This window comes from Schistocerca cancellata, chromosome 4 (genome assembly GCF_023864275.1).
Source record: "Schistocerca cancellata isolate TAMUIC-IGC-003103 chromosome 4, iqSchCanc2.1, whole genome shotgun sequence".
Lineage (NCBI taxonomy): Eukaryota > Metazoa > Arthropoda > Insecta > Orthoptera > Acrididae > Schistocerca > Schistocerca cancellata.
This window is the reverse complement of record NC_064629.1, coordinates 122,387,547-122,675,904: the sequence shown is the minus strand read 5'-3', so window position 1 is coordinate 122,675,904 and position 288,358 is coordinate 122,387,547.

The following is a 288,358-nucleotide window of genomic DNA, read 5'->3' as shown; positions in this document are numbered from 1 at the left end:
GAAACTCAGGTGGAATATTACATATGATAAATGAATTAAATAAAGAATGACAATGTTGTATGTGTGCTGTAACGCAAAACATTACAAAATTGAACATTAATTAGTTTCTAGTCCGCCATAGTTTTCAGTTTTCATAGAAATAAAATTTCATGACGTATTTTCTGGTGCTATCAGAGCCGACCTCGCCAGTGGAGGAAATGTCATTATTTTCTTTTTTTTTTTCCCCTTCATTATCTGTAACCGAGGAGCGCGAATGAACTTGATTAGCTGATAATTGTTGTATACGAATTTAAATGTGTTTCCGTTTCCGCTGATCAGGCATTATTTGAAACATCGTGTTTTACTGGGTCCTTTCAAACTCTAATCATAGCATTGCTTCGTGCAATCATTGATACAGACAAATGAACGTGAAAAGCTGACGGGATACTGAGCCACCATAAACCTGCTACTACACGAGTGCCTCCATGTTGGTGAATTAATCAGCAAATAAAAAAACACTTGAAAGTGACTTTGTTTTGTTATTCGCGTTAATTCTGGCCTAGTTCTGCCTCATTATATTTGACGATTATTTACTACAGATTAGAATTTTTCGTAAAGTATCAATCAATACTGCAACGCTCTTCAATCACACAGAACGCAGCTCGAGAGAAGTTCTAAAATACAAAAAAACATTATGTCTGTATAAAACTGTCATGTGCACAGCTCATAATAACATAGGACGGATCCATTTAAGCATCGTCTGAATAGTTGTTACCGTACAAAGTTTATGGATTTGCCATAAGACGTACATCCACGAAACACTTTCACATTCTACTAAAATATATAGGTAGTACCACTCTTTTTGTTATCATCGTGTTCTGATGAGCACCGATGATTGTGTTGAATATCTTCTTTCCGGGTTGGCAAATTCATATAGTAACAAGGTAGCAAAAACAATTGATTTCCAGTAATCCGTGTGATAAAAAGCTGCTATTCTGTACGGCCTATCACATAAAAAGTCACGAAATCCGTCTAGCGCAGGCCCATGTTATCTCATTTACTTTATAGGAACAATGAGTTTGCAGTTACTGGTGCGTTATGGATAATAATTAACGTTTCCATTTCGTCTCGAGAAATTCATTTTCCAGAAAAGCTCGATGGCAGTTTTATCTGCTTGGATTTGCACCTGCTCCCAATCGATAAATGTCCCATTGCTCGCTATATGCAAATGAAACATTGTAATTGAGAGGAAGACATGTGATGATATGCTACATGGCCGTCGTAACACTTTCTGAGAGACATTGGACGTGTGAATCGATTTTAGACCTCGGGGTAACGACACCTCGAAAATCTTCCGACTTCTCGTTAGGTTGCCGTTCTTTGAAGACTAGAAGGAACATCAGCATTTCACGTTTTCCCCGAAGTTGTAGGTACTCGACGCATTCTTTGCTTGACAGAAATAAATTACATTCCTTAATAACTGAAGTTGTCTTCTATATGTATATTGCGAGTTTAGTCATCACACATGTGTAATGTAATGTAAGTGATGAAGCAAACAGGGCACTGAAATTAATCGACATATTGCTCAAATAATTTAGTTTAGAGTTGAGTACACATTGTGATATTACAGAACTTTTCAAAGAAGTTAATATTTTATAAAAGAAAAATGCCAAAAGCTCAACCTGTTGGAACCCATGGGAATTAACAAACATTTGACCCATAGCCCTAATGTGATATTAAATTTTCTCTTCTAAACTTCACTGAATGCTCAAAGTTTTCCAAATGCTTCCCACACTGCCCGTTCCTTTCTATTCCTTCTTTTTCATGAATTTATTTGTTTTTGTGATTGCCTATGTGACCAACACATTCTCTTGTTACAATTTTCAAGTCTAATTTTTACTCTGTTTATGTAACACCTTCCATATGTAAACCTCTTCAAGTTATTCTTAACTATCCTTGTCAAGTAGTAATTCTATTTTATTGAAATTTCTAACTTAATTTAAACTATTATACAAGCTCTGTTTTTTGAGTTTAGCGATAATATTTTTCCCAGTTTGCTTTCATTATACTCAATTACTATTCAGTTTCTAGCATTTTTAATTATATTACCGCTGCACTGGCAAAGATGGGATTTACTGTGTTTTCGTGTTTTAGTCTAGACGAATAGTATCTTTCCCAACGTTGTTTACAAACATTCTAACTTCTTTGACTGTAACAGTTAAAGTCCTATGTGGCCCTGTAAGCCGAAAACAGTTGACTAAACAAATTAATCATGTAGAACATACACAATATGATTTTATTCTTTTATAATGATGTTGTTCTACCATAAAGCGACGGAAGAATCAGTTAACATCAAATATTTTAAATCACGGATAGCAAAAGAAGATGGACATTTATTTGCATGCCATGAATTTAACGCGCTTTACACAAGCAAAAGGCTAGGCTGCACTATCATTACCCGCAAAACAGTGTCTACATCGGTAGTTTGAATAAGAATGACTTCAGTCACAAATTTTCGTGTTTTATTAAATTACACGATGCTTTGCGGACCCTATGGGTATATTTTCAGGTGGAAATCGTCTAATAAATAATTTATATTTGTTCTTAAGTGAGATGAAATGCATTTCCCAGTTATGAGAAAGTTATATGTAAGATTTCGTATTTCGTGAACTGAGTGCAGGAATATGTGAGAAATAGTGGAAATAATGATAAAATAAAAATATTTACGTCAGTGAAGCTGACGCGCGAAAACTTGTTTTTCCTTCTTCTGCACTGGGTTCTGTATTCTATAAGTGATAACATTTCTTGTGTTCCACTGTGGATATGTTTACTGTCCACAATTGCAATTTCGGTCAGTTATCCATTTTCGAGTGCATCGGCATATGTGAATAAACAGGCGAATAAGAGAAAATAGGCATACATCGCCATAAGCGATGTCATGAAACAAGTAGTCGACAATTTAACAAAAAACATAAGAACCAATCGCACGTCAAATGCACACGCTCTCGTTGAAATGTATGCGTGCGTTTTCCTTACCGATTCCTTATAGTGTTATATTGTAAAATAGCGCACCGTTATATGGGACTTAAAATGAATTATCTTAGCCGTATATGTTTATATACCTCGTGTTCGGCCTTGTTCAAGAACCTGAGTTTCGACATAAATTTATGTTCTTGTAACATGGTTATCAGCTTTATAAACATAATCAGAGGAACCTGCAATATATTCTAGACAACATAGATTATGATTTTAGGTTGGTGATTACTGTGTAGAAACCATTTCATTAAACGGCGGGCTTCCAGCAGAAACGAAATGACTTGTCCCACACTCTCAATTTGCAACTGCAAGTATTTTCAGTAGTGGAGCAATTCTATTCGTAGGACGATTTTTTAGAACATGATATTTATTTCTGTGTAATATAATTCAGTTTAAGTTATGTTGTCTCCTTTAACATCACCACAATTTATTGGCTTGTACAAGGACATAACATGTATTCGCCTATGGGCAAATTTTTATGTCACTACTTTCTATCAGTCAACCTAATTTGTTCTGTATATTCTTCGCTTTTCCCAAAAAAAGAGGTTGAGTCAGTGGCAGTATGAACTTTGAATGGTGATAACAGCAAATAACAATAAAATTATTTATTTGTAAGTGCAATGCGAATATTGTTTTAGTTTGTTTCAGGAGGTATTCTACAGCTTCCGAGTAAATTGTGAAACTAACATTACTTCGCAATTGCTCTATTTATTTTGGAATGTATGAGGTCTGTGATTCGTTTTGTTTTGCACAGCATGTGTCGTGAAATAAATTGAAACAAAACAGCCTATGCAGGTGACCCAGTTCTCTACTCTCCTACTGCAACAAACTTTTATTTGAAGTTGTCACACCAGAGAAAGGCAGTTACCAAATTAGCTACGATTAGATTTCAATTGTTCTACTAAACCATTATGTGGGTGTATTTTTCTTTTCAGAACAATCATTTCACAAACATGAACCACAGAGTACGAGTGACGGTTATTCCGCGTCGCAACGGAAAAAGGTGTGCTAGAAGCGACACCAACTGATAGAATCTTTAGTTTTTGACCTATATGTGATATATTTTTATATTCTCATTACAATTAACGAATTTTGGGGCAATCGTGAGACGTTTCTCACACCTACGTACGATTGTGTTACTGAAAATTAGAAAATGTAAACTCATAAACAGACTTCAAATTAAAAATTTGTTGTAAATTCAGAATTTTTCTCGAAACTGTAATTATCTGACGAGTAATTTAAAAAGACTAATCTTAAAAAGGTATGAATTTTTTTTTGCATTCTTTCCTGTAAGACTGCCATCTTCAGAGCGTCGTTAATGACTCACTACCATATTTTCACACAACGTAACTTAGTTTTTCCATTAAATCCGAAAGTTCTAATGAACGCGTTGTTCATTACGTAGATGAACTCCGCAAACGACAGATTACGGTGTAGTATTAATTAGCGAATCCTAATTGCCTGTTTATTTCTAGCTCTAACGAGACAATCCTCATAACGGCTGTATACTATTTCCACGTTTAAGGGTGCAGTACCCTAATATATTGTTGTATTATCTTCCATATTTCTACGACAGCAAACATTATTGTACAGAGTATGAATGCAACATACTCTATACGCAGATAGTCACTCGGTTAAAGAAATATCTTAAACTTTATCAATGACTCCAACAATGCCTTTCATATAAACAGCAAAGAGGCCAAATGTGCCAATTCTGCATGAGCCAAGATCCGTTTAAGAGGTAACTGTAGCTTCTCTCTACTTTAACAACTTCAGAGTGTCATTGACTCTCTGGAAGAACGGCTAAGAGCGGACTTGCGCTATATCGGCTCAAAAACTGTAATTTTTGTCATTTCATATGTTCTGTAGTTTTCTTTATAAAATGAACTTTGTTTCGTGAATATCTGAGGACTATTTTCCGAAATACTTCTAATTTTACAATACGTTTAACATAACGTACCACACCCATTTTCGCTTTATTGCAAGTTTTCAGGCGTATGACTGTGATGTAAGCAGCTATGATTTATATCTCAATGTTTTTCCAGCCTGTAACCTTGGTGAAAATTGAACTCGCTTGCCGATACGAGATGAAGATGTTTTTCTTTTGTTTATTTGCACACTTGTATTTCTATTGTAATTTTCATAGTTTTCCAAAGAAAATGCCGAGAATAAAAAAGATTCACCGTAATAATACAACTGATAAACCAGAACAGTGGGTGTCTAAATGTGCTTCTAATGATGAAATCAAACATCCCGTAAGTACATCAAGAAAGAAATTAAAATTGAAAGCTTCTACAAGAACCTTCAGAACAGAGAGAACTCGGAAAATAGTAGAATTAACTTGGAGATGCTGAGTGAATTTACCAGTTCACTTACGCGATATAAGGAGTGCGGTGGTGTTATATCTTTACGAGAAGACAAAAATATTCGCAAGGGTATTGTGAGTCAGTTAGTGATAGAATTTGCTAAGTGTAAATGTACTGCGACGACTACGACATCTAATTTAGGTCAAGCTAAGTTATGTGACAATAATGTACGCCCTGTATATGGATTAATATCAATAGGAAAAGGTATACAGGCAGGAAGGATTCTTTGTGAAGTGTTAAATGTTCCTCAACTTCTCACGCGATTTTCAATTTATAATAAATTCATTAGTTCACTGTCACTGACGTGTATGACTTAAAAAAGAAGCAGCTCAGCAAGGGATAAACACTGAAGATAATTAATGGTTCATCGCAGAAACGAGGGCACATGTCTTTATTCGTTCTTCATTACGAGATGGGCATTCTGTTAGTAAAAGGGTGAATGACCTTTCAGATCATGATGCACAAATTTTAACACTAAAAGGTTTTTGTACACAAACAAATGTCACATATAGTTGCAAACCATGTAGGAAAGTTAATCCAACAGCAATGGAGAGTGTTTTAAACCTTGTCAAGGAACAAGAGTGGCATGATGTTTATAGTGCCGATAACATAGGTGATAAACATAATGCTTTCCTTAACACATTTCTCATCCTCTGTCAGAGTTGCTTTCCATTAGAACGTTCTAAACGGGGTAATAGGCAGCCCGGGTGGCTGACTAATGGGATAAGGATATCATGTAGAACAAAGCGGGAATTATATCAAAATGTTAGAAGTAGTCACAATCAATCTACAGTAGCCCATTACAAACAGTATTGTAAGGTGCTCAAAAATGTTATTAGGAAGGCAAAGAGTATGTGGTATGTAAATAGAATCACAGGATAAAATTAAAATCATATGGTCAGGTGTGAAGAAAGTGTCCGGTCAGCAGCACAAGGTCGACGACATAAAGTCAGTTCGTAGTAAAAATATTTCTGTTGTTGATAAATCAGATATATGTACAGTATTTAACAATTATTTCCTGAAATTTGAAATTTGTGTTAAGGTCTTATGGGACCAAACTGCTGAGGTCATCGGTCCATAAGCCTACACGCTACTTCACACCACTTAATCTAACTTAAACTATGGACAACAGCCACACTCATGGCCGAGGGAGGACTCGCACCTCCGACGGGGAGAGCCGCATGGACCGTGACAAGGAGCCTGAGACGGCGCGGCTCGTTTTCCGAGCATTGCTGGTGAATTAAATAAAAATTTAGTTTCTACTGGGAATCATGTAACTTCGTTGCCAATTCCCCTCCTGAGATAGATCTTTGAAATAATCCTCTGTGTTACAGACAAGGGGGAGATTGAGTCAATAATTAAATCACTAAAGACAAGGACTCACATGGAGATGATGGAGTGTCTAGCAGAATATCAAAGTACTGTGCTGCACATGTTAGCCCCGTATTTAGCCATATTTGGTATTTTTCTTTCAGGAATGGTCAGTTTCCTGAACGATTAAATTACTCAGTAGTAAATCACCTTTATAAAAAGGGAGAAAGGGATAATGTAGACCATTTTAGCCCTATTTCTAACTCATCAGTGTTTACTAAAATTATTGAAAAGGCTATGTATGTAAGGGTAATCGATCATTTTACATCACACTATTTGCTAAAAATGTACAGTTCGGCTTTAGAAGTCGCTTAACAAATGAAAATGCTACATTCTCTCTTCTCTATGAGCTAATGGATGGGTTAAACAAAAGGTTTCGAACGCTAGGCACGTTTTTGATTAACTAAGACGTTTGATTGTTTGTTGGTCACAAAATATTGCTCAAGAAGTTGGTCCACTTCTTACTTTAGCAACAGACAGCAAAAGGTCATTATTCACTATTTTGGGAATGGCTGTGATGTGGGGTCTGAGTGGGGTACAGTCAAGTTGGGGGGGGGGGGGGGGGTGAGGGTGTCCCAGGGATCAGTGTTGGGGTCTCTCCTGTTCCTTATTTATATAAATGATATGCCGTCTAGTATTACGGGTAACTCTAAAATATTACTGTTTGCTGATGACACTAGCTTGGTAGTAAAGGATGTTGTGTGCAACATTAGCTCGGTTTCAAATAGTCCAGTTCATGACCTAAGTTCACGGCTTGTAGAAGATAAACTAACGCTAAATTACAGTGTGACTCAGTTTTTACAGTTTCTAACACACAATTCAACAAAACCTGACGCTTTAATTTCACAGAATGGGCATATGATTAGTGAAACTGAACAGTTCAAATTTCTAGGTGTTCAGAGAGGTAGTAAACTATTGTGGAGAGGCCACATTCAGGATCTTGTTCAAAGACTTAAGTCTCCCATTTTTACTGTGCGAACGGTATCTGAAGTGAGTGATCGTTCGACACGAAAAAAATAGTTCTAAGCACTATGGGATTTAACATCTGAGGTCACCAGTCCCTTAGACTTAGTACTACTTACAAACCTAACTAACCTAAGGACATCACACACATCCATGACCGAGGCAGGATTCGAACCTGCGACCGTAGCAGTTCGACACGAAAATAAATCTACTTTGCTTATTTTCATTCGCTTATGTCGTATGGTATTATATTTTGGGGTAACTTTTCCCATTCTAAAAGTATATTTTTGGCTCAGAAATGGGTGGTTCGGGCAATAAGTTGTGTAAGATTACGAACCTCTTGTCGACATTGGCTTCTCAATATGTATATTCCTTACTGTCATTTCTTGTTAACAATATTTGCTTATTCCCAAGAATAACCAGCTTTCACTCAGTTAATACTTGGCAGAAATCAAACCTGCATTTGGATCGGACTTCTTAACTCTTCTGCAGAAAGGTGTGCAATGTACTACTATTTCCATTTTCAATAAGCTACAGCTCGAATTCAAAAATCTTATCAGTAATCCTCATGCTTTCAAATCGAAACTGAGGAGTTTCTTCGTGGGTCACTCCTACTATTCTGTCGAGATGTTCCTTGAAAAATTAAGCTGATTCTTGTTGTACTATTAATTGCTTTTACTTAAACTTATGGATTGACTTTTTCGTGTTCATAAATATTTTATTTTTATCTCTTTTTACTTTTATGTTATAATTTCATGTACTGAGGCGTTCCGTGACCTTGAAGATTTGCTCCTCAATTTGGTTCTACGGAACTTGACGTGTAAATAAATAAATAAAAAAGGCTTCGTTTCTGTCACATCCTTTAACACTCTAAAAGTTTTAGATGTATAAGTAATGAGTAAATATTGCTTTGTTTGACTAAATAACCCAAGAGAAAGACACTTTTGTGAAAAAAATTGTGCAGGACCAAGTGGAGGTATGGAGGTGGCTGGAGTACAAAAAACTTGTCAGCGCTATGTCTAGAGGTGTCATGTACATCTCGGTGTTGACGACACAAGATCTTTGCTATAGTTTGTGAAGAGATGTCATATGGACCTGACTCTCAGATTACAAAATTAGAACACACACACGGCGTATTCAGAAAAGACTTGGCTCGCGCTGAGAAAGTTTCTAAAGGAACAGGCAGGAAATAAATTAGAAGACGGGGAAAAACTTGGATGAAAAAGATGTCTCACACATTCTAAAACAGATAAGATGTATACCTATTATGGATTAGCCATAAGAAGGAACTTAAATAATTCAAATTATATGAGAAGAGCTTTATGGGCAATTTTTTGCCATAAGTTATCAAGTGATGCAGATCTAAAATGCAGCCTTTGCCCAAGTAGTCCTGGAAGTTGGTGCAAATATAAACGGGCGTTATGTACCGGTGAAAATCATGAGGATAAACACTCTTTACCACTAGCAATTATGAGCACAATAAAAACCTTGTCAATAATGACCCACTCAAGAAGTGCTTACATGGTAAAACTCAAAATCTCAATGAAGGCTTGAACCTAGTAATTTGGAATTGTCTACCAAAAAAACGGTGTTTGCACACTGTGAAACTTTACAATTTGGTGTTTTAAATGCTGCTTTATGTTTTATTGATGGCATATCAAGATTAATTGAAGTGCTGGAGAGACTAGGAGTCAATACAGGTGCAAACACAATATTGGCGTTACGAAATATCGATTTTTCAAGAATTTGTGAAACAAATGGCTGGCTCTGAGCACTATGCGACTTAACTGCTGAGGTCATCAGTCGCCTAGAACTTAGAACTAATTAAACCTAACTAACCTAAGGACATCACACACATCCATGCCCGACGCCGGATTCGAACGTGCGACCGTAGCGATCGCTCGGCTCCAGACTGTAGCGCCCAGAACCGCACGGCCACTCCGGCCGGCATTTGTGAAACAGACATTGCTGCACTCAACTGCGCGAAAGAAGTGAGAAAAAAAGAAGAGCCAAAACTAAAAGAAGAGAAGATGCCTACGATTCAGATGATGCTGAATACAGTGGAGGAAAATGTCAATTGTAAAAACTGTTATAAAAAGTTTTAAATAATACGCAAATGAAACTTCAAACCAGGTTTTCTCAAAAGGACATATTTTGTCCTGTAGTTACCATTATTCCCAAAACTGTGTCGTACAGAAACTTGAAATCTTTCGCAATTTTTCCAAGACAGTAAATGAATGAAAACTGCACATTTGGCTATGTCAGTGTACTTCTCTTGATTCAGGCTCAGAAAGAAGATTTTCTTTTAAATTGTAAACCACTTTTTTAAACTAATGTCAACAGAACTCCACAAGTTCACTGTATGTGAATCTGTACTAGGATAAAGCTGTAATTACTGGAAATCTTCTTTCCAAGTTCAAGGTTCTATGTCTAATAGTTCGTGCCGAAACAGTATCCACATACACTGAACATTTGCATAACCGGCATAGCTGAAATGGATCGCGTAGGTCACCCCTTCTGCAATCCAAATCAGTCAGTAATTCTTACATATGAGACTACTACGTCATGTATTCTGAAACCACAATATTTCATTTATATTTGACTGAAATTTAGTCCATATGCGAGAGTTTGAAATGAATAAAAACACTATGAAAAAGTTTTCAGTTAAGTCGTTGTTGCAGAAAACGCCTCAATTGCGTCACACAGTAAAAGTCAAGGCACATGTTTATATATGTGATGTGTAAATATAAATTGCACTCTTCATTAGTAAACAGCGTTTCAGTCAAAACTGTATTTCATCAAACTGGCCTAGTTATCGTGCGATCCCAAAGTAGATCACCAAGCAATATACCGGCTGGTTATAATTAAGGTGTAGCTACTCACGGAGTCCAATGTGGCATGTAATTATCATATGACAGCGAAACTTGGTAGTTGCATTAATGAGATGCTTTAATGAGAAACCGACTTACGCTGGAAAACAAATCAGTTCCAGTGTTGGCTAGCAGCCCGAACAGAAGACCGACGTTACGAAATAGCTGCACTCATCTGCACGAAAGAGGCGAGGAAAAAGAAGATTCAAGAATAAATGAAGAGAAGATGCCTACGATTCAGATGACGCTGTACACTGCCTTTTTGACAGTATGATACCCACGCTGTCACTTGACTAACCGTAATGTGAGTGAACAGTATGACGGCCGAGAAGAGAGACTGGGCGCAATTAGTGAAACTGTTCTGTGTGAATGGCAGTAATTACAGTGCTTATTGACAGAGTATAGCTGACTGAAAGGTTTGAAGAGAGTCCCGATGTCATTAAATGATTTAAAGAATATGACAACGAAATTCGAAAACACTGGTGAGCTGGATGTGGCACCTGGAAGAGGAAGGCGTCCTTTCCCGGCAAAAATTATTGACGATGTTGCTGTTGCTGTAACTGACCATGCGGCACGAGCTCCGGGTAATACTAGCGCTCCTACAGGGTCATGAGAACTGTCCATTGCATGGTCAACTGTACGGAACTTTTTGGGGTCTATTTCACACTGGTACCCATTCAAGATCCAGACGGAACAACTGAAACGTCATGAACCGCAGCAACGTTCTGAATTTGCTCTTCGGTTTCTGGCACGGATCGAAGTTGATGACACGTGGCCGGGCAATATTCTATAGAGTGAGTAGCCGCATTTTACACTACAGTGTGCAGTGAATGCGCTGAACTGCCGAATTTTGGGTACCGTTCAACCGTGTGTTGTGCACGAAGGGCGCCTGCACTCACCATGGGTGACTATGTGGTGGGGATTCACTGACACCTTTATTCTGGGTCCGTTCCTCTTTGAAGAGTACACCAAGGAACCTGTCAGGTGCACTGTGATGTCTGTAATGTTATCGAGACATCCTTGTACAGCATGTAATTGCTGCTTTGGAAGAGCGCAACTGTGTGGAAAACACTGTTTTCATGCAAGATGGGGCAGCACCTCATGTCACCCGCCCAATAAAAGATCTGCTTAATGAAGCCTTCCACGAACTTGTTATCCCTAGATATTTTCCAGATGCATCGCCTGCATGATCTTCTGAACTAAGTCCATGTGACTTTGGGCTCTGTGGATGTCTAAAGGAATGCGTTTACCGGGGACTCGTAAGGTCTCTATCTTATTTGAAGGCCAGTATACAGCAACAAGTCGCTCAGAATCCACGGAACTGCTGCAAGCAACAGTTGATCACGTCGTTTTACGGATGCAGCATCTCGTCGATGTCTCCGGTGCTCATAATTAACAAATTGTGTCATCGACAGTTAATAATAAAATCAACATTATGTCTTTCTTAATTCTTTGACATTCTCTGCCCACGCCCCGTTGCTGATCCATTACATATGGGAACATCTCCATATGTATTTTTTTTTTTTTTTGCATTCACTGTGCTAGATTATCATCTGGTCACCAGAACTGGAACTAATTTTTTTCTAGAATGAGATTTTCACTCTGCAGCGGAGTGTGCGCTGATATGGAACTTCCTGGCAGATTAAAACTGTGTGCCCGACCGAGACTCGAACTCGGGACCTTTGCCTTTCGCGGGAAAGTGCTCTACCATCTGAGCTACCGAAGCACGACTCACGCCCGGTACTCACAGCCTTACTTCTGCCAGTATCTCGTCTCCTACCTTCCAAACTTTACAGAAGCTCTCCTGCGAACCTTGCAGAACTAGCACTCCTGAAAGAAACGATATTGCGGAGACATGGCTTAGCCACAGCCTGGGGGAGGTTTCCAGAATGAGATTTTCACTCTGCAGCGGAGTGTGCGCTGATATCAAACTTCCTGGCAGATTAAAACTGTGTGCCCGACCGAGACTCGAACTCGGGACCTTTGCCTTTCGCGGGCAAGTGCTCTACCATCCGAGCTACCGAAGCACGACTCATGCGCGGTACTCACAGCTTTACTTCTGCCAGTACCTCGTCTCCTACCTTCCAAACTTTACAGAAGCTCTCCTGCGACAGCGCACACTCCGCTGCAGAGTGAAAATCTCATTCTGGAAACATCCCCCAGGCTGTGGCTAAGCCATGTCTCCGCAATATCCTTTCTTTCAGGAGTGCTAGTTCTGCAAGGTTCGCAGGAGAGCTTCTGTAAAGTTTGGAAGGTAGGAGACGAGGTACTGGCAGAAGTAAAGATGTGAGTACCGGGCGTGAGTCGTGCTTCGGTAGCTCAGATGGTAGAGCACTTGCCCGCGAAAGGCAAAGGTCTTGAGTTCGAGTCTCTGTCGGGCACACAGTTTTAATCTTCCAGGAAGTTTCAATTTTTTTCTAGTGTAAATCGGTTCCGCATTAAGGCATTAGAATATCAACCAAGTTTCGCTGACACACGATAGTTAGAGTCCACAATGGACCTTTATGAGTAGCTACACTTTAATTATAACCACCCAGCATACGGAAACAATTATTGTCGCAGGAGGTGTAAGTGTATGAAGAAGAACTAAGAGGAGGTACTCGTACACACTGAATGTTTGTGGGTACACGCATGAAGCATGATGGAAGTGCAGTCTCGTTTTAGGGTAGATGTATTCGTTAGCGCTATAAACTCCGGTAGATAGAAGCTTTTGTCATGCTCGTTGCTCATACAAGTGCAGATATGTGTTTGAAGTTCCAGAATTTTGGGAAAAGTTGTAGCTGTTCCATACTGCCTGTTAACGTTACAGCGAACATACCACAAGCCCGATAAATAACACTGTTAGAAAATAACATATACTTATTCAAGAAATTAGTAAGTTACTGATAGCCATTAATGACAGTTGACAACTAGACGACACTTTCTCCGCATATCAGTGGTACTTTATTGCAACCGAGTTCTGATGAATCGCTCCTGGCGTCTCAACAACTCCAGTTTTCCCCGTCGCCTGAAGGTCTAGAGAGGCGTGCTTTAGCTACTCCAAGTTAGGACAAAGACTAATACACTACGGTGGAACGCTCCCGGTGGATTAATCGTTGTTCCCGCCCCAGCCGTGGCTCGTAACTGTTACGGAGTGCGCCGCAACACCTGCGCGGAGCAGCAGACATAGGTTGAGAATCCTCAGTTAAACCATTAAACGAAGGCACTATGTGATAATGATGGTGTAACAGCGTCATTGTATTTTTTAGGGACTAGATAGGCATTGTTCATGCTGAATAGGCAAAACTCATTTACACCCAAAATCTTGACTCTAAACAGCATTCCTTTCCGAGGAAGCAGATAACGTGCTTAGCGCGGAGTTGTGCGAAGCAGACGCACAGTAGACTCTAGACCTAGTATTAGTGCAGATAACTTGAATTGCTGTAATTTATTCTTTTGCGATTAAAACTTACATACATTGTCATAGCACACAAGTCTCTTCAAAGAGAAATTTCAGAATAGACACCAATCCTTTCCAAACGCAGTGGTATTACTTGGTGTCAGTCTGCCAATATGGAAGCCAATTATCTGGATTTACCATCACAATCTTAGTTAGAAACAGGTCATACGACTCATAATGTTAGAGACTACTTTCATCACATACACGTGTGACAAATACAATTATTTTATAATTTTACGAATGAATAAACTACATTCCATGTATTACTGCTTAAAATTGTCTTTTGTTTTGAATGCTTGTCCTTCCTAATGAAATGACGGTATGGCGTTATTTGCCAGGAGACTACATCTGAAGTTGTTCGGCTGCCTAGTGCAAGTCGGTGACTTGGGCTTCGATGATGATGAAATGATGATCAGGACAACACAACACCCAGTTCCAGAGTGGATAACATCTCCGACATGGTCGGGACTCGATCCCAGGCTCCCACGTGGTAATCACCTACGCTGACCACTTAGCTACGGAGGTGTCCAACACACATATCCCCCCCCCCCCCCCAATCTCTCACCCCGTATTGTCTCGTCTTCTTCCAAGCAATGTATTTTATTTGTTGCTCATTCATTAGGTGAATCACTATGTTTTTGTTTGGGAGAGCATTGGAATTTTAGCAGCACTGTTGTTTGTATTGATTACTTGTCATTAAAGCCAGTAGCAATTTCGACAGAAGTTGTTCGACGATTATCTTTTAAAATTGAAGAGTACTCATCAGTAGTTCGGAAGACCAGTCCTAATTAAACATAAAACTTTTGGCTCACTAAGGTGATTAGCAAAACCATATACTTTGGAGGAAGAAAAGAACGGAGTGGATTGGCAGGTGTAGAATATTAATGATGAGCCTTTTTCTTTTTTTGAATATACGTAACAGTCGAATCACGACTGTACGTCCTCAAGCGTGAAATCTTGTCCTCTGTATTAAGTCGAGGTGGCTAGTCTTCCCCTGTTGTGTACTAGCTGTCAGATCCCTTCATGTTTTTAAATAGCTTTTATTCCACGGTTATACAACCATTTACTTGAGAAACTATTTGTACATTGCTTGATGTGGTGAAGGATCACCAAAGTCATCGGACTTCAAGCTAAAGCAGTATTATCTGTGAAGTCGACAGAATGCTTTCTCGTATAATTGCGAAAGTAGAAATAGACTGCAGTTACAAATTCCTTTGCGTGTCCGTGGAAATTAATTGGCGTAGACCAGCGTATACATTCGGAACGACAGAAGATTATGAGCATAAACTCGCGACGACGGTGGAGACTCTTCATGGCTTGGACTCAACAGGACCCGGAGAGCATTGGGGAGACATCCTGTTCCACGTCCGCTCACCCACTGTCCCCAGATCGCTTACTCAGGTCGGAGCCGAGCCCAAGGCGCACTGATCTCGCCAAATGGCGTCGCACATATGTTGACTGGAATCAAGGTCAGATGAATGGGTGGAGGGGAAGCGCACAATTTCTCTAATTCCATTGGAGTGTTCCTCAAACCATTCTGAAAGAATTCGGGAGCGATAAGATACAATGGTGCTTTCTTTTTCTTAATATAGGGGTCACCAGGGTTGCTGTGACCAAAAAACGGATGCACATAATTACACAGCAGATTTCTGTTTCGTTCGCAGACAAGAGACGATGGCGGAAGTGTGGGGGCATCAATTCATAGCTCGTAAACAGACCTCCCTCCCCCCTCCCGCCGTCCCACCGTCCCCCAGCCACCAGAATACCCTCTCCACCTGTTGAGCTGCAGGATTCATCGCCTCATCGGTTTTACGAAATGCTTGTACAGCGTCATGCCTGCTCCTATACTGCTACTCATAAGTCCAGATGACTTTCCCCATGCTTTCCATGGCAGTTGACTCTGGCGGAGGCACGTTTCCCCCAACACCTCTGAAACGGTGTCATGTGGAAAGCCCGACCTCGGAAACGGAGTGTCCCTTGAGTTCGTTATTCACTACGTGTTGACGATGAAGTGCTCTGATAGTGGGACTCTTGTGCATCATAAGCTCGACCGCCAAGCGACGGTCAGTACAAGGTGTGACGTCACCCATTTTCGTGACATGACGCGTTATTACATTCTCCTTGGTGACAGGAACGTTTCCTCTCCAACAAAGAAGCTGTCTCTAGTTCCTCACCTACTGAATGTTGTACTTCATCCCATTAAGAGAGCTTATTGTGTGGAAGAGGGATACCTCACAGGGACCACAGCAGGAGTATAATGAAGATATGTATACCATTATAAATTAAATTTCCTTTGAAATTAAACCTCCCACTTAACCAAAATGACTCTGTTACATGCTAGTAGCATTCTTTCCTTTGTAGTCAGATGCAGAGTCGTTATTTGGGAGCAGAAAAACTTGATGATGGTGATAATATGACGTATAATGGAACAGAGTAAAGTGCATCCCAGAAAGCAAAAGAGTGATCAGAATTCATGGCAAAAGATTAGATTGGATGGTTCGACTTATGAAAAACGCAAGTGTGCATCCAATGGCGTGCGGTTAGCGCGCAACCAACACGTCACCAGACCACTCGCTTCCCACAGCTATTAACAACTGAAATATGAGAAGAGGCTACACATATTATTATTAAAGGATAATGGGGCACTTTCTCATAAATAAAAACGCAGCTCAATTAATGCAATAATTAATGATAAAACTACAGAGAGGAAGAAAATGGCGTGCTCATAGTCTGTAAGTCGTAGGACAAAAAGAAGATTGTACTCCTTACTTTGTTTTAAAACAGATGACAATCGAAAGAAATAAGAGATACATTCAGCTCAACTATATGAGTTAGGTAGAACCCGAAAATGATCAGATCGCTGACCTTACTATAGGCCTCAATTTATTAGAGTGCATGAAGTGAATGGAGACATGCCCTGCTACCGAATTTTGTTCTAATAACGATATATTTGTAGCAAATCGTCAACTTTATCTAAACAGAAAAGTAAATAATGTATATAAACAGATTTAGGTGGTCAACTGTATTGCTTCGCATGCAGGTTCCTTCCCTGGCTTCCCAGCTGTTCTGACTCTGTGTCAAAGTAAGGCAGTAGCCTCATCTTCCTCCGCTCTTTCCGTTAAAAATTGCTGTATAGACTTGTTATACTGAAATCGGTATATAAATGCAACAGCTGCTACAAACTTATTATCAGTTTTAGACTCTTACTTCTATTGTCAAATACAAATATTGTTTTCCTTTCATTACTTTCAGTTGGGTACGACACATTTCAAAATTAAGATTTTTAATATGTTAAATTTTTTGTAATGCTACAGTTAATTCACACTGAGCTGCTGACACCCAATCGGTTATACCTGATACGAATACTGGAGGTAATCGTTATTAAAAACTCGATTTGCAAATGAAATGTGGCTGTAAATTCCTTTTCTTGACAACAGTCGTACATTTAGAATCAATTAAATAGCTTAAAATAAAATTATAGATTGCTACACAGTTATAATTATTCATAGGGTATTCTTTAAAATCAGTATTGATACCTGTCTCCCCTGCATGGAGGTAATGTAAGTTAGTCAATTTTTCTCGCAAGTTCAGTGGGCGCAGAAAAAATAATAGGCTGCTGCTTCAATAAATTAACTGTGGCTATAACGATTTTCTTGATGTGAAAGAGTATTAGATCTGAGACAAGTCTTCCCGCGTGTCTTGATTCCAGTCTAAGGCAGCCGGGTTCACTTACCCCTTGAGTACTTACCAAATTCATATTGATGGAAGAGGATGTAGATGAAGATAAAATTGGAGATATAATACTGCGTGAAGAGTTTGACAGAGCAGTGAAAGACCTGAGTCGAAACAAGGCCCCGGGAGTAGACAACATTCCATTAGAACTACTGACAGCCTTGGGAGAGCCAGTCCTGACAAAACTCTACCATCTGGTGAGCAAGATGTATGAAACAGGCGAAATACTCTCAGACTTTAAGAAGAATATAATAATTCCAATCCCAAAGAAAGCAGGTGCTGACAAATGTGAAAATTACCGAACTATCAGTTTAGTAAGTCACGGCTGCAAAATACTAACGCGGATTCTTTACAGACGAATGGAAAAACTAGTAGAAACCGACCTCGGGGAAGATCAGTTTGGATTCCGTTGAAATATTGGAACACGTGAGGCAATACTGACCCTACGTCTTATCTTAGAAATTAGATTAAGGAAAGGCAAACCTACGATTCTAGCATTTGTAGACTTAGAGAAAGCTTTTGACAATGTTGGCTGGAACACGCTCTTTCAAATTCTGAAGGTGGCAGGGGTAAAATACAGGGAGCGAAAGGCTATTTACAATTTGTACAGAAACCAGATGGCAGTTATAAGAGTCGAAGGACATGAAAGGGAAGCAGTCGTTGGGGAGGGAGTGAGACCGGGTTGTAGTCTCTCCCTGATGTTATTCAATCTGTATATTGAGCAAGCAGTAAAGGAAACAAAAGAAAAATTCGGAGTAGGTATTGAAATCCATGGAGAAGAAATAAAAACTTTGAGGTTCGCCGATGACATTGTTATTCCGTCAGAGACAGCAAAGGACTTCGGAGAGTAGTTGAATGGAATGGATAGTGTCTTCAAAGGAGGATATAAGATGAACATCAACAAAAGCAAAAAGAGGATGATGGAATGTAGTCGAATTATGTAGGGTGATGCTGAGGGAATTAGATTAGGAAATGAGACACTTAAAGTAGTTAAGGAATTTTGCTATTTGGGGAACAAAATAACTGATGACGGTCGAAGTAGAGAGGATATAAAATGTAGACTGGCAATGGCAAGGAAAGCGTTTCTGAAGAAGAGAAATTTGTTAACATCGAGTATAGATTTAAGTGTCAGGAAGTCATTTCTGAAAGTATTTGTATGGAGTGTACACATGTATGGAAGTGAAACATGGACAAGAAGGGAATAGAAGCTTTCGAAATGTGGTGCTACAGAAGAATGCTGAAGATTAGTTGGGTAGATCACTTAACTAATGAGGAAGTATTGAATAGGATTGGGGAGAAGAGAAGTTTGTGGCACAACTTGACTAGAAGAAGGGATCGGTTGGTAGGACATGTGTTGAGGCATCAAGGGATCACCAATTTAGTATTGGAGGGCAGCGTGGAGGGTAAAAATCGTAGAGGGAGACCAAGAGATGAATACACTAAGCAGATTCAGAAGGATGTAGGTTGCAGTAGGTACTGGGAGATGAAGAAGCTTGCACAGGATAGAGTAGCATGGAGAGCTGCATCAAACCAGTCTCAGGACTGAAGACCACAACAACAACAACAACATTTTATAAGCAACTACACACAGTATAAATTAGTTTAGATTTTCTGTGCTACGTTTACACCTATATAGTTTGTTGTGCTCTGAACGTGCAAATTCCTGTAGGGAATATACGCTCTAAGAGAGAGGATTATCTGGATGTGACGGAAAGTGGTAGACTGTATGTGATGTACTATCACAGCCAAAAGTATTTGAACGACCTGAATTGTGTTTCGCCTGATTTGCATGCAGCCCACACATTATTCAATCAAAATCAAATATTTTCATGAACAAGAATTTTGAGACAATATCTGGCTCCTAAAGTTCTATGACAATTCGAAGTATTTTTGTTCTTTAAAAGTTTTCCCATACCTGTGAAACATCGTTCCTGATACGAATGATTGCTCATGAACTGCGTGTTGAACTAACCAGTTAAAATCAGCGCTATTAACACCGGCAAGAGCTCTATGGAAACCTCTAAATTAACATCATATCGCCAGTATTTTCTGTGTATTCATTATTGAGCAATTATTTGTGTACTTTTTTAACTTTAAACGACACGAAGAATTTACTTGTTCTGGATCTGGGTTGAAACCAAGCACCTACATCCATTGTAACTAACCAAATCTCTCGTGGCTGACAGAGACTCGATCACAGAAACGTTCGCCATTGGTGACCAGCGATAAAGAGTTGTGAGGTATCGAAGTTTTCAACATTATCAGTTAACAAATCGAGTTTGAAAATTTTTTTTCTGTGCATGGGATCCTGCCAACACTCTTATCTTCGTGTTAACTAACCACGAAAAAAGTTTAATATAATTCAACGTAATAAAGTTTGCACATGTTTAAAACGAAGTGCAATGATGTAATTTTTTAAGACTCGGATGCCAGAACGATCTTTCTTGAAGCAAAAAAATCTTTTTATGTCGGTTTTGTACACAACCAGTCGCCCCACATACAATACAAAAGTTCAGAGCTGCCTCTGCTGCCTTCACCCCTCTTCTAAATCCAAACGAACAATATGTCGGAAATGTAAGACGTCTTCCTGTTGCGACTATATTTTATCACACTTGAACAAGTTCATAACTATCAGATGTGCAAAACCCAAATCACAACTGCGAGATAAATACGAAAACCTCAGATAAGAAAGTGACAGTTGGCAAATACACTCGTAGCGTCGCACCTCGTTCACCTGGTCGAAGGCGTCTAATGATGGCGGCGGGCGGCATATGGCCAGTAACTGCTGTGGAGCAGAGATACTCTCGAGTGTAAAATATTCTGGTCCTGAAGCAGCCACGAACTGTCTGGTGGAAATATTTCTCGTACTTCTTGCTATTATAAGTCGATTATGAAATGAAACGAATTACATATGAGATACCATCTGACTGATAACTTTAGCGTATATCCGATATGTGATTTAAAGAAACTAGGGAACGGAGTGGATTGGAACTTTATGTTTAGACAGCACGAGGCTTACTTTTTCTTTCTTTTTTATTTTACTATCCGGCCTTTTAACTCCCATTCATGCTGTCGTGAAACTCGCTTACAGACTTAAAAAAAAAAAAATGGTTCAAATGGCTCTGAGCACTATGGGACTTAACTGCTGTGGTCATCAGTCCCCTAGAACTTAGATCTACTTAAACCTAACTAACCTAAGGACATCACACACATCCATGCCCGAGGCAGGATTCGAACCTGCGACCGTAGCGGTCACGCGGTTCCAGGTAGCGCCTAGAACCGCACGGCCACTCCGGCCGGCGCTTACAGACTTCTTACTCGGTCTGACTTCACTGCCTATAATGTTCTATTCTGGAACTGTAAGAAATATGTTAAAGTTTTCAATCATGCAATTAAAAAAATAGACAAATAAGTACATCCTCTTTTCTTAAAGAAGATTCCATTATCCTTAAGACAAAATAAATCAACCACATCTCCGAAAGGTGCTTTTTCTTCGTTGTCTTATTGTTCCGTGGTGTTGCTTCTGTCGAAGTTAGAGTTCTTCTGAGGCACCATGTCTTGTCAACAACACAGATTTCTGATCCACATTAATGAAAATGATGCACATTTCATAGCAACTCTCCTCACTGAAGTGCGCCAACAAAAAATTATCTCATCCTTACGTTAAAGTGTAAAGTAAAGATAACTGAACCAAAGATTTGTATTTCGGGCTGGTTTTCAGATTATGATGCTCCTCCATTATACATGTATCGTATAGCAGCTGCAAAATGTGTGAATTGGCTTTCTGCAGGAACAGTTGCCACATGAGTAACTTTGCGATCACTGTGTTGAAGTTTTATGACCTTTACGCTAGAAGCTATTAAATTCGTTCACTCTCCCACACATGGCATTTCCACAACAGGCAGATCTAATAAAACCTAGCTGAATATCAACTGTGTCCCTTTCAGTGAGTTTATGTTCTTCAAAGTCAGACTGTCTACATTTCCGTCGAAGACTCACTACGTTGCTTTCATTCTGTATATCATTCCTTTTCCATGGAAAAGGTGTGACATTACACACCATATCATACCATTTCATAATTTTAGTGAATGCGTTTGGTAGAAAGGCGTAGTGGTTAAGGTGGGCAATTTCTAATTTACAGGATAGGGGTTCGAATAGTAACACTTCCATAAATTTTATTTAACTGTGACAGTTATTAGATTAGGAGGACAACAAGAATTATTAATTACCCATTATTTTAAATAATTCAGGAGTATTCACTGAGGATGTTGTGGACCCAAACGCCAGACTTTTCGTCTACGCCACCAGTCTTGCACTACTTTCTCTCTCTTTAGGTTCTGTGATTTCTGCTTGACATGAAAAGAAAATCATATCTCCTTTGTGCTTTCGTCGGCATTGACGTCCTGTTTTCATGTAAATAAAAAAAACAAAAGTTAACATGATAAAAAAATAAATACACTTTTCTTTGAAGCCTTTATCGGCATTGACGTCATGCCCCAAGTGACCAAAAAACGTTTCATGTTCGTCTCTGCTTTTTTTGAACAATGGTCGTAAAATAATTTAAAATGAAGGGTCTATTGTACGACTGAAAAGGATGAAATATACAGCCTAGTTTTTATGTATGATCTGCTCGTCGTTTTTTATTATAAAAAGAGAAATGGCTCTGAGCACTATGCGACTTAACTTCTGAGGGCATCAGTCGCCTAGAACTTAGAACTAATTAAACCTAACTAACCTAAGGACATCACACAATCCATGCCCTAGGCAGGATTCGAACCTGCGACCGGAGCGGCCGCTCGGTTCCAGACTGTAGCGCCAAGAACCGCACGGCCACTCCGATCGGCCTTAAAAAGAGATAAGGCAAACGAATTTTCCTCGTCTTCGAGGAAAACCAAAAGACTCATTTGCCGCAAACAAACTTTTCTCCCTAACAACATAACAGTGCAGTACCCTGTCCTCGTCTACAACTGCATTTAGCCACCGGGGAACAGAGACAAGAAGTTGTCGGATGAATCTGTTATTCTGCGACAACTTTTGCCGTGCCTCATGAACCTCTTCGAGAGCACTGGCTTAGTTCCAGAATGAGATTTTCACTCTGCAGCGGAGTGTGCGCTGATATGAAACTTCCTGGCAGATTAAAACTGTGTGTCCGACCGAGACTCGAACTCGGGACCTTTGCCTTTCGCGGGCAAGTGCTCTACCATCTGAGCTACCGAAGCACGACTCACGCCCGGTCCTCACAGCTTTACTTCTGCCAGTATCTCGTCTCCTACCTTCCAAACTTTACAGAAGCTCTCCTGCGAACCTTGCAGAACTAGCACTCCTGAAAGAAAGGATACTGTGAGGACCGGGCGTGAGTCGTGCTTCGGTAGCTCAGATGGTAGAGCACTTGCCCGCGAAAGGCAAAGGTTCCGAGTTCGAGTCTCGGTCGGGCACATAGTTTTAATCTGCCAGGAAGTTTCATATCAGCGCACACTCCGCTGCAGAGTGAAAATCTCATTCTGGAAACATCCCCCAGGCTGTGGCTAAGCCATGTCTCCGCAGTATCCTTTCTTTCAGTAGTGCTAGTTCTGCAAGGTTCGCAGAAGAGCTTCTGTAAAGTTTGGAAGGTAGGAGACGAGATACTGGCAGAAGTAAAGCTGTGAGGACCGGGCGTGAGTCGTGCTTCGATAGCTCAGATGGTAGAGCACTTGCCCGCGAAAGGCAAAGGTCCCGAGTTCGACTCTCGGTCGGGGACACAGTTTTTATCTGCCAGGAAGTTTCACTGGCTTAGTTGTCCGTGCTCGTCTGCTACACCTTATAATTTTCTCTACACTTGCCCATATGTGGTCTGTGAGACTGAGGTCAACACTTTCGTTTGTCAGTCCAACAGCTCAATTGCTCTGTTCATCTGAAACTAGTGTTTCACACAGTCCTGTGTGCGGACGGGTGAACGGTCATGTTAGGAGATTATAATGCCTCCAGAAAATCTCTGACGAACAGAAGGAAGCATTGCGCTCTCCAGTATTTCGCGGTACTAATGAGCAGAAAACGGACGGCCCAGTTTCTACAGAAAGCAGCAACCACCTTCTGACATCCATCCTTTCATTCAGCAATGATATTGCGCAAGTGAGAACCTACTGACAAGGCAGATGGAAAAGAAATGTGATACAAGGTGGACAGCAATACCTTTGCCTTAGAAGCAAAATTAGTTCACGATTACATGCTTTGAAAAAAGATTTAATAAATTAGTTCTTTGTGAGTATTGGTTAGAGCACCGTGTAAATGTATTTTGTATCCTTACATCATACATAGTAATAATAATGAGAGCGTTTTCAGAGGTAAAACTTAAGTTCTAGTTGTGACGCTAGTCACCTTTCTTCGGCTATCGTATTTTAGCCACCTGTGTTACCCAACATATCACACCACAGAAGTCTATATTAGCGCTTCATACAAGTGGTAGTGTAGTAAAGTTTGTAATTTCTAATCATAGGGTTAGAGTTCTCCAGCTTCTACAAATTTTAATTCGTTGTAAATCGAGAACTGTTAGTTTAGGAGGACAGTGTCAATTATAACGTTCAAATAGTATTGCAAACATTTGTGTATAAGGCTTCCAAAGCTCGTTGGAGGAATGCAAGAACAGTCTCCTGTGGTTTCCCTGTTACCAATAAACCTCAGATTGAGGATGAACTCGGTCTTCGATTTTTAATCGTTTTGCAATTTTAGGAGTACCATACCCGTAGATGTTAAACTCGGCCTCAGCTAAAGGTTTCGATAGCTACGTGGACACAACGTATGATACCCCTTAGGCGAAGTATAATGCAGTGCTATCAGACGAAATTCATCGGCCTGGTCCAGACTGTGCAGACTCTGTTCTTAAACCGTTTCCTACCTGGATAATAAGCCATTCTTGTTCGGTAAATTTGTGAATGACGTTTTAAGGTTAAGCTAAACTCCTTCGCCTACCACAAAGTTAAAAGAAATCTTCTTAACAGCAGAAATTAGCGGTTTGTGAATCAATTACTGGTCGTATTTTGCCTCATTTCGATAGTTAGAAGGGAAAAAGCTGACTGACCTGAAAACTAATCTCCCAGAAGAAAAAACTAAACTAAACTAAACTCCACTCGAACAGGCCATGAAGGTTCAACGGTACCGACCGGCCGCCGTATCATCCTAAGCCCACGAGCGTCACTGAATGTGGATATGGAGGCTCATGTGGTCAGCACATCGCTCTACCGGCCGTATGTCAATATTCGAGACCTTACCAGAAGGAAAGGAGCAACGAAATTAAACCTCTCATGTTGGGAGGTAATGTGACTTTTATTTCAGTGGTTAAAACATGAAGTGAAACGAACAGTAAAGATGGCAGTACGAGCACACTGTTGGTTGCAGTGTGAAGTTGCAGTAACTGTGACATGAAATGACGCAGAGCCAATTTACGTCAGGAATATACAAAACCGGAAGCCACGGCACTATTAGATTCTTTATTTCGTATGCACTGCTTGCTCACTGAATTGCTGTTGCAGTATATTTATAGAGCCCAATAACTCAACCGCTTATTTTCCGTTGAGAAAGAGCACTGGGAAACAATCTTCGCTTCATCAGTCTACTGAAACTGGTGTTCCACAGACTTAGAATTTCTGGATGGCGCCTCAGTGTAAGTGCTCTGAGTCCGATGTTTGCACCGTTCAAATATTTTTCTACTACAGATAAATCCTGCAAAAATGTGAACTTGGACCACGTACAATGAGTTTATTGTAACGGAAACCAGTTGGCCTTCTGCTAAAATTTCTTCCTTCTACTACGTGAAATAGGTGACATCGAGCACGTCATCTGGAGAAAATGATCGTGACATTAATATCCTCTGGTTTTGAAAGTCTCGTTTACCGCCAATTTTAGCATTTTACAAGTGTCGTTGCTAAGAGCAAGTAAGTGAAGTAATGCAACCCAATTTCCTTTATAAAGTAATGTCTTCGTTCCTTAATTTAGTTTCAAAATAATCTAAGAGTAAAAGATGTTGTCCGACATTAACTTGAAAAATACTTCCTAGTCATTGAAAGAACTAAACAACTACTTGTTACGTTCTAGTGGCCACAGGACGTTACAAACATTTTGCTACGGACCGAATATTTGCTTGTTTTTAGGCAACTGCTTCTAAAAATGAGCAAGAAGCATTAAATTCTTCGTTCGAGAACGCTTGCAGCAGCAGAAGAGTGAAGAAGTTAATAGCGACAATGGGGGTCATAATCGAAGTATTTCGTAATGTCATATAGTTCTCGATCTAAGAAATTTCTTGATATAGTGAAAATTTCAAAAAGGCTTCATATCCTGACTGTGTTGGCTAAAAGCGTCTTTACGTCCTGCTGACATGAGACTGACATAATTTATGTGTCAGAAGCCAATCAACCAGATAATTGAGAGCCAATTTTTTTAACCGTGTCAAATGTGTAAGCTAAGCTCATCAGACGTTACGACGCAATCATGAAAATAGCACAAGTGGGCTTAAGTGGATTAATCCCAGTTTCTTCGCTGCGAGGTATGGCTTCGATTGCTGCTTCTGGAATGTATTTTAAGCGCATGTGAATAGATCTCCTTCACTTCTAATAATGGCAACTGAAGAAAATAGGATTGCAGCGTAGTTCAGAATCCGCATTATAATCGTCACATCCCTTCGCTACGAACTGTGGCAGAGCCGGCTGACGTTGGGCCATAGCAGAGGCGGGATGTCGCGGCAAATAGAAACTCCATCGCCAGTGAGCTTGCTTACACTATAAACTGTATTATATTTAATGAGCCAATGGTCACCTCAGGTCACAGGGCTGTTATTTTATTGGAACTTGAGGCACTGAAAAATTTTTGGCTGAACTGGGTTCGAATTCGGATTTACTTTCTTGTGTTATCTGATCCACACAGAACGATATAATTTGATGATTTTGTTGTTTTCCCCAAACCTGCAAACTCCTCTAGTTTTCACAAAAGGCATATATGTGCGTTGGAATCCTGTTCCAGCACAAAAATATCCATGGTTTCATTTCAAACCCTAGCAAGTGCGCACCGAACTACTAGTTTATCAAAACTAGACATGACTGTCTTAATGGGATTTCCGCGATCGTTCATTAAATAAAAATATGGCATTTCAGTCTTTCATCGCTATTTTTTATTTTCGATGATCGGTTTCAGGCTAGCTGCCCATCTTCAGATCTGTTAGACAAAGTTAAAAATATAATTAACAAGAGAAATACAGTTAGTGATAGAAATATCTTAGTTTACAAAAAGAAATTTTGGATCGTATTAAATGCCAACGTACCATATATTGCAGTTACAGAGTAACTTGTCAGTACAGAACCATCGGTTCGCTGTCACAACTAAAGTAAATTTTAATCTGTTAAAACCTTATATCGCAGTTTTAGAGAAATCTGATTGGTAACAGTAAAAAGTGCCCTCTACCTATAAGAATTGTGCGTATGTTATTATTTCACCGTATATATTAATGGCGAATACACTTTTTAATAAAACAATTTTTAAAGTAATAACATATGAATAATCTTTTTATGAGTGGACCATAAACAGAAATAATTTACACTAATTTAAAATTTCTTTATAAAGAAACTTAAAAATATAATTAAAATGTAGATATTCTTTCGAAGTCACAAATAATTTTCATTTTTAATGTATGATAATGTGTTGTCAACAATAACCATAGGTACTGTCGTTTCATGTCAGACATACTTGTGTCCCCATTTCCGATTCAAACGTCTCGCTGCTGGTGAAAAAATTAGATATTTAACATCTGATTTTACTTAGTTAACAATCTCATTAAGTGCTGGTTTCAAGTCCGCGTCACCGAAATTTACCACATGATGCTTCAGTTTAAAATGTGCAAACTTTGTTATACGATACTTCATTAAACATTTTACGTGGTTAATTAACAGGGAGATAAGGGTATTGACAGTATTCCAGGCACAGCACAAAAATTTTCAAGTTCAGGTTTGCTAACTGATACTGGTGAAAATTTCGCAATTCCACAACTCTTTACGCCTAGTGACCAATGACAAACGTTACTGTGATCAAGTCTCCGTCAGGCACGAAAGATTTGGTTAGTTACAATGGCTGTAGGTGCTTGGTTTCAATCCAGATACAGGACAAATAAGTTCATTATGTCGTCTAAGGTTCAAAAATGTGCAAAAATAATTGCTCAGTCATCAGTATAGAGAAATACTGCTGATACGATGTTAATATTGAGGTTTCCATAGAACGCTTGCCCCTGTTAATCGTGTTGCTTTTACATGGTTAATTCAAAATTCAGTTTATGAGAAATCATTCCTATCGGGAACGACGTTTCACAGCTTCCGGAAAACCTTTTACAGAACAAAAACACTTCGAATTGTCATAGAACTTTAGAAGGCCAGATATTGTCTCAAAATCTCTTGTTCATGCAAATATTTGATTTTGCCTGAAGATTGCTGGAATGACTCATGTGATATAGGCAGTTAACTAAAAATCTAATGAGTGGGATAGTGATTTTGAAATGTCGCTTTTTGTAATAAAACTGAGTTTACCAGCCGGCCCATGGTGGCCGAGCGGTTCTAGGCGCTTCAGTCTGGAACCGCGCGACCGCTACGGTCGCAGGTTCGAATCCTGCCTCGGGCATGGATGTGTGTGATGTCCATAGGTTAGTTAGGTTTAAGTAGTTCTAAGTTCTATGGGACTGATGACCTGAGATGTTAAGTCTCATAGAGCTCAGAGCCATTTGAACCATTATAGTTTACGAGCGTTAAGGTATGTCTCACCTCTATTGACGTGTTTCCTAATGTTTGCACTATTATAGTGTGAACTCTTGTGGTATCCAATTTGTATCGTGAAACGACTATACTGCAAAGAGCTTAGAGGGCCTGCAAGATAGGTACGTTATGAGGGCTGCTTGCAAATCTGGCGAAACACAATTCAGGTCGTTTGGATTCTTTCGCATCTCATGGTACATGTTCAGACAGACAAATGGTTAAAATGTCAGACAAATTTGATGATTTATTCACGAGAAACTGCTTCACATATTGAACAAGTCAGTTACTCGCTGGCAGGGCCATGTCGGGATTCTGACGATCTGACAACGTCAATTGGACAGAATTTAGCGCGATATCCCTCAGGAGAAAATCTAACTACTCTATCAATCACTGCCAAACCAAATAACTCATTGCATAAGAACCAGAGGAGGACCAACGCGTTATTGATTTACTCAATTTGTGAGGTTCTTTCTCTTGAAGAATATCATCGCGTTTTAATGAAATTGTAAACATTTGTGTCTGTACACGTGGGCCACGTCTACCAATTTCCGTCCCAATCGGGTAATTTCTTCTAGGTGCGTCTTTCTTTCTTTTTTTGTATTAGAGTGTATCATGTTCCATCTCGTTAAATTCTGCAAGATCATTGTCTCTATATGGACAATGGCACCTAGTTATAGTCCTCTCGGGAACCTGTGAGGGAGCCTGCCTTTACATTATCTCCATCTACAACAACATCCTTTTCTTTTCTAACGAGGCATCCTCATACGAATTCCGTTTTTACGCTCTAGCTTTAGATGTTACACTGTTGCAGATATCATGGCATTATCAACTTACAACTAAAAGAAATCGTGTTTGAGAAGAATGGGGTGAACGTTGTACACAAATAAATTGTCACTATAATACCAAAAACGAATAATATTACTCTCTTAATCTTAGTATTTTCCGTTAGTAAAATATCGCAACGATTCCGCTAATCTGATATTGCTTTCCCAACAAACACGATGACCCGAATGTCTTCCCCTGAATCACTTACGACGAGGAATATATTTGTAGTCTGTATCAACTTAATTCAACTGAATCTGTGACAACTTGTCATCATACTACTACTGAAAAGGTGTTAGCATGTGAGGTATTCGCGTCACAGATCACTCTGTCAGATAAAATAAAGCATGAATATTTGTTCAGACAAAACCTACAGTTATGTTAAATCCGTGACACACTATTTATTGCGATGTCGTGTGTTTTTATTTTGTTAAAACTGTAATATACAATCGCTGTGTTTCGTCAGTGATGTCAAAAAATTTTTACTTTTCCTTCTACGTTTACTGTGGTTGTCTTTCAACCTTGATGCGAACACCTTGGCCATCTGGAACTCTAGAGCGTCTCCTGGACTTTTCTTACTTGTTGATAACCCAAGTACAATTTTTAAAACGTGTATATTGTGCAGCTCTACTCAATGGACTGTCTATACCTCATAAGATTCAAAAATAATTTGTTCTGTAGATTTGTCATGAATCATCGAAACACCAGAAGAGAGAAATTATCAAAGTGCGGATCCGTAAATGCAGAACGCTGTAAACTGTACGACGGCACACACACGCAAATCTCATATGCTTCGCCCGGTGCTTGAATACTGCGCACTAATGTGGGATCCGTACCAGATTTGGTTGGTAGAAGAGATAGAGAAGATCCAACGGAGAGCAGTGCGTTTCGTTACAGGATCATTTAGTAATCGAGAAAGCGTTACGTAGTTGATAGATAAACTCCAGTGGAAGACTCTGCAGGAGAGACGCTCTGTATCTCGGTACGGGCTTTTGTTGAAGTTTCGAGAACATACCTTCACCGAAGAGTCAGGCAGTTTATTGCTCCCTCCTACGTATATCTCGCGAAGAGACCATGAGGATAAAATCAGAGAGATTAGAGCCCACACAGAAGCATACCGACAATCCTTCTTTCCGCGAACAGTACGAGACTGGAATAGAAGGGAGAACCGATAGAGGTACTCAATGCACCCTGCGCCACACACCGTCAGGTGGCTTGCGGAGTATGGATGTAGATGTAGATGTAGATGGACTGTCTATACCTCATAAGATTCAAAAATAATTTGTTCTGTAGGTTTGTAGTGAACCATCGAAACACCAGAAGAGAGAAATTATCAAAATGCGGGACCGTAAATACAGAACGCTGGAACCTGTACGACGGCATACGCACGTAAATCTCATATGTGTACATAGTAAATTATCGTGGAACCTTTTCGAAACCTAGTGTCGGCCTAAACATCTTGTATTTTTTTCCGAGGTAGGTCGTTTTCAATTGCAGTTGAAGTTTATAGTGTAGAATATGCGTAAATGCAGAGGAAATAGACATATTTTCTTTCGGAGGTTAGCTGGGCGCGACGCTCGGCAGCGCTGTGCGGCGCTCATGAAGATTGCAGGCGCTGGGCCAGGTCGGTGTGCTAACGCCGAGTCCCGCAGGCCGCACTTGTGCAACTTGCACGCCCAGGAGGCGGGAGCCACGCGGACACCACACAAGAGCCTCTCGGCTCTGGGCTCTCGGCCACGCACCGAGCTTATTTCCCAACAAACGTTCTGGGACATAATTACGCGGTGTTTCAAATGGAGTTCTCCGAGTCCGCGAGACAGCATATTCTATATGAATGAAGATAGAAACACGAGGTAGATTTTAACTTACGTATAGGACTACGAAGTTTATTTTACAAAGATATCTTTTACATGTAATTTTGAAAGTCCATTTAGCATTTCTTAGGCCAAAATATGCAAGCACTGAAGCCCATTCGGTTATCTAATATTTTATTTCCTATTTTTTTTACGGTTGCGGTACTTAAGTATTTCTAAAACCGTATAGCGTGCCGAATGTCTGAACTCAATAAAGGAACGATCATAAGAGGGACTGGGGGAGGTGGGAGCAAAATAGTTAAGAGAAAGGAAATGAGTCTTCGAGAAACTGATGATGGATCATATTACGATGCACAATGCAAGAGGACTAAAAGCGTACATACAGATGCAAAAGTCCACGGTAACTATAACGAAAGTGAGAACAACATTTCTCGGTCACATCTACATAACGGAAAAGTTGATCTAATCATCGGATTTAAATTCCTTCTAAATGATAACTTTGGTTGGTTGGGGGAAAAGGACCAAACAAATTGTGAACTTTGAGGTGCTCTTGAGTCAAGAAATGTAGAATTGCTTGAAAGAGAGTTCTACGGATCCACGCTTGAGACTATTAAAAACGTATGGGGCAGAACGAGAACCAGTGTACAAACACAATTAACACCAGCGGAAAGGAGGACGACTTAGAGATAGACAATTAAACATAGCGGGCAGGATTCAACCTGCTGATGAGAATTCACACGTGTCACACCTGGCCGAAATTAAAAGAAAAAAAAATTGTTACACAATTTTTGTGCTCTCTCAGTGCTACAGCTTGAATCATACACCTAAAAATTCTGCTCTATGTAACAATATTAAATCCAGACACATTTCTGCTTTACATAGCAATATTAAATACGGAGAGAACCCTCTCGGCCTGAGAACATTTATTATTTGAAATAACGAAAATCGAGAGAAGAAAAATAAAGCAATATAAAAAAGTTCACTATGAATTGTGTTTGGGAATGAGGCCTTCATATTGTGTGAATCTCGTTACTCATTACAGCAGTGCGTATATAGAGACCATGAACATTAAAATCATTGCTAGCTAATACCGTTCAAGGAGCAGGAAAAAGCTTTAAAGAAATAATCAGTATATTATTAAATATGAATTTTGAGATAGGTTAACTGGTAGTGGTTGCAAAATTTTTTAACACATTGTAACTGTAATAATTAAATAATAGTGATCTGAATAATAAATTTAGCAGTAATTGTGTGTAAATAACGAGTGAGAAAATATGTATCTACTATTTCATAAAGTAATCATATTTCCTAAAACTAAATTTTGTAGCAGTTCCAAACTCAATGGTCTGATAAAGGTCACCTTTCCCCTTGCTCTTATGGAATCAATGTGGTGTTCGGACATTTCTTTAAACTTTTGAGTATTCCTCACATGACTACAATGTTCGTCAGGTTACCTTCCATTCAGAAAGCTGTTGCACACAGCGACTGTTATTTTGACTTGTAAATTATAGATTGCAGTGATCAGTCGTCCTTTTTTAAATTTTAATCTGCAGATCTAGATTTCGGCTAGAAGCTAGCCATTCTCAATGCACTAGTATTTTCGCTCAATGCATGTAATTCCCTGTCGGTCGGGTTTCATCAACAGTTCATTGAACTGAGCATTGAGAATGGCTAGCTTCTAGCAGAAATCTAGATCTGCACAATAAAATTTAAAGAAGGACGACTGATCGCTGCAATCTATAATTTACAAACCTGCAATGTTGTTACAGTAATGGTTGGTAATTATAAGAGTCCTGGACGCTGTAATTCATATCCCTCTTGCCATCTGATTTAACGGCAAAAATATGTGCCCTCTTACTCTTCTTGTTACTGCGTAACTAACGAGATCTAGAGCTCGCGAGGATGCTATATCAAACGTGGATCCATTTGTTTTGAGTTCATTTCTCGCAAAAATCACTGTGCTATTTCGTCAACAGAGCTTGCAGCCGATTTCCATTCTTCTCTCCGATCGAAACAGAAGCCTTCCTTTTCAAGAACTTGGCCATCTTTGCATGCTCGTAAACAGTCTCAGGATCAGTATATTATTTATAAATTATTGGTAAATAATCTGTTACAACGAACTGATTTTTAACATTAAGAACTGAAGTGTTTTTTCTATACAGTTTGTCCCACGTAAGTCTCTGGTGTTTTGGTAGATAGTTGCAATTTCGTTATTGCTGAACGTAGTCAGCTCAAGCAAATAATACTCATCACGTCTTCTTTCATGCGACGTCCATTGTCGGAGAAAAGCGTTGGTTTGTCTCCCGTTACAGACAAAATGAATTTTGAAGGGGTAGTTTTCGTACACATTCGATAGGGCGGTCCCAAATTACTGTTGTGCGATAGTTGTTTTATCGATATGTATTAACAGAAGCAGTCAGATATGAAGAATAGCCAGTGCTACAGCAGCAACTGAAGAGAGCTATCAAATGGCGGTAGCAGTCAGCGTGGGCCTATTAATATGATACGAATGTCATGTTAGACTATTTTAGGGTCGTTCTATGGAATGGGGATGTAAAATACCGTTTTATCAATCGATGTGTTTGTTAAGGGAAACAAACCGATGACAATGAGAGTCGCATGAAGGACATGATGAGCAATATTTGTTTGGACTGACTCCAGCTACATATCGCAAAACCGAAATTGCAAATACCTTCCGAAACACCAGAGAAAATACGCTGACGACTCATCGGTGGGACACCCCGTATTGTTCCTTTCCGAAATACTCGTAATATTTACGATTAAATAGATTACTGAGAGTAACGCCAACTGATGTATCAAAAGGTGAGTAATTAACAGAGCTCTGCAAGCAAAAACTCCAGACCAACCAAAAGAAGAGTGTGAAGAAAGAGATACAAAGCCTACGGCAATTCTACCGTATGTGGAAAATATTTCTTCAGAACCTGCAAGAATAATGAAAAGCCATGAAGTTGATGTGATCATCCTTCCAAAGGCCAAGACGACAGAGATTCTGGGATATATAGATGATTTGCTTTTGCGAAGGTTGGTGTGTACGAAATTACTTATGAACGTGGTAAGAGGTACATAGGACAAACGATAGGCACTGTACAAGAACGCTGCATTGAAGACCAGCTACACACAAGCTTTCCGTAGCCTAATAAATTTGCAGTGGCTGAACATTGTATTTCCTGCGGCCATCCATGGATTAAGGGAAAGTTGAGAAACTGGCCACAGCCTCGTCCTAGTAAAATTCGGCGGTCAAAGAAGCTGTGGAAATAAAATTAGCAACAACCTGCTAAAGGAAATGAATGTTTCCAATCTCGACAAATCATGGAAACCGATCATTTTCCGGCCGCGCTTTCAAAGGAAGTATTGTTCTATGTCTTCACTGCCTGATATTCCACTGTTTGTCATCCATAATAATCAACCACATACTTCGTAAGCTCTGTGGATCCGTTGACTCTGCGCTAGTTTTGTTTTATTCGTAGACGCTGAAAGTTTTATTTATGACCGTAGCTCTTGACACCAACGGTGTTACCTCTGACGCATGCGAGTTTACTGTAGAGTATTGTGTAAGATGATTTAAAAATATTTAAGCGACCTACGCCTTATTAATGGCTGAAATGTTATCAGGCGAAATATCGGAGCGAGGATTACGAATATCCCACATGCACACCCGAAAATCATGGTACACTCGATCCGGCGGGAACACTTCAAGGAACAATCATCAGAATGTTTGGCTTAAGCATAACACTCCGTAGTTATCCTGCACATTTTACTTTAGATACTGAATAGAACATGTCCAGACTTACAGACAGAATGCTCTGTCAAGGTTAGATGGCCTGTGTGCTCTCTTGATCTCATAACAATGGATTTTCTCTCTGGGGAGTGTTGAAAAATACGGTGTACCAAACAGCACTAACGACAGCTGACAATATGAGGGGGTATACATGCAGATTATACAAGTACGAGGCCTATTCGGAAATTAAGGTCCGATTAGGCAAAAAATGGAAAATCTGATGGAACTTTGCACAGATGTGTCGGGCAGTGACTTTAGTGTGCATGTCGATTCGCTTCACGTCGCTGTTTTCAGTTCAGAGCGCAAGGTCTAACATTCTGCGTGGTGTCTGTTTGTTCTAAGTCGTGTCTCCCTACCACTTTCGCGCAACGACGCTCTGAGCGTGTTTTTTAGGGAATTGACTAGTTTGAACCTGGGACCTGTTGCTGGTAAGGAGACGCCAGACCACACATGACATGTAGAGTTCAGAAGAGTTCAGTGAGACTAGCGATGATATAGCCAAATACTTAACGATTTCAGCGTCAGCTCCACTGCACTCCCTGTAAAAGAATCTTAATACTAACTAAATTTAGTGGAACGGGTTCAAGGCATTCCTATTTTTAGTTAGCTGGCAAAATAACGTCGAAAAAGCGGATAAGTTTACCCTTGGAAATTTTATTCTACTCACAAAACATTGTATATAAATTGCTCTATTGGTAAAAGGAAATGTTTTAATTCGGGATGACAAAAACCAACTGCGTTCAACAAAAATGTGAACGAATATTCCCTGAATGGGTTTCCAAGTTCTACAATGGATCGAAGGATGACCTATGCCATATCACATCTACAATCTAGGTTTAAATTAAGTTTCACAAAATAGAAAACTATCAAAATGGTCTACAGTGACCCTCAATTATCTTTAATTACTTATCTAACTTGTCGTAAATTACAGTGGCTGATGTGGCTTCTCAATAATTATATAACAGAGAAATCATCGCGTTTCAGATTTTAACTTACGGAGCAAATGCTAACACCATGAGATTTAATTGATGATCGACACTAGTATTACGTAAAAAGCGGATGTAACAGATGAGACTTCTGCAGTTCTGAGTAAAGCCTAATGCACTCAAAAATGCGGCATCGCGTGCGTTCATTACCTTGTCGGTGTTCGTCAGGGGGCGGCGGCCGGCGCAGCTCCATGCAGCTCGCCGTCTCCGAAGCAACTCTCTCCTAACTTCTCCTTACTACAATTTACCAAAGTTGGTTTGAAAAAGAAACTATCTGACTGTGTTTTCATCTGACCAATCAGGGTCTCAATGTTAACCTTAAGCTCCGCCTACAAAAATTCTGTCTATCCAATGAGAAATGTTATACTTTTCGTGGTGGGGCAATGTTTTCAAAATTTGCAACGTAACAGAGACGCTAAAAAGTCTCATGCTAAAACTTGCAGCTGGTGTGGCCCTTTTAGTGTTATCGTAAGATCTATACTGTTCATCTGGAGAGCTCTATCTTTTAACATGGGCTGCGGGGTGGTCCTGTCGGTTACTTTTCGGGGTGGGGCAATGTTTTTAACGTTTGTAACGTAACAGAGACGCGAAAAAGTCTCACGCTAAAACTTGCGGCTGGTGTGGCCTTTTTAGTGTTATCGTAAGGTCTATACTGTTCTTCTGGAGGGCTCTAGCTTTTAACATGGTCTGGGGGGTGGTCCTGGTGGTTAGCTGGCGACGTGAGTGTCTGTCCCTTATCGGAGGGCTTTCTAGCTTAACACAGTTCTGCTCTCGGCTTCTGTTCTCGTTTCTCCCCTTGTAACAGCGTCTGTCTCACGGTGGGAAGGTATGACATGCATTTAGGCATTCTTGCGTTAGTCTGTGGTATTCTATTTGCTCACTCATTACTCGTATTACTTTGGGTAATTTAACGTCACGATTTATTCGGAGTGGAAGGTGTTGGATTTGCCCGACACCTTACGTATTACCACCTTTCGAACTTAATTTTTGCACTGAATTTAGGCAATGATTGAATTCTTGTCTAAGTCAGACAAAAATTATTGCTTTATCTAAATTTTGTTGCCTACTGTTCAGCCACGTTATTCTGGTTCTATGCTAGTTTGTATTACTAATTCATATTTTTATATTCTTCCACATTATTCTCAAAAATATGTTTATATTGACAAGAGAAGAATATTTTTATGCTATTATTATTATTATTATTATTTATTTTTAATTATTTTCTTTCTTTATTTAAGTGTGAAGTTTGTTTTTTAAGAAGTTTGTTATCGAAAGTGAGGAGTCTTTCACATCGATTTTCTTAGAAATATTTTTTTTATATAAATGTAGTAATTAAGTAAAATCTGTTCCTAACACATTTTCTAAATATCACGTACATGTAAAAATGTTTTTGTTTCTAGACACTCATTTCAACGTTGTTACACTAACAAATAAGAATTATTTCCAAGAATTGTTTTGACAAAGAAATATACATACACAAGTATTGAGATATTATCCTAACAAATTGTACAAATGTTAAAAAAAGGGAAAACATCCAACAAGATAATTTTTTTATTCTTTGTTTTTATAAGGAGAAAATAAGTAAAATATAGTTATTCTTTTATTTTTATGAGGAGAAAATAAGTGGTATATAGTTTTAGTGTTTGTTATGCCTTACTTTTGTTCTTTATATACTGTCCATTTCAGAACTAATGACTTATTTTTATCGATAATCTATTTTTACTTAATTCCATAGTCAATGACTGTTATTTTGTAGTTTAGTAGCTGTCTGGTGTGCTTAACTTATTTAGTTTTTCACACATTTCTTTTGCACAATTCCTACATCACATAATTTGATTTCACACATTCACACAATCCTATGAATGTTTAAGCATGAGGTTGACGAATGTTTCTGCACAAAGGAGCGAGATGGATGTGTGCAAGTATTTGATGTATAACTTCATTCGTCGTTCGTTGTTGGCTTTGCAAGTGTGTTGCTGTTGTGGAGGTCCCATAATGGAATGGATCTGTGAGTGCAGAATCTTGTGGTTTACTGGCTTTTTATGAGCGAAAGTCATCGTTATGTGTCGCTGAAAGCGGTTGTTTTTTGTTGTAATACTTCGCAGACGACTAGTTTACAATAGGATAGGGATTTGGGAAGGTATGTCATCCATTCTTCACCCATCTTCTTTCTTGGTCTCAATCTTGCGAATCTTCAAGTTCTGTTCTTCCTGCTTTTTCTCTGCTTCTTACTTGCTTCTTGGTTCTTCTCTGGGCAGGATATGGAAATATTTATTGATAACTAGTCGCTTTGAAGTTCTCCTCTTAGTAACAGTTTGATTAATTGTTTGGGCGTGTCATTTTTACTTTGTGGAAGTTTTCTTCAGTTTCGTGAATCAGTGTGCTGTTTAATAGCAGTAGTGTGACTTTTACACATATTTTTTTGCCAGTGGTGGCTTGCCCAAGCGGTCTTCTCGTCGGGCCGTTTTTTGCTCGCTCTGCTGAGTGGGGGCGTCCCGGGGTTTAAGGAATCGTGTCTTGCTAATTACGTCCATTTCTTTCTTGATACTTCTCACGTTGCAACTTGTGGGTCATTGCATCTGGTCTTTGCTGGAGTTTTTACAATGGTTCTTACAAAAAGTTTTACTTATAATCCTCCAACATATGTCTAGTATCTACATTGTTTTACGCCTTCTTAAAAAGCTTTACAAATTTCGGCGCCCTTTCTATGTTACAATTACAAGATATTTTGAGTCTTAACTTCTACAAGAATCCTTAACTTCGTTTTTTATTTTTGTGTAGTGTCGTGGTGTATAGCATTTTAGTATTTCATGCTGTTAGACTATCTATGCTTTATCCCTTCACCTTAATCTATGGTGCTATTGGTGTTATTTTTGTTTTTGTTTTTATTGAAACTACTTTCTTTTTCCCACCTTCCTCTCTCTTCATTCTTCTTTCTCCTGACGATCTTATCTGCCACATAATCTTGAAATATTGTGCTGATTATTTACCAGTAATAAAATTAATCTTCAAACTTCTTGTACTGAAAGTGTTTAATACTGCCAGTCTCAGGTAAAAATACCTCTGCTTTATCTTGTAAAATACCCTCTAATTCTCTTTTACTGTGTTCCGAAATACCTTGAACTTCTTGCAATTTTTCGTCGATTTCTTTATGGACTTCTAACATGAGTTGAGGCGATTCCCCCTTTTGTGCATACCATTCTAATTCTTCATCCTCTTTATCTCGCATCTTTCTTAATTGTTTGTTTATAACTGGTATTTCTTCTAATTTTAGCTTTTGCTCAAAGAGAAGTGTGACATTCCCGAATGTTACGCTACCTTTCCCCATATCTATTATCGCTCGTCTCTCATTTAAAAAATCTGCACCTATAATCAAATCTACAGTTAGTTTAGGTATAATCACGAAGTTGGCTTCGATCTTTTGACCTTGACATAAAAGAGTTAACCTTGTTTGTCTCGTAACTTCCGCAGCATTGTTTCTAATAGGACCTCTGACTTTAATCTTACGTGTTTTCAGAACTGGCAATTGCTCATTGGCATTACACTGCATGAATAAATTTTCTGAGATCGCAGTCAGTTCACTTCCGCTATCAATTACAATATTGACTGGGATATGCTTTACCATGGCCTTCACAATTGATTGAATTTGAAAGGGTTGGTACTGTTCTTCTTCTTCTTGCATCAACGAATCCTCCACTGAATCATACATGAGTCTTTTCAGGAATTTCCCTTGTGAATTCGAACTTTCTGTAGGATAAGCTTCGATTGCTACTTCTCTCTCTTTTTTTTCCTCTTCTCTATTTCTTCCTTCATTTACGCTTTCTTCAGCATCCTCTACTTTTTCCTCATCCTCGTCTATCTTCTCCTTCTTCGTCGCTACTTCCATATAATCGCATCTAAATGCTCTAATTTCCGCTTCATAACTTCCTTCATTATATACGTTGGGTTGTGTGCCCACTAGTAACTTATTTTCAACTTCTGTCGACTGCGCATTATCCTCATTGAATTCGCTTTCCCTGGTTTCCATCTCAAATAGCTCTGCAATACTCATTACTTCGTCCTTTCCTCCTACATTCGTTGTGCATGCCTTTGGTAATTCATCTTCCTCGTCAGTATTCTCCCAATTAATTTCGTCCCAACACGATATTGTTATTTTCCTGTCTTCGTTTTCTTCTGGTCCCTGCGGTTTTGATTCATCCTTCTTCTCTTCTCGTGATAAGGTATTTACTTCTCTGTTCAAGGTGCTGCAATTGTCTTGGGTCGGTGCGTCATTCGCTCTTTGGCATGGGCGCTTAGCTTTCAATTCAAACGTTTATCGGGGTTTGGTGGTCTTACCTCCACCTCTTCTATCTGTATTCTCTTTTCTTGTTCAGCTTGTTGATAGTGGTTTCTTTGTTGATAATTTGTCGGTCTATTGGTTCTCCAGTACCCGTTGCGGTTGTCGTTATTCCCTCTGTAATAGTTGTTGCCGTTCCTGGTTGAATTATAGTTATTGCCATATTCTCTTCTAAATCCATAACCGGTCCTTTGTTGAAATCTATTGTCGTTTCTTGGTGCGAAGTTATCACGTGGTTCGTAATTATTGTTTCTTCGTACTGTCCTTGTGGATTCCATTGCTTTTTGCTTTCGTTTTCACGTGCGCTTCGTCTTTTTCTTGCGTCATCTTCCGAAAATATGAACTCTAGTTCCCTTAGAATACCTTTAAATGCTTCGACGTCATTGCCTCCGCGACCGACTAATGATTGCTGTTATTTCAATGGTAACTTCATCGCGCATAATTTAATCAACTCTCCGTCACTGTATGGTACATTTAAGCATTGATTTTTCTTTGCCATTAATTCGAAAAATTTCACGGGACTCTTCTCTCCTGAATTTTCAAAATATGGGTTCTGTAATAATTCGTACTTCACTCTGATCTGTGCTTCGCTGGACCAATATCGTGAGAGAAACTTCTCTCTGAAATCTTCGTACGATTGGCATGTCATTGCAACATTTTGCGTGGTTTCTGCGACTGTTCCTGACATGTGTGCACATATAAAGTCTAATTTGTGTGCTAGCGTCCAGTGTTCTGGTAATCCTACTCGGAATTGATCAATAAAAGTTCGTGAATGTAATAAGTTTCCTTATCGAAAGTGTTGAAATTTTCTGACTGTGAGGAAATGATCGTTGTCGTACTTCGTCATAGTTCCATATGAAATTCGCGAATCTTCGCCACTTTTCTTTCTGATCATTTCTCCCGTCGTTCTTTCCGGTTGTGGTAGATCCATTGGATATTGTCCACTGTAACTTTCGTCTACCCTTGCGTAGTATCGTTGGAGTGGTACGCAATAATTTTCTTCCATCGGTTGTGAACGTGTAGCTGAATGCATTGCACTGTAATCTTCGCGACCTGGCTTTCCATTGTCAGGTATTGGTTCGGTATCTTGTGTGGCTAACCTCGCTGCTTCATTGCACGATCTAAACTGTCTTGAAACATACATTTGTGGTTCCGCATGTGTTTGTGATGCCGTTTGTTCATCAAGAATTTCGAAACGTGTTTGTTGCTGTGCAGGCTGTCTGATTTCACGTATGTTACTTTCCGCCTGTGATTGGAATCGAAAATGCATGATATCTTCGTTAACTGGTTGTTTTTCCGGTGCTGTTACAGATACGGATGTGGTTGCAGACTCAGTGCTTGTTCGATCCTGTTCACTACGCTCTTCAATGGTTTGCAACAACTCTGTTCGCAATTTCTGAAATTGTCGCTTCGTTTGTGCTTCTATTTTGACTATGCGGTTATCATATCTTTTCAGCGCTGCTTTTGTGATACGTTTGTGTAACACACTGTTTTCAACAATTTCACGCGCTGTACCTGCTGCTTGTCTAGTAATTACGTTTATCTGTTTCTCTAGTTTCTTGACTTCTCCCAGGATGTTGTTACGTAATGTTTTGATCTCGTCCTGAGTGTCATTACACAATGTTTGTACGTCCGCTTGTACCTTGTCAATGTCTGTTCTCAATTGACTGTGACCTGTTGCCTATCACTTCTCGAGATTCTTTTGCCTCGTCTTCAATATGACTTAGGTGTAACTGAATTTTTTGTTTTGTTCTTTAATCTCACGCATTTGTCTCGTGGTTTCCGCAATTTGTTTCGCCGTTTCTGCATTCTGAATTTTAATTTGGTTCGCAATTTCTTTATTTTGTCTTGTCATGGTTTCCGTCATTAATTGTAATAATTCTGCCAGATTGGTGGGTCCTATTGCGTTTTCTTCCGACGTCCTACGCTCTGTGTTTTCGCCCAAGTGTTGGTTTGCAACCGATTGCATTGAACTGTGCGGTGACACGTTTCTGCTCGAATTCCTTGTACTCTGTGGTGAGGGAGCTCTGATTACTTGTACTATGGGTTCTATGTATTCAAGACGCAAGTTAGAATCCTTATCGGCTGTCTCTCTACTTTCCTGCTCCTGTGTCGTACGCTGACCTAGGTTTTCTGTGCCTTGACGTACATTATCCTCGTTATGGTGCGTTATATGTACTATTTCTCGCGATACTGCATAGTCTGTTGTACTGTCCTCTATTCTCTGTCCATCTTCATGTTGGGTCTCTACCTCAATTCGGTCAATGTCTCGATCTGCCATTGCTAATCTTTCCGAATCCCTTATTTTCTGTTTTAAAAGCAATTCACGCGCCCTACGTCGCGTCAACATGCGCTCATACGATCTCACGCGTTTCATAAACTTTTTCCACACACGACTTGACAATCCATTCACTTACTTGTTGGGTCAGAACCAACTTGTCAACGATGTATCCGCCACCTGTGCGCTTGCATTGGAGAGAAAACTTAATTCTAACAATATTACAATTCATAACTTAATTATGCTATTGTCTCTGCTAGAATGTCTCACTTTCTATTGAATACTTTCTTACTATCTATCGCTGCAGCTACTGTTTTCGACCATGTATAACTTTAAGAATTTTTTTTTTTTTGCAAAAGTTTTTCAACAGGATATTTTTCTGACCTAGTTAGGCATGTGGTCGACCTTCAATCATGGTATTTTACCATGCTGGTAGGGTCGCCATTCTCTAACATTCTGCGTGGTGTCTGTTTGTTCTAAGACGTGTCTCCCTACCACTTTCGCACAACGACGCTCTGAGCGTGTTTGAACCTGGGACCGGTTGCTGGTAAGGAGACGCCAGACCACACATGACATGTAGAGTTCAGAAGAGTTCAGTGAGACTATCGGTGATATAACCAAATACTTAATTATTTCAGCGTCAGCTCCACTGCACTCCCTGTAAAAGAATCTTAATACTAACTAAATTTTGTGGAACGGGTTCAAGGCATTCCTATTTTTAGTTAGCTGGCAAAATAACGTCGAAAAAGCAGTTAAGTTTACCATTGGAAATTTTATTCTACTCACAAAACATTGTTTATAAATTGCACTATTGATAAAAGGAAATGTTTTAATACAGGATGATAAAAACCAACTGGGTTCAGCAAAAATGTGAACGAATATTCCCTGAATGGGTTTCCAAGTTCTACAATGGATCGAAGGATGACCTATGCCATATCACATCTACAATCTAGGTTTAAATTAAGTTTCACAAAATAGAAAACTATCAAAATGGTCTACAGTGACCCTCAATTATCTTTAATTACTTATCTAACTTGTCGTAAATTACAGTGGCTGATGTGGCTTCTCAACAATTATATAACAGAGAAATCATCGCGTTTCAGATTTTAACTTACGGAGCAAATGTGAATACCATGAGATTTAATTGACGATCGACACTAGTATTACGTAAAAAGGGGATGTAGCAGATGAGACTTCTGCAGTTCTGAGTGAAGCCTAATGCACTCAAAAATGCGGCATCGCGTGCGTTCATTACCTTGTCGGTGTTCGTCAGGGGGCTGCGGCCGGTGCAGCTCCATGCAGCTCGCCGTCTCCGAAGCAACTCTCTCCTAACTTCTCCTTACTACAATTTACCGAAGTTGGTTTAAAAAAAAGCTATCTGACTGTGTTTTCATCTGACCAATCAAGGTCTCAATGTTAACCTTAAGCTCCGCCTACAAAAATTCTGTCTATCCAATGAGAAACGTTATACTTTTCGTGGTGGGGCAATGTTTTTAACGTTTGCAACGTAACAGAGACGCGAAAAAGTCTCACGCTAAAACTTGCGGCTGGTGTGGCCCTTTTAGTGTTATCGTAAGGTCTATACTGTTCTTCTGGAGAGCTCTAGCTTTTAACATGGTCTGGGGGATGGTCCTGGTAGTTCGCTGGAGACGTGGGTGTCCGTCCCTTATCGGAGGGCCTTCTAGCTTAACACGGTTCTGCTCTCGGCTTCTGTTCTCGTTTCTCCCCTTGTAACTGCGTCTGTCTCACGGTGGGAAGGTATGACATGCATTTAGGCATTCTTGTGTTAGTCTGTGGTATTCCATTTGCTCAATCGTTAATCGTATTACTTTGGTTAATTTAATGTCACGATTTATTCGGAGCTATGTGACATACTACTGGATTTGCTTATCATGTCAGGGTTTTCATGGAAGGTGTTGGATATGCCTGACACCTTACAAATATGATCGCGTAGAAATGCTTAAAACAACAGTGTCTCCCAACAGGTATGTGGATCTGGTGGGCGATTTCGCCTGAAGCTATGCATTCCCCATAACATAAATGTCATGCGTTTCTTTCTTCAAGACAATTTTCAGCCATACTCTGCAGGGGCAATGAAGACGCTACTACAGCGTTTTCGATGGAAAGTGTTTGATTCCTCACAATAAAGCCCTTAATTCGATCCCTCCGTTGTTCATCTCTGCTCACATGAAACGCAGGCTACAAAGACAACATTGTGGCACAACCAACGAAAGGCAGACCAGCGTAGGGAATTGGCGGAAAGCACAGGCTGCTACTTTCTGTGACAAGGGTACTGAAAATTTTGTACTGCGCCACAAAAAATGTCTAAGTCGGAGCGGCGACTATTTAGAGAGGAAGTTGGAAGGTGTGGCTAACTGTTGCGAATAAAAATTTTTGATTTTCACTGTGGTTTTCACTCCGTGACCGATCGGACCTTACTTTCCCAAGAGACCTCGTAACGCTCAGGTGCTGTTCATCTTAGCAATATAAATATACAAGTTTAATGTAAATAATGAATAAATGAATATGTAAGACATATGAAATTTTTTGTAATATTTACTAAAACCGATTGTTTCACATATTTGAAAAGTATTTTACAGTAGTAAGCACGTAACAAACAAATGCATTTTATGTTTTGTGCGGATGTTATTTGAGGTATGAACAGGATATCAATTTAGAAGTTTTAATAGCGATAAGGTTTGTTGATGTGATGAATTTTTAGAACGATTTCGTGACGACCTTATATTCGGGGGATCGGTGATAGAATGAGACTGGTTGGAAACATGGTTACGAAACCACGGCATACATTGTACGAGGGTTGGAACTTAAATAGTGCCAACTATTTATTCGCAACCGATACAAAAGCGTTACATCTTTGCACCTGTTACTGTCCTTCAAAGCAGTCACCAGCATTGTGTAGAACCCGTTGCCAGCTATGTGGAAGGCGTAGTATACCGTTAGCAGAGCCTGTTCTGTTGATGGTGCGAATGGAGCGGTCTGTTGCCTGTCGAATCTCTGGAACAGTTCTATAGCGAACGCCACGAAGTGGTTAGTTCATCTTCGGAATCAAATCAAAGTCAGAAGGACTTGATGGAGTATGGTGGATGGTACAATACTTCCCAGTCCCATCGACTGAACAGGTCCGCCGCTCGTGGTCTCGCGGTAGCGTTCTCGCTTCCCGAGCGCGGGGTCCCGGGTTCGATTCCCGGCGGGGACAGGGATTTTCACCTGCCTCGAGATGACTGGGTGTTTGTGTTGTCCTCATCATTTCATCATCATCCAGGAAAGTGGCGAAATTGGACTGAGCAAAGGTTGGGAAATTGTACGGGCGCTGATAACCACGCAGTTGAGCGCCCCACAAACCAAACATCATCATCATCATGAACAGAGCAGCCACAGCTTGCGCTGTATGCGCCCGCCCCTTGTCGTGCAAAATGATGGGTGGGTTGCGCAGAAAGTGTCGCCGCTTCTTTCGCAAAGCTAGTCGCAGGTGATGCTCCAAAACCGAACAGTAATACTGTACATTGACGGTTTCCCGCGGAGAAATGTAATGCGTTAGGATAACACCATCACAGTCGTACACGAGAATCACCATAACTTTGGACCGTTCCATTCGCACCATCAACAGAACAGCTCTGCTAAGGGTATACTACCCTTTCCACATCATTGGCAACGGGTTCTACACAATGTTGGTGACTACTTCAAAGGAAAGTAACATGTGCAAACATGTAACTCCTTTGTATCGGTTGTGAATAAATAGTAGCCACTATTTAAGTTCCAACCCTCGTATCAAATTCCCCTACCATAAGTTGCTGTAACCCACTGACCGAATTTATACGCATGTTAAAATCTTTCACTTCTTACTTTTTAATAATGGTTATTGTTAGCTTCTTATAAGTATTAATTTTTTGACGTTCGTGTGGGCGAACCACTGGTAACAAAGTTACAGGTGTCAGCAGCGGTGTATATTTAATCAACTCCGCGCACGATCAGTTAATAAACTTTGAAGAGACACTTCTTAAACGACTCAATTATGGAATATAACAGAAAATTGTCGGTCAACTCAGTCCAGTGTTGATACACCTACAAGCCATGCACTATGTAAGAATCAGAGAGAAACGTTGCAGTCTATACCGACGCAATGCACACTTAAATTTCTATGTCGTTAGAGTTTTAGAATTCGAAAATTTCCATTGGGTGGTTGAGAGCAAACTGCCAAATGTACGAGTTCATCAACAGAGCACAAGACAATGAGAAAAGTTGCATTTCTGGGGGCGCGAAGCTCTTCCATTTTCGAACAAGATTGTATTCCGACTGAGATTACTCAACAGAGAGATACAGATGTTCTGTTCAACAAGAAACTGTAGTCGATCCTATCCGTCCCACTCCCTTCCATCCAAAGTGTTACCAAGAACACTTTCGAAGGATCTGATTTTAAGAGCAGTATGTAAGAACATTTTCGCTTGTGGCGCAATTCATACGTCGGATAACTGTACTCATTTTTATTTTAGTGCCATCACAATTATTCATAAGCCCATAAGCCAGTGCGTTAAGAAAGCATCTAAATTTGAATGTTTAGGAACAATATTATCTATTAATTTATGAAGGAAATTATTATGCGAGACAGTAACTATCAATGAGATAACTGTCATGTAAATCCTAGCCTGGTGCAAATGTTTGGTTCTGACACCACTTCGACGGCTACCGTGTCAGTTTCGCTACTTATTTTATTAATGAGCTTCATATCGGGACTCACGAACTTTAGTAGACCTCGTCACTTTACTTGCAAATCACAGTAAAATGTGAGGTGATCACAATGAATAATATCTTCAGTCTCCACGTGAGTATCCAACTTCGCTAACCGTTACACTAGGCAGGCAACCAAAAATATGGGTCACTAATAGTTCCGTTGTTGATAAAACACAGTTGGGGACAACACAAGAAAACACAAAAGCAGTCCGACTGGTGAGTATTCGCTAATGATTCTCATTGATTAAAACAAACTTTATTTCCTATCAAATTCACATTCAAATAAATGAAACCTTTTCGTGTTTCAAACTTCTGTGATGTATGTATGTAAACTGAAGGTACGAATGAAAATTTGCAACGAGACCAGGATTCGAACCCACATCTCTGGCTCACGAGGCAGATGCTCTAACCACTATGCAACTGTGGCACAGTGGCTTTGCAAGACTGCACGGACGGTTGTGCATAGCCACTGCGCCATGGTGGCATAGTTGTTAGCGCAAGTGCCAAGTGAATAGGAGACCTTGGTTCGAACCCCAGCCTTGCTATTTTCATTCGCAGCTTAAGTCGGTATATGTACACCATATTTAAATGTTTATATTACCAGTTTGAACCATGTCGTAGTGTCATCTCGCATGAATGGGTAGCAACTGCTGTAAGCATGGCTGTGTCAAACACGTAGGCAGCCATCACTACAGGACAGGTTGGCTGCAGCTTTACTTAGCGCCCACGCCGTCACGGTGGCGTCCACATGCTCTTTTAGTTTGAAGCAATGGAAAAAAAAAAATGAGACAAACTCGTAAAGTCAGTTGCAGGGCCAGTAAATGGAGGACTTGTATCTGTAGGAAAGGTTCTGGGAAGTAGCTTCATCTGAAAAGGAAATCATGACGTGAACACTATTGTGACCAGTTGTAGAGTATTGTTCCAGCGTTCGATGTAGGCAGGACACACATCGGCGAATATGTAGACGCTCTGCTAAAATAGTGACAGTTCAGTATGGCCTTACCTTGACAGAAGTCTTAAATGTAATTCTTTGGTGATTTTATTCTCGCAAAACTTTGTTGTTTAAATTTAGAGGTCAGATATCCGAGGAAAATTGAAAGTTTTCCTGTTCAATCGTGTACACTTAACGAAAATAAAATTAAATGAGTCAGTCCTAACACTTAAAACAACCCAAATGAGCCAGCTTCATCACTTTTTTATTTCTTCTCTTGCTCCTACAGACTAAGTCTTGATTCCCGAATTTAATCATGTAAAAGAGCCTCACTTTCACAAATAGTCTTATTAACAGCAGCTTGGTCTCAGCACAGCACCCGGGTGGAAAATTGGGGATGTCCATCAACATGTTCACAAAGAAAGCACCACAATTACTTATGTGAGCATATTCATCGAAAGTAGAAGTCATCTTAGTCTCACAATGAGTTAAAAATTCTTTGATATCTTCTGTACAAATAAATAGGCTTCCAAAGTTGCCTTCATAACTTTTAAAATGACAATAAACCTTGTCATTTGCGTCTAAGTCTTGGCTGCCATCTAAAAGTACTGCCCTACATTTATTACAGTCATGAATTGTAAGCAGTTTCTTTAATACACAATCAAACACGTATCTCATGCTGTTTGCCTCTCCGAGGTCTGTTTGGACTTCCACATTTGGTAGTCTGATCACTGAACTCGTGTCACTGATGTCCAACAGTGGTGAAACAAGTAATTTGGGCGCTGCTTTCATATCCACTATTGTCTGACCCCATTTGATCCCCTCACAACTGGAGGTAACTACACTGTCTGTGTTCATTATTTGCTTGAAGCACAATTATTGAATGTAGCACAAAACTGTCATGGTGATGGGTTGCTACAAAAACCACCTTTATGCCTTATCACTGAGAAAAAGTTTTCCAGTGGATCTTGATTAATTTTGCGTGTTAATAAATATAACTTGGTTCCATCCAAAACATCATCAACAAACATGTTCAAAGCGCTTATGTGACCCAGAAGTCCTTTAACACACTTAATCCTAGATCAAAAATCTTTACCATCAACATCTACAAATATCCATGACTGTATCCATGGCTTCAGTGTCTTCAATATTTCCAAATGTCTTGAGGCACTTTTAATGCTATTCCTTAAGGATACAGGCCCTTTAACACTATATGCATTGAATATGTCAAAAATATCGTTTACTTTTTGGCAAAAATCTGCAGTAGCAGTAACAGATGATGATATGGTACCACAAGTAACAAGTGTCTCCATGCCTACTGCTACTGAATGACTCAACACACGAACTGCAGTGCTTACCTTCATTTTTGAAAATGCTGGCAGTTGGACAGCTCTTTTAGTGAGCTTGGGGGCCAACTTGTACTTCCTTTCACAATCACTTGCGTACAACTGACAAATGTCCTTCCATGAAGCAGTGCCAATCCCTCCATCATCTGTTGTGTGGATAATGTTATACCTGAATAAATTATTACATATGCTTTTTATCAAGTGTGGGGTGTCATAAAAAAGTAGATCTAACTCCCTTCGTGTACTAAGCATGGATTAACTGGTGTTATACCCAGTCTGTGCCTCCACTCCACAAAATTCTAGCCTTGGTCAGTCACACATGTTTTTACAACCGAACCATTCTCTGTGAGTTTTTTGACAACTTCAAAAAATATGCGCATCAGATGTATGGCTCCTATTGGTCTTTTGGAGAAATAATATACTAATGGCTGTTTAAAATTTGAGAAGATGCCGTTAATCATTATAACTAATGCAGTATTGGCAATCACTGATGTACGCATGAAACCCATGTCTTCAAATCCAATAACACGATCCCTAGAGCAGTCATATATCAAATTTTCCATTAGTGACATCTCATCCATAGACAAATAAACAGTTAAATCTGTTTTTGGTAACTGCTGCACTTTCTGCTTTAAAAGATGAAATATGTTATTATTTATCCCACAATTTAATTGTAATCTTTGTAAGGTACGTACTGATGGAAGGCTAAAACAGTGTGATAAAAACTGTATGCCTGAGTACTATAATACAACAAATTAAGTGCAAATAATTTAGTTTCATCTTTCCATCTCGCACCACGTTTTCCATTCAATTGTGTACTGACTTGGCTTATCAATAAATCGAGAGCATCTTTTTTCAAGTACTTGGAATCTATACTTTTTAAAATGAGCTTGTCCTTTTGTACTTGTGTCCTGTGACGTTGTGGTTGCAGTTTATTCTTACGATGGGCACTTTCCCTGTCACGTAGTAATTTTGTACGAAGTCTAATGATTTGCACGTTTTTACATTTCACACGATTTTCCAACACGCGAATAATTTCACGTTATCTAAGCATTTCATCTTCAAAAGATGTTTGTGTTGCAGATTCCGTTGTTAGTGATTTTATAAGTGTCTCTCGTGTAGTAACACCTGTGGTAGCTGTTTCTTCTGTGTCACGAGACAGTTTTATTGTTTCTGCAGTAGCACTTTCACGTTTGTATGGCAATTTTCTCTTCATCGTCACTAGTTGTGGCTTATTCAGCATGTCAAATAAAGTAGGAACTGCATTCCATACCAATGTCTTCTTTTCCGCGCTCATGAACTGGTTTGACTCGAAATGTAACGCACAAAACTTCACATTATTGTGCAAATAAAAGACATCTTTTTGCAGCAGGTCCTGTCTTCTACTATTTATTAACCATTTCTTGCTCCTAAAAAAGAAAAAAAATCAGTAATACAGTTTCGAAAAAAATCGTAAATGAAGAGCGCTCTAATGCGATGTTTCATACCTCTCAGGGTCCTTAGGAAATCTGAAGAATGACAAATGTGGTGTCTTCTTCCTATTATTACTGCAATTGATTGCGCTACATACGCTGCCTTTCGTAAAAACCATCTTAAAAGTGAATATAAACGATACTGTTTACATTTGCTGAATACCGTATTCAGCAGCGTAGTTTCTCCACCGCTTGGGACGCTGTTGTCACTATGTACAACAAAAATCAGTGAGATTGTCGCGACTGTATGTATTAGACTATGGAATAACTCTATCCATTAGTTCGAACACGGAGTACTGTCGTAGCATGAAGACATATATGAGCCAAAAATGCACGTTATACGTGTATCGTAGACGGATATTTCTATGTTGGTGCAGGTTACCGGCGTGCTAAAAATGTGCCATCTGGTATCAACGAAACATAGTGTTAATTTTTATCACGTTTACAATTCTTTTGCCAACTTTTCACCAAGTCAGTTAGGCGTAACACCGACCTTTCCATTCAGACAAGAAATAGACATGTTGGGTTTACATGTGCGTCATTTCTATGCAGCGTTAACGAATAATCCTGATACAACATTCTATTCATAATCTCTTTTCGGATTCATTCGGGCCATTCTTCACGAGTATTTTAGTTTTAATTAACGTTCATGTTTTCGACCGTTCATTTTCACGTCGACATAGAGGTCATAACATAATTGTTTCCAACGGGAAAAAATAAAAAAAAGTATTTCAAAATGAACTATGGTGCAAGAAAGTAAATTATATGACACTTTCATCACTCCTGTAGAACAAGAAATGCCATTTCAGTGAGTATGAGATATATATCAAAATTTATTTCCTTTAGGCGGAAGTTTTCGCGTAACTGTAAGCCCTACTACCAATGACCTTTATGCTGCACACTTCTGTTCCGAGAAAAGCTCTGACGCAGCTCCTAATACGAACTCGATATTTTACATTGTTCCCTAATGCTTCGCGAGAGGCATCTGTAGCGGTAATTGATTCAGTTGTTCCGTAACCCCATTTATAAGGGAATTCTCGTTGAAAATGCCTTTACGAATCTGCGCTGTACACTTGCTCGTGACTGTACTTCAGCACCCTCCTTTGTCCTCCTTCTGTAATTGTCATGCTATTTCTCTCTCTAATCCCTCTCGAGGTCGAAATGCTTACCTTTCAGACAAAAGTCCTTCGGTTTCTTCCGTGTGCCTTATAAATTAGCGCAATGTTTCTTAAATGATTGTACCTTTGATTTAGAGACTTTTCAGTTTGCCCGTAGAGACAAGGACGTGTTACTCAGTGCTACGTTTTCTGATACCGATTACCGGATATTACGACTTCCAATATGTGAGTCACCTTAAAACACTGTTTTCATTCCATATTATCGTCATTAGAATTTGATATATTTCTGCACAATGAACTCTGTGTGCAGTATATACTGCCTGATCAAAAGTATCCTATCTAATGTGGAATTGATCACGATACGTCACGAGAGGAGAACTCTACGGTATATAAGGAGACAGTGTGTACTGGTGTATTGTGTTGCCTGTAGCAAACTAGTAACATCAGAATGGGTCGGTGAGGTGCGCTCAGCGCATTTGATCGTAGAATAGTAATTCGATGTCATGCGAATAAGAAATCCATCAGAGAGATTTAAACTTGTCTGAAGCTGTCCAGATCGACTGTTGGTGATATAACTGTAAAGTGGAAACTCAAGGTACAACCAAATCTACGTAGATGATAGATAAACTCCAGTGGAAGACTCTGCAGGAGAGACGCTCAGTAGCTCGGTACGGGCTTTTGTTAAAGTTTCGAGAACATACCTTCACCGAAGAGTCAAGCATTATATTGCTCCCTCCTACGTATATCTCCCGAAGAGACCATGAGGATAAAATCAGAGAGATTAGAGCCCACACAGAGGCATACAGACAATCCTTCTTTCCACGAACAATACGAGACTGGAATAGAAGGGAGAACCGATAGAGGTACTCAAGGTACCCTCCGCCACACACCGTCAGGTGGCTTGCGGAGTATGGATGTAGATGTAGATGTAGATGTAGATGTATCTAAATCAAGAACAGGAAGATTTCATGTGCTGATGGACAGCGACCGTCGAGCATTATTTATTTATTTACACATCAAGTTCCGTAGGACCAAATTGAGGAGCAAATCTCCAAGATAATGGAACGTGTCAGTACATGAAATTATAACATAAAAGTAATAACAGATAAAAATAAAATGTTTATGAACCCAAAAGAAATCAAGCCGTAAGTTTAAGTAAACACAATCAACAATACAACAAAAATCAGCGTAATTTTTCAAGGAACTCCTCGACAGAATAGAAGGAGTGATCCACGAGGAAATTCTTCAGTAACGATTTGAAAGCACTTGGATTAGTGCTAAGATATTTGAATTCCAGAAGTAGCTTATTGAAAATGGATTCTGTAGTATATTCCACACTTTTCTGTACAAGAGTTAAGGAAGTCCGATCCAAATGCAGGTCCCATTTCTGCCGAGTATTAACTGAGTGAAAGTTGCTTATTCTTGGGAATAAGCTAATATTGTTAACAAGAAATGACAGTAAGGATTATATGTATTTGAGATGCCAATGTCAAAGAATCGTGAAGAGGGGTCGACAAGAGATTCGTGAACGTCCACCACTTATTGCCCGAACAGCCCATTTCTGAGCCAAAAGTATCCTTTTAGAATGGGAAGAGTTACACCAAAATATGTTACCATAAAACATAAGCGAATGAAAATAAGCAAAGTAGACTAAGTTTCGTTTCCAACGGCCGGCCTGAGTGGCCGAGCGGTTCTAGGCGCTACAGTTTGGAACCGCGCGACCGCTACGGTCGCAGGTTCGACTCCTGCCTCGGGCATGGATGTGTGTGATGTCCTTAAGTTAGTTAGGTTTATGTAGTTCTAAGTTCTAGGGGACTGATGACCTCAGATGTTAAGTCCCATAGTGCTCAGAGCCATTTGAACCCTTTTCTACCGCACTGTACATAAGATAGCAAATCATGTTGTTGTTGTTGTGGTCTTCAGTCCAGAGACTGGTTTGATGCAGCTCTCCATGCTACTCTCTCCAGTGCAAGCTGCTTCATCCCCCAGTACCTACTGCAACCTACATACTTCTGAATCTGCTTAGTGTATTCATCTCTTGGTCTCCCTCTACGATTTTTACCCTATACGCTGCCCTCCAATACTAAATTGGTGTCCCCTAGATGTCTCAGAACATGTCCTGCCAACCGATCCCTTCTTCTAGTCAAGTTGTGCCACAAACTTCTCTTCTCCCCAATCCTGTTCAATACTTCCTCATTAGTTAAGTGATCTACCCAACTAATCTTCTGTAGCACCACATTTCGAAAGCTTCTATTCCCTTCTTGTCCATGTTTCACTTCCATACATGGGTACACTCCAAACAAATACTTTCAGAAATGACTTCCTGATACTTAAATCTATACTCGATGTTAACAAATATCTCTTCTTCAGAAACGCTTTCCTTTCCATTGCCAGTCTACATTTTATATCCTCTCTACTTCGACCGTCATCAGTTATTTTGCTCTCCAAATAGCAAACTCATTTACTAATTTACGTGTCTCATTTCCTAATCTAATTCCCTCAGCATCACCGGATTTAATTCGACTACATTCCATTATCCTGGTTTAGCTTTTGTTGATGTTGTAATACCTCTTTATATTCCATGAATTATTCTGATACAATTCTACCCTTGAATGACGTTTACTAATTTTCTATCTTCATACTCGCAGAATCCATGCGAAAAGTAGTTCATACAATAGCTATGCCATGAGCGCATAGGTATTCTTTGTAGTACTCTCTCTGGTGGTTGTTAGAAAAAAAAGAAAAGAGAGCTTCCGAGATTGTCTTCGTGCCGATTAGCATGCGCTTGGTATGGAAGAACTGTAATTTGATTATTGAGATTTATAACAGAAGATAACTGATACGAACTGTACGATTAGAAAGGAAATATATACACTCCTGGAAATGGAAAAAAGAACACATTGACACCGGTGTGTCAGACCCACCATACTTGCTCCGGACACTGCGAGAGGGCTGTACAAGCAATGATCACACGCACGGCACAGCGGACACACCAGGAACCGCGGTGTTGGCCGTCGAATGGCGCTAGCTGCGCAGCATTTGTGCACCGCCGCCGTCAGTGTCAGCCAGTTTGCCGTGGCATACGGAACTCCATCGCAGTCTTTAACACTGGTAGCATGCCGCGACAGCGTGGACGTGAACCGTATGTGCAGCTGACGGACTTTGAGCGAGGGCGAATAGTGGGCATGCGGGAGGCCGGATGGACGTACCGCCGAATTGCTCAACTCGTGGGGCGTGAGGTCTCCACAGTACATCGATGTTGTCGCCAGTGGTCGGCGGAAGGTGCACGTGCCCGTCGACCTGGGACCGGACCGCAGCGACGCACGGATGCACGCCAAGACCGTAGGATCCTACACAGTGCCGTAGGGGACCGCACCGCCACTTCCCAGCAAATTAGGGACACTGTTGCTCCTGGGGTATCGGCGAGGACCATTCGCAACCGTCTCCATGAAGCTGGGCTACGGTCCCGCACACCGTTAGGCCATCTTCCGCTCACGCCCCAACATCGTGCAGCCCGCCTCCAGTGGTGTCGCGACAGGCGTGAATGGAGGGACGAATGGAGACGTGTCGTCTTCAGCGATGAGAGTCGCTTCTGCCTTGGTGCCAATGATGGTCGTATGCGTGTTTGGCGCCGTGCAGGTGAGCGCCACAATCAGGACTGCATACGACCGAGGCACACAGGGCCAACACCCGGCATCATGGTGTGGGGAGCGATCTCCTACACTGGCCGTACACCACTGGTGATCGTCGAGGGGACACTGAATAGTGCACGGTACATCCAAACCGTCATCGAACCCATCGTTCTACCATTCCTAGACCGGCAAGGGAACTTGCTGTTCCAACAGGACAATGCACGTCCGCATGTATCCCATGCCACCCAACGTGCTCTAGAAGGTGTAAGTCAACTACCCTGGCCAGCAAGATCTCCGGATCTGTCCCCCATTGAGCATGTTTGGGACTGGATGAAGCGTCGTCTCACGCGGTCTGCACGTCCAGCACGAACGCTGGTCCAACTGAGGCGCCAGGTGGAAATGGCACGGCAAGCCGTTCCACAGGACTACATCCAGCATCTCTACGATCGTCTCCATGGGAGAATAGCAGCCTGCATTGCTGCGAAAGGTGGATATACACTGTACTAGTGCCGACATTGTGCATGCTCTGTTGCCTGTGTCTATGTGCCTGTGGTTCTGTCAGTGTGATCATGTGATGTATCTGACCCCAGGAATGTGTCAATAAAGTTTCCCCTTCCTGGGACAATGAATTCACGGTGTTCTTATTTCAATTTCGAGGAGTGTATATATTGCTCCTTCAAAAAAAAGGTGTGTATTTGACAACTGAGAGTTAATGATATTTATCGATATATTGCGTAATTGTTAATCAGAAGGGACTTCCGAAAGACTGGATACGAACCTGCATTTAATAATCCAAGAGCTCCATTACTTCTTCGGAAGGTTAAACTTCATCAAAGCCAAATACCCGCTTGATCTGAGGTTTCCCGACTGATTATACAACGCTCGCAAAATTACGAGGCATTTTATTTGTACAGATTAGCAGACTGCCGCAAAGCACGAGCCTGCAGAGAAGAAGAATCATCGCCTGATTTCATTCTAATAAGTAAAATTTCAAAATCATTTTGGAGTGACTGAGCTATGACTGTGTTTCCTATCATGAATGATTGATTGCTCGAACGAATTGAGAGCTACAGAATTACGTAGATAAGGAGGAAAAATTACAATGTTCATGTTATATCCTCTTTTCAAGACACTGCCCATTCCGTTCAACTGCTCTTCCAGGTCTTTTGCTGTCTCTGACAGTATTACAATCTCGTCGGCGAACCTCAAAGTTTTTATTTCTTCTCCATGGATTTTAATTCCTACACCAAATTTTTCTTTCGTTTCCTTTACTGCTTGCTCAATATACAGATTGAATAACATCGGGGATAGGCTACAACCCTGTCTCACTCCTTTCCCAACCACTGCTTCCCTTTCATGCCCCTTAACTCTTATAACTGCCATCTGGTTTCTGTACAAATTGTAAATAGCCTTTCGCTCCCTGTATTTTACTCCTGCCACCTTCAGAATTTGAAAGAGAGTATTGCAGTCAACATTGTCAAAAGCTTTCTCTAAGTCTACAATTGCTAGAAACGTAAGTTTGCCTTTCCTTAACCTATCTTCTAAGATACGTCATAGGGTCAGTATTACCTCACGTGTCCCAACATTTCTGCGAATCCAAACTGATCTTCCCCCAGGTCGGCTTTTACCAGCTTTTCCATGGTCTGTAAAGAATTGTTGTTAGTATTTTGCAGCTGTGACTTATTAAACTGATAGTTCGGTAATTTTCACATCTGTCAACACCTGCTTTCTCTGGGATTGGAATTATTATATTTTTCTTGAAGTCTGAGGGTATTTCGCGTGTCTCATTCATTTTGCTTACCAGACGGTAGAGTTTTGTCAGGGCTGGCTCTCCAAAGGCTGTAAGTAGTTCTAATGGAATGTTGTCTACTCCCAGGGCCTTGATTCGACTTAGGCCTTTCAGTGCTCTGTCAAACTCTTCACGCAGTGTCATATCTCCCATTTCATCTTCATCTACATCCTCTTCCATTTCCATAACATTGTCTTCAAGTACATCGCCCTTGTGTAGACCCTCTATATAATCCTTCCACCTTTCTGCTTTCCCTTCTTTGCTTAGAACTGGGTTTTCATCTGAGCTCATGATATTAATACAAGTGGTCCTCTTTTCTCCAAAGGTCTCTTCAATTTTCTTTTAGGCACTATCTATCTCACCCCTAGTGATATATGCCTCAACATCTTTACATTTTTCCTCTAGCCATCTCTGCTTAGCCATTTGCACTTCCTTTCGATCTCATTTTTGAGACGTTTGTATTCCTTTTTGCCTGCTTCATTTACTGAATTTTCGTATTTTCTCCTTTCATCAATCAAATTCAATATTTCTTCTGTTACTCAAGGATTTCTACTAGCCCTCGCCATTTTACATAATCGATCCTCTGCTGCCTTCACTATTTCATCCCTCAAAGCTACCCATTCTTCATCTACTGTATTTCTTTCCCACATTCTTGTCAATCGTTCCCTAATGCTCTCCCTGAAACTCTCAACAACCTCTGGTTCTGTCAGTTTATCCAGGTCCCATCTCCTTAAATTCACAACTTTTTGCAGTCTCTTCAGTTTTAATCTACAGTTCATAACCAATAGATTGTTGTCAGAGTCCACATCTGCCCCTGGAAAGTCTTACAATTTAAAACCTGGTTCCTAAATCTCTGTCTTACCATTATATAATCTATCTGAAACCTTTCAGTATCTCCAGGCCTCTTTCATGAGCACATCGTATGATATAAAATGATCAATTATCTGTACATAGATATACTTTTCAATAACTTTACCAAACACTGATGGCATAGAAGTAGATCTACAATTGCCTACATTACACCTTTCTCCATATTGTATAAAGCAGCTTTATTACTAAGTTGATTAATCGTTCAGGAAACTGACCGTTTCTAAAGGAAAAATTACAAATGTGGCTCAATGCAGGACTAACATCTGCAGCACAGTATTTTAATGTTCTGCTAGGCACTCCATCTTATCCATGAGAGTCATTGGTCTTCTGTCATTTAATTATTGGCTCAATCTCCCCCTTGTCTGTATCACAGAGGAGTATTTCAGATATCAATCTCAGAAAGGCATTTGCCAACGATGTTATATGATTCCCTTTAGAAAGAAAATTTTTGTTTAATTCACCAGCAGTGCTCAGAAAATGATTGTTAAATACTGTACATGTACCAGATTTATCAGTCACAGAAATATTTTCACTAAGAACTGATATTATATCGTTGACCTTGTGCTGCTGACCAAACACTTCTTTCACAATTGACCATATGGTTTTAATTTTTCCTGTGAATTAGCTGTTCTATTTGCATACCACATACTCTTAGCCTTTTTAAGCACCTTACAATACTATTTGTAATGGGGTTCTGTAGCTTGATTTGGACTCCTTGTAACATTTTGATATAATACCCGCTTTGTTCTACATGATATCCTTATTCCGCTAGTCAGCCACCCAGGCTGCCTATTACTGCTGGAAGCAGGCGTATAGGTATGTTAGAAAAAAAATGAAAAGGGGGGAGGGAATCACTCGTGAGTTCCACAATGCTACAGCTGTGTAGATATGACAATTAATGTGGACAGAAGGTAAAAAAGAATGAAGTACGGTGGTCGAGCAGCTCCTCATAAGCCACACATTTCTGCATTCACTGCTATGCAACGCTTGAGGCTGTTCTAAGGGCGATGCCACTGGACAGTGAAAACTGGAAACGAACGATTTGGAGTGACAAATCATGCCATACCCTGCTGTAATCAGATGGAAGGGTTTGAATTTGACAAATGCCTGTAGAACGTTATCTGCCATCATGTGTAGTGAGGTCATAGGGCATAGTAATTGACGGAAAGACGTCGAGTAAAGCAGAAGTGATTTCTGGCGTCCCCCAAGGTATTGTTCTAGGCCCTCTGTAGTTCCTTATGCCTATAAACAATTTGGGAGACAATCTGAGCAGCTTTCTTAGGTTTTCTGCTGATGACACTGTCGTTTGTCGACTAGTAAAGTTATCAGAAGATCAAAACAAATTGCAAAACGTCTTTGAAAAGATATCTGTATGGTGTGAAAATTGGCAGTTGACCCTAAATAACGAAAAGTGTGAGGTCATTCACATTAGTGCTAAAAGGAACCCGTTGTACTTCAGTTACACGATAAATCAATTAAATCTAAAGGCCATAAATGCAGCTAAATATCTAGGAATTACAGTTATGAACAACTTAAATTGAAAGTAACACATCGAAAATGTTGTGGGGAAGGCTAACCGAAGACAACGTTTTATTGGCAGTAATTATAGAAAATGTAACATATCTACCAAGAAGACTGCCTACACTACACTTGTCCATTCTCTTTTAGAATACTGCTATGCAGTGTGCGAACATTACAGGGTAGGATTGATGGAGTACATCGAAAAAGTTCAAAGAAGTTAGCACGTTTTGTACTATCGCGAAATAGGGGAGAGAGTATCACTGAAAAGATACCAAATTTGCGATAGACATAAATAAAACAAAGGTGTTTTTCGTTGCAAAGTAATCTCCTCACGAAATTCCAATGACGAACTTTCTCCTTCGAATGCGAAAATGGTTTGTTGACGCTGACGTACTTAGGGAGAAACGATCACCATTACAAAATAAGGGAAATCAGAGCTCGTACAGAAAGATATAGATGTTCGTTCTTTCCGCGCACTATACGAGATTGGAATAATAGAGGATTGTGAAGGTGGTTCGATGAACCCTCTGCTAGGCATTTGAACGTGATTTGCAGAGAATCCGTGTAGATGTAGAACAATGAAGTACGTAGGAGTTGGTGTTACGATATAGGGCTGTTTTTCGTGGTTGGGATGTGGTCCACTTATTGTGCTTAAGAAAACGCCAAATGCGGGAGGATATGAATACGTTTTACCACATTGTAAACTGTGTACATTAGAGGAGCATATCAGAAACTATGTTTGTATCAGCATTACAACGCACTCTTCCAAAAAGCAGCATCTGTGCGGCAATAGTTTATTGGATCACAACATCCCTGAGAGAGAACCCAATCAAAAAACTCTGGACTACGTCACCACATCGACTACATTCCAGACCCCAGCGTCCATCGTCACTACCTTCTCAGGTATCAGCTGTTGGGGAATATATTCAGATCCCTTATTGAGGGTGTCATCAGCGGAGCTGAAGCCATCATAAAGACGAATATACATACACCCCATATTAATGTCCGTTAATAGCTGTCTAGATCTGAAATTGTAAAATGAAACCTGTAATCATTCCCTTCGTGCATGACAAGGTCACTATAGCGACTTAAATCTGCAAAACGTTAAAGCATCTGCCCCTGATGGTATAAGCTGCTCCATAATTCTTCACTTAATGTGGCACAACTTGTTCTCTTTCTGACAATACTATTATATGATGAACTGTCTCTGGCAATGGTATCAGAAATTTGGAATACTGTCAAAGTAATCATTATTTAAAAAAAGGAAAGAACCACAACACAACAGGTCCGAAAATGTATTCGTTAATTTGTCTAATTAGGGAACAGGTCAAAATCCAGGGGTATCGTCTGTTGTGTCATCACATAGGGAGCTCCATAGATTCAGCCGACGTCCATAGGGCTTTCGGTGGAGACAGGTCTGTTGAAAGCGCTAACTGTAAAGTCCTAATAGTAAGGTACATTCTGTGTCACTGGACAACTGCCATCATGATCGATATTTGCACAGCTAGACGTTCCGACCATGCTCTGACCTTGATACAAAGTTTCTTTCCAGGGTCCTGTACTTCTGCTTAGACCTTAATATGAAGTTTCTTTTCTGTGCTCTGTATTTCTTCCAAGTACGAATTTATGAGGAGGAAATGCGGCAACATTCAGATGTGAATAATGCTCTGAAAGCCACACGTTTTATCACATCTGCTTGTCACAGACGTATATATGAATTTCGTTATGAGAGGAAATGGAACTCTTATGAGCTTCCCCACTGAAGAGAAACAGTTGCCTGTTGTATGAACTACTTATATTGGAACGGCAGTTACAATGGGTGTAAGAATTTACCTTAGCAGAAGAGTCCCTCGTTATTCTATGAACCGCTGATCTGCAGGAGGGAACACCTATTGAACATCTCTAAGTACACTAGACGTCTGGAAAGCATTTTGACCCAGTACATACTATGGCACAGGATATCAAATGAAAATATTTGTCTGGATCTATAATTTCTTGGTAGGACTGACATAGCATGCTACAGACAGTAATCGACGTATGTAGAAATAACGTCAGGTGTACCAGAAGGAAATGTGTTGGGATCCTTGAAGCGTATATTCTATACTAATGAGACTGCAGACAATATAAATAATAACCTCAGTCTTATCACAGATTACGTGGTTACCTATAGTGTGCGAAAAAACTGCACAAACATTCAGTCACATCTCAATAAGTTTTAAAGTGGTATATGTGGTGCACTGTATCAGCTAGATTAAATCAGGAGAAGGTCGAGTAGATATTACAACACGCACACATCAGTAATTTATTAAAACTTGCTCACTGTAAACATTTAACTTTGTAAATAATTATTGTTTGCACAGATAGCATGTATTAATGGTGCCACTGACACTTATAACATTTAGCACTCCATTCAATGAGAATGAATGTACCACCTCATAGAATTTTGAATGAACATTCCATTTGCATGCATCCAGATACTTACTACTATGGTACTGTCATCGTTAGCGATGATTACAAATGTTTCCTGATTACATAGAGACTGGCTATAACATAGAGAAATGATTATTTAGTAGCAGCGAGACAGAAAGGAATTGTGTTTGGACAAACACTGGTGTCCAAAATTAAAGCAACAAACAGAAATTTTGGATGGCTGCATTTATTTTGCCATAAAAGCTTATCATTTTTTGTTGTAATATTTGGTGTTAAAAATGTTGAATTAAAACCAACTAGTGAAACGTTTTTATAAGTTTTACTTATTGGAACAGTTAATTGCTTTTACAGAACAGAAGAATTATCACTCAGTTGAATCTACTCATTTACCTTAAGTAAAATTATGTAAATGAATGACAGATAGGGAACCAAAAATAAGAATTCCAGAAAAGAAATCATATAACAAACACGACAAATTTTTAGCAAATTCTTTCCAATGGCCGATCATTGGACCAAGTGGTTGTGTAAAAACGTTTTTAATGATTGATAACTAAGAAAATTAATCATTTCTATGTTAATGCAAAAAGTTTATATGAAACAAAATATCCATAATTTATAAAAAGATGTGAAAAAATTTTAGAAAAATTAATCAAAAAATTGTTAGTTTTATGGAAAATATTGATGAAATTATTCTGTTAGTTGAATGTAAAGATAATTCAGTTGTAATTTTAGATGATTTCATTCTCGAAAATCAAGATTTAGTTAGAGAGTATCTCACTAGAGCAAGACAAAGTAATTGAAAAATACCAACACAATTACTTACAGATAATTTAATTTTTAAATATTTTTAGATAAGATGATACAAATTTAAATCAAATTTATCCTGAGTTTGTTGGTGGTGATTTAAAGTTTGATAAAGTTAAGGAAAAATTTAGTAAATGAGGGAATAAAGATAATTTTGGTTTTATTACAACAGATAAGACAAGAAAAATTAATGAAGGTAAATACAGAGAAAATATTAATAAATTTTTAAACATTCAACATAAGAATTAAAATTAACATTAAATGTAAATGCTAAACATAGGCACTGAATGTAAACATTTAATATGAATCTAAAAGATAAACATAACTGTTAAATGTAAAATAAAAATGTTTATCATATTTTTATTCTTAAAAATGTTTGCAATATAAGACCCAGAAATTGTTAAATAAGCCAATAGATATGAAAAAACAAAATAACAATTGAAAGAAGAGTATGAAAATTTAAGAATGAAGTTCAACTAGTTATCGATACAATTGGAAAAGTTAACAAAGGAACTGAAGATTTAGTAGATAAAGATTTAAAAATTGTTGAAGAAAATGAAGTTGAAAAACAAATGGTTCCTTACAATCATCATTATTTAGAAGAACTTAATGTTACTCCTACAATTATACATTATGGCAACGATAAAAGAAATTATACATTAAATGAATCAGAAATAGATAATTTGTTAGGGAAGTATGGAAAAGTAAGAAAATTAAAAGAAACAAGTGTCAAAACAGTTTTTGGATTAAGTCCTTTTGGTACTTTTAAATATATTGGAAAATTAACACCAGAACACAATAATGATAAATTAAAAATTGGTGGAAAAGAATATTAAGGAACAGATCGATTAATGAAATGTTTAACTAGAAAACAAATAACTAATGATGATTTAGGAACCGAATTTGAATTTCTTGATTTTGCAAAATTAAGTCAGAATTAGTATAAGAATACACAGAAATGCTGTATATAATGAAAGTAATCGAAAGAGAATAAAATCAAGTAGCAGAAATAAATTTAATTGTTTGATAAAAACAATAGTTGAAGAATACTTTCCTAGTTTTTCAAAAGAAATCTTAATTTGTCATTAGAAAATGTTGGTGAAGGTTTAATAAAAAAATACTATCAGTTGAATATATTTGGATGAATTATGTAATTGACAGATGGACAGTAATTCATAGTGAAGAATTATCAAGGAATAAAAATTCTCATAATGAAACAATTGGGATGACACAAATGTTAACAAATAAATTTAGTAATTTTATTATTAATGATCAAAACGGAATTCCATATTTCATTAGATTTTTTAATAATTTACCTCATACGTTTCAGAAATACAAAAAATATGATAAAGGACTGGTTAATACTTTAATTGACAAGCTACCATTCAAAATTCACATTCGAGGCAATTGGTTTTCACCCAGGAAACAAATTAGAAGAAAGATTAGCTAGTGGAAATTAAGGAATTAATCCATTAGATGAAGCATGTAACCAACACAATAGTTCTTATAGAGATAAAAAAGAATTAGGAAAAAGACATAAAGTTGATAAAAAACACCAGTAAATTGTGAAAGAAAGAATTCATGCTAGTGATGCTTTATTAGGAGAAACTATTGCTGCAACTGCAGTTAGAGATATTATGTGTAATAACGAAAATTAGGTATGGATTTAGAAGTCGATTAAGATGGATGGCATTGATAAAAATTCTTTTATTATTTTTTTCCTAAATGAATGAATAACTTTCAGATTGATTATACTTTGTTACATAGTGGTAAAACTAAACAGAAACCAGTTAAACTTAAACTCAATAATGGAGAATCAAAAATAATTTAATGATTTTAACTGATATACAAGAAATGAGACAAAAAGGAAAAAAAATTGCTTGAAATTTACTTGTTTCATGACCTATTCCAGTTGTAAAAAAGACCGTTAAATATTTGACAAACAAAAAAGATGCAAAAGATGAAGGTGGATTTTTACCATTATTATTAGCTGCATTACCTAATTTAGCAACAATTGTTCACTTGCTGGTGGAACTACAACAATTGCAAATGCAGTTATTAATAAGAAAAAAGCTGATAAAGACTTTTAAGAAGAAATAAGATATAATTTCGAAGTGGCAAAGAAAGGGAAAGGAGTAAAAAATTTTGAAGTAATATAACAATCCTTTATATAAATTTGACATAGAAGAATCAGTTAAATCATTAAAAATTAATCATTTTCGTGACATATGTATAACTGATGAATTAGCTAATATACCGAAAAATGTAGTATATCAAATCGTAAATATAGATACTTATGATCATGTTGGAACTCATTGGACAATTTAATATAAAAATAAAGATTTGATATTTGTTTATGTTTTATATGTAGCAAATATACCTGGACAAGTAGTTAACTATTTGGGAAAAAAGTAATTAATACAAGAATATCGAGAGAACACAGAAGTTTTATGAAATAATTAGTAAATAATTCTGTTTGTTTATTTTAAAACTGTTATATATAAATTATAAATGTTAATAATCAATTAATTTCAGAATTCAAAAATATTGAGTCATCGGTAGACTCAAAAACAGTTAATGTAACTGAATATTCTTAGAATGAATTAACTAACATTTTTAAAGCAACTAAATATTATATTGAGTTTAAAAGTAGAGGATTAGTAAATATTAACGATCCACTTGATGATTTGGATGCAGATAGAAAACATTTGGAAAAAAGGTTTTTAGAACATGAACAGCAATAAGTAAATTTACTAACAATGTTTCAAAATTAATATTCCAAGAAAATTATTGAGTATGTTTTACCCGATTTTATTAAGAAACAAGACCTATGTATTTACTATTTAAAAATGAAAATTTATCGTTTTCTTCTGGATGGATTTAACTCCACACTTAAATGAGTTAAACAACTATGTTATAAAGTAGATGATAAGCAAATAAATGAATTTAATTTTATGACTTGAGCTGATAAAGATGCCCATTTCAATGAATATCAATTCATTCTTAAGAAAGGTCTTGTTGTTAGTGAAAAAATAAACAGAGATTTAACATTTGATGATTTTGAAATGTCGATGAGTGTTGGTGAAAAACTTCGTAACATTTGTCCTGAAACTCAAAGGAATAACAATAGTTTTCAAATCAAATTGTATAGTTGTAACATTAAGAGATTCTGTTACAACTGCTCCAGTTTATAATTGTATTTGTTGCAGTAATGTAATTATATTTTACTTTTTGTAATTGACAAATGATAATCACATTTATTGTTTGAAGTGCAAAAACTTTACTGAAACATTTCACCCTCATCGATTAACAACTAAAACTGAAATCAAACCATTAAAGATCTTTCTACAGTTGTTGTTGTTGTGGTCTTCAGTCCTGAGACTGGTTTGATGCAGCTCTCCATACTACTCTATCCTGTGCAAGCTTCTTCATCTCCCAGTACGTACTGCAGCCTACATCCTTCTGAATCTGCTTAGTATATTCATCTCTTGGTCTCCCTCTACGATGTTTACCCTCCATGCTGCCTTCCAATGCTAAATTGGTGATCCCTTGATGCCTCAGAACATGTCCTGTCAACCGGTCCCTTCTTCTTTTCAAGTTGTGCCACAAACTCTTCTTGTCGCCAATTCTATTCAATACCTCCTCATTATTTGTGTGATCTACCCATCTAATCTTCAACATTCTTCTGTAGCACCACATTTTGAAAGCTTCTATTCTCTTCTTGTCCAAACTATTTATCGTAAATACACTCCATACAAATACTTTCAGAAACGACTTCCTGACACTTAAATCTATACTTGATGTTAACAAATTTCTCTTCTTCAGAAACGCTTTCCTTGCCATTGCCAGTCTACATTTTATATCCTCTCTACTTCAACCATCATCAGTTATTTTGCTCCCCAAATAGCAAAATTTCGTTTACTACTTTAAGTGTCTCATTTCCCAATCTGATTCCCTCAGCATCACCCAACTTAATTCGACCACATTCCATTATCCTCGTTTTGCTTTTGTTGATGTTCATCTTATACCCTCCTTTCAAGACACTATCCATTCCATTCAACTGCTCTTCCAAGTCCTTTGCTGTCTCTGACAGAAAAAAAAATGACATAGGCGAACCTCAAAGTTTTTATTCCTTCTCCATGGATTTTAATACCTACTCCGATTTTTTCTTTTGTTTCTTTTACTGCTTGCCCAATATACAGATGGACTTACATTGGGGAGAGGCTACAGCCCTGTCTCACTCCCTACCCAACCACTGCTTGCCTTTCATGTCCCTCGACTCTTACAACTGCCATCTTGTTTCTGTACAAATTGTAAATAGCCTTTCTTTCCCTGTATTTTGCACCTGCCACCGTCAGAATTTGAAAGAGAGTATTCCTGTCATCATTGTCAAAAACTTTCTCTAAGTCTACAAATGCTAGAAATGTAGGTTTGCCATTTCTTAATCTAGCTTCTAAAATAAGTCGTAGGGTCAGTATTGCCTCACGTGTTCCCATATTTCTACGGAATCCAAACTGATCATCTCCAAGGTCGGCTTCTACCAGTTTTTCCATTCGTCTGTAAAGAATTCGCATTAGTATTTTGCAGCCATGACTTGTTTAACTGATAGTTCGGTAATTTTCACATCTGTCAACGCCTGCTTTCTTTGGGATTGAAATTATTATATTCTTCTTGAAGTCTGAGGGTATTTTGCCTGTCTCATACATTTTGCTCACCAGATGGTAGAGTTTTCTCAGGACTGTCTCTCCCAAGGCTGTCAGTAGTTCTAATGGAATGATGTCTACTCCTGGGGCCTTGTTTCGACTTAGGTCTTTCAGTGCTCTATCAAACTCTTCACGCAGTATGATATCTCCCATTTCACCTTCACTACATCCTCTTCCATTTCTATAACATTGCCCTTAAGTACATCGCCCTTGTATAGACCCTCTATATAGAGGGTCTTTGTACAGTATGTAAAGTAAAAAGAGTAATTCCGTTAAAAATAATTTTAGGAGATAAATTTCGTCAAAAATTGTTAATGAATTACATAAACAAATTAGAAAGAATTTTAAAACAAAAAATCTATTTTTTGGAATAGATGATTTATGACAAGCTGAATTAGTCAAAACACATTCTGGAAAGTTGAAAGGAATTTAGAAAATAAATAAAGCATATATATATTTATTAACTGTTACAGATTTTTTTTTAAATTTGTTTGGACGATTCTTGTTAAGATAAAACAAGTAAAAATATAGTTGATTCTATCACAACAATCTCAAGTCGAGAAAACCAACAGGTAGTGCCAAAAATTTTTATAATAAAGAATTGCAAGAATTAATGTAAAAATTTTACATTAATCATTATTCTACTTTTACTGAATTAAAAACCACTGTTTTTAAATGGTTTAATAGAAGACTGGAAGAAAAAATGTGGAAGAAATTTGCTTTTCAAGGCAATTATAATTGGGTTGACAAATTAGTTGGTGAATATAATAACACAAAATATTCAACGATACAAAAGGCAACAAAAGTCGTACATAAACAAACTGAAAACGTCTTATGATACAAATTTGATAGATACTAAACCTAGATCTAAAAGTGCCGACAAAGTAAGAATATGTAAGATATCAGCAACTTGATTTGCATAAAATAAAGGATTGTCTTTTTCATCCAAGGGACTTTTGAGAAGGATATACAGACATTGGTATACATATAAATGGCAAGTTTTATGAACCAGTGTTACTTATGAACAAGTATTCCAGATGTTTATCTGGGTGAAAAAACTTTAAGTAAGAAGGTAATAAACGGCTAGGTTTCGATAATTCTCTCATCAGTTGTGTAAATTAGAGTAATGGAGTTTTTTGAAATGCTAACAATTTTTATATATATATATATATATATATATATATATATATATATATATATATATATATATATATATATATATAATTGCTAACAATTTATATATATATATATATATATATATATATATATATATATATATATATATATATATGGAGTTCGTTATTGAAAATTTAAACATGTTTGTTAATCAGTATAATTTCCCACAATGTCTATTGTTTCATTAAAGGTGATAGAGTTTCTTTATATTCAAATTAAAGCTCACAAAAACGATTTAATGTCAAAATCGCTTGAGATTTTGAAATTTGAGCTGTGGTAGTCAAATGGTGGATTTAGTGAGTTATGCTTATTAAATATATATAAAAATAGTTATCAATGTTGTATGTATTTAATTTCGATGAAGTACTTCAAAATTTAGCCTTATATTCTAAGTTACATTTTCCTTATTAATTATATCTTCATACAACTGTACTGGTGAATATCCAATCAAAGTATTGAAATAAGTTGGGTAATAAACAATTCTTAAAATTTCTGTCATTTGTTGATGCAAATTTACTGAATTTGGTGAATAATTATTTCTTAAAAATTCTTCACAACTTAGATGTTTGGTCCTGATGATATATATTTGCCTTTTTTGCATTTTTAAATTGTGTTCGAATAATTTAACAATGTTTATTATTTCTGATGAAATGTTAATGGTTCTGCCAAATTTTCAATTCGTTTCTCGTTCGATTTTATTATTTCTTATAAATACTTTATTTGATTTTTAAGACATGTACTACTTCCTTCTAATCTTATCTTCACCTTATTCATGTATTGCTTGCTAAACTTGTCCTTGAATATTTCTGCAAAAGACATTTTGGATTTATAACTAAAGAGGTTAAACTAGGTTCTCTAACAGCTTTCGTGTGAGGCTGAATACCGCTAGATAGCACTAAATTAGTGCTACTGAATGTTTCATACATTTTACAATGGTATGGTTTAACCTGGCCTTTACTTACTTTCCTAGGACATTCATATCCTAAGATATCAGCAACTTGAATTGCATAAAACAAAAGATTATCTTTTTCATCAATAATTATGAAACTGTAGTTCTTGTTATAACTAAGTCTTATATTTATAGATCCACAGACAACTTCTTTATTCATAAAAATGTAACATATTTCTTATGTGTTAATCCAAAATAGTTTTCCTTATAAATGGAAAAAAAGAGAAAATAATTAGCTCAGATGAAGAGAAAGAAATTCATTAAAAATTAAAATAACAGCACATAATTAGCCTTCAAAATCAGGTTGTAATGATTATAAAAGAGTGAGACAAAGAGAACTTCTTCATAATTGGCAGATTTTAACAACTATTTGTGGGAAGGAAGTCTTTTCAATATATCTATAGCTGTGTTCATACAAAAGATAAGAATTTAGCTTAATAATATAAAAAATGAAAAAGAGAGAGATTATAAGAGAGTTGAATGTTTTCTGGATAATGTGTTTGTAAATTTTATTTACCAAGACTTTAAAATTACCTTACCAGAATAAATATTAATTTCTAATTAAGTATTTAATGTTTATATAATCAACTGTTTAATTCCTTTAAGATATCCTTCTAATCATCTTTCATTTGATTTGTATTTAATATGTAATGTTCATATGGTGACGTATTCATGGTGTTTTGTAAAACAAGATGATTATCATCATGAGAACTTAAACCAAATTCATTACATTTAACTGTATAAAATTCTTGTTTAAATTAACTGAAAACATTCATTTTCTATATTGTTTTCTTTTCCCAGTTAAACATTTTTTACAATCATTGAAAGTAGTTTCATTTTGCAGAACTGATTTCTTGACTCCTTTAGATGTTTTCTCTTCTTTTTCGCCAACTTTCATGCAAACATTTTGGATCTTAAACTAATGTGTTCTAACAAATTTTTCCACAAGTTCCATGTATCACTTTCCCTAAGTTTATTTAACAGCAAAACTTAAGAAATATTATCATTTGGCTAATCACTTGCTTTAAATTCGTTTATCTTTGATCTTTTATCTTAATATAAATCTTCAGTTCTTATATATTAGATGAAAGTATCATACCCATATAACATAAATCAATATTTTCACCATATTTTTGTTGCACGACATTGTAATGAAAATCATACACTTTTAGTATTGATACATCTAAAATACTCATTTCAATATAAATCGGTTTATAGCACATAATTTTAATTTTCATATTTTGTACCACTAGTAAATTTTCTTAGTATACTGTAGTATGCTATTATTTTGGTTTTCGTTTATAATTTGTATATTTTCTTGTAACTGTTATTATTTTGATAATTTGTCTGTTTTTAATATTTTCTATTGGTTTTCTAAATACTTAATTATTCATAAGGTTATAGAAACCATTTTCAGAACCATTTGCTGCCATTTTTGTCAATTCTATTTTAAAATCAATATATTTCTTCAAACAGTCTGATGTTCAAATGATAATTTCTATGAGAATTCTTAATTTTAATCGAAGATTTGACACCATTTAAGATTTCTTTAATGTAAATCCGTATGTTAATCATTTGATTTTGGTATATATTCTAATTCAACAACCATATTTATAAGTATCTAACATTTTAAATATTTTTTCAGAATAAAATCGTAAGCCCTACAGAATTGTAATTTTTAAATGGTAAAAATTCAGGTACTGCCCAACCATATAAATTATTTGTATCTAAATATGCAGTGTAATTTGATTGTGTTCTTAAGTTTAAATTTTTCATGTATTTGTTATTTCATTTAGCACATCTCTTAATACTTTGAGAAATTCTAACAGGAATTCCTTTCTCAAGAAATCATGCAATAAAGCTAATTCTTATTTTGTCATTTTTAACATAAAATTCGAAGATAATCCTGGATCTGTAAAATACCAAGAAGGGTCATGTGTATAAGATTTAATACATGTATCCATAAAATTATCGAAAATATGTGCTAAAATTAAAACATCTTATTTCTATATATTTTTGCATATTCATCTAACTTTTGAATTTTATCCAAACAGTATTTGCTCATTCATAATCTTCATAAAAATATTATATTTCTTAAGTCATGAATAAAAACATCCTTTTTTAGCTAAATCAGTTTCTTGTAATTTTTCTCCAGTATCCACACGTTTATAATTACTAGTTCCTTTTTTTGCTTATTAAAGTCATTATCCACCTTTAAAATATTTTGCTTTTTTTCTAAATTTTTCTTTGTTACATTAGAAGACAATTTATCCATACCTGAAGCCATAAATTTAAATGTATTTAAAACTCTTAGAGATTATCCATCTTCAACATGTTTACAGGAAGAAATACATTTTTGTTAATTATTTGAAATTCTATAATATCTTTGTTCTTTAATAATCAACTGAATATTACAAAGATCTCTTACCTTCTTTTGATGAAAAATAAATTCTTTTTCACAAATATGGCAAGTTTGTGAATTTTTATAATTGACTATACATTCTTTAGTCAAATCCATCACAATATTTCATTCATATAGTCTAAAAATTTCTCATGATTCTTCTCTTAACATCTCTATGACTTTTTTTTGCTACATCATTACTTGAATATGTAACTGGATTTTTATAATTTCCATTAGAATATTTAACATAATAACTGAATGAAATTGGTTAATATTTTTGATATTTGTTAATATAAAATTTTCAGGCTTTGACTGAAAAGTTGTAATATATTTCAATAAACATTGAAAATCTGTGTAAATTACAAAAGGAACTCATAATAAATTATCATAGCCTTCAATACAATTTTTAGACTTTTACAAGGCATATCTACTTTTACTTCTTTGTGTTATTTACAATCGTTTTCATGAGTGTCAAAGTGTTCTTACAAAAGGAAATATCTTAAACATTTATCATGAAGATAAATTCGGACTATTTGAATTGCTTGTGAACTAATTAATCTAGAAAGCTATTTTTATCCAACTATAATGTGAATAATTTACATTTCGAATTAAAAGACTCTTAATATTTTATCCTTTTTTATTTTTTTTGTGTGGCAAAGACAATATACAATAATTATTTCGCTTTCTTCATTGCTTTCATAGGCACAAACAGCAATTGAAGTATTTGATTACTTTTCAATTTTTTGAATATCTTTAACCGAACAGAAAAATTATTATCTCCTTTCCAAAAATTTCATCTAATTCTAACCAAATATTTTTATATCTCCAACTCTTTGTGCATCATGTTCTATAGAATATAGCACTGATTTTATTGTATAAAGAAAAAAATTTTGACCTCTACTTTTTAATGTTAACTACTGCTGTTTTATGTTTAATTACTTTTCGTAAGTTGATATAAGGAGAACGAGAAATTGGGTTGTGTCTATTTACATTTAATTCTAAGTTATCCACATAAAATAAATACCAACACAGATTATTTTACTTTGTAATTCTTCTATTTCAGTTAATAGTTTATTTGTTGATTATTGATAATAATCTTCTAAATCAGTTGTTTATCAGAAAACTTCATTAATTGATTTAAAATTAAATTCTCATGTTTCGTCTTGTCCTTTATAATTGCAATCATATTTCATATTAACTTCAACTGACTTACTTTCAATTAAAATATTCTTTAATTTGGTAAATATTTCATATTTAGTCTGATTAAACAGTCTTGTTACTTTACAATGTATCATTATTATTAAATCCGTGATCGGATTTAAAAGCAGAAGCTTTTTATAAATTCGTCTAAGTGATGTCAGAAATTTTCATTATGTAGAAAAATAAAACCTGGTAAATTTTTCTGATAATTTTTTTGTTAAATTTCTTGAATTTCTTCTATTTCTTCTATTAGAAGTTTTTAAAAATAATCCTGTTTATCTTTATTATTAATATATTTTTCAGATCTATTAATGTGATTGATTAATTGTTGTTTATTAAGATTAATGTAATTTTTAAATTTTTGGTTTTACAGATTATATGGAGGTCACTTCCAGATTTTTACTCAAATCATCATGGTTATAAATTCTACTTTTAGATTTTTTATCAGATCAAATAATAAACTTTTTGTAAGTTTAGAATAATTTTCATTTTTTCATTTTCCATATTTTATGAAGTTCCTTTAAAGGTTTTTTATTCTTATTTTTTTCGTTATCATTGTTATTAAAATTGTAAATCCTGTTTACTGATTAACTTTTCTTTATTAGGTTTGGAATACTTCTTCAAATATTCTGTGTTTAGCAATTGATCAAAGTTCCTGTCATGTTTTATATTTTAGTTCTTTCTTCATCATTTTGGTATCAATTTTTTTTTCTATTAAAATAATCAACACACTCAAACAGATTTTCTCTATGTCCATTTGAATAACCATTTTCTTTACAATAAGTTTCGAAATCTTTATAACTCAATCCATAAGTTTACTTTTCTATAATTTTTTAAGTTTTTAAATAGTTCGACTTTGTTTTTCATTTTTGGTTCCATTGATTTATATAGAATGATATTTTTTATTTAAGCCATTTACAGTTATAATGTATCTTTGAGATTTTCGATTTGATAGTTCTTATTTAAAAACGATAAAAGGTATTGGTTGGAAATTTTAAAATGTGAACATGGGAATTTCCTTTTTTCAATATAGGCAAATAAGATTTGTTGTTCTCATTTATAAATAACAATATTTTGAAGAAAGATCAATGGCCTTATCACATGCAGCTAACACAACAGCATTATCTGAATCAAAATGAACAAGAGAACAATGATTTAACAATATGTTCAATAACGACTGTTATCGTCCTGATATTCTTTAGACAACACACAAACAGATTACCTTTCTGGCTCAGCTGGTTCAGTGGAGCAGCAAATTGTGCAGCATTAGCAATGAACTTAATGTAACATGTAAGCTTCTCCATGATAGCCTGTAGCTCCTTAATGTTATGGGGCTCTGGAAAGTCTTTAGTCACAGACAATAACGAATTAGCATGGTCGATTCTCCTTTGCATTTATAACATGTTCTAAATACTGAAGTTCCTCATGGAAGAAGGAGCACTTTTCCTCACTACACTTTAAGCTAGCCACCGAAAGAACTTCAAACAAACTGACTAAGTTTGACAATGTTCAGCAGGCATTCGACTGTGATAGCAATATCATTCATATAGTTCGTACATGAAGAGATTTTGGGCTGTTAGTTGTTCCAGGAACCGTTGAAAAGTAGCAAGAACCGAAGCACTTGCAACTGGTAGTCTTTGAAATTGCGACGTACCACGATGAGCGTTGACAGCATAATATTGCTTGCACAGCTTGTCAACTGGTAACTCTAAGTATGCCAACCACATAAATCAACAGTGAAAATAATCTGCACTGTGACAATCTCCGCATTAATTCCCTCAGTTGTGTGAGTGGAAAGGAATTCACTACAATTTGTGGGTTTACTGTGACTCTGATGTAAACCATCTCAGAGATATTTAATATGAATAAAGGTGATGTCCACTGACGCTGTTAACTTCCCAGCTGCAATGGCTCAAGGAAACACGGATGGATGTGGCGAAGACGACATCTTTGATTCATTGACACGTCACACAGCTATTATCTTTACCTGCAGTACCATCATGAAGTACCAACTGGGTGAGACCTCGTTCTGCGGCCAAGGCCTCAGGACAGATATTGGAATGTCGCTTTAAACGTCCAGAAATTTCAATTTGTGCATTCCACAAAACTAAAAAAATAATTTACTGTCACTCTAATATTGATGACTGACATTTGACATCAGTTAAATTATACACCCAGTTTTAAGAGTTTACTGGTATGTGACTCAGATCATCACACATATCTTACGAAAGAAATAGGTGGAATTTGTGGAAAATATTCCTGAGTGGTAGGATGAATTTACACGTATGGGATTTATCATATGCTACCTTGTCTTAAATTTGTTGTAGAAAAGAATTAATGCGACACCAAGCAGTGTCCAGAAGTACTGGAGGAGATAAAGTACCTGACTAGGTCTGCATGAGTCATGACATCAGGTCAGCAGCACTCTGGCCACCAAGGAGTGTCGGGACAGGAGTGTTGCTGTCGAAAAGCAAAATAAAAAAAGGATGAACCAGTCAGTGTTTACGCTGTATAACTGGATGAATGGTGGAATCCAAACATATTATAAGACAGAGTAAGTATATACACTCCTGGAAATGGAAAAAAGAACACATTGACACCGGTGTGTCAGACCCACCATACTTGCTCCGGACACTGCGAGAGGGGTGTACAAGCAATGATCACATGCACGGCACAGCGGACACACCAGGAACCGCGGTATTGGCCGTCGAATGGCGCTAGCTGCGCAGCATTTGTGCACCGCCGCCGTCAGTGTCAGCCAGTTTGCCGTGGCATACGGAGCTCCATCGCAGTCTTTAACACTGGTAGCATGCCGCGACAGCGTGGACGTGAACCGTATGTGCAGTTGACGGACTTTGAGCGAGGGCGTATAGTGGGCATGCGGGAGGCCGGGTGGACGTACCGCCGAATTGCTCAACACGTGGGGCGTGAGGTCTCCACAGTACATCGATGTTGTCGCCAGTGGTCGGCGGAAGGTGCACGTGCCCGTCGACCTGGGACCGGACCGCAGCGACGCACGGATGCACGCCAAGACCTTAGGATCCTACGCAGTGCCGTAGGGGACTGCACCGCCACTTCCCAGCAAATTAGGGACACTGTTGCTCCTGGGGTATCGGCGAGGACCATTCGCAACCGTCTCCATGAAGCTGGGCTACGGTCCCGCACACCGTTAGGCCGTCTTCCGCTCACGCCCCAACATCGTGCAGCCCGCCTCCAGTGGTGTCGCGACAGGCGTGAATGGAGGGACGAATGGAGACGTGTCGTCTTCAGCGATGAGAGTCGCTTCTGCCTTGGTGCCAATGATGGTCGTATGCGTGTTTGGCGCCGTGCAGGTGAGCGCCACAATCAGGACTGCATACGACCGAGGCACACAGGGCCAACACCCGGCATCATGGTGTGGGGAGCGATCTCCTACACTGGCCTTACACCACTGGTGATCGCCGAGGGGACACTGAATAGTGCACGGTACATCCAAACCGTCATCGAACCCATCGTTCTACCATTCCTAGACCGGCAAGGGAACTTGCTGTTCGCCGGCCGAAGTGGCCGTGCGGTTAAAGGCGCTGCAGTCTGGAACCGCGAGGCCGCTACGGTCGCAGGTTCGAATCCTGCCTCGGGCATGGATGTTTGTGATGTCCTTAGGTTAGTTAGGTTTAACTAGTTCTAAGTTCTAGGGGACTAATGACCTCAGCAGTTGAGTCCCATAGTGCTCAGAGCCATTTTTTTGAACTTGCTGTTCCAACAGGACAATGCACGTCCGCATGTATCCCGTGCCACCCAACGTGCTCTAGAAGGTGTACGTCAACTACCCTGGCCAGCAAGATCTCCGGATCTGTCCCCCATTGAGCATGTTTGGGACTGGATGAAGCGCCGTCTCACGCGGTCTGCACGTCCAGCACGAACGCTGGTCCAACTGAGGCGCCAGGTGGAAATGGCATGCCAAGCCGTTCCACAGGACTACATCCAGTATCTCTACGATCGTCTCCATGGGAGAATAGCAGCCTGCATTGCTGCGAAAGGTGGATATATACTGTACTAGTGCCGACATTGTGCATGCTCTGTTGCCTGTGTCTATGTGCCTGTGGTTCTGTCAGTGTGATCATGTGATGTATCTGACCCCAGGAATGTGTCAATAAAGTTTGCCCTTCCTGGGACAATGAATTCACGGTGTTCTTATTTCAATTTCCAGGAGTGTATGTCCGCATGTTCCACTGCTCCTTCTAAACCACTGGCATGAAATCAACCAAATTTGGTACACATATGAATCACCATGGCGGCCAAAACCGACAACCTATCGAAGGGATGGGGGAGAAAAAGTAGTGTATCCCACAACACGTGAATACCATACTTCGGGCACCCAGTATTTGAGAATGATGGCACTTAGCCACTAGCAAGAAACTTTAAATATAATTTCCAGTCTTTACAAAACTGTTCTCGCTGACAACCCAAAAAAAGTGATGATTGACAAAAGTCTACCGCTCGGTACATCTACAATGTTCATGGAGTAAAACTGCCCCATGAATCATGACGTTTTATTTAATTGCTTCTTTACAACTAACCACATTCGCGACATATTTTGCAGACAGTATTCACATATACCACTGAATGTACCAGCAAAATTATATCATTGTACGAGACATAGTTCACGAGATATGACATCAAATACGGACATGCGTGAGAAACTGGCACATCATGCCCGAGGTTTCGCAGGCAGTGTCCACATATGTCGCTCGATGTACACTCCTGGAAATTAAAATAAGAACACCGTGAATTCATTGTCCCAGGAAGGGGAAACTTTATTGACACATTCCTGGGGTCAGATACATCACATGATCACACTGACAGAACCACAGGCACATAGACACAGGCAACAGAGCATGCACACTGTCGGCACTAGTACAGTGTATATCCACCTTTCGCAGCAATGCAGGCTGCTATTCTCCCATGGAGACGATCGTAGAGATGCTGGATGTAGTCCTGTGGAACGGCTTGCCATGCCATTTCCACCTGGCGCCTCAGTTGGACCAGCATTCGTGCTGGATGTGCAGACCGCGTGAGACGACGCTTCATCCAGTCCCAAACATGCTCAATGGGGGACAGATCCGGAGATCTTGCTGGCCAGGGTAGTTGACTTACACCTTCTAGAGCACGTTGGGTGGCACGGGATACATGCGGACGTGCATTGTCCTGTTGGAACAGCAAGTTCCCTTGCCGGTCTAGGAATGGTAGAACGATGGGTTCGATGACGGTTTGGATGTACCGTGCACTATTCAGTGTCCCCTCGACGATCACCAGTGGTGTACGGCCAGTGTAGGAGATCGCTCCCCACACCATGATGCCGGGTGTTGGCCCTGTGTGCCTCGGTCGTATGCAGTCCTGATTGTGGCGCTCACCTGCACGGCGCCAAACACGCATACGACCATCATTGGCACCAAGGCAGAAGCGACTCTCATCGCTGAAGACGACACGTCTCCATTCGTCCCTCCATTCACGCCTGTCGCGACACCACTGGAGGCGGGCTGCACGATGTTGGGGCGTGAGCGGAAGACGGCCTAACGGTGTGCGGAACCGTAGCCCAGCTTCATGGAGACGGTTGCGAATGGTCCTCGCCGATACCCCAGGAGCAACAGTGTCCCTAATTTGCTGGGAAGTGGCGGAGCGGTCCCCTACGGCACTGCGTAGGATCCTACGGTCTTGGCGTGCATCCGTGCGTCGCTGCGATCCGGTCCGGTCCCAGGTCGACGGGCACGTGCACCTTCCGCCGACCACTGGCGACAACATCGATGTACTGTGGAGACCTCACGCCCCACGTGTTGAGCAATTCGGCGGTACGTCCACCCGGCCTCCCGCAAGCCTACGATACGCCCTCGCTCAAAGTTCGTCAACTGCACATACGGTTCACGTCCACGCTGTCGCGGCATGCTACCAGTGTTAAAGACTGCGATGGAGCTCCGTATGCCACGGCAAACTGGCTGACACTGACGGCGGCGGTGCACAAATGCTGCGCAGCTAGCGCCATTCGACGGCCAACACCGCGGTTCCTGGTGTGTCCGCTGTGCCGTGCGTGTGATCATTGCTTGTACAGCCCTCCCGCAGTGTCCGGAGCAAGTATGGTGGGTCTGACACACCGGTGTCAATGTGTTCTTTTTTCCATTTCCAGGAGTGTACTTTGACATAGTTCATTAGATATGAAGTCAAACACTCAGATGCGTGAAAAACTACGTCAAAATGAATGACGTTTCACAATGGTACTCCTTTATCAATAACTATATGCGCAACAAATTTCGCAGAATGTATCCATATGTGAAGCTGAATGAAAAAAAGCATTGTACGGCACGAACACGTACCTGTGGGGTATGAGATCATAAATACACTTCTGTCCATTGAAACTGCAACAACAAGAAATGCAGATGATAAACGGGTATTCATTGGACAAATATATTATACTAGAACTGATATGTGATCATATTTTGACGCAATTGGGCTGCGTAGATCCTGAGAAATCAGTACCCAGAACAAACACCTCTGGCCGTAATAACAGCCTTGACACGCCGGGGCATTGAGTCAGAGCTTGGATGGCGTGTACAGGTACAGCTGCCCATGCAGATTCAACACGATATCACAGCTCATCAAAAGTAGTAATTGGCGTATTGTGACGAGCCAGTTGCTCGGCCACAATTGACGAGACGTTTTCAGTTGGTGAGAGATCTGGAGAATGTGCTGGCCAGGGCAGCAGTCGAATATTTTCTGTATCCAGAAAGGCCCGTACAGGACCTGCAACATGCGGTCGTGCATTAATTATCCTTCTGAGATGTAGGGTTTCGCAGGGATCGAATGATGGGTAGAGCCACGGCACGTAACACATCTGTAATGTGACGTCCACTGTTCAAAGTGCCGCCAATGCGAACAAGAGGGGACCGAGACGTGTAACCAATGGCACCCCATACCATCACGCCAGGTGATATCCCGGTGTGGCGATGACGAATACACACTTCCAATGTGCGTTCACAGCGTTGTCGTCAAACACGGATGCGACCATCATGATGCTGTAAACAGAACCTGAATTCATCCGAAAAAATGACGTTTTGCCATTCGTGCACCCAGGTTCGTCGCCGAGTACACCATCGCAGGCACTCCTGTCTGTGATGCAGCGTCAAGGGTAACCGCAGCCATGGTCTCCGAGCTGATAGTCTATGCTGCTGCAAACGTCGTCGAACTGTTCGTGCAGATTGTTGTTGTCTTGCAAATGTTCCCATCTGTTGACTCAGGGATCGAGACGTGGCTGCACGATCCGTTACAGCCACGCGGATAAGATGCCTGTCATCTCGACTGCTAGTGATAGGAGGCCGTTGGGATCCAGCACGGCGTTCCGTATTAGCCTCCTGAACCCACCGATTCAATATTCTGCCAACAGTCACTGGATCTCGACCAACGGGAGCAGCAATGTCGCAATACGATAAACCGCAATCGCGATAGGCTACAATCCGATCTTTATTAAAGTCGGAAACGTTATGGTATGCATTTCTCCTCCTTACACGAGACGTCACAACTACGTTTCACCAGGCAACGCCAGTCAACTGCTGTTTGTGTATGAGAAATCGGTTGGAAACTTTCCTTATGTCAGCACGTTGTAGGTGCCGCCACCGGCGCCAACCTTGTGTGAATGCTCCGAAAAGCTAATCATTTGCATATCACAGCATCTTCTTCCTGTCGGTTAAATTTCGCGTCTGTAGCACGTCATCTTCCTGGTGTAGCAATTGTAATGGCCAGTAGTGTATTTTTGCTTCTTTGCAGCAAGTCTAAGGCTGATAGATGATGTCATGAGGAGAAACATTTGTTTGAAACAAAATGTTCGCTCAGAGCGTTCACTGATGCTTCCCGGTGTCGCTATGTATCTTTTGTTTCTCCCTATGTTGGTAGGCGTCAACAAAATATTTTCGCATTCGGACGAGAAAGTTGGTTATTGGAATTTAGTGAGAAGATCACTCAGCAACGAAAAACGCCTTTGTTTTCATGATGTCCATCCCAAATGCTGTATCGTGTCAGTGACACTCTCTCCCCTATATCTCGATAATACGTAACGTGCTGCCATTCTTTGAACTTTCTCGATATACCCCCTTAATCCTCCTGCTAAAGGTCCCACACTGCGCAGCAGTACTGCAAAAGAGGATAGACAAGCGTAGTGTAGGCAGTCTCATTGATAGGTCTGTTACATTTTCTAAATGTCCAGCCAGTATAAGGCAGTCTGTTGTTAGCCTTCCTCACATCATTTTCTGTGTGTTCCTTTCGATTTAAGTTGTTCTTACTTGCAATTGCTAGGTATTTAGTTGTATTTACGGCCTTTAGAGGTGACTGATCTATCGTGTAACCGAAGTTTAACGGATTCCTTTTAGCACTCATGTATAATGACCTCATACTTTTCGCACCATACTTTTCGAACCATACAGATATCTTTTCTAAATCGATTTGCAATTTGTTTTTATCTTTTGATGACTTAACTAATCGATAAAAGACAGCGTCATCTGCAAACAACCTAAGGAAATGCTGCTTAGATTGTTTCCCAAATCGTTTATACAGATAACAGCAAAGGGCCTATAACACTATCTTGGGGAAGGCCAGAAATCACTCCTGTTATACTCGATGACTTTCCGTCAATTACTACGAACTGTGAACTCTCCGAAAGGAAATCATGAATGCAGTCACACAGCTGAGGCAATATCCCATAAGCACGCGATTTCACTACGAACCGCTTGTGTGGTACAGTGTCAAAAGCCTTCCGGAAATCCAGAAATACGGAATCAACTTGAAATCCCTTGTCAGTAGTATTCAGCAATTGATGCGCGTAAAGATCTAGTTGTGTTTCACAAGAAGGATGTTTTCTAAATCCGTGTTGACTGTGTGTCAATAGACCCTTTTATTCGAGGTAATTCTGCTTTGGCAGCACTGTCGTCGATAGTATCCCCATTGCTATCGTACAGGGAAGGAATTGATTGTGTCTTGCCGCTAGCATATTTCACACACGACCAGAATCTCTATGGATTTTCTGCCATGTTCCGAGACAAAATTTTGTTGTGGGAACTCTTATAAGCATCACGCATTGAAGTCCGTTCTAAACTTCGAGCTTTTGTAAGAGATCGCTAATCTTGGGGATATTGCGTCTTTTTAAATTTGGCATGTTGTTTTCTTTGTTTCTGTAACAGGGAGGATAAGCTCCATCATTTGTTCATTTATTTGGTATAAATATCTCAACTGCTGCCGATACTATTTCTTTGAATTCAAGGCACATCTGGTATACACTTAGATTGTTAATTTTGAAGGACTGGGGACTGCCTCTCAGGAAGGTGTCAAGTGAATTTTTATCTGATTTTTTGTATGGGTGTACTTTTTGTTTATTTTTGGAGGATTTGGGGGTTACAGTATTACACATTTACCACTGGATGTACCAGTGAAATTATGTCGGTGTACAGCACATAGGCCGGCCGAAGTGGCCGTGCGGTTAAAGGCGCTGCAGTCTGGAACCGCAAGACCGCTACGGTCGCAGGTTCGAATCCTGCCTCGGGCATGGATGTTTGTGATGTCCTTAGGTTAGTTAGGTTTAACTAGTTCTAAGTTCTAGGGGACTAATGACCTCAGCAGTTGAGTCCCATAGTGCTCAGAGCCATTTACAGCACATAGGTCAGGAGATACGACGTCATAATCATTGAGCTGTGTGAAAAAGAAACTGAGGACGAAATTCCCAGAGATACATGTGAAGTATGTGTACAAATACGTATGAAATATGTTAAGTACATTTGACATGCGCGTACGCGGGCAAAGCCAAGGGTAAAAAACTCTCCCTAAACTCCTGGGATAATTTCAACGAATTTCTGTACACATCTGGAAACAAATACTGTGAGGGTAAGAACTAACAGCTCCCCATTGAGGTGAGCGTGATGACGTGGAGAGAGAAGGGGGAAGGAGGAGATGAACAGAGAGGGGGAATTAGGAGATGGACACAGAGTGTGGGAAAAAAGAGATGGTCAGAAAGATGGGGAAAAGGGAAATGGACAGAGAGAGGTGAGAGAAGCAAATGGACAGAGGTCATCCTAGAACCAGACGTACTCCGAAGACAAAGGACGCAATTCTTGAAACCATTCACCAGTCACCTCTGCGAAGTACCCTTGATATTGGAAAACAGTTCCAGATATCTGAGGGATTGGTTGTTAAAGTGTTTGCACGATGAAGAACTGCATCCATATCATTACACGTTAACTCAACATCAGGTGCCAGAAGATCGCATTCCACTAGTACAGTTTAGTGAATAGCTTTTGCACTAAGTGGAAGATAACGAACATTTTATAAATAACATGATATGGATTAACGAATCTATCTTCACTTGTAAAGGTATTTTAAACCTCCTTGGTCGGAACACAAGCAAGGTGGCTTTCAGGCGTGCTTGACATAAACCTGTGTTGCTGGAATCGTTGGAGGAGTGCTTTTGAGCCCTTACCTATTTCCGGACAAGTTGAATGTCCCACTGTGTCGTACTTTTCTTTACAATATTTATCTGACTTATTATAAAACGTTCCTCTTGACGTTCGGCGACAGCTACGGTTTCATCATAATGCTGCACCGACACACTTTTAAATGGATGGGCTTAACTATTTAAATGAAGCGTTTCCAGGTTAGAGGATTGGTGGTGGAGATCCAGTGCTGTGGCCTCCACATTCCCCGGACATTAATCAACCAGACGTTTATTTGCGGGGGGGGGGGGGGGGGGAACACGCACTTAAAGAAACACATTTGTAGTACTCACCCCCTGGATGTACACGATCCAACAGTTCACATGCAGGCCGCTTCAGCTTATGGTGGATGTTAAGTGTGTTGCATAGGCTCCAGCAAAGTATGATACAGCAATGGTGAAGTGTTTGCAAATTCAGAGCGTTTGCATTGAAAATCTTCTGTGAAGTGAACGTTGCTCGTACGTGTATGTCCCATTTCTATGAAGATAAGCCTGGATGTCAAACGTTCAGAATGGAATTATTGTGCGTAGCCTGACCTATTGTGTCTTTTGTGCCTCATCGGATACAGACGATGTTACTGTATTCACCATTATTTTCTATTAGCTTTATTGAGTTATGGGCGAAAAAAGGTGGTCGTTTACGTCTGTAAGAAGTTCATGTTATGTCTGAATGCTGAAATAATGGTAACAGTAACAGAAAGAAATACCCAAGATCCCGAAATGTGTTGATATAAATTGAATACAATTTGATGTTTTAACTGAAGAAGAAAAAGTGAATCTGCATACCTGTTCCGCAGAGCATTGCCTCGTCTTACTGAGCTAGTTGAACAGCTACACGTCAGTGTAGAGTTCACGCTACACGTTCTTGGCCATGCTGCATGTAGTTACAAGGTTGCCAGATTCTCGTTTTTGAAATCGCATTTATATTACACATATTGGGGGGACTTAGTACTGAACGTACAGTGAAATAAGGTGTCAACTGAAATGTGTGCGCCGCCCGCTGTGGCAGAGCGGTTCTAGGCGCTTATAGTCTGGTCGCAGGTTCGAATCCTACCTCGGGCATGGCTGTGTGTGATGCCCTTAGGTTAGTTAGGTTTAAGTAGTTCTAAGTCCTAGGAGACTGATGACGATGTTCAGTCCCATAGTGCTCAGAACCACTTTTTTGAAGTGTGTGTCTGGGTTTATAATTTCCTGATAGGACGGACGCAGCGTGTTTTCTTGTATTCAGAATAATCGACGAATGTAGAAGTTATGTAGATGTGCATCATGGAATTGTGTTGAGATAGTTGTTGATCATGTTTGATACTAATGAGCTGGTAGTTATTATAAATAATTACCTCAGCCATTTTTCAGATGATGTGGTTATCTAAATTGTCTGAAAGAGCTCCATCTATTTTCAGTAAAATGTTTATAAAATTGCAGTGTGGTACAAGGCTTCGAAAGCTGCTTCAAATGTTCAGAAATATAAATTCATTCAGCTCGCGAAACCAAGCCAGATTAACGTACCTACTTAAACGGTGTATAGCTTCCAAGGGTATCAACATCCACCAGCCGAACAACAGGGAAATAATCGACTTTATGACATTTTACAAGTTGCTTACCAGGAACGATTATTTAGTCTCACCTGTGTGCTTTGATGGTTTAGTTTATGAATCTCTGCGTGTTAATCTAATTTATTAGACGAAGTTCTTGCATCTCGTCAGTGTCTACAGTAGAGTATCGTAACACTTGTCAGTAGTCGTTTGTTTTGAAAGCTTGGGGTCGCTCGTAGGTAGTTGCCACTCAAGCAGCAGTCGCCGGCCAGACAACAGTGAAATAACCAATTTTGTGACGTGTTACGAGTTCCTAATCAGAAGTGAATTATATAGTCTAATCTACGTAATTTGGTAGATAATTTTTGAATTTATACGTGTTAATTTAATATTTACTACAAACAGTTCTCTCGTTTTCACTTGTGCCTAATGTAGAGTTCCGCAGTACATGTTGATAGCCTTTTCTTTGCCTCTATAACGTAGTTTTCCACCGTCTTTACTACTGATAGGGGATGTGATTGCTTGTTCGGATGTAAGATGAGTTGGTTGTACTTCGCTTTCACCTCCAGGCTGCGTTGGCTTTGGTTACAAAGCTTGAGGCTTCAGTCGCAGAGAGGGGGATTACTGGGAGTTGGGAGCTCCAATAGCAGGTGCGTTGCGGGGCCTCTATGGGCCATGGCTGCCAAGAAGGGCACTACATGTGCATACTGGATGAAGTCGTTCCAGACGCGGAATAGGTCCTTCCGGATGCCATGAAGCACACAGGGTACCGCCAACTGCAGGTGGTGGCTCACGGCGGTACGATTCATGTGTGTCGCTTTGGACCGAAAGAGATTCCCTATGGTTTCGAGCGGCTGTCTGAAGTGAATATATGCTGTCAGTCGTGCTTACGAGATGAAAGCAGAGCCCACCATTTGAAGCAGAGTAGACAGGATCGATTGAGGAAATCTGGTGCAGAGCAGAGTCGAGGGCCTACATCAGAGGCTCAGATGGTTCTGTGACGGTGTAGGCTGCAGATTCCTCGAAATGCACCATGGTATGGTGGGTTTCGGGTTCTGCTAAATAGGTCAGGAATCCATTACAAGCAGAAGACTGCTACACATATAGTGGGGACTGTGTGGTGTGGACTGGTAAAGGGATTCGGGGAAACACAAAAAGGGCTTCAGTCTCAAGGGGTGGATGTCGAATACAGGAAGAATGTAGATCAAGCAACCATGTCTATAAGAGTTGAAAATTTTTGTAATTTTGTTGGGAAAGTACCAGAGCTGCAAGCACTAATAGAAAGCACTTACGCTCAAATCGTTATAGGAACTGAAAACTGACTGAAGCTGGAGGTAAGTTCAGCCTAAATTTTTGCTTAGGACTCGGTGCTCAGAAAGAATAGGCTGAATGCAGTTGGCAGTGGACTGTTTGTTGCTTTTAGAAGTAATTTATGCTATAGCGAAATTGAAGTAGGCAGTTGTGAGTTGTTCTGGGTGGAGATCATTCTCAGCTACCAGAATAAAATAACAATTGGATCCTTTTACCTACCTCCCAACTCAGGTGATACAGTTTCTGGACGGTTCAAAGAGAACTTGAATCTAATTTCAAATGTGTACCCGACTCATACAATTCTAGTTGGTGATAACCTCAATTTACCCTCGATTTGATGGCAAAAACACACGTTTAAATCCGGAGATACGCATAAAACATCAATTCGAAATTGTGCTAAGTGCGTTCACTGAAAATTATTTCGAGCAGTTAGTTCAAGAGTCCACACGAATCATAAACGGTTGTGAAAAGACACTTGATCTCTTAGCTACAAATAATTCTGAGCTAATGAGCATAAAAACGATACAATTATTAGTGAACATAGGGTTTTCATACCGAGACTGAATACCGTAAGTCTCAAATCCACCAAAAATAGTCAAAAATATATCTATTAAAAAAATCAGATAAATTTTCACTTGACGCCTTCCTGAGAGACAGTCTCCACTCCTTCCAAATTAACAGTGTAAGTTTAGACCAGATGAGGCTTAAATTCAAAGAAATAGTATCGTCAGCCATTAAGAAATTTTTATCAAACGAATTAGTACTAGATGGAGCTGATCCTCCATTGTACACAAAACAGGTCAGAACACTGTTGTAGGAACAACCAAAAGAGCGCGCCAAATTTAAACGGACACAAAATCCCCAAGATTGATGATCTGTTACAGAAGCTCGTAATTTAGCGCCGACTTGAAAGCGAGATACTCATCATAGTTTCCAAAACGAAATTTTGTCTCCAAACCTGGTAGAAAATCCAAAGAGATTCGGGTCGTATGTAACGTATGCTAGCGACGAGATACAATCGATGACTTCCCTGCACGATAGCAATGATAATTATATCAAAGAAAGTGCTGCTAAAGCAGTGTTATTAAACACATCCTTCCGAAACTTCTTCACTAAAGAAGACAAAGTAAATATTCCACATCTTGAATCAAGAGCAGTGTAACTTAGAACATGAGTAACTTAGATATCCTCTGAGTCGTGAAACAACTTAAATCGCTTAATAAAAGCAAGACTTCCGGTCCAGGTTGTATATCAATTAGATTCCTTTCAGAATATTCTGATGCAATAACTTATACTTAACAATCATACACAACCGTTCGCTCAACGAAAGATTCGAACCCAAAGAGTGGAAAGTTGCACAGGTCACACCAGTATTCAAGAAAGACAGTAGGATTAAGCCACTAAATTAACGTCGATATGCAGCAGAATTTTGGAACATATGTTTTGTTTGAAGATTATGAATTACCTCGAAGGGAACGGTCTATTGACACACAGTCAACACGGATTTAGGAAACATTGTCCTTGTGAAACACAACTAGCTCTTTACTCACATGAAGTGTTGAGTGCTATTCGCATGGGATTTCAAAATGATTCCGTATTCTAGATTTCCAGAAGGCTTTCGACACCGTTCCTCATAAGAGGCTTATAATGAAACTGCGTGATTATGAAATATCGTCTCTGTTATGCGACTGGATTCGTGATATCCTGTCAGAGAGGTCACAGATCGTAGTAACGGATAGAAAGTCATCGAGTAAAACAGAAGTGATTTCTGGCGTTCCCAAAGGTAGTATTATAGGCTGTTTGCTGTTCCTTATCTATATAAACAATTTAGAATACAATCTGAGAAGCCGTCTTACGTTGTTTTTAGATGATGCTTTCATCAGAAGATCAAAACTAATGCAAACCGATTTAAATAAGAAATCTGTATGGTGCAAAAACTGGCAATTGACCCTAAATAATGAAAAGTATGTTATCCACATGAGTGCTAAAAGGAATCCGTTGAACTTCGGTCACACGACAAATCAATCAAATATAAAAGCCGAAAAATTTAACTAAATTCCTAGGAATTACAATTACGAACAACGTAAATTGGAAAGAACAAACAGAAAATGCTGCGGGAAAGGCGAACCAAAGACAGCCTTTAACTGGCAGAACACTTAGAAGATGCAACAGATCTAGTAAAGAGACTGCCTACACTACACCTGCCCGTCCTCTTATGGAGCGCTGCCGCTCGGAGTGGGACACTTAACCAGATAGGATTAACGAAGTATATATCGAGAAATTTCAAAGAAGAGCAGCAGGGTCTGTATAATTGAGAAATAGGGGAAAGAGTGTCACGGGTGTGATACAGGATTTGGGTTGGAAATCATTAAAACATAGGCGTTTTTAGTCACGCCGGATTTTCACGAAATTTCAGTCACCAATTTTCTCCTCCGAATGCGAAAATATTTTGTTGATGCTAATATACAGAGCGAGAAACGATCATCATAATAAAATAAGTGAAATCAGAATTCACACGTAATGATATAGGTGTTTTTTTTCTCCGCGCGCTGTTCGAGCGTGGAATAATAGAGAATTTAAAGTGAAGGAGTTCAATGAACCCTCTGCCAGGCACTTAAGTGTGATTTGCAGAGTAGCCATGTAGCTGCAGATGTGGAACTGACTATCGTCGTCAAAGGAGTTAGATTATTTGTAAACAACAATGGGAAAAACGTTACTCATCTAGATCAAGGTACGAACACACAGTAAATGTTATCTACATCTACATCTACATGATTACTCTGCAATTCTCATTTAAGTGCTTGGCAGAGGGTTCATCGAACCACAATCATATTATCTCCCTACCATTCCACTCCCGAACAGCGCGCGGGAAAAGCGAACACCTAAACCTTTCTGTTGGAGCTCTGATTTCTCTTATTTTATTTTAATGATCATTCCTACCTATGTAGGTTGGGCTCAACAAAATATTTTCGCATTCGGAAGAGAAAGTTGGTGACTGAAATTTCGTAAATAGATCTCGCCGCGACGAAAAACGTCTTTGCTTTAATGACTTCCATCCCAACTCGCGTATCATATCTGCCACACTCTCTCCCCTATTACGTGGTAATACAAAACGAGCTGCCCTTTTTTGCACCCTTTCGATGTCCTCCTTCAATCCCACCTGGTAAGGATCCCACACTGCGCAGCAGTATTCTAACAGAGGACGAACGAGTGTAGTGTAAGCTGTCTCTTTAGTGGACTTGTTGCATCTTCTAAGTGTCCTGGCAATGAAACGCAACCTTTGGCTCGCCTTCCCCACAATATTATATATGTGGTCTTTCCAACTGAAGTTGTTCGTAATTTTAACACCCAGGTACTTAGTTGAATTGACAGCCTTGAGAATTGTACTATTTATCGAGTAATCGAATCCCAACGGATTTCTTTTGGAACTCATGTGGATCACCTCACACGTTTCGTTATTTAGCGTTAACTGCCAGCTGCCACACCATACAGCAATCTTTTCTAAATCGCTTTGCAACTGATATTTGTCTTCGGATGACCTTACTAGACGGTAAATTACAGCATCATCTGCGAACAACCTAAGAGAACAGCTCAGATTGTCACCCAGGTCATTTATATAGATCAGGAACAGCAGAGGTCCCAGGACGCTTCCCTGGGGAACACCTGATATCACTTCAATTTTACTCAATGATTTGCCGTCTATTACTACAAACTGCGACCTTCCTGACAGGAAATCACGAATCCAGTCACGCAACTGAGACGATACCCCATAGGCCTGCAGCTTGATTAGAAGTCGCTTGTGAGGAACGGTGTCAAAAGCTTTCCGGAAATCTAGAAATACAGAATCAACTTGAGATCCCCTGTCGATAGCGGCCATTACTTCGTGCGAGTAAAGACCTAGCTGCGTTGCACAAGAACGATGTTTTCTGAAACCATACTGATTACGTATAAATAGATCGTTCCCTTCGAGGTGATTCATAATGTCTGAATACAATATATGCTCCAAAACCCTACTGCAAACCGACGTCAATGATATAGGTCTGTAGTTCGATGGATTACTCCTACTACCCTTCTTAAACACTGGTGCGGCCTGCGCAATTTTCCAACCTGCAGGTACAGATCTATCGTTGAGCGAGCGGTTGTATATGATTGCTAAGTAGGGAGCTATTGTATCAGCGTAATCTGAAAGGAACCTAATCGGTATACAATCTGGACCTGAAGACTTGCCCGTATCAAGCGATTTGAGTTGCTTCGCAACCCCTAAGGTATCTACTTCTAAGAAACTCATGCTAGCAGCTGTTCGTGTTTCAAATTCTGGAATACTCCATTCGTCTTCCCTGGTGAAGGAATTTCGGAAAACTGCGTTCAATAACTCCGCTTTAGCGGCACAATCGTCGGTAACAGTACCATCGGCACTGCGCAGAGAAGGTATTGACTGCGTCTTGCCGCTTGTGTACTTTACATACGACCAGAATTTCTTCGGATTTTCTACCAAATTTCGAGACAAAGTTTCGTTGTGGAACCTATTAAAGGCATCTCGCATTGAAGTCCGTGCCAAATTTCGCGCGTCTGTAAATTTTAGCCAATCTTCGGGATTTCGCGTTCTTCTGAACTTAGCATGCTTTTTCCGTTGCCTCTGCAACAGCGTTCGGACCTGTTTTGTGTACCATGGGGGATCAGTTCCATCTCTTACCAGTTTATGAGGTATGAATCTCTCAATTGCTGTTGCTACTATATCTTTGAATTTGAGCCACATCTCGTCTACATTTGCATAGTCAGTTCGGAAGGAATGGAGATTGTCTCTTAGGAAGGCTTCTAGTGACACTTTATCCGCCTTTTTAAATAAAATTATTTTGCGTTTGAACAGCGTAGTGATAATGCCATTAATATGTTAAAGTGTAGCATCAAACCATTTAAAACATTAACAGGAAACTTGAGAAACATTGACTGTATAATAATTGAAATAAAATTAGCAACCCCCAAAAAATTAAATTAGTACTTGGCAAGTGTACTTTACAATAGCTTGATGAAGTGTTAAATGTAAAATGATATAGAACCACAGTAAAAGATGGAAATGACAATTGGAGCGGCGGAATACATAGAGTACACAGGCAACAACAATACATAAAAAATGCAGTAAAATGGAGGTCTAGGAACTAACAGATAGTGTGAAGCATTGGAAAACTGTGGGGATTAAGTGAAGTGTAAGAGAGGGGAAATGTTGAGCTGTGTTGAGTCATTTAATATTAAATCAGGATTTTTGGCCAGATGTTTGTTGATTTTCAGGGCTTGCAACAGGTTGCGTTTTTGGCCTTTATTCGCAAAGTGGAAGACATGAGGATTGTGGCTGGTAGCTGTAGCCTTCCCTCAGTACATGCTTAGCAAATGTGGAGTGATGATATTGCAAGCTACATCTGCGTTCACGTTCAGCCAAGCTTGTTATCATGTATCTGCCTGGTTGACTAATGTTAAACTTATCACAATCATAACACGAAATTAAGCATAGCACAATCTTGATTATTAATTTGGTCTAATCTTCGCTATGAAAAACGTAGTATTCTATGACTTGATTGTTAATGAGTGACTTTTGAATTCAGTAAACGCATACAGATGGGTGTAACAATTTGATGAGTTGTGAATAGAATGATCACATGGCCTAATTTGTGGGTAAGTTAGTTGGCAGATTTCGATTCGTTGGTAGGATACTGGGAAAATATAATTAGACTGCAAAGGAGATTGCTTATAAGGCATTTGTGTGACGAACCCTAGAATATTTTTCAGAGACGTGAGACTAATACTAAATAGGACTAACACGGGATATCGAACTTGTCCTTAAAGCGGCTGCAAGTACGGTCACAAATTTGTTTGACCCAAGAGACAGCGTCACCGAGATGCTTACAAACATGCATTGGCAGTCGCTTGAAGACAGACGCCAATTATTCCTTGAAAGCCTACTTAAAAATTTTCGAGATCAAGCATTAAGTGAGGAACCTAGGGAAGTAGTACTGCCTCTACCTAACTCTCCCGTAGGGTCTGCGAAGTCGAGGTTACACCGTACGCAGATGTATCTAAGCAGTCTTTCTGTTCGCGCTCGATACAAGAAGTCTTAATAAATTGTACAAGGGAAGTACGGCCTTCCATGCAGTCCACAATACTATGCAGAGTACAGATGTAGACGCATGCAATCGTTTGGAGACTGCTAGGTGATTGAGAAGCTTCTGATTGTACATAGTAATGACATTTCTCCATTGTGATAACGCTCGTCTACTTAATTGTTAGTGATGGCTTTGTGTATTTTCTGTTCCATTACTCGATACTCAGCGCGTGGAGGAAGTTTGCGATAGTGCTGTTAATTACGTACGAGTACTGCCTTTCGTTACATGTCTCACAAGTATTGTGGGGCTACCTACACACTTCCTTCTTCGGGAGACAATGATACGGCATGGCATGTTAAGCGGGGCTGCCCACTCAGTCTTGTTGAGGGACGCGGGCCAACTGGACTGGCACATCGCGACAGGTTATTTTTGACACAACTGTTGAATAGGATCTATAATTGAAGTAAATAGCGGTCGAGAGTTGTTACAGTCAAAATGGTTCAAATGGCTCTGAGCACTATGGGACTTAACATCTATGGTCATCAGTCCCCTAGAACTTAGAACTACTTAAACCTAACTAACCTAAGGACAGCACACAACACCCAGCCATCACGAGGCAGAGAAAATCCCTGACCCCGCCGGGAATCGAACCCGGGAACCCGGGCGTGGGAAGCGAGAACGCTACCGCACGACCACGAGATGCGGGCCAAAGTGTTACAGTCATTGTTAGTACGAACTGCGCTCGCTATAGCAAATTAGATATATGATTCAGGAACCCGTTCGTTGCACTGCCATCGCATTGCGAAGGGCGCGCCACGTAAAGTGTCCTCCATCCACTTCAGCACAAATGTGAGCACGCTTGAGAAGATTCATACAAACCCTTGTCACTTTGTTGTGATGTTACTGATGGCATCCAGGAACCTGGTGCTGAGTTCTTTAATTGTGTGTGGATTTGTTTCGTATACTCTTCCTTTTAACAGTCCTCACACGAAAATGTCACAAGTGGACAAGTCTGGTGACCCAGGATACTACAAGCCTTTGCTGATTGTCCTCTGTCGCTTTAACATCTCATGCACGCGGGACGACGATGTAGCTGATGTAGAGCATGTTGTACCGTAATACTGAAAGTAACATAACTGACGCCCTTCTTCTGCCAAGTTTGAATAAAACTCCTCCAGAATTCCCAAATACACTTCACTGTTCACTGTCGTCTCAAATAATATGATCCCCATAAAACGTGTTGCGGAAATGGCACGCCGAACACCAATCTTCTCGTCATGCAAGAGTACCTGATGGATAACATGTGGATTTCCTGTCGACTTGGGAATTTGTGTACCCGGACAGGTGCGACCACGCCTCGTCACTCTTAATAAGCCTTAGTATATCCAAGACACAGCTGGCAACATTTCTCAACAGCCTTGAACAGAAATTCACTCTCTTCTGCAGGTCAGGCTCCTTCATTTCGTGCACAACACTTATCCGGTACTGTTTTAACTTCAGTCCTCTTAAAACACGTCTGCAACTTCTCTCACTCGCATGAACCTGTTGAGTCAGTCTCCTGGTTGACTTACGAGGACTTCTTGTTATTATCTCCTGCACCTGCCTCTTTTATTAAGGTGTGAAGACAGATGGTGGTTTGTTCCTGGGAGCATTTTGAGCCCATCCATACGCCGCCATTTTTCAATCAAATCCTGCATGGTGCTTTTTACTAGCACAGAAAGTACTGGAAATTTATCTAAAAATAAATTCTTTGCTGGCACAAAAGATCCAATGCGAATAAACGCTTCAACAATGGCAACACGGTCGGGCGACAAATGCGTTATTATCAGACACACTTACCCGTCTCCACACGACGAGGCCTTTTTCTGAACTGGTTTCGACAAATTTCACTGGCTGCGGCTGCAGCTGCCTTACACAACGACAAAGTTCCGTGCAGTGTCAGAGGAAATGGTTGTTAGTTCGTGCGCGACTGTTTGGACAGTATTTGTCATTTCCCATTATTACTGACGCCCGCACGCTCTAGAACATTATCGTTACGTACGACGGGTTGGTTTTACGTGCCGCGCCGTGTAGTATTAAAAGAGAATACTACAACAGATCACAGATATTAACATAACTGTGAACCAAAACTACTTTGTGTTCTACATTCGACGAAATACACTAATCGTTATTCTAAGATTGATCTGACCTCACTCATATGATTCCTTCAAAAGCTTTATGTATAATTTTATTAAATTGCAACGCAGTATGCATTTAATAAGCAAAAATTATTTTCCGGAACAAAATATTTTGTGGTCAAAAGTCTTTCAAATATAAGTAGTTAGCCCTAATCGGCATATCCGCTTCCAAAAAATCTCATCCGCCACATCCATGTTGTAAGGCCGCCATTACTTTTTGGCGGTCTTCTGGAAGCATAGCAGTGCAGTGTTCCTCGGCATGCAACAGCTGCATTGTCTAAATTTTACAACCTCTACATGGAAGAATTACGTTGGTGACTTTATTCATAAACAGTTAATAACACAAAATTCCCATTCCTATTCTCATAAGTCTGCTACATTGTACATTTATTCATAGTTATTGTAAATGCTGTCCTAAATAGTTTTGTGCAATACATGTGTAACTGTGTCAAAATTGTCAAAAGAGATAACTTTTATGGTGTAAGCAAAGACTTGATAGGCTAAGACGTTGACGTGTTTATCGTTGCTTAGTTCCCATATTTGGAACCTTGTAGTAGGAAATCGGCTTATAACCCGAAACCTTGGTGGTAAAGTAGTAATGACGTTTATGAAAAAAGGGTAAAAAATTGTTTTGTTTAGTTAATACAATATTAAGTAACTAGTCAAACAAATCCCAATCTATAGCAAAACTTGTTACGTTTATAGTTATCGAAACATTAAAGAAATATTACGTATTAATGATGTTTAGATTGTCATATCTGAGAATGCTTCACAAATAAATCGAAATGACGAGCAACTGGTGGAGTGTATTACGTTACGCACTCCAAAATAGTAATTACTCAAAAAGCAGTTTGTAAATGGCTGTTGTCGATGCATGGATTGTTGTTACGGTAGTTATGATAGGAGGTTTGTAACGATTCCACTGACGACTATTTTCGAGTCATTGCAGCGACAACAGTTTGAATCTGTTTGAGTTGTCTAACAGTGAACAGGGAAGGCTTTAGGGAAATCGCCGACAGCGTAAGTTGTACTTCGTTGACGTGCATGCCCTGACTTTAGGTTCGGCTTTTGACTCAATCTTGAGTATGTAGGTGCTCGTTCTGAAAATATATCGGCGTACCTGACTGAGAAAAAGTTGTTAGCATGCAGCGTACTTATGGCACCAGCTTCTCATGCACTAAGAGCACTTGAATAAGCTGAGGCTCTTTTGTACCATTTATAATCACGAGAGCTTTGTAGCAGGCAACTGGAATCAGATAGGTGTCAAGAGGCTGCCTGTCTGCTGGCACAAGTTGTCTCTGAACAGGTATATTTTTAAAATTTTCAATAAGGGAGGTGAGTACCAGCGAGGATGTCGTCGAAATGGAGGGGGGGGGGAGGGAGAGGGAGGTTAGAGGAATTTTTTCCCGTTTTATTCGCACATGTGTAGGTCGATGTAGAACCGCCCCCCATCCGCCGCCCCCCCCCCCAAACATCCCCCGTAATCACACCACATTATGGCGTGACACCGGAGGGATGAAAAAGCTTACAGGTTCCAACCTGTATACGACAGTAAAAATTACGGTCGCGCTACATTCCAGATGTGCGATCACATTCAGTGGAGATGCAGCCCTACAATCGTCTTAGAGAAAAGTTCAAACGTCCAGGGGTATTAGCACTGTTAAAAGTTGTCAACAACGTTGTCCTATTGCTCATAACACTGCCAATTGTAGTTTTCGACAGCGATACCTGTGGAAATCAATGCCTGAAGGACGCAAGGAAAGGGGTAGTTTCAAAGACGCCCTTTATGCCACCCCTTGGGCCTTTTCGTGTCGATTCTAAGCGGCGGTGTGTCTGAAATGTTTTTCCGGGCCACTATTTAGAAAACAGAGAGATTTCAATGTTGAGAATCGTAGTTCTGACCTTTATCGCATATGTGTCGAAAGAAGGGGTGAAATGTTGTAAGAGGGGATGTGAAAACCTTCACATCATATGATACGTGCACTGTAATCTTGGATAGAGTTTTGGTGAAATATGGTACTAATGAGATATCATAAACCTTTCTTTAACGTTTTTAACTCCGGCCCTTTATTCGCATGTGTCAACACCTTGCTATCAGACGCGTCTTTGAGCCCGAGGGTAACGTCGCAGGACGCTACGCTTTTGTACCGTTACAGAGGAAGACTGTAGGCACCTTTGAGAACATTTCAAACTTCTGCGTCGCAATGGGGGATAATTACGGAGTTTCGAGGAAGTAATGCTTTAACTGTTGTGCCCAATGTATTTATAACAGTACATCCAAGAGAATTTCATTGCGTCTGTTTGGATATCTCTGAAGCTCATGTTCTACTTTAATATACTGGACTGATCGTAACGAAGAGTATCATAAATTTAGTTTTTAATCCTTTGTCAATTTTTAACTTCAGGAGACTCATTTTACTTTCACTTTAATCCGACTTCGTTATTTTGTTAACAGAATGGTTGGAACTTTAATTTACTGTTACATATCGTGCGTCGTCCTGCAGAATTTTAGACCTTTACCTTTGTTTTCGATAAGCTAACAAAGAGCTGATGATCGTGTCAATCCTATTAGGAAGTACTAATTTACGTAAATTTTGTTAAGAAAGAAATTATGTCTAAACTGAAGAAAGTTGGTTATTTCTCGTGTCCTCATATCCGGAAATCCCCATTCATTTCGTACTTGCCGGTGCCATTGACTTACTAGTGATTCTTCCACACATATGTGCACAACCTTCACAACGAAGTTTTCTCTAATCTCTTAATGGAAAATTGAAGAAATTATTATCATGATCGAAAGTAATTTTCTCGTGTGACGTTTCTTGTAATCGTTATGAGTGTGTGTGTGTCTGTGTATCCGTATATTTCACTTTGTAGTCAAAACTATTCCCTACAGAGCAATGGCGTTTATGCATGGGAGTAGCGTTAAGTTTCGCATTGAGCACTATGGTGTTTTGGTCGCGGTGGGTGGCAGTGTGTGGTCGTCAGTGACAAAAATTGTAGTTAAGACTCGGTTCCAGCAACACAAACTGCGTGGTGTAACCTCTGCCTAGAGTTTCCAGTCAGTCATATAACGAGATCTACGGCGCGTGGTAAACTTTTAAAACGCTGAAAACTGATTGAATGGGATGAATGTAGAATGGCCCACAAAAAACTTTTGAAGCATTCAATAATACATTAAAACATCTTCGTGAAAAAACATATTAATGGTAGGAGTTTTATTGCTCCTATCAGGAGACTTTCGGCGAACATTACAGTTAATTCCAAAATCAACACCGGTAGAAGAAGTAAAGGCCATTTTAAAAGTTTAATGTTTTGGGATGAGATTGAAAAGTTATCTTTGAAAGAAAATGTGTGTGCAATAACTACAGGATATCCAGAAGCCGAAAATTTATTGAAAATTGGAAATGGTACTTACCCTCTTGATCCATACTCGGGTAATCTTATTTTAATACAAGAATTATGAAGTGTGGTAGAAGTCGAGTAACAACTTTTTGAAAAAGTGTATCCATCGATAGAAATGAACTACCTAAAGAAAGACTGGTTGTATGAGCGAACAGTTTTAACACTAAGGAATGACGTAGTGCAACAAATAAATCAGCAAATACCGAAGATGATTCTAGGAGCAGAAACAATATATAAATCGATAATACAATAAGGGATCAAGAAGAAAATGTCAAGTTTCCAAACGAATTTTTAAACTCATTAAATCCGTCCAGTATGTCTCTGCATGCATTGAAGCTGAAAACTGGATTGCCAGTAATAAATGGTTCAAATGTCTCTGAACACTATGGGAGTCAACCGCTGTGGTCATCAGTCCCCTAGAACTTCGAACTACTTAAACCTAACTAACCTAAGGACATCACACACACCCATGCCCGAGGCAGGATTCGAACCTGCGACCGTAGCAGCAGCGCGGCTCCGGACTGGAGCGTCTAGAACCGCACGGCCACCGCTGCCGGCGCCAGTAATACTATTACGAAATATTAACTCATTCAAATTACGTAATGGCACAAGACTATGTGTCATACAGCTACTTCATAATATTATTGAAGCAATAATTTTAACTGGTAAACAAAAAGAAAAATCGATGTTCATATCAAGAATCACACTAATCTTGACTCATATGCCATTTTCTTTTAAAAGATTACAATTTTCTGTGAAATTAGCTGATCTGTGTCAGTCAGTAAGGCTCAGGGCTGAACATTGCATTACTGGGGAATGAATTTGAAGGAACCCTGCTTCTCACATGCGTTTTCAAGTACCGGACAAGCAAAAAATATATGCATTTATGCGCCACACAGTCAAACATCAAGTATATAAGACTGTAATGGAATGTAAAGACTTTATATGTGAGATATTTGACCAAATAAAAAAAGAAACGAAACGAAAAAGTCTTTCACTGCAGTCTTTTTTGTCCTTTATTACATTTCTAAAACTACTCACAGAAAAGTAAAACCCAGCGAAGGGGATATTATCAGCTGCTTTTAAATAAAAGTTCTCAAATTTTGTGAGATTTTCATACATAATACTATATGCTACAATTTTTTGACATTATCTTTAGTGGAAATGGAGTATTCTGCGATAGACCCCTAATAAATGACATTTATGAATAGTTTTTACTGCGTCGTGCACTTCATAAAGTGTATGAGTCTATCATTAAGAAAGAAAAAATGACTGAAATTTCTTAGAAGTGGCTTGTGAGTGTTGACGTGACTGCCTCTCGGTAGAACATGATGAGATGTTTTCTGTGACTAAGGGATCTGGAGAACATGCTCCCGAGGGCACCATTTAAACAGCCGCTTTATCGAGGTATGTCAGGACAGCAAGGGAAATATGCAGTCCTGCATTATCTACGTCTACAATAGTACCTTGCAATCCACACTCAAGTGCTTGACAGTGTGTTCTCCGGACCATCTTCAGACTATTTCTCTACTGTTCCACTCTCTAACAGCGCGTGGGGAAAACGAACACTTTTATCATTCCGTACGAGCTGTGATTTCTTTTATTTCGTTACGATGATCATTTCTCCCTATGTAGGCTGGCAAAAATAAAATATTTTCACATTCAGAGTAGAAAGTCTGGTTGAAAGATAACGCCTTATGGTAGCACACCTAACTGACAGTCTTTCGTCATCTTGCTAATAGATAACGTCACGGAGACCTCGAAGACAGGGCAAAGCTATTGATCTTAACACGTCTAAAACGTGACTGTTAGAATCGAAATTAGCAGTTATGCGAAACAAAAGTGATCACGTTGGGTACCTAATGGTACCCCATAGCACCACACCATTGGGCTGGGCCTGCATGTCGATGCCGAATGTTATCTGCAAAGTTGGTTCTACTGTAGCCTCTACACAGGGATCGCCTATCGTGCTGCTAAACGCAGTTCTTTATGAAAGAGCGCAGAACGCGTCATGGGAAGCCTGTCGTGCTCTGGACGTCTTGCCTTGCTACAGACAAGCCCAAACAAGGTACGTGACGCGGCTGTACGATTCTGAACAGTCGAGCGAACCATACGCCACACTTCTAGGTCACTACTCGCGTGGGGCCGTCGAGATCTTGCATGGCGTTGGGTATGGTACTCCGTTCCGTATTCTGATCATAGCTGCAGGGCTTCCACGTCATTTCTCGTCCAGTTCCACAACTGCTACCTCAACGATTACCTAACAGCTCCACGCAAGTGACTGCACTATAGTTTAACAGCTGCAGATAGTAGCAATCGTGACTGTGACAGGTTTTGCATACATCTGCATCATTTTCCTAACTGCTGCATTCATCTTGACAGTACTACTTGCATGGTTGCAATATTTATTTTAAACAGATCCACCCAGAGACTGTAGTATACGTGTATCAGAGCCACAAAGGTGGTAACAAATATTACTATGCTCCGAAGTTACATAAGTAGTGTGGTTAGGCCGATGCCACCCCACATTCCATTGATGCCAGATGTATCCAAGATGGAGGCGATGACGTCATCCAAGGTAATGGCGTGTAGAAATGGTAACAGCGAATGACGTTATCTAAGATGGCGGCCATGATGTCGTTCAAGATGGTGGCTTTTGGAGGTAAGTTTGAATTTTTGGAGGAAGATAGGTCATTTGGGCTACCTCAACTAACCTAACCCCCTCCCCTCCCCCAGAAAAATGGCGGTAAGTTGAAATACCAACAGGGTAATGTATCAAACCTCTTCTAACCTAAGAAAATCGTGGGCAGATAGGTTACTCGGGCTACCTCCACTAACCCAAGACATCCAAACGCCACCCCTTCCTAGGAATTAGCGCCAAGTTTGAATTTTGGTGGTAAAGAATTCATGTATCTCTACTAAGCTAAGAAAATGGTGTGAAAGAAAGGATACTCGGACTATCTCCACTAACCTAAGTCACCCGACCGCCACCTCCTCCTAGGGATTTGTGGGAAAAGGACTCATCCAGTGCTGGACATAAGTCTTTATTTTGCATGCACTATTTTATTTAGACAATCAGAGGCACTGCAACCATCCAGTGTGGTCGCCAAGGTGTCTGGACTCCAACTGACCTAGTACACAGTTCTGCCACCAGGGGTGGTGTTGTCTGTGATGTAATCTGAGAAAGCAGGGGAAATAGCGACAGACATTGTCTCCACCAAGAGATTTAGAGTCCAACTGACCTAGTACACAGTACCGCTACCAGACGGCCCTGTCGTCTGTTGTGTGACGTAACTGAAGATGGTGGTCTGGAGTGGGAAAATGGCTCGAAATTGACTCAGCCTGACCTGGGCTGCTGAAGAGAGTAAGGAAGGAGAGTACTTTTATTTATTTTGGAACAATTTATTTAGGGATGGAGTATATTTATCACACTGATACAAAGTACATGCTTGGGGTCATAATACACAGTCTGCAGACCTGTAAACTACTCCTAAATAATGCTCCGCAGAGATGCAAACTACTCCTACCTTACGGAAATAATTTCTGTACAGACCTGCAAACTGGTCCTAAATAATGCAGCACAGTGATGTGTAGACAACCTCAGTACTGGCAAACTGTCCAAATAGCGCATAGCACAGCCTACAGACCCACTCACAGAATAATGCAACAGACATGTGCAGTTACTGCCAACTGCACCCTGTCCATTGGACCGCACACACTCCCAGAAGTCGGGATGCACTGACAGATCCACGAACTGAGGCGGCCATCAGCTCTCAAACCATACACAGGCACCAGTTTGGGTCCTGCACCCATGAATTGGTGGAATCCCTTTGATACTGAACACCTGAGAAATTCCTCTCAAAATACGTGTTCACCTAGGTGCTGTTGTTGACGTGACTGGACTGGAGCAAAGACTTATATACAAAGTGGAGCCGCTCCAAGGTGGGCCACGTACATGTGTTCCTAAACTCGAGCAGGAATCTCCTGTCTGACAGCTTCTACCGTTAACGGGAAACGTGGCTCACTCCAGCACAGGTCACCAGTGCTGCAGGCTGACCACATACAGGTAGAATGTTTATCCTAAGAAGTAGGTCACATATATATTTTATCCCTGTACCTACAACTAAATATTACGTTCCCAGTCTCAGTTGAACGACAATTGACAATGACCAAAGTATCCGAAATACACTCTATTGATGGCTGTGGCTCTGGAAATGGAAATATCGGCACCATCCTTATAACAAGACAAAGTCATTTCCATTGCACAAGTTGGAACACAAACACATACTTTATAAGCATAATGCTCAAATGAGAACATATCATGCACCCCTACTACTGAGTATAATACTTCGTCAATAACCAATTGTCTGCAATATGAAATAATACTGAGAGAAAATCAGCGATGGGTGGGCATGTTTCTTAGGTTTTTCTTGTGAGTGTTACCACCATGTCCTAAAAAGAGAGACGTAATCAGCCAGATGTTAAAAAGCGATCTTGGTTCTACAGTTGCACACAAGTATCCATGTTAAAAGATATACTGGATTTATAAATTGAGTTACGACATTACCTCTGAATGAGGTGGTTTTTCTATCCAGACATATACTGAGACGGCGGTCGCTAGAGTGTGTATTATCAGACCAACACGTATCCCAAGATGCAACTTCGTTATAAAATCGCTAAATCTTGACTGTGATTTAGCTAAGGAACATGCTATGTAAGCGACATTTGCGACTCCCTCACACCAACCCAGCTAGATAATTCTATAGTATTTGCAATGCCTTCTGTCTCAATACCATATCAGAAGTTCTGCGATATATCCACTGAGTTACAGGCGATGACTGATTGAGAAGGAACACAAACAGTAGTAGTAGATGATGTGCTGATTGAGGTCGTAAGAAAATGTACACTAGCTTCTTAGATGTCTAGTGTTACGCTATCTGCTAGAAATGATGTCCATCATTTGGAACCAGGTCTTTCCATTGAAGCACACACCTGTGTTGGATCCTATTGACAATTCTCTTAATGATTACAACCACTACTTAATCACATTTCTGGCACTCCCATATCTCAAAACGAGTTGCCTTTCCTGAACCTAGCTGCTACAGTAAAATTCCAACGTGGTTTTTGTCACCCCCTACACATCTTTCAACTGCTCCCATTTCTACAGCTTTACGCATGTGATCGTCCCAATTTAAGTCGGAACTGAGCAGAAGTCGGAGGAAAACATATCCACCACCTTCTGCAACCCTTGTAGAAACAGAACAACCTGAGTTAGTGCTACAGGACCGTGTTTTGATCATTTGGTGGAAATGCGTGCGATATGGTATGTCTCCAAACTAGATACAGATACTACAGTCCAAAGGAGATCCGGGTCCAATCAAATAAATCAGCCCAACACGCTATCATCATTATTCTCTACCCGAAACAGAGAAAAATTACCAACTGTAAAAGCTCCACTAACTTCATCTGATATAGAAGTCACCTAGTCACCGATGCTGGAGCAATGACACATAACTGTGGTGTGGCCCAGCGAGGAGAAACAGATTTTGCAATGCTCCCCAGAATAGCATTCCTAACAGGTCTCCTCACCCTGTCAAACTGCTGCTGCTACTGCCGCCTGTGTGGCACGATACTATTAAAAATACAGGCATTGCACAGGCCACTTTAAAGTTTGATCACCTATACTCTAGGCGAATTATCCAGATATAATGTGTGGCAGATTCACATTCGAACGCTAACTCGGGTCTACTGAAGTCCTGGGAGCCATCTGCGAGGCATGCATATACACAGACATACAGAAAACAGGGCAGACGATCACATGTAGAAAGCTGTAGAAATGGGAGCCCGAATTTGTTGAACAGTTCTGAGAGATCTTAGCTCCACTGAGGGTGCTCTGGTCGCACATTGGGGGTGGATGACTTGTGATCGTCGGCTGCGGGAAAATAACTAGTGCTGTGAGGAGTATATACAGTACTGTCCGTCTTAGCGGTATATGTACTAATGTTGTAGAAGGGCTGATTTTGTTTGGTGCAGGATACGAATTGTATGTTTACTACATCGACACAGTATGCAATGCTATATTGCTGGGTTGGAGACCGGTTTCCTGCACTAATATTCAAGCTCCTGTCCTCAGTGGGAGTGGAGCATAATTGAGTAGGTGTCTTTCTGTATTTGACGATATGTAGGGTACATGGTCATATATTGATAGGTCACAGGTCGTTTTCACATTCTAATCTTCAAGCTCATGTTCTTGGTCGGAGAGCAGTGTAAATGAGTAAGAGTCTTTCCGTATTTGACGATATGTATGGTAGTTTGTAAGATTTAATTACCTGTGAAATATGGCAATCTGTGTCAAATAACAGCAGAAAGTCTCGTCTGCAGAAGAAAAAAATGGATGGTGCTTCGATACCAGCAGCATCAGTAATTCAGTGGGTATACTCGGTAAGAACCAATGATAATGCTCGAATCATTCACATCCTTTGTGCTGGGATATACGAGTCTCTACATAGCGGAGGGAGCGTTTGCGTGTGTTGAAATCAGGAAGGGTAACATGTGATGGATGGGGTTCCATGTTATGCCTGTGAGGAAGACTGCATTCTATGTTATTCTGCGCTATTTTCGTACACAGGTTCTGTTAGGGCAAGAATTTCCGTGCATACAAGCTGAGACATCAAGAAAGCGAGCATTAACTATTTCTGGGACGCTATACAATTTCCGCAAGGTCGACTCCGTTCATATTTTTTACATAGTCATGTGACATCAGTATAAGATTGAGAAACTTGTTCGATGCACTTGCAATAGTATGTAGCTACGCACTGTGATGCGTCAGCCACACGTCACCCATGGTCCGTTACAATCGCTAGGGAGAAATCTGCTTGTGCTATTCTGGAACGGATTTCTGAAGTATCGCTCGGCAATAAGTTATTCACCGGACTGCAGGTAGAGGGAAGGTTCATGACAACAGCGGTGAACACGTCTTGGAGTGTCTGCACTCTGTATATAGGTCTTGGCTCCTGTCCAGTCGCGTCATCAACGGCGCCTAGGTGAACATGTATTTCGAGAGGAATTTCTCAGGTGTTGAGTGTGAAAGGAATGACGCCACCTCATGAATGTGGGACCTGAACTGGTGACTGTGTGGGATTTGACAGCTGATGGCCGCATCACTTTGCGGGGCTGTCGGTGCATCCTGACTTCTGGGAGTGTGAGCGGTCCAATGGACAGGGGCTCGAGGGTGGCGTCTGCACATGTCTGTTGCATTATTTCGTGAGCAGCTCTGTAGGCTGTGCTATGCGCTATTTGGACAGTTTACAAGTACTGAGCGTGTCTACACAACACTGTGCTGCATTATTTAGGAGCAGTTTGCAGGTCTGTACTGAAATTATTTCCGTAAGTTAGGAGTTGTTTGCGTGTCTGCAGAGCATTATTTAGGAGTATTTTACAGTCTGCAGACTATGTATTGTGAACCCAAGCATGTGTTCTGTATCAGTGTGATAAATATACTCCAACCCTACATAAATTGTTCCAACATAAATAAAGTACACTACTTCCTTAATCTCTCCAGCTACCCAGGTCAAGCTGAGTCATTTTTGCGCCATTTTCCCACTCCAGACCACCATCTTGCATTATGTCACAACGGAAATGGCAGCACCCTCTTGTGGCAGTACTGTGTACTAAATCAATTGGACTCTAGATCTCTTGGTGGAGACACTGTCTGTCGCCATTTTCTCCCGCCATCATATCATATTACAGAAAAATCTCCTCAGAAATGCTATATCCGCAAGAAACAGGTGGTGAGATTTCTCCTTGCAGTAAACAGAAGATGATCTGTGGTACTTCTGGTAACAATGACTGGTTCCCTCTTCCCTGTTCCACTCGTGGGAAGAACGATTGTCGGTAAGTCTCTGTATACAGAGGGTCCAAACAAATGTATCCACTGTTTAAAAGTCCATAAGTTGCAAACTAATTGACGGAGTTGTCTCATTTTTGGTGAAAGTGTAGCTTAAAGTCCAACTTAAAGATATCACTGTAGGTGTTCGAAATGGTCACCATTAAAATCCACACACAAACGATGCTGCCAAACTGCAGCACGAACTACTGACTGCAACGTGTCAGTTGGATATTTGCACATGAATGTACGATGGATTCTCGAAGTTCATCCAGTGTGCGTGGCTTTTGTCGATAAACGACGTCCGTCAGTGTTCCCCACAGCTAAAAGTCCAGAGGATTTAGGTCTGGAGAACGTGGTGGACACTCCACAGCATCTCTACGGCCTATCTATCTTTCTGGTAGCTGTTCGTCGAGATACGCCCTAACACGATTTTGGTAGTGGGCTGGGGCACGATCTTGTTGAAAGTAAACTCTTCCGTCTCCATACAAGTCTCGGATGGCAGGTAAAATGGATGTCTGAAGCTTATGAAGGTACACCTCACCGGTAACTGTGCCGTCAAAGAAGAATGGCCCAATCAAGCCCCGGTAAGACAACCCACACCACACATTTACTCCCGGCAAATTCAGGGCTTTGTCTACATGGACGTTCGGATTTTCGGCGGCCCAGTAGATGCAATTGTTCCGATTTACTGTACCATTGAGTTTGAACTGTGCCTCATCAGACCACACAATCATCTCTGCAAACTCTTAATCGTTGCGCACCATGTTAGTAAACCACTCGCAGTACTCCATTCTACGATCTGGGTCGTCCTCGTTCATTGTGTGTAGCAATCGTGGGATGTATCACTTCCACTTTGCTGTCTTCAAAATTCGCCGTAAACTTGAGCGACTCACTCCAACTTAACGGGCACACTGTCTCACAGACTTCTGTGGTGAGCGAGTGAATTGTTGTAACCCACAGGATGGACTTGTTACTGTTACAGGTCGTCCATATCGTTGTTTGTGTACATCTTTAACACAGCCTTCCGATTCAGAATCCTTAAACGTGTTGGTGGCTCTGTTTGATACTCATTTCGGCATTTCCGTTGAACCTCATTAATGTTTCCGAACTTAAAATACCACTTCAAAACTGACTTCTTTTCATCGAATGTAAGCCTTGGGCCAGCCATGTTTACTCGAGTAACTAGGTGCAACTAAGAACAAAACACTGACTATCTGGCGACTGTCATCCGACAAAACAAAACAACGCAATACAACGCTTGTGTGGCGATTGCCGGAACTACAAACTATTACACTAGACAACTCCGTCAATTAGTTTCCCAGTTATGGACTTTTAAACAGTGGATACATTTTTTTGGACCCCTCTGTATTTCTAATTCCTGGAATTTTCTCAAAAATGGTTCAAATGGCTCTGAGCACTATGGGACTCAACATCTTAGGTCATAAGTCCCCTAGAACTTAGAACTACTTAAACCTAACTAACCTAAGGACATCACACACATCCATGCCCGAGGCAGGATTCGAACCTGCGACCGTATCAGTCCCGCGGTTCCGGACTGCAGCGCCACAACCGCTGGACCACCACGGCCGGCGGAATTTTCTCGTCGTGGTCATTTCGTGACATGTGTGTGGGAGGAAGTACTGTGTTGTCCGGCGCTTCCTGGTAGTACTCACTAGAAATTTCAATATTAAACCTCTCTGTGATGCACAACGTCTCTCTTGTGATGTCTGCCACTGGAGTTATTGTGAGACAGGGTGTTCTGCTGCATTTATTGGCCATTCTATGTTCTGCGTAAGGGTTTGCTGTTGCGTTGTTTGCTAGTGCAAGTTGCTGTATAATATGTATAATATTGAGGGTAATTGTGTTAGAAGAGATTAGTTAGTGTAACAAGTGAGATTACTTCTATTAGGTGAAGTTTATTTGCTCTTTATCATAAAACTTGATACAGCGTTGCCCAATCAGGCTGGCGACCGTATGTATATATAATTACAGTTTACTTTCGTATTAGTAGAACGCCAGTTCAAAAGCCATTTGCATTGCTTTTGTTACTGTTTCATTTACTTCGCGATTACGCAATTATAGTCCGATTTCTTGTTATTAGGTACAGTCACGGTCACGCTAAATCCTTCACAGAAGGTTAACAATATCGGCGATCGCCAGTTTGGTAAGGGTCGGTTGCGATAGAAGTGTCCCAGATTGATGAACAGTACTCTAGAATCGTTCGAACAAGCGCCTTGTAAGTAGCTTCATTCGTGGGTGAGTTACATTTTCTTAAGATTATTCCCATGAATTTCAGTCTGACGTCTGCTTTTCCTACTATTTGTTTCACGTGATCGTACCACTTCAGGGCGCTATGCATAGTTAATTCTAGGTATTTTACGGTAGATACTGTTAGCAGCAATCTGTTGTCAATAGTGTAGTGCACAGTAGTGGATTTCTTTGCCTGTGTATGCCCAACGTGTGTTACATTTATTTACGTATAAGGTCAACTGTCAGAGCCTGCACCAGTCATTAATCCTGGTGCAGGTCACTATCCAAATCGATACGGTCCTCTGGCGTTGTTACTTTCTTATAGACAACCGCATCATACGCGAACAGTTTTAAAAAACTTCCGACACTTTCTGCTAGATCATTTATATACATTGTAAACAGTATCTCCCTTGGGGTACTCCGAAAATTACTTTTGCATCTGTCGTTTTGTTCAGTTCAGAGCGACTTGTTGAGTTCTATTCTGTAAGAAAGTGTCGAATTCTGTAAGAAGTCCAGTCCAATACTCGGTAAGCTCGCATTGTTTCACTAAGCGTTTGTGCGGGACAGTGTCAAATGCCTTTCTGAAGTCAAGGAACACGGTATCAACCTGGGCCTCGTTATCTACAGCGTCATAGAACTCTTGGATGAACAGGGCGAGCTGAGTCTCGCAAGATCTTTGCTTGTGAAAGTCATGTTGCTTTTTAGAGAGCAAATTTTCGTTCTCAAAGAACGACATAATTCTTGAGCATGAAAAGTATTCCATAATTCTGCAACAGATTGACGCCAACGACGTAGGCCTATAATTATGTGCATCTGTCCTAAACTTTTCTTGGAACTAGAAATAACCTGCACTTTTTTCCAATCGCTATATACTCTTCGTTACTCCAGTGATCTACGATAAACTGCTTCTAGAATGGGAGTAAATCCTTTAGCATAACCTTCGTAGAATATTATAGGTATATTTACTGGTCCTGATGCCTTTCCACTACTAGGCGACAGTAGTTTCTTTTGTATTCCACGATCGGTTACCCAAGAAACTGCCATTCGGCATTCGTACGATGGTTGGAAGGAAGGACTGTGCTATGATCGGTGAAAGAATTACGTAAAGACGAATTCAGTATTTCGGCCTTCTCTGTATTATCTTCCTTTCGGTGCTATAGTGGTAACTGAGTGAATAAATAGAGGATTTCGGACAGCTTATTGATTTTCAAAAAGACCATCCTTACAAGAATGCATGTGAAAAATGTAACTTCCAGTGAAGTGTTTTGTGTGGTCCAGAAACGCGTCAGTGTTCTGCTCTTGCGGCTGTAATACTAGAATGTCACGATAGAATATAATTACAATGTGTTTTCATATCTCACTTCTCTGCTGCATTTTTCTCGATCCGATTGAATTTTATTTTTAACTGACAGTCATGATTCGGACTATTAGCCATCCACGTGCAACTTATTTGAGTGCATTTGCTTCATGAGCTCGCTTAAACGATAAAACTCACTGCACCGAGCGTAATGGTTACTAACCTGCAAGAGAAATTCCTATCTATTTCGTAGTTTTCTTTGTAAGTTTTAGCCTAAAATTCAGACCGTCAGCCACCCCAAGTGCGCTGAACTTCATATTAGCAGCTGAGATTGATTAATCATTATTACTATGGGTGCATATGTCCGTGGGGAGTTCCTAATAGTGACTAACTTTTTGTATATTTGACCCATTTTATGTTGTGAATGCACCTAAACTTAACAGAAGCATACATGTGCTACTGTCAAATAATCTTTGAGTATATCGAGCTGAAGCCTACTAGGTTTAACATTTTTGGACTCCTGCATGTGTTAGTACATTGAATCAGAGGAATGTAGTCTAATCAGATGTTCCCTAATAACTAGGTATCCACCAGTCCCCTTACACTGTTTTATTTAGCCGTAACTGTTTGTCTTAAAAATTCGTAACGTTCAAAAAAATGTGTGTGAAGTCTTATGGTACTTAACTGCTAAGGTCATCAGTCCCTAAGCTTACACACTACTTAACCTAAACGATCCTAAGGACAAACACACACACCCACGCCCGAGAGAGGACTCGAAACTCCGCCGGGACCAGCCGCACAGCCCATGACTGCAGCGCCTTAGACAGCTCGGTTAATCCTGCGCGGCTCCGTTAGGTTCCCATAGAATTCAGGATCTATTATTTTTGATTCACGCACGAGTGTGTCCATACAATTGAAGACGGAAACAAAGATATTGTTATGAAGTTTTGGAAGATTAAGTTATTCGGTACTAGAAAGTACAATAGGAGTAGACACCACTTTTATTTGGTTATACGCCCAAAACGGCACATAAGTGCACGAGCAGCAATATCGTTCGCTAGTTGTAAGACGAGATAGTGTATATATGTACAGTGGTTACGAGAGCCGGTAGCAATGCAGCTCCTGTTTGAACGATTATCCTGACATATGAAGTCTTCATTGTCTTACATAGTCCACTGAGTCGACATGCTCCTTAAAAAAAAGACTCAGTTACTGTCAAATGACATTTCTTCCAACGAAAAGCTCAGAAATTTCTAGGTAGCCACGCAATCACCGGCACTACGACGTAGAGTCTTTGTGAGTGCGCCGTCGCCTTATTACTACGCTCATTTAGCACCACCCTGCGTTGCTCCATAGCTGAAAAATATAGCCAGTGCTCGTCTACTACATCATGTTCCACAACTCATGAGGTAAGTAAAATATAGAAGACAATATCTCTTACTCGTTGCATGCGAAGCAGCTTCGTCGTTTCAACGATTCAAATCGTAGAGCAATATGTGGTAAAGCCCTGAACATTACACATATATATTTACAATGATAATATATAAGAACTTCTGAGATATATAAAGATTTGAGAAACGAGCATCTCTTCAATATCTTAATCATAGGTGGTATCACATTCGAATTTAATTTACAATCTGATATTTTCACCAGGCAAAGTTTTGTGGTACGATAGTCGATATATCGCATATAGATTTCAGCCTTCAGCCATTTTTAAGTAGTTTTCAAGTGCTTGATCATCCGTCACACTCTAAAACGGAACTTGCTGAGCAAAGTGTTTGACATCCTTAGACTCACAGTTGTACACAGGAATAAATAAAAATAATAATAAAAAAAACAGTGAAACGAATTGTCCGGAAGTAAGAAATAAAATACTTCAGAAAAACATTTGACTCGCTATTGAATGATGCTCGAAATCACGTACAGCAAATGAAGTTCAAATGGCTCTGAGCACTATGGGACTCAACTGCTGTGGTCATCAGTCCCCTAGAACTTAGAACTACTTAAACCTAAATAACCTAAGGACATCACACACACCCATACCCGAGGCAGGATTCGAACCTGCGACCGTAGCAGCAGCGCGGCTCCGGACTGGAGAGCCTAGAACCGCACGGCCACCGCGGCCGGCCAGCAAATGAAGTGCGTCAACTGTTGCTTTAATGAATTTCGTTACTTTCGTTTAGACAAACCATTTCACAAAACATTTGACCTATTTGTTTTCAATCTTTTTTAAAATTTTGTTCAGAAAACATGAAATATCGATAGTTATTCTATTATCAAGAGAATATAGGTCAAGAGAAGGCAGAGAAGTTTCATTTTATGCTGTAATTGGGCATTTATTTTATTTTTTGAACACGAAAGAAAGAATTCAAATATTTCTTCACTGAAGTAACTTCTTATGCGCACAATAGCTAGGCCTTGAAGAGATGAATTTCTTGACACTTCATTTACTACATGGCAAGTAGCAGATGTTCGCGAAGTATTTCAGTTTTCCATCAAATCGCTAAGTTTTTCTTAATTACTCGAGTACTTTCAAGCAATCAAATCCTTCTTTTGTGAAAGTGCACTGGGGTCCTGAATTGAAGCAACAAACAGAAATTTTACAAGATCGTATTTACTTTGCCAGAAAACCGTATAAACATGTGATAGCAAAGAAGTAACAATTTAAAGAATACAGAACGTAAATAAGTGCAACATACATAACGACAGACAAAAATGTTATTCGTTTTTTCCAACTTAACGTATCTGCAGCCACATTCTGACAACTGTTTAATGTGCTCAGTGTGGGGTGTGACCACCTCCGCCAGGATCAAAGGCCTGATAAAGAGGGGGTATGCTGTGAATGCTTTTATCAATATCATGTTGAGGGAATAACGCCAATTATTCCTGCAGAGCTGGTCGCAAGTATTGACAAATGGTTGGTGGATGGTGTCGTGATGCAATTCGTTTTCCTAGTGCATCCCAGTCATGATCTATGGGATTCAAATCGCGAGAGCGAATAAGCAGCTCCATGCGTGCAGTATCTTCCTTTTTCTAAGAAAACATCAATCATCTGCGCTCTATGAGGTCGAGCATTATCGTCCATTAATACGAAGTCTGGGCTCACAGCAAATCGCAACAAATGCACATGAGATCCCAAGATCTCGTCATGGCACTTGACAGCAGTTAAACCTTGCCGATTCCCCCGTACAATTCCATGAAGAGGTGTTCGGGAGGTCAACATAATCGCTGCCCACACCATTACGGATACTCTTCGATATCGGTCTCTTTCCACAACGTTTGGGTCCCAAAATGGTGTTCCACGTACCCTCCATATGTGAATCCGTCGAGAATCGCACTCCATACCAAATCGAGACTTATCCGTGAGAAGAATATTGGCCCACTGTTCGTCCGTCCAGATGGCATGTTGACGACTCCACTCAAGACGTTTCCTTCTGTGAAGACGCGTTAGAGGTACACATACAGCAGGTCTCTAACAATAAAGGCCACTCTGCTGAAGCCTTTCGTACATAGTTTGCCCCGGTAGAAGTCCAGTGGATGCTTCGAGGTCAGATGCCAGTTGCCATGCATCACCAAGGCGGTACCGTCGTGCCCTTACAGCCAAATAACAGTCCTCTCTTTCTGATTTCACACTTGGTCGGCCCTGCCCTGGTCTTCAAAATACAGTCTCGATCTCTGTAAACTGTCACCACACCCATGAAACGACAGAAGGATTCACATTAAGCCATCGGGCCACATCAGGTTGCGACTGTCCTGCTTCCATTCTTCCTATGGCCCTCCACAGAAAAGAGCCTGGTAGGCGTCTTCTCTGTGCCACGCTGCATCGTCTGTGACAGTATACTGCGGTTGTGGATGTGGAACTACCCGGCAAACTCTTACCCCGTTCGTTACGTGCCCTGACATCATCGCTCGCGTGGTTGTCCATTGACCGGAATGCTATCTTCCGTCCAGAACACCATCGTACGGACATCTGTTGACAGTTTGTATGATTACATCGTGAATTATACACAGGCCGGGTAAACAGAGATTTGTTGCGTTAATTTTGGACACAAAGTGTAGGTCTTACGTTGGTCAGTTTGATACATTATCTGCTCACTTCTCGCTCTTTGTTTGGCTATGAAAATTCAGACAAAAATTAATTGTGTAATTGCTAGTGTGTCTTGTTTGCGCATCTGCCAGACATTTGATAAAAATGTAAGACGCTAGAATTGCAATGAAATGGAGAGTCTGCTGTGTCTTTACTTGTAACGGTAGAAGTCATGCCTGAGCGGTGACTTTACACAGTAGCTCATTCCACTTATTTCTAAATCCTCATGTCTACCTCTGACGGAATGAATTTAAAGTTCCTTTCAAAAAAAATTGTAAAAAATAGCTAACGCTCGGATGTGTAGCAGCAGTCGTTTACAGTTCTGCGGACCGCGAAGTGAGCCTTAAACAAGAAGATTTGAAGTTCACATGAAATGGCATTTTTAATAATTCAAAAATGTGACTCCATTAGCAGCAATCACATGTGGCACAGATTCCATTATGAAACTTCCTGGCAGATCAAAGCTTTGCGCCAGACCGAGACTCGAACTCGGGACCGTTGTCTTTACCGGCGAAAGGCACACAGTTTTAATCTGCCAGGAAGTTTCATATCAGCGCACACTCCGCTGCAGAGCGAAAATTTGATTCTGGATAGATTCCATTATTTTGTGTATCATTCCTCAATGTTCACGTTTTATAAACTCAAGAGTGTTAAAAAAATTAGTGATTTTAATGGTGTCATTTAATTTAGTCATCTTTCTGCCACCAAAATCAGGAACAAATGAATAGGCCCTCTAGTTTGGGTAAGGAACAGCGTTGAGGGCAGGAATGTGCCTATTTGTGCTTCATAGAGAAGCAAGTGGCTCTGTTCATAAACTCGGGCATATACAAGCTAAAGCACTGTCTCCTTTACACCGCACAGCTTTAGGCGACGTAACACAACGTAATAAAGATCAAAGACTCGCTAGGCGTATTGCACGTCAGGTAGTCCCAAAATACAGCGCTGTCCTTCCAGGCACTCTCTTGCTTGTCATTATTGTAAATACACTCTTCATAGCTGTCTACAGTAAATAGTACCGCATAACACACTACACTTTTACTTCGAAACGACGCTCTAACTCATGAGACAAGTGGAAAAAAGTGTATCCAATGAAGGGCGCTCCACTGAGTTTCTATCCGATGACATTACACGACTTGACCTTATCCTTTAGAAAGTGTTTTCGGGTGATGCAATCAGATATGTAGATTCTTTCACTCTATGTATAGCTTCATACTTTTCCTGCGTAAGATAATTAACCTGTGCCTCATACTAGCCACAAGAGTTAACTTAGCGAAAGATTGTTTGCGTCTCACGCCTGCGTATTGTAATTATTTGTTTTATTTATAAGTAGCTTGTTTTTCCTGTTCGTCATTTGATCAATCAAAAGGTCACAGAGTTCATCTGAACCCACTGGGATAAAAAAAAGTTGATAAATGTTGAATGAAGGAATTACTAGCGATGGTCCCAAAGCTTAATTATTACTGACTTACATACTCATTTGAAGTGATTGACAGTGAACTTAGGTTAAGACGTTGGCATCGAATGTTTCTGTGTTCCTGTTATGATAATGTACAGTCAGTAGCAATGTGTGATTTATAAGAAATAATGCTTAGTCGGGTTCAAAATGGTTCAAATGCCTCTAAGTACTATGGGACTTAACATCTGAGGTCATCAGTCCCATAGACTTAGAACTACTTAAAGCTAACTAACCTAAGGACATCACACACATCCATGCCCGAGGCAGGATTCTAACCTGCGACAGTAGCAGCAGCGCGGTTCAGAACTGAGGCTCCTAGAACCGGTCGGCCACCGCGGCCGGCTCGAGTTCGTGACATGCATTCTCAGTTGATTGCACTGCTGTTGTGGTTTTCAGTCCAGAGACTGGTTTGATGCAGCTGTCCGTGCCACTCTATCCTGTGAAAGCCTCTACATCTCCAAATAATTACTGCAACCTACATCCTTCTGAATCTGCTTAGTGTATTCATATCTCGGTCTCCCTCTACGATTTTTACCCTCCACGGTGCCCTCCAGTACTGAATTGGTGATCCCTTGATGCCTCAGAACATGTACTCCCAACCGATACCTTCTTCTAGTCAAGCTGTGCCACAAATTCCTCTTCTCTCCAATTCTCTTCAGTACCTCCTCATTAGTTACATGATCTATCCATTTAATCTTCAGCATTCTTCTGTAGCACCACATTTCGAAAGCTTCTATTCTCTTCTTGTCTAACCTATTTGTCGTCAGTGTTTCACTTCCATACATGGTTACACTCCACACAAATACTTTCAGAAACGACTTCCTGACACATAAATCTATACTCGATATTTAAAAATGTCTCTTCTTCAGAAACGCTTTCATTGCCATTGACAGTTTACATTTTATATCCTCTCTACTTCGACCATCATCAGTTACTTGCTTCCCAAATAGCAAAGCTCATTAACTGCTTTAAAGGTCTTATTTACTAATCTAATTCCATCAGTGTCACCTGATTTAATTTGACTACATTCCGTTATCCTCGTTTTGCTTTTGTTGATGTTCATCTTATATCCTTTCAAGACACTGTCCATTCTGTTCAGTTGCTGTTCCAGGTCCTTTATTATCTCCGACAGAATTACAGTGTCATCGGAAAACTTCAAAGTTTTTGTTTCTTCTCCATGGATTTTAATTCCTATTCCAAATTCTTCTTTGGTTTCCTTTACTGCTTGATTGCAGTATTGCACGTTAATTCTACACGTGCCACAGTAGCTCGAGTGTGCCGAGTATCAACGTATAGGGATTTTTCATGCATCCCATCCTTCTGGCACGAAGGCAATTTCCAGGTAGATGTTAAATCTGGATGCTTAAGCAACGCATAAGCTTTCGATTTCCGGAGAAACCTCAACACCGCTTGGCAGTCTACGAGCGTGGTTTCCTGCGCTAAGGTACGCCACAGTTGTGCACGTACGGCTCTGATTCTGTATATCAGGCCACTGACGTAATGCTGGAGGAAACGGATTAGTTACAAACTTTTGAGCACTCATCTTAATCGCTACATTTTTAACATACCGTATATAGCTCCACTCTCCTTTCTACTACTCTGATTCACATTTTAGAGACTTATGACTCGTCTACACGACACCTAACACGGATTACTAGTTTCGGGTAGAAGCTTGTAGACAGTGTTCCATATCTCCTTAGAGGAAGCACCGCTCAGTTTATTCTCCGGGAATAAAACATTCCTGTATAGTTATTATGAATACGCTTACATATTGTAATACGATCTTAATTATCTTCACATGAACATGTAAGTCAATAATAATTTATTAAAAAAGAAGGAATAGTATGAAATATCAGGTAGATTACCAGATATTGTTACAACAATGCACTGATAAAGTAATACCACAAATGTTATTGTATGAGCAACAATGTCAACAGCCTCAACGTTCATACCCATTCCTTCTCAAAAATTTAGCCTACTTTACCGTAATCTTCAGATCTTAAAAAATATTTTGTTATTAAACGTGTTCATTTTAAGTTGTACCTCATGCCAAGTTGTAATGTGGATAAAAAACAGCATGTTATAAAAGGTTTATCATAACTAAAATATTTTAAAGTTTATAAAACACTCTTATAATGTACTTGCTTTTATCCACTTGACAATTTGGCGTAAGGTCCAACTTAAAATGAGGATATTTTATAACAAAACATTTTTTACTATCTGAAGATGACAGCAAAGTCTGCCGAAATCGGCTGTTTTAAGTAAAGAAATATTTGTCCAATGTTGGCTTTGGAATGTTTTCAGCATGTAAAACAGATGGCTCCTACGGTTTTCTCAAAATGAGTAAATTCAATAAAAATGTCAGAGCTTAATATCCGGGCGGACCACAAACGACAGGATTTTTGAGGCATTACATTGCAAAGAGGTTCGTAATTTAATCCAAGAATTCATAATATTTGAAAACGTTACTGGGAAAGCAGCAGCGATCTGATTAGACAATGTGAAATAGTAATCAGTCTCGATCGCAATTTTTATTAAAATTAGAAATCACATGTCAATGGTAACTGGTTTCGATCTATATCTACATACATGCCCCGGAAGCCACCGAATGGTGGGTAGAGGAGGGTACTCTGTACCACTACTTGTCATTAACTTTCCTTTTCCACTTGCAGGCAGAGCGAGGGAAAAACGAATATCTTTAGGCCTTCAACAAGCCCTAATTTCTCATATCTTGTCTTCGTGATCCTTAAGCGAAATTTATGTTGGCGACAGGAGGATAGTTTGACAGTCAGCTTCAAATGCCAGTTCTCTAAATGTTCTCAATAGTATTCCTCGGAAAGGTCATCGCCTTCCCTTCATGGATCCCATTTGGGTTCCCAAAGCATCTCCATAATACTTATATGATGTTCGAACCTACCGTTAACAAATGTAGGAGTCCGCTTCTGAATTGCTTCGCTATCTTCCTTTAATGCAACCTGGTGCGGATCCCGAACGCCCGAACAGTACTCAAGAATAGGTCACACTAGCTTTCTATACGTGGTCTGCTTTACAGATGAACCAAACTTTCCTAAAGTTTTTCCAAAAGACTGAAGTCGCCCATTCGCCTTCCCTACCACACTCCTCACATGCTCGTTCTATTTCATATCGCTTTGCATCGTTACATCCATATATTTAAACGACATGGATGTGTCAAGCAGGACATTACTAATGTTGTATCAAGACATTACGGGTTTATTTTTCCTACTCATCCGAATTAACTTACATTTAAAGCTTGCTGTCATTCACTACGTTATCTAGAATTTTTTTCTAAGTCATCTTGTATCAATCTACAGTCGCTCTTCTTCGATATTTTCCCGTACACCACAGCATCATCAGCAAACAACTACGCATTGCTGTCCACACTGTCTGCTAGATCATTTACGTATATAAGAAACAATAGCGATACTATTACACTTCTCTGGGGCACACCTGACGATAGTAGGGTGGCTACACGGATGTCATACCACATTCCATTGTTGCTAAATTTATTCAAAATGGCGGCGATGACGTCACCGAAGATGGCGTCATGTAGACTTGGCAACAGTGCTTGATGTCATCCAAGATGGCAGATTTTGGCGGGAAGTTTGAATTTTGGCGGTAAGTTTGAATTTTGGCGGGAAGATAGGTCAATTGGGCTACCACCACTAACCTAACCCTCCAGAAAAGAAAAAAAAAATTGGCGGAAAATTCAAATTCCAGTAAGATTATGTGACACATCACGAAAATCGCGGGAAAATAGACAAATTGGGCTACGTCCACTAACCTAACCCCCAGCCCCCTAGAAAATGGCGACAAGTTCAAATTCCAACATGATAATGCACCACACCACTCTTATCTCTACTAAGCAAAGAAACTCGCGGGAAAGTAGCTCACTTGGCCTACCTACACTAACCTAAGTCACCCGACCGCCACCTCTTCCTACGAACTGCCACCAACTCTTAATTTTTGTGGTAAACAAAATTTAATTCCCATATGTCTACTAAGCTAACAAAATGGCGTGAAAGGAAAGACACTTTACTAACTTCAGTCACCAGACTGCCACCACCTCCTAAGGATTTGTGGGAAAAGGACTTGGACATAAGACTTTATTTAAACAATTCCATGCAGGTGTGTTCACCACAAGGTGAGGACTCCAACTGACTTAGTACACATCGCCACCACCAGAGGGCGCTGTCATGTTTGACGTAATCTAAGATGGCGACACCCAGTGTATTCACCACGGGGTCTGGACTCCAACTGACTTATTACACACCGCCACCGCTAGAGGATGCCGCTGTGACGTCATCCAAGATGGCGACTGTGACATCAATCAAGATGGCTGCACCCATTGTATGCACCATGTGGTGTAAGATTGTACAATTGGCCTACCTCCACTAACCTAACACCCCACCCCGGAGGAAATGGAGGGAAGTTCAAATTCCAACATGATAATGCCGCACACCTACGATAATGGCGGAAAAATTGACTTCTCTTTATTATTATTATTATTTAAGCAATATAGTGCAGGTATGTTCACCATCTACATCTACATCTACATCTACATCTACATTTATACTCCGCAAGCCACCCAACGGTGTGTGGCGGAGGGCACTTTACGTGCCACTGTCATTACCTCCCATTCCTGTTCCAGTCGCGTATGGTTCGCGGGAAGAACGACTGTCTGAAAGCCTCTGTGCGCGCTCTAATCTCTCTAATTTTACATTCGTGATCTCCTCGGGAGGTATAAGTAGGGGGAAGCAATATATTCGATACCTCATCCAGAAACGCACCCTCTCGAAACCTGGCGAGCATGCTACACCGCGATGCAGAGCGCCTCTCTTGCAGAGTCTGCCACTTGAGTTTGTTAAACATCTCCGTAACGCTATCACGGTTACCAAATAACCCTGTGACGAAACGCGTGGCTCTTCTTTGGATATTCTCTATCTCCTCCGTCAACCCGATCTGGTGCGGATCTCACACTGATGAGCAATACTCAAGTATAGGTCGAACGAGTGTTTTGTAAGCCACCTCCTTTGTTGCTGGACTACATTTTCTAAGGACTCTCCCAATGAATCTCAACCTGGTACCCGCCTTACCAACAATTAATTTTATATGATCATTCCACTTCAAATCGTTCCGCACGCATACTCCCAGATATTTTACAGAAGTAACTGCTACCAGTGTTTGTTCCGCTATCATATAATCATACAATAAAGGATCCTTCTTTCTATGTATTCGCAATACATTACATTTGTCTATGTTAAGGGTCAGTTGACACTCCCTGCACCAAGTGCCTATCCGCTGCAGATCTTCCTGCATTTCGCTACAATTTTCTAATGCTACAACTTCTCTGTATACTACAGCATCATCCGTGAAAAGCCGCATGGAACTTCCGACACTATCTACTAGGTCATTTATATATATTGTGAAAAGCAATGGTCCCATAACACTCCCCTGTGGCACGCCAGAGGTTACTTTAACTCTGTAGACGTCTCTCCGTTGATAACAACATGCTGTGTTCTGTTTGCTACAAACTCTTCAATCCAGCCACACAGCTGGTCTGATATTCCGTAGGCTCTTACTTTGTTTATCAGGCGACAGTGCGGAACTGTATCGAACGGCTTCCGGAAGTCAAGAAAAATAGCATCTACCTGGGAGCCTGTATCTAATATTTTCTGGGTCTCATGAACAAATAGAGCGAGTTGGGTCTCACACAATCGCTGTTTCCGGAATCCATGTTGATTCCTACATAGTAGATTCTGAGTTTCCAAAACCGACATGATACTCGAGCAAAAAATATGTTCTAAAATTCTACAACAGATCGACGTCAGAGATATAGGTCTATAGTTTTGCGCATCTGCTCGACGACCCTTCTTGAAGACTGGGACTACCTGTGCTCTTTTCCAATCATTTGGAACCTTCCGTTCCTCTAGAGACTTGCGGTACACGGCTGTTAGAAGGGGGGCAAGTTCTTTCGCGTACTCTGTGTAGAATCGAATTGGTATCCCGTCAGGTCCAGTGGACTTTCCTCTGTTGAGTGATTCCAGTTGCTTTTCTATTCCTTGGACACTTATTTCGATGTCAGCCATTTTTTAGTTTGTGCGAGGATTTAGAGAAGGAACTGCAGTGCGGTCTTCCTTTGTGAAACAGCTTTGGAAAAAGGTGTTTAGTATTTCAGCTTTACGCTTGTCATCCTCTGTTTCAATGCCATCATCATACCGGAGTGTCTGGACATGCTGTTTTGAGCCACTTACTGATTTAACGTAAGACCAGAACTTCCTAGGATTTTCTGTCAAGTCGGTACCTAGTATTTTACTTTCGAATTCACTAAACGCTTCACGCATAGCCCTCCTTACGCTAACTTTGACATCGTTTAGCTTCTGTTTGTCTGAGAGGTTTTGTCTGCGTTTAAATTTGGAGTGAAGCTCTCTTTGCTTTCGCAGTAATTTCCTAAATTTGTTGTTGTACCACGGTGGGTTTTTCCCGTCCCTCACAGTTTTACTCGGCACATACCTGTCTAAAACGCATTTTACGATTGCCTTGAACTTTTTCCATAAACACTCAACATTGTCAGTGTCGGAACAGAAATTTTCGTTTTGATCTGTTAGATAGCCTGAAATCTGCCTTCTATTACTCTTGCTAAACAGATAAACCTTCCTCCCTTTTTAATATTCCTATTAACTTCCATATTCAGGGATGCTGCAACGGCCTTATGATCACTGATTCCCTGTTCTGCACTTACAGAGTCGAAAAGTTCGGGTCTGTTTGTTATCAGTAGGTCCAAGATGTTATCTCCACGAGTCGGTTCTCTGTTTAATTGCTCGAGGTAATTTTCGGATAGTGCACTCAGTACAATGTCACTCGATGCTCTGTCCCTACCACCCGTCCTAAACATCTGAGTGTCCCAGTCTATATCTGGTAAATTGAAATCTCCACCTAAGACTATAACATGCTGAGAAAATTTATGTGAAATGTATTCCAAATTTTCTCTCAGCTGTTCTGCCACTAATGCTGCTGAGTCGGGGGGTCGGTAAAAGGAGCCAATTATTAACCTAGCTCGGTTGTTGAGTGTAACCTCCACCCATAATAATTCACAGGAACTATCCACTTCTACTTCACTACAGGATAAACTACTACTAACAGCAACGAACACTCCACCACCGGTTGCATGCAATCTATCCTTTCTAAACACCGTCTGTACGTTTGTAAAAATTTCGGCAGAATTTATCTCTGGCTTCAGCCAGCTTTCTGTACCTATAACGATTTCAGCTTCGGTGCTTTCTATCAGCGCTTGAAGTTCCGGTACTTCACCAACGCAGCTTCGACAGTTTACAATTGCAATACCGATTGCTGCTTGGTCCCCGCATGTCCTGACTTTGCCCCGCACCCGTTGAGGCTGTTGCCCTTTCTGTACTTGTCCGAGGCCATCTAACCTAAAAAACCGCCCAGCCCACGCCACACAACCCCTGCTATCCGTGTAGCCGCTTGTTGCGTGTAGTGGACTCCTGACCTATCCAGCAGAACCCGAAACCCCACCACCCTATGGCGCAAGTCGAGGAATCTGCAGCCCACACGGTCGCAGAACCGTCTCAGCCTCTGATTCAGACCCTCCACTCGGCTCTGTACCAAAGGTCCGCAGTCAGTCCTGTCGACGATGCTGCAGATGGTGAGCTCTGCTTTCATCCTGCTAGCGAGACTGGCAGTCTTCACCAAATCAGATAGCCGCTGGAAGCCAGAGAGGATTTCCTCCGATTCATAGCGACACACATCATTGGTGCCGACGTGAGCGACCACCTGCAGATGGGTGCACCCTGTACCCTTCATGGCATCCGGAAGGACCCTTTCCACATCTGGAATGACTCCCCCCGGTATGCACACGGAGTGCACTTTGGTTTTCTTCCCCTCCCTTGCTGCCATATCCCTAAGGGGCCCCCTTACGCGCCTGACGTTGGAGCTCCCAACTACCAGTAAGCCCACCCTCTGCGACCGCCCGGATCTTGCAGACTGAGGGGCAACCTCTGGAACAGGACAAGCAGCCATGTCAGGCCGAAGATCAGTATCAGCCTGAGACAGAGCCTGAAACCTGTTCGTCAGACAAACTGGAGAGGCCTTCCGCTCAGCCCTCCAGAATGTCTTTCGCCCCCTGCCACACCTTGAGACGACCTCCCACTCTACCACAGGTGAGGGATCAGCCTCAATGCGGGCAGTATCCCGGAAAAACCACAGCCTTAGTCCGATCGGGGGATGCGTGGGACGAGCTGGCTGTCCCCGACAAACCCCCATCCGGACCCCCACAGTGATGACCATTGGCAACAGCCTCAAGCTGTGTGACCGAAGCCAACACTGCCTGAAGCTGGGAGCGAAGGGATGCCAACTCAGCCTGCATCCGAACACAGCAGTTGCAGTCCCTATCCATGCTAAAAACTGTTGTGCAAAGAACGTCTGAACTAATCTACAGAGAGCGCAAACAAATCGACACAAAATTTAAACGGTTATTAAAATACAAGATTGCCTACTAAATGCAGTAATGCTGCCACTTGTGCACTGCTGACACACTGCTCGGCGGCGGAAGGAGACTACGCGATTTTACACTATTCAGGTACTAAAACGCGATCCTACAACTCTGAAATACTATAATACGCCCGAAATTTATGACTTAACCAATGCAAGTACCAAAAACACGCAAAGAAATTAAGAATTAAACTATGTAACAAATGAGTGAGCTAGGAGTATACGACTTGCTGCTGCAGCTGCTTATCCAACGGCGGCAGGGAGCACACTGACTGTGACCAACCGACACTGGCCATTCAAAACAAAAACAGAAGACAGACGACTACGCGAATTTACACTATTCAGGTACTAAAACGCGATGCTACAACTCTCAAATACTATAATACGCCCGAAATTTATGATTTAAACAATGCAAGTACCAAAAACACGCAAAGAAATTAAGAATTAAACTATGTAACAAATGAATGAGCTAGGAGTATACGACTTGCTGCTGCAGCTGCTTATCCAACGGCGGCAGGGAGCACAGAGGTCCAGACTTCAACTGGCTTAGTTCATATTCTTGTCAGCAGAGGGTCCCACCCTTACATCAGAATATGATGCATGTACGTTTATTCAAGATGGCTGCACCCACTGTGTCCACCACCAAGAGGTCCACAGTCTGCTTCATATCGCCTGCACTAGAGGACGCCACCGTGACGTCCTGGTAATCGTCCAAGAGGCGTGCATATGCAGAGGCATACAGAAAGCAGAGCAAACGCTCTTCGAATGTGGTGGTGACTGGATACAGTCGAGTGCAGTGCTATATTACATGTCCCGATCAATGCATTTGGGCTAGGTGGTGGTATCTCTGCTACATTTACAAACAATTTTAGAACACAGAACGAGTTGTTATGTCATGATTGCATATATAGATCCTAGCTCAAATCGATAGAATTGCGTAAAGTGACCAGGGAATAGGTATATATAGACCAAATATAGAGCCTAATGCAGTGAAATTGAGGAAATACTTTGCTATCTTCTGGTTCGCACCGAACAATTTGTATATCAGACCAAGTATGCTGCCACAGGAGGAATCCTGGGAAACGTGGACCTCGAAACGAAGGGAATAAGGGAGGCAGTTACCTTTTTTCCCCATTGAGGCTGCATTATACTGTATGTCTATTGAGGTACCAGTGATACCGGATGCATCAGTCACACGACATAGCTTGCGTTCTACTAGTATACAGCTATGTGTCCCGTATGTGTTTTGAAGCACTGTCTACTTGCGATCGTTAACGGTAAACCTGTCGGTCATCAGAGGACTTCCATCTCATGTGCGAAGAAACTTGACACACACCTCTAAAGGAGCTTTGATTTATGTGATCGCCCCTGTCGCATCTTGGGTGTAAAAATCGAGACTTCAGGGTCATAACTAACTTAGCGGTAAGAGCTTGTGATGCGATGCAATCCCTGTGTACATATTTGCCCGACTGATGTGCTGTTTACAAATTTAGTGACAGGATGACTTCTAATTTCCACATGTCGGGCGCTGCTGCTATGCGTTTATCTGTTTCCTTGTAGGATGTATCCCCCGCTACTAACTATCATTTTATGTAGGCCTTATGCAGGCATAGTATAATTTCTGAACGGTGCTTGTATGTGAACAGTGGACACTTTACGGCTCTGCAAAGCTATACTACGCTCGTATCATGCAAAGCAAATGTTTTACCATTTCATAAGATAGTTGAGCGCAGAGAAACTGTGAAGAAGGGTGTATGTCTGATAGGCCGGAAAGATATTCCATCTAACATTATAGCCAGTTTTTAAGTGTAGAACGTTGCAGTCTTAGGAGTGTGTGTGTTTATGTTCTCTATCTTACCAATACTTTCCAGGTGCAGATCTTAGACTCTAGAACAATAATTTAGTGTTGTTAGCTACGTTGATTTAGGTAAAAATGTATCCAGCTCAATTCGTCTCGAACTGCATTGCGTATAAATGTAAGTCTTTTCTTGTTCTTCTTAACTGTATGCTATTACATTACAACACTCTGAAATCTGTTACTATACATCGATAAGGAGTGCTAAGCTCCTCGACATGGTCACATCTCGAGAAATCTCCTGCACTTGGATGGGTTGGGACTTGGAAAGCAGTATTCATTCACGTGACGTGGAGTGTAGCACTCTTCTTCTGTTTTCTTGGAGATTAATTCTCTCTAACGGTGCCGCAGGGTGTATTGGTCAATGACTGTGTGAGGTAGGTCTTTTACCCTAAGACGGTGAGAATGCTCTGTGACTCCCATACGCTGAGAGATAGATCGTAAATTAAAGACTATGCTCGAGGTTATAGAAATATGTAGAGCGCTGTCTCATATACTTTGATCATGTATGTGTTCGAGAATTAACAATGAATGGATGTACTGCACAGTAATCTATCCACATTCGCAATCATACTCGCAAAGTGATGTAAAAGGGGCGGTTTAGCTGTGATACTGAAATTTGGGGCATGCTGTCACATCAATGGTCGGTGTCGAAATTAGTGTAAAAGTATTAAAATTGTTCATACTATCAACTATGATGCTTATTATTAGAGTATATCGGTGGTGTCTTTTCCATCCCACCCGTCCACTGACATGCTGTTAGGTAAGAAATAGTGACTGAGTGACAATGCTTGTTTGAGTTGAAGGGAGAGTTTTGGTGGCTACGCTATACCTTCTGGGGTGGTTAGCACCAGAACAGTGATCTCGTACATGTGTGCAAAATTACAACTCAGTCGAAACGGAACGTAGAGTTATCAGCTATTCCGTCAGCGTGAAAGATGAGTGTAAATGTATAGCTCGCGAATTACATTCGGACTCTAATTTGGATACTCTACACAACGTTAGCAAACTCTTCCCGTTTCCTTATGTTGTAGCTGTCTTTTATTTAAAATCATCCGATGTGTGGCATGTTATGCTATTAGCCCTAAGAACATGACTTCCACCATGCAACGTCTAGTTTCCTGCGAAAGCCCGTGGATCAGAAACTCTTAATGTCAGTTTAGAACCTGGCGCAGGCCTCAATGTCGTGGGAGAAAAACAGAAATGTTTGTCATTGTACAAAGAGTGTTAGAAAACATTGTTTCAGACAACTAAACAGGATCACAGGGGGCGTTTCTTGCGTATTACAGTATAGTACGTGGGATACGATCATTCTCGTAGAGTAGAGGTTGTGAAACTTTAAAATACCGTCTGTAGTGTATCAATACGTGTGTATTTAATAGGTTTGTTCCACAGAGCGAGCAGTAGCAGCAGCACTTTGACAGGTACATTCAGTGAGGAACGAAGTATGCCGTTAGGAATGCCCGGAGGGGTGCACGCTGTGCTATTCTGGGATGCATTGTGAAATCTCTCTCTATCTCTCTCTCTCTCTCTCTGTCTCTCTCTCTCTCTCTCTCTCGGCGCTGGACCCGCAACGCAGCTTTGCGTCATCGTGCGAGTAATGGCGACTATGTTAGTTCTATATCGGATGAAGTTACACTACCGACCATTAAAACTGCTACACCACGAAGATGACGTGTTACAGAGCGAAATTTAACCGACAGGAAGAAGATGCTGTGATATGCAAATGATTAGCTTTTAAGAACATTCACACAAGGTTGGCGCGGGTGGTGACACCTACAACGTGCTGACATGAGGAAAGTTTACAACCGCTTTCTCGTACACAAACAGTAGTTGACCGCCGTTGCCTGGTGAAACGTTGTTGTGATGCCTCGTGTAAGGAGGAGAAATGCGTACCATCACGTTCCCGACTTTGATAAAGGTCGGATTATGGCCTGTCGCGATTGCGGTTTATCGTATCGCAACATTGCTGCTCGCATTGGTCGAGATCCAATGACTGTTAGCAGAATATGGAATCAGTGGGTTCAGGAGGGTAATACGGAACGCCGTGCTGGATCCCAACGGTCTCGTATCACTAGCAGTCAAGATGACAGGCATCTTATACGCATGGCTCTAACGGATGGTGCAGCCACGTCTCGATCCCTGAGACAACAGATGGGGACGTTTGCAAGACAACAACCAACTGCATGAACAGTTCGATGACGTTTGCAACAGCATGGACTATCAGCTCGGAGACCATGGCTGCGGTTATCCTTGACGCTGCCTCACAGGCAGGAGTGCCTGCGATGGTGTACTCAACGATGAACCTGGGTGCACGATTGGCAAAACGTCATTTTTTCGGATGAATCCAGGTTGTGTTTACAGCATCATGATGGTCACATCCGTGTTTGGCGACATCGCGGTGAACGCACATTGGAAGCGTGTATTCGTCATCGCCATACTGGCGTGTCACCAGGCGTGATGGTAAGGGGGGCCATTGGTTACACGTTCGGTCACCTCTTGTTCGCATTGACGGCACTTTGAACAGTGGACGCTACATTTCAGAGGTGTTACGACCCGTGACTCTACCCTTCATTCGATCCCTGCGAAACCCTACATTTCAGCAGGATAATACACGACCGCATGTTGCTGATCCTGTACTGGCCTTTCTGGATACAGGAAATGTTCGATTGCAGCCCTGGCCAGCACATTCTCCCGATCTCTCACCAACTGAAAAGTCTGGTCAATGGTGGCCGGGCAACTGGCTCGTCACAATACACCAGTCACTACTCTTGATGAGCTGTGGTATCGTGTTGAAGCTGCATGGGCAGCTGTAACTGTCCACGCCAGCCAAGCTCTGATTGACTCAATGCCCAGGCGTATCAAGGCCGTTATTACGGCCAGAGGTGGTGGTTCTGGGTACTGATTTCTCACGATCTGTGGACCCAAACTGCGTGAAAATGTAATCACATGTTAGTTCTAGTATAATATATTTGTCCAATGAATACCCGTTTATCATCTGCATTTCTTCTTGGTGTAGCACTTTTAATGGCCAGTAGTGTATCTGAGCTTCCATAGTTGTTAATTTTTGTCTGCTGAGGGGTTGGAGAATAACGATGTTAGCATGTTTGGCTTATAGATTTGAATGGACGTGGATCTGTAGTACTTGTATGTAGTTTGGGAACGCACCACAATGCGCGCATTTCCACCGAATGATCAAAACATGGTCCTGTCGCAGTAACTCAGTTAGCTCTGTTTCTAGATGGGCTGCAGAAGGTGGAGGATATGGCTTTGTCCGACTTCTGTTCAGTTCCGACTTAAAATGGCATGATCACATGCGCAAAGCTGTAGAAATGGAAGCAGTTGCAAGATGTGTAGGTACTGACTAAGAGCATGTTGGATATTTACTGTAGAGACAGGTTCGAGAAAGTTGACTCGTTTCGTGATATGATTAACTTGTGGCTTTGATCCTTCTCAATCAGTCATCACCTTTAACTCAGTGGATATATAACGGAGCATCTGACATGGTATCGAGACTCAATACGTTACACATACTAGGTAAATATCTAGCGGCGTGTGGGAGTTGCAAATACCGGTCAATTACCGCGTTCCTTAGCCGATTGACTTTCAAAATTCACCGATTTTATCACGAGGTTGAATCGTGGGCTACGTGTTGCTCTGATAATAGAAATTCCTACCATTACTGGCTCGGAATTTGTCTGGACAAAAAAGGACCTCATTCAGAGGTAATGTCATACGTAGATTTATAAGGAAAGTATATAACTTCTAACATGGATTCTAGTGCACATCTTTAGAACGACGAGCGCTTGTGAGAGTAACATGCAGTAGTTGTTGGGATCGAGATTTTTGTTGAACAGTGCTCGATTACGTCTATGACACGGTGGTATGACTCGCAGGATGAACGTAACAGACATGCACACCCATCGTTGATTTTCGGTCAGTATTATTTGGTGTCGTATACATTCAGTTATTGAGTAGGTAGTATTGTACTTAGTATTAGGGGCCGACCGTAGTGGACGAGCGGTTCTAGGCGCTTCAGTCCGCTTCAGTCTGGGACCGCGCGACTGCTACGGTCGCAGATTCGAATCCTGCCTCGGGCATGGATGTGTGTGACGCCCTTAGGTTAGTTAGGTTTAAGTAGTTCTAGGTTCTAGGGGACTGGTGACCTCAGATGTTAAGTCCCATAGTGCTCAGAGCCATTTGAACCATTTTTTAGTATTATGGCAATCAGGTTTATAAAGCATATCTGTTTGTGTAAAGGAAATGTCTATTTGCTGTTGTAGGTAGGGTATGATTTGACTTGGGGTGCTGTGATAGCGAAGGGAAGAGTATGTCAAGTCATAAGAATGGTAGTGATATTTCCATTTCCAGAGCAACTGCCGACAGCAGGGTGTATTTCCAATACTTCGGTCATTGCCGAATACCGTTCAGTTGAGACCACGATCGTAAGATTTAATTGTAAGTATAATAATAGAAGATATATGTTAGCTTAGAAGACATATGGGAATTTAATTTTGTTTACCACAAAAATTAAGAGTTGGTGGCAGTTCGTAGGAAGAGGTGGCGGTTGGGTGACTTAGGTTAGTGGAGGTAGGCCAAGTGAGCTACTTTCCTGCGAGTTTCTTTGCTTAGTAGAGATAAGAGTGGTGTGGTGCATTATCATGTTGGAATTTGAACTTGCCGCCATTTTCTAGGGGGCTGGGGGTTAAGTTAGTGGACATAGCCCAATTGGTCTATTTTCCCGCCATTTTCGAGGTGTGAAACATTATCATGTTGGAATTTGAAATTTCCACCAATTTTTTTTTCTTTTCTGGAGGGTTAGGTTAGTGGAGGTAGCCCAACTGACCTATCTTCTCTCCAAAATTCAAACTTCCCGCCAACATCCGCCATCTTGGATGACGTCATGTGCTGTTGCCAAGTCTACATGACGCCATCTTGGATGACGTCATCGCCGCCATCTTGAATAAATTTGGCAACAAAAGAATGTGGGTGACATTGGTGTAGCCCCCCTACTGACGATAGCCATGTCTCTGATGAACACTTGCGTAGAGGATAACATACTGGGTTTTATGGCTTCAGAAGCTGAAAGATTCCAAACCCTTGTTGACTTATCGTCTTCCATTTTTTCTTTTTTTATCACTCACTCGAAATGTCATCACTGGGAGTGGGCCGATGAAGGTCATGGAATAACACATGATAAGATACTGAGAGCCCTAACTACATTTGCTCTCATTAAACTGGGTGTTGGTTCTGGTCTTGTTCCTTTACTTTTTTATTGAAGCTGTTAGTGTTGCCGTTCTGTGAGCAATGGTGCGAGAGAATCGCGTGTGGTTGGGCCAGAGAGTTACCTGTAAGCGGATGTTCGGTGACAATAGCGGAGTGTCGGCAGAAGCAGACCCAGGGAAACGGTCTGCGGCAGCCTTTGTATCAGCTGGGATGTAGAGGCCAGTGGCACGGCAGACGTTTGGAGCGACTGGCTAGTTTTACTGCTGAGCATGACGTGGTGGTTGCCGTCTCGGTGGCAGGCATGTGCATTGTGAGGCTGGAGTTATCAGAACTTGATGTCTGCCACCGTGGGGAGGTGCCAGACGTAGACGCTGTTTTACAGTTCTCCTGCGCAATATCTCACACCTCTGTCACGCACGCGGCAAAATGGAGTTAGATGATTCGAGGACTGCAGATGGTTGATGCTGAAGGTCATAGAGAGCCGCTCAAATATGGAAGTCTCTGCATTGGAGCAGGATTTTGCATGTTGTTTTTGGAGGTATAGAACCGTGGAGGAACCGAGGTCCGCTAGTTTTCCAGAGTTGGTACACAGAGGAGAGTTTTTCGGAGAGTTTCATCTAGACCACCAGTTGGAGAGATCGTGGCGTCTCTTCTGGACTGCTGAGTTAGTGTTTCATTTTGTAGTAGAAGACCGAATTATTGATCAATATAGCAGTGATTACTGTCATGGTAGCCCGGACAGAGTTTAGCAGATCCCATTTGAAACCGTTGGTCGGAATTAGTTATCTTCCAAATCCGTGACTTGTTGGGAAATAATCCACGGCCGCAGCTTGTAACGGAGGTCGGCAATCCTGTTTTAAGCCTACAGGGCGATCAAGAGCTGATAGCTGTCTACCCACGACCCGACTTCTCAGATTGGGGAAGTATACGCAGCACTCGCAAAGTAGGGTCTTACTTCTTCATGCTGCCACTTTCGGCTACGTGCACAATCGCACTGTGAGAAACTAGGGATTACTTGCATGAGTGAGTCTATCGACGAGTAATCTTACTTGATCACTGTTCCACAGCGTAGATCAGTTTTTAATCTATTTGGAATTCCACCCTGCTCACAACAGATAGTAGAGAACCATAGTTACATAGTAGGGCCCATTTTATTTTGCCAACCGCTCATTCTCAAATACTAGTGTTGTTGCTTATATTACAGAGTCATTGCGTTGTGTACTGAATTACCTCTGTGTCCTAGGATAACAACTTTCATAACGATATCTAATCTCATTATCATTTCTGGAGTTAAAGTACCTCGTTTAATATCCTGTCCCTGTACCATACATTTTGGGAGATATTAATTAATTAAACTATCACTACAATAAGCTATGACGCAGGTGTCAACTCCTGATCTGTCCAAACGGTGGCACAAACAGTTCCTTGTAGCGTTAATTATTATCCATTGCGTGATAGGAAAAGTGGCAGCTCAAGGAGAGGATGGGACGATGGAGTCTACTTCCTTTTCTGATACAGATTTGTATCAGGCAGTTGAACATCCCATCTCTCCACTCCTGCGCCTCGCAAAGTTTTCGAGCCACTCACATACCAGGGGTCATATTCCGTATACTCGTACCTTCATTAACAGTCTGTAGCGAGGCAATGTGCCAAATGCTTTACGGAAATGTAGATATATGGGATCTATCTGTAGCCCTTCATCCATAGTTCGCGGTATATCATGTGAGGAAAGAGAAATCTGAGTTTGAGAAGAGCAATGCTTTCTAAACTGAATGATGAACATAAGCTTTTCAGTCCCCAGGAATTTTGTTATATTCAAACTCAGAATCATATTACATCTAGATCATCGTCATACCATGTCTAGAATGCAAGAAAATGATTCCTGAGAGGGTGACAGGTACTAAAATAAGCTAGTAACGTATATATGGTCCTTTTTCCGACTAGTTGTCAGTATACTATCTTTGTATCGTTTTTGACATGTGTTCAGATATTTTTTCACCGCTTATACACTTTGATCATCGAGTTTTAGGTTTTATGTTTTCAAAGCTGCAATTCTCATCGCCGTTCATCGATCCCTGTCTCCATGGTGGGCGACGGCGTTCTTCTGCTGTTATACCTGTGGCGCGTCATATTCCTTCTCACGGACGCTACACATCGAGAGGTTCTACGCTACCGTCTCCACGCCAACGGCTGGCGTCTCTGTGCTTATCTTTGCTTCCACACTTCAGTTTAAATTTTCCCGCGACTTCTGTAGATGCCAGTTTAGTATTTGGACATCTGATTCTATTAGTTTTTTATGTACGTTTGTAACTCTCTTTTGGAAATCTAATGTAATTACTATAACGGCCAATTTACATTTACGTAGTCTTTCATGTGATATTTTATTTGTATTTAGACTGATATTTTAAGTTTTCACATACGTTATCAGTATATGTTAAGTCCTATTTTCTCCACATGAGTTCATGCAGCGGGCGAGAAGCGGAGCTTCCCCTTTATAATGCGTAGCGCTTTGACGCTATTTAGCAGTTGCCGGAGGTGTCTGGTCAGTGTCGATTTGTAGTCTCTGATCACCACCTAATCATATAAAAAACTTTCTATTTTATTATGATCATGTATCCATATTTCATTATGTAGATGAACTGTATAATTCTGGTACTTGGAGAATTATTTCCTTGAATTTCAGAGAAATGGTCTAAAGATGATCGAGATATGATCGAAACCGGCTATCAGTGACATGTGATTTTTAATGTAAAATAAAAATTGTGATCGGGACTGATTATTGTTTCGAATTAGATGGGAATTTAATTGGTTTGCTCAGTGCTCAACACCACTACACTTCTGCATGATAGGGATCACGGCGTGTCAAGAGCTGACACTTACACGGGCTAGACAAAAAGCGAGCAGTAATTGGTGCCACCATCGTAGCTTTCACAACCCATGGAACATTCAAATGACGGTAATTTTTTCATAATGCGGGCCCACAGTCGTAATATATTTCTTTAAAGTCAGTACCGCCAATAGACTGTTGTTTATTTACAGTATTACATTTACAGTTACACAATCATGAGTTCGGTTTGAAAGTGCCATTATCAAGTGTTTTCTGAAAGCCGGTTAGACAATAACAGGGAAATACATAACAAATGATATAACCGTATAACAATCCATATATGTAATGCTTACTTACAACTGTTATAAATTGCCTAAGTTGCCTAAGTTTCAAATTGTCTTTGTCAAAGAAATTCCTGTTACAAGCAGGTGACCTTTTTTTCTTTTTTTAATCTATGGACTCAGGGTCCGGTAGGATTTACATGCCTGATGATACGTACATCATAAATATCGCTTCAAACCTCACTAGTTAATTAATAAGTGAGGAGAATAAGTCATTGCACTGTATTGTATTCACTTACAAAGCTGTATATTTACCTACTAGAATGTACTTTAAACAACGTCAATGACTAACTGGACTGCTATATTTACGGATGCAGCGAATATTATCGAGAGGTTTGTTACTGTTTATGTTTATGAGCAGGCAACTTCATTGTATACTAAGATAAACAGGTACTGCAAAGATTTAACAACTACCAAAGAAAATAAAATCCTCCTAACCTTTCCTATCCTACCGGACACTCAGTCCAAAGATTTTTTTTTTTAAAAAAAAGGTCACCTACTTGTAAAAGGAATTTCTTTGACCAAGACAATTTGACAGTTATCCAACTGTCATTCAGTCAAGATGGTGTATTCAGTAATGAAACAAAGGGGTAGGTTCTGCCAGATGACGCATACACATCAGTATTCTGTGTAATCAAAATGTGGAAAAGTACAAATGGATGCCATCACTGTTAAGTAATCATGGAGTGATAGTGTCTAATAGTGTATTTTAATACGACAGTATGCCATCTTAGGCAGTTTATAACACTTGTAGGTAAGCATTACAAATATGGATTCTTATACGGTAATATCACTTGTTATGTATTACAGAGTTATTGTCTAACTGGCTTTCAGAAAACACTTGATAATGGCACTTTGAAGCCGAACTCATGATTGTGTAAGTGTAAATGTAACACTCTAAATAAACAACAGTGTAATGGTGGTACTGACTTTAAAAAATCACGGTAGGTAGCGGGTTTACAAGATGTTGTCCTATAATACACACCTCGTATTATTCACAGGAGAGAAAATCGAATGCCAAGCTAAGGGTATTCAACATAAAATTCTAAGTATTTTGTGCATGCAGGATATAACAACACTGTTCAGTGGATTGACCAATATGACTGGCAGCAAATACTCCTCCTTGGTATTTCAGAATATTAGACAGTCCCATATCATGAATGTATACAGCGTGCCCGAAACTTTAGGGTCAATATACAGGGTGAGTCACCTAACATTACCGCTGGATATATTTCGTAAACCACATCAAATACTGACGAATCGATTCCACAGACCGAAGGTGGGGAGAGGGGCTAGTGTAATTGGTTAATACAGCCATAAAAAATGCACGGAAGTATGTTTTTTAACACAAACCTAGGTTTTTTTAAAATGGAACCCCGTTAGTTTTGTTAGCACATCTGAACATATAAACAAATACGTAATCAGTGGCGTTGGTTGCATTGTAAAATGTTAATTACATCCGGAGATATTGTAACCTAAAGTTGACGCTTGAGTACCACTCCTCCGCTGTTCGATCGTGTGTATCGAAAAAGCACCGAATTACGTAGGGACCCAAAGGGAACGGTGATGGACCTTCGGTACAGAAGAGACTGGAACAGCACATTACGTCCACATGCTAACACCTTTTTATTGGTCTTTTTCACTGATGCACATGTACATTACCATGAGGGGTGAGGTACACGTACACACGTGGTTTCCGTTTTCAATTACGGAGTGGAAAAGAGTGTGTCCCGACATGTCAGGCCTATAGATGTTCAATGTGGTGGCCATCATTTGCTGCACACAATTGCAATCTCTGGCGTAATGAATGTCGTACACGCCGCAGTACATCTGGTGTAATGTCGCCGCAGGCTGCCACAATACATTGTTTCATATCCTCTGGGGTTGTAGGCACATCACGGTACACATTCTTCTTTAACGCACCCCACAGAAAGAAGTCCAGAGGTGTAAGATCACGAGAACGGGATGGCCAATTTATGCATCCTCCACCTCCTATGAAACGCCCGTCGAACATCCTGTCAAGGGTCAGCCTAGTGTTAATTGCGGAATGTGCAGGTGCACCATCATGCTGATACCGCATACGTCGACGCGTTTCCAGTGGGACACACTCTATTCCACTCCGTAATTGAAAACGGAAACCACGTGTGTACGTTTACCTCACCCCTCATGGTAATGTACATGTGCGTCAGTCAAAAAGACCAATAAAAAGGTGTTAGCAGGTAGACGTAATGTGCTGTTCCAGTCTCTTCTGTACCTAAGGTCCATCACCGTTCCCTTTGGATCCCTACGTAATTCGGTGCTCTCCGATACACACGATCGAACAGCGGAGGAGTGGTACTCAAGCGTCAACTTTAGGTTACAATATCTCCGGATGTAATTAACATTTTACAATGCAACAAACGCCACTGATCACGTATTTGTTTATATGTTCAGATGTGCTAACAAAACTAACGGGGTTCCATTTGAAAAAACGTAGGTTTGTGTTAAAAGACATACTTCCGTGCATTTTTTTATGGTTTGTATTAACCAATTACACTAACCCCTCTCCTCACGTTCGGTCTGTGGAATCGATTCGTCAGTATTTGATGTGGTTTACGAAATATATCCAGCGGTAACGCTAGGTGACTCACCCTGTATATGGGCGCTAACCTTGGTACATTGAGATAAGAAACTAAAGATCTCCATCTTTTAGCACCATTGCTTACTCGCGTTATTTGTGATAGGATGTAATAGCTGCTGCCCAGTACTTTCTACACTGTGTTCTTCGAAATGTGCATTTCACCGACAAGTGGACGGTTGCTAATTGATGCAGTTGTTCTTTACAAAGCACAGTCGGTTTACAAACACATAAATCACGCGTAATTTTCATTCAAGACCTTGTACCGTCTAAACCATTAATACCGACCGTTGTCTCCTCATCTCAAAATACTCAGTTTATACTGTATAGCCCATATAACTTTGACCCTAGTGGTTTGGGGGCAGGGATTAGAACAGAGCTATTACAGAACTGTAGCTCGAAACGATAGAAACCAATCATTCAAATCGCGTGATACGTCATCCGAAATTAGGCTTCGTTGACGAACCATGAGATAAGAGCCGAACTTGTAAGACTTCAGGCATGTATCGTACAAAAGTTGTCTCCCTGGAAACGAGTAACATATGTATTTGGTAGCGAGCTGTGTGTGAGTGGTATAAGAAGTTTATTAAGACTAGCTGGATCTAACTCACCATCACACCTAAAACGTGGACAGTTATTCGTATTTCAAATGCGACCTGAAAGTTTTTTGGAGACGAGGAGACGTGTAACTTTGAGATTCGTATATGTATCTAAAATTTCAGTTCAGGAGGTGAGAATTTGGACGATGGGAAGTGAAGCGGATGATAATGCAAAATTGCCGGGGAACTGCATGTATGAATAAATGCTATTAAAAGGCACAAACCCCCAGTTATCGATAACTTTTGGGTATCCTTGACAACGATGATGTGAAAACCGGTTATCGTAAAAGGCAAATATGGATACAACGACGGTATAATAAAACTATTCACACGGAATGTAAAGCAACCAATCAGTGGAGACGAATGAGTGCTAAAGTAGAGGAATTTATCCTATAACAGTTGTAATGGTGTCCACTGCTATTAATACTCGAGTGCATATTTTCATTGCATTGGCAGTGATCTGCAGAATAAATCTCGTATTTCAAGTTGTATTAAATGATCATCTGTAGCGTGTTACACTTTTAGCAGTGAAACTAGAAGCAAATGTCAAACACTTATATTTCCAATTCTTACTACAATACTCTCAGTGAAATAAAATTTGACAGAAGCACGAAACCACCAACGAAATTGCTTTTCTTTGCGAGCTAAATGCTGTCGCTCTAGTGTGCGACGATTGAGTGTCGCCTTCCGCAGCCGAGCACAGTGTCGGCTTTCTTCATCCCTTATCGGACCAAATCTCTCGTGGCACTGAACTCAATTTTTCGTAACGCGAAGTCTATGCAGCGATTTAATTCATTCCATTATATCTTAATAGCTGTGTGTTGTGAAATGGTGGATGCGAAGAGCTGCAAATAAAAGTATAACGTTACGAGATTACAGCAGACATCATTGTCCTCAGAAACCAGCTCAGATATTAAATTTGGAGACCTTTTTGTTTTCTGTTCTTAAAAATATGGTAATCGTATTACTGAAGAGAAAAAAGACTGTAGTTGCTTTATTCACTGTTATCTTAAGTATCTCATTGAGTGACTGATTTTCACATACTTCAAAATCATTAGAAATACATATGTTTTGGTGTTTTTATTTTACTACGCTTCAAGTAGCACAGTTACTGGTATTTGTAGACACGTAGCTACAAAAAGTATTCCACGGTAGATGAAGATTTCTTATAATTATATGCACAGCGACTGACAAAACACGAGCATCTTCTTTTTGGCCTGTTGATCCATTACAGTACAGCAGCTATTGTGCGTGGCATGCACGCGACAAGTCCTCTGTAGGTACGTTCCACCTCAAGTTTGTCCCTAAAAATTACGGCCAGGTGTTTGCTGATTGCGGACGTGGCATCTGATAGCGTCACAGATGTATTCCGTATGGTTCACATCAGTGAATTTGCTGACCAAGTAAATTAACTGCCTTGCTCCTCAAACGCTGGTAGCATGATTCTGGCATGTGCTGTGGACAGTTGTCCTGCTGGAAGAAGCCATCGCTATCGAAGAAGCCATCTACACTTACGTCTGCGTCTTCGTACATAAACCGCAAGCCACCGTGTGGTGCATGGCGGGGGTACAAGGTAAGAATATTAGTCATTTCCTTTGGTATCCCCCTCGCTTATAGAGGGAGGGAAAACGGCTGTCTATAAGTCTCCATACAAACCCTAACTTGCCTCATCTTGTTTTCTATTTATTTGTTTGCTGTCCATATAACAATCAGTTTTTGGACATTTCATACATTTAGTTCACATATACAAAGCTTTATTTCACACGAACACACACACACACACACACACACACACACACACACACGCACACGTATGTGTGTGTGTGTGTGTGTGTGTGTGTGTTTGTGTGTGTATGTGTGTGTGTGTGTTTGTGTACGAGCACATAGGTATATAAAGACTGAAGGTCAGAAATTACAAAAACAAACTTATGGCTATCTACACTTTTTACAAGGAGACATTAAAGTTTGAAATCTTCTACTGAATAACAGCTTTTCTCTATTACCAAATGTTTCAGTTTATTCTTTAAGGTGGTTCAATTAGCTATCTTGAGATCGGATGATAGTCTGTTCTAAAACATTGTTCAATTGTGCATGGACTATGGTCTGCAGCCTTTTAGTTTTACTTGCAATTCTGTCAAAATTTTCCCTTCCCTGTGTATTGTAGTTATATGCGTTACTGTGTATTACATTATGTTCTGGATTTAGTTTCCCAGAAATGATTACCTGCAGGATTTGAGAAGCAGATGATGAGTATTTTATATTTTCTGAAAATTTCCCTCCATGGCTCTCTTTGCTTACCTTAGCTACCACATCGAGCACGAAGCGATGCAGAACGTTTGCAGTAGTGTTCACGTGATCCACAGCTGCCATGGTGCCTTCCAGTGCTACCATAGGTCCATGGAAGAGCAGGTGAATGATCCCCATAGCATGACACTGCCCCCACTGGCCTGTATCTGTGGCACTATGTATATTTAGAGCAGTCGTTGGCCAGGATGGCAACGTATCTGGAAACAACTGTCAACCTAGAGTACCAAAAACCATGATTCATCAGACCAGAAGACACGTCTCTATTGATCTGCGGTCCGATCTGGAAGACCCTGTGCCCACTGCAATTTTAACTGACGATGCCTTAGGGTAAACATGGAAACACTTAAGGGTTTTGTGGTGTGGAGCTGCATGTTCAACAATGTGTACTGAAGGGTGCGCTCCAAACACTAGTGCCTGCACCACCACTCTACTCTGTCGTCAGATCTCCCGCAGATCGCCATCTCTCCTGTTTTACAGAGCGAGCAAGCATCCAATCTCCACGTTCTGTGACGAGGCATGGACTTCTGACACCTTGTCACCCACTTGTGGTTTCACCACCTTTCAGTCACTTTCCATTGATGCTCATGGCAGTAGCTTCTGACAATTTGCTCTCCATTCGAGGTCTGTGCTCTGTAGTGCAAGGACTACAATTATTCTGGCAATTCTGGCATTTCCAGGACATGCTAACTATGCAGATATACTTGTCCAAAACTGAACTCTTTATGCTGATGTAAATCACACACAGTTGTGCTGACAGCCCATACACATAACACGCATGTCACACACATCACACTTCAACTCACAATACTTTATGCAGATGTGCATCTGTCTGCTATGTATATGCATGTATTTTTTCAGATAAGCATTCTTGCAGTACAGATATAACTGCACATTGTAAATAAATAGCTGCGTGATTTTAAGTATAGGTATTTGCCTCATTGCTCTCGAGCAAAAGCAAACACAGTGTAGCCAGTGCTCAAAAGTATCCAAATGATCTGATTTATTTATCGATCATGCACTGTTACTTTCAGCTAATAGCTGCAGGGCTCCACTATTCTTAGAAAGTTTACTCTCCTTTCCATACCTGCGCTGTATGGTCAGAGGCTCAGGGCGTGGGCATTTATTATAACAAATTAATTTTATTATTATATACCGTAGACAAATTTTGTCATTTGACATCTATATGCTGGAGTGAGAGGACCTTCAGCATCAGAGTTATCCTACTTAAAATGTTTTGACATTACAGTGTGTATAAATTACTGCAAAAGGTGGTAAACATTTACGTAAGATACTTCGACTTTACGCTGTGTATGGGCATCCAGCACACAATGCTGACTATCAAAACCAACCATTATACACACTGAAACATACGCACATTGACTGCTGATTGTAGATGTTTTTCAAGGCGTGCATTACCGAGTACAATGTCAATAAGTCTATGTCCGCCCTGGGCGTCACCCAATCAGTCATTGCAGTAAACAGTTGTCCCTCTGCAAAGGCTATAGGCGACTCTATTTATAGACTAAGTCTAGTAGGCTGATCTCCACTACGAACTATAGCTACAAACTGCAACCCTGAAACTCCATACTAGAACTGTCATATGCCAATGCCAAACATCAACCATCTGTTGCTGCCTGTGGCTGCCGCTAATCACAACGTGTAAGTCCGTCTCACTGGTAGTGGCACAGAGGTTACTGATTGGTATGTGCTTGTGGATGATGGATAACTTCAAAGCGCCGCTCTTGGCGCCAATCAGAATCTGTCTCAGCCCACCAGCTGTGCTTTTGTGCATTGGCGAGGACACAACAAATACAGTCCAAGTACGGCTGGCAAAACTTCATAAATGTACTCTAAAGTTGCAAGATTTATGTAAGAGCCATAGTTGAACTGCAGTCTGTGTTATTAATAAACTGGAAAGTACAGATGGATGTCATCACTGTTAGATGGCTATTGAGTGACAGTCCTTTTTAATAAGAAATAGTATATATAAATCTGTATTTAAGATATCTAACTAGCAATCCATGTGTCTGTTTCAGTGTATATAAGAGTTGGATTTCGTAGTTGGCATTGTGTGTTGGATGTTTATACACATTGTAATGTCGAAGTATCTTACGTAAAAATTTGGCTCCATTCGGAAGAATTTGGTGTATTTTTTAACATCTATGTGATTTGAGTTACCTTTAGGGAAAAACAATTTTCAAAAGTGGAAATAACTCTCTTAATGAATGCTTTGTATTTTCTAATTGAGTTAGAAGTATTGTAAACATCCAACCACTTCACGTATTTCAGCAGTTTCCTGAATTTCTCAATTTTTGATTGATTTACTATCTTCCTGATTTTTTATCCTGACAAGGTCCAACATTTAAGACAAGAGACTGCATGTCATGATGAAATAGTCTGTTTACTATTGGTTTTATGATATGACTTTTTTCCTTATATTTGTCTACAAACATATTATCAACAGCAGTCTCAGACCATTTACATATCCCATTCGCAAAGTTCACAGTGGGAACTAAATTGAATTACAGTGTTAGTGATAGCAATAATTGTTCACTGACAAAGCTTTTTAATAATTCAACATTAAAATTATCAGCAACAACTATTTCCTTGTTTTTTACTGAGAGATGGGACAACAGAGCTTCCAGATTTTTTATGAAGAGGTTTAAGTTTCCTGAAGGTGATCTGTATATACTTACTATTATAAAGGATTTATTATGAAATACTAATTCCGTTGCACAAGCTTCTAAGTGCTGCTGTGAGCAAAATTTATTAATATTAGTATTCTTGTAATCAAAGTAGTTTCTGACAAATATTATAACCCCTCCTCTCTCCATATTTTCGTTACAGAAGTAAGAAGCTAACTTGACTCCTGTAACATTTAACATATCTCTACCAGTGGTCACACGCTGTAGAGAGAGACAGATTATATCAACTGGTATGCTTAACTCTAGTTCTTCAACAGAAGTAAGCAACTCATTAAGCTTACCGCATTGTCCTCAGATTTTCTGATGCATTAAGGATAACAGATTTTGTGAACTGGCCGAATTACAACCGGATCAGTTCCTGTCTGCGTGAATTGTGTACATTAAAATTTGCTTTCCGGCTGCCTGTTTTATCAATGTGAATGTCATTTTCAGCCTTGTCCCTGAACATCTTTTGTTTCTACCCTCCCTACCCTGAAAAACTGCTGTTCTGTCACTTTTAACCACTGGTAGTTTTCCATTTGTGATAGTACCCCCCTCAAGTTATTTGCTATTGGTCCAGACAGTTTTCCCTTCCCTTTCCTGTTGAGATGTAAGTATATGGTAGGTATGTAGTCCCACCTGCTGATAGTCAACAGTAACCACACCAATGTAAGACCACATACCTGATCCAAGCAGCCGTTCCACCTCTAAATTAACTCTCGTAACAGAAGAGTTTAAATGGGGCTGGTCATGGCGCCTCAAAACAGACGCAAGCCCAACACCAGTATGTCTCGCTGCTGAAGCTGTGTTTACCAGGTCACTCTCAGTTGAATAATTAGCTTTCCTGTCAATGCTATTGCCCACCCCACCCACTATTACCACGGTGTCTTCCTTCGTCAAGTCTTTGCAAAGTGAACCTACATCCTCTATCTACTTGCACTAGGTTTAGGAAACCATGTAACCTGACCCTAGTTCATCTTGCAACAGTTGACCAACACCTCTACCATGTGAGATACCTATCAACAAAAGTTTCTTGTTCTTCACAACTTTTTTTGACTTCCTACTTTCCAAACACTCCTGTATCTACTTGTGGTTAGTTTCCAACTGTGACAACACATCCAGCCTGTTTTCCACATTCACAACAACACTGTCTGAGAAAGTAATATTCCTATTTCTTCTATAACCTGTTGTCATTTCCCACCTCTCTTTCCCATTCTCCTCCCTTAACCTTTCCATATATTATTTTGCTTCATTTAGTTCCGCCTGAAAGGCAGCAATCTTCTGCTCCTGTGACACTATCTTCCTATCTCTACAGCAAATCATGCACAACCAATTAGCCTTGTTCATTTCCCCAATTTCCATGCTGCTATAGTCACCCACTTGAAAGAAACTGAAACAACTCCCACACCACACACGGAACTAACAGTCCAGCGGCAGGTCATACGCTTAGCTTTATTATAAGTTAAACAAGAATAACTTCCTAGACTACTTAATTAACATATTAAATTTCTTAGAAAGTTTTGGCCTAAAGTTCGGATACTAATTCAGGACTTCCGAAGAAACAGAAACGATGAAACCTGTATTCTCTACGTAACAAAAAGTAAACAAGGAACTGAGCCTACACTACATAAACTTTTCACTTGTTTCGGAACTTTTCACTTCGGTTACTTACTAAAGAATCAAATGGATGGCGTGTAAGAATGCGCAAAAACACAAACTGTACCTTATTGAGATGTTCACGTAACTTACACTACAGAATACCGTAAACAAGTAACAAGCTAAATGTTGTATACATACGACTTACTATTTGGAAACAAATACTACGAGAGTGTGAACCAGCAATCTCCTGTTGGAATGAGGGTGATAACGTGGTGAGAGAAGAGAGTAGGAAGAGATGAACAGACCGAGAGGCGGGAAGAAAGTTACGGGCACAGATATGAGGGAGGAGGAGATGGCCAGAGTGAGGAAGAGCGTGAAATGAGCAGAGAAGGAGAAGAGGAGAAGAAGGACAGAAACAGGGAGAGGAGTGGATGGATAGAGGATGGAAAGAGATGAAGGGCAGAGAGAGGTAGGAGGCGGAGACGGGTAGAGTCGGCGAGAAGGAAATACAAAGATGAAGCAAGAGGAAATAGATAGAGAGGGAGAGAATGAAGGAGAGGGAAGGAGGAGATGGATATAGGGGGAAAGATCAGATGGACAGAGGGGGAGGAGCAGATGGAAGAGAGAGGGACAGGAGGAGATGTCCAAAGAGGGGGCATGACGAGATGGACTAACAGAATTGGAATAAATACATGCCTGGCCAAAGCATGGTACTCAGCTAGTATTTGATGACAATGTACACAGAAGGTAGTGGGAGATACTTTTCCTTGTAGTAGTTGTGTCAGTCTCGCACTGAGAGTGTGCATTTATGTGAAAAATTAGCTGCAATTATATAAAAATACAGAATATGCCGAGAATTTTGCTGATAATTGTGCTAAGTTATGAAAGGTGAAGGCAGCCATTAATTATTGTAATACTGGCACGCATTTTTGCTGGGCTAGACAATAGCCATCACAGTTCGCCTAGAAGAGTAACATTTTTGCAGAATTTGCCAATACATATTAAATTATAATGTCAAAGTATCCTACGTTAATATTTGCCGAGATTCTGTGCAATACGCTGATTTCATTAATTTATACACTCAAAGTATCTTACCTGATAATATTTGCAGCCATTCCTTAAGTAGGATAATTCTAATGCCGATTGTCTTCTGACTACAACGAACTAACCTCAATGATGCAACTCACTGAACTGACATAATACACTACTGGCCATTAAAATTGCTACACCACGAAGATGACGTGCTACAGACGCGAAATTTAACCGAGAGGAAGAAGATGTTGTGATATGCAAATGATTAGCTTTCCAGAGCATTCACACAAGGTTAGCGCAGGTGGCGACACCTACAACGTGCTGACATGAGGGAAGATACCAACCTATTTCTCATACACAAACAGCAGTTGACGGGCGTCTCCTGGTGAAACGTTGTTGTGATGCCTCGTGTAAGGAGGAGAAATGCGTACCATCACGTTTCCGACTTTGATAAAGGTCGGGTTGTAGCCTACCGCGATTGCGGTTTATCTTATCGCGACATTGCCGCGTTGGTCAAGATTCAATGACTGTTAGCAGAATATGGAATCGGTGGGTTCAAGACGGTAATACGGAACGCCGTGCTGGATCCCAACGGCCTCGTATCACTAGCAGTCGAGATGACAAGCACCTTATGCGCATGGCTGTAACGGATCGTGCAGCCACGTCTCGATCTCTGAGTCAACAGATGGGGACGTTTGCAAGACAACAACCATCTGCACGTACAGTTCGACGACGTCTGCAGCAGCATGGACTATCAGCTCGGAGACCATGGCTGTGGTTACCCTTGGTGCTGCATCACAGACAGGAGCGCCTGCGATGGTGTACTCAACGACGAACCTGGGTGCACCAATGGCAAAACGTCACTTTTTCGGATGAATCCACGATCTGTTTACAGCATCATGATGGTCGCATCCGTTTTTGGCGACATCGTGGTGAACGCACATTGGAAGTGTGTATTCGTAATCGCCATACTGGCGTATCACCTGGCGTGATGGTATGGGGTGCCATTGGTTACACGTCTCGGTCACCTCTTGTTCGCATTGACGGCATTTTGAACAGTGGACGCTACATTTCACATGTGTTACCACCCGTCGCTCTACCCATCATTCGATCTCTGCGAAACCCTACATTTCAGCAGGATAATGCACGACCGCATGTTGCAGGTTCTGTACGGGCCTTACTGGATACAGAAAATGTTCGACTGCTGCCCTAGCCAGCACATTCTCAAGATCTCTCACCAACTGAAAACGTCTGGTCAATGGTGGCCGAGCAACTAGCTCATCACAATACGCCAGTCACTACTCTTGAGGAACTGTGATATCGTGTTGAAGCTGCATGGGCAGCTGTACCTGTGCACGCCATCCAAGCTCTGTTTGACTCAATGCCCAGGCGTATCAAGGCCGTTATTACGGCCAGAGGTGGTTGTTCTGGGTACTGATTTCTCAGGATCTATGCACCCAAATCGCGTGAAAATGTAATCACATGTCAGTTCTAGTATAATATATTTGTCCAATCAATACTTGTTTATCATCTGCATTTCTTCTTGATGTGGCAATGTTAATGGGCAGTAGTGTAATTAAATTAATTTTTCCTGACAGAGCAAAGGCCTAGAATGTATTGCAAACTGCCTGAGGGCAGTGGAGCACTGTGGTTACTGTCTGAGAACAACAGTGGGTGGCTGATAAATTATTCAGAACTTTCTGATAATTTGGAGCACAAGCTACATTATGATTGGTGTTGCTCGAGAGCAGTGGGTTGAAGACCTGCAGTTAACGTTAGACAGCTAATTATTTAGAATATGTGGTTATACACTCCTGGAAATTGAAATAAGAACACCGTGAGTTCATTGTCCCAGGAAGGGGAAACTTTATTGACACATTCCTGGGGTCAGATACATCACATGATCACACTGACAGAACCACAGGCACATAGACACAGGCAACAGAGCACGCACAATGTCGGCACTAGTACAGTGTATATCCACCTTTCGCAGCAATGCAGGCTGCTATTCTCCCATGGAGACGATCGTAGAGATGCTGGATGTAGTCCTGTGGAACGGCTTGCCATGCCATTTCCACCTGGCGCCTCACTTGGACCAGCGTTCGTGCTGGACGTGCAGACCGCGTGAGACGACGCTTCATCCAGTCCCAAACATGCTCAATGGGGGACAGATCCGGAGATCTTGCTGGCCAGGGTAGTTGACTTACACCTTCTAGAGCACGTTGGGTGGCACGGGATACATGCGGACGTGCATTGTCCTGTTGGAACAGCAAGTTCCCTTGCCGGTCTAGGAATGGTAGAACGATGGGTTCGATGACGGTTTGGATGTACCGTGCACTATTCAGTGTCCCCTCGACGATCACCAGTGGTGTACGGCCAGTGTAGGAGATCGCTCCCCACACCATGATGCCGGGTGTTGGCCCTGTGTGCCTCGGTCGTATGCAGTCCTGATTGTGGCGCTCACCTGCACGGCGCCAAACACGCATACGACCATCATTGGCACCAAGGCAGAAGCGACTCTCATCGCTGAAGACGACACGTCTCCATTCGTCCCTCCATTCACGCCTGTCGCGACACCACTGGAGGCGGGCTGCACGATGTTGGGGCGTGAGCGGAAGACGGCCTAACGGTGTGCGGGACCGTAGCCCAGTTTCATGGAGATGGTTGCGAATGGTCCTCGCCGATACCCCAGGAGCAACAGCGTCCCTAATTTGCTGGGAAGTGGCGGTGCAGTCCCCTACGGCACTGCGTAGGATCCTACGGCCTTGGCGGGCATCCGTGCGTCGCTGCGGTCCGGTCCCAGGTCGACGGGCACGTGCACCTTCCGCCGACCACTGGCGACAACATCGATGTACTGTGGAGACCTCACGCCCGACGTGTTGAGCAATTCGGCGGTACGTCCACCCGGCCTCCCGCATGCCCACTATACGCCCTCGCTCAAAGTCCGTCAACTGCACATACGGTTCACGTCCACGCTGTCGCGGCATGCTACCAGTGTTAAAGACTGCGATGGAGCTCCGTATGCCACGGCAAACTGGCTGACACTGACGGCGGCGGTGCACAAATGCTGCGCAGCTAGCGCCATTCGACGGCCAACACCGCGGTTCCTGGTGTGTCCGCTGTGCGGTGCGTGTGATCATTGCTTGTACAGCCCTCTCGCAGTGTCCGGAACAAGTATGGTGGGTCTGACACACCGGTGTCAATGTGTTCTTTTTTCCATTTCCAGGAGTGTATAATCTATCTGAAACCTTCCAGTATCTCCAGGCCTCTTCCATGTATACAACCTACTTTTATGGTTCTTGAACCAAGTGTTAGCTATTATTAAGTTATGGCCTGTGAAAAAATTCGACCAGGCGGCTTCCTCTTTCATTTCTTACCCCCATTTCATATTCACCTTCTACGTTTCCTTCTCTTCCTTTTCCTACTATCGAATTCCAGTCATCCATGACTATTACAGTTTCGTCTCCCTTCACGATCTGAATAATTTCTTTTACCTCATCATACATTTCATCAATCTGTTCGTCATCTGCGGAGCTAGTTGGCATATAAACTTGTACTACCGTGGTATTCTTTGGCTTCGTGTCTGTCTTGGCGTCAATAATGCGTTCACTATGCTGTTTGTATTAGTTTACCCGCACTCCTAGATTTTATTCATTATTAAACCTACTGCTGCATTACCCCTACTTGATTTTTTATTTATAACCCTGTATTCACCTGACCAGAAGTCTTACTCCTCCTGCCACCGAACTTCACTAATTACCACTATATCTAACTTTAACCTATCCATTTCTCTTTTTAAGTTGTGTAACCTACCTGCCCGATTAACGGATCTGACAGTCCACGCTCCGATCAGTAGATCTCCAGTTTTCTTTCTCTTGACAACGACGTCCTAATGAGTAGTTCCCGCCTGGAGATCAGGAAAATTTTACCCAAGAAGGCGTCATCATCATTTAACCATGCAGTAAAGCTGCATGCCCTCGGGAAAAATTACAGCTGTAGTTTCCCCTTTCTTTCAGCCGTTCGCAGTACCACCACTGCAAGGCCGTTTTGGTTAGTGTTACAAGGCCAGATCAGTTAATCATCCAACCTGTTGCCCCTGCAACTAGTTGAAAGTCTGTTGCCCCTCTTCAGAAACCACACGTTTGTCTGGCCTCTCAACAGATACCCCTCCGATGTGGTTGCACCTATTGTACGGCTATCTGTGTAGCTGAGGCACGCAAGCCTCCCCACCAACGGCAAGGTCTATGGTACATGGGGGGGGGGGGGGGGTAATTTGTTGTATACGATGGAATTAAGTAATCTGAGTCAGACATGTGTTAGGTGTAAATTAGTGGTAAATGGCAACCATAACATACAGCCATCACTTGTCCATCACCATACCAACCGGTGTCAGCCAAAATGACCGCTATACGACAGCCCATGTAAACACAGGACACTGACATTCATTAATCATTAGAATTAAGGATCCTAGGTTAAGTCATCCCAGTAGACTTTAGCCAATTAACGTACTCCTGTCACCATCTCCATATCACCACCAATGATAGCGGGCATAATCACCTCAGTGCACCTACTATGTTGAAATAAGCACTCTAAACCCCACAAACGTAGGTGTAAGTTATCTACTCGGCACTCCGTGCCCAGCTAAAGTTGAAAAAAAAAATTGGAAAGCATTAAAAACAAAACAAAATATTCAAATTCCAAGAAAACACAAAATTAGAAAACACACATTAACAAAATATTCCTTTTGTGCATCATATTAATTCTGTTTTCTTATTAGTTATGTATTAGTCAACACAAAATGCCAATGTATTAGCAGGAAGTCTTATAAGATATAGTTCTTTATATAATTCATATACCACCAACGTTGAAGGCGTAGCCACAAGTCTTGTACTTCTGTTTCAGATCGGGCAATCAAGTTGCGCAAACAACTTCTGTGTAGGCGCTCGTATGAAGCAGCTCTCAGCACATCTGTTTGGTTTCACAGGTCGTACAGTATTCAGTACTGGCCTGTTGAATGTTTCATAGTGTGAAACAAATAAATGACGACTACCCTCATCAAGTATAGTTTTTATTCAGCTCTCATTTACATTATTTGTCTCTAAGAATGTTGGCAATCCTAGTCGCAGTTGATGCTGAAAATTAATCTATGTGAAATCACTCAAACACAGACGTTACCGTCAGAGTCTTGAGCCAATCGGCTGTACCACATTAAGCAAAAAACCACTAAAATCCGGTGAGTGAGTGAGACACACTCATATAGCTGACGTTGCCACACGGACTAGTTTCATTCAGTTGTTTCATTTTATTAAAAAAAAGAAAAAGAAAACGACTGAACGAAAAAACAATCGGCTAGCCAGTCGGTTGCTAAAGCCAATCCGTTAGTACATCACTAGCTATGGTCCTTCTCACGCTCTGCATTCAAAGTACAAATTTGTACATTCACCTGTCATCTGTAGCAGTACAAAAGACGCTTTTTGTGATGAAGATTGACTTTTGTTTCCTTCTTGTTGCAAATGCTAATTGGCACCCTAACAATTAGTGTCCATCCACAATTAACACCCCCTGTCGTACTGCTTCGCTGTAGATGGGATCAACCCTGGTGGGGAAAAATAATTAATAATTATCTGAATACGTGACGCTGTCAACAACTAGTGAAGATAGTCAATTGTTTGAAGTTTATTGGAACTGTGTAGAAGGGATTTTGAATGGTATTTGATGCCAGGTGATTGCGAGTGCTGGATAGTAGGCTAGCGGCTGTGTTTAACTTAGACGCTACCGAACTGTATTAAAGTAGCACTCACGTGCGCGGTCTCTGGATTACGTGAATGTTTTGATTAAGAAGATTTCGTCGTGAGACGGATTTACTCATCACAGAAGGCAACGAGTGTGAGTAGGCTACAGTGAACGAGACGCAGCTGTCGGGCTTACAGGGTGTTCAGGCAGAATTACGCATCGAGACATTCTGCTGAGAGACATTCGCGATGACAGCACGCAGATAACAGCACACATGCCGGCCGCGGTGGTCTTGCGGTTCTAGGCGCGCAGTCCGGAACCGCGCGACTGCTACGGTCGCAAGTTCGAATCCTGCCTCGGGCATGGATGTGTGTGATGTCCTTAGGTTAGTTAGGTTTAAGTAGTTCTAAGTTCTAGGGGACTGATGACCACAGCTGTTAAGTCCCATAGTGCTTAGAGCCATTTTTGATAACAGCACATTGAAGTGAGTGTTATGCTTTGCATGGAGAAGTTATTCGAATAGGACAGAAATCGACAGATGAGATGTAGAAGTACAGACAAACAAATGATTACAGTTTTAGAAATATTGGATGATTTATTTAAGGGAAAGAGCTTACAAATTGAGCAAGTGAATAACGCGTCGGTCCACCTCTGGCACTTACGCAATCAGTTATTTGTCTTGGCATTGACTGATGGAACTGTATGTACTCCTGAGGGATATCGTGCCAAATTCTGTGCAAGTGACGCATTAGATCGTCAAAATCCCGAGGTGGCTGGAGGTCCCTGCCTATAATTCTCCAAACTTTTTCGACAGTGGAGAGATCTGGCGATCTTGCTGGCCAAAGTAGTGCTTTGCAAGCATGAAGAAAAGCAGTAGAAAAACTCACCCTGTGCGGTCGGGCATTATCTTGCTGAAATGTACACCCAGGATGGCTCGCCATGAAGGGCAACCACCCGAGGCGTAGAATATCGTCGACGTACCACTATGCTATAAGGATGCCGCGAACGACAACCAAATGGGTCCATCTGTGAAATGAAATGGCACCGGAGACCGTAACTCCTGTTTGTCAAGCTGTAGGGCAGCCACAGTCAAGTTGGCATACCACCACTGTCCGGGGAGTCTCCAGACACATCTTCGTTGGTCATCGGGGCGCAGATCGAAGCAGGACTCGTCACTGAAGAACATATTATGCCAGAAAATCAGATTCCACGCCGAATGTGCCTGACACAACTGCAAACCGGCTTGTTGGGGTACAGAGGTCAATAGTAGCCGGTGTAAGGGCTCTGTGAGCTGAGCCCCGTTTCTGTGAGCTGCCTATTTCGTGATTTAAATTGTCTGCATTACTTACCAAAATACACACAGGTCTCTTAATGTCACTGCTTATTTAATAGGCTCATAAATCATAACCCATAACTTGGAACTTATAACCTCTATGACCTGTTTTATGATCAATGATCAACAACGATCACTGGATTGGAAAATGATGTTCAGTGGTAAATGATGGTCAGTGTAAATGATGGTCTGTGGTCAATGATGATGATCAGTAGTCATTGGTGATCTGGTCAGTGATAGTCGGTGGGCAATGATTGGGAGTGGTCAATGATGGCCTATGGTCAACGATGGTGATTATTGGCCATTGATGGTCAGTGCTTGGTGGTCCTTAACGGTCAATGATGATGATCACTGGATTGCTTCAATGACCGATGATATTCAGTGGTCAATGATTATGAACAATGGCCAGTGATGACGATATATGGCCAGTGATGATGATTAGAAGTCATGACGATGCTTGACGATCAATAATGGTCAGTAGTTAATGATGGTCTGTCATCACTGGGTTCTGTAGTAGATTTAGCTTGCTGTGCCTTCAGTACATGTTCTCTAACCATCTGAAACATAAAGAAAATGAATACTATTGAGACAATGATCCAGTGAGTTGCCAGTACTTCAAACACATTGTTTCATTCAACAACTGTGTGATGCAAAGTGGAATTTACATTGATGTTGTGTAATCATAATATGATAGCGGAAGCAATGAAACAGGAAAGGAGGTCAGATACGTACAATAGTTTCAATCATACTTATTCACTGAGCGTACAGGCAAGAACTGGCAAGGTAGCTCAGACTATACCTCTTAAATGTAGAAGACCGTTCCTGTGTCGTCTTCAACTAATCCAGCCCTCTTTGAGAATGCTGTGAAGAAGCCTGGTAAAAGATGCTTTCATCATTATAGCCCACTGTCAATCATCATTAACCACCACATATCATTGACCATTGATTATCATTGACCACTGACCATATTTGACCACTGACCATCGTTGACTAATCCAGTGATCATCATTGGCCACTAATCAGCATAATTCACCACTGACCATCATTGACCACTGACTGTCATTATTGACAGTGATCATGATCATTGACTACTGACCATCATTCACCGCTGACCATCACTGGCCACTCCAGTGACCATCATTGACAGCTGATCAGAAAATAGGTTACAGGTTATAGGTTGCAGTTCTTGGGTTATGATTATGGATAACAGGTTATGGGCTATGAGAGTTATTAAGTAGTGCCAATTAGTCAGCTGCATATATTTTAACAAGCAATAAAGGCAATTTAGATATGAAAATATTTATTTTGAAACCCCGTTGTGCTTACAAAGTGCGCAAAATGCTATAATTTTTGAGAAATAATACACTGTTATTTTCATGGAGATCAGTTATTATACTTTCGAGTGTGTGTGTGTGTGTGTGTGTGTGTGTGTGTGTGTGTGTGTGTGTGTGTTATTCCACACATTGAATCAAAAAATTTATTTCCGGGATAACACTACTCTCTCACTAACTAACACACTCAGTAGCTATCACCTTCCCCAATAGGTTACACTTCAGTAACGTTAATAATCTGTGGAGATTATAATATAGATTTTCTAATGGATTCTGGTAGGAAAAATGATCTGGAAACCTTATTTGGATCCTACAGTTTGATTCCAGTAATGAACTTTCCAACACGGGTGATAAAGACAGCAGGCCGCGAATTGATAGACAGCTCTGTACAAAAAAGAAACTGAGGGTGGCCAACACTAACACAGGCAAACAAAACACATCTGGAATCTACCAGATCACATGGTGCCACTCAATTTCTATTGGACATAGAAGTAGAAATTTCAGCATCAGACACACTGAAAACAGAAAGGAACTTAAGTAACAGCAGTCATTCCACATTTGCTGATCACCTCGCGGACATGAAACACAGATTAACAGACATAAGCCGGCCGGAGTGGCGGAGCGGTTCTAGGCGCTACTGTCTGTAACCGCGTGACCGCTACGCTCGCAGGTTCGAATCCTGCCTCGGGCATGAATGTGTGTGATGTCCTTAGGTTAGTTAGGTTTAAGTAGTTCTAAGTTCTAGGGGACTGATGACCTCAGCAGTTAAGTCCCATAGTGATCAGAGCCATTTTTTGAACAGACATAAACAAAGACATAAAAATTCTTAAATGCAGCAACAGCCCTCCACAGAAACTTATAATAGCTGAAAATATCCATGTACAACACCCAGTACTTTAGCCTAAAAAAAGGCAGTTAAGGAATAAAACTGCGCATATTTGGTGACAACAGAACGTAATATAGTGACGAGAGAACTATAATACAACATTAGGTAAAAGAAAAAGCAATAATTTCATTTTAGGCCTGAAATTTTGCTATTTATATAACATAACATGAAAAACCATGATTAACTGCAAATGCCAAACTGCAGCAAAAAATAGTTGTACTGCAAAGTTGAGACAGCTACATGAACATCAATATAATTTCCTTTTAATATTTTTCTGTTAATACTTTTGTTAATATAAATACCATAATCCCAAAAAATGTTGTGTATAATGATGCAGAAGTTGTTTATGTGTTATTTGAGACAGAATAAATGAGCGCCCTGAAGCTCAAGGAACTTCACCACCATATGTTTGGGTATTAAAACGAGAAGAACTATGTTCGTCAAGGCAGAACCACACTTGCATGTTATTAGCTGTACAGGCAATTTGGGTGCAGAAGTATTTTTTGTTTGTAGGTCCACTGTGCTTGAAACCTGTGGCTGGAATATCGAAATTTCGGTTTTAGAGACGAGTTTTAGACATGTGAGTAACAATGGCAATTCTTAGTGCATTTTAAGCTGAAAGTTAGACCGTCAGTAGTACTCAAGTGTGAGTTTTTGCCACCAATGTTTATGCATTTTGATGAATTTAATGCATAGTAAAAAAATTTGGAACTATAGTCATCTACTAACTTATAGATTATTTAAGTTACGCCAATAAGTGGGCTGCCTGAATTTGAATAAATAATACGAACTATTTAGATGCGAAAATATATACATTGAAAATTGAGCGAAATCTTACATACTTTGAGAAATAATGCAATTTTATTTTGTTCGGATTTTCGTTGAGATTTGTACTTATACTTTCATGTTATGGTGATCATGCTTGCTGAGTGAGTGTGTGTGTGTATGTCATATGTTATTGCATGTGTGTGTTTGGTTTAGAGATATTGGGTCTCTCTTGTTACACCATCTTCCTTGGGGATGTTTCATTTCTGTTACAGTCTTTGAGTATGAAGTACGTTTAAACATAATAGAAGTTCTCGCTACGTATTACGAAAAAATATGCAGTTTATGTGCTACATCACAATATAATCGTCAAAACAAACCGCCTTCATCCTTTCTTCCTTCTTTATGTGGTGTTTGTTCAGTTGTTTTGCCTTTTTGCTAGATTTTCGATATGTTACTATGTGTTTTCAAATCGCATATTTTTATTAGATGCCTGTATTTTTTAATAACTGATTATAGCAGGTACAGCCTATAAAAGTTCATAAAGCCTCACACCATGGTTCTGATTGGTTTATACTGCGATCTTTTTCATAAGTTGTTCAGGATCGGCTCTGTTAGGAGCGGCTAAGGCGGTGGGCGGAAATAAATCATTTGGACAATTTTTGTAATGGGGCCATTTATTGGCAGAAAATGCATTCAAATTGGCAACATGAGTCAGGCCTAGGGAGGCGAGGGTGAGCCAGAGCATAGTGGTAGGTGATGCATAGTTCACATCAAACTAGGGCGAAGTTAATGAAATGTGGTGTCTGCCATTCTGACTAGTCTGAATGGCATGGCAGCAGCAGAAACAAAGTCCACTGCACCGCAGCACCGGGAGGGGCAGGTGGTGTTCACAGCTACGGGGCAAGCGTCAGAGAGATCATTTCACCGACGGGCGGAAGGGTACATCCAGCACGGCTACGCGGCTTCCTCTGCCCTAATTGGTCAGAAGCCGAGAAACCCGCGGGGGTGGCATGGAAAGTTCCAAAGCGTGGCTTGGTCAGCGTCGCCTAGGTGGCGTTACCTCTTCAGCACACGAGGGAGGTGCGTGATCGAGATAGCCCGCCGCAGTGCTGACTTGCTGTTGCCAGACTGTGGGACTAGAAAATTACAGGCAGCTGAAGCTGCCGGCTAATGCTTGACCATAACGAGAAAATGAAATAAACCTTTTCAAATAAATTAACGATAGAATCCCCTACTATCTGGCTCAACCTTACACTCCTCCCCTTCCATAGGAGCGGAGACTATATTTGAATTCGCTCAATGTAATTGTTATTTAAATGTAGACAATTTTAGTTTGCAAAACAAAGTAAACATTATTAGACTGTTAAAGGTTCCCAAAGAAGACGGCGGGGACCTTAAACTAGGGGTGGGTGTAGAGACTTTGAAGACCTCCTAGGGGTCACAAAGGGACTTACACACTTCAACAATATTATGTTTACACAAGAATAAGGAATAAATAGTATAAAACATCAAATCAAAATTACATGACTTAACAAGTGTGAATAAAACATCTTAGAAATTAATAGTTTGAATCAAGCATACACGCCAAGGGTCTTTGTTTTTCAAAACCACTGAAGTTACACGCAAACTGAGTGGCGCGATGTGGCGCATTGTGTTGTCCTCAGCGGGCAGCACACAAGCTGCCGGCTAGAGTGGATGTGGCGGTGGCCAGGCCCGTCCACTGGAACTCAGCGCAGTGGGGTACGAGGGGAGGTTCACACGTTTCACACACATTTCAAAATGTGCAGATGTTAATTCATCAGACTGTATTTCATCTAATCCTTTCTCATCTAGTTGTTCAATTTCAGTTTCTTGTGCTGCTGTATGATCATACCACAATCCGCTTTAATGATTTATTCACTGTTCTTCTTCAATATTATGTATTTGTATCTTCTCTCTTACTGTTGTGTTTAAGGTTTTTAAAACCTTATATGCCATTTTTTGTCTCCCGTGGATATCATGTTCGATATTAGAAATAAACCTATCCCAGTGTTCTTGATGTGCTTTCCTTACTACACATTTAGCGTTATTTCTTTTCTCCTCATAGTATTGTTTGTTCTCAGTAGTGGGGTAGCTTAAGTGTTTTATGTATGCATCCATTTTTTCTTTGACAGCTTTCATTATATCCTCGTTTTAAATTTTTAGGCCTTTTCTTTTCCTTATTCTTTTCTTTTTACCAAGAGCTTCTCCTGCTACTCTGCGTACAGTATTCTTCAGAGTTTGCCATTCTTCTTCTATATTGTCATTATTTTGTAAATTTGCTAGTTCTTCATTTAATCTCCTTTGGTACAGGTGTCTTATACTGTCCTCTTCAAGCAAGTATATCTAATAAACGCTTTGATCTTGTTGGTTTGTTACTTTCTTAGCTATTTTCTTCCATTTTGTAAAAAGATTTATTCTGGAGATTAGTAAGAAATGATCTAATCCTATATCTTGTCCTCTATAAACTCTTGTATTCGTTACTTGGCCCACTAGCTTATCATTTACTAAGATGTAGGCAATTATTGATCTAAGACCTCTGCTGGCCCAAGTATATTTGTGTATATCCTTTTTCTTAAAAAGTGAATTTGTGATTTTTGAATTGTTGTAAGTGGCAAAATCTCTTAGTAATTTTCCATTTTCGTTACATATCGGTTCTCCAAATGGACCTATAACGTTTGTTACTGGGATATTTCCTATTCTGGCACTGAAATCACCCATCATAATAATCTGATCAGTAGCACTGTATTTACTGTCTTCTGTAGTTCTTCATAGAAGGTTTCAGACTCATCTTTTTTCCCTTCTTCAGGCGCATATACACTAATAAAGGTGGCGTTACCCTTATCAGTTTCAGCCTGACTGTAAGTATCGGGTATTTCTTGGTTTTGAGACAAATCACAGAGCTACATACTGCGCGTTTCTCTCGTTACATATCACGCTGAAAACCATTCATATGTTCCCCGGTAGCCCTGACTGAGTATCTTGTGGGAACAGTCATAATTGGGTGCTTTGTTAATACTGATCTACTTTGCAAACTTTAATTCACAAGCTTACAGGAATGAACTGGTACAGGAGTAATTTGATCCAATCAGTTTCTAATTAATGGTTGAAATATGATTTCTCTTAATCATGGTACTATCCGTGGGAGCTATATTGAATTTAAAGAGCAAGGGGCTGAGGTTGTTTCGGCAGCTGGCTGACTCTGTTTGTGTACATCCATTAACGATGAGATCCCACGTTTGTCCTGGACATGATGTGACGGCTTTCGCTGACGTCATGAGAACGTTTCTGATGTTTACAGCGAGAAAGTTACTTGAGCTTTGACTAGAAGGCAGTACCTTACAGAGGAGCATAGGAGGCTAGACTAGCTCAAAGGCCTACGTGTGCAAGATGCTAAACAAACTGTAGCTGAAGCACCGATTAGTGGAAATGTATAGCTCGTAAAATATTTGAAGGACCGCTGGGAACTCGTGCAATCGACGAGTCGGTTGTTGTCCCTCGTCGGAGATGCAACAGAGGTCGTACCGGTCAAATGGAGGCAGATTTATTTCATTACTATATCAATTTATCGAAACTGACACTTGAGATCCAAAGGGGTTGATACCGCTCCTTTCGTGTATGGAAAGACTACAAGAATCAGTTCTGTTTCTATGGGTGGGTGTTGAGTTTCATCGCCATTACCCAATATCTAAAAACCAGTGTTGTGGTTTTAAGCAGATGTACTTGACTGGATGGTGGGAGCTTCCGGTGCTGACAGGTGATCTACATCTGCAAATACATAGATACCTGCTAATTACATTTAAGTACCTGGCAGAGGGTTCATACAACTACCTTCACAATAATCCTCGATTATTCCAAACTAGTACAGAGCACGGAAAAAACGAACGCCTTTATCTTTCCGTGCGAGCTCTGATTTCCCTTATTTTATTATGATAATCGTTTCCCCCTATGTAGGTCCTCGTCAACAAAATATTTTCGCATTCGCAGAAGAAAGTTGGTGACTGAAATTTGGTGAGAACATTCCGCTGCAACGAAAAACGCCTTTGTTTTAAATATGTCCACTCCAAATCCTGTATATTTCAGCGACACTCTCTTACCTATTTCACGATAATACAAAATGTGCTGCACTTCTTTGCACATTCTCGATGTACTCCACCAGTCCTATCTGGTATGGATCTCACACCGCGCAGTAGTATTCTAAACGAGGAAGGACAAGCGTAGTGTAGGCAGTCTACTTAGTAGATTTGTTACATTTTCTAAGTGTCTTGCCAGTAAAACGCAGTCTTTTGTAGCCCTCTCCACAACAGTTTCTGTGTGATGCTTCCAATTTCAGTTGTTCGTAAATGTAATTCCTAGCTATTGAGTTGAATTTACGGCCTTTAGATTTGACTGATTTATCGTGTAATCTAAGTTTAACGGGTTCCTTTTAGCACTCATGTGGATGACCTCATACTTATCGTTATTTATGGTCAATTACCAGTTTTTGCACCATATAGATATCTTTTCTAAATAGTTTAGCAATTTGTTTTGATCTTCTGATGACTTTACTACTCGATAAACGACAGCATCACCTGCAAACAACCTAAGAGGGCTGCTCAAATTGTCTTATAAATCGTTTGTATGGAAGGTACAGCAAATGGCCTATAACACTACCCTGGGAAACGTCAGAAATCACTCTGTTTTACTTGGATACTTTGAGTCAGTTACTATGAACTGTGACTTCTCTGCCAGGGAATCACGAAACGAGTCGCGATATTTCAGAAGCACGCAGTTTCACTACAAACCGCTAGTGTGGTACAGCGTTAAAAGAAATCCAGAAATACGGAATCAATTTAAATCCGTTGTCAATAGCACTCAACACATCGTCTGATTAAAGAGCTAGTTGTGTTTTACAAGAACGATGTTTTCTAAATCCTCATTCACTGTGTGTTAATAGGCCGTTCTCTTTGAGATAATACATAATGTTCGAATGCAGTATACATTCAAAAATCCTGCTGCATATCGACGATAGTGACATGGGCCTGTAATTCAGTGGATTACTCCTACTACCTTTCTTGAATACTGGTGTGACCTGCGCAACTTTCCGGTCTTTGAGTACAGATCTTCCGGCGAGCGAATGGCTGTATATGACTGTTAGTGTTCAGCTATTGTATCAGCATACTGTGAAAGGAACCTAACTGGTATGCAGTCTGGACCGGAAGACTTGCTTTTGTTAAGTGATTTAAGTTGCTTCACTACTCCGACTATATCTACGTCTACGTTATTCATGTTTGCAACGGGTCTTGTTTCGAATTCTGGTATATTTACTTCGTCTTCTTTGATGATGGAATTTCAGAAGGCTGTGTTTAGTAACTCTACTTTGGCACCACTGTCGTCGATAGTATTTCCATTGCTATCTCCCAGATAAGGCACTGATTGTGTGTTACCATTAGCATACTTCACCTACGACCCGAACCTCTTTGGATTTCCTGCCAGATTTCGAGAAAAAGCTTCGTTATAGAATCTATTACAAACATCTCGCATCACAGTCTACTCTAAATTCCGAGCTTCTGTAAAAGATCGCCAATCTTGGAGATTTTGTGTCTGTTTAAATTTGGCATGTTTTTTTGTTGTTTCTGCAACAGTGTTGTGAACCGTTTTGTGTACCAAGGAGGATCAGCGTCGCCGTTTGTTAATTTATCTGGTATAAATTTGTCAGTTGCCGCCGATACTATTTCTTTGAATTTAAGCCACATCTTGTCTACACTTACGTTGTTAATATGGAAGGAGTGCAGACTGTCTTTCAGGAAGGTGTCAAGTGAATTATTATCTGCTTTTTTGAATAAGTATATTTTTCTTTTCTTTTTGGAGGATTTGGGGTTACAACATTCAGTCTCGTTATCACAACCCTGCATTCACTAATCTCTACATCCATTTTGATGCTTGTTATTAGCTCAGGATTATTTGTTATTAAGAGCTCTAATGTGATTTTACAACCATTTACTGTTCGTGTGGACTCATGAACTACCTGCTCGAAATAATTTTCAAAGAATTCGTTTAACACAACTTCGGATGATGTTTTATACGTACCTCCGGATTTAAACATACATTTTCACCAATATATCGAGGGTAAATTAAAGTCTCCGCCAACTATAATGGCATGAGTCGGGTATATGTTTCAAATTGAACTCAAGTTTCCTTTGAACCTTTCAGCAAATTTATCATCTGAATTGGGAGGTCGGTAAAAAGATCTAATTATTATTTTATTCCGGTTGCCAAGAACGACCTCTGCCCATACAAACCTACAGGAACTATCTAATTAAATTTCGCGACAAGAGAAACTACGCCCGCATCTCGTGGTCGTGCGGTAGCGTTCTCGCTTCCCACGCCCGGGTTCCCGGGTTCGATTCCCGGCGGGGTCAGGGCTTTTCTCTGCCTCGTGATGGCTGGGTGTTGTGTGCTGTCCTTAGGTTAGTTACGTTTAAGTAGTTGTAAGTTCTAGGGGACTTATGACCACAGCAGTTGAGTCCCATAGTGCTCAGAGCCATTTGAACCATTTGAAGATAAACTACTTCTAACATCAACGAACACCCCACCGCCAACTGTGTTTAGCCTATCCTTTCGGAACACGATTAGGTTCTTCGCAAAAATTTCCGCTGAACATATCTCTGGCTTTAGCCAGCTTTCAGTGCCTATAATGATTTGAGCATGGGAGATTTCTTTTAGCGCTTGGAGCTCTGGTACTTTCACGAGACACCTACGACAATTTACAACTGTTACACCGATGGTTCTTGTATCCACGTTCTTCCTGTGTTCGACCTCTTTGAGACTGAAGTACTTTTTGTGTTTTCCCGAGACCCTCTAACCTAAAAAACGTCCCAGTTCAAGCCACACAGCCCTTGTTACTCGTGTAGCCGCCACCTGCGTGTAGTGGACTCCTGACCAATTGGGCGGAACCCGAACCACAACCACAGTATGGCGCAAGTCGAGGAATCTGCAGCTTACATGGTGGCAGAACCGCCTGAGACTCTGATTCAGACCCTGCACTCGGCTTTGTACCAGAGGTCCGTAGTCGGCGCTGTCGAGTATGTTGCAAGTGGTCAGCTCTGCTTTCATCTCGCAAGAAAGACTGGCAGCCTTTACCACTCCTGTTAGCCGCTCGAAATTGGAGAGAATTTCATCCAATCCAAAGCGACACATATCATTGGTACCGACGTGAGTCACCACCTGCAAAAATGGTTCATATGGCTCTCAGCACTATGGGACTTAACATCTGAGGTCATCAGTCCCCTAGAAATTAGAACTGCTTAAACCTAACTAACCTAAGGACATCACACACATCCATGCCCGAGGCAGGATCGGAACCTGCTACCGTAGCGGTTGCGCGGTTCCAGACTGCAGCGCCTAGAACCGCTGGGCCACACCGGCCGGCCACCACCTGCAGCTGGCTGCACCTCGTGCTCTTCATGGCTTACGGAAGGACCCGTTCCACGTCTGGAATGACTGCACCCGGTATGCACACGGAACGCACATTGGTTTTCTTCCCCTTCTTTGTAGCTTTGTCCATAAGGTGCCCAATAATGCGCTTAACGTTGGAGCTCCCAACTGCCCTATGTGAATGCCTGGGTCTTGCAGGCTGGGAGATTTCCTCTGAAACAGGCCATACAGCTACATCTGGGTGAGCGACGGTGTCAGCCACAGTCAGCACCTGGAACCTGTTTGTGAGACTAACTGGGGAGACCTTACGTGCAGCCTCGTGGGGAGTCTTTCACCTGCCACGCCCCCAGGCGACCTCCCACTCGACGGTGGTTAAGGGGCCAACCTCAGTTAGACCAGTAAGTGGGTTGGTCATCGGTGAGGACCGATTGGAAGACGTGCTGGACGTCCGTTGGATCCCCACCGTCGGCCTACACCCAGTGATGTCCATCCACTGAAGCTTCAAGCTGTGTAACCGAAGCCATCATGGCCTGGAGCTGAGAACGAAGTGTCACCAACTCGGCTTGCATCTGCCCAAAACAGTCACAGCACGTATCCATACTAAAGACAGTGGAAAATTACACTATTAAGACAAATGGACTATCGACACCTGCTGCAGAACTCTACTGCAAACCCTGACAAAAACGCAAGACGTGTGCTTAATAAATTATATTAATACGTATAGATTCAAAAACCGAACTACCGAAGCACTCAGGTGAAACTAAATAATTCGCCCATGATTAGGAACTTGTAATATGTCACAAAATCGGATTACTTTCCGACACAAACGAAAATACGAGAACTGTTTCTACTAGATATTAAATTAACACGCAGAAACTCAAGAAACTAAACTATCATAGCACAGAGATGAAACTATACAATGAGCTCCTGGTTAGGAATTCGTGAAAGTTACAAAATCTGTTGTTTCCCTGTTGCTGCTTCTGTCTCGGACGGCTGCTGCTGCCTGACTCAGCTATTTAGTTCTTCAAAGTATAGTGTATGGCGACGGAAGAAGATCGTACAATTAACCGAGGGCAGCCTTATTCAGAATATAACCGTGTATGAAGCTTGATGGTGGCTATGAGGCTTATTAAACTTCGAAAAACCGCGTTTTTATTTTTATTTGCATATTCTGCAACCGTTTCTGTGACATTGTAGGATGCAAGTTGTGTTAAGCGATGTATGACTCTATTTCATTTTCCGGTTTCCCCATGTTTCTCCATGGTGATGTCACGTGTGAGATCGCTAGGTTTAACGTATATTGGTCGTTCTGGTTTTGTACTAGTTGCCTCAGTGACTGGTCTGAGTTAAAAAGAGTTGAACAATATCTGTAGACAAGCAAATTTGCTCAATAGCTATCTTGAAGGCCTTATTAAACCTATACAGTAGTCTACAGGCTCTATGACTCTTTTGGGGCTTCCTGAACGCTTCAAGGGTTGATCAAACAGTGAGAACTGCTTTATTCCACGAAGTCACACATGACCAAGCGACTTGTCCTAGCAATTACGCCTCAAAGATTCTCATGTAAATATTGTGATGGCGAAGAGAACTTGTTACTAAGAAGCCACCAGGCAGAAATTAAGAAAAACTGCACTGGCTGTGAGGCATTGCTTTGCAAATGTGCTCTGCGCTCAGCAAGGCGAGTCTGTTATTGCCATTTTCATCTCTCTATGGTACAACAAATTGAAGAACTTCTTCATCATAAGATTTTCGTTTTTATTAAAATGAATCAGCAATCACTGTTTTGCCATCATTTTGGGTAGAAGTTACTTTTCCTTCTTCTGGTTATTGTAGGCTGACTGAGAGTTTTACTTTAGACTGACACTGACTCTACTGTCAACTTATTATGTTCCTTTCTACAATATTGTTCCACTTCTTTTTGCCTTCCCAGCGCACTTTTTTGGTTATGGCAAATTGTTTTTCTCAGAGTTCCCTTGAATGATTTGAGGATTTATATTGCTTGTAGGTTACAGAATTTCTCTGTGGATGTTCGCGTTTTGCTACCATTTCTCTATTGTAGTCTTCTCATCTGCGTTTCTCAGTTTTGAGAATAGTGGCAATGACAGAGTTCTCAAGAAATACCTATTTCTGTCCGTAAAGATCAAGGGATGTATTACGTATGCATAATGCTTACACGACAACTAGCATAGACGCTCCACAAAATTTCTGATGAATCAGTTTTAGAGTTTTCAGTGGGCTTAATAAAGAAAAACAATAATACTTGTTACCGCTATTGATTTATCGTTGTAGCTTGTAGTTGGTGCACTGAGTGTTATTAGTATCTACGATCTAGCACGTAAACCTAGTGACAGAAATTAGAGTAGTGTCAATGGCTTATAGTGTTGATATTAAGGCCGTGGTTCATCTAGGCATTCTGTTGTTGAGACGCGATCTACGTTCCTCACTTCCAAACCCACTCAGGGAAACCATTGATTCTGCAAATGTATTATTCCTGTGGCTAGAATAAATGGCAACATCGCGTAATATATTTAGCAACATCGTGATGATAACGTTACTTCCTGGAATGGCACATAATTATCCTCCTAAAATCACTAGGTATATCTGAATGATTTTCATGTAAGTTTTAACATCAATTGATCAGATCTATGCTTCTGAGTCCATGAAGGTCATTCCACGGAGAAAATACAACTAATCTCGTCTTTTACATCGGAAATTATATATATTAGCCAATTAGCCACCACTATGGCAATGACAGAGCAGAAAACACAGCAGTAGCTTGGTAGCTCATCATTACTGTGACTGTCGTCTGAAACGATGACTCTGTTAGCTATGGGTTCGAAACTGGCTGGAGAACTACTATACCGTGTCTGCATATTTCCTCTTCTTTAATCTGTCAGACCGACAATGGGCAAGGAAATCTTAAGAAAACCTTTGCATCGTAAGTCTTCTGATAACTTTAAAGTCAGTATCGCCATTAGACTGTTTTTTATTTGCAGTGTTACATTTACACGATCATGATTTCGGCTTTACAATGCCATTACCAAGTGTTTTAATGTTATACAGTGCCTACACTATTAGACACATTGTCTAAGGGTCAATATTTCTGGTAAAATCCTACTGCTTTGTTTTATCACTCAGTATACCATCTTCTCATAACCTTCATCCACTACCTCTTAGATCTGTAGATGAAAAACATCTGAAATTCCTCAATCACACACTTGGTAATACTAGAATTTCTTAGCGTCAGCCAACAACATTAAAATTTTTTGCGCATACGTAATTTGATTAAATACTGAGTAATACTGAACAACTACCTATTTAGGTGGCAACTTAATTTCGTCCGTGTCAGACTGAGACTTTGTCGTGGAAGCGGTAAACGATAGTTTCAGGCGCTCATCCCACATTGAACTCCAGCATGTAGATGGAATATGAATTATGTTCCTGGACGTAATCTAATGTTGTGTAACATGAATATCTTAAATACCGTTCCTTGTTTCAGCTGAATCCTATTAATAGGGAGATGTATCCGAAATGCTTAACGGCAGATAAATGAAATCGTTTGATTTCAAATCAGTCAAAAGGTTTGGAGACAGAACAATGCCATCAAGATACGTCCTGTGAACATTAAACTGTCTGCTGATACTGTTGCTCATCATCTCTTGCTTAGCTGACAAATAGTAGGTCGCATAAACATAAAACAAGAGAATGAGAAATAAATATCGAGACTAGGAACCCAATAGTTGGCATTACCGTCGGCAAAGTCATTAAGAAGTCGACAAATGCTAAAGCAATGGTATTAGATGACATGAGAGGGGAACATGTTAAACATTTAGGCAGCAGAGAAAGTTTATTGCGTCTGTTGGTTTTCTATGTTGATTTGTCCCTAAGTAACAGACAGATCCCTAATATGCGTTATAGACATTTTCTTGTTTTCGCAGCTCGGGATCGTGGTGGCGAGCGTCAACCCATTTCCGGTGCGATAACGTACGACGTCTCACTACGTGACAAAACTACGCCATTTATCAACGGACCCGGATCAACTCCCACCACATACGAGTTACTCATATAGATTAGACAAGGGTAGCCAGCCTCGCGTTGACCAGCGAGGCGAGGATAAAAACGTTACCACCTGTATTCCACTATCAGCTCTGTACAGACCTCATTACATTACTTTAAGTTCCAAATTAGTACCACTGCACAGGAAAAATACATTGCTCCATTCTCCACTTAACTCCTAACTACAACACTGAGCTAAAGAAAAGACCAAGAAAGATTCAGCAGTCACAGGAAATTATGCACATCATTTCTCACGGGAACATCATAGTTCATTTTCCATTTAAGAAGCATGAACTGCTAATTATTTTCACGATGTGCTGCCTTGCATTAGCAACACCAGCTTCTTCTGCGCCTCCACTTTCCACGTCTCTGCTTTGAAGCACAAAATTGCCGACCAGCCATTACTACTGTGGGCTACCGCTGTAATGTCTCATACCTCTGTTGTTAACCAAAACACGCCATGAGAAGACGGAAACTGCTGATGAACTTCCCCGCCCAATCACAGCGACATAACTTTGAGTTCTTTCAGTACGTCGCAGGCCGGAGTGGCCGAGCAGTTCTAGGCGCTTCAGTCTGGAACCACGCGACCGCTGCAGTCGCAGGTTCGAATCCTTCCTCGGGCATGTATGTGTGTGATGTCCTTAGGTTAGTTAGGTTTAAGTAGTTCTAATTTCTAGGGGACTGATGACCTCAGATGTTAAGTCCCATAGTGCTCAGAGCCATTTGAACCATTTTATCTTGCTATTGTTCAGAGGCGTCTCTCAACTTCTTCCTCTGCTCTGTGTCCCGTGCTATTGTTGCCATGATGACCCATCAAACGATTGCAGCTCATCTTGCCAGCTTCCTCTTCCAGTTAGTCTGTTACTTGCAAATAATCGTAGGCGAATCCGTATGTTATACAGTATCCCAGAGGTCGCGTCCAAGACATGAACCTTTTATTACGAAAATCCTATGACGAAATTGGAGACTCTTTTGCCATAAGAGAGTTTGTGGAACTGTATTTCATAGCGTCCACGCTATAATGGGTCTTATGCGGATGTTTTAGTCATGAGAATGGAAAATGAAATAATAATGTGTAATAATGTCATTGTGTTGAACAAATGATAATTTAGTTTCGTGAAACTGTCTGTCGTACTTCTCTCATGTGCATAAACTTCTAGTTCAGTGTGATGGCATACCAATATAAACTATCTCCTACCACTACTACAAAATACTTAGAACAGCTGAAACGTGAGAAGGCATTTGTGATTACCGAAATCGTATAGTTTTGCAGTGAAACCACCATAAACGTGTCTGAGATGAACGTTCAAGCGTACCAGACGGCCGCTTGTCAAGAGCGAGGTTTCGCATGTGACATCGGCATTAAGTGGGTTAATGGATGGGGCAGGGAAAGTGAGGAGTTCCGTCAGCGGTCAGCTCCGGAACACTAAGCTAACAATATCGCAAGCTCTCGGCGCTGGCGTCAATCTTCCTGGAACAGCAAATCTACAGCGGTTTTTTGTAAATCACAATACAACTTCCCGTTTTTTCTAAACGCTTGTTTGGTTTTTTTTGTGCCTAGGTTCAGAGAGGTTGGACATATTTCATTCGAGTGATAAGGGAGAACATAATGTCACAATGAGTGGTAAATGAAAATCTTGGCGGTATCGACAATTTTCACTGAGAAAAAAAGTAGGTCATTGTTCTATCCACACATACACTTGTCTATTTCCATACGAAGTTTCCAGCATTAGCTTGTTGATGTATATTTTAGATCTGACGCTTCTCTTCCCTAAAGTGTTACTTACTTAAGCTGTTACTTACGTCGTTTACTTGATATATTATTATAAAGTGGTAAGCTTGCAAGGGTTCTGCGTAGTTGTTTGTGCGGAGAAGTAATTTTTAAGAAGAAAATGCGATACGTTGGGACGTTTCTGATTTAATTAGAATTGAAGGTAGCCAATCAGGTCTTTGCGTGCGCAAAATCAAGTGGCCTGCGAGAGATGGTGTCGCCAAATGTGTTCGTTTTGGTTTCCTAAAACCGAACAAGAGAGAGATACAAAAATTGGACATGGGACGGTAGTAAGGACTGAACCCGGGCCAAAAAGTTAGCAGTCTCGTGCGCTGTCATCTACGCTAATCAAGTCAGAAATGGCGAGACCTAACGCATTTTTTTCTTGACAAATTTTTCTCAGCATAACCTATTCTGCAACACCCTTACAGGGATTTATGACTGTTTCTGACCATCCTATACGTGATAGTATTTTTGGCATACTAAATAAGACTAGTAGAAGAAATACGTGACTTTTGTGTCATTTATACTCTCAGAAATTCACACCTATAATGAGACATGAAAGAGAAGCAGCGGTGGGGAAGGGAGTAAGACAGGGTTGTAGCCTCTCCCCGATGTTATTCAATCTGTATATTGAGCAAGCAGTAAAGGAAACAAAAGAATATTTCGGAGTAGGTATTAAAATCCATGGAGGAGAAATAAAAACTTTGAGGTTTGCCGATGACATTGTAATTCTGTCAGAGACAGCAAAGGACTTGGAAGAGCAGTTGAACGGAATGGATGGTATCTTGAAGGGAGGATATAAGATGAACATCAACAAAAGCAAAACGAGGATAATGGAATGTAGTGGAATTAAGTCGGGTGATGCTGAGGGAATTAGACTAGGAAATGAGACACTTAAAGTAGTGAAGGAGTTTTGCTATTTGGGGAGCAAAATAACTGATGATGGTCGAAGTAGAGAGGATATAAAATGTAGACTGTTAATGGCAAGGAAAGCGTTTCTGAAGAAGAGAAATTTGTTAACATCGAGTATAGATTTAAGTGTCAGGAAGTCATTTCTGAAAGTATTTGTATGGAGTGTAGCCATGTATGGAAGTGAAACATGGACGGTAAATAGTTTGGACAAGAAGAGAATAGAAGCTTTCGAAATGTGGTGCTACAGAAGAATGCTGAAGATTAGATGGGTAGATCACATAACTAATGAGGAAGTATTGAATAGGATTGGGGAGAAGAGAAGTTTGTGGCACAACTTGACCAGAAGAAGGGATCGGTTGGTAGGACATGTTCTGAGGCATCAAGGGATCACCAATTTAGTATTGGAGGGCAGCGTGGAGGGTAAAAATCGTAGGGGGAGACCAAGAGATGAATACACTAAGCAGATTCTGAAGGATGTAGGTTGCAGTAGGTACTGGGAAATGAAGAAGCTTGCACAGGATAGAGTAGCATGGAGAGCTGCATCAAACCAGTCTCAGGACTGAAGACCACAACAACAACAACAACAACAATGAGACATATCAGAGAAGCGTGAACAATGCCTGCAATAGGTCGCAGAGAAAATGGTTTACTTATCTATAGATTTGTAAACTGATACTGTCGTTGGTGAATAAAAAAAAAAAGAATAAATAGCATCGAATAAATTCCCTACTGTCCTGTGTATGCGATCTCTTGTCTTAACGATATTCTAATCTGTATGTATGAAAAATACTGCTTAAAATTCATTTAACGCAGTGAGCACTAACTTTTTAGTTCTCTCTTTTGTCTGCCAATTAAACTGTAAGCTGTTGCTTCTGGTCTTTGGTGCAGTTCACACACTTACAGTACCGTACCACACATGGCCCTGAACTTATTCACTAGTACACTACAAGACACTCACGCTTACCATGATCAAAAAGACCGCTTCAGCTGTGTCATATTTCTTTATTTGTGATCAAACTAGTTTCGCTGCGTTAGAGCCACATTTTCAGAGATACATATTTATTTCAAAATTTATTTCAAACGGTAACCAGTAGCTGACCCAACGTCTCTGGCTTCCGGCGGCTATCTGATTTGGTGAAGACTGCCAGTCTTGCTAGCGGGATGAAAGCAGAGCTCTCCATCTGCAGCATCGTCGACAGGACTGACTGCGGACCTTTGGTACAGAGCCGAGTGGAGGGTCTGAATCAGAGGCTGAGACGGTTCTGCGACCGTGTGGGCTGCAGATTCCTCGACTTGCGCCATAGGGTGGTGGGGTTTCGGGTTCCGCCGGATAGGTCAGGAGTCCACTACACGCAACAAGCGGCTACACGGGTAGCAGGGGTTGTGTGGCGTGGGCTGGGCGGTTTTTTTAGGTTAGATGGCCTCGGGCAAGTACAGAAAGGGCAACAGCCTCAACGGGTGCGGGGCAAAGTCAGGACATGCGGGGACCAAGCAGCAATCGGTATTGTAATTGTAAACTGTCGAAGCTGCGTTGGTAAAGTATCGGAACTTCAAGCGCTGATAGAAAGCACCAAAGCTGAAATCGTTATAGGCACAGAAAGCTGGCTGAAGCCAGAGTTAAATTCTGCCGAAATTTTTACAAAGGTACAGACGGTGTTTAGAAAGGATAGATTGCATGCAACCGGTGGTGGAGTGTTCGTCGCTGTTAGTAGTAGTTTATCCTGTAGTGAAGTAGAAGTGGATAGTTCCTGTGAATTATTATGGGTGGAGGTTACACTCAACAACCGAGCTAGGTTAATAATTGGCTCCTTTTACCGACCCCCCGACTCAGCAGCATTAGTGGCAGAACAACTGAGAGAAAATTTGGAATACATTTCACATAAATTTTCTCAGCATGTTATAGTCTTAGGTGGAGATTTCAATTTACCAGATATAGACTGGGACACTCAGATGTGTAGGACGGGTGGTAGGGACAGAGCATCGAGTGACATTGTACTGAGTGCACTATCCGAAAATTACCTCGAGCAATTAAACAGAGAACCGACCCGTGGAGATAACATCTTGGACCTACTGATAACAAACAGACCCGAACTTTTCGACTCTGTAAGTGCAGAACAGGGAATCAGTGATCATAAGGCCGTTGCAGCATCCCTGAATATGGAAGTTAATAGGAATATAAAAAAAGGGAGGAAGGTTTATCTGTTTAGAAAGAGTAATAGAAGGCAGAGTTCAGACCACCTAACAGATCAAAACGAAAATTTCTGTTCCGACACTGACAATGTTGAGTGTTTATGGAAAAAGTTCAAAGCAATCGTAAAATGCGTTTTAGACAGGTACGTGCCGAGTAAAACTGTGAGGGACGGGAAAAACCCACCGTGGTACAACAACAAAGTTAGGAAACTACTGCGAAAGCAAAGAGAGCTTCACTCCAAGTTTAAACGCAGCCAAAACCTCTCAGACAAACAGAAGCTAAACGATGTCAAAGTTAGCGTAAGGAGGGCTATGCGTGAAGCGTTCAGTGAATTCGAAAGTAAAATACTAGGTACCGACTTGACAGAAAATCCTAGGAAGTTCTGGTCTTACGTTAAATCAGTAAGTGGCTCGAAACATCATGTCCAGACACTCCGGGATGATGATGGCATTGAAACAGAGGATGACAAGCGTAAAACTGAAATACTAAACACCTTTTTCCAAAGCTGTTTCACAGAGGAAGACCGCACTGCAGTTCCTTCTCTAAATCCTCGCACCAACGAAAAAATGGCTGACATTGAAATAAGTGTCCAAGGAATAGAAAAGCAACTGGAATCACTCAACAGAGGAAAGTCCACTGGACCTGACGGGATACCAATTCGATTCTACACAGAGTACGCGAAAGAACTTGCCCCCCTTCTAACAGTCGTGTACCGCAGGTCTCTAGAGGAACGGAAGGTTCCAAATGATTGGAAAAGAGCACAGGTAGTCCCAGTCTTCAAGAAGGGTCGTCGAGCAGATGCGCCAAACTATAGACCTATATCTCTGACGTCGATCTGTTGTAGAATTTTAGAACATGTTTTTTGCTCGAATATCATGTCGTTTTTGGAAACTCAGAATCTACTATGTAGGAATCAACATGGATTCCGGAAACAGCGATCGTGTGAGACCCAACTCGCTTTATTTGTTCATGACACCCAGAAAATATTAGATACAGGCTCCCAGGTAGATGCTATTTTTCTTGACTTCCGGAAGGCGTTCGATACAGTTCCGCACTGTCGCCTGATAAACAAAGTAAGAGCCTACGGAATATCAGACCAGCTGTGTGGCTGGACTGAAGAGTTTTTAGCAAACAGAACACAGCATGTTGTTATCAACGGAGAGACGTCTACAGACGTTAAAGTAACCTCTGTCGTGCCACAGGGGAGTGTTATGGGACCATTGCTTTTCACAATATATATAAATGACCTAGTAGATAGTGTCGGAAGTTCCATGCGGCTTTTCGCGGATGATGCTGTAGTATACAGAGAAGTTTCAGCATCAGAAAATTGTAGCGAAATGCAGGAAGATCTGCAGCGGATAGGCACTTGGTGCAGGGAGTGGCAACTGACCCTTAACATAGACAAATGTAATGTATTGCGAATACATAGAAAGAAGGATCCTTTATTGTATGATTATATGATAGCGGAACAAACACTGGTAGCAGTTACTTCTGTAAAATATCTGGAAGTATGCGTGCGGAACGATTTGAAGTGGAATGATCATATAAAATTAATTGTTGGTAAGGCGGGTACCAGGTTGAGATTCATTGGGAGAGTCCTTAGAAAATGTAGTCCATCAACAAAGGAGGTGGCTTACAAAACACTCGTTCGACCTATACTTGAGTATTGCTCATCAGTATGGGATCCGTACCAGATCGGGTTGACGGAGGAGATAGAGAAGATCCAAAGGAGAGCGGCGCGTTTCGTCACAGGGTTATTTGGTAACCGTGATAGCGTTACGGAGATGTTTAACAAACTCAAGTGGCAGACTCTGCAAGAGAGGCGCTCTGCATCGCGGTGTAGCTTGCTCGCCAGGTTTCGAGAGGGTGCGTTTCTGGATGAGGTATCGAATATATTGCTTCCCCCTACTTATACCTCCCGAGGAAATCACGAATGTAAAATTAGAGAGATTAGAGCGCGCACGGAGACTTTCAGACAGTCGTTCTTCCCGCGAACCATACGCGACTGGAACAGGAAAGGGAGGTAATGACAGTGGCACGTGAAGTGCCCTCCGCCACACACCTTTGGGTGGCTTGCGGAGTATAAATGTAAATGTAGATGTAGATGTTCCTTGTCTGATTGTGATGCAAATATTCAACTTTCGAGAGGTCGACGGTTGAAAACTATTTTCACAATTACTCAAAGAGTGTTCGGACATCTATTGGTTACCGTTTGAAATAAATTATGAAATAAGTATGTATCCCTGAAGATATGGTTTTAATGCTTCGAACCTAGTTGGATCACAAATTTATGATGCAGCTGAAGCGGTCTTCTTCATCTTGGTACAATTCTACAGCCATGTATGCCCACAGTACTATAATAGCTGCCCACAAAGTTCATCTACACTTCTACACTTCAGGTCTTGCTGTTTACAACCCACGCTCATTGTGAGAGTACTTGCTACATTAGCTATTTCATGTCTATGGGTGACTTTGTATAAGAAAATATAGCAGCACTGACAGTCAGCAATCATCAATACCCTCGGGATGAATTAGCACGCGGGATGCATCACAGGTGGCAGTACGAAGTTTACCACATATGTCTGTGAGGTAGCTCTCCATCGTACCTTTACAGAGCTCACTACTCGATGGGCCGGTGAATCGCAGGGTAGAGATCATGACCATTTCCAGTACCTGAACAGGTTCCTCGGCTCGTTTGGCAACATTTAATGACTGCCCTTTGTTCTCATCTACATCTCACCAAACAAAACGACGCTGAGTGCCCACTGCAGGCGAGGCACACTATGGTAACCAAGACACCTTATATCCTTTCGCGAAGCGCTTCGAAATGGTGTAAGTGGTAACTGAATCGTGAAACGGAATTTTATCTGGATTCATTTTTGAAGAAGACATTCTTATACTCATTGTCCAGTCTCGATGCTGCTGATTCCACAACAAATGCGTTTGTCTCTGTACACGCGTGTGCAGTTGTGCGTCTGGAACTCAGACTAACAGGACTGACTTGGGAGTCTGCGATAAATAGTCTGTTGGGAAACTGTAACTTCTGAGGCAGCTGTAGACTAGGAATGAAATTGTCTGTTGTTGGATTTCATAGAGCAGCTAAGACCAAGTATCAACCCCCTCATCGAGTTGTTAGTGTTGGTCGACCTTATACTCCGTCTCTAATGGTCTAATTGTCAACGGGACGTTAAGCACAGGTCTTTCTTTCTTTGACTTTTAATTGGCTTATGACAAACATTTCCTTTGTTTGAGAACCCTAGCCTGTTTCAAGCCGTCTGTTTAGCCAACGTCTTAAACAAGATCCGAATGACACCTTGGACATTAAGTTGTGAAGTTCATGAAAATGATTTACTCGTCGACCTCCATGGTTTAAGAATAGTAACTCTGTGTTATGAAACAAAGTTCTGTGTATGAATCACGTATTGGATTTTAAATGTGCCGTTACTGTGTGTGCCATTGTAAAGCAGACGGTAAGGGATATGTTATGGAACAATTATGGCTACTGTGTTGTGGGTGTTTACCGAGAACCGACTGATATTTTTATAAAACTAATGGCGTGTATATAAGATCAAGTTACCATTTGTCACTTTTTGAAGGGAATTACACTTCGCCCAAAGCTAAAGTGCAAACACGACTAAGATATCATGGATACAATACACGGTGCTGTATCACGCATTCGAAGCTCTGGGCACACCTTTCCTACACGGGTAGTAAAATTCTGATCTTTGGCGAAATCTTGACGCCCAATTACTGTGACTGTACACATGTTCTGTTTTTTTTTTCCTTTTTCTGATGATGCTTAAATTTTGGCAGCTAGCTTTGTATTATTATTTGGAAAAGGCGGTCGGGACTAAAACCATTCTCTGTAAGAGATAAAGAATGTTACTAGAATACACTATCGAAGAATAACAGACATATGTAGTAGCAATGTAGAAGTACGTGCTTAAATTAATGTTATAACGTGACAACTATGACGAGAAAGGGGTGGTTCAAATGGCTCTGAGCACTATGGGACTCAACATCTCAGGTCATCAGTCCCCTAGACTTAGAACTACTTAAACCTAAGGACATCACACACGTCCATGCCTGAGGCAGGATTCGAACCTGCGACCGTAGCAGCGGCGCTGTTCCGGACTGGAGCGCCTAGAACCGCTCGGCCGCCGCGGCCGGCCACAAGAAAGGGGGAATCATACGTTTGAGTTCTTTGCGTGCCAAACAATTGGTTATTAACACACTGGTAAGAGTCTCAAACAAACAGGGCTGCTGTTTGGTTCATAAAGCTATAGTGTAAGAGTTACAAGTAATAAATGTAATGAAATTTTATGACACTATAAATCTCATCAATCAAATAATATTCTATTGGGCTCATAATTGCTGGAAAGATAAATAGAAAATATCAGTTATGACTTTTGTTTGGAAAATGCATAATTATTTGAAGACAATATTTTTTCTTGCTTGGCATTAGATTAAAGGGCGTTGCCCATTCGTATCAGCGACGCTCATCTCCGAGATAACAAATCCTATAATGGTAGAGTCACAAAAGGCAAAATATTTGGTCCAAGCATTCATTCAGGCACATAATTTTAACCTATTAAAAGCGTTCAACACCAGCTTCGACGGAGAAACTTCATGGTAATAAAAACTCATATTTTCTGCCTGCGCTACGCGTGTTGTATACGGGGTGACGTTACGAAAACTTATTTAGAATTTCAAAGGGCTAAGGGTTTCTTCTTATTTCTTCATTGTTCCATCTCAGTGGGTACGGACAAAGTATTTCCTTCTCCCGTGGCGCATGTGAACGTAATTTCGTTCTCACCGGCTATTTTATTCTTTCGCCAAATATTTCATAGACGGTATGTCGGAATTGTACTAGTCATGCTGAGGTATTCCTGGGTAAGCCCCATTTCTTTAGTATTTCCTCCACCAACAGCTAAATGGCACGTGAATTAATTTTGCTCCAGTCTAAGCATCCCCAGAACTTTTAGCTACAGCCTTAAATGAGATTTTTTGATCTAATGAAAACTTTTATTTGGTACAGTGCAGACCACGTTCCTGGGAAAGTACTAAGTCGCTTTGAAAACTCGATTTATGGACGGAGACACTACAGTTTAGTGTTATTTTTCAGTTACCTTCACCGTTTCCATGGTCTTGTGATGAGCCCTTATATGGTTTTTTCAAAGAATAAATTATGTCTTCTTAATGGAATTACATTATACCTAACAGATCTGTATTTGATATTGTATTTCAATCTGAATCAATATTTTAAATCAAAACTCACAGGCTGAAGAGAAAATGTTACTTAAGGTCACACACTTCCCACAAACATTGTAGTAAAAGGAATTTCATTACTTTGAAAAATATCTGTAGTATGTGGAAATAGCATGCTAAAAAGTTTTAACTTTAGGTCAGGTTTTTGATGCTGTGCCTTACATTTCTCACATCCTATAGAAGCCTAATAAAATGTGGCCACATAATAATCTGATCATTTGTGTGCAGTATGAGGGAGATATGAAAATTTTCCCAGCCAGGAACAGAAATGGACATTACGTCTCCTAAAATTTTTCGTTATGTTGGCATATATTGTACAATTAGCCTTTTACCCACAACTTCACCTGTGCATGTGTTTGACACATGTACTGAACACACATCCTCCTCCTATTCCTCCTCCTCCTCCTCTGCCTCTCACTTTCCATTTCCACCTCCCCCTTTTCATTTTCTGTCTGCTCACTACCCCTCGACACCTTTCACCTGCCTGATGTATTTCCCCTTCATCCCTTCCCTGTTTCGATTTCCTCCTCTACCTCGTTCTGTCCATCCCCTCCTCCATCCATCTCAACACGTCCCCAGCCATGCTCAACAGCTGTGTAGCCCCTGGAATATTGTTCAATAACACAAGCTGATACTACTCCTACAACATGCCTGTTATTCAGGACGGGCTACATATCAGTGGCCTGAAAATCACTTATTTGTCCCTGACATACAGGCCGCTATGCAAGCAGGTCGATAAAACAGACCGATAATACTCCAACACAACACACCTGTCTCGCAGAACAGTCTACATGTCAGGGCATGGGAAACTGGTTCTTGCCCCTGAAAAGTAGGTTGATATGTCAGGCTAGCACCTTTCCCACACAACATGCCTGTTGCTGCCAGGTGCTGAAAAATAAGATGTTATTGCCCATAGTGGAGCTACGAGGTCTTAAACCCTACAGTGCTGATACTCATTTCTGTACCAAACTTTGTTGAAATCGATTCAGAAGTTTGGGAGGAGATCCCAGAGATACATACATACTCTCCGCTTTATAAACCTCTATATATAAGACAAGCCAAGAGTCAACTACTTTGTGGAGTAATTATACTAACATGTCTATGTCACAAATTCATTTATTCTCTCTTCAGTCTCCAGAGATTGACATTAAGAATGTCATGAATGTAAAATGTAATTTGGAAGAAATTCTTTTATCTGATTTACATTAATCGCTGTTCATTTTGAAATCTTATAGTTAATGCTAAGATAAATGTGAAATTTAGAGTATTAAGAAGTTAAATAATGCTTACCCTAAGCACTGATGTTTCTGATTACCATTTGGTGCTGCCATGATAAATATTTTTATCGGCCGAGCGGTCTAAGGCGCTGCAGTCATGGACTGTGCGGCTGGTCCTGGCGGAGGTTCGAGTCCTCCCTCGGGCATGGGTGTGTGTGTTTGTCCTTAGGATAATTAAGGTTAAGTAGTGTGTAAGCTTAGGGACTGATGACCTTAGCAGTTAAGTCCCATAAGATTTCACACATATTTTTATTTTTTATTTTTATCGAATTGACTGTTGAATTCTGATCATAGTTATTTAATTAACGCTTTGTGATGGTAGTGGGAACCCTTTGTTTGTTTGGATGCCCAATTGGTAAATTTATTTCGTGTAAGTTCTGTATGCTTTGAATACATGCAGCTCCTAAGGGCTCGAAATACATACTGATTAAACAAGCGAAACGAAAATCATATTGTGAATAAGTAGCGATTGGATTAAAACTGGGCTCTAAGTTTTCTGGAATTGTGAAATTTGAAGGAATCCTAAGACTGCAACTGCAAAATGAAAGTATGGTCATCATGGTACAGGGCAACCAGTGAATGAAACAGCTGACGACATAAACGTGTCATAAGAACACGTATGTCACAGTTTAATTGAAGAATCAATATGGGAACAGCCGTGGTTTTATCACGATGCGCTATTGCATTGCTATTATTTTTTGGACCCTACTATGAAAGCAACAGCTCTAAAACAGCAGTTGTGAGGAGTCTTTTCACTTTTAGCGTAATGATACCGACGACACAGCGAAATGACATGTCTGCTGCGCACTGGTTAGCTGGTTTCTTCATCTTTCACTGACAAATATGATTTGCCATACGTCATTAGAAGTGGTACATCGCTACAAAAAACGAGTTCCTGACCAGTATAAATACCCGTCATGCCTAGCCAAAAATGTTCCAGCCTAGCAGAAGAAGCCACGAGGAGAGGGCTACACCAGGCAGTGGGGCGACATATTTCTGCAAGCCATCATCATGAGTTCGGGCCTTCGCCACCACTGGTTCAACTGCAGGTTGTGAGTCCACCTCCTTGGACTTGGTGTCTTGTTGTGTTGAGCTCCTTTCCGGATCATCCTGGCCGCAACAGACTTCTGCCCTGAGGACAGCCTTTCGATACTAAGACAGTGTAGCCACTAGCCTTCTTATGCTGGTGTAGCCGGCCGTGGTGGTCAAGCGGTTAAAGGCGCTACAGTCTGGAACCGCGCGGCCGCTACGGTCGCAGGTTCGAATCCTGCCTCGGGCATGGATGTGTGTGATGTCCTTAGGTTAGTTAGGTTTAAGTAGTTCTAAGTTCTAGGGGACTGATGACCTTAGAAGTTAAGTCCCATAGTGCTCAGAGCCATTTGAACCTTATGCTGGTGTGGGCATCATCGTTCCATGCGCCTTGACTTGCAGGGGCCAGTTCCACTTCTGAGAGCTGACATCCCCTGCAGGAACTACAGCGTTCCTCAAAATCACTGGCACGCCTTGCCACAAGAAGCCTCACCACGGATAGCTGGTGCACTTGCCACTCTGAGTGCTGTCCTCACCATGCGCCAAAGTGTGGCCGGGTCATCATGAAACAGTGCAATGAGGGTTTTAGGTCGCATCTGAATAAGATTTTAGCTTTTTTTTTGTTTGAGTCATCAGTCTTCTAACTGGTCTGATGCTGCCCACCACGACTACCTCTCTTGTGCTAACCCTTCATCCCAGGGTGACTCTTGTAATCTAAATCCGCATTTATTTGTTCCATGTATTCCGATCTCTATTTTCATCTATGATTTTTACCCTCTACAACTCCCAATAGTACCATGGAAGTTGTTCCATAATGTCTTAACACATGTCCTGTCATCTCGTCCCTTCTTCTTGTCAATCTTTTCCAAATATTCTTTTCCTCATCGATCTCTGGAGAACGTCCTCGTCCTTAACTTATCAATCCACCTACTTTTCAGTGTTATTCCGTAGCACCACATCTCAGATGCTTCGATTCCCTTCTTTTCCCGTTTTCCCACAGTCCTCCTTCCACTACCAGACAATACTGTGCTCCAAACATACCGGGTGATCAAAAAGTCAGTATAAATTTGAAAACTGAATAAATCACGGAATAATGTAGATAGAGAGGTACAAATTGACACACATGCTTGGAATGACATCGGGTTTTATTAGAACCGAAAAATGTCCGACAGATCTGATCTGAAAAGCAATAATTAGCATAGCAAAGTAGTGTATGGAATGCCAGTGCGACGTGCGACTGCACGAGCGCTGGCTTCCCGTGCATAGACGAACCCGCTACAGTCTCCATTTCTTCCTGAATTGTCTCAGCAGCATTACACCTTGGGCTCGGTCGGCCACTACGGGGTCTATCGTCCAAACAACCCGTGGCTTCGAACTTCGAAATCTTTCTCGCCACAGCTGCGTTTGTCAACGGACCTTTACCCGTTCGAATCCCCTTCCTATGGCGATAGGATCGTAACGCTGAACTAGCACATTCCCCATTCTGATAATACAGCTTCACTAAAAGAGCCTTTTCAGGTAAAGTCAACATGCTGCGACTGCTGGCGCATCTGATTCTCTCTCTCATTACAGCTCCTTTTATACACGATTGTCACGCGCAGTCACCGACGTTTTGCTGTCCAGCGCCATCTGTCGGACATTTTGTGAACTTTTCTTTTTCTAATAAAACCCCATGTCACTCCAAGCATGTGTGTCAATTTTTGTCTCTCTATCTACATTCTTCCGTGGTTAATTAAGTTTTCAAATTTATACTGACTTTTTGATCACCCGGTACATACACAGAAATTTCTTCCTGAAATTAAGGCCTCTTTTTGATACTAGTAGACTTCTTTTGGCCAGGAATGCTTTTTTCCCAATGATAGACTGCTTTTTATGTCCACCTTGCTCCATCTGTCATGGGTTATTTTGCTGCCTGGGTAGCAGAATTCCTTAACTTCATCTACTTCGTGATCACAAATTCTGCTGTTACGTTTCTCACTGTTCTCATTTCTGCTACTCCTCATTACTCGCTGTGCCAATTCTAGGCGCTTCAGCTCAGAACAGCACTGCTGCTAAGGTCGCAGGTTCGAATCCTGCCTCGGGTATGGACGTGTGTGTGATGTCCTTAGGTTAGTTAGGTTTAAGTAGTTCTAAGTCTAGGCGACTGATGACCTCATATGTTAAGTCCCATAATGCTTCGAGCCATTTGAACCATCTGAATCCTCATTACTTCCGTCTTCCTTCAATTTACTCTCAGTCCATATTCTGTACGCAATAGATTATTCATTCCATTCAGGAGAACCTGTAATTCTTCTTCGCTTTCACTCAGGATAGCAATGTCATCAGTGAATCTTACTATTGTGTAGTGGCAGCACCGTTTAAGATAGGAAAAAGTTAGATCCGGTGCAATATTTCTGAGCGCACAAGCTACAGCCAGGAGCAGGCCTGTTGACAGTAAGTTACGCTTACCAGTGGTTGCGAAGTAGAATGGAGGCCACAAGGTCGTAGAACCACTGACAAGAGTAAACGCAGTGGTTTGCATGGCGCAGTTACAGGAGCGGTGTGTTATCAAAAAAGAGGTGCACAGCCATGTATAAATAGGTGCCCGTTCTTAATGAGGGGGATTCAAGTGTGTCAGCTCTCCTGGATGGCGGGGCGTGTCACACCACCGGCTACATGCAGCAGCAGCTGGGGCCCCAGCATTCCACTTCACGATGGGTCGCTGGTTAAGCCTCTGAGGCCAATGCTGGGTCTGTAGCCAGCCAGCGGTGGCGCACTCGACGGCTCGCTACCGCGGGAAGACTTGGTGGCTCCCAACATACGCCGGAGGCATGCCCAGGCGAGGGCGACAGATTTGGCTGTCGTATCGCAGGCACTTGTTGTCGCCTGCGATCTTAACCACGACGGCGAAGGAGCATGCAGCAGGCCGCCCTGCGGCTCGCAACGAGCAGTGCTGAGGCAACGGGGACGAAGGCCGCTGAGTCGGCTGCCAGTACATCCTGACGTCAAAACACCATGGCTGTACACGGCCGGCACGCCACAGTACGTTGCATGGGTCGCTGAGGTAGCCCTTCTGCGAAAAGCTGCTTTGCAGACAGCGAAGTGGCGTCCTCGGCATCGAGGGACCCTGTGATGCAGACAGAGAGAAATGCGGCACTGTAGCTGGGAATAATAAAAGACTTGAAGATCACAGCCAAATTTTAATACGGCGCAACCTGACAGTTTCCATCCACATCCAATATTCCTCCACCTCACGCCAACATCTACATTTGGCAGTGAGAGCTACAATTGATATCCTTTCACCATGAAATTTAACTGCATTCTTGAAGCTCTCTTTTATTGCCGTTATTGTTTATTCGATGTCTTAATTGTATAGTAGGGGCGTAAGACTACATCCCTGTCTTAAATCATTTTTAACCCGACCATTTAGTTCTTGGTCTTCCGTTCTTATTGTTCCCTCTTGGTTCTTGAATGTGTTGCATGTTTCGCATTTTTCCCTGCAACTTGCCCCTATTTTTCTCAGACTTTCAAACATCTTACACCAATTAACATTGTTGAACGCTGTCTCCATGTCGACAGACCCTAAGAACGCGTCTTGATTATTCTTTAGTCTTGCTTCCTTTATCAAGTCCAATGTCAGAGTTGCCTCTCTGGTATCTGTTGCCTTCTGTCCAGAAATTGGTTTGGCGCAGCTCTCCATGCTACTCTATACTGTGCAAGCTTCCTCATCTCCCAGTGCCTACTGCAACCTACAGCCTTCTGAATCTGTTTAGTGTATTCATCTCTTGGTCTCCCTCTACGATTTTTACCCTCCACGCTGCCCTCCAATACTAAATTGGTGGTCCCTTCTTGCCTCAGATCATGTCCTACTAACCGATCCCTTCTTCTAGTCAAGTTGTGCCACAAATTTCTCTTCTCCCAAATTCTATTCAATACCTACTCATTAGTTATGTGATCTACCCTTCTAATCTTCAGCGTTATTCTGTAGCACCACATTTCGAAAGCTTCTGTTCTCTTCTTATCCAAACTATTTATCGTCCATGTTCCACTTCCATATATAGCTACACTCCATACAAATACGTTCAGAAACGACTTCCTGATACTTAAATCTATACTCGACGTTAACAAATTTTTCTTCTTCAGAATCGTTTTCCTTGCCATTAAGAGTTTACATTTTACATCTCCTCTACTTCGACCTTCACCAGTTATTTTGCTCCCCAAATAGCAAACGTAATCTACTACTCATTTCCTAATCTTAATCCCCCAGCATCACCCGACTTAATTCGACTACATTCCATTATCCTCGTTTTGCTTTTGTTGATGTTCATCTTACATCCTCCTTTCAAGACACTTTCTATTCCGTTCATCTGTTCTTCCAGGTCCTTTGCTGTCTGTGACAAAATTACATTGTCATCAGCGAACCTCAAAGTTTTTATTTCTTCTCCATGGGTTTTAATTCCTACTCCGAAGTTTTCGATTCCCTTACTGCTTGCTCAATATACAGATTGAATAATACCGGGGATAGGCTACACCCCTGTCTCACTACCTTCCCAGCCACTGCTTCCCTTTCATGCCATCGACTCTTATAACTGCCATCTGGTTTCTGTCCAAATTGTTCAAAAATGGTTCAAATGGCTCTGAGCACTATGGGACTCAACTGCTGTGGTCATAAGTCCCCTAGAACGTAGAACTACTTAAACCTAACTAACCTAAGGACATCACACACATCCATGCCCGAGGCAGGATTCGAACCTGCGACCGTAGCGGTCGTGCGGTTCCAGACTGTAGCGCCTTTAACCGCTCGGCCACACTGGCCGGCTGTTCAAATTGTAAATAGCCTTTCGCTCCCTGTATTTTACTCCTGTCACCTTCAGAATTTGAAAGAGAGTGCTCCAGCCAACACTGTCAAAAGCTTTCTGCAAGTCTACAAATGCTAGAAACGTAGGTTGGCCTTTCCTTAATGTATCTTCTAAGATAAGTCGTAGGATCACTATTGCCTCACGTGTTCCAACATTTCTACGTAATCCAAACTGATCTTCACCGAGGTCGGCTTTTACCTGTTTTTTCATTTGTCTGTAACGAATTCGCGTTAGTATTTTGCAACCGTGACTTATTAAACTGATAGTTCGGTAATTTTCACATATGTCAACACCTGCTTTCTCTGGGATTGGAATTATTATATTCCTCTTGAAGTCTGAAGGTATTTTGCCGGTCACATATATTTTGCTCACGAGATGGTTGAGTTTTGTCAGGCTGTTAGTAGTTTTAATGGAATGTTGTCTACTCGCGGGGCCTTGTTTCGACTTTGGTCTTTCAGTGCCCTGTCAAACTTTTCACGCAGTATCATATCTTCATCTACATCCTCTTCCAATCCATAATATTGTCCTCAAGTACATCACCCTTGTATAGACCCTCTATATACTCCTTCCACTTTTCTGCTTTATCTTCTTTGCTTAGGACTGGTTTTCCACCTGAGCTCTTGATATTCATAGAAGTGGATCTCTTTTCTCCAAAGGTCTCTTTAATTTTCCTATAGGCAGTAACTATCTTACTCGTAGTGAGATATGCCTCTGCATCCTTACGTTTGTCGTCTAGCCATCCCTGCTTAGCCGTTTTGCTCTTCCTCTCGATCTTATTTTTGAGACGTTTTTATTCCTTTTTGCCTGTCTCATTTACTGCATTTTTATATTTTCTCCTTTCATCACTTAAATTCAATATATCATCTGTTACCCAAAGTTGTCTACTAGCCCTCGCCTTTTTACCTACTTGATCCTCTGCTGCCTTCACTATTTGATCCCTCAAAGCTACCCTTTCTTCTTCTACTGTATCTCTTTCCCCCATTTTTGTCAATCGTTCCCTTATGCTATCCCTGAAATTCTCTACAACTTCTGGTTCTGTCAGTTTATCCACGTCCCATCTCCTTAAATTCTCACTTTTTTGCAGTTTCTTCAGATTTAATCTACAGTTCACAACCAATGGATTGTGGTCAGAGCCCACATCTGCCCCTGGAAATGTCTTACAATTTAAATCCTGGTTCCTAATTCTCTTTCTTACCATTATATAATCTACCTGAAACCTTCCAGTAATTCCAGGCCTCTTCCATGTATACAACCTTCTTTCATGATTCTTGAACCAAGTGTTAGCTATGATTAAGTTATGGGCTGTGCAAAATTCGACCAGGCGGCTTCCTCTTTCATTTCTTACCCCCATTTCATATTCACCTACTACGTTTCCATCTCTTCCTTTTCCTACTTTCGAATTCCAGTCACCCATGACTATTAAATTTTCGTCTCTTCGTCGTCTGCGAAGCTAGTTGGCATATACACTTGTACTACTCTCGTATTCATGGACTTCATGTCTATCTTGGCCACAAAATAATGCGTTCACTATGGTGTTTGTAGTAGCTTACCTGCATTCCTATTTTTATTCATTATTAAACCTACCGCTGCATTACCCCTATTTGATTGTGTATTTATAACCCTGTATTCAACTGACCAGTAGTCTTGTTCCTCCGGCCACCGAACGTCCCTAATTCCCACTATATCTAACTTTAACCTATCCATTTCTCTTTTTAAATTTTCTAACCTACCTGCCCGATTTAGGGATTTGACATTCCACGCTCTGATCAGAGAATGCCAGTTTTCTTTCACCCGATAACGACGTCCTCTTGAGTAGTCCCTGCCCAGAGATCCGAATGGGGGACTATTTTACCTCCGGAATATTTTACCCAAGAGGACGCCATCATCATTTAAGCATACAGTAAAGCTGCATGACCTCGGGAAAAATGAAGGCTGTAGTTTCCCCTTGCTTTCAGCCGTTCGCAGTACCAGCACAGCAAGGCCGTTTTGGTTAGTGTTACAAGGCCAGATCAGTCAATCATCCAGACTTTTGCCCCTGCAACTATTGAAAAGGCTTCTGCCCCTCTTCAGGAACCACACGTTTTATCTTAACAGATACCCCTTCGGTACGGCTATCTGTATCGCTGAGGCACGCAAGCCTCCTCACCAACGGCAAGGTCCATGGTTCATGGGGGGTCTGGTATCTTTACCCTTCCTAAAGCCAGACAGATTGTCATCTAACACATCCTTAGTTTTCTTTCCCATTTTTCTTGTCAGTTTCTTGGATGCACGAGATGTTAAGCTGATTGTGTGATTATTTTCGCTCTTGTCAGCTCTTACAGTCTTCGGAACTATGTGGATAATGTATCCTCGAAAGTCACGTGGAATGTCGCTAGACTCGTAAATTCTGTACACCAACGTGAATAGTCGTTTTGTGGCCACTTTCCGAAATGACTTTAGAAATTCTGATTGAATGTTATCAGTTCGTTCTATCTTATTTGATCTTAAGTCTCCCAAGGCCCTCCTCAATTCTGATTCTAATATTGGATCCCCTACGTCTTTTACTTCCCTGCCGGTCGACTCTTGCCTGACGGTGACTGGCAAACCGTGTCGGGGTCGCGAATCCCTGGGCGGAAGGCGAAAGTTGGTGCTGTCAGCAAGGCTGTACCCTTACGCCTCCGTAACTGGTTTGAGGTACTACCCACTGCTGAAAGTACTTTTGAGCCAGCAAGTGCGTTCTCGCCTGTTGCGGCAGTGGCTGATTTCCTAAGAGGTCCGGACAAGCGCAGAGGGTGGGATGCATGTCATTGGGAGCTCCAGTGTTAGGCGGGTGATGGAGTCTCTTAGGGATATGGTAGCTATGGACGGGAAGAAAGCCAATGTGCACTCTGTGTGCATACTGGGGGGGGGGGGGGGTCATCCAAGATGTTGAAAGGGTCCTTCTGGATGCCATGAAGGGTACCCGGTGCTGCCAACTGCAGGTTGTGGCTCATGTCTGCACTAATGACGTGTGTGGATATGGCTCGGAAGAGGTTCTCTCTGGTTTCGGGTGGCTATCTGTGTTCGTGATGACTGCCAGCCTTGCTAGCGAGATGAAGGCAGAGCTCTACATCTGCAAAATCGTCGACAGGCCAGATTGCGGACGTTTGGTACAGAGCCGAGTAGAGGCTCTGAATCAGAGGCTTAGACGGTTCTGCGACCGTGTAGGCTGCAGGTTTCTCGACTTGGTGGGGTTCCGGGTTCCGTTAAATAGGTCAGGTGTCCACTACACGGAGGAGGCGGCTACACGGGTAGTAGGGGCTGTGTGGCGTGGAATGGGCGGTTTTTTAGGTTAGACAATCCGGGAAGACCAAAAAGGGTTCCAGTCTCAAAGGGTACAGGGCAAAGACACGACGGGAATCGATCAAGTAACAGTCGTTACTGTAGCTGTATATTGTCAGAGATGTGTTGGAAACGTACCAGAGCTTCAAGTGCTGATAGCAAGCACTGAAGCTGAAATCCTTATAGGAACAGAAAGCTGGCTAAAGCAGTAGATAAATTCCGCCGAAATTTTTACAGAGGCGCAAACCGTGTTCAGAAAGGATAGATTAAATAAAGTAGGTGTTGGTGTGTTTGTGTCTGTTGGTAGTAGTTTATCTTGTAGTGAAATTTTAATAGATAGTTCCTGCGAATTAACTGTGGGTAGCGGTTATACTCAACAGCCGTACCAAAATAATAATTGGCTTCTTCTACCGACCCCCCGACTCAGATGATATAGTAGCTGAGCGGTTCAAAGAAAACTCGAATCTCATTACATATAAGTACCACACGCATACAGTTATAACTGGTAGAGACTTCAGTGTACCCTAGATTTGTTGGCGAAAATACATGTTCAAAGCCGGTGGAAGACAGAAAACATCTTCCGAAATTGTACTAAATGCTTTCTCTGAGAATTACTTCGAACAATTATTTCATGAGCCCACACGAATTGTAAATGGTTGCGGAAACACACTTGACCTCTTAGCCAAAACTATTCCTGATCTAATACAGAGCGTCATGACGGATACAGGGATTACTGAAAACAAGGTCATTGTAGCGAGGCCCAAAACCACATCAACCGAAATCACTAAAAATAAAAGCAAACTATATCTATTTATATAGATATATACAGTATGTAGATACAATAGCGCCTCTCTTAGCAATCATATACAGGGTGTTTCAAAAATGACCGGTATATTTCAAACGGCAATAAAAACTAAACGAGCAGCGATAGAAATACACCGTTTGTTGCAATATGCTTGGGACAACAGTACATTTTCAGGCAGACAAACTTTCGAAATTACAGTAGTTACAACTTTCAACAACAGATGGCGCTGCGATCTGGGAAACTCTACAGTACGATATTTTCCACATATCCACCATGCGTAGCAATAATATGGCGTAGTCTCTGAATGAAATTACCCGAAACCTTTGACAACGTGTCTGGCGGAATGGCTTCACATGTAGATGAGATGTACTGCTTCAGCTGTTCAATTGTTCCTGGATTCTGGCGGTACACCTGGTCTTTCAAGTGTCCCCGCAGAAAGAAGTCACAGGGGTTCATGTCTGGCGAATAGGGAGGCCAATCCACGCCGCCTCCTGTATGTTTCGGATAGCCCAAAGCAATCACACGATCATCGAAATATTCATTCAGGAAATTAAAGACGTCGGCCGTGCGATGTGGCCGGGCACCATCTTGCATAAACCACGAGGTGTTCGCAGTGTCGTCTAAGGCAGTTTGTACCGCCACAAATTCACGAAGAATGTCCAGATAGCGTGATGCAGTAATCGTTTCAGATCTGAAAAGTGGGCCAATGATTCCTTTGGAAGAAATGGCGGCCCAGACCAGTACTTTTTGAGGATGCAGGGACGATGGGACTGCAACATGGGGCTTTTCGGTTCCCCATATGCGCCAGTTCTGTTTATTGACGAAGCCGTCCAGGTCAAAATAAGCTTCGTCAGTAAACCAAATGCTGCCCACATGCATATTGCCGTCATCAATCCTGTGCACTATATCGCTAGCGAATGTCTCTCGTGCAGCAATGGTAGCGGCGCTGAGGGGTTGCCGCGTTTGAATTTTGTATGGATAGAGGTGTAAACTCTGGCGCATGAGACGATACGTGGACGTTGGCGTCATTTGGACCGCAGCTGCAACACGGCGAACGGAAACCCGAGGCCGCTGTTGGATCACCTGCTGCACTAGCTGCGCGTTGCCCTCTGTGGTTGCCGTACGCGGTCGCCCTACGTTTCCAGCACGTTCATCCGTCACGTTCCCAGTCCGTTGAAATTTTTCAAACAGATCCTTTATTGTATCGCTTTTCGGTCCTTTGGTTACATTAAACCTCCGTTGAAAACTTCGTCTTGTTGCAACAACACTGTGTTCTAGGCGGTGGAATTCCAACACCAGAAAAATCCTCTGTTCTAAGGAATAAACCATGTTGTCTACAGCACACTTGCACGTTGTGAACAGCACACGCTTACAGCAGAAAGACGACGTACAGAATGGCGCACCCACAGACTGCGTTGTCTTCTATATCTTTCACATCACTTGCAGCGCCATCTGTTGTTGAAAGTTGTAACTACTGTAATTTCGAAAGTTTGTCCGCTTGAAAATGTACTGTTGTCCCAAGCATATTGCAACAAACGTTGTATTTCTATCGCTGCTCGTTTAGTTTTTATTGCCGTTTCAAATACACCGGTCATTTTTGAAACACCCTGTACAACCGCTCACTTGACGAAAGGTCTGTTCCTAAAGACTGCAAAGTAGCACAGGTCACATCAATATTCAACAAAGGAAATAGGAGTAAGCCATTGAATTACAGACCCATATCACTGACCTCAATTTGCAGTAGGAGTCTGGAGCATATACTGTACTCCAACATTATGAATCACCGTGAAGAAAATGACTTATTGATACATAACCAACTCGGATTCAGAAAATTTCGTTCTTGTGCAACACAACTAGCTCTTTATTCCCATGAAGTAATGAGTGCTGTCGACAAGGGATCTCTGATCGATTCCATATTCCTAGATTTCCAGAAGGCATTTGATACCGTTTCTCTCAAGCGACTATTGGTTCAAATGGTTCTGAGCACTATGGGACTTAACTACTGAGGTCATCAGACCCCTAGAACTTATAACTATTTAAACCTAACTAACCTAAGGACAGCACACACATCGATGCCCGAGGCAGGATTCGAACCTGCGACCGTAGCTGTCGCGCGCTTCCAGACTGTAGCGCCAATCACCGCTTGGCCACTCCGGCCGGCACAAGCGACTATTAATCAAATTGCGTGCATGTGGAGTATCGTCTTAGTTTTGTGACTGGATTCGTGATTTCCTCTCAGAGAGGTCACAGTTCGTAGTGATAGACGGTAAATCATCGAGTAGAACAGAAGTGATATCTGGCGTTCCGCAAGGAAGTGTTAGGCCCTCTGCTGTTCCTGATTTACATAAATGGTCCAAATGGCTCTAAGCACTATGGGACTTAACATCTTAGGTCATCAGTCCCCTAGACTCAGAACTACTTTAACCTAACTAAGAACATCACGCACATCCTTGCCCGAGGCAGGATTCCTACCTGCGACCGTAGCAGCCGCGTGGTTCCAGACTGAAGAGCCTAGAACCGCTCGGCCACAGCGGCCTGCTTTACATAAATGGCCTAGGTGATAATGTGAGCAGCCCTCTTAGATTATTTGCAGATGACGCTGTAATTTACCATCTAGTAAAATCATCAGACGATCAATTCCAATTACAAAATGATCTAGAGAGAATTTCTGTGTGGTGCGACAAGTGGCAACTGGCACTAAACAAAGAAAAGTACGAGGTCATCCACATGGGTACAAAAAAAATCCAATAAATTTTGGGTATAAGATAAATCGCAGAAATCTAAGGGCTGTCAATTCGACTAAATACCTAGGAATTACAATTACGAGCAACTTAAATTGGAACAACCACATAGATAATATTGTGGGGAAGGCAAAGCAAAGAAGACCTCGCTTTGTTGGCAGAACAATTAGAAGATGTGACAAACCCACTTACATTACATTACACTTGTCCGTTCTCTGCTGGAATATTGCTGCGCGCCGGCCTCTGTGGCCAGGCGGTTCTAGGCGCTTCAGTCTGGAACCGCGCGACCGCTACTGTCGCAGGTTCGAATCCTGCCTCGGGCATGGATGTGTGTGATATCCTTAGGTTAGTTCGGTTTAAGTAGTTCTAAGTTCTAGGGGACTGATGACCTCAGATGTTAAGTCCCATAGTGCTCAGAGCCATTATTGCTGTGCAAGGAAGGGCAGCTAGGGTGAGAGTGTCACTGATATGATACGCGAGTTGGGGTGGCAGTCACTAAAACAAAGGCGGTTTTCCTTGCGGCGAGATCTATTTACGAAATTTCAATCACCAACTTTCTCTCCCGAATGCGAAAATATTTTGTTGACACCGACCTACGTCGGGAGAAATGATCATCATAACAAAATAAGAGAAATCAGAGCTCTAAAGTAAAAATTTAGGTGATCCTTTTTCCCACGCGCCATTCGAGAGTAGAATGGTAGAGAAGTAGTATGAAAATGGTTCGATGAACCCTCTGCCAGACCCTTAAGTGTGAATTCCAGAGTAACCATGTAGATGTAGATGTATATCAACTGCTGTTTCTTCTATCACGTCAACAGACAAATTTTCCCCATCATATAGGTCTTTAGTGGACTCTTTCCATTTATCCGCTCTCTCTCCTCTGCATTTAACAATGGAATTTCTATTGCACTCTTAATGTTGCAACTCTTGCTTTTAATTTCACTTTTATATAAGCTGTGTCAGCTCTACCGACAATCATTTGTTTCCGATTTCTTAAAATTTTTCTAGCAGTAATTTCACCTTAGCTTCCCTGCACTTCCTGTTTATTTCATCCTTAAGTGACTTATATTTCTGTTTTTCTGAATTTCCTTAAACATTTTTGTACTTCCTTTTCTCATCTATCAACTGAAGTATTTCTTCAGTTGTCCATGGTTTCCTCACAGTTACCTTCTCTGTACCTATGTTTTTCTTTCCAAGCTCTGTGATTGCACTTTTTAGAGATGTCCATTCCTCTTCAACTAAACCGCCTATTGAGCTATTCGTTATCGTTGTACCTATAGCCTCAGAAAACTTGAAGCGTATCTCTTAGTTCTTTAGTACTTCTGTATCCCGTTTCTTTGCTCATTGATTCTCCTGACTAGTTTCTTAAACTTCAGCCTACTCTTCACCACTACTAAATTACGACCTGGATGTATGTCTGCTACTGGGTACACATTACAACCAAGTATCTGATTTCAAAATCTCTGCCTGGCTATGACGTAATCCAACTCAAATCTTACTGTATCTCCCGGTCTTTTTCAAGAATAGGTCCTCTTCCTGTGATTCGCGAACACAGTAGTTGCTACTACTCGCTAAAATTTGTTGTAGAACTCAGTTAGTCTTCCTTCTCTCTCATTTCTGGCAGCAAGTCCATATCCTCTAGCAACCTTTTCTTCTACTCCTTCCATGCAGCCGCGTTCCAAACCCCATGAGTATTAGATTTTCTTCTCCGTTTATGTACTTAATTAACCGTTCAATATCCTCACATACTTTCTCTATCTTTTTACTTTCGGTTTGCGTCGTCTGCATTTATAATTGAACCTACGTTGTCGATGCTAGTATGCTATCGATTCTGATGAGAAGAATCCTATCACTGAACTGTTCGCAGTAACTCACTCTCTTCCATACCTTCCCCATTTACACCGAACACTACTCCCGTTATACCATTTTCTGCTGCTGTTGACGTTACTGTTTACTCATCTGACCAAATGTCTTTGTCTTTCACTTCACTGACCCTCTCTACATATGGGCGGAGCGTTACCATTTTCCTTTCCAAATATTCTAGGTTCCCTACCACTTTAATTCTGACATTCCACATCCCAAGTCGTCGAATGTTATCCTTTCGTTGGTTATTCTGTTTTTTTCTCCTGTTAACCTCATCCTTGGCAGTCCCATCGCAAAGATCCAGATGGGGGATTAGTGCAGAATCTTTCGCCATTGGAGAGATCTTTATGACGCTTTCTTAATTACAGGCCACTTGTCCTGTGGATATACATTATGTGTCTTTGATGCAGTGGGGTCAGTTGCCTTAACCATCCTCATGCCGTTGATCATCGCTGATTCTTTCGCCTTTAGAGGCAGTTTCCCACCTCAAGGGCAAGAGAGTGCGTTGAACCTCTGCCTGCTCCTCCGCCCTCTTTCACAACGCCGTTGGCAGAACGAGAGTGACTTCTTATGTCGGAAGTCTTCGGCCACCATTGCTGATGATTTTTACCCAAAATTGAAGTGTTGGCGAGATTCGACCTGGGTCCGAGAACGTTTTGATTTCTAATCAAAGATTCTACCCGTTTTCCCCTACTAAGTTCCTCACATTCCTGACTATTCATAAAAAAATGGAAAGCTAAAGCCACCGCCACTTCTACCTTAAACTTAAGAAGAACCCCCCCTCCCTAAATAAATAAAAAAAACTTCACCACTTCAAATTCTGGTCCCTGTCAATAAAGTCCCCAATGAAGTCTACCAAATACGAAAGGAGGATACAAGGAAGGTTTTCTGTTTTTTTCACACCAGCACATTCTCACAAAGACTGACAGTAGTCTTCAACATCGGCGGGAGGAAATCCATGTGCGTAAAACGCATCACTAGATCATCAATGCATTTCTTCTTGCAAGTGTGTATGAATAACCACTGATGGGATCGAATGTGTAAAATGGAGGAAAGGAACATTTGTCAGCTGCTCCTAGTATGGATGATCCAACTGCAAGGTGGATACACAAAGTGGCATGGAGAAGGTTCGATAAATATAGTTGGTGCTTAGGGCTTTTGAAAATTGCACAAAGTCGGTTGTTAAGATATTGCCAGATATCTTAAGTTGATTTGTCACCAAACAGGAGTGCACAGCGTGCCCACTAATCCAAGTCACTGAGTTACTCTTCGCCTGCAGGAAATAGTCAGTGTCTGGGAAGAAAAGCATTTGCACTGTTACGCTGTCAGGAGTCGTGCATGTTATGAACGCCAACGTCTGGTGGACAAAACGGTTAACATCACTCCCCTCGCTGCAGACAAGTCGATGGCCATCGTCGTCTTGCACGCCACATGTGGTACATTAAGGTGATGCTGCAAGATGTATCCAGTGGAGACACAACTGGCATACCAGCTTCCCATTAACCGTCATGTGGCTGGTGAATTAGATATCTGACTCAAGAGGTGTGCACTGCCCGCCACACGGCATCCACTATACGAGGGGGTGTTTTTCTCTAATCACTATCGACGGAAGCCGCAACTGCAGCGAGGCATACTCTATCTTGGCCATCGGTAAATATGCAGGGAGAGGCGCGTTCTGGCTTTAGCTATATTCAGGAAAGAAGTAGCTGAGGTAGAAAAAAGGCGCTGGGACGTCTCTCAGTGGCACTGGGGCAACGAGCAAGCTCGGGGTAAGTGCCCTCATCAATAGGATGGTCTGGCAAGTCAGAGTACGTCCCCATATCTTGACATATTTTCTTACTAAGCGGGCTATTGGTCGAAGTTGGACATGACAAACACTGAGGCCACCTTTGATCCTTGGGATGGAGTGGGACGCATAGCTGAGTTTCAACAACATGCCTTGAATCACAGAGGAACCCACTGTGGCCAGCATGCATTTGGCCATTGTCGCCAGTTTGGGAAAAGTCTGGGTCACTTGTGGGTTTCGTTATGGAACATAAACATTAGCAAACCATGTCCATTGCAGCATGTTCAGACTTTGGAGCCGATGGTCAAGGAGCTCCACCTGGATCCAGCGTAATAAGCGCATACTGTTAAGGGTCAGAGATCGCTACAAGTCGACCATGAAATCAAGAAAGGCCAATAATACCCTATTAACCCAATAAAAGATTTCAATTCTTTTGTTGTTTGTGGCTTCAGAAACTCCGCCACAGTTTTCAACTTGTTTGGATCCGGTTTTAACCCATCTGGAGACAAAACATGCCCCCAAATATCTGACTTCTTTTATCAAGAATTCACATTTATCAACATCCAACTTCAAATTATGTTGTCTTACGAATTGTGCTCTTCCAGAGATGGACCAAAAACTACTATGTCATCTAAATAAATAAACATCTTGTCACCCTGCGACCCCATTAATACGGCACTCATAAATGTTTGGAAGGTGGCAGGTGCTGAACGAAATTCCATGGGTATCCTTTTACACATACAATGAACATATGATGTACTAAAAGCTGTAAGTTCTCTATCTTTATCTTCTAATAACACCTGATAATATCCATTTGCCAAATCAAGCGTTGTAAAATATTTTGTTTTGCCCAAGCCATCCAGAATTTCATTGATACGTGGAAGTGGGAAGACTGTGTTGACAGTAATGTCATTTAGCTACCTGAAGTCCGCTACTACTCGCCATTTCTTTTTACCTGATGCATCCATCTTTTTGGAATCATAACTAAAGGAAAGTTTACAGGACTGGTTTATCTCTTGTTGCAACGCATTCTTTCTGCGCGTCCAGGATTAGCTATGGGCGGGAACAAATAATTCGCCCCCGTGCCTCAGGAATCAATTGTATCCTATGTCGAAGCGTCTCTATCTATGTCAACTTGTCTCCAGGCGGATGGAAAATATCATTATAAGCAGAACACACCTCTATTGTGGACTGTTTTTCTGCATCATTTAAATGATCGAATCGTAAATTCTCCTGCAGAAAACTGATTCTCGACTTTTTCTTACTGGAGACTTCTACGTTACGGTCCGCTGTGGACTAGCGCTGAACTGTGGAACTCCCTCCACTTTAATCCGAGGCTCATCAGGAGAAACTGCCCCCTCTCGTGAATTTACTACACTAATTAAACAAGAGCCTTTTATTATTCTCACCAACGCTTCTGGGAGGTACACTCCATCTTGCAATTTTTTTCTTTTCCACAATGCCTTCCTCTAGCTAGTATCTACAACATCTGTCCTCAAAATCCTCTCCTCACAAGGACGCAACCCTATTTTTGCCACCTGGCCTGTCCTAGGCTCGGTAGCGATTTTTTCTTGTCGGCGATACGTCGGTCTACCGGTATCCTGCGTACTGTATTCTCTCTCTGCAGTTTCATATTCCATCGGCGTCCACGTAAGCCCTGGCTCTTGCATAGTGAGCTGTGTCTCCACCCCCATACACAGATTAACGGATCTGCCCTTAATCCGCAATGTTCCTTTTGCGTAGTCAATCATTATGTCATACTTTGGAAAGAAATCTCCAATTAAACCAACCAGTATAGGGAATATCCAATTTGCCTCCTGCCAGATGAAACTTATCTTTCACTCTTAACTCGCGATCTATTTCAAGATTAATACTGCTCTCCCATACCTGTACATGACTGAGTTCATAATACCTTTAATCTTTATACTTTCCTCAGGTCTATACCCGACCTGGTGTTGCAGATACTTCATATTAAATAAACTAATCAGAGCTCCATTATCTAGAAGCAATTTTAACGGACTTTCTGTACTCTGCGGGCACCTCAATTGTACATACTCATTTTTACTCTCACAGTTGACTTTAAATACCTTCCCTAGTTCAGCATAAAGTGACTGTAATCTTATGCTTTCCGGTTGTTTCCCTGCTTCTTACTTTTCGCAGGTGCCTCTGAGTTCTCAGTACATTCTCTAGCCATGTGTCCTGGCATATGACACGCAAAACACACAACTGCTTTCGCTTTCTTGCAGGGACCTCGATGTCCCAATAAATTGCAACTTTCACATCTAAGTGTTTTTGATGTCTCTGATTCTCGACACGCTTGCGCCGATTCGACTTTGCGAATCCGTTTCTCAAGTCGGCAGTCTCGCGTATAATGGCCTAATTTATCACAAGTCTTGCAGCCGATATTATTCCTGCAATCGTTTGAGGTATTCCCTACATGACCACAGGTAAAACACTTGAGAGTAGCTGCAATAGTTGGATTAACGCAAATATTAAATAATAAATTTAGTCTTTTATTATTAAGGATCTAAAAATAGTTCCTTGTTTAATTAGATTTTAAAATAATTTACCACATACATTTTGGAACACTGAAAAGTAAGTTAATATTTTCAATTAACGAATTACAGTTGTGGTCCAGGAAAAAAATTAGAAGAAAGTTTATCTAGAGGTAATAAAGGAATTAATCGATCAGATGAAGAATGTAAAAAGTTTGAAATTTTTATAGAGATAATGAAGATTTAGAAATTAAACATGAAGTAGATAAAAATATACAATTATTTGTTAAAAATAGAATGCATGCAAGTGATTCTTCAATAGGAGGAAAAAGTGCTGCAACTGCAGTTAGAGCAACAATGTATGGAAAACGGAAATTAGGAATGAGTTTAGATGTTAATAAATATGGGAGGGTTTGTAAAACACTCTTTATTAATTTTTAATCTATATATTCTAGTAACTTTTTGATTGATTATACTTTGGTACCAAGTACAAACACTAAACCCAAATCAATTATATTTTAACTGATGTTCAAAAGTGAAGGGAAGAGAGAAAAAGAAACTGGTGGAAATTCTGGCGTAACATTACCTATTCCTTTGTCAAAGAGATCATTGAATATTTAACGAATTAAATTGGAACAAAACACGAAGGTGGATTTTACTGCATTGTCTTACTATTGGTTCACTTACTTGTGGCTCTGAAGCAATTGAAAATGCAGTTTCCAATAAGGAGACCTGATAAAAACATAGAAGAAAAAACATGTCTCAGCTATGGAAATGAAAGGAAAATAAGAAAGAAAATTCAAAGGCACAATTACAAAATTTAATAATTCGTTCTCTAATTCTGACATGCAAGAATTAATTAAACAATTAAAAAGTAATGATTTTTGAGTTTTTGTGATTGACGAATATATAATGTAACCAGAAAATTTAGAATTAGGAATAGTGGATATTTAGATACTTCTGAGCATGTTGGTATACAATTAATTTGTTAATATAAGTAGAAAGATTAAAAATTTGTTCCAATTCATGTGAAGGAAATATTTCTACACAAATAATTTATACTACAATACCGAGAAAATAGAAAACTTCAATGAAGTAATTTGTGAATATTTGTGTTTTTTTATTTTATAACTATCATGAATGAGTTATAACTTTAATGATATTTAAAATATGATAAATGGAAATTTTTGGACATAAATTCAAGAACAATTTCAATCTTAGAATGAAACACTAAAAATCAATTAATGTCAAAAATTAAAAATATTCAATCACTAGTACACTCAAAAAATTAATCTAATTAAACAATGTCCAAAACAAGAAAATGATATTTTTAAAATAACTCAATAAGATATTGATTTTAAAAGTAGATGAAAATTTAATATCAAAATACCACCTAAATATTTATATGTGGTTACTAAAAGATATTTAGAAAAAAGCTTTTAGAACCTAAACAACAGTATGAAAATGTGTTAACTATGTTTCAAAATTATTATTCCACAAAAGAGATTAAGAAAGTTTTATAATATTAATTCTCAAACACACATTCAACCCTACACTTAAATGATTGTAAAAAAATTGATAATAATGTATATGGTAAACTAATTATTGAATTTGCTTTTATGACTGGAGGTGAACAAAAAATGCACAATTTTAGTGAATATGATTGTTTTTTTGAAAAATTCTTGTTGTTTGTGAAAACAATAACAGAGATTTACATTTCATCATATTCATTTTTCATTTTTCGATGAGTTTTGTTGACGAATTTACAAATTAACTCCCACTATCTGATCATCAAAGAAATTGGCAACTCAAATTTTGTAACTATTACATTAAAAGATTTTGTTAAAACTGTTCCACTTGATGTAAAGATAAATGTATTTCGTGAAATAATTTAAGTGTTCTTATTTCTATATAAGGGAAGAATGATCACATTTACTGTTTGAATTTCAAAACATTTCTAAAACACTTAATCCTCATAAATTAACAACAGAAAATGGAAAACAAGGAATTGAAGGTTATTGTGCAGCATGTAAAACTAAAAAGACCAAAAAAATATTGAAAGTAATGTAGTAAATATTCGTAACCGAATTATGAATGAATTATGTAAACCAATTAGAAATAATTTTAAAAGAAAACATATAATTTATTTGGGTATTGATTCCTTATGGGAATCTGATTTAGTAATGGAATCAGGTAATCTGAAATGATATAAATTTTTATTAAGTGTTACAGTTTTTTTATATGTTGTTTGGGCATTTCCAGTTAAAGCTAAAACAGGCAAAAAAAGTGGATTTTTCCGAAAATGTATTCGAGTTGAGAAAAGCAAAAAAAAATGTCAATACATAATGGAAAAGGACTTTATAATAAAAAATTTCAAGAACTAAAGAAAAAAATTAACATTATTGATTATCCATCTTTTAGTAAATTAAAAACAATTGTTCTTGAACCATTTAATAGAACAAAGATATAAAATTTTTTGAAGAAATTTTACCTTCACGGAAATTAAAAATGTTTGACTTAGTTTTGTAAATTAATTGATGAATATAATAACACAATCTATTCAACTACAAAAAAATTACCGAAAGATGTAAATAAAGAAACTGAAATATCTTGTTGAAAACTGTTTATGTAACGAATTTGTACTTAAGGTAAATACAAATTTGGTAGTAAAATAAGAACAAGAAAATGAAAAGGAATTTTTTGAGAGGGACATACTGCCATTTGGTTAACAGAAATATTTGAACTTGAAAATGTTAACCATTTCAATCCAATCACATAGAAATGGAAATATTAAAATGGTGAACAAATAAAATGAATTTTTTATAAGCATTAACTACTAAGAACTTGTTGTTTACCTTGATAAAATAGTTTTAAATAAGAAAGTTAATGAAGTGTAGGGTAAATGGTTGGCTTTTGACGATTCCACGCAACACGTGCATAGATAAAAGAAATGTGAATGTCACTAAAAAGTTTGTATATGAATGGAGTTAGTCACCAAACTTCGTAAATATCTTTTGTACTGAATATAATTTCTATTTCGTTTATTGTTTCTATTAAAGAAGATAGAGAATTTAATTGATGTTCAAATAAAGGGTAAGAACTACCAACTAATGTAAAAATCATTTGAGAATTTTAAATTTTAGTTGATAATATGGTATTAATAAATTTTGTTTATTCGATGCACATAAAAATTTTATGAATGTTCTTTTAAATCTGTTTATGAAGTAAAAGTTGGAAATTTAGTTTCATATTCTAAGAAGCGTTTGCTACTTTATTTATATCTTGACACAGATGTTCTGATGAATACTCAACCAAAGTATTGAAATATTTTTGGTGGCAAACCATTCTTATATTGTCTTTCACTCATTGATATAATTGTACTGAATTTGGTACACAGTTAATTCGTAAAAATTCTTCACATTAGATGTATATTTCTGATGTCTATTTGATTTTTGCATTTTTAAGTTGTGTTAGAATAACGTAATATTCATAATTTAAATTGTGTAATCTTAAAATAGCAAAAATTAGACCAAAATATAGATCACTCAATTGAGGAACACATGTGGTAATAATGTATTAATTTGGTATCTGAAACCTTCAGTACTTTCATCTTTCATTTTATTTAAACTTTCCAAGTAACTTATTTACATTTTATATTTATCATATTTTTTTATTGTTGGTAAAACTTCTTCTTGAATATTTGCTGCAAAATGCGTTTTGGGTTTCAGACCTAAAGAATACTAGCCATGTTAATTAATAAATTTTGTATGTGGATAAATACTTTCTAATATCATTATTTCAGTGCCATTGAAATTTTAATATGTTTTACAATATTTACTTTTAATATGATCTTTAAATACATTCCTTGAACATTTTATCCAAAAATACCACCAACTTGATTTGCATAAAAATAAAGATAGCACTTTTCATCAGTGATTGTTAAAACTTGTGTGTTACCATAAATAAGTTCATTATTTTTTAGATCCACAAGCTGCGCCATTGATATTTACAAAATTTAATATATTTTTTTAAATTCAAATAAAATTTTTCCTTATAAATGGAAATGAAAGTAAAATGTTTCATGTATTGTGCAATCAAGAAAAGGAAATTCGCATTGAAATTAAAATAGCACGACATAGTTTGCTTTGAAAATCGGGTAGCAATTTTTGTAAAAGAAAGAAACAATTTGAATGTCTTCTTAATATGTATATTAAATCATTTATTTGTGAAAAATGTTGAAAGGAAATTAAAATTTCTTCAAACTATATATCCATGGCTGTGATCATTGGAAAGATGAGAAATTTAAAATTTCGACAAACAAAGAAAGAGATAATCAAAAAGCTGAAGGTTTTGGGGAAAATTATTTTGTAAGTTTTATTTGCCATGCCAATAAAAATTACCATATTATGAAAGAATATTAAAAACGAATTAATTATTTTATTTTTATTTCATCTTCTGTGCAACTTTTTAATGCTCATAAGAGATAATTTTTCCATCTTTTATTTTATATGGGTTCAATTGATAATGACCTTATGGTAATATATAATACCATTTAGTAATACCACAATAGTATGTTATCATCATCAGAACAAAACAATTTTATTACATTCACTTGTATTTAATTCCCATTTAAGCGATGTAATCCAGTTCATTTTGATATATTGATTCATTTTGTCACTTAACAATTTTTAATAATCACCTGAAGTATTTCATTTTTAACTACAGATTTCTTATCTCCTGTAGACTTTTCTCTCCTTTATCATCAACTTCGATCTTAAACTGACATGTCCTGACATAATTTTTCTATAATTTTGTCTTTCATTTTTCCTAAGAGCCAACCAGCGTGGCTGAACAGTTCTAGGCACTACAGTCTGGAACCGCATGACCGCTATGGTCGCAGGTTCGAGTCCTGCCTTGGGTATGGATATGTGTGATGTCCTTAGATTAGTTAGGTTCAAGTAGTTCTAAGTTCTAGGGGACTGATGACCTCAGCAGTTAAGTTCCATAGTGCTCAGAGCCATTTTAGCAATTTTTTTCCTATGACTTTCTTACTTACTTGCGGATGCCCATAAACATTATCTTGGATAATCACTTGAATCAAAGAAATGAATCATTGATTTCATTTCTTTATAAAAGTATTCAGTTCTTATATAGTGAATGAAAGGAGCAGTAATCCATATAACATAAATCCATATCTTCGCCACTCTTTGGTTTCACAAAATTATAATGAAAATCATACATTTTCATTTTTTAAATATTTAGATTAATCTTCCAATATAACATAACATCAACTGCAACTACATCTTCTGAGCTAGGAAAGTATTTTGTAATTTGGTTTTGAAATATAATTCGTAATTTGCTTGCATATCTTATGATTTTGTGTGTATTTCTAATACTTTCCACTGTGTTTACAAATACTAAATTCTTCATGGAGTGTTAGGTATATTTTTAATAATCATTAGCTGCCTTTTTTCTCATTTGTGTATTAAACTCAGCATATTTCTTCAACCATTCTGATTGTTCAAATGTTTAGTTTCTTTAACTTTTATCCAAGATTTTAAATAATTTTTTAGGTTTCTAAAATGTAAAACATTTTTTTATTACTTAAGCTGTTAATAATTTTTTTATCCTTTGTTAGTGGTAAATCTTTATCTAATTAATGTAATTTCTCTGGATATTCTAAATCAGCTTCTAAAATGAAACCATAATTATAATCGTCTCACATTTTAAGTATGCTTTTCAAAATTAGAACTTTCTGGTTCAACCGATTGGAAATTTTTAAATGGTAAAAATTGAGACATTGCCCTAGTATATAAACTGTTTGACCTATATATGCATGATAGTTTGAATGTTTTGTTGTTTTAGTACTTCGAAAAATCATGTAGTAAATCTAAATTAATTTTGTCATTTTTGGTAGAGAATGCCAAGATAATTCTGGTGCAGTAAAATACCAGGCTGAATGAAGTTTGTAATAATTAATACATGTATCTCTAAAATTTTGAAAATATCTACTAAAATTAAGAAATCAGATTTAATATATAATTTTGTATCTCATATAAATTTTTAATACTGAAATTTTTCCAACAACTATCGGTAATATAGTTACTTATAAATTTTATTCAGACTCCATTATTCATAAGGGGAAACTGATTTTTTTATTTATTAAATCTAACTGCCACCTGCACCATAATTGCTGTTTCTCTAAGTTGTTCTTTTGTATTGTTGTAAGATAATTTATCAATATTTGAAGCTATATATTTAAATGTACATAATAATCTTAATGTTAATCCATCTTCAACATGATAACTATAGGATGAACACTGTATGTTAACTTTAGCAATAGCATCTATATCTTTACTATCTTTTACTAATTCTTGAATAAACCTATGAACATCGTAATTTGTTAAATTCTGAGTATAAACAGGAATAAATTTAGGATTTTGGTAGTTAAGTCTGAAAACTTAATGTGCACTTCCACAGTAACTTTGTGTGAAATGTAAACGATCATTTACTTTCTTTCCACCAAAAGTAAATTTATTTTCAGAATTTTGATAAGTTCTTCACTTTTTAAAATTTACTTTATGTTCATTTGTTATTATCATTGTAATATTAGGACTATATATTTTACCAATTTATCTAGACTCTTCTATTAGCATTTTTGCTGCATCTTAACCAGTATCAGTATCTAAATTTTTATAATCACCATTAGAAATAGCATAGCATAATGATTAAAATTGGTAAATGTTTTTAATATTTGTTATTATGAGATTTTTCAGGATTGGTTTGACAATTTTAATATCTTTTAATAAATATTCGAAATAGGAACAAATAGGTTTCGTTAATGATTGATTATAGTATTGTAATTCAGTATTTTGACTTTTAAAAGGCATAGCTATTTTACTTATTTTTGTTCTTTACATTTGTTTTCATAAATGTCTAACTTTTCTAGTGAATAAAAATATCTTAATCATCGATCACAAAGATAAATTTTATGATGACTTATAAGTTCTTGTGAAGTAACCAATGTGATAGATTTTCTGAACCAACAATGAAATGAATTATTTTCTCTCCAGTTCGATGGAGATTAACCTATTTTTCTCGTTTATTTCACATATGGTAAAGAGGATCTACATAATTTTCATATGTATAAGCATTAAAAATATTTCATTCTTATCCAATTTTGGAATATCTGTTAACTGAACAGGAAAATTAACTTTTTCTTTTCATATAATTCTAATCCAATATTTTTCTAATTATTAACTCTTGTTGGATTTTTATCTGAAGTATATAATGCAGATTTTATAGCCACAGAAAACATGTTTGATGGATGTTTTTACTTTTGATACAGCGATATAAGATGAATCAAAAATTGGATTGTGTTTATTAACACTTAATTTTAAATTATCAGTATAAAATGAAGACCAATGAGACTTCTGCTTTTGATTCCACTTTGGTTAATGGGTTATTCATTGATTTTTGATAATAATCTTCTAAATTAGTTGTTCTAAATAAAACTTGATATTTTGATTTATAATTAAATTCTTATATTTCATATTGTTTTTATAAAATTACAATAAAATGTCATATTAACATTATTTGCTCTTCTTTGTATTAAAATAGTCTCTAATTTGGAAATTTTATCTTCTTTAATTCGATTGAAAATTTTGTGTTTAAATATATTATCATTATTATTAATTCCATTATATTATTCTTAATTAGAAGCTGAAATTTTCCTATAAATCGTTTAAGTGATTTGAAAAAATCTTTGTCATCCTGAAAATTGAAACCTGGTAAATTTTTCTTCTGAGTGTTTTGCTTAATTTCTTGGTATTTATCTCCTAGACGCTTTTGAAAATAATTTCTTTATTTTGTTATCAGATATATTCATAAGATTGATTAACTGCTATTGTTTAAGATTAGAATAATTATCTAAATTTTTCCTTTTACAAGTTTTATGAAGATCACTTAAATTTTTTTTACTGAAATCGTTATCGTTATTAATTTTACCATCAAATTTTTCATAAGTTCAATTAATTGTATTTTGCAAAGTTTAGAATATTTTTTACTTTTTACTCATTGCATAACGTTCATTTAAAGACTTTTTATTTAATTCGTTATTGTTATCATTGTTATTAATATTTTCAACAAGATTTAAAATGTCATCAATTAACTTTTGTTTATTAAGTTTGGAGTAATTCTTCAAAATTTCTGTTTTAGCAGTTATCAAAGTTCTTTAATATTTTTGTTTTAATTCTATCATCTTTATTTCTTTTTTCATTTATTTACTATTAAAATAATCAATACATTCCAATAGATGATGTCTATTTACATTTGAACAACATGTTTAAAAACAATATTTTTTTAAATCTTTCAACTTAATCCACATTTTCCTTTACTATAACATCGAAATTCTTAAATAACTCACATTGGTTGTCCATTTTGTTTGCACTGTACTTAAAAAGAATGAAATGTGATTCTTTACTTTATTTTAAAGTTTACTGCCTATGTTAGTTCTTATTTATAGGGAATAAAATTTATTAGATTTATAAATTTTTAATTGAGACAATGGGAGTTTGGTTTTTTCAATATATGCAAATTAGGTATGGTGGTTCTTGCTTACAAAGAATAAAATTTATTAGATTTGAAAATTTTTAAATAAGAAAATGTGAATTTCGTATTTCCCATATAGGAACATGAGGTTGGCTGTTTGTTGCTTGTAAAGAATAAAATTGACTGGGTTTAAACATTTCTAAATTAAAAAATGAGAATTTTGTTTTTTTTTTACATGCAAATGAGATTTTATGGTTGGGGAAAACTGTGATATTAGATTCTTTACTCTAGAATGTTCTTTGAGGCAGAATGGGCATGAATTTACTACTATGTCTCCATGGCCAAGACCATGGACATACTTCCAGGTGTCAACAACATGTATATTCTGCACCAACATTCGTCGTTTTTGGCATGGTGTATATCGAGGAAATTGATCTTTCTCACCAACTATACAGTTAAGATCGCCACATAGAATAAAATGATGATATCGGCCTTGGAAGGGCAGGGCAATTTCCTGTGCAAAGAAGCAGGAATGCTCTCGCCTCCTCTCAGTACTGGAGAGTGAATAGATCTTGCTTAGTCGTAAATCAAGCACCATCATCGCTAATCCACATTCCGATGGTAGGTACAGCACATCCTCTGGTGTGACGCCTTATCTGAGAAGTATACTTATGTTTCTGCTAGTGTCAGAGGCATGTGATATGTAGGTTTTCCTTTCCATACATGACAGAAAATGTATCGATTTATTCTTGTTGTAGGAGGAATATGTGGTTGTCCACCACCTGCAGCATATCTTTGAGTGCAGACATCTTAATTTGCGTCTGCATGGTATTGATACTGATAGAGACAAGCTGATATACTTGTCTTTGTTTTATCCCATGTGTATCGCCCATAGGAGCTTATGCCAGCTGACGTACTAACACTTCATGAGGCTCCATCCTGTCCGGCACTGTTGGTTGTATTGTTAACTTTTGAGGTCACCACCCTCGTTGTGTCACCTGTTGTGACCTTAGAATGGACATCATCACAGTAATCAGCTCAGTCTCCTTCAGAGAAGATTGCTATTAGTTTGTTTTTTCCAACACCGTCTCTCTGTGTTGCTTCTTCTATACCATGGCTTGGCAGTGGACTGCTGGTAGGTATGCACTGTCATGCAAGTCTTGGCATATGGTACTGTCGAGATGGTGGTGCTGTGTGTGCAAGGCAAGGTGGCTGTCTTCATTGGCCTTTTCTTGGTGGTTGTCCTTCATGCATATAAAGGAGTCATCTGACTAGATGAGGTATCATTACTTGCGCCCTTTCAAGGATGGTTGCTTGAGTGTGTGTGTTTCTGTATCCAAATGTGGATATGCATATTTGTCACCATGGCAGACTGAAACGAAGACAGCCATGTCCGTTTTCTCTTCTCACCTCTACGTTGTATGCATTGGTCACTGCTGCTCGGTGGGGAGCATCGCCGCCATCATACTTGTGTCATCACTTCTTGGCACTGTCTTTCCAATGGGAATGTCCAGCTGTTGGGTGAGGTTATTGGCCAGTGGAGCATCCTTCTGGAACATATTTGCATAAGTGAGAGGTAGGGAGGTTGCCATAGGTGTTGTTACAGCTTCACCTTTTGGCACTTGTATAGCTGTCTATTGAAGACATGAATAGTGGACATTGCCTTCCTGTCCACAACCTGAGCATGTTTCTGGCTGATCTTCCATTGTAAGTAACTATCACTCTGCAGCTTCCAGTTGTGAGATACCATCGCACATGTTTAGCTCAATCAGTCCATGTTTGTTGCAGCCCATTAAGTACAGGGTACATCGTAAGGGTTGTCCGTTTTTCTGCTATGTGACTGAGCACCCTACCATAGGGCTGTGGTGCAGTAACCACAATGTCACCGAGAACCTCAAATGGTAGCTCGCACACTCTGACACTTTTTAATCCAAGCCCCACATGATCTGACATGGTCGTCAGAATGTTTAAATTTAAGTCCATCTTTGTTGTCACATATCTTGTCACACACCATGTCATTAACTAGTATTAAGATGTTAATTTGTTCAAGTATCACCATTATAGAGACTGTAGTGCATATATATGTAGTCAGTTTCATGGGATAGGACATGAAACAGCCTCTCTCTGATTCTCGCCATATAGTATAAGAGAGGCTTAACATCCAATTACGTCGTTAACAGAGAATAACGCAGACATCAGTGGTCACTCTTGCAAGAATCTAACGCGTTTTACACGAAGAATGTTTCTGTGACTAACACCTTTCTCATGGAATGTAATTATCCATATCTTTGGCCTAGGAATCAGTTAATACTAAACCAGAAGTATGTTTGTGCAGAGAATTATGTGGCTCAGAAGTTCAGCATTATGCATTTATGTATTGTACAATATACATTATGTGTTATCCTTTAAGCATCAGGCAATACTGTATCTTTAACAGTATTCTGACACCACATGCATGTCACTTACTAAAGGGGGATATCTGTACATTATAATATTCTTACCTGGTGGCATAATGAATTATGTGTTAGCATTAGGTGTTACTGGCTCTGAAACAGTATTTTAACAACAGATGGATGACAGCTGCTGGAGGGGGAAAACTACATCATAATGTTGTTGCCATGAAGCATTATGCATCATGCATTAGCCATTAAGCATTAGGTGCTAGTAGGTTTTAAACAGTATTCCCACAACACATGATTGTCAGTTACTGGATGGAGAGAAACTGTAATCCCTCTTTAATATGTAATAACGTTGTTGCCCGAAGGTGTTATGCATTAGCCGTTAGGCTATAATAAAAATTGTAGGCAGACAGAGAATAGTTAATAACCAATCCTCGACCAGGATTGAAATGTGAACTTCTACACCAGCCAACTTTTGTTTGCCCTTATTATTGTAAAATGAAAATAATGTCATGCATATCCTCAGTGATCAATGATGGCTAGCAATCAGTGATAAAAATAAATGTTGTGTGATTAGGGCCTCCTGTCGGGTAGACCAATTGCCGGGTTTCGATTTACGCCACTTCGGCAACTTACGCGTCGATGGATATGAAATGATATTGATTAGGACAACACAGCACCCAGTCCTTGAGCGGACAAAGTCTCCGACGCAGACGGGAATCGAACCCGGGCCCCTAGGATTAACATTCTGTCGCGCTGACCTCTCTGCTACTTTTTTTTTTAACTTGTTTGTTATGGTTCGTTGCATTTGCTCGTAGGGGACGTCACATAAAATTCGTTAAAGTTCTCTCTTTTTTTTTTTTTTTTTTTTTACAACTCTCCTACCCAACACGCTGGGCTACGGGCTACCGTGACGGCTACTACTGGGGGCAGACGCAATCAGTGATGCTCAGTAGTCAATGACGATGAGTGATAAGTGATAGTAATTGATCAGTGATCAAAGATGATCAGTGGTCAATGATGCCAGTGATCATAGTCAGTGAAGTCAGTACTCATTAAGCGATATGCATTACCCATTTAGCATTTGCCATTTAACATTATATGTTTAGTATTTACCATTTAGCGTTTCGTGTTTACCATTTAGCATTTCTTGGGGGTCTTGTGGCATGTGAATCACATTATTTGTCTATTTCCATTATCTCGGATTTTTAATGCTTTGCTATATGATTGGTCAGAAGAAAAAAAAAAGAGGGAGGAGGATTGTATAGCACACTGTGGATCTGTACGTATATAATGTAATTTGACACCACTGTTTCACTATGCTCTTATTGGTTGGCAAAAGAAGCGGGGTTGGGTATAAAGCACACGCATTTGCTCGATTTCCATAATCTTCAGTGGCTGGAGATAAGAAGGTGAAGGGATGTGACTTAATGTGTTCTCTTCTGAACCGAGAGTGCTGCAGTTCTATTGTATATGTAGCACAAAGCCTAAGATATGTCCACTGAGTGCAGGCAGCTGGACTATCAGCTCAAGGCAGGTTTCAGAAAACACGTTGAAAAGTATTTCTCACGACTGTCCGTCCGTGCCCCTCAAAATGCATCCATGGACTTCACAGTCTGTGCTCGGAAGGTTAAAGTCGCCTCCAACCAGTATTGCAAGATCCGGATATTGACGCGCTAATGACCATAGAGGTTCTTTGAATGACTACATAGTTATCAGAGTGGAATACTGGCTAAGGAGCACCATAGTTTTTCTCTGGAAAATCTAGAATAGGTCTTAGTTATTTACTGTAAAGCCAACTATATTCTGATTGTTTGAAACCACAGGTTTATCCGTGATTTATTATATTAAACATTACACGTGTTTAAACATATGACTGTATGTGTTTTGTACTGTATTTTTATGAGGGAAAAACTGGAAAGGTTTGGCATCAGTTTGAGTATCAAAGAGGTATAATGTTTGCTGTGTTGTGCAGTTGTGCATATTTTCATTTTCCTTGCTTTTAGTGAATAATAATATGGTAATTCGTGAACACTGTGTATTTTACATTATATTTAGTTCTTTAGGGCCTATTTTAGGTTTTGTATAACCTATACGAGGTACTGAAAGAGCCTACACTAGGAGCCTAAAATGCACCTTTTACGGCTGAAAAATCTGCGGTCTAATGATGACGTCACTGACAAGAGCGATGACGTCCCTGACGATGTCATCTCCCTACTCCTACATAGAAGGAACCACAATGCAATGTCAAAGTGGAGCAAAGAGTTGGTAGACATATTACTTCGGCATCTACAATAGTCTCACCATGCCAGCTTATGGTGTGTGGTGGAGGGTACTTTGTATATCACTGATCCTTTCTTGCTCTCCCCCCCCCTCCCCCTTCCCTGTTCCTGTCGCAATTTCAGCAGTAAAGCACAACGTGATGCAGAACACGTCTCATGTAGCGTCTGCTTCTGAAGTTGGCTGAGTATCTCTGTGACGTTTTTGCGCTTGCTAAATGAACCTGTAACGAAACATGCTGCTCTTTTGCGGACATTCTGTTTCCTCGATCAATAATATCTGTTACAGGTCCTCTTTCGCGGACATGCTGCGCTTCCTTATGATTCTACCAAGAATGTCGGTCTGACGTCTGTCTTGCCTACGATCATCTGTTTTACGTGGTTGCTCCACTTTTAATCGCTCCACACTCATATTCCAAAATATTTAATGGGTGTGACGGCTTCCAGTGATTGTTCTTCAATCGTGCAACCATACAATAATAGCCCTCTCTGACTGTTTATGTGCAACACGTTACATGTGTTCGTGTTCGTGCGAACCGCCAATCCCTACACCAAGCCTGCGTCCTCTACATTTCGTTACAACATTTTAGCGTTGCGACGTACCTGTTTACAACAGTAACATCCTCGAAAAGCCTCATGTACCTTCCAACATTATGTGCTAGGCTATATTGTGAGAACTGATAATCGTATAACACTTCCTTGTGGTATCCTCAAAGTTGCTTTCACGTCTGAATATTCTTCTCCGTTAAGAATGACACCTTATGTTCTGATAGCTTAGAATATATCAAGGATATGGGACATACTAAGGCTATGGTGAGATTGGTCTCCGCCAAGGGTAGAGGCACAGAAGAGGCGAACAAAAAGGATATAACAACCGGCAGAGATACGTGAGTACACCTACACCATGTGTTAAAATTTTCGGTCTGTGATGAGAAGAAGCCTTTCCTTTGACCAGACTGTAATAGAACGTTTTTGTCGCGGTGTCGTTTAGTTTACTACCGAATAGGCGTCACAACAGCTTCGTGTCAACGTTGCGTATAGTTCATACAACTGCCGCCTACACAGCTCATGTTAAAAATGGAGTTTTTGTTGCAACTCCACTGCGGTACTGTAGGACTCCAAAGGTTGGCGAGTGGGTGCTGAAGTAGATATGCTATTTGACCGAAGGCTTACGGTTCTTGCCGAATTCTGCTAATTGAAGGCTAAAGTGAGCCACGCAGAGTGGCCGCATGGTTTGAGGTGCCATGTCACGGATTGCGCGGTCCCTCCTGCCGGAGGTTCGAGTCCTCCTTTGGGTATCAGTGTTTGTGTTGTCCTTAGCATAAGTTAGTTTAAGTATTGTGTAACTCTACGGACTGATGAGCTCAGTAGTTTGGTCCCTTAGGAATTCACACACATTTTCACATTTTTAGATAAAGTGAACTGTTTAAGTTAGAGTGCTTCAAGTTATTTGATAGAGTAATAAGTGAAACGGGAAACAGATACGTCCGATAATTTCCTGTCAGAAAAGCCTATCTTATTCTGAAAAGCATGTAGCAGATTTTGGTGTCACGTAATGTAATTTCTGTAAAGGAGTCTGTTCTCAACACTTATTGATAGCCCTTTTCCTTTTATTTTCATTTAATCATTTATGAAGCAAATAAACTCTGATAGTGAGAAATTTTAGACAAGTTGTAATTTATGTACAACAATGATACATTTAATTAGTGGAGCGCAATATTTTTTGTTGTTGTTGTTGTGGTCGTGGTCTTCAGTCCGAAGGCTCGTTTATGTGCAGCTCTCCATGCTAGTCTATTCTGTGCAAGGCTTTCATATCTGCATAACTACCGCAACCTACATCTATTTGAACTTGCTCACTGTAATGAAGCCTAGGTCTCTCTCTATAATTTTTACCCCCGTCGCCCCAGACACACAGACTTCCATTACTTTGATGCCTTAGGATGTTTCCTACAAACCGATCGCTCCTTTTTATCAAGTGTAGCATGTACGTTGCAATTCCGATGTTCAATTTGTTTTCTGGGGCAATGCCTACAACAATGGTAATATGTCAATCTTCAAAACCAAAGGTATCCCCCTACTGCAAAATATCATCAGTAATTCGGTATAGCGTTCCAGGTCGTGTGTCACTGGCCAATAACATCCGTCCTTCCTTGATATTCCTTCTGCCGCACATTGACCCTTGCAACGGACGTACAGTGTTCTCCGTACACTTGCGCCAGTCGTCGATGCATTTTCGGTTCCCTGCATCCTCCCCCGCTGTCAGGAAACACACCAAGCCCCTTTGTTCTTCTTTTGAATCTTCCATTTCTCTGTTTTGAACACTATGGGAAAGGGCAAGGCCTCAATCGTGGCCAACCGATTCGGCTCATATTTGACGCATATGTATTCACACGGTAAACCCTGCTCAATAAAAGTGCCACTGGTGTAGGGCCCAAAGCATCTGGCTAAGAAGCAGAGAACCTGTGTTCGATTCCCGAATGCGTTCTGCAGTTGTTTTTTTTTCGTTTGTATTTTTCCGTTTCGCAAGTGTAAATTGCTGATTCCAAGTTTTGTCTGATATGGGAATCCTCGCGTGCACAAAATGATACCGTCATATGTGATAGCATGGTTACAGATGACGAGGATCAACCGACTTACACGGTAGAAGTAATACCACAAATCTGCACATCTGTGTGCCAGCCATGTGATATATATTTTTATCACCAAGTCAAAAGCTTAATTTCGAGAATTGAAAATTGAAATCTGCTTCTGCAAATGCAGCAGGAATTGCACGAATGCGTATATGCAATAACGATTCACAGCATAATTCGTGATCAATTTTCAGCATCCATTTTTCAGGCAATCCTATCCTATGCGTGGTATACATCAAAATGAACTCCAGAATAAGAAATGTTTACTACAAATACTTAATGACAAGTACCATCCATCTATCTGCTCAAAGGAAACTGACGACATGCCACAGAGAGAGTGAAAGGGCCTCTGTAAAGCGAATAGGATTAAATCTTTAATTTCTTATTAAGATAAGAAGTTTGAGAAATTTGTTTGTCTATGTTGTAATTACACCTTATTGACTTACTTAATTTATTAACACAGGTTCTCTGCTTACCAGGCTGATGCCTTGGTCGATAAGCCGGCGGAGCTCTCGTTCAAGGGCCATTACGCTGTGGTTACATAAGCGGCAATCGAAAAAGTTTCATTCGCTGAATTGTACGAAAACATGTGTTTGCAGACGCCATATATGGAGATGAAAAATGCCTAATTTTCTATTGTCTGTCGATCCCGGCAGTTTTGTGTCGACTGCACGTGATGAAACTTCAGAGGTGGTTAGTCAACAAGTGCCTACTCCCTTGGCTTCCTGTTTCGAACCACATTGCTCCCCCTCATATTCGTAGACTTGAAAGGTTAGTTAAGGAATATAACTAAATTTTAGCGAATCCTCACTTTCCGCTGCACAGTGACGTGCCTGGTGCTGCTCTGCAGAAGCTAAAGTTTAGATCTCTCCCACTACCATTAGCAGAACTACTTTTGAGGGACAATTTTGAAATTAATGACATGTGGAGATAACATCGGAAAACCCTGAAAGCGGTTCAGGGTCTACCCATAATAGATCACGCTTCTCCACTACCAGGAAATAGCACTGCGTCGCCAAGTATGGAAAACCTCAACTGAATAAGGACGTCACATGACATCAACTCATGACTCATTTTACAAATGGGGAGGAATCGAATCACAGATTTCGGCGAAACATCGTCACCATATTGTCACCACATTGTCAACGAATGCCTCCACCCAGCATATCTAGGACAAAAATGGGATATTCTTGAAGCTTTAAACTCTGTACTTTAATCGTCTTTCCATTGTCACATGGGTTAGCACCTTTTTGATGCCGTTTTGCATTGCTGCGCTGGTCGGTACGCAGCCGATGTTTTAGGTTTGCACATGTTCACCTTGATATGTGGATACAGCTTAAGCAGCTTAGAACCAGTGTTCCCTCCCATACTACCTCCCTTCCTCCCTCCCTCTCCTGCCCCCGTAGGTAGGGATACCAGTTTTCCAGGCCTGTTCTTACCTATCACTGATGGTGATATACTGTTTCCGTTCTGCAGAAATCAGTCACAGATGGGCAAAAGTTTCGAGAAAAGGTCACTTCTTGCAAGTCGTTAAACGTATTTCTCAGAAAATTCCTGCACCCCTGGAACAACAGCAAACTACCTGACCATTCTTCACAGATGAAGACTGAACGGTCAATAGTGGTACCTATGCCACTTACCCTACACTACCACACTTCCCTCCCCCTCCCCTCACCCTCTTCCCCTCCACTCTCCTACTTGGGAATTGGCAGACAAAAGATTCAGTCTGTGTTTAAGTGCTAGAGAGGAAGGACATAAGTTACCGTATACTGTGACAGCTCAAATAGTGGATATGGTACTAAAATCTATGAAATCTCCAGCTAAATATATGTAAACTTACTGTCCAGGTTCTTACGCTTGCTACATCGAACATTGTACCGACATACCTCACCTCACATCATGTAGAGGGTGTAGTCTTACATTTTTAAAACGAATACAATGACAGTGCAAATAGTGGATGTAGTACTAAAATCAATGAAATCTCCAGCTAAATAAGTATAAACTCACTCTTGTGATATGAACTTACGCTAGCTACAGCGAATATTGAACCGAGGACATTGAATCTTGCATTGAATATACTTCAAAATAAGAACTTAACACCATCCAACAGTCCTTAAACATACATTCAGCTAGCAAGTTACACACACTATGGTGAGTAGAAGACTTCACCAGTAACATAATGCTGATAGGACCAAACAACATCATGATAACAAATATTATGCTAACGTTCTGGGATGGACAGACATGTTTTTCTTGTGAGTGGTACCAGTATGTCTTAGAAGGAGAGGTGTGTTGTTGTTGTTGTGATCTTCAGTCCAGAGACTGGTTTGATGCAGCTCTCCAAGCGACTCTATCCTGTGCATGCTTATTCATCTCCAAGTAACTACTGTACCCTACATCCTTCTGAATCTGCTTAGTGTATTCATCTCTTGGTCTCCTTCTACAATTTTTACTCTCCACCCTGTCCTCCAATACTAAATTGGTGATCCTTTGATGCCTCAAGAACATGTCCTTCAAACTGATCCCTTCTTCTGTCCAAGTTGTGCCGCAAATTCCTCTTCTCCTCAATTCTTTTCAATACCTCCTCATTAGTTACGTGATCTACCCATTTAATCTTCAGTTTTTTTTTGTACCACCGCATTTCGAAATCTTCTATTCTTTTCTTGTCTAAATTATTTATTGTCCGTGTTTCACATCCATACATGGCTACACTCCATGCAAATACATTTAGAAAAGACTTCCTCCTCAGCTTTTCTGACAGAGTTACAATGTCATCAACGATATTCAATGTTTTTATTTCTTCTCAATGGATTTTAATTCCTACTCCTATTTTTTGTTTTGTTTCCTTTGCTGCTTGCTCAGTATACAGATTGAATAACATCGGGGATAGGCTACAACCGTGTCTCACTCCCTTGCTAACCACTGCTTCCCTTTCATGCCCCTCCACTCTTATAACTGCCATCTGGTTTCTGTACAAATTGTAAATAGCCTTTCGCTCCCTGTATTTGACACCTGCCACATTCAGAATTTGAAAGAGATTATTCCAGTCAACATTGTCAAAAGCTTTCTCTAAGTCTAAAAATGCTAGAAACGTAGGTTTGTCTTTCCTTAATCTGTCTTCTAACATAAGTCGTAGGGTCAGTATTGCCTCACGTGTTCCAACATTTCTGCGGAATCCGAACTGATCTTCCCCAAGGCTGGCTTCTACCAGTTTTTCCGTTCATCTGTAAATAATTCGTGTCAGGACAGAACAGGGCTGGAAAACCAGTGTCCCTACTTATGGCGGAGGAGAGAGAGAGATGAGGAGGTATGAGGGAAGGTAAGTCTGGTTCTAAGCTGCTTAGTCTGTATCCACACGTCGAGGTTATAATACACCGTTCATGCAGTCTCTTCTTTCAATAGTTGCGTGATGTTATTATTCTGTTTCGTCTTCCTGTAGAACTAAGCTGGAATGCACTCACAGCGTAACATAGTCATTAATATTGTGTGTTAATGTGTTTTTTCTCTTTTTTTATTTTTTTACTTTTAATGGTTGCTCACTTATATGAGGGTTATCTGTCTGTCCTCCTAAGACACACTGGTACTACTCACAAGAAAAACACATCTAACCATCCCAGAATATTCGCTCAATATTGGTTATTGTGTTGTTTGGTCTTACTGGCATTACGCTATTGGTTAAGTCCTCTACACACCAAAGCGTGAGGAATTTGCTAGCTTAACGAATGTTTAACGATTGTTGAAAGGTGTTAAGTGCTTCTTCTGTAGTATATTCAATGTGAGATTCAATGTTCTCGGTTCAATATTCATTGTAGCAAGTGTAAGTTCATATCACAAGAGTGAGTATACACTTATTTAGCTAGAGATTTCATTGATTTTAATACTGTACCCACTATTTGTTCTGTCACAGTATTCATTTTAAAAATGTAAGACTACACCCATTCACAATGTGAGATGAGGTCTGTCGGTACAATATGTGCTGTAGGAAGCATAAGAATCATACCTGGAGACTGAGTTTATACTTATATATCTGGAGTTTTCATTGACTTTAGTCCTACATCCACTGTTTGCACTGTCACAGTATACAATATCTTATGTCTTTCCTCTTCTGCAGCTCAGTAGGTAGGGACACCGGTTTTCCAGGACTGGGTCTTTTTCGCACCAATTCGCAACTGGGGGAGGGGAGGGCAAGTGGGAGAGGGGATGGGTGCATGTGGGGGAGTGGAGGGGAATTAAGGGAAGGGTGGGGTACCACTGTTAAGTGTTCAGCTCTTCACCTGTGACGAATAGCCAGGTATTTCGCTATTGTTCCAGTGGTGAGGGGGGCGGGGGCAGTCTTTACGAGAAATACGTCACAGTTTGTAGAAAGTGTTCTGTTGTTGAGTCTTTTGTCCATTTGTGGTTCAAATGGTTCAAATGGCACTGAGCACTATGAGACTTAACATCTGAGGTCATCAGTCCCGTACAACTTAGAACTACTTAAACCTAACTAACCCAAATACACCACACACATCCATGCCCGAGGCAGTCGCGCGGTTCCGGACTGAAGCGCCTAGAAACGCTCGGCCACCGCAGCCAACTGTCCATTTGTGACTGATTTCCGAATATCGGTAACAGTACAACGCTACCCGCAGGTGAATATCTTTGAGTACCATCAACAACCGGTGAGAACAGTCCTGAAAAACCTACCTACATGGAGATAGGAGAAATGGAGGATAGAAGGTAGTATGGGAGGTAAGACTGGTTCTAAGCTGCAACTAGCTGTGAGATCTTTTGGGGTCGACTTTTGTGGTAGTTGTGTTTTTACAATGATTTTTGTCAATGCCCAGTGCACGTGTAGCAATACAATCTGTTGTTTACGACTGGTGTTTTTTTCACGACAGATTGGATGTGCAATTCGGGCAGTGAAGCATTTTACATCAGTTGTGGTAGTGTGTATTGCCCTCCCTACGCTTCAGTGATAGTTTGCTTCTCTGTACATTCTTAGCATGTATCTTCTTTTGGAAGCGGCTGTAGGGCAGTTTGCCACCAATTTCGAGTGGTATCATGGAATAGAAAACACAAAAAGGTCAACATATACATGTGATCGAAAAGTGGAACAATACTCATTTCAGACGTCCTCAATAGAGCCCCATACACCAAGGTGAGCACCTCTGGTTCATTTAGTCTTGGTTAGCGGCATAGAACGAAGTTGTCTCCTATACTGTGGATTGACCAGCCGTGTCAAAAAACACGAACAGCCTATCGACTCCTTCCATTTCTCATATAGGAGGCTATGGACACAGTGCTGAGCTGTATGGTTACAGGTAACTCCTCTCTGTCCAACAGCAACATGTCTCAATTGAACACATTTCCCAGCAATTTAATTAATACATGTATAAGTAAATGGACATAATTCCCAGGACACTACCTTACATTCTTTCTCTCCAGCATATCGGCACAGACTGTATCTTTTTCTCGCCGATTCACAAGTATGGGAGGGGAGGGGAAGTAGGAGAGGGGGAGGAGTGGGGGTGGTGATGTCATAAGTGCGATGTTGCTACAACCACCTCTTAGGGGCAGTCGCCATCTTGAATAAATTAAAACTGCACCAGAATGCACGTTTCCCTACTGCCAGAATGGTGCTACAGTGTTTTGAGGAGCGCAGCTGGGAACTTACCTTTGATATCTTGGTCAGCAAATTCACCTAATCTGAACCCCACCACCGCACCCTAAACCATCCGCCTGTTGTCTCTATAAATTGCGTGACATGTGCGTAGACATTTGGTGCCACATACCTCTGAAAAGCTACTAAGGACTTGTCGAATCGATGCCACGCAGGATCGCTGCTGCACTGTGCTTCCAACGTGGACAAACAACGTATTAAGCAGATGGGCATATTGTTTTTCTCATCAGCGTGTTTATCACAGAGCTTTACTCTCTTTGTAAGGTTATGTGTTGGATGTATACTAATGATTGATACTCTACAAAATGCACAACAATTGCTTTATAGGATTTATGACATTGTTCTTAGGCACTGGAAAGAGTTATGTGACATGACGTGACCTTGAGCAGATTTGCAATGTCATGGCTGTTAAAGTAGGTAACGCTGTAACCGACAGTTGCAATCCACATGAGCATAATTATGTACCTGGATACTTCTATTACACGGTTAGTGGGTTGATTCGGGGGAAGTGACCAACAGCAAGGTCAATCAGATTAGGGAAGGATGGGGAAGGAAGTCGGTCGTGCCCTTTCAAAGGAACCATCCTGGAATTTGCCTGAAGCGATTTAGGGAAATCACGGAAAACCAAAATCAGGATGGCCGAATGTGAGACCAGTGGGCTAACCACTGTGGCACCTAGCTCGTTCAGAAATTTGGTAAGAGTGATGTTCACTGCTAATTTGGCACCACCCCTCCTCCCATCTTACTAGGGTCATTTGATATTTACTAATGGCTGTGAAATCTATGTTATGTAGTGTAATTTATACAAATGTGGCGACATTGCTTATTTCTTGGATGGTGTAGTAGAGGGTGAGAATGAGTTTCAAAGCTGACGCTCCGTTATCACCACAGAAATTAACACTGAGTGAGGACGAGAGCTAGAAGGTGCTTATGCGTTTTATTGTGAGTGGTGTTATTTCATAGAAGCCGTGATCAAAAAATCAGAAGGACAGTTTTTCAGTAGCCCACATACATTTTGTTAGACCTGTGGAACTTATAAGACGTCGACAAAAAACAATTTGCTTATTTCGGCATGGAGAACAGAACAAGCGGATCAGAACAAGTCATTAGCTCCACACACTGGGTGTCATACACGCGGGGAGCAATGAAGGTATGGATTTAAGGTATAATGAAGTGTTTGAACTTCGCTTTTACCATGGTATGGCGCGAACAGAAGACTCATGTGGATGGCTGTTTATTTTATTTTATTTTATTTTATTTATTTATTTATTTTTTTGTATGAAGGAAGTAGCGGGATACGACAAAAGAAACGGAACGAAGTTTGGTATCCAAAAATTCGACAGCTAGATCTGTCCCTCATGGGCCAGGGCTGCCTATCCCTTCTCGACTAACATCAATGGATACATTCCAATGCTCTGAACTGGAGATAAGTGATGAAACTAGTGAATCTCACTACTCCAGGCGTGGTACTGATAGTAACATAAAAGTTCTTACTCAAAAAGAATTGGTGAAAGGCTTGGAACTCTAAAAAAACGCAGCATAACTTCTGGGATTACGTCTCAGTTAAAATAATGTACTTGCGCACGATATATCATATTTAATTCACAGAAATGGTGGTAAAGACTTCGGGGAATTTCTTCTTGAAGATGGTGTAATGGTGTTCTGCAAAGACAAGACCGGAAAAGTGACGAAAATCAGAGCTCAAGTGTATAACAGAAAGCAATGGAGATTATTTATAGATTCTTCAAAGAAAACCTTGAAAACAGTATTGCTACATGAAGGGTGTCTCTTGATGAAGGATCAGAGGGACCCGGCCCCATCAGAAATTTTGCGATATAATTTTATTCTCCGTATTTTTTTTAGTATTATATCAGTTTGAGTACGATATGATTATTTTAGCGTAGTACGTGTAACAGAGACCAGGGGTAATCGGTCCCAGTTTCCACTGCTGCGTTGCAGATGTTTTACTGTTGTGAAGTTACGCTGAGCTACCAGTAGACGGACCAGGACTACCCCTCAGTCACCCCTCCCCTTAGCGCATCCTTCCACAGTGAGGAATCTGTTTTCGTTGCCCCACCTTATACACCTAACCCCGAGGGCCAGCTTCAACAGGGCGGTACTCCCTTCTCAGCAACGGATTCGAAAACTGCAATCGCCTCGGGCAGACCCAGCGGACTCATATACTTCAGCGAACGCTGCTCTCTCTATCTCCCCTCCTTGTCCAGGTGTTAGCTCTTCTACACGATGTTTGGGGCCAGCCGCCTTGATCCTCCGCCCACCCCCAGAAAAAACTACCTTTCTGCAATTTTCTGTACGCTGATACAGGAAATTCTGTAATTTGTGAGCTAGGTTTAACAAAAATGAAGCAATACTTAAAAAATTACTTAAAAGAGCTATGTAGGTGAAAAATATTGCACACGACAAATTAAATTTACGCTGTAATAAATAAATTATAAATTATACAAACGTTCTAAAAGAACTGAAAGTAAAAGATATCTATGTCTTATATTTTGTGGCAGCTACTGTACTTTATCATGATCTATAGTAAAGAACAAATTATATTTGCTCGTATTAAATTATTAACGGTGTATGAATCATAATAGGAAATAAACGAGAAAGCTATAATTAAGTACTGAGAACACATTGTGTTCTTATTATAATTTTACTCCACATTTCTTTGCTTGGGTTTATTCACAATGTCACTGAAGTCAAGTTTAGCATCTGTATCATTTTCTGTCGGCAGGGTTGTTGAATTTGACAGTCTACTTCATATTTACTCTACCTTGAGTAGATTTTTACCATCTTTAATTTGCAGAAACTCCGTTGAAATTGCCATAAATATCCTCAAAGCTATTTTTATTATATTTGTAAAAGCATTTTGTCAGCCAAATATTGAAAAAAAATTCAAACTATCCAAATGCAAATATGTGCCAGTGATTTTCATCAGTTGTTTCAACTGGAATCTGAAAGAAGGTATTTCGTTAACTAGCTCTGCTGTATAAATATTCCTGTATTATTTTGCGCCAAAGTCTGAAGCATATGTGCAAAACAAGGTACAGAGCTCTCGTTTGACGCTTTCCTGATAGGAAATAAAGTGAGATAAAAGATTGCGTTATATGCGAGATCTGTTTCCCATTTCAGTTATTATTCTAGCAAATAATTTGAAGCAGTCTAGCTTAAGCAGTTTCAATCCTGTGCTCAGCTGGCAGAACTAGGAAGGGTTCGGTTGAACAGCACATTATTTACTTCAAGACCCGATGCCCAAACTTTGAGATCCTACAGTACTGTAGCGAAGTAGCACCAAAAAGCCCATTGTTGAAGACGAGGTAACTGGGTTGCCGGCAACTGTATGAAGCAGGCGCACTGTTGAGGCGTTATCCAAGTGATGCATGTTCAGTAGTAGGCATTTCTTTATGTGCCACTTTGCACGAAGTGCCTGCGTTTTCAGTCTCGAGCCGCAGGAGAGGCTCCTTCTTGTAGGCAAAAAATAGGAAGGAACACGTGGAGCACGAGACCTCAGGTGCCCCTCTCAGTTAATTCTTAAATCTTTTCTTCTTCTTCTTATTTAGTATAGGCCAACTAAGGACCATGACATTTTACTATTGCGTTTTGAGGGAGTTTTGATTTTTCCCCAGTAGTTACGCTTCCTCTGGCTGTGTTGTTCCTTCTTCTCCTGTGTCCTGAGAGCACCAGTTTTCTTTCTTGGTACTCCGTCCTGAAACCTTTTTTGTCTAAGCTTCTTCCTGAATACTGTTCGAACCCTCAAGTTTCCTTCTCTTATTCCCAGTTCCTGAAGATGTTTCTCCACTTACATCAACCATGGTGACTTGGTCTTCCTCTTTTGCCAGTAACAGAGAAGCTGGTCGGTCAATCTGTCACGATGGATCCTGTAAACGTGTCCATAAAATGCTAGACGTCTTTTCCTATCAGTGATTTTTTCACAGTTCACTTAGAGCTCTCGGTTGGGTCGCCTTTTATAATTGTCGCCTTCCTTGACTGGCCCCAGTATCTTCTTCAATATCTTTCTCTCCTGGATTTCGAACTTTTCAGCAAGTTCCTTCCTATTGAGTATCAAACATTCTAAAGCATATAAGGTTTCAGGACGGATGACTTTCTGGTAGTGCTTCAGTTGAGTGTTACTCGAGAGACATTTTTTATTATAAGTATTCCTGGTCAGCTGGTATGCCATCTCTAGCTTGTTGACTCGAGTTGATAGTGCTGTTCTTCCAGATAGGTTAGGTTCCAGCCATTCTCCCAATTACTTAAACGTATTGGTTTTCTTGATCTCTCCCTGTTCCAGATGCAGTGTACTAGGAGATTCACCTATGTTCGTGATGTGCTGCGTTTTTTCAAGTGCCTCATGAAGCCAAACCTTTGCCGCTTACTGTCTGAGTACGTTGAGTTGTTTCAATGAAGATTCTATTGAATCTATTCTTAAATCTTTTATTTTATTTTATTTGATATTATTTTATTTTATCTGTTTATTTATTTTTGTGCATCCTGTGTGCCAGCGGCCTTGGCGGGGGCCTATCTCGCTGCAGATTCAGTATGGAATTGCCTATAGCTCGAATATTCACTCGCATCAGTTTACGCATTTACACGCCTGCCTATAGTCGCTATTACGGGCCTTACTGCATTCCTCGTCACCTCCGTCACGCTGCCCCCAACCCTTTCTGCCATTCATCAACGTGAAACAAACGATAGTGTTCCACATTCTCGAGCTGTGAGTTTGAAACTTTTGATTTTAAATTAAATAAAGTCCATTGTTTGCCAACAACGCCGTTTAATTTTTTTAAGAACGGCGGAGAGGCTAGAAATCAAGTAGTTAGATGCACATCAACCAACTACAATATTACACACAAAACAGACACGCAAATTAGTTGTGTTCACTTCTGTATATATTTTATTATCAGCTACAGTACTTCGTGGATCATTCCTTTATTTAAAATTGTGTAATTACCATGTTTACCATTTTTCTAGTGTTTTTTAGTCAGTGTGACATAAATGACGGTTATACTACAAACAATACTGTGTTTATCTGCTCTTCCGCCTCTGTCCATCTCTTCCTTTCCGTATCTCCATCTCTTCCTCCCTACTAATATCATCTCCTTATCCTCCCTCATTCAGTGTGTCTCCCCCTCCCTCCTCTCTCTGCCTTTCGACTCCTTCCTCTCTGTCCATCTCTTCTCCCCCTGTCTCAGTCCATATCCTCTCCCTCTCTCTGTTCATCTTCTCTCCTCTCTCTGTGCCTCTCCTGTTCAACTTCTCTCTGTCCACATCCCCTTCCCCTGTCTTTCCTCATCTCTGTTCATTTCCCTGTCCGTTTCCTCGTCCCCCTCTCTCTATCCATCTCTTCCTACTCCCCCTCTTAGTCCATCTCCTCCTCCACCTCTCTCTGCCATCTTCTCCTGATTCCTTCCTCTCTCCATTTCCTCCTCATCCTCTGTTTCTCCATATCCTTATCTTTTATTTCTCTGTCCATTTACACTTTCCCGTCTCTCTGTCCACCTCCTCCTTCCCCATATCCGTGTCAATTTTCCCCTTTCCCCTTCTCTGTCTGTACATCTCTTTCTGCCCCCTTCTCTCTCAAAGTTATCACCCACATCTGAAAGGAGGCTGCTGTTTCTTACCGGCTAGCCGCGCCTTCTAACGCGCTGCTTCCCGAGCAGGAAGGCGTGCCGACCCCCGGCACGAATCCGCCCGGGGGCTGAACCGCACAATAACCCTTGGTTCAGTGTCGGGCAGGTGAGGTGGGTAGACTGCTGTGGCCTGTTGTGGGGATGAGAACCACTTAGGGCTACTGTGAGACGAAGCCTCTCCATTGTTTCTAGGTCCCTAGTTAAATACACAATGCAAGTAATATGTGTACCAAGTTTGGTTGAAATCGTGTCATGGTTTAGAAGCACCTTCTTACCCACAACTTTGGCAGCATGTGACATAAATTTCACATATATTTAACATATTTCACGCATGTTTGTACATATATTCACATTGCAGTTCCATTTTCATGCACCTCAGAGTTTATGATGTCATAAATCCTGAGCTATGTGACGCACAGTGATGCAATTTTGTAGCTACATGCAACGGTGTATGTGGACACTGGGTGGAAATGAGTTGAGAATAGAGACGGTAGTAAAGATGTAATAAATTAATACGTCATGTATGATGCAGCAGTTTTCACGCATCTCCGTGCTTATGACGTCCTATCTCCTGAACTATTTGTCGTACAATGAGACCTGCAGGTACGTTCAGTGGTATATGTGAATACTGTCTACAAAGTGTGTAGGAAATGGCGTTATTAGTAAAGAAGCAACAAATTAAGTGGTCGTTCACCAGTTTTACTACAAGAACAGCGAAAATGTAGTAAGCGGTAAACTTTTTTTCCTTTCATCATTTTGTATGCGGTGTGAGCGAAAAAGTCTCTCCGTGTTTTGAAATTAGGCGTAAAGTTCGTTGCAAGTACTGGTTGAACATAGTATGGCAATGCGCGTACAGAGCTGTAATATTTTTTCACGCCTACACTTTAGAAGGCAGGTATCGACGTACATTCCTGCCCTGTGACAGTGAAAAAGTGGCAAATTAGATCTCCGTCAACATAAATTTTATACAAAATCTCACTAAACAGCGACTATTATTATTGAGAGGTAGGTGGTTCTTACCCACCCACAGTGGTTCTTTACAAACAGTAAGGGATGTACAGGGTGGTCCATTGATCGTGACCGGGCCAAATATCTCACGAAATAAGCGTCAAACGAAAAAACTACAAAGAAGGAAACTTGTCTAGCTTGAAGGGGGAAACCAGGCGGTGGTATGGTTGGCCCGCTAGATGGCGCTGCCATAGCTCAAACGGATATCAATTGCGTTTTTTAAATAGGAACCCGCATTTTTTATTTAATATTCTTGTAGTATTTAAAGAAATATGAATGTTTTAGTTGGACCACTTTTTTCGCTTTGTGATAGATGGCGCTGTAATAGTCACAAACACATGGCTCACAATTTTACACGAACAGTTGGTAACAGATAGGTTTTTTAAATTAAAATACAGAACGTAGGTACGTTTGAACATTTTATTTCGGTTGTTCCAATGTGATACATGTACCTTTGTGAACTTATCATTTCTGAGAACACATGCTGTTACAGCGTGATTACCTGTAAATACTACATTAATGCAATAAATGCTCTCAACAGCGAGTAGTTCGCCTTCCGTAATGTTCGCACACGCATTGAGAATGGGCTGACGCGTGTTGTCAGGCGTTCTCGGTGGATCACGGTAGCAAATATCCTTCAACTTTCCCCACAGAAAGAAATCCGGGGACGTCAGATCCGGTGAACGTGCGGTGCTTCGACGACCAATCCACCTGTCATGAAATATGCTATTCAATACCGCTTCAACCGCACGCGAGCTATGTGTCGGACATCCATCATGTTGGAAGTACATCGCCATTCTTTCATGCAGTGAAATATCTTGTAGTAACATCGGTAGAACATTACGTAGGAAATCAGCATACATTGCACCATTTAGATTGCCATCGATAAAATGGAGGCCAATTATCCTTCCTCCCATAATGCCGCACCATACATTAACCCGCCAAGGTCTTTGATGTTCTACTTGTCGCAGCCATCGTGGATTTTCCGTTGCTCAATGTTGCATATTATGCCGGTTTACGTTACCGCTGTTGGTGAATGACGCTTGGTCGCTAAATAGGACGCGTGCAAAAAATCTGTCATCGTCCCGTAATTTCTCTTGTGCCAAGTGGCAGAATTGTACACGACGTTCAAAGTCGGCGCCATGCAATTCCTGGTGCATAGAAATAGGGTACGGGTGCAATCAATGTTGATGTAGCATTCTCAACACCAACGTTTTTGAGATTCCCGATTCTCGCGCAATTTGCCTGCTACTGATGTGCGGATTAGCCGCGACAACAGCTAAAACACCTACTTGGGCATCATCCTTCGTTGCAGGTCGTGGCTGACGTTTCACATGTAGCGGAACACCTCCTGTTTCCTTAAATAACGTAACAATCCGGCGAACGTTCCGGACACTTGCATTATGTCGTCCAGGATACCGAGCAGCATACATAGCACACGCCCGTTGGGCATTTTGATCACGATAGCCATACATCAACACGATAACGACCTTTTCCGCAATTGGTAAACGGTCTATTTTAACACGGGTAATGTATCACGAAGCAAATACCGTCCTCACTGGCGGAATGTTACTTGATACCACATACTTATACGTTTGTGCCTATTACAGCGCCATCTATCACAAAGCGAAAAAAGTGGTCCAACTAAAACATTCATATTTCTTTACGTACTACACGAATATGTAATAAAAAATTGGGGTTCCTATTTAAAAAAACGCAGTTGATATTCTTTTGACCTATGGCAGCGCCATCTAACGGACCACCATAGCGCCATCTGGTTTCCCCTTTCAAGCTAGACGAGTTTCGTTCTTTGTAGTTTTTTCGTTTGTTGCTTATTTCGTGAGATATTTGGCCCGGTCACTATCAATGGACCACCCCATATATACGAGGTGCATTCAAGTTCTAAGGCCTCCGATTTTTTTTTCTAATTAACTACTCACCCGAAATCGATGAAACTGGCGTTACTTCTCGACGTAATCGCCCTGCAGACGTACACATTTTTCACTACGCTGACGCCATGATTCCATGGCAGCGGCGAAGGCTTCTTTAGGAGTCTGTTTTGACCACTAGAAAATCGCTGTGGCAATAGCTTCACGGCTGGTGAATGTGTGGCCACGGAGAGTGTCTTTCATTGTTGGAAAAAGCCAAAAGTCACTAGGAGCCAGGTCAGGTGAGTAGGGAGCATGAGGAATCACTTCAAAGTTGTTATCACGAAGAAACTGTTGCGTAATTGTCTTGGTGAAACAGCACACGCGCAGCCCTTCCCGGACGTTTTTGTTGCAGTGCAGGAAGGAATCTGTTCTTCAAAACATTTTCGTAGGATGCACCTGTTACCGTAATGCCCTTCGGAACGCCATGGGTAAGGATTATGCCCTCGCTGTCCCAGAACATGGACACCATCATTTTTTCAGCACTGGCGGTTACCCGAAATTTTTTTGGTAACGGTGAATCTGTGTGCTTCCATTGAGCTGACTGGCGCTTTGTTTCTGGATTGAAAAATGGCATCCACGTCTCATCCATTGTCACAACCAACGAAAAGAAAGTCCCATTCGTGCTGTCGTTGCGCGTCAACATTGCTTGGCAACACGGGCAGCCATGTGGTCATCCGTCAGCATTCGTGGCACCCACCTGGATGACACTTTTCGCATTTTCAGGTCGTCATGCAGGATTGTGTGCACAGAACCCACAGAAATGCCAACTCTGGAGGCGATCTGTTCAACAGTCATTCAGCGATCCCCCAAAACAATTCTCTCCACTTTCTCGATCATGTCATCAGACCGGCTTGTGCGAGCCCAAGGTTGTTTCGGTTTGTTGTTACACGATGTTCTGCCTTCATTAAACTGTCGCAGCCACGAACGCACTTTCGACATACCCGTAACTCCATCACCACATGTCTCCTTCAACTGTCGATGAATTTCAATTGGTTTCACACCACGCAAATTCAGAAAACGAATGATTGCACACTGTTCAAGTAAGGAAAACGTCGCCATTTTAAGTATTAAAAACAGTTCTCATTCTCGCTGCTGGCGGTAAAATTCCATCTGCCGTATGGTGCTGCCATCTCTGGGACGTATTGACAATGAACGCGGCCTCATTTTAAAACAATACGCATGTTTCTCTTTTCAGTCCGGAAAAAAAAAAAATCGGAGGCCTTAGAACTTGAATGCACCTCCTGTCTATAATTATATAAAGTTTGATTGAAATTGGTTCTACATCTATGTCTACATAGGTACTCGGCAAGCCACCATACGGTGCATCGAGGAGGGTGCCCTACATCACTACGTTTCATTTCCTTTCCTATTTCACTTGCAAACAGAAATAGAGGGAGGGAAAAGCGACTGTCTGTACGCCTCCGTATGAGCCCTAATTTCTCGCATCTTATCTTCTAGGTCCTTATGCGCAAAATATGTTGGCGGCAGTAAAATCGTTCAGCAGTCAGCTTCAAATGCCGATTCTCTAAGTTTAGGAGGAGATGTGAAACATACATGCTTATACATCCACTTTTACAATATATGTATCGATATTTATCTTCTCCTACGAACCATTATTGGGGTCATTCGGCAACACCAGCACTCGTCGGCTGGTTCGTCAATCTGTCGATAAACTGCGGCTTAATTTGTTTCGTTTCGACATTACTATGCAAAAATTACTTGAACAGCGTACTGCTAAAATTTATTATTTTGTTACTGGTGTAATTCAGAATGAAAGAGACGTTCTCATAGAAAAGTCAGAGTTTAAATAGCTTGCTTAGAAGTTCATTGTCATCGTCAGTACAGTACGTTCGAATAATTTATCGCTTCTAGTTACAAGGGTCATGACCTAACAAATATAATCACTGATACTTAACAGAAAGCTCTTCTTTAGGTCAACATTTCTCAGTTCTGCTGATTTTGTGGGTTTATAGAAATGTGTTTCCTGTGCGCCACGTGAAGCGCGTGAAATGTGCTTTTAGTAATCAGGCAACAGAGATTATAATCAATTAGTCTACGCATGAGAAATCCCCATGTTAGTCAATATACTGCGAAGAAGTGCTCTAAGTTTGCAGTCACCGACAAAGAGACACATTTTTCCTTCCGTTTTGTGTGGTTAGAAGAGAGAGTTTGGCTTGTTTCTTCGCAATGTTCCGCCAAGACCATATTACGAGTGAAAATAGTATCTTCTACAGTGAAAATCGCACAGTAAGTGTAAGAAATTGTTTAGTGAGAGCGAACAGCAGATACATACGTTCAAATGGCTCTGAGCACTATGGGACTTAACTTCTCAGGTCATCAGTCCCCTAGAACTTAGAACTACTTAAACCTAACTATCCTAAGGACATCACACACATCCATGCCTGAGGCAGGATACGAACCTGCGACCGTAGTGGTCGCGCGGTTCCAGACTGTAGCGCCTGGAACCGCTCGGCCACTCCGGCCGGCAACAACAGATAATTTCTTTTTCTCGACTGTTTTCGAGCTTTCAGCTGGGTGCGACGAAGTGTGGATTAAGCTTTGCTTGTTCTCTCATCCAGCCGCCTGCACCAATTACATAAAAATCGGCAAGTAAGTTGCTAAAGAAATCAGGCACTGCGCCATGCACGAGCAATGAATCGTCCCTAATTACGAATTCCCTGAGTTAGATTCCTAACACTGAGAAGAGAGGCGCTTCCGTTGCACTGACAGACGAGTACGGTCCGAGATGAGATTAACAATGTCCTCATCTCAGACCTAAGTACGTATATTTAAATTCTAATGGATTACATTTTCGTGATGTCCGTGGTACGACGGAATATTTCATCTTCTCCTGAGGCACACGCGAAGAAGTTCGACAACAGTTCTTTGATTACGTTCTGCTTCTCTGAGCACAGAATTCGGCGACGTAATTTCATGTCGGAATGCTTGCCACCTGCACTTCGAGATTTATAGTTCAAGCATTAATATGACACACTGCTACTACAGTTCTTTTATAACTTCCTGAATGTCCAATATATTTACTAGGGCCCAAAAATGTTACATATCTAGCCGCAAATGTAATCTTTGACACGCGAATCGTCATATTACAAGAAATATGTAAAAAGAAGAAAGCTCCTTCACACCACTTGTCAGTGAACATAATTAAATTTTTGTGGCGTTTTTGTTTTTGTTCTTAGAGACAAACTGAAGGGAGCATGAATAGTCAGAGTAGTTCGATTTGGATGCATTTTTCTGGTTCGTGGCTATAATGCTGCGACGTGTAGAACATTGACGTAATCATGGCGTGTGATATAATACGCTTAAGAAAGGAAAAAAGAAATTGAATGAAAGGTTATATACTAATCGAAAACAAAACATTCATATTGACTGCGGATGTTTCTAAAAATTTAGTAAGCTTTGTACAACTGCTAGAAAACTTATAATGTTTCGCAATTGCTTCAAAAAACACCGACAAAGCTTAGCACATTGTGCGAGAAGGCAACCTGATAATTTTCCCAAAACATTTACATCTACATGGCTACTTTGCAAATCACACTTAAGAACCTGGCAGAGGGTTCATTGAAACACGTTCAAACTAATTCTCTTTTATTCCACCCTCTAACAGCGTGCAGAAAAAAGGAGCTATGATTTCCTTTATTTTATTATGATGATTGTATCTCCTTATGTATGTCGGTGTTAACAAGATACACTCCTGGAAATTGAAATAAGAACACCGTGAATTCATTGTCCCAGGAAGGGGAAACTTTATTGACACATTCCTGGGGTCAGATACATCACATGATCACACTAACAGAACCACAGGCACATAGACACAGGCAACAGAGCATGCACAATGTCGGCACTAGTACAGTGTATATCCACCTTTCGCAGCAATGCAGGCTGCTATTCTCCCATGGAGACGATCGTAGAGATGCTGGATGTGGTCCTGTGGAACGGCTTGCCATGCCATTTCCACCTGGCGCCTCAGTTGGACCAGCGTTCGTGCTGGACGTGCAGACCGCGTGAGACGACGCTTCATCCAGTCCCAAACATGCTCAATGGGGGACAGATCCGGAGATCTTGCTGGCCAGGGTAGTTGACTTACACCTTCTAGAGCACGTTGGGTGGCACGGGATACATGCGGACGTGCATTGTCCTGTTGGAACAGCAAGTTCCCTTGCCGGTCTAGGAATGGTAGAACGATGGGTTCGATGACGGTTTGGATGTACCGTGCACTATTCAGTGTCACCTCGACGATCACCAGTGGTGTACGGCCAGTGTAGGAGATCGCTCCCCACACCATGATGCCGGGTGTTGGCCCTGTGTGCCTCGGTCGTATGCAGTCCTGATTGTGGCGCTCACCTGCACGGCGCCAAACACGCATACGACCATCATTGGCACCAAGGCAGAAGCGACTCTCATCGCTGAAGACGACACGTCTCCATTCGTCCCTACATTCACGCCTGTCGCGACACCACTGGAGGCGGGCTGCACGATGTTGGGGCGTGAGCGGAAGACGGCCTAACGGTGTGCGGGACCGTAGCCCAGCTTCATGGAGACGGTTGCGAATGGTCCTCGCCGATACCCCAGGAGCAACAGTGTCCCTAATTTACTGGGAAGTGGTGGTGCGGTCCCCTACGGCACTGCGTAGGATCCTACGGTTTTGGCGTGCATCCGTGCGTCGCTGCGGTCCGGTCCCAGGTCGACGGGCAAGTGCACCTTCCGCCGACCACTGGCGACAACATCGATGTACTGTGGAGACCTCACGCCTCACGTGTTGAGCAATTCGGCGGTACGTCCACCCGGCCTCCCGCATGCCCACTATACGCCCTCGCTCAAAGTCCGTCAACTGCACATGCGGTTCACGTCCACGCTGTCGCGGCATGCTACCAGTGTTAAAGACTGCGATGGAGCTCCGTATGCCACGGCAAACTGGCTGACACTGACGGCGGCGGTGCACAAATGCTGCGCAGCTAGCGCCATTCGACGGCCAACACCGCGGTTCCTGGTGTGTCCGCTGTGCCGTGCGTGTGATCATTGCTTCTACAGCCCTCTCGCAGTGTCCGGAGCAAGTATGGTGGGTCTGACACACCGGTGTCAATGTGTTCTTTTATCCATTTCCAGGAGTGTATTTTCTCATTCAGAGGAGAAAGTTGGTGATTGAAATTTCGTGAGAAGATCCTTCCGCAACGAAAAACATATTTGTTTGAATAGTTTCCACCCCAAATCCTGTATAATATCCATGCCAATCTCTCACCTGTTTCTCAGTTATACAAAACGTGCTCCCCTTCTTTGAACTTTCTCGATGTGCTCCGTTAATCCCATATGGTAAGGATCCCACACAGTGCAGCAGTCCTCCAAAAGGTAACGCACAATGCGTACTATAGCCAATCACTATAGTAGATCTGTAGCATTTTGTAAGTGTTCTTCCAATGAAACACAATCTTGTAATTGTGAGTTCTAGGTTCTCAGTTGAATTTACGGCCTTTATATTTCAATGATTTATCGTGTATCCCCCATCCCGAAATACGCGGCTTTGGCGCTGGAGAGCGTCAAAGTCTGAAAACAAACGGTTGTCACAGAGTGTTTCGATTCGTTTTGGCATCTGAATAGGGAAGGTATGCATCCCTTTAGCCGTCTGTGTACTGCTATTGCACGACCTGAGCTTAATAAGATTCCTACGCACCCGCTACATTTCTCCACATAGCGCTCGTGCCCATTGTACTTCAGACCTTGTGTGGTCTGCCACTACAGTAAAATTGTTGACAGCAGTGCTACACGTACCAGTTCACAGTTGGGGACATGACCGACACGGTGTTTGCGTATGACAAATCGGATTGCAATGGGAGAGCTACTGCAAAACTGTGTGTGGAATATACTTCATACCATTCTGTTGTGACTTGGCAAGACAGCCAAGCCACTATGATGGGTAGCCGAAAAGCACGCGTTAAAGCTCACGCAGGCTGGCGTGAGGTCTGGAACAGTTATAGGAGTTTATAGTAGGAAGAAAAGTACGTAGCTTCTGGAATACTTAACTTTATTCCATAATTGGTGAACATCGGTCTGACGGTACATGCATCACAAGATAAATAGCAAATGATAATGGCGCCTTGCTAGGTCGTAGCAGATGACGTAGCTGAAGGCTATGCTAACTATCGTCTCGGCAAATGAGAGCGTAATTTGTCAGTGAACCATCTCTAGCAAAGTCGGCTGTACAACTGGGGCGAGTGCTAGGAAGTCTCTCTAGACCTGCCGTGTGGCGGCGCTCGGTCTGCAATCACTGACAGTGGCGACACGCGGTTCCGTCGCATACTAGCGGACCGCGGCCGATTTAAAGGCTACCACCTAGCAAGTGTGGTGTCTGGCGGTGACACCACACATTCCACATTCGCGGCCATCGAGAGATACCTCATAGTAGCCGGAGAGTTGCACGTAGGTATATTCTGCCTGAGGTGCGTCCATTGTAGAGTAAAATTAATAGCACTTTCTGCTTGGTACTTACGATTACTGTCCCCAGACTGATGTTTATCCTGTGATAGGTGTCGAAATGTGATGCGGGTCGTCCACGCTTGACTCGAACACTACAGTTGTAGAAGAATGCGCTGACAATTACCGAAGAGGCCCCAGCCACCAGCATTTGGCAGGTGACACAGGCGCTGCACATAGATTAAAGTGCCATGTGACGTGTTGTCTGTGAATACCGGCTCCATCCATATCATCTGTAGAAATTCCAGGCAGTATGGGAGGAGAACTACCCCTGACGGGTAAAGCGGGCGCAGCGACTAAGCCGTATTTTCCGCCGGCCGCGGTGGCCAAGCGGTTCTACGCGCTTCAGTCAGGAACCGTGCGGCCGCTACGGTCGCAGGTTCGAATCCTGCCTCGTGCATAGATGTGTGTGATGTCCTTAGGTTGGTTAGGTTTAAGTAGTTCTAAGTTATAGGGCACTGATGACCTCAGATGTTAAGTCCCATAGTGCTCAGAGCCATTTGAACCATTTTGAACCGTACTTTCCAGATATTGGTTCCTTTTTAAAAACCGATCATTTTTACTTTTTGGGTTGGGGGTGAGGGGGGGGTCGCACCCTGTATGTGGGAATCGGATATACGTCGTAGTCTCCTCTGGCTCCACCCTCTGTCCATCTCCCCATTTTCCTCGTCGGTATCCATTTCCTCCCCCATCTCTGTCAATCACCTATTTCCGCCTCTCTCTGACTTTGAGTCTTCTTGATTGTTATTACCAACGAAATCGGGCTTGGGAATTGAAGTCGCTTAAAATCAATTGGTAAATAGGTTGGGATCAATAGTGTATGGCGAATGAGAGACCCCTCCCCCCGCTGAATCTGTGACGATAGTAGCTGTTTCGGACGGTTTTGATCCTGCAAAAGTAGTGTTACAATAATTAGGCGGTAATCCATAAATACAACTTGTCTGCCTTTTTAATGAAATCGACTGTGGGGAAGGAAAAGAAACTGCACGTAGTTGTGTAGACAAGTTTTGTTTAAAATTATATTACAGAGAAAGAATATATTTGGTCTACAACTTCGCTTCCGCCGTTTTACAATAGATGGCAACAGCGGCAAATGGTGCACGAAGTTGATCGTAAGTGTCATGCAATAAACTTAGGCATTTATAAACATAAGGCCATCAAAATATTTGTCGACTTGGGAGTCCATAATATAATTATTCCTGATTGAATATGTCAACTTACGTGCGTAATTCTAATCATTCACGGGAAGTTTTAATTCTCCGCTTTAATGTGAAGAAACCTGCCGCTTAGGTTCATAAAGTGCTGGGTAAGAGCTATGGCGAGGCACCTATTCGTGAAAGAATTGGCAGAGAACGGTTTCAACGCTTCAGGAACGGTGATTTTGACGTAGAGTTCCAGCATGGCGATGGAAGACAATAAGTTTTCGAAGGTACTGAACTCGACGGAAAAAATTACAAGAGATAGTTGTTATCGAAAGAAACTGATGTGTTTGAACCAAGCACTGATAGACAGACGCCAACAATACAGCGATAGACATGAAAATGTGATTTTGCAGCCTGACAGTGCTTGAACACATGTCGCAAAACCCGGCAAAACATATTTGGAAACGTCAAATGTGAAGCCCTAGCCCACCCGCCGTATTCTTCAGACATTGTTCCATCTGACTTCCACTTTTTTTAATCAATGGCACATGATCGGGATGACCTGCACAATCGATCACGTGAACGAGTGCAAAATTGGAACGATTCGTGGATCTCCTCAAAAGAGGCCAAGTTCTCCCACTGTGGGATTCGTGTGCTGCCCAAAAGATGCCGGCCGCGGTGACCGAGCGGTTCTAGGCTCTTCAGTCCGGAACCGCGCGACTGCTACGGTCGCAGGTTCGAATCCTGCCGCGGGCATGGATGTGTGTGATGTCCTTAGGTTTGTTAGGTTTAAGTAGTTCTAAGTTCTAGTGGACTGATGACCACAGATGTTAAGTCCCATAGTGCTCAGAGCCATTTGAACCAACCCAAAAGATGGGAGAAAGTAGTGGCCAGCGGTGTCCAGTACTTGGTGAATCGTAAATTTTTTATGCGTTTTTCACAATAAAGTCTCGAACTTAGGGAAAGAATTGGGGAAGCAAAATTGTAAACTTGAGAAATAGTTTCTCTAATAGTTTAAAGTCCCAGATATTGTGGTTAAAACGGACTGTAAGAAGAAAACGAAACCGCACATTTCCACAGCACAGCATTTTCTTTTCACAGTTTCTTTTAACAGAAAAGCTCCACATTGTTCTCTAAAAATATATATAGAATATGTCGGTCTGAATGTTTATTAGAAGTAAGTTGCTCAAGATCACTTCGAAACATCAAAAAGTAATTAATGCAGAGTAATCAAATTTCAGGAATACATTTCTCAAGATAACATATTTAAGTCATTAAGATTGCATGACAAGCGCTAGATAAGCCATTGAATTGTTAAATGCTCGTATATTAATAGCCGGTGCAACCGCCAGAATGTTGAATGCAAGCAGGCAGACATGCATGCACTGTGTTATACAGATTCCTGATGACAGTTTGTGGGCTGGAGTTCCGTACCAATCGCACTGGTCGGTCAATACAGGGACCAAGCAGACATACATGCACTGTGTTATAGAGATTCCGGATGACAGTTTGTGGGATGGAGTTCCATACCAATCGCACTGGTCGGTCAATACAGGGACGCGTAATGCTGTTTGTAGATGACACTGCAGTTTTCGTCCAGTGATGCCCCACATGTGCTCGACTGGAGATAGATCTGGAAATCGAGCAGACGAAAGAAACATATTGGTACTCTGTAGAGGATATTGAGATACACTAGAGTTATGTGGACAAGCGTTATCCAATTGGAAAACACCATGGAATGTTATTTAAGAATGGCAAAACTACGGGTCGAATCAACACACTGAAATACAGTTTTGCAGTTAACGTGCGTGGAATAACCACGAGAGTAATTTTGCTGTGATCCGAAATCAAATCCCAGTCTATAACTCCAGGTGAGGGTCCAATGAGTCTAGCATGCAGACATGTTGCGTGTCGGTCCCCAACTGGCATACTTCTAACCAACACACGACCATCACTAGCAGCGAGATAGAACCAGATTTCATCAGAAAACACAGCAGACCTCCAATGAGTTCTGTCTTGATACCACTCAAATCACCAATCGTGGTTGTTTGCGGTCAGTGGAATACTCGTTACAGGGCGTCTGTCTTGAAGCTGCCCTTGACGTTACCGCTTTGTAAGAGTTGGTTGTGTTACTGGGGTGCCAACTGCAGTCAAATTGCTGTTGCAGATGCAGTACGACGCAACAGTGCCATATGTCAAACATGGTTGTCTTAACTCTCTGTAGTGCCATGTGGCCATCCAGAGTCCAGTCTTCTTCCGACTATACATTCTCGTGACCACCGCTGCCGCAATCCTGTACAGTCTTTCTGCAGTACTGCAGAAGGAACACCAACCATCTCATAGCCCCATTACACGACCTCATCCAAACTCAGCGAGGTGTAGATAGTGAAACGTCCCCTTTGAACAATTGTACATATGAAACGTCCACTTAGAACAATTATACAAGCCTGTGCTTAACCTGACACACAATATTATTTAGCGCAACGCAATCTGACTTTCAATAACCCTTACAAAACAATGGCCCTGACTAACTTTAACCTATACCTTTTACAAATCACTTACCTCACAAAAATCTTCGCTACTCAAGCTACTGCAAAACAGCGAGCGCCACTACTGCCAGCTAAATAAAAGATTCAAACCACTGAAGGTACTAACTACTGATAGGGATAGTTAGCAAATGAAAGATATTAATAGAGAACAAACAATGTATTTACCTTAATATTCATAATTGACATCCAGTATTACAAAACTCCGCCATCTCTCTCCCCACATCCACCACTGCTGGCGGCTCACCTCCAACTGCCCAACGCTACGCGCTGTTCACATCCAGCTGTAGCAGTTCATGACAACAATGGCAGACAACAATGCAAACTAGCCACATACTGCACACAGCACAGCCAGTGATTTTCATATAGAGCGCTACGTGGCATTACCCATATAAAAATCTAAACAGCCTACTTACATAGCCCCCATGCTCCCCACAAAAAATTTTACAAAATATTTTTGGGCAGTGGCCAATAAAGATTTGATAAAATTTTTCATAATTACAATAACAAAGATATCAAATGCACACACTTATTGATACAATGTTGGTCAACAGCTAAAATTTTTTTTTCACAGTCAATAAAGACAGTCCTGATCATTCATCATAAGAGTAAACCTGCAGTTTGTTTGCTCAAAGTCTGAGCAGTAAAATACAATACACACGGAAGTAGTGGATTTCCATGCAGTCTTGAAGAAGTAGTATTGTCCTTCCAACGGTAAGACAGTGCTGACTCTTGACATGCTGACAGGTAATGGGCCACAACAGAGCAAACCCACAGCAGAGTCAGTCGACGTTTCGAAGAATATTGGTAGGTAGGTCATCACAGAGTAGACCCACTGTAGTCCTGGTAGAGATTGTGGTATTGGTGGGCCACCAGAGGTGCAGACCCACTGTAGTCCTTGTAGAGATGGCCAGCAGCCATCTGTTGCGACTGTGCAGGTGCACAATCACCATTGAAGAGTCTTGCGGATAATAGAGCAAGTCCATAACCACCACTTGTGCACTCACAAAGTTTTTGGAATTGTCCTTAGAACCAGCAATGCTGTTTCCAGTCCCTTGCTGAATTAGTAACACACGTGCAAACACTAACAGTCCCAACTTCTCACATAGTGTCCATATAGTATGACCAACAGAAAAGTGTGCAGTGAAATGAATGGTTACAATTTTATGACGTAAGAATACAATTACAAAGATACAAAATACATCATTAAAAACATAACAATACAGACAATATTTGTGGTAATAGGGGCTTTACAAAAGAATAGAAATAAACATATACATCAGTGTTACAGGAATGATGACATGAGTACATACATAAAAGATCAGAATAACTTTTGAAACGTCAACTTCACACATGAGCATTAAAACAAAACAGAATAAATAAAGTCTAAGCATCTTTACAAAGAAAATAACAGAGTATTAGAAAAATTCTACAACATAGCTCTCATCAGCTAAACACATAAAGACAGGAAAAACACAAATACACAAGGGTACACAAACACATAGTGGGATAACACCAAAAGGAAAGGACAACACACAATTACATATTGGGAAAAAGCAGCAAAGAGGAAAGGACAGGGTTTGTTTTACTGCAGTATTTTGCTTGGAGATCTCCCTTCATTCCATAGATCGTTCGTCTTATTTCAACCTTTGCTTCCACCAAAAAAAATCCTATCCAAGCATGCTTTCTGTATTTATGTGTTCACATATTTCTTACCTCATTATTTATTTCCAAGATAATCCTACCTATACCTCCTTCCTGTATTCTATTCATATTTCTTTCAAAATAATTATTTCTGATTGTACAATACTCATTGGGGCCCAAATCTTTCTTCACAATGCATTCTTTACCTATTCTCCATAGTCAGTTTCTTATATAGTCTACCCCCTCTTAAGCTAACTTAAATCTACTGAGCTCAGATATATATACCAAGGGACGAGGCAATGCAGCAAAAAAAAAATAATTAACACAAACATCAATGACAAAATATAGAAATGGCAAAGCAAGCAGCATAAATTAGCAAAGCAAGTGCAATATTACAACTAATATAAGGCAATGCAGGAAACAAGAAAAACTAGCTTAGAAGAGTAACACAAAGTCAAATTCAGTAACACTATGCCTGACAAACAGCAGCAACTTATACCTAAACGTGACATAGCTCAAGCAGAAAAAATATTACAGGAAAAACAACAATGCAGACAAGGGAAATGCATATTCACATCTTAATGTCTATGTAATTAAAGTGGTGCACCATAACAACTGATTGTAAAAAAAATATTACCATGTACTAGAAAAGAAAATTATGTGTTACTGTTGCTAGTTTCTTCTTATTGTTCTTTCCTTTCCAAGTGCTCCTTTCTTAAAGAATGTGGATTACAAAATTATCATTTAATAGATCTGTTGACAGAAAGAGTTCACATTAGCAAATGCATCTCATTTTATAAAAGCAATGCTGCAACACAGCTGGAAACCAGATATCAAATGAAATAAGCAATTACGCAAACCAAAGCATAAAAATATCATTCAGTAGTCATGTGACATTTCATTTCATAAGTTAATGGCTCTCAACTCTCGTAGAAAGACACTTGTCATAATCAGGTGAGCAGATGTAAAAATATTTCTTGTCATTTTGTTAGGCATTTCAGTAAATATCATAAATTTTTAAGTAACGAGGGTGTCGCATTAGCGATGAAAGGCACATCCTAATGGCTTATTCTCCAGGTGTTTGACACAGCTGTGTGCCCACAACGCATTACAAAAATCATATGTTTTCAAGTAACGAGCGTGTCGCATTAGCGATGCCCTCTACAAAGGTATGTCAACAGCGAGTTTAATGGCCTCTCTTTGTCCTTCTCTTCCACCTGTGCCTCTGGCACACCCTAATGGCTTTCTTTTCTACCTGAGCGTCTGAAAAGGCTTGTTCTCCAGGTGTCTGACACACCTGGGTGCCCACGTCACATTATGTGCAGGTGGTCACTTAACTTTCTTACGGAAATATTTACGACAGTAGTTTCCGCTACAGTGACAGTCTCATATAGAAACATTTCACAGGTCAAGAATTTTATTGACATAAACATACCTCAACAGCATAATACACATCGTCGTCGTAAAAATAACATCATAACACCTCAGTCAAATGTCAAAAACGTCGTAGCTTCTTCCAATGATTTCAAAACCTAAAGAAAATTCTCTGCTCATTTCGGTAGTGTCATCTACCTCAAACGTACTTTAAAAATTATGATCTCATACCAAAATACATCATTCAAAGCTCTCATAGTATCACAATGGTTCTGAAAAAATATGAACAGTTCACACAGTAGAGACAAAATACAATTTCATAAGCGTGAAGTTACCCAACTGTGTAATTGCGTAAACATCTGTCAGTGACGTAGTAAAAAAGTTTGTCTCTCTCAGTTAAATGATCAGATAGCTGTGTAATTTGTGTTTTAGAGAAATATGGTACCGATGTGTTAAATTGTATAAGCAAATACCATATTAGCTAGGGCTCCTTGTGCTTGCCAAACACATGGTACACAAAGTAAGCATGTACCCCCCTGAGGTTTATTGTAATTATACCCTCAGGTGTTACAGATTACAGCAATGGAATGAAATGTATCACGAAAAACTTTCTTTGTAATTCAAAAATCTTTAAAAATAAATGTTTTAAGTACAAAATTAATCACTTAAATACGTGTCCTGTAGCGCTAAATGTGCGTCTTGCTGTAAGATAATCTCTGGGAAGTGTCGTAGTCATTGTCCTCCGAAAGCTAAGTTCTGCAGAAGTCAATGTACTTACCTCATGATAAACAAAGTGAAATGCTTTGCGTATAGATAACTTAGTTATTACGCTTATTGCCGTGATGAGGAAAGTACTGTGCTGTAACGTATTGTTGTCCTACGGAAAAGGCTGTCTCCTTGTAGCAATAGCACAAAAGTTACTACTAAAACATGTTTTACTTTACAGAAGAATTCAGGAAAAACTGTGCAGATATAAAACAGATACACCGCAAAAGCAACATTGTAAATTGTCACTCATTAGTAACATCGTGATATAATCGTGTAGCTGTCAAAGAAACCAAATACTAAGTCATCTTGAATCTCACAGAAAGTACTTCAAATCCTGAATCCACTCTCAAGCAAACCAAAATGTTGCATGTTAACAGTTTCTCAGTGTGACAAATTGTACAAGTAGCGTGAAGTGAAAATTGCAAAGACTAAGTTAAAAAGCAGATTATCTGTCAATAAATGGTTTTACATGAGAAATGTGGTGTAAACCTTTACTCTTCCTAGTACGCAGAGTTTCAACTTTAACGCAATTATCATGTGGTATACGTCGGTAAAGAATACTGGAATTTTGCTCAAGGTTAGCGTCAATGTTATTTTTCCCTGAGCCAGCGGGCGCACGCGGCTGCCTGCGGTGTGAGTCATTGTCTGTTTCTTTGTTGGCGCGCGCCGTTACTGGGATTAGGAGGCCTAACTTCCACAAATTCGCCTTGCCGAGAGGGTCCAGCTCTGTTTAAATCTCGCCAGTTCTGATGCAATTCAGGTCTGTCGTTACGATCATATCGTCTGTCGTCATGTCGATAGTTTCCATAGTTTCTTTCTTGTCGGTCACATGGTGGAGAATTTCTCCTTGAATCGTAACTACGCGCTGGACCGTTGCGTCTAAAGTTATTCTGTCTCCCTTGATAATAGTTATTTTGGTTCCCATATTGTCTGTTTCTCTGATTGTCTCTGTGATAGTCATTACCGCGGAAAGGTGATCTTTCCCTGTAACTATTACTCTGCCAGTGGTTGTCATATGGGTGGTGTCTGTTTTGGTCACGATTTACGTTGTAAGAATAGGTTTGTCGTGGCCATTTATTGTTTCTGTCGTCACGGAAATGTGACGGATGTGACCTGTAATGATTGTTTTCCTGTTTTCGCATCCCGCGACTGTCTGTGTCAATTTCCAGTTCTTGTAACAGTCCCTGAAAAGCTTCAATGTCGTCTTTGCAACGTCCTGCTAAAATAATATGCCGTAAGTGTTCAGGTAATTTGATTAAGCAAATGCGGATGAGTTCTGAGGGGCTGTATGGGTTTGACAGGTACTGATTCTTGTGCAACATGTCTTCAAAATATTTCACAAGACTGGAAAATTCAGATTGTTCGAAACGTTTCATCATTATGATGTTATGTTTTACGCGGTCTTGTATGGCTTGAGACCAATATGCTGAGAGGAAGGCATGATAAAATTCTCCTTCACTGTGGCAATCGTGAATGACCGATCGCATTCTTACAGCTGGTTCATTCTCCAAGTAGCCACACATAAATTCTAATCTGTGCTCCAATGACCAGTTGGGAGGAAAACAATGAGAGAATTGATGGAGCCATGCTTGTGGATGAATGTCGTTGCCAGAATTCTTAAATGTTTTGAATTTACGTGTAGTAATGAACAGCTTATAGTCAAAGTCATCATGTCGGCGAGTCACATATCGGTCATTGTTACGTCGTGTCGGCGGTTCCATCTCAAAATTCGGTGCACCTTGCCAATTCCTTTCATAATTACCGAAATGCCCTGTGTTATTATTTTGTGGCTTTTCCGTATTTATATGTCCCTCTTCCCTTCTTGGGGCGCGAGTGTCCTCTGAAATACGTAATTCTTGTATTACCTGTGTCAGCTGATCTTGTACTTCCCGCATTTCTCTTTTGTATTGCGTATTAATTTGATTCTGATTTTGTTTGAATTTTCTTATTTGTTCATACTCTTCTGTGTCAGTGAAGGCTACGGGTCTTGTGTCATTTAGATCATCATCTACCTTTGTAGATAAGTTAGTGACCTGATCCGAAAGTTCAGCTACTTTCTCCGATAGTGAACACATTTCCTCAGTGTGTTTTTCTGAACCAAGTTTCAGAGTGTCCATTTGTGTTGAAATCGAATCTACTGTGTTCTTTAAGTTTTCCTGAGTTTTTGCCAGTTGCGTAACCGAATCGGTAGATGCAACTGAGTCAATTTTAGCCCACAAGGTCTCATGATTTTCATGAACAATGGTTTGCAGCTCTTTTATGGCTGCTTCGTGATTCTGTAATGCATTTTCATGCCGCGAAAAAATAGGCTGAAAATGCTCACAAATTTGTGTTTTTACGTCATTACAGACTTTTTGACATTTCGATTCAATGTTATGTAATTCAGTAGTTAAATCTTCACGTGTTTGTTCAAGTGTGGTGTCTAACTTTTGAAGCTTTTGCTGTGTTTGTCTCTGATTTTGTTCCATTGTGTGTAACTGTTGCTGTGTTTGTTTCTGGTGTTGTTCCATTGTGTCTAACTTTTTAAGATTTTGTTCCATTGTGTCTAACTTATTAAGATTTTGTTCCATTGTGTCTAACTTTAGGAGATTTTGTCCCATTTGTTGCATTAATTGTAATAACAATGCATTAGTGTCTGGAATCTGTTCCTCTACGCTTTTCGGCAGTGCATTTGCACCAGCAACATTCACATTTTGACAAGCAGAAAATGTGTCTTGACTCATTTGAGAAGACGGTGAGGACGCAAAACCTGAATCTACAGTATTTACAAAATTGTGTCCTATCATTTCGGATTCCTGAGGCGAGCTGTTGCCGACCGATCGATCGATAATGCTTCCCTGTTCACTACCTGTTTGACTGTCTACGCCATTGTTTGACGCCCGCTCCATTTCCCTATGCACAGTTACCAAATTACTACTTTGAACATTAGTTAACTCATTACACAGTGGCGCTAACACATTGCTTTCGTCTTCACTGTCGTTTCTCATTTTACTTTGGAGCCGAGTGTTACGTTTTTCACACGCCATTATTGTGACAACATTTCACACGATAACACAGAAAAACACAATTTGAAGAGCAAAAATAAGAGAACACATTAACATAGCACTGAAAATAATATGTAGTTAATTACAAGCGCAGCTGCGAAATACTTGTTGCAAATCTACATGCATGCCACAACTGTTTTACTGTACAACAATGAAAGACTGCAACTACAAAGGAGATTCTCTCTACAATTACGCGCTAGCAATAAACACAAGCTACACTAAATACACAAGAAAAAATCAGAAGATTCCAGTGAGGTATCCTAGGCTAAGGGTCGACATATGAAACGTCCCCTTTGAACAATTGTACATATGAAACGTCCACTTAGAACAATTATACAAGCCTGTGCTTAACCTGACACACAATATTATTTAGCGCAACGCAATCTGACTTTCAATAACCCTTACAAAACAATGGCCCTGACTAACTTTAACCTATACCTTTTACAAATCACTTACCTCACAAAAATCTTCGCTACTCAAGCTACTGCAAAACAGCGAGCGCCACTACTGCCAGCTAAATAAAAGATTCAAACCACTGAAGGTACTAACTACTGATAGGGATAGTTAGCAAATGAAAGATATTAATAGAGAACAAACAATGTATTTACCTTAATATTCATAATTGACATCCAGTATTACAAAACTCCGCCATCTCTCTCCCCACATCCACCACTGCTGGCGGCTCACCTCCAACTGCCCAACGCTACGCGCTGTTCACATCCAGCTGTAGCAGTTCATGACAACAATGGCAGACAACAATGCAAACTAGCCACATACTGCACACAGCACAGCCAGTGATTTTCATACAGAGCGCTACGTGGCATTACCCATATAAAAATCTAAACAGCCTACTTACAATAGTGACATCTTCGTCACCTTAAAGGCATTCTTAACAAACATCAACTCACCCAAGGTAGAAAGTGAAGTTATTCACCTTAATGACGTCGTCGGGAAGGGGTGGTCCTTATGGAGAAGATGATCATGGGTTGCAGAATGGGATCCAGTAAGGCAATGGAAGGCTGACCAGTACTTGGAGGAGTTTATAGGGAGGGTGGCGTTGAGTCACTTACAGGTCTGGTGCCAGTATTGGCGTCTCTTAGCTCTAATCAAGTTCTGAACGTGTTGCTGGAGTTGCTCTTGGAGTGTATCCCTATCACGAGTAGGAACATGGGGCTATGTGGCGTCAGTAATGGCCTTCTGAAAGAAGGAGGAGGCGAGGGTGACGTCGTCGGAATGGTGACAGGTAAGAGGGTGGCTTTCGGCCTGGCTGGCGATGGCTCCCCGATATGCATCCCATTTGGCATGACGGCAGTCATGGACTACCGTGGGAGGGCGTGCAGGGTAGGGAGCGAGAAGTTGGTGGTGAGAAGATGTTATGGTAAGGATGACAGGGAGGTGGTCACTACCTGTGGGGTCAAGGATGTCTACAACAAAACGCATACAGAAAGTGACAGAGGAAATGGCAACATCACAGGTGGTGTTGCTTTCAGGACACGTGTGCTGAGGAAGAGGAAGAAATTCACCATGGATCGTGGGGAGGAGCAGATGCCACCGCCGAAGGGCGGCATGGGAGTAGCTGTGGATGTTGAAGTTAGTGGCAGTGACATAGGTGGAGAAGGTGTGGTCAACATGGGAGGTGAAGTCATAGGGAATAGGAGCAGTGGAGCGGATATAGATGGTGGCACAAGTGACGGTGAGGGAGGGGAAAAAGACGCTGAGAAAGAGGTGTTCGTTGGAGCCATTTAGGCCGGTTTGTGGCCAGACGGGGATGTGCTTAAGGTGGCCACCCTGCGCTTGGGACCCAGGAGCATCATTTCAGTGGAGGATATAGAGAGAGGTGTGGGGAGTACGGTGGGGCTGGAGAAAGGTTTCGTTCAGGAGGAAGGTGTTGACCCTTTTTTCAGGAGAGGGTGTTCATGAGGAGGTACTTGTTAATGCTGAAGGTGCAGATGTTCTGGGAGAGGATGCGATGCTCATCCTGCACCATGATGGGAAAAGAGGGGAGTGAAGATAGAGGAGAGAAGAGGCTTCAACTACGCTGGTGAAGGTGAAGTGGGCTGGGTTGTGGGAGTAAGTGGCGATTGTGTTGAAGTGAAAGATCGAGTCGGCAACTAGGGAGATGCATTGGAGGGTGTGGGGGTGCTGGAAAGGGTACATGTTTTGGAGGACTATGGTTAAGAAATGGATGATATCTTTAGCTGTGCGGGCAGATGGAGAGAATTGTAGGGTTGGATGGGGGTCGATGGGACAGATGGGGGCATTAAGCTTGGGGGTGGCAGGAGGGGATTAAGCCTTACATTTGGGGGAGTAGATGTGATGCAGTCTATTGCAGGTGTTTGAGGGAGGATGGGTGGCAAGGTTCGGGCAGTTTTTAAGAAACTTGGAGGCCACAAAATGAGGACAGGTGGAGGGGCGTTACAGTTGGGGATCAGGTGATCATTTTACATTAGGCAGCAGTGGCAACTGTAGGATTGGGGAGGGGATTTGGAGGATTAAACTGTGTGGTGGTGGTAAAAATCAGGTTGCCTTGAGTGAGTAGTTCGTAAATGCAGGTGGCAGATTCCAAAAGGACCTGCTTGAGGTAATTGAGACCAGAGGTATCGTGGACACAGCAGGAAGAGTGGATTTCAAGTTCAGGGTAAGAGTTTAATTCAGCCAGAACCTCATCCTCCATGATCACTGGGCTGAGTTTGATGATCACAGTTGTGTAGGTTGGGGGGCGACAGGGAGACTGAGGCAGGCTAAGAGAGGAAGAGGAGAGGAAGTGTGTCAGGGACGTGTGGGGGCCAAACATGATGACTTGGAGCCTATAAAGGAGGTCTGCATGAAAGAAGGAGGAGGGGGATTAGATGAGGACTGAATGCCTGATGGAATCAGTTGGGAGATGGCAGGATGTGGGAGATATCTTCGTATCTCCATGGTGAGGGTATGGACGTCGAGGAACTTGGGGCCCGAAGTTGAGAGGACAGAGGTGTGGAGGGTGGGGGCCTGGGAAAGTGTGACAGGAGGAGGGGTGGTATCCATTGAGATGGTGGCAGGAGGCGACGGTGATTTTTTTGTTATAAGTGGCGGGAGCAGAATCAGCAGTGACACGCTTATGGGGTTTTTTGGTGAGGGTAGCCTGGGAGGAGGGGAGAGGGACAGGGGGAGAGGAAAGTGGTGGGTGGCAGATCCTGTAGGTGTAGTGGAGGTGTGGTTAGTTCTGTGGTGGCAATTGTGGCCTGGCGTGATGTGATGCAGGTGGAGGAAGCAGATGATGAAGTGTCAGGGGGCTCAGACCGCCTGAGGGGCTGTAACAGCAGTGGCAGCTGAGGTATATGTAAGGGCAGGGGCAGGTGTGGGAGCCGTTGCAGGTGTGGAGCCTAGGGGGAGGGATTATAGGTGGGGTAGAGAGCAGGGGAGGAGATGGGGGAATGGGTGTGTGGGAGGAGAGGAGGTGATTTGTAGGAGGCAGGCCAGGGCGGCACTCCAGAAAATGATAATGGAAGTGGGGAATGGGAAGGTGTTGATGACATAGATGACAGTGGAGGTGGGAGGGCTCATGGCGAAGGCCGTGACAGATGGACGAACTGAGGGTGGCAGCAGCAGTGGTGGCAGCTGCGGCGGTGGGCACCGGTGGCTCTGACAGATGGATCGATGGATGGGCGGCAGAGGCAGAGGCAGTGGCAGGGGGCTCTTCCAGAAATTTCGATTGCACCCTGAGAGTAGCCCAGCTGATGTAATCCTCCAAGTTGTAAGTTGAAGGAATCTAACCCTTGAGATGTTCTGCCCACTGTCTTTTCTTCGTTCTTTATTGAATTTCAATTCCCCTTCCAGGATGTGCTGGCAGCAACATAGGCACTGCTCTTCAGCCAAGAGGCACTAAATACATATCACAAAAACATTTAAACAACACAAAGGAGGAAATATGTCGGAACAGAGATATAAAAGAGGGGAATATTATGGAAAAGAGCGTACAAAAAGAGGTGACTGTAAAAATGAAATTAAATATCTAAAAAATTGTATTACACAAAAACCAAACACTTAAAATGGAAAGTACACAAGGCAAAGTATGGCCAGAGGATAAAGTTAAGCACACAATTAAAACCACAGCACTTGATGTCACTGTAGACTGGCACGAAACACAACACTGACGTAGCACACTGATGACGAAGAAACAAACTGGGAGGATCTGCCAGGGGTAGGGATATGTGAGAGAAGGGAAGAAAGGAGGGAATGTTGGTGCTAGAAGGGGGAGGTTGGGGGGAAAGCAGGGGAGTCAGGGTGTAGGTGCGCCAATGGGGTGCCCATTGTCTTCTTTTTTCCATATTGTAATTTTGTGTCCCTGCCCGTACAGGCAGGGGAGGGCTGACAGTGGCACAGCCCGCCGCTCTTCAGCTGAGTGGCTTTACAAAAAATACAAAAAAGGGGAACACGTACATAAAAAGGGAGAAAAAATGGGGGTATAAAAACACGGTAAATAGATATAATGGGAGCTAAAATATACACTAGCACAGGGACAATCACAGGAGTACAGTTTAAAAAGTCGACATAAAGTTAAATGAACATGGTTGCCAATTTGTGGGGCATCTAAAATACACTGGAGTCAGACCCATGTTAACAGTCAGCCACAGTATAAAAACACACAGAGTGAGAGACACTTGAGAAAACCACTGTAAACGATGTAGTACATATGAAGAGTAAAAACTGCTGGTAGGGACCTCCCGAGGTACAGGAGGCCTGGGAGGAGGGAAAAAGTGGGGAGGAAGGTGTAGTGGAGGCTGGCTATTGGTTGGAGGAACAGGATAAAGGGGGCAGTGGGCGTACCAAGAGGCAGGAGATGGGTGGGGCAGGAGATGAAGAGGGAAGACAAGGCAGGAAGGAGTGCAGAGACACAGAAGGGTAACATGGGAAAGGGAGAGGGCTATAGAAGGGAGGAAAACCACTCAGGGGAAGGGAAGGGAGAGGGTGTCCTGAGGAGTAGAAGGGGAAGATGGGGTTAGAGTTGGTAGGAGGGGTAGATGTCAGCGCAAAGCTCAGCATTCAGGATGGGTATGGGCTGGAAGTTGCATTGGGAAAGGAGTTGGAAGGTGTGGGGATGGAGAGAAGGGGGAACACAATGGTAAAGGCGCGAGTTGGCTGGGGTGCAGAGGAAGGAGGACACCAGGAGGTGGGGGAAATCGAGTTCACAGAAGAGAAGAAGCTGGGGGAAGGGAATGAGGTCATAGAGGATGTGTGTGGGGGACGGAAGGCGGATACAGAAGTTCTAGGATTTGGAGGGCTTTATAGAGTTTGGGAGGGGCAGAAAACCAAGCGATGCTGGCGTAACAAAGGAGCGGGCAGATCAAGGATTTGTAGGAGTGAAGGATGCAGTCCTGATGTCCAGCTGGACAGAAGTTTCAGGAGGCGGAGTCTACTATAGGCTTTGTCTTGGATCATAAGGAGATGGAGTGTCCAGGTGAGGTGACTGTCAAGGGTGAGGCCAAGGTATTTCAGGGTACGAGTGACATGGATATGACGACCATAAATCGTTAGGTAGAAATCATAGAGACGGAAGGAGACGATGGTAGGGTCTATCATAACTGCCTGGGTATTGGAGGGGTTGATACGAATGAACCACTGGTTGCACAAAGTGGCGGACTGGTCAGGGTGGGTTTGGAGGGTACATTGGGACTGTGTAAGGGTAGGATAAAGGGCCAGGAAGGCGATGTCATCAAGAAATTGGAGGAGATGAAGGGGGATGGGGAGGTTTGCACATATCGGCAGTATACAGGAGATAGAGGAGAGGGGAAAGGTCACAGCCTTGGGGCACACCGGCAGTGGGATAGAAAGTATGGGAATTGGAATTTTGGATAGTGACATAGGAGGGACGTTGGGAGAGGAAAGAAGCAACGAGGTGGACGAAATTGCTGGGGGAGAGCATAGTTCTGAAGAGAAGCCTGGGATGCAAAACATGGCTGTAGGTGCTCTGGAGGTTGAGGGAAACGAAGACAGCAGAGCAACAGGAGTTAAGTTGCATGAAAGAAGGTTGGTAAGATTAAGGAGCTGGTCATTGGCTGAGAAGGAGGGCCAAAAGCCACATGGGGTAAGGGGAAGGAGGTGGTGTTGGTTGAGGTGGTGATGATTACGGTGGGAGGTGATGGACTCGAAGACCTTGCTGAACGCAGATGTGATGCAAATGGGACAGTAGGAGAGGTGTCAGAGGGGTTTGTTGGGTTTAGGGAACAGTAGGACATGGGAAGCCTTCCACAGGTCAGTGGAGAGGAGGACAGAGCACAAGGTAGCAAGGGCAGCCAGGAAGGACAGGGGTGAGACCATGAGGTGGTCGTAGGTGACACTGTCGTGACCAGGGGCAGTGCAGTGTTTGGAGTGGACGGCTAGTGTAATGTCGTGTATGGTGATGGGAGTGTTTATACCTGGGGGGGGGGGGTAACTGATCCAAGTACCAGAAACTAGGGTCGAGCTGTGGGACAGAGGTATCAGCGAGTATCAGGATGGTGGGGAAGAGGGAGTAATCAAAATGGGGATCATCAGGAATGGAGAAGACCTCAGATGGTGGAAAACAAAATGGTCAGCTTTACTGAGGTTATCAGGGAAGGGGCGTTTCTCATGGAGACGAGGGTAATGCGGGGTGGGAAGGCTACCAGTAAGGCAGTGGAAGGCTGACTAGTACTTGGAGGGGTTGACACGAAGGGTGGAGTTGAGTTGTGTACATGTCTGGCGCCAGTCCTGGGGTTTCTTTGCTGTAAGACGTTCCGGATAGCCTATGGAGGGAGAGAAGACACAAAACGGAAGGGGGGGGGGCAGGGTTGGTGCAAGAAGGAGTGAGGAAGGTAGTTGAGGGGAAAGCAAAAGGACTCAGGGGAGAGAATGGAGTCAAAGAGAGGGTAGGCAAGGAAAAAACAGTATGGAAGGGAGGGAGAGGGAGACGGGGAAAAGGACAGAGGGAGGAAGTGGCAGGTGAGGAGACTGCAGTACACTGGCTAAAGGAAGTTACCGTGTCCTGTATACACTGAAGCGCCAAAGAAACCGGTATAAGCATCTCTGAGGTCGTGATGAAGTGGGGATTTTTCCATACGACCATTTCACAAGTGTACCGTGAATATCGGAAATCCGGTACAACATCAAATCTCCGACATCGCTGGGACGGGAAAAAGATCTTGCAAGAACGGGACCAACGACGACTGAAGAGAATCGTTCAACGTGACAGAAGTGCAACCCTTCCGCAAATTGCTGCAGATTTCAATGCTGGGCCATTAACAAGTGTTAGTGTGCGAACCATTCAACGAAAAATCATCGATATTGGCGTTCGGAGCCGAAGACCCACTCGTGTACCCTTGATGACTACACGACACAAAGCTTTACGCCACGCATGGGCCATCAACACCAACTATGGCCTATTGGTGACTGGAAACATGTAGTCAGGTCGTACCAATCTCGTCTCAGTGTATCGACTGGATGGACATGTATGGGTGTGGAGACAATGTCATGAATTCATGGACCCAGAACACCAGCAGGGGACTGTTCAAGCTGTTTGAGTCTTGTAATGGTGTGGGGCGTGTGCAGTTGGAGTGATATGGGACCCCTGATACATCTAGATACGACTCTGACAGGTGGCTTGTACGTAAGCATCCAGTCTGATCACCTGCATCCATTCATGTCCATTGCGCATTCCGACGGACTTAGGCAATTCCAGCAGAATAATGCGATACCCCACACGTCCAGAATTGCTACAGAATGGCTCCAGGAACACTCTTCTGAGTTTAAAGACTTCCGCTGGCCACCAGACTCGCCAGACATGAACATTGTTGAGCATATCTGGGATGTCTTGCAACGTGCTGTTGAGAAGAGATCTCCACCCTGTAGTTCTCTTACGGATTTATGGATACCCCTGCAGGATTCATGATATCAGTTCCCTCCAACACTACTTCAGACATTAGTCGAGTTGATGCCACGTCGTGGTCCGGCATTTCTGCGTGCTCGCGGGGCCACTATACGATATTAGGCAGGTGTACCAGTTCCCTTGGCTCTTCAGTGCATAAACACCGCAAAACATACTATTGCTGATTAAAGAAGTGCTGGAAAAGTTCAATATTGATGCGAACTCCATCCTATCACAAAAAGTGTGCCAATTTCCTACTGAAGATGTCTGATCCATTGGCGACGGGCATTAAGATCGAAAAGACGGCCGCAGGTCAGGACAGTCCGCAAGGCTCCATACCTTCTGTCTCCACGTTCTGAAATATATTCCCAAAGGGAACCACACACCTTATTGGCTCGGAGATGCCTTCCCTTTGTTGCTTTTTTCGTAAAGCTCATTTGTGCAAAAGTGGAAAAATGTACAGACGGTAGACATGTATCTATTGCAAATTAACCAACAGTAATTTCAGTAATGTCAATATAATCCTGTAAATCTAATGCTTTTTTATAAAAAAAATTATATATAAGAATAAATAAAAAATAAAAAAAGAACAAGAAAGGCCGTAAAACATTTGACTGCAGAACGAGAGGTCCCGGGTTCAGTCCCGGGTGAGGAAAATAAAAAAAAAAAAACAGTAGCATCCTTGTTTTCCAATGTGATGACTGATATACAAGTCTGTTCGAATCTCGTTGGAGTTACGCTGGGGTCCAGAAGTCCTTTTTCTCGTTTACTTTATTCGATCTGCAAAAGGCCAGAGCGAAATTCAGTGACTAAATTATAGGACAAACTCTACATAATAAGCCATATCACAACCTCCATTCAATACATTGTAGGAATGAGCAGATGTGTCTGTATTGAAAATTCTGAGTTACGTCACCATAAAGGCTCAGAAAAGACTCAAAGGGACTATTAATGAGAGTAATTTGTGCGTTGCTCGTCAATTAGGGAAGCATCACTCGAGACATAGGTTACAGAAGGAATGAATGCACTGAGGAAAATCTGGAGGTGCAAAACGTATTGAATAGCAGAACTGCACACTGTTTCATATGTCTTTTTGTATCTGTATCAAAAGAGATACATTTTCCTGGTAAACATATATTTTCATTACGGAGTAGTCTGGCCTGCCAGAGTGGCCGAGCGGTTCTAGGCGCTACAGTCTGAAACCGCGCGACCGCTACGGTCGCAGGTTCGAATCTTGCCTCTGGCGTGGATGTGTGTGATGTCCTTAGGTTAGTTAGGTTTAAAGTAGTTCTAAGTTCTAGGGGACTGATGACCTCAGCAGTTAAGTCCCATAGTGCTCAGAGCCATTTGAACCATTTTGAGTGGTCTGCATGAATCATTTAAAAAAAAAGTTCAAATGTGTGTGAAATCTTATGGGACCTAACTGCTAAAGTCATCAGTCCCTAAGCTGACACACTACTTAACCTAAATTATCCTAAGGACAAACACACACACCCATGCTCGAGGGAGGCCTCGAACCTCCTCCGGGACCAGCTGCACAGTCCATGACTGCAACGCCCTAGACCGCTAGGCTAATCCCGTGCGGCTTGAATAATTTCACAACTGTGACTGAAACACACTGTTTTCGTTCATTGCTCCAACTTCCAACACAGGATTGATGTGATAAGTGCGGAATTCAACTGCGCTTTCTGATACATTTCAGTCGTTGTGATGGAATATACAGGGTGAGTCACCTAACATTACCGCTGGATATATTTCGTAAACCACATCAAATACTGACGAATCGATTCCACAGACCGAACGTGAGGAGAGGGGCTAGTGTAATTTGTTAATACAAACCATAAAAAAATGCACGGAAGTATGTTTTTTAACACAAACCTACGTTTTTTTAAATGGAACCCCGTTAGTTTTGTTAGCACATGTGAACATATAAACAAACACGTAATCAGTGCCGTTTGTTGCATTGTAAAATGTTAATTACATCCGGAGATATTGTAACCTAAAGTTCTCCGCTGTTCGATCGTGTGTATCGGAGGGCACCGAATTACGTAGGGATCCAAAGGGTACGGTGATGGACCTTAGGTGCAGAAGAGACTGGAACAGCACATTATGTCCACATGCTAACACCTTTTTATTGGTCTTTTTCACTAACGCACATGTACATTACCATGAGGGGTGAGGTACACGTACACACGTGGTTTCTGTTTTCAATTACGGAGTGGAATAGAGTGTGTCCCGACATGTCAGGCCAATAGATGTTCAATGTGGTGGCTAACATTTGCTGCACACAATTGCAATCTCTGGCGTAATGAATGTCGTACACGCCGCAGTACATCTGGTGTAATGTCGCCGCAGCCTGCCACAATACGTTGTTTCATATCCTCTGGGGTTGTAGGCACATCACGGTACACATTCTCCTTTAACGTACCCCACAAAAAGAAGTCCAGAGGTGTAAGATCAGGAGAACGGGCTGGCCAATTTATGCGTCCTCCACGTCCTATGAAACGCCCGTCGAACATCCTGTCAAGGGTCAGCCTAGTGTTAATTGAGGAATGTGCAGTTGCACCATCATGCTGATACCACATACGTCGACGCGTTTCCAGTGGGACATTTCCGAGCAACGTTGGCAGATCATTCTGTAGAAATGCGATGTATGTTGCAGCTGTTTGGGCCCCTGCAATGAAGTGAGGACCAATGAGGTGGGGTGGTTGCCAATGATTCCGCATCATAAATTTACAGTCCACGGTCGCTGTCGCTCTACCTGTCTGAGCAAGCGTGGATTGTCCACGGACCAATAATGCATGTTCCGTAGATTCACTGCCCCGTGGTTTGTGAAACCCGCTTCATCGGTAAACAGGTAGAACTGCAACGCATTCTCTGTTAATGCCCACTGACAGAATTGCACTCGATGATTAAAGTCATCACCATGTAATTGCTGATGTAGCGACACATAAAACGGGTGAAAGCGGTGACGATGCAGTATGCGCATGACACTACTTTGGCTCAGTCCACCGGCTCTCGCAATGTCCCGTGTACTCATGTGTGGGTTCATGGCAACAGCAGCTAACACACCAACTGCACGCGCTTCTCCTGTGACGGGCCTGTTACGGACCCGTTTGCGTGCTACGACCATACCTGTTGCATACAGTTGGCGGTAGATGTTTTGCAATGTGCGGCACGTTGGATGCTCTCTGTCCGGGTACCGTACTGCATACACCCTGCAGGCTCAGCTGCATTTCGTCGACACTCGCCATAGATGAGTTTCATCTCCGCCTTTTCAGAGTTCGAATACACCATGGTCACAGTTCCTACAACACTACACTATCACAGACGTCTGGTAACACGGTGTACTACAGTTGGTCTGCGTGCGGAGACGAATGCAGAATAACAATAGCAGCAAGCGCTACATGCGGACACTGCGACAGCTAGACCAAACCACAACAGTGGACTACAGCCACACTCGTAAACACGGTCGTCATCGTAAACATGTCCCTGCAGATGCTGCTCGCCGACCGTGGCCCGTGTTTGTTACAACACGCAACTGAACGTCGGAGGTTTCAAGGGTCAACTTTAGGTTACAATATCTCCGGATGTAATTAACATTTTACAATGCAACAAACGGCACTAATTACGTATTTGTTTATAAGTTCAGATGTGCTAACAAAACTAACGTGGTTCCATTTAAAAAAAAACTTAGGTTTGTGTTAAAAAACATACTTCCGTGCATTTTTGGATGGTTTGTATTAAACAATTACACTAGCCCCTCTCCTCACGTTCGGTCTGTGGAATCGGATCGTCAGTATTTGATGTGGTTTACGAAATACAGCCAGCGGTAACGTTAGGTGACTCACCCTGTATGCTTCAAAGATTGTCAAGCCATTTTCTACATGAGCAACTGCCACATGACCTTTGCCAGTGCTGTAACGAAATTTTATGACACCTGCGTTAGCAACTATTAAGTTCTCACACTGTCCAACACACAGGATCTCTAAAACAAGAAGAATACCTATTGTTTTACTTTCAATTAGCTTATGTTCTTCATAACTCCGCCCATTATATTCGAAGTCAGAAGGACTGTCTGCATTTCCATCGAAGACGCACTACACCGCTGTCACCCGGAATATCACTTGTTTTTCATTGGAAAGCTGTGACGTCACACACCGTATCATACTATTTCGTAAGTATAGTGTAAGCGATTGGTAGAATGACGTAGCGGTTAACACGGTTGTTCACAAGCGCAGGTAGGAATTTCAACTTCTGTCATTATCATAAATTGTAATTGTGGTAAGAGTTAACAGTTTAGAAGGATAACGAGAAATATTTAGTATTAGTAATTTTAAAGAATACGTAAGTATACAGGGTGTTACAAAAAGGTACGGCTAAACTTTCAGGAAACATTCCTCACACACAAAGAAAGAAAATATGTTATGTGGACATGGGTTCGGAAACGCTTACTTTCCATGTTAGACCTCACTTTATTACTTCTCTTCGAATCACATTGGAAACACACAGCAACAGAATGTACCAGCGTGACTTCAAATACTTTGTTACAGGAAATGTTCAAAATGTCCTCCGTTAGCGAGGATACATGCATCCACCCTCCGTCGCATGGAATCCCTGATGTGCTGATGCAGCCCTGGAGAATGGCGTATTTTATCACAGCCGTCCACAATACGAGCACAAAGAGTCTCTACATTTGGTACCGGGGTTGCGTAAACAAGAGCTTTCAAATGCCCCCATAAGTGAAAGTCAAGAGGGTTGAGGTCAGGACAGCGTGGAGGCCATGGAATTGGTCCGCCTCTACCAATCCATCGGTCACCGAATCTGTTGTTGAGAAGCGTACGAACACTTCGATTGAAATGTGCAGGAGCCCCATCGTGCATGAACCACATGTTGTGTCATACTTGTAAAGGCACATGTTCTAGCAGCACAGGTAGAGTATCCCGTATGAAATCATGATAACGTGCTCCATTGAGCGTAGGTGGAAGAAACTAAAATGAGCGCTAACATGGAAATTAAGCGTTTCCGGACACATGTCCACATAACATCTTTTCTTTATTTGTGTATGAGGAATGTTTCCTGAAAGTTTGGCCGTACCTTTTTGTAACACCCTGTATAACTGAGGCTGTAGTGGACTCAAACACTCGACAATGTCTACACTGCCGGTCTTGCAACACGTTTTCTCCTTATGGTTTGTCATTTCTGCTTGGCGTTAAAAGAAAATAAGATCTCCTTTGTGCTTTCGTTGGTATTGGCGTCCTACCTGCAAGGAAATAAAGAGAGCAAAAATTAATATGATGCTTTTTCTCGACTTATAGGGCTAAATACTTTTCTTCGATGTGTTCATCGCTATTGACGTCACGCGCCATGTGACAAATAAATTAGTTTCATGTTTCTCTCAAACCTTTTGATCAATGGTCGTATAATAAATTAAAATCAAGAGTCTGGTTAAGGACAGGAAAGGCTGAAACAGATGGCCTAGGTTTTATGAATAATCTGCCCCTCTGTTTATTAAAAAAAAAAAAAAATTCCTTCTCTTCAGGGGAAAGGAAAACGTTCATTTGTCATAAACACAATTTTATTCCTAACAGTACTTTCATTCAGTAACATGTCCTGTTCCCGTTCTCCTCTACAAATGCATTTAGCCGCCGTGAAGTAAAAGGCCGGCCGCGGTGGTCTCGCGGTCCTAGGCGCGCAGTCCGGAACCGCGGTACTGCTACGGTCGCAGGTTCGAATCCTGCCTCGGGCATGGGTGTGTGTGATGTCCTTAGGTTAGTTAGGTTTAAGTAGTTCTAAGTTCTAGGGGACTGATGACCACAGCAGTTAAGTCCCATAGTGCTCAGAGCCATTTGAACCATTTTTTGAAGTAAAGGCGACAAGTTTCCGGATGAATTTGTTAACCTGTGACAACATTTCCCCTGCTTAATGAACTGCTTCGGACAGCACTGGCTTGGTTATCGGTGCTGGTTTTCTACATCTAATAATTTTCTCCATCTCTGTCCATACGTGGTCTGTGGGACTGCGGTCAGGACCTTTGGGAAGCCAGTCCAACATCTCAACGGCACCGTTCACCAGAAACCAGCGATTTACACATTTTACTGTGTGGACACGAGAACGGTCATGTTGGAAGATTATTCTGCCTCCCGAAAATCTCAGATGAACAGTGGGAAGCATTACGTTCTCCAGCATTTCACAGAAGTAATGACTAGAACACGGACGGTCCAGTTGCGACAGTTGCTGATATCCGTCCCCAAACTGTGACGACTGCTTGGCCACATCATTGCATCTGATGGACGTATTTGCTGCCGAATCTCATTCCTCTTGGTCGATTTACGTGAACTGAAGTATCTTGTGCAGTAGAAAACACCTTCTCGATCGTAAATGTTACTCGCGCTCAGTACGAAAGTGCCTTTGTTCAATAAGCCAGAGCAAAGTTTAATATGGCAGCCATATGTTGTCCCTTCAAGAATTCCTTACTCGCTGATTTTCATCCTTACATTCCTTCCTCGTGGAGACAACGACAATGAATGGCCGACCGGCTCGTATTTATCATGTAGCTGTTCCTAATTTGTGCGCTAGTCCTGAAAGGGTATTCATCATTGCAGTGCAGTATACTGCTGTCTTTGTCCTCAGTTTGCTGTCTTGGTCCTCAGTTTGCTGTCTTGGTCCTTATTTTATTTCCATAAAACGTGATATCTAATTCATCAATCCTCTGTTGGTTGGTAGGAACAAGGAAGGCGAGGCGCAGGTCGTCCGGGTAATTTCTGATATGGTTCAAATGGTTCAAATGGCTCTGAGCACTATGGGACTCAACATCTTAGGTCATAAGTCCCCTAGAACTTAGAACTACTTAAACCTAACTAACCTAAGGACATCACACACACCCATGCCCGAGGCAGGATTCGAACTTGCGACCGTAGCAGTCCCGCGGTTCCGGTCTGCAGCGCCAGAACCGCTAGACCACCGCGGCCGGCCTTCTGATATGGTCCCAGTTGGCATAAAAAACTCCAACGCAGACATTAGCTGTAAAGAATAACCTTTATTCAGAATGTAACAGTACCTTTCCTTTTACAAAACGTCATATAAACTCTATTTCTTACAACATACGTTACATATTTCACCTCACTTTGCACTACATCATTTTTGGCAGGTTCATCACCGGCAATTTGAAGACCAATATAAAAAGGATTAGACCCTTGAAACAAACGACTGGGTTTCGAAATCAGTCCATGATTTTACTTTAGAAATATCAGCACTTGTCTCAGGCTTCGAATACGTTACAAACGTAAATCTATTCCTTCTACTATATTTACGCCAAGGAACGCCAGCAGAACGCTCGGCATTAAGATTAAAAGCACCAATCTTATTAGTACATGCTATACGAACTTTCTTCAAAGAACCTTGATCCTCAAATATTTTTTTTATTAGCTCTTTCATCCAACGTCAAACGTTCGATCCTAACATTAATTCTATACACATACGTAACTACTTTATTAATTATTACTGAAGCATATTTATTAGAAAAAATGTAAATTCATCTGTAATGTCATAGTGTTGTAGTTTTGCAAAGTTCTTCGCTGTTTCATCATGTTTCTCAACGGCGTCCATTTTACCATATTCTGTGGACAGCCATGGCGACGACGACGGTTGATGCGTCCTTCCTCCGCCATCCTCTTCACCTAGAGACTTGCTGTGCCCAAGGGCACGGGAAATGGAGCTACAGTACGCATCTTCATAAAGCACAAGAATTCGACCTTTGTCATATTCCTGTAGCTGTGAATTTCGCAAGTAAGAACCTAATGATGAGGGAGGAAGAAACGAAGTGCGATTCAAGGAGGAAAGTACTTCCTTTGCCTTGAAAGTCAAATTCGTTCCCGATACCATGCTCTGAAAAAAGATTTAATAAATTAGTTCCTTGTGAGTATTGTTTACAGTATCTTGTAAATGTAATATGTCTACAAACAATACACGTAGCAATAATAATGCTACCGTTTACAGAGATTAAAGGTAAAATTTAGATTGACACTGTGATACAGGTGATGTCGATCCAGCCATCTTATTTCAGTCAACATTGTTATCTACCATATTACACCACAGAAGACTGTAGCAGTGCTTCATACAAGTGGGAGGATAATAGACTACGTAGAGCGGTGAGTTTTTAATCTCTTTTTATCAGGTTAGAATTCTGCTGCATCCACAAGTTTTAATTCGTTGTAAACGAAGAATTGTTAGTTCAGGAGGACAACGTCAATTGCAGCGTTCCAACTACACGTGGTATTGTAAACATTTATGTATATGTCTGCCAATGATCATTAGAGGAAGGCGAGGAGGAACGGTCTCCCCTGATTTCCCTACTATAAATACATTTGAGTTTGATGATGAACTGAGCCTTCGGTTGTTAATCGTTTTGTATTTTTAGTAGTACCATACCCTTAGGTGTTAAATACGATTTCCGCTAATGATTTCCACAGCTGTACTACGTGATAAAAAGTATCCGGACACCCCCAAAAACATACGCTGTTCATATTAGGTGCATTGTGCTGCCACCTACTGCCAGGTACTCCGTATCAGCGACCTCAGCAGTCATTAGACATCGTGAGTGAGCAGCATGGGGCGCTGCGCGGAATGCACGGACTTCGAACGTGGTCAGGTGATTGGGAGTCACATGAGTCATACGTCTGTACGCGAGATTTCCAGACTCCTAAACAACCCTAGGTTCACTGGTTGGGATGTGATAGTGAAACGGAAACGCGAAGTGACACGTACAGCACAAAAGCGTACAGCCCAAATTCGTCTGCTGACTGACAGAGAACGCCGACAGTTGAAGAGGATCGTAATGTGTAACAGACAGACATCTATCCAGACCATCATGCAGGAATTCAAAACTGCATCAGGATCCACTGCAAGTACTATGAAAGTTAGGTGGGCGGAGAGATAACTTGGATTCCATGGTCGCCGGCCTCTGTGGCAGAGCGGTTCTAGGCGTTTCAGTCCGGAACCGCGCTGTTGCTATGGTCGCAGGTTCGAATCCTGCCTCGGGCATAGCTGTGTGTGATGTCCTTAATTTAGTTACGTTTAAGTAGTTCTAAGTCTAGGGGACTGATGACCTCAGATGTTAAGTACCATAGTGCTCAGAGCCATGTGAACCATTCCATGGTCGAGACGCTGCTCATAAGCAACACATCAACCCGGTAAATGCCAAACGACGCCTCACTTGGTGCAACGAGCGTAAAAATTGGACGATTAAACAGTGGAAAAACGTTGTACGGAGTGACGAATCACGGTAAACACTGTGGCTATCCGATGGCAGCAAGTGGGTATGGCGAATGCCCGGTGAATGTCAGCTGCCAACGTCTGTAATGCCAACAGTAAAATTCGGAGGCAGTGGTATTATCGTATGGTCGCGTTTTTCATGGATGGGTCTTTCACCCGTTGTTGTTTTACGTGGCACTATCACAGCTTAGGCCTAAATTGACATTTAAAGCACCGTCTTGCTTATCACGTTTGAAGAGCAATTCGGCGACGGCGATTGCACCTTTCAACACGATTGAGCATCTGTTCATAATGAACGGCCTGTGGCGGAGTGGTTACACGACAATAACATCCCTTTAATTGAGTGGCCTGCACAGAGTACTGGCTTGAATCCTACAGAACACCTTTGGGATGTTTTGGAACGCCGACGTCGTGCCACGCCTCACCAACCGACATCGGTATCTCTCCTCAGTGCAGCACTCCGTGAAGAATGGGCTGCCATTCGCAAGAAACCTTTCGGCACTTGCTTGAAAGTATGCCTTCGAGAGTGGAATCTGTCATCAAGGCTAAGGGTGGGCCAACAACATATTGGGTTGCAGAATTGCCGATGGAGGGTACCACTAACTTGTAAGTCATTTTCAGCCAGGTGTCCGGATACTTTTGATCACATAGTGTACATGAACAAAACGTGTAATACCTCTTGGAGAAACTATAATGTGGTGCTAACAGACTGTGCAGACTTTGTTTTCAAACACTTTTCCTACCTGGAAAATAAGCTTTTCTTATTTGGTAAATATGTTAAGTTTTCTGCTTAAGACGTTTTATGGTTAAACTAAATACCTTCAGCTACGACTACGTTAAAAGAAATCTTCTTAATAACACTAAAGATCGATTTGTGAACGAATTACTGGCCACATAGTTGTCTTGTTAGAATAGAAAATTCTTAGTGACCAGAAAACTAATCTCCCACAAAGAAAGGCGGAATGAACTGAAACCCCTCGCGTTGTGAAGTCAAGCGACTTTTATTTGACTAATTACAATATCAAGTGAATCGAGCAAGGACGTTGGCAGTATGAGCACACGTTTGGTATCAGTATGACGTCTTAGTACCTGAAGCTTAAAATAATGCAGAACCATTTTAGGTAGGACTATTAAATACTGAAATTTGTGTGAACTCCTTGCACACGAAATTACTGTTGCAGTGCAGCTATAGAGCCCAATTAGTTTATTGAAACTGGTGTTCTGTAGAGAAAGAATTTCTGTTTCGGGAGAAAGTGTAAGGCGTCTGAGTTGGACGTCAGTTATGCTGCGTTGGAATATTTTTCTACATTGTTGAAGTGGATACTACAGTTACAGTAATTCTTCGAAGAGTAATTCTGTGTGAACTTGGACCAGAAAAGTAAGTTTACTGAAAGAAAAACACTTCGTCTTCTGGCGTATTTTCTTCCTTGTACTATCTGAAATAGACGACGTCGCCCAAGTCGTCTGGAGAGAATGATCGTGACATTTAACAGAAGACATTAACATCATCTGGCTTTGAAAGTGGTGTTTATCACCAGTTTTATGATTTTACAAGCGTCGTTGCTGAGCGCAAGTAAATGAAGTGGTGCAATGCTTTTTCTGTTATGAAATAACATCTTCATCAGTTAAGTTAATATTAATGTAATCTACAAATAATTGGAGATGTCCGTTAGTAACCTGAAAATTATTCCCTAGACATGGAAAGAGCGAAATAAATATTTCTGACGGTATACTTGCCATAGAATGCAGCAACCATTTGCTGGGAAATATATATCCACCTCTATTTTTGGGCAACTGCTTCTAAAGATGAGAAAGACGCGTTGACTTCTTCCTTCGAGCACTCGTGTAGCAGCAGCAGAATGAGGATGTTATCTCCTTCTCGTCTAGTAATTCCAAGTGAAGTTCGGGAGGTTGCACCGTAGTTTGGAATCCACACGGAGAACATCATTTCCTTCGCTACCAATGGGGCACAGCCGATTTATATCGGGCCATAGCAGGGGCGGCAGTCGCGGCAAACCGAAACTATGTCTCCAGTGAGCTACCTTGCACTATAAACTTTATTTTATTTAATGAACCTATGGTCACTTCAGGTCACAGGGCTCTTATTTTATTTGAACTTGAGACGTTGAAAAATTTGGTGCTAAACTAGGTTTCGAATTCGGATCTCCTATTTCATGGTGTCTGACCCACACGGAACAATACAGTTCGATCATTTCGTTGTCTTCCCCAAGATTAAAAACTCCTCTAGGTTTCCACGAAAGGCACATATATTTGTTCAAATCTTGATCCAGCATAAATATATCGCTGGTTTCACATCACACCCTTGCATATACACACTGAACTACTAGTGATAAATAATCTTCATTTTTCTGTCTCTTCAGGTTTAGGCAAGAATAACGATAGGTGTCGCTATTTTTTGTCAAATATGTACACATCTCACTACAGGTAAGCAAACAATTCGTGGATAGGACACAACCGCTCGTAGCTGCCAGGTTCGATTCCCAGTTAGGCAAAAAGAAATTATGCAACTTTCAAATTGAAACATCTCACTGCTGGTGACAAAATTAGATATCTAATATCTGATTTTATTTAGTTAAGAATTTGATTACGTGCTGGGTTCGGGTCTACGTCATAAAACTTTGATTTAAATACATGGAAACTTGTTTACTCGTAATTATGTTAAACATATTTCGTGATTCAGGTTACCTTCCATTAGGGAAATGGGTGCACTTAGCGACTGTGATGTAATTTATAAATTATAGAGCGCAGCAATCAGTCGTCCTTTTTTCTACAGTTTTTTTGTTGTTGTCAAATCCAGATTTAGACTAGTGCCTAGCTTTTATCAATGCACTGTTTTCTAGTCTCGATGCATGTCAGTTTCCTGTTGTTCGGGCGTCAGTCACAGTTCTTTGAATACTACAGTAGTAACAACAGGCGACTGACATGCATCGAGACTAGAAAATAGTGCATTGATAATGGCTCGGCACTAGCCGAAATCTAGATTTGCCAAATAAAATCTGCAAAAAAGGAACGGCTGATTGCTGCGCTCTATATTTTATAAATATTTCGAGATTGGTTAACAGCGAGATAAGACTCTTGACAGGATTAAAGTCTGAGCACAAAAATTTTCAGTTTTCGGGTTCAGTTTTTCTATCTGGGCCGGCCGGAGTGGCCGTGGGGTTCTAGGCGCTACAGTCTGGAACCGAGCGACCGCTACGGTCGCGAGTTCGAATCCTACCTCGGGCATGGATGTGTGTGATGTACTTAGGTTAGTTAGGTTAGTTAGGTTTAATTAGTTCTAAGTTCTAGGCGACTGATGACCTCTGAAGTTAAGCAGCATTGTGCTCAGAGCCATTTGAACCATTTTTTTCTGTCTGACACTAATGAAAATTTCGATATTTCACAACTTTTTACTCCTAGTCACCAATGACGAGCCTCGGTCTGGTACGAAATAGTTGCTTAGTTGCAAGTATTATAGGCGCTCCGTTTCAATTGAAATCCAGAACAAAAATGTTCGTTATGTTGTTTACAGATCGGACATGTAGACAAATAATTTCTCAATCATGAGTACAGAGAACTTACTTGTGATAGAATGTTAATTTTGATGTTTTCATAGAGCTTTTAACTGGTTAGTTCAACGTACAGTTGTGCGAAAACCTTTTAAAGAATACTTCGAATTGTCAGAGAATTTTAGGAGTCCATATATTGTCTCAAAATTTCTACATAAAAATTTAATTTTGCCTGAAGACTTATGTGACAGAGTTAGTAAACTCAAATTTTAATGAGTGGGGTAGTGATTTTGAAATGCCACTTGCTGTAATAAAACTGAGTTTACAAACGTTAAGGACAGTCTCATCTCTAAAGACGTGTTTCCTAGTATTTGCAACATTGTGATGTTGATTTACATATGGGCTGATTACCTTAAAGAACAGTGTTCTCTAGTGGTCTCATCTGGTATCCATTTTCTGCAGTCATACGACTGTGCTGCAAACAGATTAGGGGACCTACAAGACAGGTACATCATGTGGACTGCATTCAAAGCAGGCGAAATGTAGCTCGGGTCGTTTGGATACTTTTGCGTATGATAGTACGTTGAGATTTTGTATGTGAGGATTAGATTGTGCGTATTCAATAGTAGTAAGTTTCTTTCAGAATGATATGGTGTAGAATGACCATTAGGTCTTCTTGAAGCAATGGCGCCCGTACGATAATTTGTAGGGGATGGGGCTAAACATGGGGGTATGTAGTATTTTGAACGATGAATGGCGCCTTGTAAGTAGCCATAAAAAATCCACTTGAATCCATTTGCGACCCTGTTAAAAACCTGCGTAATATCGACTGCTAAATCATTTACTCGAAAGAAAAACTGCTGGGGATGGACGCTCTTGCCTGAAGCCACTGTTGGTGTTCTGCCAAGGACGGACCATAGGTGTTTAATTCAGCGGCAGTATTACAAGTAGAAAATTTACGGTTCATTTCATTGAGTTAAATGGCTCTAAGCACCATGGGACTTAACTTCTGAAGTCATCAGCCCCCTAGAACTACTTAAACCTAACTAACCTAAGGACATCACACACATCCATGCCCGAGGCAGGATTCGAACCTGCGACCGTAGCGGTCGCGCTTCATTGAGTTAGTCAAAATGGGTGGATTCATGAGGACAGCTTGTGGTTAAATTCTGTTCGTCAGTAGTGTCGTATTGGAGCTGTGACCAAACAGGAATGACCTTCTGGAGGCCAATAGCGACTTCGTCTTGGTCCATGGGAAGTGGGTTGTTTTGATGTAAGATATAATGGAAAGCGTGGATCCTGTGGTAGGATTACAGAAGGCCTGAATGAGGCTGAAGGTATGGACTTCGTGCTGGGAGATGGTATGAATAAATTGAGGTTTCTTTGAGATGAAGGAATGGGTACTGTACAAGGGCACACTGCTTTGCTGTTGAACCTGGTTGATGGTTAGAGAATGGTTTTAGGGTGGATGAAAAGGAGAGTTTGAACCAAAATTTAAAGGCGGTTAAAGAATAAATATACGTGGTAATGTTATTAGAGGGCTTGTATAATTAGGTGGAATACAGAAATTTGTTGGAGAGTGTGTTCAGTTGAATGGGTGGATATTTTGGTGGATACGAAAAATTATTGGGCTTCATGGAATTATCGTTCGTTCTGATGGTTAGAATTAGTTATGGTTTAGTACATTAGGAGAGAACTTTGCATTTTACAAACCGATTACTTTTAACGTAAGTTGGAGGAGAGCTAAAGTTCGGACACTGTATGAGTAGGTGAGAAGCTTTGCACTGAGAATGGGTGGTCGAGTTTTTAAAATTGATGAAAAGACTAGCATAGTAGACACGACACTTATAGAAACAGTAGATAAAGAGATGGAATTAGACGGTTAGACTTTATGGCGGGTCAGGGCACCATGTGCGATGGGGTGGTCACTGTGGACGGGATTCAGTAAATATTCTGTTGACAAAGATGAGGTCAAATTGTTGCTAATTTGAAGTGCTTAATAGATTCCGATAATGATGTGGGACTTAAGTTTAGAGTCCACCTCCTCTCTTGAGATTTCATCTGAGCTCTCTTTATCGTGGCATTGAGGATAGGGCATTGAAAGGAGTTTGGGGTTGTTTGGTAGAAGGGGGAGTGGGGAGAGGAGCCAAGGCGACGTGGTGGCATTAGGTGGCATGGAATTTTAAGGTGTGTAAGTCTGAGTCTGGTGATTTGATTAGAACTGAACCATTACTATGATTTATTTCATGATGTTTATTGAGAGTATATTATGTCAAGTGCTAGAGAATAGGAAATCCAGAATCTCGGATAAGGATTGAGGTATTAAAATAAAGGGGATGTAACTGAGAAATAAAAGTCTTGATGTATGCTGCGGGATCGGTACTGATTTAGTAGTTTTTCGAGAGTAGGGTTTGAGGGCCATTTCTATATTCTTGAGTTTGAGGGTTTCCTGAAAAATTCGAAGAGTAGTATGGTTGTGGAATAGGAAGTGGCGAGATATCTTCTTGTTCATTGTATATGGATGATGCAAGTCGTTAAACATTATGTGTAGCAGTAGAAATGTAATGTAATGTTCATGGCTGTTATTGCTACTGCTGCACGACGGGCTGTAATTCATGCAGTTACCATTGATTTAATGGCTAAAGAGAGTTAAAATTGTGTTTATTTAGCGGGAGAACGATGTGTGAAGGAGGGGACATTAGTTACGTAAGAGTTGTAAGTAAGGGTGGATGGATGCAGGACAATGGGTTGGGGTAAGGTTCCATAGTGTTGCTGTGCTCCCTGTGAATGAGGAGGTACAGATAATGGTAGAGGCAGGAAGTTCCATCTGGAGAGATGAGCGGTGGTCGGTGATATGGCTGAATGATGCTCGAGTTTCCACCGAAAATATGCTACATAGTCGGCAGAGGTGCAAACGCCGCTCTCAGGCGCCGAGATGAGGCAGACTCAGCTACCGTGTCGACTAGAAAACAGATGGCCGATGGAGTAGTAACTAAGACGCACGAATGATGAGCACAATGGCGGTGAAAAGATGACAAGCACACCAACGACGGAACCATAATTTTTGTATTGTAGATATAAGCTAACCTAATGAGAAAATAAGCTCGCCCAACAGTAACGTGTGTCCTAGATGGGCAGCCGAGCGTTTTAGAAGAGCTGCAGTGTGTTATAAAAAAAAGTGAAGCACAGAGAATGGCAGGAGGAACCGAAATGAAACTTCATGGGTTGAGAGGGTCTGTGATGTTGTTGCAGTGGTTATAAAATTGAGAGAACTTGGCAGTATGAGCTCATTTATCAGTATGTAGTTACATCCCCTCTGGCCTGGATGCATGCATAATTTGGTTGGTAAAGGTGTCATATAGCCATTTTATCCTCTCCTGAGACCAGCAGGCTCACAACTTGGTGATTGATATGCTTTATACTGGCACTGGAACAGAACTGACGTCCCAGCTGCTCCCACACATTTGCTGTTGGGGACCAATGTGAGGATGTTGCTGCCCATGAAATTTTGGAAATTTGTGGTAAGGTCTTATGGAACCAAACTGCTGAGGTCATCGGTCCATAAGCTAACACACTACTTAATCTAACTTAAACTTACTTACGTGAAGGACAACACACACACACACACACACACACACACACACACACACACATGGCAGACGGAGGACTCGAACCTCCGACGGGGGAAGCCGCGCGGACAGTGAAAAGACGCCCAAGACGGCGCGGTTACCCCGCTCGGCGATGCCCATGAGAGGACCTCAAAATCACACAGCCAGTTAAGAGAGAAACGTGTCATGTGGGGTTGAGAAATATCTTGTTGAAATATGGAACCACGGTTTTGTTGCATGTGAGGTAAAAACATGTGGACGCAGGGTCTCCGTGACGAACCGTCGTGCCGTCAGAGTTCCCCCAATCACTAGCAGCCGTGACCTGAAGTCAGACCTGAAGACCTGATGGCTCCCCACAAAATGATGCCAAGGTTAACACTGCTAGGACCTCTGCCCAGGTCTGAGTCATACTCGCAGATGATGGTCATCTTGGGCAGTGGAGGACCTCGATTCATCAATGAACGCAGTCGAACTCCATTCATCAGCAGTCCTTGCTTCCAAGACACGGAATCACTACAAACGCTGGCGTTTGGGTAGTGGGGTTGATGGCAGCCTATGTATGGGACGATAATTCTCAAGTACGGCTGTTGCTAGTTTCTGAGAAATGGTGCGGTGTGACACTGAATGTTGCAGGGAGTTCTCGGATCGCAGGCACAGATGTGAAGAGGTTACGCTGTGCTAGTGGACAGTACGGTGATCCTCCATTGTGGTGGTCAGACGTGATCGATTGGAACCTTTATGACAAGCATGCGTGCTATCACGATGCCATGCAGTCCAACATCGGGTCAGTGTCATATCCGAATGCACCATAAACTTGGATATCACATGGTTCTACCAGCTGGCCAAACGGAGAACTCCAATGAGGGCACTTACAAACTCTCTATGTGCTAATAGTGCTGACGCTATTCATTCCTCTTTCACCGCCAGCCAAAAAAAGTTCCTTGACTGATTTTATTCCAAGCGTATAAGCGACGTCAGCGCTGTAACCATGGTGGCAGCTTTAACTCATAACCGTAAACAACACATGTACATTTGACTAGTCAGTTCTGAGCAAGCGTCCGCAGCTTGTGGTCGTGCGGTAGCGTTCTCGCTTCCCACGCCCGGGTTCTCGCGTTCGATTCCCGGCGGGGTCAGGGATTTTCTCTGCCTCGTGATGACTGGCTGTTGTGTGATGTCCTTAGGTTAGTTAGGTTTAAGTAGTTCTAGGGGACTGATGACCATAGATGTTAAGTCCCATAGTGCTCAGAGCCATTCGAACCATTTTTGTGAGCAAGCAGTGTTAAGTGTTGGATATCCAAGTGAAATATGTCAATATTGTTTGGTCACAAATGGCTCTCGAGCAACATCTGTAAATTGTTCAAGGCATTATCCAGAATGTTTTCAAGAAGAGAAAATTGAGTGCAACTTTTGTCCCGCATATCTTGATTTCCGAACCACCACGAAATAACCACTCATGGATGCCTTGCGCGACTTGATCGAAAGCAAAGCGCGAAAAATTCTCTTATTGAATAAACCGACACGAGTGACGCGACTTGGTGTTATCAATACGAACCTCTCAGAAAACGACAAGGCGCGGAAAACGACACGACTGGTCAACACTTTGACGGCATAACCGACTTTCAAGCTAACTGGACACGAGAGTAGAGCATTATTCCAGAGAAGCACATTTCTGATAATTTCACATGGTTGTATGAACGGTCTATGCGTATTGCTTGCTGGACTGGGTAGAGAGGTGGGGGGAAGGAGGGGGAGCGTATGATAACACCAGAATCATTAAAACTATCACATTATCGTTTCTCTATTACTCTTTAATCCAATCTGAAAACTTTTTAGACTGACGGTATTTACACCATTACGAGACCTGGTAACAACATTAAACATGAACAACATTAATACAGTCTCTTGTCCGTTCTACCTGCCACAGATAATTGCAGTTCTAATTATTTACATACCCACCGATGGTATATACATGTACGGAACTACATTGACGTTCGACCATGTCTTCTGGACGCTTCACTTTCTTTGTCAGGAAGTGCAAATGCTACTGCATGAGCTGTACAATCACTTGTGCCAAACAATCTGTACAGGTAACAGAAGAAGACGCGAAACAGCTATAATGAAACAACTCGTTCAGTATTACTGTTTATACGCGGTTACTCATAAATATCTCTGGGACTGTGGTTTAATATTTTTTTTGTGTGATCTAAAAATTTAAAAAACCTCTCACACCGGCCTGATTTAGCTTCACTGATCAGGATAGTAAAAACATGCGTATGTTAAGGGAATTTTCATTCACAAAGCAGGCTTATCACATTCACACAGTTCAATACTGTTCTATCCTGATTAAATTGATCTTAACTTAAATTCCATGAGGCAGTGAAGCAATTTCGAAGTCTCGGTGCGACGAAATTTGTCAGTCGATCTCCTGAAAACATTTGTAATAATTATTAACTTTCGGTGATCACATGGGGAAGACCGGAGATCTGCTGGTAAGACCGTGTTAGCCTATCTATTTGAAGTAACTGGATATCTTGAGCATACAAAACGACAGGTTAATCCAGTGTAAATCAGACGTTCCCCACTGATCCCGTGCAACACAGCGTGGTAAGCAAAAAATGGTTAAAATGGCTCTGAGCACTATGGGACTTAACTGCTGTGGTCAACAGTCCCCTAGAATTTAGAACTACTTAAACCTAACTAACCTAAGGACATCACACACACACATGCCCGAGGCAGGATTGGAGCCTGCGACCGTATCGGCCACGCGGTTCCACACTGTAGCGCCTAAAACCGCTCGACCACCCCGGCTGGCCGTGGTAAGCAGACACTGTCAATAATAATCAGTTAAATAATGCGCGAACACACTTACTTTAGTTTAGTTCATGTATTAAATTCCTTCTCATACAGAATCTCATCAAGATGGCGACTAGCTCAACAATACATACATATACATCCTCCTTCTTTCACGACTAATCGGCAAGACTCCCTTCATTCTTTTCATAAGAGAAAGCATAGATAGCAGAGAAGCTATTCCATGGAGTAAATGGACGCTCCAAGGAATAATTGGGCTTGAAACTACTTTGCATTGATAATGGGTAAGATAAGAAGAGATATTTCGAGATATGTACTGAGTTATATAATTTATAAAATATCTGAAAATATCGCGGAGAGACGGCTGCAAGAGACATTACATAGCCCCTCGCAGCGAACAAAGTTGATATGTATCCATTTTGCGAGCTAACTATTGGCTTAGCTAACTCGTTAGAATTTGTGGAACATACGTTCCAATAAATTTGAAGAAGTTAGTAAGATTTTTTTGATTACAAGAATTGAAAGAGATTTGGTATCTTCGTTACCTAGATACCTAGTTGTTGCTTTCACGTGTACTGGGGCATACCCGCATCCCACGTACACAACCAGGGAAGATGGACTTATATAGTTGTTAATCAGGTCTACCTATTCAGGAACTGTCCTTCACAGGGAAACCCCAGAAAACCTGGAGGCTTAGACCCCAACTAGGTATCACAGATGATAGGAAAGACAGAATAATTTAGAAATTTGAGCGATATTCTAGAATTCATAGGAAAGATAAAATCTGCCTCATAGCGAAAAAAAAAATCTTTGCACATGCAATTTTTTTACAATCTTCTGAAAAATTTTCTTCATCGATGTCTTGCTGAACTGCAGTGAAACTGATCGAACAGGAACATGGGACACGGCACGGAGGACAGGCGTCGCATTGGCGTACCGGACAGGAGACGTAACGGATTTGAGAGACCAGAAGGAACCTCAGGAACAGGCACTCAGGATTGTGGCATGAAACAATCGAAATTCGTCTAAGGAATGGTCAGCTATTAAACATTCCTGGTAGAGAAGGGTTAGTCGAATTTCTCCAGATTCATTTTGAACTCAAATATGGACCTGATCCATCCAATCTTCCATCTGAGGAATGGGAAAATCCATTCGTCTTATACTTTCCGCAACTAGGTGTCTTAATCGATACTGTAGTTGCACAATATCACAACTCCAGATCGGAAAACAATTTTGAAGACATGGATAATTTCATCCATCTTCTTGAGTAAGCCAAAAGGTTCTAATCCTGGTTTAAATTGTTTATTTTTTTTTCGTTGGCTTTTCCAGGTGGAAGTAGATCTGAATCTTTCCTAATTTGGTTTCAAGTATGAATGTGGATAGCATGTCAGAATGTTAAAAACTTTATTATTTGAGACAATTTCCAAAAAAATTAATCTTACTCGTATATGATTAAAATGAAATTTTGCTGAAAGAGAACGTTTAATTAAGTCTTGCTGCATGACCTCTCCAGCTGAAATTAATCTTTGTTAGTATTGATTGACGATCAAAATTTTCTCTTTTATACTCCGATTGCCGCATTTTCTCATGAACATATATGAATGCAATATAAAAATAAACAAATCCAACTGAAAAATGACACATTATTATAAATTCAATGAAGAATTTTCTTATTAACTCTAATTTTATAAACACACACTAAGCAAGTTAATTAAATTCTCTTGAATAGAATTTAGCTCGCGAAAAAAAAAAAAAAAAAAAAAAAAAAACAGCGAGTCTTTATATCTGTGGACAGAAGCAATCGAATCTAATTTCCTAACGCGGTTCATTTGTTCTCCTGTGAACCGTCAGTTTACAAACACTAACTTCACACGCAAGCGCCGTATTCGATCATATAATTTCAGTAAACTTACTCTCACTGGAGATTAACACTCCATGAAGGTATATTATTTCACACGCACAAGCTTCTTTGGTGATCATCGTGTAGACAGATAGTCCGTAAGTCTTCACAGCAGCAATAGCTACAGTTCCACTTACTTTTCTAAATATTTCTATACTATCACAGAAGCAATCGCTTACTGTTCATTAAACTATCACAGATGCTTGGCATGCTGTCATTTAACCTATCACAGTAGCTAAGGCATACTGTCCTTCGCACTTCAATTTTTTTTTCAACACCCAAATACTTCATACAGACTTTTCATTTAATTTGAAACACTTTCCTTAAAAGTACCTCTTTAGGTCTACATGGGGAAATAATCCTTTTATTCTTCCAGAATCCGGATATGCTAATAAATACGCACCAGGATTTTGTATATCAGCTATTATATATGGACCTGTATAAATTAGATTCCATTTTCTGATGGTCTTCTTCAACCTTGATAACTTGATGTGTCTTCTTAAAAGAATTTTCTGTCCGATATTGAAAGTCTGAATCCGTTTGATGTTTCTGTCATGGATTTCCTTTCTCTGTCTTACTTTCTCCGTAATATTAATGAGAGCATTGCGAATTTTCTCTTCCCATGACATTTTGGTGTCCTCGAGTTAAGGCAAGTTATCTACCCAAAAGTTTCTTTCGTTATCTCTGAACATCAGTTCATTCGGGGTAAAGTTTGTAGAACTATGACTCAAATTATTATAAATCTGCTCAAACTCGGTCAAATAGTTTATCCAGGTAGTTTGTTTATCATGACAGTACGTTCTCATGAATCTGTTTAGTTCTCGAAAAACTCGTTCAATTAAGTTCCGTTGTGGATGATAGCAAGATGTAAATATCTGTTTTATTCCTAGTTGTGATACTAATTTTCTCCATAAATACACAGTAAATATCTTCGCATTGTCAGAGATTATAGATTTTGGAATCCCTGCATGAGGAATGTAGTCATTTACAAACTTTACTGCTGCAGCTCTTGCAGTTGCTGATTTTATGGGATATAGTTTAACATATTTTGTAAACACATCACAGAATCCAATAATGTACTTAACACCACCTCTGGCTCTAGGAAGTGGTCCACAAATATCACATGATATAAGTGATCTTGGTGCTTCAGGTATTATTGAGTGAAGCGCAATTTTATTTCCCTTGTTGTCCGGCTTAGCCTTTTGAGAGAGAACACATTTCTGTATGACTTTGTGCATTTTTCGCCTTATATTTGGGAAGTAACAATAATATCTAATCTTATTAGCAGACTTTACAACACCAACATGACCCCAGGTCAAATGTGTAAACCAAATTAATCGTTCTTCATATTCTTCGGGTATGCAGACACACCACTTTGGATTCTCAGCCTTCGCAGATTTAAAAATTAAAATATTATTCACAAGCCGGTATTATTCCAAATTGACCATAGGATTTTGTTGTTTGAATTGTCGTATTATAGCATTCCATCGTCGATCCTTCTTCTGAAGCTGAGCCATTGTCTTACGTAAATGAATATAATATAACTTGTAATTATTTTCTTGAAGAAGAAGCACTGGAAATTCTGCCTTATTATTTACATCCAGTTCAGGTGTTATTCCTTCTGGAGATCTTGACAACGTGTCAGCTATAATATTTTCTTTCCCGGCTACATGAATAATTTGAAACTGATATTCTTGCAGCGCCAGCGTCCACCTTGACAAGCGAGGATGCAGCAACTTACAAGTTTGTAAAATAGCTAGTGATTGGTGGTTACAATAAACGGCTATCCTTGAGCCATATACATAATAATTAAACCTTTTCAAAGACCAAATAACTGCTAAAGCTTCCAAATCCGTAGTGGTATATGCTCTTTCACAGGTGGATAAAACTCTGCTAGCAAATGCAATTGGACAAAAGGTGTTTACAACATCGATGTACCTAATTTGAAATAAATGAGATCCTAATCCCACATCTGATGAATCAGTGGCTAAACAGAATCCGACATTCATATCAGGGTGGTATAATAACGGAGCATTTATCAGTTGATCCTTAATTTCACAAAAAGCCTTTTCACAATCATTAAACCATTGCCATGGTACATCTTTACTCAGGAGCCGGTTTAGTGCTTCAGAGTTCATTGCTTGAGTTTATAAAATCGACGAAAAAATGAAGCCAAGCCTATAAAGCCTTTCAGTTGTCTTCTGTTTCTTGGAGTTGGAAAATTTTTTATCGCACTAATCTTCGCTTCTGTTGGAAGAATGCTTTTGCATTAATCATATGTCCTATGAATTTAATTCTCTGTAGAGAAAATTGGGATTTTTTTAGATTTGCAGTTATACCAGTTTGTTTGAACACAGCAAAAATCCTCCTAATAAGTTATACATGTTCCTCCCAAGTTTTAGAGGCAATTAATAGATCGTCCACAAAAATTGTTATTCGACTACGTAGTTCTGGTCCTAGGGCATAGTCCAACACAGAAATAAAAACTCCAGAGCTGATATTGAGACCAAACGGAACGACCTTGAACTGATAGCTTCTCCCTCCATATATAAAAGCAGTATATTTTCTTGAGTCCTTGTCTAACTGGACTTGCCAGAACGAACTTCTCAAATCGATACTGGTTAAATAGGATACATCTTGAAATTTCTGTATTAACTCATCGATGTTCTCCGGATGTGTGCGCACAGGTACTATAATTTTGTTAATTTCCTTTGCATCTAATACCAATCGAACTTTTCCTCCTGGCTTTGGTACAACAAGCAACGGAGAACAATATGGGCTGTTCGACGGTTCAATAACATTCCAGTTTAACATTTTTTGTATCTCTTCCTGAACTGGTTGTTTTAATCGCCAGGGAATGGGATAGTGTGTGTGGCAAAATGTCTTATGGGGCTTAATCTGTAATGTACAAACATATCCTCTAATAATTCCGGGCTTATCATCGAAAACTGACTCATAATCTGTTAATATATTGAATAATTGTTCCCTCTGACTATCCGTTAGGCAATCTGACCCAGCAATCTTCTGTTCGACTGTTTGTCTGAAATCCTCTACTTGAATTGACTTGATCGGTAGTCGGTACATATTATTATTTTCAGCACAAATCAACTGCACAGCAGCACCACGGAAATATCGCTCATACACTGCCTCCTTTCTCAGTGAGATCAGTGTAACAAATTGATCTTCGATTTTAAAATGCACCTTTCCTTCTACCAAGTCCAACTTGCAATTGCAGGCTTGCAAAGTTCCAATGCCAAGAATACAATCTACTAACAACTTTTCCACTACAAGGAATGTGCATTGTTTAGCTACATTTCCCAATTTTATCTCTAAAAGTGTTTGTATCTTGACGTTCCGGGATTTTGCTCCCACTGCACCTATAACTCGGCAATTTTGTACTGGTAGGACAGGGATTTTCTTAATTTTACTAATTCTGTGAAACAAAGTTCCGGATACTACGTCTGTAGATGAAGCTGTGTCCAATACAACATTGGTTAAAATTCCTCCCACTTCTGTGATGATCTCAGACACTGGAACCCTTTTATCTTGGACTACACAGGCCTCTAAGTCTCTCGTCAATTCATCTGTCATTAATTCGCCTTCATTATACCTCAACATTGCCACGGAATTAATTTCGTTTAAAACAGGTTTGCCCCTTTTGCATTCCCCGGCCGACTTTACGGAGCTTAAAGCGGCCCTCTTCAGTTTAAATGTCGATTATTATTTCCTCTTGAATCATCTACTACTTCTGTTATGACTGGTTGTTGTTGATGACTGGTTGTGTTATTTGCTTCAAATCGAGGGTCAGAATTTCTGTACGCATTATTATTATTATTTGAAAACTGCTGGTTCTGATAATCTCTTGCATTTTCAAACATTGGGTTGTATCTGCGACCTGTTCGATTGTCTCTGAATCTGCCCCTCGCAGCACTGTTATTGAAATTTCCATTTCCGCTGCAATTGTTTCCATTGAATCTCTGACTATTCCTAGTATAATAATTATTAAATCCGTTTCCGTTCCGGTTTGCGTTTGGCGCCTCAATCGCTCTCCTCTGCATAACCGGTTGTCTTGGCCGATGTTCATCTTCCTCGTTCATATCTATAGTGTCAAGCGTAGTCATGAAAGAGTCAAGATCATGCTCATTAATATACAGCATTCAATTTCTGATGCTGGCCGGAAGTCGAGATTTTAATATGCCAATCACATCTTGTAGAGGCATAGGCTTAACGCAATACCGCGATTTGTTTATATATTTCTCAAAGTATTTCTTTAAAGACTCACGTGAAAAGGAAAAAGGTTCCGGGTATAATACCTCCTGCCTTAAACGTTCTTGTAGTCCTTCGGACCAGTATTTGGATAAAAATGCTCGTTCAAAATCTTCATATGTGTCCCAAGTTGATATCATTGATATCTGAATATAACCGGTCACGAAACTAACCTTTTGCCACTCACTCCAATTTTTTGGCAATACTCCCCTAAAACTTCTTATAAACACTACGGGATGAAATTTTTCTTGTCTGGGTTGTAGATCTGGAATTGACGTTGTTTCAGCATTTTCTCCTCAGTATTGCTTTTACAATTACAGTCATTATGACTACCCTCAAAGAGTTGTGATTGATGTTGATTGCAAAAACGAACGTGTGCGTTAATGTCCCTGTCTGTACTTGATCGGTTAAATAATGTAGCTTCATTGATAGATCTTGTTATGGGTTCATTTCCTTGCGTGGAACACAAATCTTCTCGAGATAGATTTAAAGATCTCTCAATGTTTTCTTTTCATTGTTTAAGTTCTTCGCCTAGTTGTTCTCTAGCTTCTCGAAAACCTTTATTAAATAAATTTTCTTCAGAACTCTCGGTTATAGATTGTATAGCTGCTCTGACCGTATGTTCAATATTGTCTGAAGAAATGCTTTGCTTTTCCAAACTTAACTGCGAGAATTTTCCCACGAGAATGTTTACCTTATGATCAACCTCGTCTTGTCTCACCTTTATGTTATTTATGGATTTATCCAAATTTTGGATGTCCTTCGGGATCTTGTCTTGTGATTGTGTCAAATCCTGCATATCTGCTGACATCTCATTTACTTGTTGCTTTAATTCATCTTGAACTTCAACTAATACCGGAATTACCGCCATAGAACATTGCATCTGTTCTTGTGCTTGAACTATCTGTGGGATTGTCTCGACCTGCTCTTTAATAGTAGCAAGCTTAGTAGCAACATACTCAGTTAGCTCTAGGCGTAACTTCTTCACATTTTCATTACACTGTTGAGTGACTTGCTCAATGTGAGCAGCTAATTTTAATTCTGTCTTTTCATTCTGAATTTTCAATTCTTCCGCAGTTTTATTTAATTTATCATCAAGTTTCTGAAAACTCTCTAATAATTTATTATTTAATTCCGCTTGATTAGCTTCTAATTGCTCCTTGAGTTTCACTTGATTGGCTGCTAATTGTTCATTCATTTCCCTTTTAGTCTCTATTTGCGCTTTAGTTAATTCCCTTTTAGTCTCTATTTGCGCTTTAGTTAAGTCTGTTACATTTTTGGCTAACAGTGTTAACTGCTGCATGATTACAGTCAATGTGTTTATTTCGTCCTGCTCAGATGACATCGAAACACTTAAACTTTGTTGTGGGGCCTGACTAATGCTGCCGCTAGGCACTACTTCAGTTAAGCTAGCGTCTAATGTTTCACTAACCTCAGAAACAGCTGAGGGCTGTTGTGATTCGCTCTGCTGTTGCATTGCCATTTTATAAGCCGCCCTAGTAAGAACCATTAATACACAGAAAAAAAATATAAAGTCACTCGCATCTGAGTTAATAATGTCACTGACCGAAACTTTCCATAATACTCACTTATAATAAACACTTCCTATCTAAAGTTCAACCCAACAGTCACTCAATCAATCTGATTCAAACCGATAGACATTTAAATAGTTATTCTAAATATCTATCTACAAAAATTTAATTGTATATTGTCGGGCCTGAACGGCGTTCTCGTAGGTTGTGGCGAAATTGTGACTTCTGGAACTGGCCTCGTCTTCTTTTCTCTCGTGCACATGCAACATAAAATTCGCACAATGTTTAAGTAATCTTCAAAAATGTGTCCTGTCACAGTGAAGCCAAATTTAATATTTTTTTTGTGGGATCCAAAATTTAAAAAACCTCTCTCACACTGGCCTGATTTAGCTTCACTGATCAGGATAGTAAAAACATGCGTATGTTAAGGGAATTTTCATTCACAAAGCAGGCTTAACACATTCACACAGTTCAATACTGTTCTATCCTGATTAAATTGAGCTTAACTTAAATTCCATATGGCAGTGAAGCAATTTCGAAGTCTCGGTGCGACGAAAATTGTCAGTCGATCTCCTGAAAACATTTGTAATAATTATTAACTTTCGGTGAACACATGGGGCAGCCCGGAGATCTGCTCGTAAGACCGTTTTAGCCTATTTATTTGAAGTAACTGAATATCTTGAGCATACAAAACGGCAGGTTCGTCCAGTGTAAATCAGACGTTCCCCAATGATCCCGTGCAACACAGCGTGGTAAGCAGACACTGTCAATAATAATCAGTTAAATAATACGCGAACACACTTACTTTAGTTTAGTTCATGTATTTAATTCCTTCTCTTACAGAATCTCATCAAGATGGCGACTAGCTCAACAATACGTACACATACATCCTCCTCCTTTCACGACTAATCGGCAAGACTCCCTTCATTCTTTTCATAAGAGAAAACATAGATAGCAGAGAAGCTATTCCTTGGAGTAAATGGACGCTCCAAATAATAATTGGGCTTGAAACTACTTTGCATTGATAATGGGTACGATAAGAAGAGATATTTCGAGATATGTACTGAGTTATATAATTTATAAAATTTCTGAAAATATCGCGGAGAGACCGCTGCAAGAGACATTACAGTGGGAAAACTGCAGATCGTACTAGAAAATGACACATATCAGTGTGTAGTGCATCTCTCCAGGCTTTTATTGTTCTTAAGGGGGGAAAACACATAAGGAGGCTGTTTGACACAGTTTTTTGGGATTTTTTTGGGTGGGAAGAATTAATTAGAATTTAACCAAATTTTGACATTTCGTTCATACTTCTGACAGTTTTTTTGAGTTTTTTTCAATAATTTCAGTCAAAAATAACAAAGTTACACTGTGATGTCCGCTGAAGGTTGTGAGTATAGTTCTCCAATTGCGTGCATTGTAGCCATTCCGATTATCATCTGAAATCATAAATGTTTCGATTGTACACCAGTAACTTATTTTTTAAGAATATGAACCTCAGTGCAGGTGAATAATGAAAATTAAAAATATTTCAGGCGTTGGAACAATTTACTTCGATTTTCACGATTTTTTTCTCTAATTATGAAAATAAAAATACCCTTAAATTCATGATATCATCTGACAAGTTGGTTCATATAATTCGTAATTTTATAAAGAATCATTTTATCAATTTTCATAATGATCGGTTCTATACTTTTTGAGTTAGAGTGCACGCAAACGTGAAAGAAGTCATTTCGGGATAAACGCGTTTGAGATATAAATTCTAGGAAACTAGACATTTAAGGTAGTTAACAATAATGAAAAATGCTTATCGATTAATCTGTGATGTAGTAATCCTCCTCCTTCCTCACAGGCTTCGTTTTGCGCTTACAGCAGTGCTTTTCGAGATTCCCGACCTTCCTTCGATTCCAATGAACTACGTCACGCGCTGGTTATCCATTTGTTCGGCATAATTGAAGCTTTGCATGCCTGCTACAATTCCTGCCTCGTTGATGACCATCAGAAGGGATGGATTTCCTTCATTGAATAAGCCCGTTGCCAAATACGATGCCAGTTCAACGACATTTAGTGCGGAGTGCAAGTGTTTAGGAGCTAGTCGCCAAATCGTGGAATCAAAACTTTCATTCGCATTTTGTGTGTGGCCACCTAAACATCTCTCCAGTAATTCAGTCCTCGATAAATCTTCATATAGTGGAAGAATTTCCTTCTGTACTCGATGTGCACTCGGTTCTAGGCTCATAAAATCTAAAGAAATGCGAATTTTGCTTTGAAATTTTGACAGCGTATTCTTGGATATGTAAACTAACGATTTATGGAATAAAATATCGGATTTTTTGAACCTCGTAAGTGGTTTCTCCCAATTAATACGCACTGTGACGTAGTTTCAGAGTGCACCACTCGGGGATGGCGTGTCAGAACATGTAGAGAAATGAGCCGCTTCAATTGATTGTACACACTATCTCATACGCCTTCATTCACGTTTATACATCGCAAACGGGGCCCATTTTGAGCACCTTTAATGTGTCTTAAAAACTTGGAGAGGTGATCTTTTCATCGATATGTGTCTATTTTCTCTACGACTGCTATTATTCGCACCGTCTTATTTTGAAGCCCAAGAGATACTTGCGAATAACCCTGTATTCTATGACAATAAATAATTGTCTCCATTATTCCCATAATTTCTTTCTTCCGTTTATATTTGTATTTATCCCCTGCGAGGGAGAATAATATCGAGTGTACACTTTTCAGTTGGGCTTGATACCCAGATTCCTTCCTCTGTCTCACTGCAGTACAATACAAAGAGGTCGGTGGTCCTGATAAGGTGATTAGATCATTTGTCCAAACCAAATAAGATTTCAAACGACAATAAACATTGCAACGAATCTGGGTAGGACGAAAAAGCGTATTCTATGCGAGGATTGAATATTCAGAGAAAATGCTGGTCGTATTTGGAGTTTTGCCTCACTACTCTGACACCTTTCGGCTCTACATTGATGATCTCTAGGCAGGAAGATCTGCCGTGCGTTTAGTGCCGCGTAACCGCTCCCAGGTATTTACTAATCGTGGCCACAGATAACCGACGTCATCCTCTGTGTACGAGTAGTTACAGCCGACGCAATATGGTGCCCTCACAGATGCGCAGATAAGCCACTAAAAAGCCTCGCGAGGCCGCTAATTGTGCTCTAATCACGGTGATAAATGACAAAGAAGACAAACCCTCCTCCCTCGCTCTCGAGTGCACTATCTATATACTAGCAGATAGCTCCTCAAACAGTTAGCAGTAAATCATAACACCTGCGCAGGTGAATACTTCCCGACAGTGCACGGCTTGATGAAAAGCTCTCGGTTTTCCTGGCGGGCAGCGACGTTGAAAAACAGTGCTGTTTTGTCGAGTGTCACGCTCATCATCTTCTGGAGAATTCAGCCAGCTGGCTGCAAATACGAGAGCTGTTAATTAGTAGAATTCACCTGGAAGTTTACATTCACTGATAATGCATCACTTTTTTCGTACACGTTCCCTGTCTGTACGTAAACTGGACAGTTTAGTGATGGAACACCGTGTGGTACGGATTACCGAGTGAAGTGGCGCGGTGGTTCAGACAGAAGGACGGCGGTTGAAATTCCCGCCAGACCCTGCTGAATTTTGTTTTCCGAAGATTCCATAAGTTACTTAAAGAAACTGCCGAAATCGTACCTTTCATAAGCATACTGTCTAGTTCCTTCCACATCCTTCCCCAATCTGAGCTTTACCTTCGTTTCTAATTACTGTCTTCGACTGGACATTAAAACTGAATCCTTCTTCGCGTGCTGCTTGGGTGCTGTCACGACTATTTCCCGTGGATCTTACATGCTGATCTCATTTGCTATCTATTATCACACACAGTGCCTCATATTACTATTCAGCTGCTACTATGAGACAGAGGTTGTTAATCCTCACTTACATGTGCAAGACAAGAGTTTGATTTTTCGGCATTCCGAAATCTCTTCTAGACAAGTCCTTAGCCTCTTATTACCATAGAATAGCGCCCAAGTAAAGATAAACGTAGTAGCTGGAAGACGTCAGCGTCACTTTTATGTTCATCTACTAACATACTTCCCGTACATTTACAATCTATTCGGCATGCTTACTGAGCCTCTCATCCGCCAACTTCTTTCAAGTTTCGTTTCTGACAAAATACTCTTTTGCCTCATTCGTCAGTTGGGAGTTTCCCGTAATTTCTCAACATATTTAAATCCGGAGACTGTGAATCTCTTTTAATAGTTTTAGGGCAGACATTGTTATAGCTTGAGCGTAGACGTCACGTCCAGTTTCTCAGCAGCTATGTTTAAACTCTCTTTTAAATATTTAGGTAACTGCCTTATGAGATGGTGTCGTTAAGAAAGGTACGTTAGCCACCCCTGCTGAAGCCGTATACCCCTTACCACTACGTTGTTCCGATGTTCTTTACTGTGGTAGCGGTTCTAGGCGCTACAGTATGGACCCGCGCGACCGCTACGGTCGCAGGATAGAATCCTGCCTCGGGTATGGATGTGTGTGATGTCCTTAGCTTAGTTAGGTTTAAGTAGTTCTAAGTTCTAGGGGACTGATGACCTCTTCTGCCAAACATGTAGTGTACCATCAGATTTTACACTTTACAGTTACTTCATTCAGCAAATAAAACATATTCTATCCGTTATTTTTTCTTACCTCTTACACGACAAGACTTGTTTCTTCATCATTAAGTTTCTGTGGCTAGCGCCTTGATGACACTCAGCTGATTCTCCCTGCATCTCTGAATCGACGTCTGGTGTCCCAAAGGTAAAACGGGCCACGTTGAACAAACAGGTACAAAATTGTCATTGCCAGCTGACACTTTTCGTGAGAGAGATGATCGTCCTGCTCGATATTACGTCTTTTGTAACTGTAGCGATGTAAAGATAACCATTGGGTTTTAGGACTATAAATTATCACGTGGCACTTCTTGGTATTTCAGCGAGGACGTTATACAATTATATATGTTCTGTGTGTTTGTTTCTTATCTGAAACACTAGTATTGTACAGGGATTTTCACCTGCCTCGAGATGACTGGGTGTTTGTGTTGTCCTCATCATTTTCATCATCATCCAGGAAAGTGGCAAATTTGGACTGAGCAAAGATTGGGTAATTGTACGGGCGCTGATAACCGCGCAGTTGAGCGCCCCACAAACCAAACATCATCATCATCATCACTAGTATTGTATAGACAAGTTGACAACATTAGGTGACTATATATTAAAGCGAGATGCTGCAAATGTTACATTTATCGTTGTCGTTGTGTGAAAAAAGCTGGTGTCGCACTGTCATTGACTTACGAGTAGAAGTACAATGCACCATCAGCAATGGTGATACGTGCGTTTCTTAAGACAAAAAACAAAATTAATGATGACTGCTTTTGACAAAACGTCTGTGATAAACTTTTCGTGTTGTAGGCAGATGGGAGAAGGCGAAAAGCGTCATATAAACATTTTAATACAGCAATTGCATCCCTTTTCATTTGAGTGAGTAAATATTCACCAATACTGAATATCCTTTAGTTAACTTAATGCACTTACTTTTTGACTTGTAATTTGCGTCAATCTTCTTAACTAACTGCTAAATTACGTGAAAAACCTTAATCCTTACTTTCTCATTGAGAGGTGGTTGTTTCACTATTGAGGCAATATTGAAACCCTTCTCGGGACGTTCATTTCTGCTCGTGCTTTTGCAGACTTGAGGCTCGTTTTCATACATTTTACATTGTAACATCTAAGCGACGAGTCTACGGAATATTGTGCGTCGTTTGTGAAAATACGCCCACAGGAGAGAATTTAAATAATCATAAAACTTTGTAATGAAATAAAAGTGAACATTAAAGATTAAGACGCAACAAAAACGTGAAATATACTAACGTAAGTGAGCGCAACAATAATAAATCATCATCTGATTTCGGTTCAAATCGGCTTGTGGAGAATCATGCCGTCACATGTCCCACCTTCCCATTAAACGGTCAAACAGAGCCGCCGAGAATGTTTGACTTGGCTTGACATGACATGATGGTGAAGTTCCGTCAGTTGACAGGTAGTTCAAATGCTGCCATTTAATTTACAGGGATAGCGCTTGACGTGACACGACGTGACGTTGGCGTGACGTTCAGTGTGTTTCGAACTTTGTACAGCGCCATGTCGTCGACTGAGGAATTGTTTAATAAAGAAGCATCATTATCGTCATTGTTATTGTCACTTCAGCTTTTCCAGAGGACAAAGAGTTAAACTAGACAATATCTACGTAACAGAGTAACGGAACGTGATGGATTTACTACTAGTTTCGGAGCAGCGGTAATCATTTAACTTAGATTATTAAAACACTGAAGTAATGAATACCTACTTTTGTGAATGCTGCTTGTACTTCTGTTCTTCATAAGCTCTGTCACTCCCAACATGATCTTGGCATTATAATCGCTACCACTCATTCCACATCCGTTTATCCTATCCTACAAAAATCCTTTACCAGCCAATATATTTCCCACCCCTCCTCAAATTATTAATACAAGTTCTAAAAATCCTACACACCCGGAAAACTTGAGAAGTAAAATGTCGGTTATAGTTCGCCACTTTTTTACCTATTTCATAAACCAAAGCGCCGTTACGCACATTATCATCCTCCATTTCGTTAAATTTAATAACTAAATAACTATATCTCCCACATCGAACTCATTTTAGAATCCTCCGAAAAGACCCAAAGGAGGCTCCTCATTACCAAAAATGGTTCAAATGGCTCTGAGCACTATGGGACTTAACATCTGTGGTCATCAGTCCCCTATAACTTAGAACTACTTAAACCTAACTAACCTAAGGACATCACACACACCCATGCCCGAGGCAGGATTCGAACCTGCGACCGTAGTGGTCACGCGGTTCCAAACTGAAGCGCCTAGAACCGCACGGCCACATCGGCCGGCCTCATTACCAATACTACTTCCCTCATCGCATAACTATCAAGCCTTTCACATACTTTTGTCGGGATCAACTAATCAATCATGAGTATCGTACAGCTCAGTCTCACTGTGAAGAGTATCACCCCATACATGAATATCTTATATATTTTAATCATTTACTGGAAAGTCTTTTAATACATTAAACACTCGAGTGAGGATAGGGCTAATACTGTCACTGACGGACCGCCGCCACTTTAGTGAATGAAATTACAAACACAGACAAAAATATTTCACAAGAACTTGCACTTTGCTACAGAGTAGGCAATACACTCGTGCAGATCTGTTACAGTCCGCCTCACACAGCAACTCATGTAAATGAATTCGTGTAAGAAATCGTCAACAGACATTACTAGAAATGAAGACAATGTGTTTGGTAATATTTAAAATGGTGGCATGAAGCAACGACAGGAGTTCAGAATATAATTTGTAGTACACAATCTCACTTGCACAGTAAAGTTAATCAGCAATCAGTTTCGGAGGTCAAGCATTCATTTGTGGATCCCAATTCGCGGTGAAGCCACCACTCCATCACAGGGACCTCTGTCTTTGCATATTTGAAAGCAACCCTTCCCAAAATTAAAATAGGAACAGAAAGCCCCTTGCACATGTTTTTACCATTCAAAACTGCGAAGTTCTATGCGAAAATCTTCATGAATTAGTGAACACTATTCGATTTACTTACTTTTGCTTGGTTCTGTAGAACTGAGGCGCTTACAACAACAACAAAACGAAACAATCTGATGATGTTCAAATCCATGCATATGATAAAAATGGATGTATGTGTATATGTGTGTATGTTCCACAACTCCTCCTAAAACCATTGGACCTATTTCAGCCAAGCTTCGTACACATACGGCTTACTGTCTGGAAATAATCGCTGTGGGGTAAGAACCGTGTACTTGTCGAAGAGGTGGCGGTGGTGATGAAAAAGCAGTGTAGCCCACGATGCGCTAATACCCATACTATAGTCATTTATTATTTGCGAATGAGAGAACTTAGAGATTAGCTACAAACTCTACAAATAATTTCAAATTTCTTCGAAACTTTTTCTCACTGATGACCCCAACACAATAATGAAAAGAAAAACTACATTTGCGCTATTCATGCAGTAGAACTGCCACATGAACAATAATGTATGACTTCTTTACAACTAATTGTATTTGAGACAAATTTTGCAGATAGTATTCACATACAACAATGAATATACAGAAACATTACATGATTGTACGACACATAATTCAGGACGTATGATGTCAAATACAGAGATGCGTGAAAACCTGCAACATCATGCATGACGTTTTAATTTATTACCTCTTTACTACTGACCCTATTAGCAATACACTTCGCAGACCGTATCCACATACGCCGTTGAGTATACCTAAAAAGTACGTCATTGTACAGCACAATGTTCAGGACATATGATGTCAAATACAGAGATACGTGAAAAACAGTCGTAACATGCGTGATGTTTTAATTAATTACGTTTTTAGTAATAATTCTATTCACAACAAATTGTCGGACGGTATCCAAATATGTTGCTGAATGTAGCTACAACAATACAACAATACATCATTGTACAGCTCATAGTTCAGGAGATACGACGTTATAAACATTAAGTTACGTGAAAATGAATCTGCAGGACGAATATGGGTAGAGGTACAGGTGAAACATATTAAATATATGTGAAATATGTTTGACATTTGCGTACACGAACAAAGCCATCGGTAAAAGGTTCATCATAGTCCCCAGGAAACATTTAAACATAGTTTCGTACACATACTAGTTACAATCTGGAAGAAAAATACTGTGTGGGTAAGAAACCACTAGCCTGACATCGAGGTGAGCTTGATAAATTGACGAGGGGGATGAGTGTAGTAGGCTAGTGTTCATTCATAGCCATTTTGTTTCTGCAAGTTGCATACATTCAGCGTCAAACCTACATTCAGGGGTAAATTAACCCCCTACCCACCCTTTAACATATTGTTATGCTGATTGATTTATGACCCCCAGAGGATTATCTCCTTCTGAGAAACACCCCACCTCATCCCCCTCAAACTCCTCCTCCCCCACACCTCTGTGACATTCTCATACCCTCCCCTTCACTGGTAAAAGCACACTTTTGATATCAAATTAATTGAATAATTAAATAAATCGATCAATTAATTAACTCCTCACTCTTTGTAAAATCTCACAACCCTCCCCTCACCACATTCCCCCCTCTCCTCTGCCATATCAAAAGAGGTGGGAAACGCACAGTTTGTGCTGAGCTATGGGTCGGGAAGGCGCAAGTATTACCTTGCACAAGAACTACATATCCTAATTACATAATTAAGCTGATGCAGATCGGAAGTTTTGCCTTGTTGGAAAATTTTCATGTGTGCTCACTTTGATATGTAAGGACTGACTGATCTAGTGCACAATGCCACCACC